Source organism: Ovis canadensis, chromosome 3 (assembly GCF_042477335.2).
Source record: "Ovis canadensis isolate MfBH-ARS-UI-01 breed Bighorn chromosome 3, ARS-UI_OviCan_v2, whole genome shotgun sequence".
In the NCBI taxonomy this organism is placed as follows: Eukaryota; Metazoa; Chordata; class Mammalia; order Artiodactyla; family Bovidae; genus Ovis; species Ovis canadensis.
This window is the reverse complement of record NC_091247.1, coordinates 171,199,618-171,402,441: the sequence shown is the minus strand read 5'-3', so window position 1 is coordinate 171,402,441 and position 202,824 is coordinate 171,199,618. Positions and strand designations below refer to the sequence as shown.

The window sequence follows — 202,824 nt, the reverse complement described above, 5'->3', positions numbered from 1 at the left end:
TGGGAGAAGGGGTGGCGGGAGAAGAGGGAGGGTTTGTTTTTGCTGGGGGATGTGGGAAGTAGGCGCTAGCCTATTTCGCGGTTTTTTAAGCCCCTTGGCATGCCCTGACCTGATCAAGAAGGAGTCAACTGCTCTGTGGAATGTTCCGGGAGAAGGTGGGAGACGGCCTCTAAAGGAGGCCTGTGGGTGCTGGAGGGCACCAGGGGGGTCACGCAGGGACATGCAGGGCGAGAGCCGGGAGGGGCAAGGGCGAAGCTGGGGGCCCGAGGTGACGGGCGCGCGGAGGGGCGGAGGCGGGCGGGTCAAGCTGGCAGCGAGGCATCGGGGGCGGCCAGTCTGTCGTGGGGGATGGGGTGGGGGGCGTCCCTCCCCGAGCTGCGGCTGCGACTCGGCCTCACAGGCTACAGCGCCCCGGCTGTCAAAGCGAGCGCGGGGGGCGGGAGGGAGGAAGGGGTGGAGGTGCGAGGGGAGGAGGGCTGGCACCGGAGCGCCGCGGTGTCGGTGCAATAAAAATGCATCCCATGGAACTGCCCATGGAGAAGCAGGGGACGGAGACGCCACAGCCAGAGGAGGTGGTAAAAGCGGAGGAGGACGCCCAGGAGGCGGCGGCGGCGGCCGGGAAGTGAAAGGTCTCGCAAAGTTCAGCGGCTGCTGCGGGCGCCGAGCCCCGGGCTAGCCGCGGAGGAGCCCGCCGACTGCTCCGCAGGGCAGCGCGGCCGGGCAGGCTATGGTCCCGGGGCTTCTGCCGCCCCCGAGGTGCCCGGGCCCCTCCAGGCCGGTGCGCGAGGGTCACCCCACCTCCCGGCGCGGCCCCAGCCCGCGGCTTCCCGGCGCCCGCGCCCACTGACCGAGCCAGGCGCCCCAGGAGGAGGAAGAAATAAAGAGCCCTGGTTCCTTCCGAGGACTTGTTGGCGCTTCATCCCACAGCCGCGAGGGCTCGACTCCCTCCCGCGCGCCCGGCCCGGGTCCTCCCGGCTTCTCCCGGCCATGGGGAGCTGCGCGCGGCTGCTGCTGCTCTGGGGCTGCTCCGCGGTGGCCGCAGGTGGGTGGTGACGCTGCCGGGCCCCCACCCCCCTTCCTTCGCTCTTGTGTTCCCCATCTCGGGACTCGGGGATACAGGGGAGCGCAGGCTGAGAGCGCCGAGCTCAGCGCCCAAGGATGAAATGAGTGGCCATGTTCCGCCTCCTTTTCCCCGGGTCTCCGCTGTTTAAAATATTATTGATTTTTGTTTTTTGCAACGGCGATACACATGCCCTTGGATAACCCAATATCCTGGGTGCGCCCTGCCTGAGATAGTGCGACCTTGGTTTTTTCTCGGTTTGGACTAGTAAAAAACTGCCTTTCCACTTTGTGAGGGAACAAAGGACCAGGCTCGCCATCCCCCGGCACTACATGGCCTGGGGAATGATGGGGAGGGGTGGCCCAGCGACCCTGGGCGCGCGTGGGCCGGGGCCGCTCTCTTGTTGAGAGCGATCGCCGTCGTCCCCGAACTCTTGCTGGGTACTGGGGAGCCAGGTAGGGACACCTGGGGCGGGGTGAGGGCCCTCTCTCCGGGACAGTGGCTAGAACTCAGACCCCGGCCTGGGACGGTAGGTGGTGATCACCCTAGGTTGCCAGGAGCTGGTTTGCCGCCCTGGGGAATTGGTACCCTGGCGGAGGCTCCGCGGGAGGTCGGAGGCGGGTCTGCTTCCTGTCTGGGTAACTGGACGCCGGGCAGCGGCGTCGTCAGATGCGCTCGCCCTTGCACTCCCACCCCGGCTGCATTGGGCTGCCCTTGGCCACCAGTCCTAGCTTGCTCTTTCTAAATTTGGGAGCCCCTTCTGCCCCTCTCTCTCCTCTTGTAGGTCACCTGGTTTCCAGTTAGGGGCAAGTGCAGTTCAGGGTGTAAGGAGGAAAGAAAGTGAGGAACTATTTGGCCTCTTGGTCTCTCAAAGCATCTCGCTTGCTCCAGAAAGGAGTGTGGGCTGGAGGGACTGACGGGTGAAGAGGGAGCAGTGGCACACTTCTCCTTTCCCTTCGGTTTCATCTACTCTGCCCCCAGAGATGCCAGCATGAAGAAAAGCCAGGCTTTAGAATCTGCATCCCAACCCCCAGTCGGACTGTTAAGGGCCTCCTTGCTATATTTGGATGGTCACTTCTTTAGGGATCTCTAAGTATCGTGTCCACCAATTATTTATCTGACTCCAGTCTTCTCTGGATTACTTCTTAGTTTTTTTGTTTGCTTTGGTGGGGGGAGCTCTAAAATTACTCATAACGTTTCCCAAGAAACTGTTAAAGGGTCTAAGCTTTTATTTTAATTCTTGTTACTTAAGCATCCCTGTGTGCACTTATGTATGCTCCCCCAACCACAAAGTGAACTTTAATAAACCTTTCATACCATGTTATGGCAAAAACATGCAAGCAATCAAAAGGTTGTAAATAAATATCACAAGGCAAGTGTTTCAAGTCAAAAATACTTGTACGGGCAGTATATGATTTCCCCTGAAATGCTTTACAGGTGAGTCATAGCACATTGTGTGTTCGTGTGATGTTGGCCACAAGCAGCTGATGCCCCAGCTAATCAGAAAAGTGGCAAGCAGAGTCCAGACATAAGGCACACTTGAATCTGACATTTAAAAACTATGCCTAAGGAATCCCTTTCTTGAGGTTGCAAAGACTATGTGAGGCTCGTGACAGTCAGTGTGTGAAATGTCTCTCTTTTGGTCTAAGTTGTCATTTGGCTTATAGTGATAACAATTCAGAGGTGCTTCCTCTTAAGAAGCAGAAACGTTCAATTAGCCAGAATTTGGGGTTTGACTTCCTTTTCCTTCATTCCCTCTCTGTTTTAACTTTTAAAATAGATAATTTTAAGGTATTCATAATTAAAATGACAAGCCCAAATTAAAGGATTATATTATGTAGTCAGGATGTTAATAGGTGGATAATGTTTATCATTTTAAGTAATTTTGAAACATTAAAGTCTGCTGGGGCTTTGTTTGGGTGGAAGCACATGTTTCTTTAAGAAGGTGTTTTAGTTCACAGATTATGTTTAAAGGTGCTATTAGTGGCTGCCAGACTGTAACCACTCTCCTGTTAGGCAAACAGGTGACTACTATATAACCTGTCGTAGGGAGAACCACTCAAGAGGGAGAGAGCACATCAAATAAGCTTTTCTGTCATCTGGTAGTTTAGATGGTTTTTTCTTAGTTACATTTACTCAGTACTAAAAACAGATATTGCACATCTGAGTTCCTTAAATGAGATCCCATTGTATATCAATATCTCATATTGATTTTCCTAGAGAATTTGTCCCTTCATATTTTTGTCTTAAAAATATGGTAGAATTCTATATTCCCTCCGTAATGCATTCTCATACACATATTAGATAATGCCAAGGACTCAAATTATATATGAAAGACTAAACTGAGTGATCTTAAAAACATTGTTGGTTTTTAGTATTATTTGTGTCATGGTTTCAAAAGCAAATGAGTGTGTTTCAAAAATAGAGACTGTTTAAAAATATTTGAAAAGGTTTAGGCCCATTATCTTTTCCCAGTGTTTTCACTGTCCTTCCTCTCACCCTTTACCCAAAGTGATTTTATTTTCTTTTATGTAAATTGTACATCTGAACATGAAACATGCATGCAGGCACACCCTCATACACTCATGAACATTCACACACTTCCATATTTGCATTTGGTAGAATTTCCTCTTTACTGAAAGTCTCAGGGCAACATGGGGACTGTTGAAGATGGACTGGGTGGACAGAAGAGCTTTCCAGATGGGTTTGTCTTGAATAACATATGCTTTCCCATCTCTAGGACTGAGTGGAGTGGCTGGAGTGAGTTCCCGCTGTGAAAAAGCCTGTAACCCTCGGATGGGAAATTTGGCTTTGGGGAGAAAACTCTGGACAGACACCACCTGTGGTCAGAACGCCACTGAACTGTACTGCTTCTACAGTGAGAACACTGATCTGACTTGTCAGCAGCCCAAATGTGGCAAATGCAGTGCTGCCCAGCCTCACCTGGCTCACCTACCAGCTGCCATGGCAGACTCCTCCTTCAGGCATCCTCGCACGTGGTGGCAGTCTGCTGAGGATGTACACAGAGAAAAGATCCAGCTAGACCTGGAAGCTGAATTCTACTTCACTCATCTAATTATGGTGTTCAAGTCTCCCCGGCCGGCAGCCATGGTGCTGGACCGCTCCCAGGACTTTGGAAAGACATGGAAGCCTTACAAGTACTTTGCAGCTAACTGCTCGGCTACATTTGGCCTGGAAGACGATGTTGTCAAGAAGGGAGCTATTTGCACTTCTAGATACTCCAATCCTTTTCCCTGCACTGGAGGAGAGGTAAGGGCACACGTTTAGCTCTACACTGTAAGGTAGAAAAATGTTACCAGCCCACATTTTTTTTTTAAAGCATGAAGGTATACTTGTAGCAACATGAATGAAATTAGAATTTTTCATGAGCTTTATTTGTCATAAATTATTTCTCACCCTGAGACATGCATGTGGAATCATTTTCAAGCGGGTTGCCCACTGGCTAGGTTTAAATCGAATTCTAAGATTTTAATTTTTTTTCATTTTAAGGAAGAGTAGATAGGCAACATTATCAGTTTACCTTAGAAGTTTAAAAGACTACTGATGTCTTCAGTCTGCAGGACTGCTTACTGTGCCTCTGCAGGGGCAAGCCTTACTGAGACTGCCTGTTCCTGGAGCCCATGCCTATCTTCCTGCAAAGTTAACATAAATAGGAAGTAAATAAAAACAAAGCCAAGGGAGGAAAATACTATGTTTGTCAGAAGGATACTTTTGTATAACAGAGGAGTTTTATTGTTAAGATTAAGAGACTGCATAGCAAACAAATGAAGCTAGTTTCTTTTTAGATGCAGGAATTCTTTCTGGGCACACACACACATCAGTTGCAGCTCAGGCTCCTGGGTCTATCCTGGGTGCAAGACCTTCTCAATATCACTCTGCAAAACAGCCCCTTATCTACTAGTCCAATTTCTATACAGAATGTTTACTCTTTGCTTCATATTTCCCATTGCTTAAGGGGGAGACTTTTTTTTTTTTAATTTGTATGGATGTACCTAGAAAGCCCTCCCCTACTGAGATATATGAAAACATGGAGTTTGGAGACAATTGGGTGAAAGCAGATTTAGAGTAAAGTACCTTCAATGTATAGATCAAGAAATATCAACGTAGAAAAAAAAAATAGAAGAGAATATAGTATTTCTAGTTCTAGCACGTGAGACAGAGAGTAGATAAGTGGTAGAGACACAGAGAGTAGATAAGTAGATAAGTGGTTCCCAACTAGAGGTGATTTTGTTAACAGGGGATATTTGGCAATGTCTGGAGACACTTTTGCTGAGCGTGGGGGTGACACGGTTGGTGTCTAATAGATGGAGACTGGGGAGGTCACTCAGCCTCCTACAGTGCGCAAGATAGCACTCCTCCCATTCCGGTTCCCAGAAAAGAATTAGTCGCTCAAAATGTCAGTAGTGTCAAAGCTGTGAACGTCTGGACCAAGTGTTAAGCATACATCCAGAGACTAAGATAATCATTCTTCCAGCAGTGTTTATATTACTATTCATAGACTTCCCAGATGAGTATATTTAGTAAATATTCATCGAGTCCCTACTAGGTGTCAGGCAGTGCTACAAATTCTGCCCTTGGTTTGGTGCACAGGGGTACTGATGGAAAGATTGGTTTGGCTACTTCTCGCCCCTGCTCCCATAGACATGTGGACTTTTGCCATGTTATCCAGCTGCTGCTGTTTCTGTGTGCGCTCTGCAGACCTGGAACAGTGTTCCTGGCACCAGAACCAAGGAGGATACAGCACAAGCAGCACGCAGATGGTGTTCCGTTCTTATTCTTCGTTCCATTCTTCCTTAAGCTGGCTTAGTATTGTAAACCTGCGTGCACCCTGTCACGATGGATATTTTTCCAGATACCAGGACAGGAAAGAGAAAGATAAGTTAGACTCTTTGTTGTCTTCTGTGGAGGACACTTTGTGTTGCAAACAAATGAATGGCTTGAACTCTCAAATTGCTTTGGAATTGATCCACAGGCTCATATCAGTTCCCTCCATCTCAGTGCTACTGGGTCATGTTATCTATGAAGTAGCAAAAATAAGAGTTTCAGTAACTAGATGGTAGGCCTGCTTGCTTAGCAAATATCATATTGAATGTATTTCTATGGCCCAGAAATTACTTAGAGATTACTAAAGTAATGACTAAACATTTATTTACTCTACTGCAGAGCAAAATCTTGTTTTCTATAAAGCCAAACTACTTATTGTCATCAATGCTTACATCAAATTTCAAGCAGGTAGAGACTAAAACTTATGGTAGATTGATCTTTCAGTGTGCAGTCACCTTTTATATCTAGTTAAAAAATTTTTTATTGTAGTTATTTCAGTAGACATATTTCAATGGCAAGAAAAAGATTAAATGCCATCTAGTTCTCTCTAGAGCATTACTTGCAAGTGTATGTTAAACCATCATAGAATTTCTTTCCCTTAGAGACAGGTTTGGGAATGAATCTTTCCCTCCTGAGTTAGAAGAGAATCTTCCTCAAAGATAAGGACCAGAGGAAGCCTCCTTGGAAATGGTCATTATCTACCTCTTCTTTGTTGCTTTGGAATATAAAATAGTGCTGAGCTACAAATTAATTTTTCAGTACAACTCTGTAGCATCAGTCACTACTTTTGAAAACTGAGCAGAAAAATAATCCAATTAATCTAGCATTAAATAAGCAGGCTCAGATTTCATTTATTCCTTATTTATAATACTGTCGACCTATATGTTCCTCCATTCTACATAAGCCTTCTCAGGCCTTCTCTAGGGATTATCCTACTACTTAGGCTAACGTAAATATATCCCAGTCTTTAAATTTGTTTCCATTGTCCATTCTGAAATACTTCTTTGGGCTTTTTAGGGCTTTAGAGAGTCCTGTCATTTCATGTCTAAGAAATCAGATACGTCCATCTTCAGAGTGGAAAGCACCAGTCATCTGAAAGAGGAATTTAAAAATACAGGCCTCAAAAATCCACACAGAAGAATACTTTTTAAATACAAGTTTAAGTTTACATAAAACCTTCTAAACCGGTCAGCAGTTTCAAAGAACAGGATATGATTATCCTACAATGTGTCTCATTATAGGAGAGGAGATTGAGGCTCAGAGATAAGGTGATTTGCTCAGCTTACAATTAGTTGGGCTTCCCTGGTGGCTCAGATGGGAAAGAATCTGCCTACAATGCAGGAGACCTGGGTTCAATCCCTGGGTCAGGAAGATACCCTAGAGAAGGGAATGGGTACCCACTCCAGTATTCTTGCCTGGAGAATCCCATGGATGAGGAGCCTGGTGGGCTATAGCCCATGGGATTGCAAAGAGTCTGACAGGATTGAGCGACTAACACTTTCATACAGTTAGTTATGTGACAGAGCTTGGACTAAATCACAAAGACTTTAAGTATAGTATTTGTTTCATAAAACCATGTTCTCTCACCATTACTGACCTCTAAGAGTTGATAGCAAAAAGATGTCTGCCTTTACCCTCGCTCACTCTCTCACATTTGCTGTTCATTTGGATGTGACATGAAGGTAAAAAAAAAAAATGGCCAAACAGCTTTTTCCTAAGCAAAAGTGCCCTCTGAGATGTTGATGGTGTTCTGGGAATAAAAGTTTCCATAGCCAGACTAGGTTGGGAGACACTGACTGGGTTTAACAAAACGAGACATTTATAAACACATAAATATTCTCATTATGTGTCCTGTATCTTCAAATGGGAGGTGTAGGATGGGACATTCCCAAACTTATTTGCCCATGCAATCCTGTCTTTGTAGAACTCCAATTCTTAGCTTTTAGAACTCTAGAGATCTTCAGAGCATAACTTGGGAAATGCTGGGGTGAGGTATTAAGTGCTCCCAAAATCCTGGTGAAAGACACAGACAGGAGGAGATATTGTTCATGGGGCACAAAGTTTCAGTTATGAGAGATGAACAAGTTCTGGAGAACTAATGTACAATAGTATGACTATAGTTGGAGAAGGGAATGGCAACTGACTCCAATATTCTTGCCTGGAGAATCCCATGGACAGAAGAGCCTGGCAGGCTATAGTCCATGGGGTCTCAAAGAGTCGGACACAACTGAGTGACTAAGCATGCATGCATTCATGACTATAGTTAACAACACTTTATTGTGTACTTGAAATTTGCCAGGAGGCTATATCTTAAGTATTCTCACCACAAGTGCTGAAAAGTGGTGACTATCTGAAGTGACAGAAATGTTAATTAGCTTGAATGTGGTGATTATTTGACAATATTTATGTTTATCAAATCAGCAAATTGTAAACCTTAAATACATATAATTCTTAATTTCCAAATATACCTCCATTTTCTTTTAAAGGCACAGATGGGCCTGGTGCTTGGCATGGTAGTGAGAGTGGGAGTGGGGAAGACAAAACAAATTAGCTAAGTTATACAGTATGCCAGAGTGTGATGTTTTCTAAGGAGAAAATAAAACAGGATAGAGGATGTGGGGAGGGCTTCTCTGGTGGCTCAGATAATCTACCCGAAATGCAGGAGACCTGGGTTCGATCCCTGGGTCAGGAAGATCACTGGAGAAGGGAATGGCTACCCACTCCAGTATTCTTACCTGGAGAATCCCAGGGACAGAGGACAGCAGAGCGTGGCAGGCTGTATAGTCTATGGGGTTGCAAAGAATTGGACTCGACTGAGCGGCTAACACACAGACGGTGGGAAAGCTGGCAGTGGAGGGCTTGCTGTTCTTATAACAGATTGAAGGATTTGTGTTAGATGAAACAGACAGTGATAAGAACTCTGAGTTCCTGGCAAGATTTCATGAGTGAACAAAATCTATAATTAAGGCTTCCTTCAATCTTTCGATATGGAAAAATGAAGTTGTGTATTAAAATAACAAACATTGGTAAAAATCCCTCTTGCTAGTGTTTTTTAGAATGAGAGCATTTGAAAAGGAACCTGAATGTCATAGATGGAAAAGCACATGACTGATGAGTAATCTGAAGCCTGAAAAGAATTAATGTCTTGTCTACAATTACTCAGCTGAAATTTGTATTTCCTGACTTCTCGCCTAGTGCTAACTCCACTGTACTATTGGCTTGGCTAAAAAGTTCATTTGTGGTTTTTCTCTAATATCTTATGGAAAAACCTGAACGAACTCTTTGGGCAGCCCAATCATTTGAAATTCCTTGGTGTCAAGCTGTGTAGTGTGAAAGATGCAAAAACTACATACATTACTTTTCCTTTGTAGTGCTTACAGTCTAGTGTGTAAGAGATTAAATATCATTTATGGACTGATTTGTTAAGTAATATGAGACACTGAGTGATTAATTCTCCCAGTATGTTGTGCAAGTCCTATGGTTTTCAAGATTTGAGTATTTGTTTTAGGCTTTTGAAGAGGATTACATTTCAGTACATTGTGATAAAGTCAGTATGGCACAAATGTGCAGAAAATGATACATTAATCAGGGTTTTATAGGTATTTACATGTATCAGGTACTCAGCAATATTTAGGATTTTTAAAGTGAAAAGATAAAGTAATACACAATTAGGAATACTTTCGAGACACTACTCTGGTTAGCTACTTGTTTTCTTCAGTCATTGAAATATGCTCTTAATTTCCAAATATACCTCCATTTTTCTTTTTAAAGGCACAGATAGGCCTGGTGCTTGGCACAGTAGTGAGAGTGGGGGTGGGGAAGACAAAACAAATTAGCTAAGTTATACAGCATCATCAGTCATGAGAGTCATGGTGGCAGCTCTTATCTACTGAAGCTTTCCCATATGCCAGGCATTCTGTAGGCTTCTCTACATCCCTTATTTTCAAAAGAATGCTGTTAGTTGGGTTTCAGTGTCAACCCTATTTTACAGATAAAGTCCTTGAGACTTAGTGAGTCAGGGTAACTTGGTCAGAGGAAGTAATCGATGCTGGAGTTGGGATGACTAGATTGCCTTAAAATTATTTATATGATTAGGTTTTATTATAACTCAAAAATTTAAAAACAAAACAAAATTAAATTGCTCTGGTAATTATTAAACTGTAAAATTTACAGTTTAATTGATCATTTGTAATATGGCTATGTGAAATTTGGGCTTCCAAGGTGGCGCTAGAACCAGCCTGCCATTGCAGGTAGATATAAGAGACAGTTCCTGGGTGAGGAGAGCACGGCAACCCACCATGGGATTCTGGTGAGAATTCCATGGACAGAGGAGCCTGGTGGGCTATGGTCCATGGGGTCGCAAAGAGTCAGACATGACTGAAGCAACTTAGCGTGCATGCATGAGAACTTTGTATAGTAAAGTTATTTTTTTTTACATTAGATAGAAAAATAATAGGCAAAGACTCTTTACATTTAATGTTACCCAAGATGATGGTAAAGAATCTGCCTGCCATGCAGGAGACCTGGGTTTGAGCTCTGGGTCGGGAGGATCCTCTGGAGAAGGGAATAGCAATCTACTCCAGTATTCTTACCTGGAGAATTTCATGGACAGAGGTGTGTGGCGGGCTATAGTCCTAGGGATCACAAAGAGTCGGACATGACTGAGTGACTAACAGAAGATCATTTAGCATTAACCATATGGGAATGAGTATTAACAGTTCTTCGGTACCATTTAGCATACTTTTTATTGATTGCTTTGTTTGTTGGGGAGGGTGCGGAGGAAATACTTTTTATCTAGTTGGTAAAGGCTTTAAGTAATTTTTCTTAGTTGTTAATGTTATGCTTTGAAGCATGTTCTCAGCTATAATTTTGTTGAATTTTTTGGAAAATAAATGTTTTATCTGTTTGTTTAGAGTGTTTTGATTATCTACACCCTGGGGCTAGACTACTCCCTTCCTGTAGGGGTGGGGCAGGAGATTTATAAAAGCACTTAAAAAAAATTACCTTTAGTTTAAGGAAAACCCTCAGGATGGTTATCAATTAAAATTATTCAAAGAAACTACATTGAAAATTAGAAGAAACCCAGAGATTAAATCAATAAACTTTGATTGATTGGTTTCAATGGGTGGATTTTTCCTCTGCAAATACTTTCTTTGTAGCTATTAAAAAAATCTGTTTAGCATCTGTTTGCTCCATATTTGCCAGTATTTCATTGAAATATTGTGGAAACTTTGAGAGATCAGATTGCAAAATGCTGAGTTGGTAACTGATGATTCATGTTGAAAAATTAAGGCTAGACAATAAGGAACAGACACCTGAAGGTCAGGTAGGGCATACAAAGTAGCTTCCTACTAAGGGATAGAGAACGCAAACCAGAATGGGGGTTCTTAGGGGCTGGGCACTTTGGAAGATGAGGGAAATGAGTCATTCCAGAGAATATGGAAGTTATTGCTTCTGATCAGTAATCAGAAGTGTCTGAAAAGTCATTGACTATGAACCGTGTCTCTTCTGCACACCCACGTATTCTGTGTCACTCACATGCAACCTTAGAAAGCATCACTACGAACAAAGCTAGTGGAGGTGATGGAATTCCAGTAGAGCTATTTCAAATCCTGAAAGATGATGCTGTGAAAGTGCTGCACTCAATATGCCAGCAAATTTGGAAAACTCCGCAGTGGCCATAGTACTGGAAAAGGTCAGTTTTCATTCCAACCCCAAAGAAAGGCAATGCCAAAGAATGCTCAAACTACTGCACAATTGCACTCATCTCACACGCTAGTAATGCTCAAAATTCTCCAAGCCAGGCTTTAGCAATACATGAATCGTGAACTTCCTAATGTTCAAGCTGGTTTTAGAAAAGGCAGAGGAACCAGAGATCAAATTGCCAACATCTGCTGGATCATCGAAAAAGCAAGAGAGTTCCAGAAAAACATCTATTTCTGCTTTCTTGACTATGCCAAAGCCTTTGACTGTGTGGATCACAACAAACAGTGGAAAATTCTGAAAGAGATGGGAATACCAGACCACCTGACCTGCCTCTTGAGAAGTCTGTATGCAGGTCAGGAAGCAACAGTTAGAACTGGACATGGAACAACAGACTGGTTCCAAATAGGAAAAGGAGTACGTCAAGGCTGTATATTGTCACCCTGCTTATTTAACTTCTATGCAGAGTACATCATGAGAAACGCTGGACTGGAAAAAACACAAGCTGGAATCAAGATTGCCGGGAGAAATCTAAATAACCTCAGATATGCAGATGACACCACCCTTATGGCAGAAAGTGAAGAGGCACTAAAAAGCCTCTTGATGAAAGTGAAAGAGGAGAGTGGAAAAGTTGGCCTAAACCTCAACATTCAGAAAATGAAGATCATGGCATCCGGTCCCATCACTCCATGGGAAATAGATGGGGAAACAGTGGAAACAGTGTCAGACTTTATTTTTGGGGGGCTCCAAAATCACTGCAGATGGTGATTGCAGCCATGAAATTAAAAGACGCTTACTCCTTGGAAGAAAAGTTATGACCAACCTAGACAGCATATTGAAAAGCAGAGACATTACTTTGCAGACTAAGGTCCGTCTAGTCAAGGCTATGGTTTTTCCTGTGGTCATGTATGGATGTGAGAGTTGGACTGTGAAGAAAGCTGAGCGCCAAAGAATTGATGCTTTTGAACTGCAGTGTTGGAGAAGACTCTTGAGAGTCCCTTGGACAGCAAGGAGATCCAACCAATCCATTCTAAAGGAGATCAACCCAGGGATTTCTTTGGAAGGAATGATGCTAAAGCTGAAACTCCAGTACTTTGGCCACCTCATGCGATGAGTTGACTCATTGGAGAAGACTTTGATGCTGGGAGGGATTGGGGGCAGGAGGAGAAGGTGATGACCGAGGATGAGATGGCTGGATGGCATCACTGACTCAATGGACGCGACTCTGAGTGAACTCCAGGAGTTGGTGATGGACAGGGGGGCCTGGCGTGCTGTGATTCATGCGGTCACAAAGAGTCAGACATGACTGAGCGACTGAACTGAACTGAACTGAACTATCTCTTCTACTCCTACAGTGTTCACTTCTTGAAGAACTTCGCCTCTTCTTTCATTGTATTCGCTCTGTGGCTCCTAGACCCCCAACTTCTGCATCTAGCATATATCCCCAGAAGGCATAAATGTCCAAATACATTCAGACAGTACTTCAGGATAGTGAGGAGGCTGGTGCTGAATTGAATTCTGTGAAATGATAATACAATTTATTAAATGTGTCGGACGTTACACAACTCCTACATATCCTTTCAAACTAATCATGATTCATTCATTCTTCTTACAAATGTTTATATACTGTCTCCTATGTTCCAGCTATTTTAGGAATGGCGGGTACAGAGCAAAAAGTCAAAAATTCCTGCCCTTGAGATTACATTCTAAGTGTAAGGTGTTAAACAAGTTAAGTAAATAAAATATATGGGATGTTTCATAGTAATAAGTGTAAATTTTATGAAAAATAAAGAAGCAGGGAAGGGGACTGGGTAGTAGAAAGGGGGTTTTAAATGTTTAGACAGCTTCCAGGGAACGCCTTAATGGGATTTTTGAATAAGGACCTGAAGGGAAACAGAAATGAGTCATGGATATGTCTAGGGGAAGGGCAAAGGTCCTGAGGAAGTCTACCTCCTGCCGTCAGGACAGTGAGGAGGCTGGTGCTGAGACAGAAGAGTTGAGGTGTAGTATAACAGGTGAGGTCAGAGGCCAGAGAGATAATGGCAAGCTATGGGAAATTATGCAAATCCTCATAAGCAGGTGTCCAGGATGGCCCAAATTTACACCAAGATTTATTAATAGTATTCCTTTTCACTCTCAAAGAGGTCCCAATCTGGACAATAAATTTTTATAAAGTCATTGAGTTTTACTCTGAATGATACTTGACGCCATTGGAGCTTTAAGCAGAGGGGTAATATGATCAATTTATTTTTAATATGATTTCTCTGGTTTGTGGGTTAAGGAAAGACCAAAGAGGGAAGCAGAGAGACCAGCTAGAATGCTATTGCCGGTAATTTCAGGCTAGATCTGATGGCGCATGAACAGAAGGTTGCAGTGGAAATGGTGAAAAGTAGCTGAGTTCTGGATCAGTGTAATGGATAAAGCTAAGAGCATTTGTTGGCAGGTTGGGTGCAGGTATGAGAGAAAGAAACAGATAAGAATGTTTCTAGCCTGAGCACCTGAAGAATGGGACAGCCAGTTACTGAGGTGGAGAAGACTCTAGAAGGAGTAGATTTGGAAAGGAAAGTCAGGAACTCATACATGGACACATTAGGTATGTTGCCTGTGACACATCCAAGTGGAAATACTGAGTAGGCAGTTGGTTCTGGGAGTTTAAAGTTCAAAGGGGAGGTCTGAACTAAATATATACATTTGGGAGTCATTTGCACAGAGATGATATTTAATGCCATGAAATTGGATGAGATCATCAAGGGAGTGGGTGTGGACAGAAAAGAGGAAAGTCCAAGAATGGAGCCCAGGGGAGGATCAAAGTTATTCCGTTGACTCTGCCATTACCAAAAATACTTGCAACTGCCCAGGCATATACAAAGACCAGTCTTACCAACCTGCAGATTCAATGGCTGTTTAATTAAGCAACATCATGAATTTGAATAACATTGACTTGCCACTGGCAATACAGTGGGTACAAATTCTAAAATGAAAAGTAAGAGGGAAGGCATGAAATTTGCCACTTTAGATTTTCAAAAGATGAATTAAAACAAATAGGGAGACAGGAAAGACTGGTCAGATAATGATGATAGAAAAGGGAGAGGGAACAGTATTGAAGGAGAAAGACATCTTTGAAAACGTTATGCTGAAAGAAAAGTGCTGATTTTAGGGGCTTTCAGATTTTAAGGGCCTCACGTTCCATTTTATCTTGACTCATCCAACTTTTAATCCTTTTTTGACCCTAAATTCCAGCTATAGGAGAAATTTGGCAGGATGATTTTTTAGAAGTCATTTTAATATCCATGAGCTGTCACAGCATTGGAAATGAAATTAACATTGAGCATTGTACACATTTTTTTCTGCTTAACGAGTTGTGAAATTTAATTTGCAGAATGTGATGGAGAACATCTACCTAAGGCAAGAATGTTGTGCAATTAATCTCATTTATGTAAAAGTATTTACATTTTCACAATCTCAGAAAATGTTACTGTTTTAATGAATGTTTAATTGTTCTCTTAAGGAGAAGAGAAAAGTATCATTTAGAGATCACAGTAAAATGTGCCAGTTTCTCTGTTGGGCATTTTGTATACATCTCACTTTAAGAAACAAGCTGTTTTCCTGGATGGTTTGTCTTATTAACAAACAAAAAGAAAACACTGATCCTCTTTCTTGTCATATTTCACTTCTCTTCCTAACTTTCCTGTAACAGAGAGAAGCAGAAGTCTTTCAAGGCCTCCGCTATGTTTGCAGACATTACTTTACACTTCATAATCACATAGTTCCTAAAACAAAACAAAAAAATTATGAAGAACATTCAGATGTTTTCTGGGTGACATCATCTGTGCTAACACTATCTTTCAGCAGCTACTGGAAAAGGTTTTGGTGTTTTAAAATTACATTGAAAAGAGAAAATTTAATCACTCTCTTATACTCTTTAATCTCCATTAAGAATTTATGTTTCTTTTTATGTCAGTCAACCTGACCTTTCTGAAGTTTCTGAGGTTTTCCATCAGCTCCTTTTGTAATTGATTCCTACAGTTTTCCCATATCCTATATCCCAGTGAATAGCCTTCTGACTCCACCCCTACCTCCAAATAAGAAGCAAAGATAAATGGAGGTCACATGGACCAGTGCTCTGGCTCTTCCAGGAGAACTAGGCATCTCATCTCCAACAACCCATGTTTCCCCTCCCAGCACATCTAAAGGGGTAGGACACTACAGTCACCCTGTTGGAACAATAGCTCCCTCTCTGATGATTATCAAAGTTCAGAAGAACTAAGGTCCACTAGGGGATCCTTCCTAGAACAGGGGGTGTAGTGAAGAAGTATAGTTTGTAAAAACAAACAGGTAATTAATTGTCAGCTCCTCCTCTGCAGATCCCTAGCTCCCTTCCTTCCCTTATCAATTCCTATTTTTGTTACTTTTGGCCATTTTTCTTTCTATTTTTTATTTCTTCCTTTTAACAATCTAGTTATGCCACATTAGACCACTTATTTTCTCTCCTCTCTGGCCCCCACATAGCTATTTGTCTGCAAAAGTGGGCATGATACCCAGCTTGTTCCCATGATTTTCTCTTGAATCTTCTATGAGTCTGCTCAACTCCATTGCCCTCTTGTCTGTCCATCTCAGCCCAGTTCTAATCAATTCTACTGTTCACGTTCTTATTCCTTCAGCTAAAGAGCTGAACTCTAATGGTAAAATAATAACACAATTGTGCTTAGAGATGTCTCTACAATTTTTTTTTTCCCCACTCTGAATGTGGCCCTTAAATTACCCTGGAAATCCTTTTTTCCCTTATCTCTTCTCCATTCCTGTAGTGATTCTTTCAAAGTGTCTTCTCCTCTCCCTAAGACCCCTCCTCATACTCATTGCTTGCTCTCAGCCACAGAGCTTACCTCTTGTCTCACTGAGAAAATAAAAACTGAAATGAATGGTATTACTGTCTAACCCAGAAAGGCCCATCAAGACAAAAACTGAGACCCATAGTCCATCCTTTCTCTCCTTCACCAGCTTTAGACGTTCACCAAGGCCTGTCCCATTCTGCTGCTGGGGTCTCTTTTGAGTCTGTATGCTTCTCTCCATCTCTAAGCTACCAGTGATGGTGCAGACCATTTCTATGCCTTATAGATATGTCCTCTCTACCTGAGAGTTCACTCTGTTCAGTCTTTCTTGCTCCCCAATCTATTCTCTATATTGTACTCTGAAGGATCTTTGTGAAATCCAAAATGTTTCTCTGCTTAAAACCCTTCACTGACTCTCCAGTTTCCTCACACATTGTCCACACTGTTTAATGCCAGGCCCTTTCTGACTGTCTGCTGTCTCAGCCTCCTCGCTGCCTCTTACTCCCCAGCCTCCAGCTCTACCTGTGGAGCTGCTTGTTTTACCCCAAGGTGCCATGCTCTTTCTCATCCCCTGACCCTTGCACACATGCTTCTGGTTCCTGAGATGCTCCTCTTCCTGAGTCCTACCTCTATCCATTTAGCTAAGTTGTCACTCGTATATTCTGGGGAGACAGACAGATAAAAGAGTAGATAATTCCTAGTCATCCTTAAGGACTTGGCTTACTCTTCACCTCTTTCCCAAACTGTGGGTTAGGTGCGTGATGTACGTGCATCACGCATGTGCACTCTTGGCACACGCTCACCTCTGCTGTGGCATTCATCACATTGGTTAGTGAGTTCCTTAAGACAGTCCAGACCACACTTCCAGAAAAACTACCCTTGCCTCTAACATGTTGCCTGATGAATAGTTGTTTATCAAATACATGGATTCTGAGGCATTCAGTTTAGTCGCTCAGTCGTGTCCGACTCTTTGTGACCCCATGGACTGCAGCACGCCAGGCCTCCCTGTCCATCACCAACACCCAGAGTTTAATCGAACTCATGGCCATTGAGTTGGTGATGTCATCCAACCATCTCATCCTCTGTCGTCCCCTTCTCCTCACGCCTTCAATCTTTCCCAGCATCAGGGTCTTGTCAAATGAGTCAGTTCTTTGCATCAGGTGGCCAAAGTATTGGAGTTTCAGCTTCAGCATCAGTCCTTTCAGTGAATATTCAGGACTGATTTCCTTTAGGATGGAATGGTTGGATCTCCTAGCTGTCCAAGGGACTTTCAAGAGTTTTCTCCAACACCACAGTTCAAAAGCATCAATTCTTTGCACTCAGCTTTCTTTATAGTCCAACTCTCACATCCATACCCGACTACTGGAAAAACCATAGCCTTGACTAGACAGACCTAATGTCTCTACTTTTTAAAATGCTGTCTAGGTTGGTCATAACTTTTTTCCAAGGAGCAAGCGTCTTTTAATTTCATGGCTGCAGTCACCATCTGCAGTGATTTTGGAGCCCCCCAAAATAAAGTCTGACACTGTTTCCACTGTTTCCACTGTTTCCCCATCTATTTGCCATGAAGTGATGGGACCAGATGCCATGATCTTTGTTTTCTGAATGTTGAGTTTTCAGCCAACTTTTTCACTCTTCTCTTTCACTTTCATCAAGAAGCTCTTTAGTTCTTCTTCACTTTCTGCCAAAAATGTGGTGTCATCTGCATATCTGAGGTTACTGATATTTCTCCTGGCAATCTTGAGTCCAGCTTGTGCTTCATCCAGTCCAGCATTTTGCGTGATGTACTCTGCATATTAGTTAAATAAGCAGGATGACAATATACAACCTGACGTACTCCTTTTCCTATTTGGAGCCAGTTTGTTGTTCCATGTCCAGTTCTCACTGTTGCTTCTTGACCTGCATACAGATTTCTCAGGAGGCAGATCAGGTTGTCTGGTATTCCCATCTCTTTAATAATTTTCCACAGTTTGTTGTGATCCAAACAGTCAAAGGCTTTGGTGTAGTCAATAATACAGAAGTAGATGTTTTTCTGGAACTCTCTTGCTTTTTCAATGATCCAATAGTTTTATGTTTGCAATTTGATCTCTGGTTCTGAGGCATTATCATTGTTAATATTATTGGTGCATTCATGTGGGCATGCTTTGTTGCTTCAGGAGTGTCCATCTCTTTGTGACTCTATGGACTGTAGCCTGCCAGGCTCCTCTGTGGGGTTTCTCAGACAAGAATACTAGAGTGGGTTGCCATACCCTCTTGCAGGGGATCTTCTTGATCTGAGGAATCGAACCTGTGTTTCTTAGGTCTCCTGCATTGGCAGGCAGATTCTTTACCACTAGTGCCACCTGGGAAGCCCGATATTATTGGTAATGACTACTTATTACCTTTAGTTGTTTAAAGCACCTTTATGGCAGACAGAGTCAAACATGACTGAATGACTAACACTTTCACTTTCACCTGGTGTACAGGTACACTAAACAGTCTGTTTGAGAGATGACTTGCTAAATATCTGTTAAATTAGCCATTTAGGATGACAGATTCTAAGGCAGATAGTTGACTAGTACAATTTATGAACAAGAACAATGTCTTAGCCTCTATCCCTTTACAAACCCAAACAACAGGCTGTATTTCTAATCTTCAAAGTCCTGACACAAAGCAGTTTAGATGGAAAGATACAAATCCATCAACATCTCTTGGAACACAATAGAAGGGGTGTGAAAAGGTTAACAGGGAGATTTTGTTTAGTTTTTCATCAGTATCACTGGAAATGATTGCTTCTGCAGTGCTTCCAACTGGATTTCTCTTCACAGTGCTATCCTGGGTGCAAAGGTGTTTTTTGGTGTGTGTGTGTGATTCTGGAAAAGAATCACAATAATACACTGCCTCTTGACAAACCTGTGCAGCTGTGTGGTTCACTCAGTTAAACTGCCAAGCTTGTTACTCCCTCTCCCAAAGAATTACTCTTTCAAGTAAGCTAAATGCCCCTCACCTGGATTTCTAGAGTTGGGAGGAAAAAGAGGTTTAAATATTATTTTCTTTAAAAAAAAACCTTAAAAATATAAAACTTGCAAACTAAGCTGCTTCAGTTGTCTTCAACTCTTAGTGACCCATGGACTGTAGTCCACCAGGCTCCTCTGTCCATGGGGATTCTCCAGGCAAGAATGCTGGAGTGGCTTACTATGCCCTCCTCCAGAGGATCTCCCTGATCCAGTGATCAAACCTGTGTCTCCGGCATTGGCAGGTAGGTTCTCTACCTCTAGCGCCACCTGGGAAGCTCCTATTTCCTATTACCTGAACTTTCGTGTAGTATATTCCTGCCTTCAGGGAATTCACATCCTAATTGGGACTTTTCAATTGTCTCTTAAAGTAGAAGTAATAATTGCAAGGCAGAGAAGGGAATTGCATGGAAAAGTGCACATGTATAAAGAAAGTCAACCCTTAGAATGACTGGAGAGTCTGGTATGGTATGGTGTGGAGAGGAGAGAGAGCCGAGGGGAGATGAGGCTCACCCTGAAGGCTCAGGTCGGATTATACAGGGTCTAGTATGCAAAGTATTTTGGATTTGATCCTATAGGTAGCAGAGATCAATCAACAGTTCTGAGTAAGGATAACATAATCAGAGCTGTTTAAGAAAAACAGCTCAGGGAACAGTATGAAAGAGTCTTGAGTAAAATTTATGACATTAAACTTAATTGTGGTAAATTCCTCTTTTAAAAACTCAGCTGTACTACTACCAAAGAGGTGTGACTTATCAGCCATTCATGTGAAAAAGACCTGAGGGTTTCAGTTGAGTGTAATCTCAGTGTGAGTCAACTGTACATCATGACTGCCAAAAAAGCTAATGCAATCTTAGGCTGCATTAATAGGAGAATAATGCTCCAAACGAAAGAGAATAGTCCTTCTGTTGTGTTCTCTAGTCAAAGCATAGCTCGAATATTATGTTCAGGTCAAGATATTCCTATTTAGAGAAGGCTGAGCAGAACTTGTGAGATCAGTTAGAAACCTCATTATATAATGAACAATTAACTTGGGATATTTTGCCTATGAGAGAGGATTTATGGATGTTCAGGAATTGCTAGCATTCTTCAGATATTTGAAGAGGGATTAAATGGACTCTGATGCTTTTCAGAAAGCAAGAGTTTGACCAAAGAAAGACTTTCTTAAAAACTGGATGTATCCAAAAGACAAAGTGAGGCCCCTTGCATTTCTCATCCCATGAAGTGTTTCAGCAAGACCTGAATGAGCCTCTGTGAGAGATGTTATGGAGAGGATTTGTGTGCAGATTTGAAGATTTGTTTCAGGACCCCTTAATGTCTCATCCACCTCTGAATACAAGGGTTATACCATAGAGTGAGTAAATTCTTTACATTCAAACTACTCCAATAGCAGGGGTCTTAGCTTCAGACTGCTTAGCTAATCACATCAGTCTTCTTGCTAGCTAGACAGGAGCCTTCAATTTCAGTCTAACCTTTGTGGGGATATCTGTTTTTTTGCTAAGTGAGAGGGTCCTTCTTCTCAATCACTGAACATAAGGGTCTCACTTAACTGCTAAAGAAAAGGTTGACAGGAGAAAAAGAGACTCTACTCTCCGAGTCTCTATTTTGTGTGAAGAGATGATATTTTATCTACAGCTTACACTACTAGATGCAATGTGGTAGCATACGTGTAGGAGCTGGAGCCTATATGAGGTCCGTCACCAGGTTCTGGTGTTTCTATCTCTAAGTTGGTTCTCACCTCCACTGTCATCATGTTGATTCAAGCTCCCTCATCTCACACCCAATCCTCTCAAGTAACTTAAATGACTCTCTCTTCAATTTAGGGGTCTTATAAGCAGCCTTGGGTTATGTCGAGTATGGCTATCATGCAGTTTCTTGACAACACTTTATTGAGCTGGGCTTCAGCAATATGTGAACTGAAATCTTCCAGATGTACAAGCTGGGTTTTGAAGAGGCAGAGGAACCAGAGATCAAATTGACAACATTCATTGGATCATAGAGAAAACAAGAGAGTTCCAGAAATACATCTACTTCTGCTCCATTGACTATGCAAAAGCCTTTGACTATGTGGATCACAACAAAGTGTTGAAAATTCTTTAAGAGATGGGAGTACCAGACCATCTTACCTGTTTCCTGAGAAACCTGTATGTAAGTCAAGAAGCAACAGTTAGAACTGGATATGTAACACTGAGTGGGTTCCAAAGGGAAAGGAGTACAACAGGGCTGTATATTGTCACCCTGCTCATTTAACTTACATGCAGAGCTCATCATGCAAAATGCCAGGCTGGATGAGTCACGAACTGGAATCAAGATTGCTGGGAGAATTATCAACAACCTCAGATATGCAGATGATACCACTCTAATGGCAGAAAGTGAAGAGGAACTAAAGAGCCTCTAGATGAGAGTGAAAGAGAAGACTGAAAAAGCTGACTTAAAACTCAGCATTCAAAAAACTAAGACCATGGCATCTGATCCCATCACTTTCTGGCAAATAGAAGGGGGAAGAGTGGAAGCATATTTTATTTTTTTGGGCTCCAAAATCACTGTGGATGGTGACTGCAGCCCTGAAATTAAAAGATGCTTGCTTCTTGGAAACAAAGCTATGACAAACCTAGATACCATATTAAAAAAGCATAGCCATCACTTTGCCAACAAAGGTCCCTATAGTCAAAGCTATGGTTCTTCTAGTAGTCATGCATGGATATGAGAGGTGGACTATAAAGAAGGCTGAGTGCTGAAGAACTGATGTTTTCGAATTATGGTGCTAAAGAAGACTCTTGAGAGTCCCTTGGACTCCAAGGAGATCAAATCAGTCAATCCTAAAGGAAATCAACCCTGAATATTCATTGGAAGGACTGATGGTGAAGTTGAAGCTCCAATACTTTGGCCACCTAATGGGAAGAGCCGACTCACTGGAAAAGACCCTGATGCTGGGAAAGATTGAAGGCCAAAGGAGAAGGAGGTGCCAGAGGATAAGATGGTTAGATAGCATCACTGACTCAGTGGACATGAACTTGAGCAAACTCCAGGAGATAGTGGCAGACAGAAGAGCCTGGTATGCTACAGCCCATGGGGTTGCAAAGAGTTGGATACCACTTAGCTCAAACCATTGTAATAATTATGATAATCCAAATCAACTTTAGCAATAAATCCTAAATGAGAATTTTTAAAAAATTTGGTGGGCTTAGATGCTACATTTGTAAATTGAATCAGTGTGAGAAAGAGTAAAATATGGGTCATATAAATGTGTTCTATAAATTCTAAGTACTATATAAATGCTAATTATTATTAATAATATAATTTAACTGTATCGTCAGTGAAGTCTGCTCTAGGCCAGTTCAGTCAGTCAATCAGCAAATATTTGGATGCCCATTGTGTGTCTAGCCCTATCCCAGGCTCTAGGGATACAGTAGTAAACAAAAATAAAGCCCAAGTAACTGACTTTACAAATAAATTTTTAGAACACAAGTCACTTGCAAATTCAGGACATCCTGTACTAACATTGGTTAACTGTCAAAGTTTTTCAAGAGCATCAAGGGTCTACATTTCTTTCTTAATTTGGACAGGTATTTAGTTTAGAGAACACATGTGTCTTGGTCATTTTATAGTAAATAAAGTGAATATAAAGAATTATATGCTTTTTATTAAAGCAGTAGCCCAGTCATCTTCACAAAATAGAGTAGAAGGAGTTAGGCTGAGAGAAGAATGGACACATCGCATGTGCAAAGAACATTTCATGTCTCTTCATTCCATATTTAGTTCTGCATATCTATTGTGATGCTACAAATTCTTTTAAAACTATATTATGAATGTCAAGTACAAGATAAGGAACTACGTTTTTAAAGATATTTTTAGATGGCAAAGTTATGTTAAGACACAAGTATGAGCTTAAAGTAAAACTTCTTATCAAAACTGAAAAGTATCTGCCTACACCTTGTTGATATTTCAGACTCAAGGAGGAATTTTCAAGTGATTCTAGTAAGAGGTTGCTCTGTAGTGAACTCAGAGTGAGTGAGCAAAGTTCAGTTCCTGGCCCTGGCCTGGATTCTGTATTTGGACTTGCCTTAATGCTTTGGTTAAGATTAGATACTCTTCATGACTTTGTTGGTTTGTCGCTAAAATTAATGGTCTTTTAAAACAATATGCTTGAAAAAGTCTCTCTTGAAGTCCTTTTCAAGTTAGGGAATTATGTTCAAAAGATTATCAATTTGAAATACTATCACCAGAACAGGTGGAAAATACCTGTTTTCCAAGAACTTTATGAAATATGTACCAGCTTCATGGGCCAGGAGTTCAGTGATGTATTATTTCTGCTCCTTTTTAGTTCTCCTTTTTTAAAACAAGCCCACTTGAGAAAGCATTTGGCTACTTCTGGGTGGCCCAGCAGGTGCTGTAAGTATAACCAGAAGGATGTTTACTTGTGGAGCTGGCCCCTGGTACTTTCATCCTCAAAGGCCATTTTAATCTCCTGGTCAGTTTCCAACCAGTCACCTTCATCACTTCAGCTACTTCTGGAGACAGGGGTAACCAATTTGTTCATATGTAGTTACTGAATATTTAGACTGCTGCCACCTCTCCCAACCCACCTTTGTTACCTTAGCTTTACCTGCCCGCTTTCCTATCGGTTTCATTGGCACATAACCAGAAATATTATTTTCTCAAGAACTAAATAATACAATGACAGACATATCATTGGAATGCTATGGAAATATGTAGATAATATCAACATTCTATTAATATACATGAGTGACTTTCCTTTCCTTCCCCACCTCCCAAAATAATGACGTTACTGCAGTCTTGCCTCCCTATTTGACCATGATTGTAGGTGAGTGCTCAGGAGGCCACATAAACAATATTCTCATAGTGAATTCACTTTAATACCACTGTCTCCAGTCATCAACTCCATTTCTTCCCAAATAGCTGTATTGACACACTCTAGGTCTTTTAAATAAATCTGTATATTTCTGGGCGAGGGCAGGCACAGTTCTTGAGGCACTAGCCTACTGTGTTCCCCCTTTGCCTGTAATAAAGCTGTTCTTTCCTTCTCCTACAAAAAAAAAATACAATAATACAAAAAGAAAAAAAAAACCTATGAAGATTCCTTAGGTTACAGAAAAACCTTTGAAATGCATTTGGACTGAAAAAGAATTGGGAAAAAAAATGTCCAGCAGTAGAGCTTAGAATTTGTTTGAAATCTTAGAGGGGAATATGTGAGGAAAAGAGTATCATTGGTAGCTTACATATGTAAATTAAACAGAGGTCTTTTGCTACCTAGCCAGAGTGGTAGTAAATGGTCTAAAAACTATGTGATATGAGACACTGTCAATATTTTACCTAGAGAATGAAAGTGAAGTTGGTGGCTGCCCTTAAGTATCTGAAGGACTTCCTGTTGAAGATAAAATAGACTTATTTTGTATAGCTCCAAGATCAGTATTAGAAGTTACAGAGGACAGATTCTAGCTTAACACAAGGGAACTTTTTGATAATTAGAATAATTAAAAATGAAGCATGCTTCCCGATGAGGTTGTGGGATCTAGTAGAGAATGGATGGGTATTAGCCATTCTAGAGGAACTTCCAGCATTGAGAAAGTCAATTAAATGGCCTTATGTGCCCTTCTGATTTAAAAAAATATATATGTTTTGAGCTGTTTCCTAACACCATTTTTTAAAAATGAATTATTTTTTAATTGATGGAAAATTGCTTTACAATGTTGTGTTGTTTCTGCCATACAACAATGTGAATCCATCCTAATTATATATATATATCTCCTCCCTTTTGAGCCTCCATCCCCTTCCCCCATCTCACCCCTCTAGGTCATCTAACATCACTTTTGACAGAGCTCACTCAATTTTCAAGAATTATGGAATAACTGAAATCCTATGTATGATTGATTTTTCTTATTCAATTCTGTATCCAGAGTACCTAGCACAATGCCTGATACAAAGTACTCCTTGGTAAATAATGATTGAATGAATAAGTAAATGCTTCTTCTATAAAAAGGCTTAATGTCACATAGACCTGGGATTTTATCTTATTTAATCACGGCTCAGTCATCACTCAGAAATGACACTGCTGATAAGAGTCACAATTAGGATTTATATTAGCCAAGCTTGAAATCCATCCAGGTTGGAAATGTCTTTTTCTTACCTAAAGTATGAGAAACATTTTTAGAAACTGAAAGTGAAAGTGTTAGTCGCTCAGTCGTGTCCAACTCTTTGCGACCCTGTGGACTTTAACCCACCAGGTTTCTCTGTCCATGGAATTCTCAAGGCAAGAATACTGGAATGGGTAGCTATTCCCTTCTTCAGGGTATCTTCCTGACCCATGGATCAAACTGGGGTCTCCTGCATTGGCAGGCAGATTCTTTACTGTCTGAGCCACCAGGAAATGAGATTTAATTTACTTCTCTTTGGAGGTCAGAATTTCTTTTATGGGCTTTCCTGTTCTATAAGCTCAATGGCTTAAACATCCTGAAAATTGTGTACTTCTAGTTATTCTCTGTAAATCTCTACTTTGGAACAGAAGCAAATTTACACTAATTTTATAGTATTTATTATTTTCTGTCTTTACAAAACTTATAAATTAGGGATACCAGTCTTTCAGTTGAACTGCTTGTACTTCACTATATGTAGGTAAAAGTAGAGAAAATCTTTTTTTATCTTTAAGCCAGTTTACTGGCTTTTATTTCTGCAAATGTATCCTATTTCAGTTCTCAGCTCTCTTAATTAATCTCTCGCAACTAGTCATTGTATGTCAGACTAGAACTTAATGGGAAAAAGGTATATAAGATTCATCTCTACTGGGAAAACTTCATTGTGGAGATCAACAGCTATCAAGATCTCCTGCAGGTGAAGGAAAAAGTGGCCATATGCTGTCTATTACCACAGTAATAGCAAATATTTGTCTGTGGCTTCGGGAAACCCAGGGAGTCCCTTTGAAGTCTATTTGTTTGGTAGCCAGGATCTCCCCACCAGAGTAACAGTGTTTAAAGTTTGATATATGTTTTAAACCCTAAGCAGGATATTTTGGTTGCTCCTGATTAAGTCTCTTGAATGAGAAGTTGAAAGCACATTCTAGCAAAGGTTTGCATTATGGAAAACCTCCAATAGGGACACAGATGTTGAACAAGAAAGCTAGTTTCAAAGTCAAACTAATTGCTGACTGTGGTTTTCTATGGTAGCCAGTTAGGGAAAGTGTTTATTTTTTTTAACTTATAGGGATATATGAATTTTTATAAGGAAGATTAATTGAGGGGATAAACAAAGAGGAATAAAAATTTTAAAGCCTTTAACATGAAAAAATGGCTTAAAATTTTTGCTACAATGGACAATTTTACTGGCATTTGGTCCTGTTAGTGTTTAAGAGTTGTCTTACTCTTAAAGAGGAGGATGTATTTATAGAAATGTAGGTATAGTAGACTTAGAGAATTCTTCTGGATGTTAATAACTGAGCATTCATGGTTTATCTTTTTTAAATGTGGCTATGTTTTTCAAGTACACTGGAGATCCAAGGATGCCTCTTAGGTCACTTCATTTAAAGGGATATCTCAATTACTGTGATGAAGGAAAATTCACTTTTGCCATATGCACAATCTACATTCTGTGTTAAAGTACTTGATATTACAATTAAGCAGAGAAGGCAGTGGCACCCCACTCCAGTACTCTTGCCTAGAAAATCCCATGGATGGAGAAGCCTGGTGGGCTACAGTCCATGGGGTCGCTAAAAGTTGGACACAACCGAGCGACTTCACTTTCACGCTTTGGAGAAGGAAATGGCAACCCACTCCAGTGTTCTTGCCTGGAGAATCCCAGGGGCAGGGGAGCCTGGTGGGCTGCCGTCTATGAGGTCACACAGAGTCGGACACGACTGAAGCGACTTAGCAGCAGCAGCAGCATTACATTTAAGTGACTGAGGAGGCATAGAAGGCTGTAAATAGCTTTGTTCTGATCATGCCAAATGATAGCAGGGCCAAAGTGAAATCCTAGAAACTGTTAATTCAGTAAGTGAAATAGCAACCCAGAGCTATTGTAATACCATCTACTTTGAAAAAGAAAGTATCTGCAACGCTATGGTTTCTGCTTCTTAAATACTAAGTATACCTCCAAATACAACAAATTATAGAAAGCAATTTCATCTGCAACTTTCATTTGCTCAAGGGAAAATCTCAAGTAGAATCCTCTATATTTTATGGAGGGAATGGGATATGGGTAAGGAAGAAATAAGAAAGAAAGAATAATTACATTTAAGTCTTAAATCATATAGGCTTTCCTTTTGTCTTACTTCTGACACTCCAGAAGTTACATCTTGTGTCTGTGTATATGCTAAGTCACTTCAGTTGTGTTTGACTCTTTGTGACCCTATGGACTGTAACCCATCAGGCTCCTCTGTCCATGGAATTCTCCAGGCAGTAATACTGGAGAGGGTTGCCATGTCCTCCTCCAGGCGATCTTCCTGACCCAGGGATCAAACCTACATCTCTTGCATCTCCTGCATTGACAGGGAGGTTCTTTACCACTAGTACCACCTGGGAAGCCCCACAGCATCTTAAAAATTAGCAATTTGAAATGGAGTTTCTGCTTGGGAAGATTTAGCTGCTGTAGGAATTACCTTCCTACATTAAAAAACTAGAAAACCAGGAAAAAAATATGCGGTACAATTATTTTCAGACATTGGCCAACAGGCAGCATAAAACTGATCTCTGAGAGGGGAAACAAAACATGGCAAGCCCTGTGACTGTCCAGGTTACTGATGGGGCATTTCTAAGGCATGGTGAAGGGGAACCTGAAGTCCAGTGATCTTACTGACTTCAGGAGATCAGTGCTCAAGGAGGCCAAGACAGCTATAATTTGTGAGGAAGAACCCTGAAGAACAGGAAGCTGCATGGAGAAGTCCAGAGATCTGTCCAAAGGTCCCCTCAAATCTTCGGCTGAATACTGAGATGCTTCTGTGTGAACTAAAACTCTATGAGAGTAGAGAAAGAACCAGTAGAATATAGAGGCTAGCTGCACAATTCCTAGCATTCACATAGGGCTGAGAATAGTTTATGGTCCTACCATCCAAAGTGGAAAGACCTCATAATCGGGAAGAGTTCTCAGATAGCCTTAATAGTGGGGCTAAAATTAGCTTGAGAATAAAGACTAGACTGGATTCACCTTAACAAAAACTAAAATAAACCTTAAAAAGATTGGGCTTCCCTGGTGGCTTAGAGAGTAGATAATCTGCATGCAATTCAGGAGACCCAGGTTTGATCCCTGGGTTGGGAAGATACCCTGAAAAAGGGAAAGACTACCCACTCTAGTATTCTTGCCTGGAGAATTCCATGGAGAGAGGAGTCTGGCGGGCTACAGTCACAGGGTCGCAAAGAGTTGGACATGACTGAGCAACTAACACTTTTCATTTTTAAAAAGATTAAATTGACCACAAGTAAACTGACTGCAGAGCAATGTCTAACCATTCTTAGAAAAGTACATCAAATCCAGCAACCAACAGCATAATGTTTACAATGTCTAATGTTCAATCAGAATGAACAAACTTGGGCTTCCCAGGTGGCTCATTGGTAAAGAATCCTCCTGCCAATGCAGGAGACATGGGTTCACTTCCTGATCTAGGAAGACCCGCCATGCTGCAGACCAACTCAGCCCCTGCGCCACAGCGACTGAACCCACTTGCTGCAACTACTGAAGCCCTCATGCCCTAGAGTCCATCCTCTGCAACAAGAGAAACCTCCGCAATGAGGAGCCTGCACCCGACTAGAAAGTAGGCCCTGCTCACTGCAAGTAGAGAAAAGCCTGTGCAGCAATGAAGACACAGGACAGCCAAAAATAAATAAAGTCAACAAACATGACACACTGCTGCTATAAGGACCTACTGTATAGCACGGGGAACTCTTCTCAATACTCTGTAATGACCCATATGGGAAAAGAATCTAAAAAAGAGTATAAGTGAAGTCGCTCAGTTGTGTCTGACTCTTTGCAACCCCATGGACTGTAGCCTGCCAGGCTCCTCTGTCCATGGAATTTTCTGGGCAAGAGTACTAGTGTGGGTTGCCATTTCCTTCTTCAGGGGACCTTCCTAACCCAGGGATTGAACCTGGATCTCCCGCACTGCAGGCAGACATTTTACCATCTGAGCCACCAGGGAAGCTCCCCCACCCCCCCAAAAAAAGAGTAAAGAGTATATGTATATGTATAACTGATTCACTTTGCTGTACAGCAGAAAGTAGCACAACATTGTAAATAAACTATACTCCAATAAAAAGTTTTTTTTTAAATAAAAAAATTTAACAATCGTGAGAAAATAACTCCTGACTAGAAGAAAAATCAGTTAATAGAAACACACCCAGAAATGACACAGCTGATAGAATGAGCAGACAGAGGCATTAAAGCAGCTATTATAAATATAGTCTGTATGTTTTGAGACACTGAATACAGAAAACACATTGAATACAGAGATAGAAGATATAAAGAAGATCCAAATGGAGCTTCTAACGATGAAAAATGCAATATATGAGATGGAAATATACTGTAAAGGATTAACAGTAGAGTAGATAGTGCAGAAGAAAAGACTGGTGAACCCGAGAGCATAGCAGTGAAAACTATAAATTAATGAAGCACAGAGAAAAAAGAGAATTGAATGAAAAGAGTGTTAGTGAACTGTGTGACAGTATTGAGGTGATCTACATTCATATAGCTGGTGTCTAAAAGGAGAAGCAGGAACTTCCATGTGGTCCAGTGGTTAAGCCTGTGCTTCCACTGCATGGGGCATGGGTTCAACCCCTGGTTGGGGATCTATCCTGCATGCCGTGTGTGGTATGACTAAACAATTTAATGAATAGATAATATTTTTTAAACAGGAGAAGCAGAGGACCAAAAAAAATTTTTTTAAGGAATAACAGGCAAATCTTTTCTAACTTGATGGGAACTATAAATCCACAGATCTAATAATATCAGTAAACTTCAAGCAAAAGAAACATAAAGAAAACTATATACCAAAGTTATCAAGGTGATGCAATAAAGAAAAGGTAGTGTTTTCAACAAGCAGTGCTGGAGTAATTGGATATCCACATGCAAAAAAGAAGGAGAAGGAGAAGGAGAAAGAAACAAAAAGGAAAAAGAGAACACAACTTAGTTCTTAACACATAGTTCACACCATAGAGAAAATTAACCTGAAATGGACTGTATGCCTAAATGTAAGAGCTAAAACTATAAAACTTCTAGAAGAAAACATAGGAGAAAATATTTATAAGCTTGAGTTACACAAAAATTTCTTAGGTGGGACATAAAAAACACAAATCATAAAATGAAAATATTGATAATTCCATTTCATTCAGTTCAGTTCAGTTCAGTCGTTCAGTTGTGTCTGACTCTTCGCGACCCCGTGGACTGCAGCACGCCAGGCCTCCCTGTCCATCACCAACTCCTGGAGTTTACTCAAATTCATGTCCATTGAGTCAGTGATGCCATCCAACCATCTCATCCTGTGTTATCCCCTTCTCCTCCCACCTTCAATCTTTCCCAGCATCAGGGTCTTTTCAAATGAGTCAGTTCTTTGCATCAGGTGGCCAAAGTATTGGAGTTTCAGCTTCAACACCAGGCCTTCCAATGAACACCCAGGACTGATGTCCTTTAGGATGGACTGGTTGGATCTCCTTGCAGTCCAAAGGACTCTCAAGAGTCTTCTTCAACACCACAGTTCAATTTCATAAAATAAAAAATTCTTGCTTTTAAGATGCTATTAAGAAAATGAAGAGACAAACCACAGACTGGGAAAAAATGCATGCCAGTAATATATCTGAATATGCTTGCATGCATGCTCAGTCGTGTCTGACTCTTTGTGACCCCATGCACTGTAGCCTGCCAGTCTACTTTGTCCATGGGATTTCCCAGGCAAGAATACTGGAGTGGGTTGCCATATCCTTCTCAAGGGGATCTTCCCCACCCAAGGATTGAACCGCGTATCCTGCATTGGCAGGTGGATTCTTTACCACATATATATTATATATCAGAATTTATAAAGAACTCGTCTACAAGAAGGAAAACAACAAGAATAAAAATTGTCAAGAGCTTGGAAAAGATACTTCACCAAAGACAATGTATATCAAATAAACACATGAAATAATGCCCAACACCATTAGTAAGCAGGGAAATGTACATTAAAACCACAGTGAGAGACACTATCAAGGTTAAAGTTGAGAAGACTGACAATACCAAGTGTTGGTGAGAATGTGTAGCTACTAAAAGTTTCATCATACATTGCTAGGAGAAATGGAAAATAGTATAATTACCTTAGAAAACAGACTTGCAGTTCCCAATAAAATTAAACACACTCTTATCACACCACCTAGAAATTCCTCTTTTAAATACCCAGGAAAAATGTGTTAGCTTCTCACAATGACTTCTATGTGAATGTCATAGCACTTTTATTCATAATAGCCAAAATCTGTAAACAACCAAAATATCTATCAACTGGTTAATGAATAAACAAACTGCCAAAATTCTTCAGTCACTTCTTTTTTGCTTCCACTTCTTTGTCCCTTATTCTTTCTTGAAATTTTTATAAACCATCCCTTATTCCATCTAGGCTCTCAAAAGTCTTCTGTCAGTCAGCCACCTTTTTTTTTTTTTCTCAGTCTTCTTTCTTGCCTCCTGTATTCAGCTCACCACTAATAGCTAATTTTCTTTATTTGCATTCTCACTTCCTTTGGCTTCTAGGAAAATGAATTTTTAGTATTTTCCTACATTACTCACTGACCCTTCTTTTGTATTATTTCTGGCTCATTTCCTTTCTTCTGCCTTTAACTAAGAGTGGCTCCTAAAGCTTAGCCTTTAGTTCTTAGTTTTTGTTCTAATATTCTTTTTTGTGTTTTTTTGCCTCTTATCTATGGGTTGTCTGCCCTACCCTTTCCCCACTGCCTTCACCATGGTTCAGACGCTTTTCTTTGCCAGATTTATTCTTCTGTAGAGAAGTTCTGGAGAAGGCAATGGCAACTCACTCCAGTACTCTTGCCTGGAAAATCCCATGGATGGAGGAGCGTGATAGGCTGCAGTCCATGGGGATGCTAGGAGTTGGACACAACTGAGGGACTTCACTTTCACTTTTCACTTTCATGCATTGGGGAAGGAAATGGCAACCCACTCCAGTATTCTTGCCTGGAGAATCCCAGGAACGGGGGAGCCTGGTGGGCTGCCGTCTATGGGGTCACACAGAGTTGGACACTACTGAAGCAACGCAGCAGCAGCAGCAGCGAAACTCCAATTATGTCTCTCCCTTGGTCACCTACTTAAGACTTTTAATTATTCTATAACCAAACATAGTTTGTTGTAATAGTAATAACATTGAATTTGGAATCCAACAACCTGGGTTCAAATACTGGCTCTGCCACTTCTAGCTAGGTGAATTTGGACATGTCAACTAACACCTCAATTTCTATGTCTGAAAAATGGCAATGAATAATACCAACCATAGGTTTACTGCAAGGATGAAATGAGGTAAATAAAGGTGAAAGCAGTGTGTGACATGTGAATTATTATTAAGCATGAGTATCATCTTTCCAAAAATATGTGTTAACTCTCAGGACCCTGGTAGCTCAAAAGGTAAATAAATGCCTACAATGCAGGAGATCCATGTTTGATCCCTGGGTTGGGAAGGTCCCCTGGAGAAGGAAATGGTTATCCACTCCAGTATTCTTGCCTGGAGAATTCCATGGGAAGCAGTGCCTGGCAGGCTACAGTCCATGGTGTCACAAAGAGTCAGACATGACTGAGCGACTTATATGTGGCAAGCATCGGCTATATACTGGTGGAGAAGCAAACAAGGCCCTCTGCACTCATGGGGCTCACAGTCTAGAGAGGAATATAAGCAGTTAAAATAGACACAGTAGTGTGAAGTCTGCAAGAAATAACGGTGCTTGAAGTAGCATATGAGAACATCTCATCTAAACTTACAGTGGAGAGGAATGGTGAAGAAAGACACCTAAGATGATACCTAAAAGATAGGTAATGAGTTGGCCAAGGAAGGAAGGGGAGTCAAGCAGTGGGTGACAGTGGCAAAAAAAATGTAAAAAGGATTCCAGGCAGTGAAATATTATGGGCCAAATCTGGAAAGGGGAAGGGAGAGAGACCATGGAGCTCTCTAGGAACAGAAAGGAGTCCAATGTGATTGGAGTATACAAAACTGAGTACAAAGAGGGAGCAAGAGTTGGAGGGACAGGCAGTGAAAGCAGAGAGGTCACGCATGCAATTTCCAGCATAGGTGAGGCAAACAGAAGGCATTGATGACCTGAGATGAGGCAGAGGGTATTCCAGACTGTAGACTGACCATGTTGCCAGGAAACAGAAGGGAAAGACTGGGAGGTTACTCAGGTTGACACACAGCTCTCATCTGCAGGGCCTGTCATGAATCCTAGCCACTGGGCTGCTCAGTCCCAAAGAAGGTAGATTGGCAAAAACAAGGCAGGTCTCTAATAAAAAGCTATTCACCAATCAATTTTATTTATAAAGAGCAGTGATTTTTCAAAATGTTTCTATGTCTGATATCTTTAAAAAAAATCTTCCCTGCATCCCTGTGAGCCAAACAAGTATTGTTACTTTTATGAAGGGTACAGTTAGTCATATCCATTAATAAAAGGTGGCACAGTTAGTCCTATCCATTATGAGGATGACAAGTGGAAAGTGGGATAAATCATATATAAAATTCTCCTTAATCCTGCATTTTAAATTTAACTTTAATTCAGGAATGGCTGGCTGCCAAACAAGTATAAAGTGGGATATATTGGAAAACTCATGAGATTAGAATCAGGAAACTGGGTGCTAGTTTTAGCTTGGTCACAAACCTGTTTACTGACCTTTGGTAAATCACTTTAAGCAGTCTGCACCTCAGTTTGCTCTAGTCAGACTAGATCATCAGTTGCTGAGGACTCTCCTGACACTCAGATCCCAAGACTCCAACTACTGAGGGCAAAGGAAAAGCCAGCATTCCAAATGTATTGGAGAATGCTTTAAAATTTATTTTTAGCCCCAGTCTTTATTTTTATTTTGATCTTCTGTCTTGTTTCTTGTTTCTCCTTGCAGTTCTGTCATTTCCCTTCCCCGTGAAGATATTTAAGAAGCTGCCTTTTCATCATTTTAAAACTGTAAATATGTCCTTGAAACATGCAAAGAGCCTTTTGTGTACTTACAAATCGAGGTTATTATCGTACAAGTAAGTCACTTGAGTGCACTGCATTCCTCAGCTTGCTCCACTGAGAGGTTTATTAGGTTATATTGTCCTATCTTAGAAGAACTAGTTGAGTAGATAAAACTCTCCCACTTTAAAAGGTGGGCTATCTGATGAAACAGGGTGCTTAATACTCCAGAGTGTAAGCAAAAGGATTTTGGCACGGCCCAAAGACAGACACACTTCTCTAAGACAAATAGGTGCTCCACTTAAAGTGGCACAGTCAAGGACAAATGTTCTAAAATTAACCCAACCAGCTGCTCTGCCACAGACGCCCACCTGTTAATTATGCTGTCTGCTCCTTGTCCAGCCTTCTCTCCCCTTGAAACCAGAACTCCACTCACTGCAACCCTTAAGAGGCCTGAAACTTCACATACTTTCCCAAAGATTACCTACCCAGGACAACAGAGAGCTGGTTTCAAAAATATATTAGGGTACAGGTACTCAAAGAATCTTTCAGCTTTCCATCTTAGATTCCTAAAATGTCAGCTTACATGATGCCAGCAACTAGTTTCAGAAGCCAGGTGACATAAAGCCTTCCTTGTTTGTGTGGTGACAATACAAAACTAGAGTGTGTGAATCCCACTAAATTTTAGGAACTTTTTAAGTAGGAGAGTTTGCTTGAGGAACAGTAGAAATGAAGACAGATGTATTAGTTTCTATGTTTAGATCTTAAGGTGTGTCATCAACCTAACAATAAACAGAACAGTTGTCAATGTGTAGTAATGAGATTCAAATGAGTTAACCAGATGCTATTTGTAAAGAACTAGTAAACATGAAAGAAACAACTTGAAGCAAACATATGAAAAAAATGACTTGAAACGCATGAAACAAACACTGTATAATGCAGCTGGAAATATCTCTCACTATAGATGTCATTCTGTACAGTTGGGAAGAAGTGTGATTATTTTTCTAATATATAAAGTTAGTTTTTACAGTAGAGGTGTTTTATCTTTTTATTAAATTATGTTAGGGAAAAGTACCAAGGATTCCCTTTCTAAATGTATTGTCATTCTTGCAGTTGATGTAAACTTGTTACTGAAAATACATTATTCAAATTTGGCACTCAGAAAGTATTTTAATATTGATTATAGTAAACCCTTTTTTTAATAAGGTAAAAATTTTAAGTAGTGTAAGACTAACAAACAACTAAGATATTTTTAAGATGATAAATTTATTTGTGAAGTACCATGTGCTTAGAAGGCAATGGCACCCCACTCTAGTACTCTTGCCTGGAGAATCCCATGGACAGAGGAGCCTGGTGGGCTGCAGTCCATGGGGTTGCTAAGAGTCAGACATGACTGAGTGACTTCACTTTCACTTTTCACTTTCATGCATTGGAGAAGGAAATGGCAACCCACTCCAGGGTTCTTGCCTGGAGAATCCCAGGGACGGGGGAGCCTGGTGGGCTGCCATCTATGGGGTCGCACAGAGTCGGACATGACTGAAGTGACTTAGCAGCAGCAGCAGTATGTGCTTAGTATGTTCTTTTATGAATGAAATTCACATTATATAAATAAAATTTTTTATATCTATATTATTATTCTTAAATCAGAAAATTTAAGCCTGTCTTAACATGATCCTAATTAACACATTCTTTCGATAGTATTATTAATCTATCAGACAGTATTAGATGGGAATACAAAGATGCATCAAAGCATGATATAAACTTAAAAATATAAAGTAGAAGATTATAATAAGTCACATACACTGTAAAGAATGTTATAATGAGGATTTTCCTGTCTATTAAAATATACAAATTACCAAAACAGAATAACTGAATAAACTTACAAAGTTCAGATGCTTATGTTTTCAATTATTCTTTGTATTTTTTAGGTTGATATGCCCAATTAAAAAAACAAGTTTTTCAAGCCTTTTTATCTACTAAATGTTCCAAGTGTTCTTCCTACACTTCTAAAATTTCAATATATAATTTCCATGATAGCTTTATACAAAACTAAGGACTTAGTTCAATTATCATTTTTTAAATTCTATTTTATACAGTTAAACTCTTGGTTCTTTAGACTTCAGCTCACAGCTAAGATGCAATGACAAGAATCAGACTAATCCTGCTGCCTGAAACAACTAAAAAATGGACAAAATATATGAAACAAATGTTTTCAGGTATTGGACATCAAGTAGCAGATCCCTGATGGTATTGGACATCCCAGTGATCCCTGAAGAGAGCAGTAGCAAATGAGGTGAACTCTATGATTGCCCTAGCTTATTGCCTAGAGTTTCCAGTCTGGGGCACAAGGAGGAGGAACTGAGGAGAAGCCTAATAGATTTCCTGAATTAAAGAGCTGAGAATCTGAGAAGACCAAGGAGGCTAGAGTTTGCAGAGTGGAGCACCAGAAAAAATAACAACAATAGCAAAAACGGCTGTACTGGGGGAGACTTCCAGGGATCTACAAATGGTCCCCTTCAAGTCTTCAGCAGAGTACCAGTCAACACATGTGTTTAAGAAACCTACTTGAGGCCAGAGAAAGAACCACCTTAAAGAACAGAGGGAACAAATCCTTAGAGATCACACAGGACCAGGATTAGTCAGCCACAGTGGAAAACTTTATAATTCAACCTTGTAATGCATCAGTAGAATAATTAGAAGGGTATTGCCTGAGTGAAAGGACAGAACTAGCCTGATACTAAAAAATGCAGTGGTCCCACCTAACAAAACTTAAAAGCTATTTAAACTTCAAGCTATTTCCAAGTAGTTGCACCCCAGAAAAGAGCTCAAGAATAATAAAAAAAAAGAATCCCAGCCGTCAATAAGGTAAAATTCACAATGTCTTGCAGCCAATGAAGCCATGCAAAAAAGCAGGAAAATACAACCTATGATGAGTAGAAAAGTAAACCGAAACAGATCCAGAAGTGACACAAATAAATGATAGGGGTAGCAGTCATGGACATTAATACCATTATAACTATATTCCTTATGTTTAAGAATGTAGAGAAAAGACTGACCATGTTAAGTGGAGCATGGAAAATATGGCAGAAATCCCAATTCAACATCCACTGTTGAAAAACACGATGTCTCAGATGAAAAATACATGGAATGGGATTAGTAGGTTAGACACTACAGATAAGTAGATTTGTGAAGTCCATACATAGCAGTAGCAATGGTCCAATATGAAACACAGGGAGAAAAAAGGCAGATAAATAAATAAATCATCAGTTTAAATAAATAAATCAGTGAGCTGTGGAACAACTTCAAAAAGCAGAAAAATAAATAATCAGCAATTTTAAAAAATAAATCAGTGAGCTGAATAAGTTGGTATCCATGAAGGAGAGGAGAGGAACAGAAAACAATTTAAGGAATAATGGATGAAATTTTTCCAAATTTGATAGTACTATAAGTCCATAGATCCAACAAACCTTAAACAAACGAGTATAACAAACCTTGAAGTGAAGTGAAGTCACGCAGTCATGTCTGACTCTTTGTGACCCCATGGACCCCACCAGGCTCCTCAGTCCATGGGATTTTCCAGGCATGAATACTGCAGTGGGTTGCCATTTCCTTCTCCAGGGGATCTTCCTGACCCAGGGACTGAACCTGGGTCTCCCACATTGTAGGCAGACGCATTAGTGTCTGAGCTACCAGGGAAGCGGCCTTAGACACATGAAATGGAAGAAACCTGCCCCAGGGCACATCATAATCAAATAGTTTAACGATGAATAGCAAAGAGAAAAACTTAAAAGCAGCCAGAGGGGGACAAAAAATAACACATTTATGTACAAAAGAACAAATAACAAGAGTGGCAGCTTTTGTACAGAAACAATATAAGCCAAAAGATAGTTGAGCAGAATCCTGAAAGTATTGACAGGGAAAAAAAAAAAAAAAAAAAAAGTTAACCTAGACTTCTATACCCAGCAAAAATATCTTTCAAAAATGAAGAAGAAAGAGACTTTTTCAGGCATGAAAAGGCAACCAGCAGACCTGCATTACAGGAAATTTTAAAAAGAAATCCTTCAGGCAGAAGGATATCTAGATCTATGTAAAGGAATGAAGGTCATCCAAAAGGGAAAATAGGTGGCTACATGTAAAATACTTTTTTCTTATTTTTAAAATCTCTTTAAAAGATAATTGACTTTTTAGAGGAAAAGTATTAACTATATGTGGTGGAGATTATAACATATATAGAAATCAGATACATGACCACAGTGACACAGGTTCGGGGAGGAAAGGGAGTACACTATTACGTTTCTTATACTGTTCGTGAGGTAGTAAATATTACTTAAAGACAGACTGTGCTAAGTTAAAGATGTATACTATAAACCCTAAGGCAAGTACTGTTTTTTTAAAAAGAGTTATAACGAATAAAAATGGAAACATAAAGGACCCTAAAATGTTCAATCTAATGGAAAATAGAAAAAGAAGGGGAACAGAATATAAAGCAAAAACCAAGATGGTAGATTAAACACAAGTGTATCATATTACATTTAAAAGGCTTAAACGCTCCAATTAAAGGCAGAGATTATGAGATTGAATAAAAATTTTTAAAAGACACAATCATGTTGCTTATAAGAAATCCATTTTTTAAATAGTAAGATATAAATAATTTAAAGGGAGAAGAGTGGAAAAAGATAAGTGCTGAAACTAATCAAAAGCTCCTGATAGTGGCTATAGCATTATCAGACAAAGTAAATTTCAGATCAAAGAATATTGCCAGGGATAAGCAGGGACATTTCATACTGATTAAGGAGCCAGTTCATCAAGAAAACAACCCTAAATGTTTATGCATCTAATAAAAAGGCTTCAAAATGAATGTAGCAAAAATTGCAAGAAGGAATCGATAAACTGATCATTATAGTTGGAGATTTGCAACAACTTTCTCACTGAAATTGATATAATAAGTAGAGAAAATCATGATATAACAAGTAGGGAAAAGAATATAGATGATTTGAATTACATTATCAACCAACTTGATGTAATTAACATTTATGTAACACTTCACCAACAACAGTAGAATATAAATCTTTTCAAGGGCATTTATCAAGATAAATCATATACTGGGTCATAAGACAGGTGCCAAGAAATATAAAAATTTCAAATCATACAAAGTTTATTCTCTGATCACAAAGGAATTACTTAGAAATCAATAATAGGAAGGTATCTTGGAAATCCCTAAATATTTGGAAATTACACATTTTTGAATAACCCATGGGTCAAAGAAGACATAGACGGGAAAATTATAAAGCATTTCTGCTGAATTATAAATGAAAATACAGCATAGAAAAATTTATGAGCTACAACTAAAGAAGCACTTAGGGGAAAAGGTCTCAAAACAATGGTCTACAGTTCTATCAAGAAACTAGTAAAAGAAGATGAAACCCAAAGGAAGCAGAAGAAAGTAATAAAGATAAAAGCAAAAATAAGGGGATTCCCTGGTGGTTCAGTGGTAAAGTATCCACCTGCCAATGCAGAAGGTGTGGGTTGGATCCCTGATCTGGAAAGATCCCACATGCCTTGAAGCAACTAAGCCCAAGTGCCACAACTGTTGAGCCTGTGTTCTAGAGCCTGGGAGCCACAACTACTAAGCGCATGTCCTGCAGCTCCTGAAACCTGCTCAGCCTAGAGCCCATGCTTCACAGCAAGAGAAGCCACAGCCACTAAAGGGCAGCCCCCGCTCGCCACAACTAGAGAAAAGCCCGAGCAGCAATGAAGCCCCAGCACAGCCAAAAATAGATTAAAAAAAATTTTTTTAAACAAAAATGAAATAGAAAAATAGAGAAAATCATTGAAACCAAAAGCTCTTTTGAGAACGTGAAGCTATCAAGGTTTTCAAAAACCATTAAATAACAATTGCAGTTATGATCCTGAAGCTTTTATTTGTTGGTAAATAAAAAAAACTAGACCAGAAACCATGGGAAGTATCTAGTATTTGTATGTGTTTGGGTCCTTGCTCATGCCTACCTGATTTGTTTTCTGAAGAACATGAAAGATCTTGTGTGCTACTGAAGGGAAAGAATCTATGGAATCACTTGAAATGTACTACCTATATTTTTACATAGGTATTTATACAAATATGTGTGTTCACATACTCCTCATCAGGAGTGCAGAACTTGTGGTAAGACCATCTTGCTTTCTTTATTTTTCTAAACCCTATTCCCTACTTGGCTTCTCCTTTTAAAAAAATGCTATTTGGAGAAATCAGTCATTCATTTATTCATTATTATGAAATGCTACAATTTGCCAAAGACTATGGGACATGCTGGGGGACACAGCTGTTAACCAGACAAACAAGATCCTTGCCCACTGAGCAGAGTCTAATGTGAGATACAGACAAGTAAATAAACAATAACAATGTACTAGTGTAAAAATGCCATCATGGAAAGAGCAAGTGCCAGAGGAGTCCATGGAATGGGTAATCAGCTTAGACCTGAAATATTCCTCAAACTAGCAGCTAAAAAGTTTTTTTTTTTTTTAAATGTGATAACTGAGTTTCTTGAAGTATTATGATTCTACACAGGCAGTACAATTTTAGGTATAAAACAGTATGTGAATTATAAGTTTAAAATGGAAAGAATTCCTTGACTATTATATACCTAATATTACTCTACTACTTATTTTCTCCACACTGTGTTGGTACTCTGCTGAAATTTCTGAGTATAAATAGAATGCTATGTAAATATATAGAATGCCATTTTTAAACTAATTTTCAGTATTATTTTTTGTAAGTATTCTAGAAAGGAAAGAACACGTAGGTGATTCTAACCTGCTCAGAAGTTTTTAAAGATCTCTTTGTTTTAGTAGGGCAGAGCCTAAGCCAAGAATCCAGACCCTTAGGCAAAGCTTGAGGCATTCCAGGCTTAGAAAGTGAGGCAAGACTGAGAAATGTGAAGATTCCAAAGATTAGGTAAGAAAGGGTACATAATTCATTCAAGAAGCTCAGATAGGTTTTGAAACTATAACTCTTGATTTTCACATTTGGAAATGTGTCAAGATATTATTATAAACTCCCATACTCTAGCTATAACAGTGTACTTTGTAATTAGTTATGCTGAAAAGCTGGAAACAATTTAGATGCCTAATGATAGCAGCCTGGCTGAATAAATTATGTCATATTCACACAATGGAATGCTAAGCAGGTTTTTAAATTATGTGGCAGTGATTCTCAAATGTTATTGTGCTTCAAAACCGCCTGGAAGGCTTGTTGAAACACAGATTGCTGGGCTCCATCTCCAGAGTATTTGATTTGTCAATCTGGTGTAGGGCCCAAGAATTTGCATTTTGAACAAGTTCCCAGGTTGTTACTGATGATACTGGTCTAGGAGGGCACACTTTGAGAACAACTGATGTAGAGTTATTTTTAATGATTTGAAAGAATATTCGCAAAGTTGAACCAAAGTTTTTACATTATACTCTGTATGTATACATATAGAAGTTCAGATGGAAAAATATTATCAAGCTGGCTTCCCTGGTTGTCTTCCAGGTGGATCAAATTGTAGGTTTTTAATGTTTCTACACTTTTAGTGACAGATTTTCCTGTAGTGAGCATAGTACACTAAAACAGAATCAAACTTCTTACTTAAAAAGATGAGATCATGAGTGGTCGCTCCGTTGTGTCAACTCTTTGTAACCCCATGGACTGTAACTGGCCAGGCTCCTTTGTCCATGGAATGCTCCAGGCAAAAATACTGGAGTGGGTAGCCATTCCCTTCTCAAGGGGATCTTCCCAACCCAGGGATTGAACCAGGGTCTCCTGCATTGCAGACAGACTCTTTACCATCTGAGTCACTTGGGAAGCCTAAGATCATGAAGTCCTGGCCAATAGCACTAACAAGCTGGAAACATCAAAATGGGCTGGATCCTCATCCCCCTCTGGCTTTTTAACGATGTCTTGTTAGGAGTGCATCTTCAGAAGCAATCGCAGACAGAGGAACAGCAATGGCCCCTGTGTACATCCAGTTCCTGATGGGAACAAAGACACAAGAGGCTGATGTTATATGGAGAGCTTTTACACTTTTTCTTCCTTCATTTTAGTAGTGCCATACAGGCTTCTTCTGTGGGTGTTTGAAGAAAAACTGGGTGGGACCCAGAAGGCGACCTGCCAGAAGTGTGAAGCATCTGGATTGGCACACTCTTTGTTTCCTGGTGCAGGGTAGATCCATTTCCCAGGGTATCAGATTAAGGCGTCTCCTTTCTAGAAAAAAAGATTTCATGGTTTAAATTCCCGTTCACTTTTGTGTCTGTGGCACTCTGCTGTCTCCTTTCCAGCTCGCAGCCTCAGGGGTCACAATGCCCGTTCCCTGCTGATATCAGCGTGCCAACTGTGGTGTCATGCACACCAAGCACAGAGCCACCATTCAGCTTCCACAGTCTGGGTTCAGGAAGCAAAAGAGCCTCTGAGTTCCTACAGACCTTGACAGATCTTCCTGTAGTCTTGCATGTGCTGAACAATTCTCCCGGGGAGGGAGAGGGAACTAGGGTAAATGTCAAGGGTGAAAATGTGCCAGGAGCAGAGAGAGCAAACAGTTGCCACCAATGTTCAGGAAAAGGATGGGTGGGTGACAGTGTAGTATGCAAAGACTTTTCAATGGAACACATTTACTTAGCATTGGTTACCCTTTTCCATGTCCTTGCACCACTGGTTAATAAATTGGGAGGTAGCCACATCACTGGTCTTATTTAGAGCAAGAGTTCTTCACAAGTGTCTAACATAATGCCAGTGTTTGAGAGTCATATGGAAAATAAACCCTATGTAAATCTCACAATGAAGTTACTGTTTTTTAAATTTTTTTTTAATGATTGGAAATATAAAATCATGTTCTGTTTAGTCTGTTGTTCAAAGAAAAAGACATTCATTCTTTTAGAAAAATATTTATTTACTTGGCTGAGCCTGGTCTTAGTTGCGGCACATGTTGTGGCATGCAAGAACTTCAGTTGCGACATGTGGGATCCTATTCCCTGATCAGGAAGGGAACCCAGGCCCCATGCATTGGGAGCACGTCTTACCCACTGGACCCCTAGGGAAGTCTCAAAAGACATTAGTTTTATATTGACTTTCAAATAGGTGACATATTATTTGTTGGAAAATTTTAGTTGATAATGTGTTGCTTTCTGCCACCTTACATGTGAATGAGGGGGCAGACTATTGTTTAAGACACAGCTTTCTTAAATTTTACAAGTTCAAAATTAGCTACATACTGGTTAATAATTCATTATTTATCACTATTGCTTTAATATAACTTACCTGTTCCCTTCTGGTGCTGTGACATGAATTCAGTATATGAATTTGTTTACAACCCTATAGAAGGAAGTTATTTGAAATTCTCACCTGTTATTTGAATGCTGAGAACAATGTTATAATTAATCAATTCATTTACCTAAAATTTATTGAATAACAGGCCTGTTCTGTGCCAGGCACTGTCCTGAGATACATCAGTGACTCCCCTCAAGAAGTTCACATTTCTGGGGAACTGGAATTCCCTGCAGTCCAGTGGTTAAGACTCCACGCTGCCACTGCAGGGGGCATGGGTTTGATCCCTGGTCAGGGAACTAAAATTCTGTATGTCTTGTGGCACAGCCAAAAAAAAAAAGAGAAGAAGTTTATATTCTATATTGAAAAGACTACTAGTAAAGCATTAAACAACTACAACTATAATGTGCAGGTAGTAATAGCACTAAGATAAAAAATAAAGCAGGGCCATTATAAGGACTTTGTATTTTATTCTGAGAGAAATGGGAGGTCTTTGGGTGCGTGTGGATTTAAGCAAGGGACATGGTCCAATTTCTGTTAATGAAGAATCACTCTGGCTGCTGGATAGAGAAGCGGCTAGAGGAGGCCTAGTGTCCATTGAATTAACACCTTGCCTTAAGTTATATTTCACTGAGGACTGTTCTGTACCAGTAGACCTGGAAATCTGATCCTACACAGTAGAGTCTTGTCTTTTCCTACTTTCCATGCAAAATTGATTTGTAAAATGAAATTTTTCTATCCAAAGTATTCCTTAAAGAAAATTTTTTTCCCTGGAAAGTCACTTCTACATACATTCTCTCTAAATGGGAGTTTATCCAAAGCTTACTTTTTAATAATTTATTTCATACTACAGTCAGCTCTCTGTATCCACAGGCTTCATATCTGTGGGTTTGGAGGACCAACTAAGGGATTTGAGCATTTGCAAAATTTGGTACTGGGGCAGGGGCAGTGCTGGAACCAGTCCTCCTGAATACCAAGGGATGGCTGTATGTGGTTATCAAAATATTTCTGTTTTTTTGTAAATAAGGTTTTGACATTTTTTTTTTAAAGCCAAGAGATGCTTAAGAATTTTTCAGAGGAGCTTCGTGTTTCTTACTATACAAATCATGAGATTGATTGAGGTTTTGTCTGTTTTGTTTAATTGCATGATGAGGTATAACACATCATGAGTGTTGAGGCAACTCATGCATGAGTATTGCCTTCCTTCTAATAATGCTTCGTGTCACATTATATTTATATTCACTAGTTTCAACAGGCAGTGATTTCCTTCTCCACCAGTCTCTACTCCAAAGTAACAGGTCCACTAGAGAATTTTACACCACTCCACCCCAAGGCCCATGTTATTACCCCCATATAAGGTATAGACTCCTTCACATGCCCTTCTGAGCCTTCCTCCCTCTGGTTTTCCTCCCTCCCTCCTAACACCTTAAATTGCCTATAGAATCTATCTATAACATAAACAATAAGAAAATCATTACTTAATTATACCTTGCTTTTCACCAAAAGTGTTGTTAACTAACTCAATCAGGTGTATTACTTACTGCATTGGATTTAAATGCTGCTGCTGCTGCTAAGTCACTTCAGTCGTGTCCAACTCTGTGAGACCCCATAGACGGCAGCCTACCAGGGTCCTCCATCCCTGGGATTCTCCAGGCAAGAACACTGGAGTGCGTTGCCATTTCCTAATCCAATGCATGAAAGTGAAAAATGAAAGTGAAGTCCCTCAGTCGTGTCTGACTGCTAGCGATCCCATGGACTGCAGCCTATCAGGCTCCCCCGTCCATGGGATTTTCCAGGCAAGAGTACTGGAGTGGGTTGCCATTGCCATCTCTGGATTTAAATGACTTTTTACTAATTTCAGAAATCAGATCCATTCTCAAAGGGTTGTATATTTACTGCCAGTAAAAATATTGTGGCTTCCCTGATGGCTTAGCTGGTAAAGAGTCTGCCTGCAATGAGGGGAGACCTGGGTTTGATTCCTGGGTTGGGAAGATCCCTTGGAGAAAGAAATGGCAACCCACTCCAGTATTCTTGCTTGGAAAATCCCATGGACGGAGGAGCCTGGAAGGCTACAATCCATGAAATCATAGAGAGTCAGACATAACTGAGTGACTTCACTTTCGGACTTCCCTGGTAGCTCAGATGGTAAAGCATCTGCCTGCAATGCAGGAGACCTGAGTTCAATCCCTGGGTTGGAAAAGGAAATGGCAATTCACTCCAATATTCTTGCCTGGAGAATTCCATGCACAGAGGAGCCTGGTGGGCTATAGTCCATGGGGTGGCAGAGTTGGACATGACTGAGTGACTAACACACAAAAATATTCCAAATATATGCCACAGGCTTGCCAGGCAGATCCAGAAAAGGAGGACCAAAAATATTTCTAGTGGAAGTGGCCTCAGTTAATAACTGATGAGCCTTTGAAAGGGTCATACCTCATTTAGAAATACAAGTGCCTGGATCTTTATTATTTTGCAGTCTCTCCCTAACTGGTCTTCTTGCTTCTGTTCTTTACTCTTTGTAATCCACCCTCCTCACAAAAGTAAGAGGAAGTTCCCTTTTTAATGATTTTATTTTATTTCCCAGTAAAACTTTATTTATAAGAACAGGCAATGAGAAGGATTCCCAAGCCCCACTTACTTTTTTAAAAAAATTTTTTATTTTTACTTTATTTTGCTTTACAATACTGTATTGGTTTTGCCATACATTGACATGAATCAGCCACAGGTGTACATGAGTTCCCAATCCTGAACCCCTCTCCCACCTCCCACCCCATATCATCTCTCTGGATCATCCCTGTGCACCAGCCCCAAGCATCCTGTATCCTATATCGAACATAGACTGGCGATTCGTTTCTTACATGATAGTATACATGTTTCAGTGCCATTCTCCCAAATCATCCCACCCTCTCCCTCTCCCACAGGGTCCAAAAGTCTGTTCTATGCATCTGTGTCTCTTTTGCTGTCTTGCATACAGGGTTATTATTACCATCTTTCTAAATTCCATATATATGTGTTAGTATACTGTATTGGTGTTTTTCTTTCTGGCCTACTTCACTCTGTATAATAGGCTCCAGTGTCATCCACCTCATTAGAACTGATTCAAATGTATTCTTTTTAATGGCTGAGTAATACTCCATTGTGTATATGTACCACAGCTTTCTTATCCATTCATCTGCTGATGGACATCTGCTAAGCATATACACTGAGGAAACCAGAATTGAAAGGGACACGTGTACCCCAATGTTCATCGCAGCACTGTTTATAATAGTTCCCTTTTTTAAAAATGCAAATCAGATCACATCACTTCTCTGCCTATTACCTTCCAGTGGCTTCCCACTAGAGTTAGAATGACTCTACCATGGCCTTTAAAGGGTGCTCTATTCATAATCTGTCATATAAGGGCTCTGTCCTCCTCTCCAAACACTGTCCCCTTGTCCCCTGGACTCTGCTCACACTGATATTGTTGTTCTTCCTTGAATAAGCCAAGCTTGATTCTACTTAAAGGTCTTTAAACTGGCTGTTCCTTCTGCCTGGAAGGCTCTTCTCCCAAGATCTTTGTATGGCTGCCTTTATCCCAGCAGTCAGGTTTCTGCTGTTACTCAGTTTATACTTCTACATCCAAACAGGCAGCACATCTGTTCCTTGAAATAATAGGGCAGCTCTTCCCCAGATGGGATCAAGGTCTGAAACCCTCTTATCTTATCATTTGTAGATGATGAAAGGTATAAAGCAAAGCAGGACTACACGGGGCAAAAGAGTTCAGGGTTTGCACACAGTCCTGTATATGCACCGTGTTTTCTTTTTCTTTACAGGTTATTTTCAGAGCTTTGTCACCACCGAATGATATGGAGAACCCTTACAGTGCCAAGGTGCAGGAGCAGCTGAAGATCACCAACCTCCGTGTACAGCTGCTAAAACGACAGTCTTGTCCCTGTCAGAGAGACCACCTGAATGCAAAGCCTCAACATTTTACACACTATGCAATTTATGATTTCATTGTTAAGGGCAGCTGCTTCTGTAACGGCCATGCTGACCAGTGCATACCTATTGATGGCTTCAGACCTGTCAAGGCCCCTGGAGCATTCCACGTGGTATGTAAAACAAGTCCTCACTATATGAAAAAAATCCTTAGATAGCCTAAACTCTCTTACAGTGAGTCTGTGCTTGCATAGTGCTTCTTCTTTCTTCCTCCGATGATTCATTCCTCCAACTCCATGGTCATCCCAGGATATGCCTATTAACTTTTTTTTTTTAATCTTCCATTTTTGAATTATAGTCAAGCATGATAACCAGATGCCTTGGAAAACATTCATGCCAGATTTTAGTACCATGACCTTCAGATATAAAGTGTAAGGTGAGCAGTAGGAGAGGTTAGCATAATCATATGTGTGGCATTATCACATAGAAACCAGCTTTGACAGTAAATGGGTACTATTGTTAAATGGATTTTAGAGTGTAAAAAATAAGAACCTTAGTTTGCTGCTAAGTCGCTTCAGTCATGTCCGACTCTGTGCGACCCCAGAGACGGAAGACCACCAGGCTCCCCTGTCCCTGGAATTCTCCAGGCAAGAACACTGGAGTGGGTTGCCATTTCCTTCTCCAATGCGTGAAAGTAAAAAGTGAAAGGGAAGTCACTCAGTTGTGTCCGATTCTCAGTGACCCCACGGACTACAGCCCAAGCTCCTCCACCCATGGGATTTTCCAGGCAAGAGTACTGGAGTGGGGTGCCATTGCCTTCTCCAAGAACCTTAGTTTAGTTCCTGGTATCTTCTGCTTGCCAGCCAGTACAATGAATAATAATTTTCCTCTCTTAAGAGTGGCCTCTCACCCTAAGGCAGACTTAAATGCTCTTTCCTCTAGGCTCACACTTCTCATTGCACTTTCCTGTGAACTTTTACTTGTTTGCATCTCCCAGGAGGACAGGCACTGTGTGATCTTTGTATCCTCAGGATCTAGTGTGTTACCTGAGCCAGAAGAAGGTGTTCAGCAGGTATTTGGTTAAATGATAGCAACATAGGAATAGGGAGAGGATGTAAATTACTGTCACCATTTGTCCTCACCTCATCTTCTGAAAAAGACACAGAGTGTCTCAGACAGCAAGTACCACGTTGGGATTCATGTGGAGGCATGAATGAAGAATAGGGAAATAGGAGAGCATTCTGATTCTTTAATTTTATATTTTCTTCTGATACTTCTAATCAGACCAAATCAAAAATAAATAAACTTAAAAGGCTTCAGAATATCCTTACTTTGTTACCTAAAGTGTTGACATGCCCTGGTATAAGATAGGGCCACCAGGGACCGTGAACCAGTTAGCCAGCCTGATAATCTTGTTAGCTGGGCTGAGTTGGCAGGGTGCAGAGTAGCATTGGGGTAACTGAAATGATTAGGACAGCAGCCAGGAAGTAACAAGAGTAGAAATAATGCTATTACTTCGAAGTGAAGCTGGGGCTCCCAAGTGGAAGAAGGTGCAATATTCATTCAACAAACATGTACTAGTTTCTATTCATTAATGGGGTTTTGAATCAATATTGTTTCAAATAAATGATGAAATAATTTTTTATACCTAAGTTAATTGGGTTCAGATATTAGTCAAATAGAAAGTAACCTAGATATTCTAGAGACATGTCAACCGGACTGAAAACAAGTCTGTATGAGGTAAGATGTTAGTAACTTTCTGCCATTATATTTAGGTGCATTAGTGAAAGGAGAGTCTGCAGGCTGCAATGTATTGAATGTTTGTGTCCCCACCCCCAAATTTTTCTGTTGAGCCCCTAGTTCCAGTGTGATGGTACATGGAGATGGAGCCTTTGGGAAGTGATTAGGTCATGAGAGTGGAGCCCTCATGAATGGGACTAGTGCCCTGAAAAGAAGCAGCCAGACAGCTTGCTAGCTCTCCTTGTGTCCTGTGAGGACACAGCGAGCAGTCTGCAACGTGGAAGAAGGCTTTCACCAGTATCTGACCAGGCTGACACCCAGATCTCAGACGTTCAGCCTTCGAAACTCTGAGAAATAAATCTCTGTCCTTTATAATCCACCCAGTCTATAGTACTTTCTTCTAGCAGCCCAAACAGACTACAACACTGGCCTCTTGTTTCTTCAACTGTCTCTTGTAACCTGAGTCTTATAGGATAATTTTAGGGTAGAGTCCTGAGGATGGATACAAGCTTAGAGGCCCCCAAAACATGAGTGGCACAGAATAGGCCACATTTGATTTGTCTCATGACCTATGAGACAACCTGAATGACTCTGATCAACCAAACTAAATTACCAGAGTTCTCAAGAGCCTTATAAAGCATTCATGGGTATGCATTTAAAAGCAATAGCTTCTTTCTTTTTTTTTTTTTTTAAAGTAAATCTTCTGAATATAAACTTTCAAGTTGGCAGATTATCTCTGCCAATCCTATGCCAATTCTAGCGACACTTTCTAAGGCTGAAGAGAAAATCCCAGAAGTTTTTATTATATATTCTGGGTATTTGCAAACACACTGTCTAGAGTGAGAGCCACTGAGAGCCACTGAGAGGGGTGTCTTGCATATGCTTCTCACTCAATAGCAGCAATCCCATCACTGTCTCCTGTGCCTGGGACAAGCTGGTCAAGATATGAAGCCTGGTAAACTGCAAACTGAAGACCAATCATATCAGCCCCCCAGACTACCTGACCACTGTGACTATCTCTCCAGAGGGATCCCTCTGTGCTTCTGAGGGCAAGGACAGCCAGGCCTAGCTGTGGCCCCTCAATAAAAGCAAGCATCTTTATACACTAGCTGGTATGACATCATCAATTCCCAGTGCTTCAGCCTCAGCCACTGCTGCCCCAGTGCCACTGCAGGCCTCAATATCCAGATTTGAAGTAAGATGTTATCGGTACCAACAGCAAGGCAGAGCCACCCCAGTGCCCCTTTCTGACCTGGTGTGCTGATGGCAGAAGTCTTAAAATACAACCATTCTATATAATCTTCAGCCAGATGATCAAGGGCTTTGCCAGTGGTGATGGTAACAAGGATGTCTGGGTTGTGCAGCACTTCATTAAAGAGGGCATTCGTGTTTATCTCTGCCAGTCCTATGCCTATGTAAGTCCTATGCTTACATGTGAGCATGTGGGAGCCTTCACTATGGTTCTACAAAGATGCTGATGGAGCCAAAAGGGTGGAATTGCACTTGAAGATCTTGATCCATCCTAGTATTCTCAGTGGAGTCCTGATTGCCTTAATCCCTGAGACCAGCCCAGATTTGCAAAAAACAATGGTTGCAAGAAATGAAAGGCATGGCCAACTGTGTCATTAGCGCTCAGATTCAACTTGCCTCCAGCCTCAAGAAAGAGGGCTTCTCACACAATGGGTGGCACATCCCTGACCAAACTGGCAAGTTTCATTTCACAGGTCTAACACCCACCTAAGTAGGTGGAGTGGCCAACCAAGGTATTCTCTATCTACATGACAAAGTCAGCCACATCTCTGTGGCAGGGGACACAGGCAACTGGGCTGCCTCTCTCATGACAGCCACCAGGTCACTCAGTGAGTTCCCTGATGAGAGAGAACAGAGAAAACCTTCTTGTCTTCAGCCTCTGAGCTTGTGAGATTCACAAGGAGGGTATAGGAGGGTGGATGGTGGTAAGTGAATCATTTCTTTCAACCACAGTGCTAACACTCAGCAGTGTTTCTCAAAAAAGAACATATAGTGAAATGGGGCAAAAACATTGGTGGCTTTGTGGCTCTAAACTAAATTCTTCCCCATCCTTATATTTACTGCTGCTGCTGCTAAGTTGCTTCAGTCATGTCTGACTCTGTGCAACCCCATAGACGGCAGCCCACCAGGCTCCCCCATCTCTGAGATTCTCCAGGCAAGAATACTGGAATGGGTTGCCATTTCCTTCTGCAATGCATGAAAGTGAAAAGTGAAAGAGAAGTCGCTCAGTTGTATCCTACTCTTAGCGACCCCATGGACTGCAGCCTACCAGGCTCCTCCATCCATGGGATTTTCCAGGCAAGAGTACTGGAGTGGGTTGCCATTACCTTCTCCACCTTATATTTACAGTTTTTCTCTAAGAATTTACATGTGTAAGAAAGTCAGAGCCCCCCAAAACCTGCCCATCACTCCACTGTAATATTGTGGAAGCTTTAAAGGAAGCACTCTATGGTGTTGGGGGTTCCTTTGTGGATCTGGCACAAGAAACAGCCCATATTAGAGGCTTCGTGAGAAGCCCTAGTCCTGACATTAATGTTTGTCCTCCCATAGCTGAGGGGTTTTATCAATAGATCATATTGTAGAAATCATGTTCTATGAAAAACAGCGAGTCTGCTGCCACTGCAGCAAGAAAATTTTCCCTAAGGAAATGAGATCAGTGTCTACCTTACACAGTTATTGTGAGGCTTAAAAACAGGGTAGCCAGTCTGTGACATTCGGTAGCCACTATTTACATCACTATTGTTATCTTGTATTGTCTTTTCTACCACTTCTCTCACAGACACTTCTTTCTCAATAACAACAAGAATAAATCATAGAGTAGGTGCTTTTTGACATGTTTATAAGGCTAGGTAGGGGTGTTATGTCATGGAAAACGGTACTTTGATTCCAGCCTGCTGGGATCCCAGAAATGATGTGGCAGGGAGATCTTAAGCTTTTTCTCTATGCAGCTGGGGAGGACTGATTTAGTTCCCTTTTTCCCAGCAGTTGGCAATTTTACAGCTGTGGGATGATGGATGGTAATAAGAAGGAACATGGAATGTTTCATTGTTTTACTAAAATACCATTCGTTGGATAACACAGAGGTCTTAGAATGCCGTGGATAATTGTTTAAATGCCTTGAGTTACACTAAGGTTAAGGTGGATTTTTCTTTTGTAACCAGAAACTGTTTTTTATAAGAGTTTTGACTAATGTGTTCTAAATCTGAAGGTAAACATCAAAACTTGTGGAACCGTAGAGTGAGGTTTGAGGAAGATATTACTTAGCTACTAGCTGTGTCAGTCAGGTAGCAGAATCATTCATATAATGTCATCACAAACATTGTTCTCCTCTGAATCTGAATACTTTTATTCACATATTTATATTTATACTTCTTATATGTCATGTTTTATAAATTCAGGACAGATTTAAGGCCATAGTTTTATATTCTTTTTAAAAATTCTTTGCTGTACTGTGAATATGTGTTAATTTGAAAGCTCTTGGCTTTTCAAGGTATTAAGGAAAAGAACATAGGGTTTAAAAACAATAAGGTTATTAAATGAGAATATTAAATCAAAATTTTAAAATATTTTTATAGCAAACATACACATATATTTGGAAATGAACATTTGTAAATTAGTGTCAGGTCTGAGTTCTCAGCAGAGAAAAAAATAATCATCATGGATTATAAATACTGCTAATAATAGTTCCCACTTACCGTGTGCCAGGTTTTGTGCTGTCGTGTACAGGTGCTATTGAACTTAATCTTCACAACAAGTGGGTGAAGTGTCATCATCCCTTTCTTTCTTAGGTGAGAAGCTGAGGCTTGGGAACACTAACTGACTTCCCAAAAGTTAATGAAGAGTAGAGCTCAGGTTAAATTCATCGTCCATCCCTTTTTGTTGTTGTTGTACTGTAAAACTTTAATCAATACAGGGTTGATAATATGTCAAGAACAGAGTAAAAAAGGGCATAGAAGACATGAGGGCAAGAGAGGTGGAGGCAGACTCAAGTAATGAATAATCATCATGGATCATGGAGTCTAAATCGAGCAAAGGGAATTCTCTGGGGGTCTAGTGGTTAGGACTCCGTGCTTTTACTGCAGAAGATGCAGGTCAGTGCGGCATGGCCAAAAAGTAAAAAAATAAATAAATAAACTGAGAATGACACAAGAGAGCAAAGACTATTTCCACCTCCAAAAGCTCTTCGTTTTTACATTTTATAAAGCCTGTTCCCATGCTTTTTTCCCCCTTGATCCTTACTACAATCCTGGAAGATGAGCGTTTTCAATACTGTTTCACAAATAAGGGAAACTGAGGTACAGAGAGATTAATTTACCTGCTTATAGTCACAGTGATAGTAATTTCTACTAAAGAGACTATTTTCATAGGAATAAGTAATCTATCCAAGTCATCTGCATTTTAATGTTGAATCTAAAATTATCATTGGTTCTCTCTTCTCTTCTATTCATTAGTGAAATGGTCCGAAGGGAAGAAAGAGGAAAAACAAATCTGGAAAATCTACAAAGAAAATAATTTAGAAGTACCCTGTCTTTTGGAGTGTGTGAACCATCTTTGATGAGTATCTTTGGTTTTACTAGAAGGAGGGATTTCTGGACCTATCATTCTTTACCTCCATCTCCAGGCCTAGACCATTTTTACAGCTAATGAAAGGCAGCAGCAACCTTACACATTTGATGTGTCACATGGAGGAATGGGTAATCCTATCACCAATGGGGACACAGTGTTGTTCCTAATATTAACAAAATAGAAACTGCCAACTTGACACAGTTAGTGTGAGACTATTCTCAACTCATTTCAAAATCTTAGTGTTCTTATTTCAGTGTTCCTATGTTAGTATGGTATAGCTTTGCCAGTAGTCCCTTGGCAATGAGTAACTACAGATATAATAACAGAAGGTGTACAGAATGTTCTTTATACTTCATTAATACCTTGTGTTTCCTAGTAGCAGGACAAGTCAGGGAAATATGTTCATAGTTGGAAATTGTTGGTGTTTTGACCATAAGACTGGAAACCAATCTAGCCTTATTTTCCCTCTAAACAGTAAGACATACTCTCGTTTAATGGCAAACGTTGCCTAAGATTACTCTTTTTATTTGATGATTAGGAAACCAGAAGGCTTAAGAAGTAGAGGTGTTACAAAATATTTTTTGCACTCAGGAAAGCAATTCCCTGTGAAGTTCCTTTCAAAGGTTCCCCAGAACATTTAAGTATTTGTTTATGGGCTTTGGACTGCTTAACAGAGAGGTTAAAGGATAAAAATACTGGAAAGCTAAGATGTTAGTGTGAGAGCTGATATCTCTGAAAATAAAATACAAGCCAATAGGAAAATAAGGTTGATTCTCCAAATACTATATTTTGTACATTCAACTTTTCATGAATATGCTTTGAAGAAAGTGAATCACATGTATATTTAGGTCCTACTTTGAGTATTGTAAAGGTACAAAAATGAGTTTAACATATCACTTTACAAATTTTTTTAAGACTAATTCCTTTTCAGTGCTGTAGCATTTAGAAAGTCCATCTCATAGATAGTTGGAAGCCTAGATTAGATCTGTGCATCTGGAAAGCCTAGTCTCCCTGTTCAATTTTTAATATAACGGAGTGAGTGGAGGGCAAAGCTTACATGGAAAGAAGCTGAAGTTACAGATATCTGACTTCTGGTTCACAGCCCCAGGTCTTGTATCTCTATGGTATTTCACTTGTGTCTTGCCAGTTTTGTAAGAGCTGGAAAGGTACTTCAATTTGTCTTAAAACAATTACATTCAGTAGAAGATAAGTTGTAATTTAAGTCCTGTTCCCTCTTATGAGGTGAATTTTAGTGACCAAACACACAAAGGTAAAATGCACACGCATACACACACATGTGTATGTATGTGTATATATATTCATAGAATATATCTAATATATGATATAATATATATGTAATAATTATTCCGCAAGGTGGAGAAACTTCAGAGTCATTTCAAATAGTGAGAAAAGCAAAGTGTCTTAGTCTTGGCATTCAAAACCTTAATACTATAACTGGAACTACATTCATATTATATCTTAGCTATGTAAGTATTTAATAGAATAAAATAGTACATGTGTGGAGGTATAGAAACAGCATAGTATTAGTTAATTCTTAATAAGATGAAATTTTGGTATCTTCTAAACTCTTTGCTCTAGCTCTCTAGATAGAAAAAGCAGAGAAAATTATGGCTTTAAAAACTACAATATATTGTAGTTTCAAAAACTACAATATATGTGGAAATGGAAAAATCATTATTTTTCCACTAGTAAATATTTTATATATACAATTACTAAATTTGTAAAAGTAAACACTGACCAAGTGTCCTTGGCCTTCTATTTTTGCATCTCTAAGGGCTTTAGTACCAGGCATGTAACTTAGCTGGCTCAGTCAGCTCTCAGAATTCCTGAAGGGCATTGGTTTCATTGTTTCCCAGATAAGGCCTGAGTAGGCATTAAGATTAAAGAAAACATGGGATCCTAGTATTTCCATTATTCTGAATAAGGGCTAAAGATCATAATTGTAGTATATTTAGCCTCTAATTCTCATTTGCCAGTTCTCATAGGTAATAAAAAGGGAATTTCACTCTGTGGGGTTCTGTTTTGGCACTTAACTTCACTAACATGTGAAGCAAAGAATTACAACCTATTTTTTCAAACAAATAGGTTATTAGTGGCCTAGACACAAAGCCCCAATCATTCCTCAGAACTCCAAGAGTTCCCTATACCTCCCACAATTAAAATATTTACTTCACTGTATCATTTGCTTACATATTCAGCTTTTCCTATCTGCTAAACTCTCTGATTCTTTAATGGCAGATGATGGAATAATCAAAATATCAAATACATAGTGGGTTCAAAATAGCACCAGTTAATATATGAATGAATTAATCAATGCATTTTAAAAATAAGGGATTCATTTCAGATAATGTTAAAAATTATCAGTAATAATGACTGCTCTTGATTGATTGTGTCACACATCTACACACATTTTCTCTTTTAATTCTCAAATATGTGGAGCCAGTACTATTTATAGGTAGGACACTGCGGCTTGTTATTAAGGAATTTATCCAAAGTTACTGAGAGCAGGGATTGGAAACCCCATGTATCTAATTCCAAAGTTTATTCTCTTTATGTCACATTTATCCACATAATGCTAAGAAAAGAACCCAATTTAAAAATAGGCAAAGGTTTAAACAGATATTTTTCCAAAGAAGATATGAAAATGCCTAATAAGTCCATGAAAAGATGTTTGAAATTCTTAGTCATTAGGAAAATGCAAATCAAAACTACAATGAAATACTTCTTCACATCTAATAGAATGACTATAATCAAAAGACATAATAACAAGTTTTGATGAGGATGAAGAGAAATTGGAGCCCTCACACACTGCTGGTAAGAATGTAAAATGGTGCTGCTGCTGTCTGGCAGGTCCTCAAATAGTTTAGCATAGAATTATTTTATGACCCAGCAATTCTACTCTTTAGTATCTGCCCAAGTGAATGGAGAACAAATGCCTACACAAAACCTTGTACCTGAATATTCATAGTTGCATTATTCTTGCCAAAAGGTGGAAACAACCCAGTGTTTATCACCTGATGAATGAACAAACAAAATGTGGTATATCCATACAACAGAGTATTATCCAACCATAAAAAGGAATGCAGTACGGATACATGCTACAACAAGAATGAACCTTGAAAACATTATGCTGAGTGAGAGAAGCCAGACACAAAAGGCCCTGTATTAATCCTTTTATATGAAATGTCCAGGAAAGACAAATCCGTAAAGACAAAGTAGGTTGGTGGTTGCTAGGAGTTGGAGCTTAGGGAGGAATGGGCAGTAACTGCTTAATGGACACAGATTTTCTTTTTGGAGTAATGGGAATGCCTTGGAATGAGATAATGGCAATGATTGCATAATTTTTTTTTGCATATACTAGAAACTACTGGATTGTATACTTTAAAATAGTTAAAATGATACATTTTATGTTATGTGAATATAATCGCAGTAAGAAAAAATCAAAAGCTAAAACACAAACCAACCTATGGCTGGTTATAAAGGAACTTTTTAAAATGAATATATTTCTTTTCAAGTCCCAGTCATTAGCTGGGACTGTTTTAAAAAGCAATAGCTTTGGATGGATGGGTATTGAAGAAAACCAGTTCTTTCAGTAGCTGTAGTTGTTGTTTCTGGATGTGTACAAATGATCACAGATTTGGTAATGACATTCTGATAGAGTTATCAAATAAGCATAAGTTTTAATATATCAGTATTTCCACCTTGATCATTCACATGAACATATTCAGTAATGAAGACTATGTTTTACATGGTTCACCTAGAAACAAGCAATTTTCCAATGTGAAAAGAAGCATCTGAATGAATTAATTTAACAAAAAAAGACTATGGAAGAAAACATGCCCTAGCAATTGGCTTCTTGTACGACAATCAGGGGCTCATTTATCTTAAACAAGTCAACTTTTGTAACACCCTCTGCACTGTATAGAATACTGAGTGACAGTTAAACAGAACTGTCAAGAAAAGAGGAAAAACAGTGAGAAATGTGAAGTAGAATGAATTAAAATTGTAAGAGAATGCAAAATAGTCTGTGACAAGGAATTTTCTTTAAAATAACCAGAAGCTATGTGAACACATTGAGCAAGTGAAAAGTACTTAATAATCCCCCACAGCATTTCTAATAGAATTTACCTGGTCTTCTACTAATTATAAAAACCCATCTAAATCCTAAAAGACACTGAACAAAACCCCACAAGACCTTCCTTCATTCTGGTGTCAAATGCTGCTTGACAGATAAGTTGCTTACAAAATGAGTTCTCCTAGTACTTCCCTTCACTTAATTTCTCAGGATCTTGTCTGATAGTTGTTGAGTTAATAGTTTTAACAGCATAGAAGTTATATATTGTTAACCTCACTTTTGCTCTTTCTTTCTAAAATTATTCAAATTAAGTAGATAAAAATTTGAAATTATCCTTTTTACCCCTCAAGAAAGTTTATCCTAAGAAGTTATTTTAGGTGTTTGTGGGAAGGAAAAAAAAATCTTCCTGATGACATCACTGTTCTAAGATGGAAGCCTCTAATATTTTTGGATTCTCTTGGGAGTTTTGTTCCCTGTTTTGCCACTGACTTGCCTTGCGAGCCCGGAAAAGCTTAAATATAAAAAGATAAGTGCAAAGTGAACTTATGAAAACAAGACTTAACTTGAGATCAAATGAAGAACAGAGATGAAGTGGATCACATGGCTATGTAGCAACTGTTCCAGTAACTCAACACAGTATCCAGGTAGCAATCTGGCTTGAAACAGATTTCAAAAGTCGAATCTGTACACTAAGATAGTTTCACATATAGTCTTTTAGTAAAGTCAAAGTCTGCCTATAAACAAGAACTGCAGCAAGAATCTAATGGTATTTGTCAATCTTCAATCCTGCTCTGCACCTTGAAGAAATTATATAACTGTAGAAAAGGAGCTAACTTGACATTTTGAGGTAATTCCATAGATACACCAAAATAAATGTCTTAAAATCAGAGTGCCTTGCTTTATTTCCATTGTATACATGCAAATCTGAAACCAGATTATGCATGTAACCTAAGTATTCATTTGTAGGATTTATCCAAATAAGGAAGTCTGTTGGACAGATATCATTTTTAAAAGCCCATAGTCAGAAATAATACGTAAAACTCATTGAAAACAAAAAAGCAATAAGAGATAGTTCTATATAATGAAGTAAGGGTAGAAAAAAAATCACCTATATTGGTAATAGTTTGATTTTATCTAAATGTAATCTTCATAAGCCTCCTAGGCATCACAGTGTTTAGTTTAATGCTGTTTGTACTTTTATGGCTGAAATATTTATTACAGCCTCCACAAGAGAGTTGAAATGCCTGATGAAATGGAAAAAAACAAAGCTAGTAGAATTAATCTTGTAAAGATATGAGACATTCAAAACCCATTTAACTACATATAGCATGTTGAAATTCCACTTTTAGAAGTATATTCTTAAGTAGTCTACATGGAAGAACTTTAGGTAACATGTGGAGGATAAGAAATGGCAATATTAAAGGATATTCTTTTAAAGAGTAAAGTCATGATTCACACAGATATAAAATAAATATGTGTCAACAATTTTACTTAACTCAGTAAAATTAATAAGGGGACAGTAAGACCTTACTACTGCTTCAAAGAAAAATTTAAAAAACCACACATACATTGGCAAATAAATATATTTACAAAAAGGTGCAAAACAGGTCAATATGATAAGAATTGTTCAACTGCACTGTCAGACACAACTGACTTGCATTTCTGTGGAGAATAACTTATTTGCATTGTCGTTAATTTTCTACAGCTTATGGAGTTGTGAAATAGTTCAGTGATAATAAAATGCAGATATGGACAGAAGACCTAAGTAGACATTTCTCCAAAGAAAATATATAGATGGCTAACAGCACATGAAAAGATGCTCAGCATCAGTAATTATTAGAGAATGCAAATCAAACTGCAATGAGGTATTATCTCACAGCAGTTAGAATGGCCATCATTAAAATGTCTACAATAAATGCTGGAGAGGATGTGGAGAAAAGGGAACCCTCCTACACTACTGGTGGGAATGTAAATTGGTGCAGCTACTATAGAAAACAGTATGGAGGTTCATTAAAAAACTAAAAATATACTTACCATATGAACCAGTAATCCTACTTCTGGGCATGTATCCAAAAAAGATGAAAACTCGAATTCAAAAAGATACATGCACCCCAGTGTTCATAGCTGCAGTATTTACAACAGTCAAGAGATGGAAGCAACCTAAATGTCCATCAACAGATGAATGGATAAAGAGGATGTGGTGTGTATATGTGTATATATATATATGCAATGGAATATTAGTCATAAAAAAGAATAAAATGATGCCATTTGCAGCAACATGGATGGACCTAGAGATTATCATACTAAGTGAAATAAGTCAGAAAAAGACAAATATAATATAATATTGCTTATATATGGAATATAAAAAAAGATACAAATGAACTTATTCACAAAACAGAAACAGACTCACAGACATATGAGTTATGGTTACCAAAGGAAAAGTAGGGGAGGATAGATTAGGAGTTTTGGGCTAACAGATACAAGTTCTATATATAAAACAGATAAACAACAAGAACCTCCTGTATAGCACAGGGAACTATAATATCTTGTTATAATCTATAATGGAAAATAATTTGAAAAAGAATATATATATATATATATTTATATATAATTGAATCACTTTGGTGTACGCCTGAAATGAATACAACATTGTAAAGCAACTGTTCAGTTCAGTTCAGTTCAGTCACTCAGTCGTGTCCGACTCTGCGACCCCATGAATCGCAGCACACCAGGCCTCCCTGTCCATCACCATCTCCCGGAGTTCACTCAGACTCACTTCTGAGTGAAGTGAGTGATGCCATCCAGCCATCTCATCCTCTGTCGTCCCCTTCTCCTCCTGCCCCCAATCCCTCCCAGCATCAGAGTCTTTTCCAATGAGTCAACTCTTCACATGAGGTGGCTAAAGTACTGGAGCTTCAGCTTTAGCATCATCCCTTCCAAAGAAATCCCAGGGTTGATCTCCTTCAGAATGGACTGGTTGGATCTCCTTGCAGTCCAAGGGACTCTCAAGAGTCTTCTCCAACACCACAGTTCAAAAGCATCAATTCTTTGGCGCTCAGTCTTCTTCACAGTCCAACTCTCACATCCGTACATGACCACAGGAAAAAAAAGCAGATATAATCTAGAAAAGTATGTTAGCCAGAACACTTAGTCTCTCTTTATGGGGGGCAGGTGCATTTCAAAGTTTATCACAATTTTACCCCATAGAAAGAATATTATTTGTTAATTAGAGAAAAATGCAAAGAAAAGTATTCTAATAATGTGGTTTTCCAAAAGTTCCTGCATTGGTCCTGCCCATGGTTATAAATAAAAGTAGTCCCTATTCCTGGACTCACAAAGAGAGATTTTCTTTATTCTAGGAAATCATCACTCTGAAAGCTAAGAAGAAAATTGTACCTAAAATTTACTGAAGAACCCAAAATTTAAACTAAAGTGCTCACTTACAAAAAACACAGTTGAGCTAATAGTACATTTTTAAAACAATGGGGATATTTTAAAATCTTTCACTTGCCTTTTAAAATAGGTGACTTTCTTAACATTTTTTAACTCAAAAGTATTTTGAAATTGATTTGGAAGGTCCAAAAAGCTTTTCTCTGTCCTGGAGAAGTTTCTGCCTTCTTTTCTGCAGATACTAGGTTTGGAAGGTTTGATTTTGTATGTTTTGCTTTGTTTTGACCAATCATCTAATTTCTCAGCAAGGGCCATGTGGTATGTTGAAAGATAAACCACAAAACTTGATTTTAATTAGTTCTCAGTTCTAGCTGTCATACTACAAAACAAAGGTCTACTGAAATACATCTTTAAGAAATCTTAAAATTAATGTCCACAATTGGGAATACATAAATCTAGTAGCATTTGGAAATTCTGTGTATGTGGATTCATGCTTCTGAATAGTACCTCAGCTACTGATTTCTTCTGATAAATAGCATGCACAATGGCACAGAAAAATTGCCATTTAGATATACAAATCAAAGCTTTGGGGGATACAAAGTTTTGTACATAAAAAAACATGGAAATAAGCCAACAACCTGAATCTTAACTGTGACCTGAATCATTAGGTTATGTACAGTGTTTGACTTACCATTCTTTTTTTTTTTTTGACTTACCATTCTTTATAAATTAAAACTAACTGTAAAAGCCATCACACTACACAGTATTACTATCTATCCTTACCAAATCATATCTATTAGGGAGAACGTGAACGTGAAGTCGCTCAGTCGTGTCTGACTCTTTGCAATCCCCTGTAGCCTACCAGGCTCCTCTGTCCATGGGATTTTCCAGGCAATAGTACTGGAGTAGATTGCCATTTCCTTCTGCAAGGGATCTTCCCAACCCAGGGTTCGAACCCGGGTCTCCCACATCGTAGACAGACGCTTTACCATCTGAGCCACTAGGGAGAACAGATAACAAAAGGGAGGCCATTCACAAAGAGCAAATCTTTAATTAGAATTTATTTACATACTTTCCTGTTATCTCCATTTGCAAATTTATTCAGGGGAGTTTCTAAGTTAAGGCAGTAGAGAATCCGCCTGCAATGCAGGAGACCCCAGGTTCGATTCCTGGGTCGGGAAGATCCTCTAGAGAAGGAATAGGCTACCCACTCCCGTATTCTTGGGCTTCCCTTGTAGCTCAGCTAGTAAAGAATCTGCCTGCAATGTGAGGGACCTGGGTTCAATCCCTGGGTTGGGAAGATCTCCTGGAGAAGGGAAAGGCCACCCACTCCAGAATTCTGGCCTGGAGAATTCCATGGACTATAGCTCATGGAGTCACAAAGAGTTAGACAGGACTGAGTGACTTTCACTTCTAAGTTAAGACTTGTTAACACCTGCAGTGGCCCACAAATGCCCCTAGGAGGCATCAGAATTTCCAAGGTATAGACAGATTTTACATTGCACCAATAAGAATCCAAAAATATTCTCTACTCCTACATGCCCTGAACTTATTGATGCCAGATGTGGGAAATGGGGCCAATCTTACTATATTCACCCATTGCCAAAACTGCTAAGCTTCTCACAGAGGAAGAGGACAAATAATCCATTCAAGAACAGAATACCCTTGAAATGACTCACTTTGAGTCCATACCAACCTTCGTCCTGAGGAGCTCTTCAAGGACAGACAAATTGGTTTGAAACATCAATATTATGTAAGTAACACACTGAAGATATTTGGCCAAAGTAGACCTCTCAAAAATCCTACTCCCCAGGGTCATTTAAGGGTTAAGATGGTGACTCTGGAGTCAGACTGCTAAAGAATTCTTGGGTAAATTACTTAAATTCTTTCAGCTTCAGTTTTCTAATTTGTAAAATTACAGCAATAATTACACCTACCTTATAGGGTTCTTATGGGGCTTCCCTGGTGGCACAGTTGGTAAAGAATCCACCTGCAATGCAGGAGGCTGCCTGTAATATAGGAGACCTGGGTTCAGTCCCTGGGTTGGGAAGATCCCCTGGAGAAGGAAATGGCAACCCACTCCAGTATTCTTGCTTGGGAAATCCCATAGACAGAGGATCCTGGTGGGCTATAATCCATGGGGTCGCAAGAGTTGGACATGACTTAGCAACTAAAATACTATGGGTTCTTATGTAAATCCAATGAATTAATATTTATACAGTGCCTAGAACAGCACCTGGTACATAGTAAGTGCTAATCAATATTAACTACTACTATTATTTTTATTATTTATCATCATCATCTTCATCTTTATTCTCATTTCTCTCCCTGACTAACCTTATGCCTTGGGCTTATAGTAACTCTCTACATAGCATCATATTTACCAGTGTGACTTGTCGAAAAGTGCTCTGGACAAAGCTGAATATCTTTCAACCCTGTTCTGCCCCAAATCCTGCCTGATGACAAACAAAAGTATCCCATTCCCACTTCAAATGAATAATTAGCACCCTCTCTTCTTGAGAAGTTTTGAAAATGGAAAAGTGAAAGTGAAGTCGCTCAGTCGTGTCCGACTCTTTGCGACCCCATGGACTATAGCCTGCCAGCCTCCTCTGTCCATGGGATTTTTCAGGCAATAGTACTGGAGTGGATTGCCATTTCCTTCTCCAGGGGATCTTCCTGACCCAGGGATTGAACCCAGGTCTCCCGCATTGTAGGCAGACGCTTTACTGCCTGAGCCAAAACTAAACTCAATAACTAAGGTTTTCCATGTTCCATTGAATATATATTGGCTGAATGAAAAAAATTAACACATATCAATTGAAAACCTATTATATGCCAGTTAATGGGGATTCAAAGAAATTTAAGCCATTGTTTCTTCCCTGCAAGAGTTTAGTCTATCAGAGAGATGTATATAAACACGTGATTACCATACAGTGTACTTAAATGCAGTTTTGTTATGAAATTTGCATTGGCTCCATGCATTTTTTCCAGGTTTGCCAGCCAGAGCAAGGTTCTTGGCACCTTAGTGAAGTAGGCACAGTTTATCTTTGGCTCCTTCCCTCTCTTCTTTAGACATTCCCTTTCCCTCCACCAGAAAGCTACTTCCTTCTTTAGGCAACTCTGAGTACAGTTCTAGACTTGAGAACAGATGGTTATAATCCCTGCTGATATGTTTTCTGCTAATAATTTAAGAATTTATGCTTTCTGAGCTTAAGTCCCTTTTTGTAGGGAGCTCTTGAACCTAACATGATATTCAGGGCCTAAAGGAATGAGTCCTGATAGGAAGAATTTCAGGCAACAGGCTGACTGGGAAGAGAGATGTCTCCTGTGGCTGATTTTCAATCTTTAATCATAATTGTTTCTGCTCTGTACCTCTCTATTTTATTGCTCATGCTTTCTTACAAGACCTGTTTTCTCTAGTGTTCAAGTATAGACCAAAGAATAGATTGTAGAGCTTTTCCACTGCTTACAATCCTGCAATATATATATTATTGGGCAAAGGTTTGAAATATTCAGTCTTCAACTTATTTTACTCCATTCTAACACTATGTTTCAAGCCTCCTTTTACCAAACTCAATTATTGTGCTACATATTCACCATAGAACTCCCACTTCTGTTAAACTGAAATATGCATACCTTTAATAGGGGTAGAGAAAGATTTTATTTGTTAATGAAAAGACATGTTTTCCTCACAATGCTTTCTATTCAAAGGTTTGTGCTGTAGCATTGTTGTGCCTGTTTTTGTCCTGCTTAAGAGGAGTAGGTTCTAACAGGCTAGCCCATTATTAGAATTTATCTCTTTTCATACATAAGAAGTTCATTCATTTGGAAGCTAATCCTTTTCTCTAAAAGGGACATACTATCTCTTTAGAAATTAAATCAGTTTTTTTGCCTTTACATCTTTTCTAAAGTTGCTGCAAAGCATTGTTCCACTTTTGTAAATCATTTATCAGAGCTAAATGAAGGTCTGTGAATTGCCATAGCTGCCTTTAAGTGGGCAGTTTTCTTAGGATCATAGAATAGGCACTGTTTGTATTCTCTTTTCACAAATATTTCTTAAGATTCCAATGATGGTATGAAAGGATATTCATTTTCCATTGAAATTCAAAGTTGAATGGTAAAGAAAGAAAATAAAATCATATATATGTAAACAATAGTGGCACAGGAGCCCAAGGAAAGTACTCAGTTGATGAAATTGAAGAATTTCTGAATACTTGGCTGTAAAATCTTTTTTTTCCACTAACTTTCATTATAAATTTTAGTGGGACTTGAGCAATAGTTGGTTCTTTCTTTCTTGGAGAGCAGCTGGGAAGCAAATTTTATCAGACATTCAAAGAAGAATTCAGTTAATTTGAGTCTTCCAAAGCTTTAACCATATTTATTATTTGCTTTGGTGTTTCCATTATGGTGAATGTCTGTGGATGACAAAATATACCTTTATTTGGAAGGCAGGTGCTAGAATGACAGTCTGTGATTACTTTTCTCATAAGCAATGGGGAAAATGCAGTACAGAAGGAGGAAAACAGTAGGAGAAAAATCAGAAAGAATGAAACTTATTTTAGTTTTGGTATAGTTATTATCGACATATGCAAATCCATCTTCAGACTATTAACATTTACTTTTTCATTTCTGCCACATCAGGTAGTGCCTGCTAAAAAGGAGAGATATTCTCCTAACTTTCCCTTATTTGACTTTCACATCATTTGGAAACACTCTTGGTGAAATGGTAATAGGACCTGCTATATGACATTTAAGGCTTATTTGGTAGCTCAGAAAGGATTATGGGTAGTTGCCTCCAACCAGGCAGTATTCACAATACACAGAGGCAGGCCTTAGAATCACAGAATCTTAAGACTCAGTTCAGTTCATTTCAGTCGCTCAGTCGTGTCCGATCTTTGCAACCCCACGAATCGCAGCACACCAGGCCTCCCTGTCCATCACCAACTCCCGGAGTTCACCCAAACCCATGTCCATCGAGTCGGTGATGCCATCCAGCCATCTCATCCTCTGTCGTCCCCTTCTCCTCCTGCCCCCAATCCCTCCCCACATCAGAGTCTTTTCCAGTGAGTCAACTCTTCACATGAGGTGGCCAAAGTACTGGAGTTTCAGCTTTAGCATCATTCCTTCCAAAGAACACCCAGGACTGATCACCTTAAGACTAGAAGGACCTTAAAAGTTGTCAAAGCCAATCTTCCATTTAACGTTTAAATATTCTACACTATTTTGATAAGTGATTGTCCAACCCTTATGCTCAACATTGCCAATGGCCAGATTCTCACAACCTCCTGCCACTGACAATTTCCTCAAGTCTACATTTGCTGACTACTAGAGGGCCTTCTGCCCCCAAAGAACAATTAAAAATGAGCTTTTCTAAGCAAGATGGATATCTTACAATGACAAATTTGAAAGATAATAATTTCCTCATTTTGTTCCCACATAGATTCTTATAGCCTTACATATGAAGGAGCAGTATTTTCTCTTCTGTGTCTATTTACCTCTAATATAGCATATTTGTCACCAAAGTATACAGGTATTCATGAGCAAGCTGTTCTAGTAATCCCTTAAATTTCTTATTCAAAGTTTGTATGATTCCCTTACATATATCCCATACTGTATGGGGTATAGTAAGAAACTTTTGACATCAACGGAGAAATGTACTCTCAGTATAATGGAGGGGTTTATGAAATTCATAAACTATCCAAAATGCCAAGGTATAACTCTTGTATAATTAGGGTTTGTAGATTTGTTGTTAAAGTTGAATTCTCATTTCCCAGTTACACAGCCAGATACCACTCTTCTTCAACTAAGCCTTAAATACATAATCCCATTTTCCTGTTCTTTATCTAGTTTATGTTTGTGTACCAAACAAGAGCTTTGTTAAACTTGTTACTAAAGTTTCCTTTTTCTGTTTTTTTTTTTTTTTCCCCAGTGAAGACCTAGTTTCACTTGCACATTTTTCACAAGCATCAAATAGTGGGTGATCTTTCAAGCTTGAACAGTAACAGTTGTATCGCTGAGAAAGGATTTCTTGTTTCAAATGGTCTAGGTAATGATTTACAACTATTTTTAGTAATTCTCAAAATGACAGTTCCTTGACTTTTTCTGTGTGCAGAAATATTTGCTGGGCTGGCATCTTTCAGACCCTGGGAGGTTCATCCCAATCCTTGCATGTGGGTGCAAGGAAGTGCTCTGAGATCCCTACTCCAGAGGGAACTGACCGGTCCACATCATCTTGTGATGCACGTGAATGTTTGATGAGGTTCCCTAAGTGTCTTTGGTCTCCTGAGTCCTGGAATTTGTGGACCAGGACTAACCAGAGTTGGGTGAAATTACATATAGGCCTTGGGCATTCCAAGACCAAACCTGATAAACTGAGACTTATAATGATAGTTTAGTTCCTCTAAAGAAAAGTAGCAATAATTTGTAGCAGAATCTGCTTGCAATGCTGGAGGTATATATATATATATGCTGTGTGTGTATATATATATATATATACACACACACCTATGTATAACTGATTCATTTTACTGTATACCTGAAACACAATGTTGTAAATCAACTATACTCCAGTAAAAATTTTTTAGTTAAAAAAAATATAACACAAATGAAATTATGTATGAAACAGAAACAGACTCACAGACAGACAGAACAGACTTGGGATGCCAAGTGGGTGTGGGGGAGGGAAGGAGTGACAGTTTGGGGCTAGCAGATACAAGCTATTATATACAGGGTGGATAAACAGGAAGCTACTTTATAGCACTGGGCACTATATTCATGGTCCTGTGATAAATCATAATGGAAAAGAATATGAAAAAGGTGTATATATATACATATATGTATAACTGAACTACTTTGCTGTATAGCAGAAAGTAATACAACATTGTAAATCAACTATATTTCAATTAAGAAAAAGAATCTTACCTTGTGGAAGTTACTTGATAGAATTTCTATTTTTTTTTCATGATGATAAGAATGTTGAATTTAAAAGATTTAATAAAGAGCAGTTGGACTGGAGCATTTCTACCAGAATATATGAAAAATTAGATATTCAGGAACGAGGATGAAAACACCTCATTCTTATAGAGTAGTGAACATTGAATCCCTGCAGCTCTCCAAATTTAAGTGCAAGTTGTCTTTAGCTCTTACCTAGATGTGTGAATAGTTATGTATAGTAAACTCCTAACAATTCCATGGGACTTTATGTATAAACAAGTCCTAGCTTTGTTGTATAAACAAGTCTTTTCACAAAGAAAAGACCAAGAAAAAAGGTAACACCTCATGTTTGGGCATTCCAAGAACAAAACCAATACATTGAATCTATAATATTAGCTGAGTTTCTATAAAGAAAATCAACAACAACAACAACAAAAAAAAGAAAATCAACAAAATTTTTGTAACATATTGTACTCCGAGTCAATTCTACCATTTAAAAAAATCTATATCCTAGCTAATCCCTAAGAACTAAAAGGACAGCTATAGTTCATTTTCATTAAGCACGAAAACCTTTGTTTATAATACACAGAAACTAACTTTAGCAAGATGGCTCTTAGATCTCATGTGATTCATCTGCAAGTAGCCTGTGGACCTCCAAGCCCTGAATAATTCCTGCACTTGAATTTTATGTGTACATAAAGGTCCACAGTAGTCACATAACACACTTGGATGATGCATATGCTATTCCCAGAGTGCCTCTACCAGTGGAACCAAAGAAATATATTCCAACAGAATGAAAAGAAAAAGGAGATCTTGGGTAGACAACACAACTTTCTCAAGTGTTAAATTAGGTTGAGCAGTAGTACCTCAATGTATTGGTTGTAGCTATTTCCACATTTGTTGAACCCTAAGGTCCGTTTAGTCAAGCCTGTGGTTTTTCCTGTGGTCATGTATGGATGTGAGAGTTGGACTGTGAAGAAGGCTGAGCGCCGAAGAATTGATGCTTTTGAACTGTGGTGTTGGAGAAGACTCTTGAGAGTCCCTTGGACTGCAAGGACATCCAGCCAATCCATTCTGAAGGAGATCAGCCCTGGGATTTCTTTGGAAGAAATGATGCTAAAGCTGAAACTCCTGTACTTTGGCCACTTCATGTGAAGAGTTGACTCATTGGAAAAGACTCTGATGCTGGGAGGGATTGGGGGCAGGAGGAGAAGGGGACGACAGAGGATGAGATGGCTGGATGGCATCACTGACTCGATGGACGTGAGTCTGAGTGAACTCCCGGAAGATGGTAATGGACAGGGAGGCCTGGCGTGCTGCGATTCATGGGGTCTCAAAGAGAGTCGGACACAACTGAGCGACTGAACTGACTGAACTGAAGTTTAATTTTATTTCTGGCCGGTCTAAGTACGTCTCATTTTTAGTAGTTCCTTTATCATCACAGTCAGAATATTTCAGATGTATTGAAATAAACTTTGTTCATAGATTTTCCCTAACCTCTTAGAACCACAGCTTGGTTAATTTTGTTTCCTTTTCCTGGAAATTCTCTTTCCTTCTGCCTGTCAGAAATACTGCCCAACTTCAATGCCTATCTCAAAAACCCGTCTCTCTCATAAAGTCCTCAGTCACTATTAATCTACTGTGATTTCTGCATCTTTTGAATTCCAACATAATTTTATTTCTTAGGTATTTATTTATTGTCTTGTTTATGAATAATTTTTTCTATGTAAATCTTTTTTATCCAGCTACATTGTACTTTGCTTAAAGATAGAAATCATGTTTTGTAATGCTTTGTGTATCAAACATTGCCTAATATAGCAACTTTCTCTAGTAGATATTCATTAAATAATTATAAATGGTTGATATAACTTATTACCTCTGCAATGATTTATCTTTTATACTGTTTCTCAAGAAAAAACAAACAACACTTCATAGATCCAAGTTTGGGACTCTGTCTCTGAGCAACTTCAAAAAACGTTCGTTTGTACAGTCATGACATCATGTGTCAATAAATTCATTTTGGTACTAGAATTCATGGCAAACTTAGTTATTAGGAACTATTCCAGATGATCTCAAATACTAATTTTTAGAAATTATTGATGAGATAATATAAAATGTTAAAATTCTCATAAAATGCTCAGATCCCAAATAATTCTGTTAGGGGAAGCACACTGATTGAAACCTTCCACCCTGGCCAGGCACCATAGTAACCATTTGCATAAGCTGTTTTACGACAGGACGTCCTGGTAAAGAACAGAGAACTAATAAGCCTCCACCAACCGAAAGAGTTCGGGAAAGGTCAAAAGGAGACACCACAGGTCTGACCACCTCCCAGAATCCTTCTCTCTGGCATCCATTTTGGCTGAACAAGGCATGCACCACCAAGAAGGACTCTTGAGTCAGAATGATTGGCTAAAGACAACCGGGAAACTAATCCCATCACCATAAAACCCGAGACTGTGAGCCATGTGGCAGAGCTGTTCTCCTGGGTTCCCTTACCCTACTGCTCTCCACCCGGGCACCCTTTCCCAATAAAATCTCTTGCTCTGTCAGCACATGTGTCTCCTTGGACAATTAATTTCTGAGTGTTAGACAAGAGCCCAGTTTGGGGCTCTGGAAGGGCCCCCCTTTCTTGCAACAATTCCACTAAAATATTTTTCCTTGGGGGAAATACTATTTTTAAAACCCTCAGCTACTCTGAATTATGGGATTAAAAGAAAATGCCCAGTATTATGACAAAATGTCTTCAAAGCCTTAAAAATATACAGATGATGACTGTTCAACTTTACTTCTAGAAAACACATTTCAAATAAATGAAAATGTACACAATAGCTACAAGGATATTAATTATAGAATTAAAATATACTGTATAAAAATATTTAAAAGCCTAAATAACCAAAAATAGGTGATTGGTCAAATAAACTATATATTGTACAAGAAAATCATTAAAATGGGTGTTGTACAAAAATATTTAATGACATGGAAAGATCTAAATTTTCTGTATTGAAGATGTATTACTTTTGTGTAAAGAATAAAAAAAAAATTGAGGTATTAAAACTTTAAGTAAATGCCTAGCAATTATCTCAGAATTGCTTATTTGGATCATGTATCCTCCTGTCAAGAAAATATATATTTTGCAGTTTTTTGAATTAACAGCAAAGACAAACCAAAGAAAGGATCTCTCATCTTGATGACTAACATCTTCAAGCGAATGAATGTCATATGGCTAAAGCCAATGAACGAGATGAGGTTGTGGGAAGAACGTTCTTTCCTAGAGTTGCTTGCGCTCTCAGCTCTTACCTTTCTTTGCAGGTCCATGGAAAGTGTATGTGTAAGCACAACACAGCGGGCACCCACTGCCAACACTGTGCACCTTTATATAATGACCGCCCCTGGGAGGCAGCTGATGGAAAAACAGGGTCTCCAAATGAGTGCAGAAGTAAGTACCAAGTCCACAGACTCAGAAGCCTTCTTTGTCACGTAAACATCTGTAGACTTCTCGTTTGTTGTCTTGAGAAACACAATACGTGGTAGGTGACAGATGCTAACCTACACAAACATAGCCCATATCACTGCCCTCTGTGACTTCAGCCATTGGAAACAATTACTGCTTGCAAAGTCGCTGATATGACTATTTTGCCAAAAATGTGTTGTTGGGACTCTATGTTGAACCTGAGCACCCTTCTTGAGAGTTTGACATAATAAAAACATGTCCAGACACAGAGCAACTGAGGTTTAGAGTTCACAGATACTGAATTATAATAATGAAAATAGGTATCTTGAATTCAGTTCTCAAAACAACCCTATAAAGTAGGTGGTGTTAATCCCATATTAGAGATCAGTAAACTGAGGTCCAATAAAATTTGAAGTACCTTGCCAAAGTTAGTAAATGATAGAGTCAGGACTTGATCTCTAGTTTTCAGACTCCAAATTAAATACTTTTTTTTTCTAGAATACCATAATGCCTGTCTCTTCACTTATACTTTTAAAAACAAATTAGATTTGAAACTATGTCAGTTCATCAAGAATGAGACTAACACTCTCATGGCTAACTTTGGGTTTGAGGTTAGAGATTAGATAGAAGAGTAAAAAATATGGGAATGTGAACCATTTTTTTTTTCTTTGCAATTAAAAATGAAGCACACATGAAATAGAAAGATACAGGCACAGAGAAATGCACATGCCCATAACAATGTTTACACTAACAAACTTCAATTTTACTAGGATTTAAAGGCAAATACAGTGGGTAAAATTGTGAGAAGTCTCTTCCCATACATAGTTTGGCATCATAACTGATTTGTTTTAGTTTCACGGAAATGTACAGGATTTCCTCTAAGCATAAATCTTAAGTTATCTTATAGTATGCTTTTTAAAGACTATGAATCTGGTCAAAATATCATAACACATCAAGGAAACAATGAAAAACAATAGCAAAAACATTTTCAAACACAGCTGACCTCCAGGAAAAAGTCCAGATCCTTATTCTAAATCAATCAAGAGAATCTAAAGAATTTCTCCCAAATTCCTAGAGTGCCAGTATGGCCCTTTCCACAGAGACCAGCTGCGTATCTAAATACATATAGAACACAGAGACTTGTCACTTGGTGCTACTGACTATAATCTTAGAAATGACTTTGAGAATCTGTTACATAAGAAACTGCAAACCTCTCCCATAAGAAAATTAAGGCCTCTTTAGCAGACCACCTCATACTCACCAGTACAATAACTGAAGAATGGTGCTTCATGAAAGGCAAATCAATCTATCTGCCAAGTTACTAACCCCTGTGCACCAGAAGTTTCCTTTGAAGGGGTTTGAAGGAACGTGGGAGGGAGAGAAGGATGAAAGAAAAGGAAGGAAGAAAGGAAAGAAACTACTGAGGGCCAGAGGAAACAGGGTGAATAGGGATGGGGAGACTAGAGTTCTTAATATATAAACCTTCTTACACTGTTTTGACTGTATTGTGAAAATGTATACTATTTAAAAAACTAAATTAAAAAAATGAAGTACAATTGATTTACAATGTTGTGGTAATTTCTGCAGAGTGATTCAATTATACATACATAGGGCTTCCCAGGTGGCATTAGTGGTAAAAAAACTCGCCTGCCAGTGCGTAAGAGACACAGGTTTGATCCCTGTGTCAGGAAGATCCCCTATAGGAGGAAATGGCAACCCATCCAAGTATTCTTACCTGGGGAATCCCATGGACAGAGGAATCTGGAGGGCTACAGTCTTTAAGGGACGAAAGAGTCGGACACCACTGAAGCAACTTCACACACACACACACACACACACACACACACACGCACACCCCACACATGTATTCTTTTTTCCATATTCTTTTCCATTATGGTTTATCACAGTTTATTGAATGTAGTTCCCTGTGCTATTACAGTAGAACCTCATTGTTTATCCATTCTATATATAATAGTTTGCATCTGCTAACCCCAAAACAAATCCCTTATGATTATACAGTGGAAGTGAGAAATAGATTTAAGGGCCTAGATCTGATAGATAGAGTGCCTGATGAACTATGGAATGAGGTTCGTGACATTGTATAGGAGACAGGGATCAAGACCATCCCCATGGAAAAGAAATGCAAAAAAGCAAAATGGCTGTCTGGGGAGGCCTTACAAATAGCTGTGAAAAGAAGAGAGGCAAAAAGCAAAGGAGAAAAGGAAAGATATAAGCATCTGAATGCAGAGTTCCAAAGAATAGCAAGAAGAGATAAGAAAGCCTTCTTCAGCGACCAATGCAAAGAAATAGAGGAAAAGAACAGAATGGGAAAGACTAGAGACCTCTTCAAGAAAATTAGAGATACCAAGGGAACATTTCATGCAAAGATGGGCTTGATAAAGGACAGAAATGGTATGGACCTAACAAAAGCAGAAGATATTAAGAAGAGGTGGCAAGAATACACGGAAGAACTGTACAAAAAAGATCTTCACGACCCAGTTAATCATGATGGTGTGATCACTAATCTAGAGCCAGACATCTTGGAATGTGAAGTCAAGTGGGCCTTAGGAAGCATCACTACGAACAAAGCTAGTGGAGGTGATGGAATTCCAGTGGAGCTCTTTCAAATCCTGAAAGATGATGCTGTGAAAGTGCTGCACTCAGTATGCCAGCAAATTTGGAAAACTCCGCAGTGGCCACAGGACTGGAAAAGGTCAGTTTTCATTCCAATCCCAAAGAAAGGCAATGCCAAAGAATGCTCAAACTACTGCACAATTGCACTCATCTCACATGCTAGTAAAGTAATGCTCAAAATTCTCCAAGCCAGGCTTCAACAATACGTGAACCGTGAACTTGCAGATGTTCAAGCTGGTTTTAGAAAAGGCAGAGGAACCAGAGACCAAATTGCCAACATCCGCTGGATCATGGAAAAAGCAAGAGAGTTCCAGAAAAACATCTATTTCTGCCTTATTGACTATACCAAAGCCTTTGACTGTGTGGATCACAATAAACTGTGGAAAATTCTGAAAAAGATGGGAATACCAGACCACCTGACCTGCCTCTTGAGAAACCTGTGAGCAGGTCAGGAAGCAACAGTTAGAACTGGACATGGAACAACAGACTGGTTCCAAATAGGAAAAGGAGTACGTCAAGGCTGTATATTGTCACCCTGCTTATTTAACTTATTTGCAGAGTACACCATGAGAAACGCTGGACTGGAAGAAACACAAGCTGGAATCAAGATTGCCGGGAGAAATATCAATCACCTCAGATATGCAGATGAGCAGATGACACCACCCTTATGGCAGAAAGTGAAGAGGAGCTAAAAAGCCTCTTGATGAAAGTGAAAGAGGAGAGCAAAAAAGTTGGCTTAAAACTCAACATTCAGAAAACAAAGATCATGGCATCCGGTCCCATCACTTCATGGGAAATAGATGGCAAACAGTGGAAAGACTGTCAGACTTTATTTTTGGGGGGCTCATCACTGCATATGGTGACTGCAGCCATGAAATTAAAAGACGCTTACTCCTTGGAAGAAAAGTTATGACCAACCTAGATAGTATATTCAAAAGCAGAGACATTACTTTGCCGACCAAGATCCGTCTAGTCAAGGCTATCGTTTTTCCTGTGGTCATGTATGGATGTGAGAGTTGGACTGTGAAGAAGGCTGAGCGCTGAAGAATTGATGCTTTTGAACTGCAGTGTTGGAGAAGACTCTTGAGAGTCCCTTTGACTTCAAGGAGATCCAACCAGTCCATTCTGAAGGAGATCAGCCCTGGGATTTCTTTGGAAGGAATGATGCTAAAGCTAAAGCTCCAGTACTTTGGCACCTCATGCGAAGTGTTGACTCATTGGAAAAGACTCTGATGCTGGGAGGGATTGTGGGCAGGAGGAGAAGGGGACGACCGAGGATGAGATGGCTGGATGGCATCATGGACTTGATGGACGTGAGTCTGAGTGAACTCCGGTAGATGGTGATGGACAGGGAGGCCTGGCGTGCTGTGATTCATGGGGTTGCAAAGAGTCAGACACGACTGAGCGACTGAAGTGAACTGAACTGAACCCCAAACTCCCACTCTATCCTTTCCCCATCCTCGCACCCCTTTGGCAACCACAAGTCTGTTTTCTACTTATGAATCTGAAAAAACTATTTTTTTAAAAAAAATTAGCAGTCAGCTTACCCTACTCGTAACTGCCTGAATACTAGGGAAACTGTCATTTTATTTTTAATTCTTTGCTTTTCTCTGATCCTTCTTTCCCCCAGCCTGTAAGTGCAATGGACATGCTGATGCCTGTCACTTTGACATTAATGTGTGGGAGGCATCAGGGAATCGTAGTGGCGGTGTCTGCAATGACTGTCAGCACAACACAGAAGGTCAACACTGCCAGCGATGTAAGCCAGGCTTCTACTGGGACCTCCGAAGACCTTTCTCTGCCCCAGATGCCTGCAAATGTAAGTGAACTAATGGTTATGGGGGAAAAAGTTTGATTTTTACAAAAGAGATGATACTGCATCCTTCATTTGCTCACCCAAGGGAGAGAGGTCATGAAATTCTCAGACAATCCACTCATACACTTCAGTTAACTTCATTGATAACGGGTAAAAATTGTCAGGTGGGCACAGTACAATAGTCATAAAAACAATCTCCTTACTCTCCATGAAGTAACATTTTCTCCTATAGCACCATATTTTGAAAAACAAGATGACTAATAACAAGGAAAAAAGAATGATCACGAGGAAGATATATTTAAGATTATCTTCAGCTCAGTTCAGTCAGTCAGTCATGTCCAACTCTTTGCAACCCCATGAACTGCAGTACGCCAGGTTTTCCTGTCCATCACCAACTTCCAGAGCTTGCTCAAACTTCTGTCCATCAAGTTGGTGATACCATCCAACCATCTCATCCTCTGTCATCCCCTTCTCCTCCTCCCTTCAATCTTTCCCAGCATCAGGGTCTTTTCCAATGAGTCAGCTCTTCTCACTAGGTGGCCAAAGTATTGGAGTTTCAGCTTCAGCATCAGTCCTTCCAATGAATATTCAGGGTTGATTTTCTTCAGGATTGACTAGTTTGATCTCCTTGCAGTCCAAGGGACTCTCAAGAGGCTTCTCCACCGCCACAGTTCAAAAGCATTAATTCTGCGGTGCTCAGATTTTCTTAAGACCAAATATATGAGTAGGACACAGACAATAATGGACTCAAACTGATAAAATAAAGAGTGGTTATCTGCACTTGGGTCATTCTTGCTTTCATCTCTGCAGTGAACTTGAACATCTGACAAATGACAGGTTTTGGTTCCACTGTGAATGCAATCTGGTTGACTCTGCTCTAAGATACCATGGTATCAAAAATGAATTTAGAACATAACAGTAATTCCTTACATTCCCCCCAATACTGAACTATTAAAGAATGGGTTCGGCTTTTTGTTGGCATAAATCCAGTAAGAGGTTTTTTTCAAAGAAAGAGTATAGTTTTCAAAGATCTGCTCAGTTAATGAGACATTCTCTGAAACATGACTATGAAGGATGTAGACACAGCTTAAGTAAAAGTCCAGTGTGGATGAATAGTTCCTCTAACTACATGAGCATTTACATGTCTATTGACTCACAGATGATTAGATCATAGAAACCACTCAAGGCTGTTAATGGAGATGAATGATCATGCCCTTCCTCTTCCCACTAAGAACTCTACATTCTAGGTCAAAAAACAGAGACAGGAAAGGAACAATACAATGGGAAACAATCATTTAAAATCTTGAGTTTGTTTTTAATTTAAAGGAAAATTTCTGTAGCTCTTGAAAAAAACAGTTTTGACATAAGGCAGGAGGTATTTACATGAAATACTAGTGGGCTTACTTGTTACAGGCTTTTTCTCTTATATTGTTGAAGATAGAACATGGAACAGCTCACTTTCAACACTAAGCCCCAAATTGTGAATTTACGTCACAATATTTCTCCAAGAATTGTTTTACTCCTGTTTTTTTCTGTACTCAGTTGAGTTCAGTTCAGTCACTCAGTCATGTCCAACTCTTTGAGACCCCATGGACTGCAGCACTCCAGGCTTCCCTGGCCCTCACCAGCTCCTGGAATTTACTAAAATTCATGTCCCTTGAGTCGGTGATGCCATCCAACCATTTCATCCTGTGTTGTCACCTTCTCATCCGCCTTCAATCTTTCCCAGCATCAGGGTCTTTTCAAATGAGTCAGTTCTTCGCATCAGGTGGCCAAAGTATTGGAGTTTCAGCTTTAGCATCAGTCCTTCCAGTGAATATTCAGACTGATTTGCTTTAGGATGGACTGGTTGGATCTCCTTGCAGTCCAAGGGACTCTCAAGAGTCTTCTCCAACACCACAGTTCAAAAGCATCAATTCTTCGGTGCTCAGCTTTCTTTATAGTCCAACTCTCACATCCATACATGACTACTGGAAAAACATAGCTTTGACTAGACGGACCTTTGTTGGTATTATTTGACCTGAGGCCAAACTATGGTGGAGGTAATGAAAAAGTCCCATGCACGCACTGCTATACTCAGTGTCCCCAACCCTGCAGTGGGCCACCGCTGACCCACGCCTCCACCAGAGACTCCTGGACACTATGGGCAAGTCTGGGTTAGTCTCTTGTGGGGTCACTGCTCCTTTCTCCTGGGTCCTGGTGCACACAAGGTTCTGTTTGTGCCCTTCGAGTGTCTGTTTCTCCAGTCCTGTGTAAGTTCCAGTGACTCTATGGTGGGTTAATGGCGACCTCCTCCCAAAGGGCTTATGCCATACCCAGGTCTACTGCAACCAGAGCCCCTGCCCCTGAAGCAATCCAATTCTGACCTGTACCTCCTCTGGAGACACCCAAACACAGTTCCGTCTCAGTCTCTATGCGGTCTCTGGGTCCTGGTGTATACACGGTATGTTTGAGCCCTCTGAGCTTCTCTGGCTGGTATGGGATTTGATTCTAAATGCTATTTCTGTACTCAGACTTTCATTTATTTATTTTATTTGGAGGATAATTGCTTTACAACATTGTTTTGGTTTCTGCTGTAATGTAGTGAATTAGCAAATTCAGACTTAAATTGAAGAAAGTGGGGAAAACCACTAGACCATTCAGGTATGACCTAAATCAAATCCCTTATGATTACACAGTGGAAGTGAGAAATAGATTTAAGGGACTAGATCTGATAGACAGAGTGCCTGATGAACTATGGATGGGGGTTTGTGACATTGTACAGGAGACAGGGATCAAGACCATCCCCATGGAAAAGAAAAGCAAAAAAGCAAAATGGCTATCTGAGGAGGCCTTACAAATAGCTGTGAAAAGAAGAGAAGTGAAAAGCAGAGGAGAAAAGGAAAGATATAAATATCTGAATGCAGAGTTCCAAAGAATAGCAAGAAGAGATAAGAAAGCCTTCTTCAGCGACCAATGCAAAGAAATAGAGGAAAACAACAGAATGGGAAAGACTAGAGACCTCTTCAAGAAAATTAGAGATACCAAGGGAACATTTCATGCAAAGATGGGCTTGATAAAGGACAGAAATGGTATGGACCTAACAAAAGCAGAAGATATTAAGAAGAGGTGATTAGAAGACACAGAAGAACTGTACAAAAAAGAGCTTCATGACCCATATAATCACGATGGTGTGGTCACTCACCTAAAGCAAGACATCTTGGAATGTGAAGTCAAGTGGGCCTTAGAGAGCATCACCACGAACAAACCTAGTGGAGGTGATGGAATTCCAGTAGAGCTATTTCAAATCCTGAAAGATGATGCTATGAAAGTGCTGCACTCAATATGCCAAAAATTTGGAAAACTCGGCAGTGGCCACAGGACTGGAAAAGGTCAGTTTTTATTCCAATCCCAAAGAAAGGCAAAGCCAAACAATGCTCAAACTACCACACAATTGCACTCATCACACACACTAGTAAAGTAATGCTCAAAAGTCTCCAAGCCAGGCTTCAACAATATGTGAACCGTGAACTTCCAGATGTTCAAACTGGTTTTAGAAAAGGCAGAGGAACCAGAGATCAAATTGCCAACATCCGCTGGATCATGGAAAAAGCAAGAGAATTCCAGAAAAACATCTATTTCTGACTTATTGACTATGCCAAAGCCTTTGACTGTGTGGATCACAATAAGCTGTGGAAAATTCTGAAAAAGATGGGCATACCAGACCACCTGACCCGCCTCTTGAGAAACCTATATGCAGGTCGGGAAGCAACAGTTAGAACTGGATATGGAACAACAGACTGGTTCCAAATAGGAAAAGGAGTACGTCAAGGCTGTATATTGTCACCCTGCTAATTTAACTTATATGCAGAGCACATCTAGAGAAACACTGGGCTGGAAGAAGCACAAGCTGGAATCAAGATTGCCGGGAGAAATATCAATAACCTCAGATATGCAGATGACACCATCCTTATGGCAGAAAGTAAAGAGGAACTAAAAAGCCTCTTGATGAAAGTGAAAGAGGAGAGTGAAAAAGTTGGCTTAAAGCTCAACATTCAGAAAACGAAGATCATGGCATCCAGTCCCATCACTTCATGGGAAATAGATGGGGAAACAGTGGAAACAGTGAGAGACTTTACTTCTTAGGGCTCCAAAATCACTGCAGATGGTGTTTGCAGCCATGAAATTAAAAGACGCTTACTCCTTGGAAGGAAAGTTATGACCAACCTAGATAGCATATAGAAAAGCAGAGATATTACTTTGCCAACAAAGGTCCATCTAGTCAAGGCTATGGTTTTTCCTGTGGTCATGTATGGATGTGTGAGTTGGACTGTAAGAAAGCTGAGCACCGAATAATTGATGCTTTTGAACTGTGGTGTTGGAGAAGACTCTTGAGAGTCCCTTGGACTGGAAGGAGATCCAACCAGTGCATCTTAAAGGAGATCAGTCCTGGGTGTTCATTGGAAGGACTGATGTTGAAGCTGAAACTCCACCTCATGCGAAGAGCTGACCCATTGGAAAAGACCCTGATGCTGGGAGGGATTGAGGGCAGGAGGAGAACGGGATGGCAGAGGATGAGATGGCTGAATGGTATCACCGACTCGATGGACATGAGTTTGAGTGAACTCCAGGAGTTGGTGATGACAGGGAGGCCTGGCGTGCTGTGATTCACGGGGTCGCAAAGACACGACTGAGCGACTGAACTGAACTGATGCACATATACTTGAGCCTCCCTTCTACATGCCCCAACCATCAGACTTTCATTTTAGTAGGATTCAAAGAGATCTAGAATAGAAATTTACCCTGCCTCTTACAGTTGTGTAACCCAGTGCCAGCTGTTGAAGGTCTTGGACTCCAATGTCTTTCTACTCACAAGGTTGTAATGAGAACTATATAACCTAAAGTATGTGGAGTGTTTAGAGGGTTGCTTGTCATATAGTAAGTCCTAAAGAAATGAAAAACTAGTATAAACTGTGGTCCTATAAGATCTACTCTTTATTGACTAAAAATACCTTATAACAAAAATAATTACTCCTTTAAAATCCATAGTACCTTAGGGACTAACATGTAGTTTCCTTAACTCTGTGTGCTTAGTGAAGGGTCTCCTTATGAAATTTTTCAATCTAAAACATATTCAGCCCTAACATATTCAGCCCATATTCATTTTGTACCAGATATATTTAAATAGATATGTGTATGGGGGTATTTCACATCTTCAGACCACTAGTAAAAATGTCTAAAAGAAAGAATGTATGCACTAACAAGCAGATAAAACAGGAAATTAATTTACTGCCTTGCATGGCAATGGGTAACATTTTCAGAAAGATACTGTTATAGGGATTGTATTGTATATGTAGATTGCTTTGGGTAGTATAGTCATTTTCACAATATTGATTCTTCCCATCCAAAAACACCTTCTGTATCATCTTTGGTTTCTTTCACCAGTGTCTTATAGTTTTCTGAGTACAGGTCCTTTACTTCTTTAGGTACGTTTATTCCTAGGTATTTTATTCTTTTTGATGGAATGATAAATGAGATTATTTCCTTAATTTCTCTTTGTGATCTTTTACTGTTAGTGTGTAGGGATGCAAGAGATTTCTGTGCATTAATTTTGTATCCTGCTTTCCCAGATTCATTAATTAGCTCTAGTAGTTTTCTAGTAGTAACTGTAGGATTTTCTATGTATAGTATGTTATCTGCAAACAGTGACATTTTTACTTATTTTCCAATTTGTATAGCTTTTTGAACTATTGGTGGGAATGTAAATTGATACAGTCACTATGAAGAACATTCTGAAGGTTCCTTAAAAAAATAAACATAGAACTACCATATGACCCAGTGATTCTACTCCTGGGCATATACCCAAAGAAAACCATAACTCAAAAAGACACAGGCACCCCCAAGTTCACTGCAGCGCTATTCACAATAGCCAGGATATGGAAACAACCCAAATATCTATCAACAGAGGAATGGGTAAAGGAGATGTGGTACATATATACAATGAAATGTTACTCAGTCATAAAAAAGAATGAAATTGGATCATTTGGAGAGATGTGAATGGACCTAGAGACTGTCATATAGAGTGAAGTAAGTCAGTCAGAGAAAAGCAGATATTGTATATTAACACATATAGTGGAATCTAGAAAAATGGTATAGATGATCTTATGTGCAAAGCAGAAATAGAGACATAGACATAGAGAACAAATGTATGGATTCCAAAGAGGGAACAGGTGGGATGAACTGGGAGGCTGGGGAGACATATATACACTATTAATACTATATATAAAATACATAAATAATTAGAACATTTTATAGCACAGGGAGCTCTACTCAGTGCTCTGTGGTGACCTAAATGGGGAGGAAGTCCAAAAAAAGAAGGGCTATATATATGTATAGCTGATTCACTTTGCTGTATAGCAGAAACTAACATAACATTGTAAAGCAACTATACTCCAATAAAAACTAATAAAAATAAATAAATAAAATTAATAAATGAAGTATATAGTATATATGTTAGAAGATGGTTTAAGTGCTATTAATAATATCACCAAAGAAGTATAAATCAAACAAGTTAAGAAGGATCTGAGGTGCCAGGGGTTTGGAATGAGAAGAGGAGTGACAAGATGCAGTATTATTTTTCACTTTCATTATTTAAGAAATAATTGGCATATAGCACTATATGAATTTAAGATGTACAGCATAATCATTTGGTATATGTATAATTGTGAAGTGATCACCACAATAAGTTTAGTTAACATCTATCACCTCACCTAATTATAATTTTTTCCTTATGATGAAAACTTTTATAATCTACTCTGTTAGAAACTTTCACATATATAGTATGGTATTAACTGTAGTTATCATGCTGTACATTATATCCCCAAAACTTATTTATCTTATAACTGGATGTTTGTTGTTGCTGCTTTTTTTTAATCATCTTCACCTATTTTGCCCTAACAACCCCTCATTCCCCACCTCTGGAAACCACCAATCTGTTCTCTATTCCTGTAAGTTTGATTTTTTAGCTTCTCACTGATATAAGTGAGAACATAGACAAGATGCAGTATTGAATGAGGACAGGCCTCATCACTAAGAAGGTGAGACTTGAGCAAAGAACTGAAGATAGTAAAAAAGTTGGCCAAATATTTAAGAAAATTTAAGCAGATGGAATACCCAGAGCAAATGTCCTCAGACATGAAGGTGCTTAATGTGTCAAAATGAAAACAAGGTCAGCTTGGCTGCATCAGAATGGGATCTGGGGGGAAGCAGGCAACGAGACCAGAGGTATGAGGCAAATAATGTGGGCCTGTGAGCCACTGAAAGCACAGCACCTTTTACTTGAAGTAAAATGATGAACCAGCACAGATATTTGAACAGAAAAGTGGTATAATCTGACTTACTTTTCAAAGATTCATTCTTATGTTGAACAAAGGCAGCTCAATTCAAGTTTAGTTGCAGTCAACAAGCAAACCAGTGATTCTCAAAATGTCTGGTTCCTTGACCATCAGCATCATCTGGGAATGTGTTAGAAATGCAAGTCTCAGACTGCAATCCAAGCCAGCTGCACCAGATTTTGGGGTGGAGCCCAAAAATCTGAATTTTACAAGCCTGCCAGGTGATTCTGATGCAAGCAGTTTGAGAAACACTGGTCTAGATGAAGACTCTGTAAATTTTACTTACATTGATTAAAACAAACCCAGTTTCTAATATCTAACTAACATTTAAGCATCTACTCTGATCCCCTGGAGAAGGAAATGGCAGCACTCCAGTATTTTTGCCTGGAAAATCCCATGGACCACGGAGCCTGGCAGGCTACCATCCATGGGGTCGCAAAGAGTCGGACACAACTGAGCAACTTCATTTCACTTTCACTGTTCTGGTATGGCTTCCCAGGTGGCTCAGTGGTTAATGTCAATGCAAGAGACACAGGACACACAGGTTTGATTCCTGGGTTGGGAAGATTCTCCTGGAGTAGGAGATGGCAACCCACTCCAGTATTCTTGCCTGGAAAATTCCATGGACATAGGAGCCTGGTGGGCTACAGTCCATGGCATTGCAAAGAATCAGACACAACTGAGTGAGCATGCATGCGCATGTTCTGGTATAGCAAATGGCTGGTCACTTTCATTAGAGTAACAAGCAGATCTGTAAGAAGAGAGAAAGAAAACTTTGAAACATTGATTAGGACTAGATTTTGGAGGGCCTTGTATGCTAGCCTAAAAATTTTTGGTATTAATTTTCTAGGGTACTGGGAGCCATTGCAGTGATTAATCTGGAAAGTTTCGTATATTTCCAATATATTTTACTAATATAATGTTCAGATTAATTTGAAAGCATTGCATATATTTCATTGCATTTTACTTTACTAGTCAAAATTTAAGTTCTTCAGCTTTTCAAATGGTAAGATGAGTAAATGTAGAAAAGATTGAAACAGATAATTTTTTTTAATGCCTAAGTCTTACAATAAAAAGAGAAATAGAAAAGGTTTATTGGCCGACTTGGAGCCAAAATAAACACCTTTTGTTTTGTTACTGTTCTGTGTTCAAGCTACTGCTCACATTCTTACAAAATGTAAAAAGGTTGTGTCAGCTCTAGCTCTTTAAATACTAGAGGGCTCATGGTTTCAGAGTTTTATAAAAAGATCATGAAAGAGATTATTTAAAAAGTTATCCCACTACTTATATAGCTCTTCTGGGGACCTTTGCCGAAAAGGCTTTATAGGTTTTGGTCTCCAAATTACAGTTCTATAAAAATATCAGCAAAATGTGAGAATGTAGCTAAAACTAACAAAACACATAACTTTTTATTATTTTTTAGTCCATGAAAATGCCTACAGAGACAATATTTTCCATAATATACTGTTTGATTTCCAAGGTCAGTAGACTTGAAGTAAAATTAGAACATTTAAAAAACTTTCCCTTTCATTCAACAAATTCTTATTGAATATTACTGTGTACTAAGTGTGCTCATTCCTGGGAATTATAACAGTGAACAAGAGAGACAGTCTTTGTTTGTTTTTTTTTTTGAGACACAGTCTTTTTACAGAGCTTATGTGTGAATAAATATATGTATGTATGTATGTATGTGTGTGTGTGTGTGTGTGTGTGTGTGTGTGTATAGGCAACTCATGATATATATATGTGTGTTAAATCACACCAGTATGACCAGTACTGTTTAGAGTATACAGGAGCGATCATAGGAGGGGCAATGAACAAGAGTTGATTTTTCGACTTAAGATCTAAGACCTGAAGTTTAATAGGAATCAACATAATATGGATAAAGGATATTCCCAGCAGTGAGAACAACCAGTGCTAAAGAGGAACAGAAGGAAGAAAGGCGATAGCATATTCAAAGAACTGGAAAAATTTTAGATTACTTCAGTTCAGTTCAGTTCAGTTGCTCAGTCGTGTCCAACTCTCTGCCACCCCATGAACCGCAGCATGCCAGGCCTCCCTGTCCATCACCAACTCCTGGAGTTTACTCAAATCCATGTCTATTGAGTCGGTGATGCCATCCAGCCATCTCATCCTCTGTCGTCCCCTTCCCCTCCTGCCCTCAATCTTTCCCAGCATCAGAGTCTTTTCCAATGAGTCAGCTCTTCACATCAGGTGGCCAAAGTATTGGAGTTTCAGCTTCAACATCAGTCCTTCCAATGAACACCCAGGACTGATCTCCTTTAGGATGGACTGGTTGGATCTCCTTGCAGTCCAAGGGACTCTCAAGAGTCTTCTCCAACACCACAGTTCAAAAGCATCAATTCTTCAGTGCACAGTTTTCTTTATAGTCCAACTCTCACATCCATACATGACCACTGGAAAAACCATAACCTTGACTAGACGGACCTTACAGAGGGAAAAAAAGAGGGGCAGCATGGTAGAGGAGTATGAGGATGAGAGAAGTAGAGAAGATGGGTGGTTGGCTGGTGATACCCTTATCTTGGATACTTCCATCAGTGAGATGGTGTGGGTTGAACTATCCCACAAGCAGGTGATAGCCAGTCAATAAGTACCATTTAATATAATTACCGGACCCTACCAAAGGATGTTTATAGGCAATGTCAAAGTGTCAGAAGACTAAAGGTACCAAAGCTCTTTCAATTAAAATTCCATGAACAGCACAGTAATGACATTCTAGAACAAAACAAAACATTATAAGATAACTGTAACACACTTTTCTGGATTAGTTTCTGAACCCCTTAAATTATCATAGTATTCCCTTACATCTGGAGTCCTGAATGACTTGAATAATGACCACCAATAATTCATACTGCTAATCACTCCTAATTCAAAATATTTATACCATATAAGTATGGTGCAACAAATAGGGGAATTATGAAAATAACTGGTACCAATTTAGTCCTTTTAGTATAATTTGTAGGAGGTGAATGGATTAGTATGGAAGATCTATATTTCCTTTTTTCCTTTTCCAGACATGCCTTCGATTCTGGGTAGACTGCCTGAGGAAGGCATATCTCCATTCATGTTATGACTATTCCAGCATATGTTTGGGACACAGATGCCTGTGTCCACTTCCCAAGCATGGCTTTTCTTAACTGGCACCTTCTTCCAGGTTATGACTCTAGTTCTTCCTTTCCCTTTTCTGAGTCAGGAGTAGACTCCACCACTTATTAGCACATCCTATTTTTCTCTCAAGTATTTTCCATAACATGCTGTTTGGTTGGCAACAAGTTTGGCAACATTTTCATTTAGTAATATTTCATATTATTAACTCCCTCTTTAGCAGATGTGTCTCTATATCACCTTTAGATTTACCAAGGCTGTGTTTTAAGCTTATGAAAAATACGTTAGTGTACTTAACATTTATCAAGTACCTACCGTGCACCACAAGCTTTCCAAGTGGCTTTAGTGGTGAAGAACCTGCCTGCCAATGCAGGAGACATAAGAGATGCAAGTTTGATCCCTGAGTTGGGAAGATCCTCTGAAGGAGGCACAACCCACTCCAGTATTCTTGTCTGGAGAATCCTATGGACAGAGGACCCTGGAGGGCTACAGTCCATGGGGTCACAAGAAGTCAGACACGACTGAAGGGACTTAGCACACACACAGCACAGTGCACCATATTTCATGCTAAGTGCTGATAGAGAATCATTATGGCTGCAACTTTTCTGCCCATTGGGTCCCACTTTACTTTTATATGAGGAAGCTCATATCAAGAAAACAAGTGGACATTTGAAAAAAAAATTAAACTGTCTCAGTGTGTGGCTTCATCAACATGTATACTGTTATTCAAAATAACAATGTATTTATTTTACTGTGCTTTCCAAGGCAGAAAAGTAACCTGATGCTCAGTGTGTGGTCCAAAGACCAGCTGCATTGGGATCATCCAGTTGCTGATGAACCTCTGATCCCCACCCCAGACCTACTGAATCTAACACGCACTTTATCAAAACTCTCAGGTGATTAGATTTAAAGTTTGAGAGTGGGCAGAATACTTTTCATTAAGGGTTAAATGCATTTAGCACTTATTCTACAGTTAATTTTTTTAAAAGTTAGCCAGGCAGAATATTCTACGATTCCTGAGCATTCAAATTAACCAAAGCTTGTATCTCCCTTTGTAAGCATATAGACTTGGATTTTTAAATGAATTACATAGAGGTTTACTGATGAAAAGGATGGAAATCTGGATACATGTGTTTCTATGATTTGGCGTTTTCCAAAGTTTGATTCATGGAACATTAACTCCATAAGATGTTAATAGAAATTAGATATATGGGAATTTTTCTACAGCCTTCAGATTCAGGAAATGATGAATTAGTCAAAGGCTTCTTTACTTAAAGATTTCTCAGAGACTTTAAATGACAATGTTCATGGTAAAACTCCTATATAGCTTTGAAGTATGTCTCCCAAATTTAACCAGAGAATGCTTTTCTTATGGAGTCTCTTTCAGGACAAGTGTTCCATAGAACACACTGGAAATATTGCATTGTATAGTGGCCTTCTCTATATGAAGAGTCACTTACAAAGATATATCCTAGAAGATTCCTTCTATATGTTTGTTCCTCATTTTCAAGTGCTAGAGCAAGAGCCTATGCCTGTATATTAAGGAGAAAATAAACTTCATATTTCTAGCAGTGAAATGATCACAGTTCAGTTCAGTTCAGTTGCTCAGTTGTGTCTGACTCTGAGACCCCATGGACTGCAGAATGTCAGGCCTCCTTGTCCATCGCCAACTCATGTCCATTGAGTCCATGATACCATCCAACCATCTCATCCTCTGTCGTCCCCTTCTCCTCCCACCTTCAATCTTTCCCAGCATCAGGGTCTTTTCAAATGAGTCAATTCTTTGCATCAGATGGCCAAAGTATTGGAGTTTCAGCTTTAGCATTAGTCCTTCCAGTGAATATTCAGAACTGATTTCCTTTAGGATGGACTGGTTGGATCTCCTTGCAGTCCAAGGGACTCTCAAGAGTCTTCTCCAACACCACAGTTCAAAAGCATCAATTCTTTGCCAGTCAGCTCTCTTTATAGTCCAACTCTGACATCCATACATGACTACTGGAAAAACCATAGCCTTGACTCTAGATGGACCTTTGTTGGCAAAGTAATGTCTCTGCTTTTTAATATGTTGTCTACGTTAGTCATAACTTTTCTTCCAAGGAATAAGCGTCTTTTAATTTCATGGCTGCAGTCACCATCTGCAGTGATTTTGGAGCCCCCCCCCCAATAAAGTCTCTCACTGTTTCCCCATCTATTTGCCATGAAGTGATGGGACCAGATGCCATGATCTTAGTTTTCTGAATGTTGAGTTTTTTTTAAATTTAAACTTATTTATTTTAATTGGAGGCTAATTACTTTATAATATTGTATTGGTTTTGCCATACATCAACATGAATCCGCCACGGGTGTACATGTGTTCCCCATCCTGAACCCCCCTCCCTCCTACCTCCCCGTACCATCCCTCTGGGTCATCCCAGTGCACCAGCCCCAAGCATCCTGTATCCTGCATCGAACCTGGACTGGTGATTTGTTTCTTATATGATATTATACATGTTTCAATGCCATTCTCCACCCTTGCCTTCTCCCACACAGTCCAAAAGACTGTTCTATACGTCTGTGTCTCTTTTGATGTCTCGCATACAGGGTTATTGTTACCATCTTTCTAAATTCCATATATATGTGTTAGTATACTGTATTGGTGTTTTTCTTTCTGGCTTACTTCACTCTGTATAATAGGCTCCAGTGTCATCCACCTCATTAGAACTGATTCAAATGTATTCTTTTTAATGGCTGAGTAATACTCCATTGTGTATGTGTACCACAGCTTTCTTATCCATTCGTCTGCTGATGGACATCTAGGTTGCTTCCATGTCCTGGCTATTATAAACAGTGCTGCGATGAACATTGGCGTACAGGTGTCTCTTTTAATTCTGGTTTCCTCGGTGTGTATGCCCACCTGTGGGATTGCTGGGTCATAAGGCAGTTCAATTTCCAGTTTTTTAAGGAATCTCCACACTGTTCTCCATAGTGGCTGTACTAGTTTGCATTCCCACCAACAGTGTAAGAGGGTTCTCTTTTCTCCACACCCTCTCCAGCATTTATTGCTTGTAGATTTTTGGATCGCAGCCATTCTGACTGGCGTGAAATGGTACCTCATTGTGGTTTTGATTTGCATTTCTCTGATAATGAGTGATGTTGAGCATCTTTTCATGGTTTCTAACACCATACACAAAAATAAACTCAAAATCGATTGAAGATCTAAACGTAAGACCAGAAACTATAAAATTCCTAGAGGAGAACATAGGCAAAACACTCTCTGACATACATCACAGCAGGATCCTATATGACCCACTTCCTAAAATATTGGAAATAAAAGCAAAAATAAACAAATGGGACCTAATTAAACTTAAAAGCTTTTTCACAACAAAGGGAACTATAAGCAAGGTGAAAAGACAGCCTTCAGATAGGGAAAATATTATAGCAAATGAAGCAACTGACAACTAATCTCAAAAATAAACAAGCCTTCTCAAATGATTCTTTTTTTTAAATTTTTGATGGGGTATATAGTTGCTTTACAACGTTGTGTTAGTTTCTATCGTACAGCAAAGTGAATCAGCTGTAAATTATACATATATCTCCTTCCTCCCATACCTCCCGCCAAGTGATTCTGATCCACATACAGGTTTGGGAACCAATGACTAGATAGCAACAGTGCTTGAGATAAGATAAGGGTACTGTGAAAGTGGAGGCAAGACTTTGTTCAAAGGAAAGAAACCATCCTACTTTTGGTTTAGAATCTGAGTTTCTGACTTAAAAAGCCTGGTGGCTTGAAATTGGTCATGGTAGGAATATTTAAATAATAGAACTGAGCAATGCTGCAAATCAGGGCTTCCTCCCCACTAAAAAGCCACTGTCTAGTAGGGTTATTCTACCACTATCTAGTAGGGTTATTCTCATATTTTCAATAGGCCTGCCATAGGAAAATCTATCAAGGTTACAGGCTACCAAAGGCACATAAGTGACTTTAAGGATTTCAAGTGAGTTACTTTAGAAGAAACTGCTGTTTTAGAACAAAGACAAAATCCTCCACCATGTCTCAGGACACAGTGATAGATTTTTCCTGTATCTTAACAACTAGTTTATGCCTCCATTTTATTCTCAACCCTAAATTCAGCCGGAGAGATTCACAATGTCCCTTGTGTTTACAGACCTTAAATGCACTGTCCTAAAATAAAATTTTTTTCTAAGTTGTAGAAATAAATTCAGTTTCAATGATCCCTTCTAGTTAAAAAAAAAACAAACAACATCTCTAAAATCCTCAGAAGAGATTTCTTGGCTATGAAAATGTGTAGTTGGTTATTTGGGTCCCACAGGTGACTCTAGTTAAGGTTAAAATAAAGAGGAAGTGAGAATAGAGATGATTTAATTTCTCACAGGAATAAATCTATTGGCTAGTAGAGTTGGCTTGGGGCCCTGTTTATTCAGGTTTGGAGAATTTATGGCCAGTAACTAAAAGTTTACACACAAGGACCATAGTATTTAGCATGGTGTTTGTTAGGAGGGAAAAAAGCCTAGAACATCCATGGAACCAATAAGTCCTTGGCTTATCTGGCAGGAACTAGTTACCTAACTGTGAATAGAGTCCCAAGAGCAATGTTATTATTATTTGTTGAATGAACTAATGTGCCCAGGTAAATATTCTATTAAATCTACAATAGATTCTGCAAGGAGGAATAACAATTCATTCAGATCACCTCATTAAAGGCAACAGAGGCAATCATTGATTAGAAAGTAGGACAAACTTTGTGTTTGGCACTTTAAGAGGGAAAAATAAAAACAGTCACCAAAGAAATATTGAAGACATCTCTTCAAGGAAGTCTCCCCTTATGCCTTCACACCACCCTCAAACTCTCCTTAAGGCACTACATGTATCACTTTCATTGCACTTTCTTCATATAATAGGGGACAATAATATTACCTACATGAAAATGCTTTTGTGAAAGATAAATGAGTTGATACCTATACAACCCTTTGAACAGTGAACAGGAAAGAGCAGGCAATCAATAAATGTCAACCACTACTATTACATCGTCACCACACCACAGTGTATTGAAATGATCTATTAAAATAAATTTGTCCCCATCAAGGACATAAGATCCTTTAGGGAAGACCTCTTCATCTTTACAGACCCAGTGCTTAGCACAATGCCTACTGTAGAGGAAACACTCAATGCGTGTTTCTTCGGCTAAACTGCACTTTGATTTTTACACTTCTAATAAACTTTGGACTGCTGTTTCAGGTTTTCAATAGTTCCAACTCCTGAAAAGACATAAGCTAGGAAATAAAGGAGAGAAGGATTTTGATGCATCATTGATGGCCATCCAATAGATTATAATTGCCCAGGCTTATTTAATATTAAAGAGCAATACTGTATAGGAACCTGGAATGTTGGGTCCATGAATCAAGGCAAATTGGAAGTGGTCAAACAGGAGATGGCAAGAGTGACCATCAACATTTTAGGAATCAGCAAACTAAAATGGACTAGAATGGGTGAGTTTAACTCAGATGACCATTATATCTACTACCATGGGCAAGAATTCCTTAGAAGAGATGGAGTAGCCATCATAAACAACAAAAGAGTCCGAAATGCAGTACTTGGATGCAATCTCAAAAATGACAGAATGATCTCTGTTCATTTCCAAGGCAAACCTTTCATTATCAGAGTAATCCAAGTCTATGCCCCAATCAGTAATGCTGAAGAAGAAGAATTTGAATGCTTTTATGAAGACCTACAAGACCTTTTAGAACTAACACCCAAAAAAGATGTCCTTTTCATAATAAGGGACTGGAATACAAAAGTAGGAAATCAAGAGATACCTGGAGTAACAGGCAAATTTGGGCCTTGGAGTACAGAGTGAAGTGGGGCAATGGTTAATAGAGTTTTGCCAAGAAAATGCACTGGTCATAGCAAACATCCTCTTCCAACAACACAAGAGAAGACTCTACATATAGACATCACCAGATGGTCAATACCAAAATCAGATTAATTATATTCTTTGCAGCCAAAGATAGAGAAGCCCTGTAAAGTCAGCAAAAACAAGACTGGGAGCTGACTGTGGCTCAAATCATGAACTTATTGCCAAATTCAGACTTAAATTGAAGAAAGTAGGGAAAACCACTAGACCATTCAGGAATGACCTAAATCAAATCCCTTAAGATTACACAGTGGAAGTAACAAATAGATTCAAGAGATTAGATGTAACAGAGTGCCTGAAGAACTATGGACACAGGTTCATGACATTGTAAGGAAGCAGTGATCAAGACCATCCTCAAGAAAAAGAAACGCAAAAAGGTGAAATGGTTGTCTGAGGAGGCCTTACAAATAGCTGAGAAAAGAAGAGAAACTTAAAAGCAAAGGCGAAGAACTCATGTACACCCGTGGCTGATTCATGTCAATGTATGGCAAAACCAATACAGTATTGTAAAGCAAAATAAAGTAAAAATAAAAATTAAAAAAAAAAAGCAAAGGAGAAAAGGAAAGATATACCCATTTGAATGCAGAGTTCCAAAGATTAGCAAGGAAAGATAAGAAAGCCTTCCTCAGTGATCAAGGCAAAGACATAAAGGAAAACAATAGAATGGGAAAGACTAGAGATCCCTTCAAGACAATTAGAGATGCCAAGGGAACATTTCATGCAAAGATGGGCTTGATAAAGGACAGAAATGGCAAGGACTTAACAGAAGCAGAAGAGATTAAGAAGAGGTGGCAAGAATACACAGAAGAACTATACAAAAAGGTATGAATGACCCAGATAATCACGATGGTGTGATCACTCATCTAGAGAAAAACATCCTCGATGTGAGGTCAAGTGGGCCTTAGGAAGCATCACTATGAACAAAGCTAGTGGAGGTGATGGAATTCCAGTTGAGCTATTTCAAATCCTAAAAGATGATGCTGTGAAAGTGCTGCACTCAATATGCCAGCAAATCCAGAAAACTCAGCAGTTTTCATTCCAATCCCAAAGAAAGGCAATGCCAAACAGTGCTCAAACTACCACACAATTGCACTCATCTCACACACTAACAAGGTAATGCTCAAAATTCTCCTAGCCAGACTTCAGCAGTACATGAACTGTGAACTTCCAGATGTTCATACTGGATTTAGAAAAGGCAGAGGAACCAGAGATCAAATTGCCAAAATCCACTGGATCATCAAAAAAGCAAGAGAGTTCCAGAAAAACATCTATTTCTACTTTATTGACTACACCAAAGCCTTTGACTGTATGGATCACAACAAACTGTGGAAAATTATTAAAGAAATGGGAATACCAGACCACCTGATCTGCCTCTTGAGATATCTATATGCAAGTCAAGAAACAGTTAGAACTTGATGTGGAACAACAGATTGGTTCCAAATCAGGAAAGGAGTACGTCAAGGCTGTATGTTGTCACCCTGCTTATTTAACTTATATGCAGAGTACAGCATGAGAAATGCTGGACTAGATGTAGCACAAGCTGGAATCAAGATTTCCGGGAAAAATATCAATAACCTCAGATATGCAGATGACACCACTCTTATGGAAGAAAGTGAAGAATAAAGAGCCTCTTGATGAAAGTGAAAGAAGAGAGTGAAAAAGTTGGCTTAAAATTCAACACTGAAACTCTAAGCAAGGTGAAAAGACAGCCTTCAGAATGGGAGAAAATAATAGCAAATGAAGCAACTGACAAACAACTAGTCTCAAAAATATACAAGCAACTCCTGCAGCTCAATTCCAGAAAAATAAACGACCCAATCAAAAAAATGGGCCATTGAACTAAATAGACATTTCTCCAAAGAAGACATACAGATGGCTAACAAACATATGAAAAGATGCTCAACATCACTCATTATCAGAGAAATGCAAATCAAAACCACAATGAGGTACCATTTCACGCCAGTCAGAATGGCTGCAATCCAAAAGTCTACAAGCAATAAATGCTGGAGAGGGTGTGGAGAAAAGAGAACCCTCTTACACTGTTGGTGGGAATGCAAACTAGTACAGCCACTATGGAGAACAGTGTGGAGATTCCTTAAACTGGAAATTGAACTGCCTTATGACCCAGCAATCCCACAGGTGGGCATACACACCGAGGAAACCAAAATTGAAAGAGACACATGTATGCCAATGTTCATCGCAGCACTGTTTATAATAGCCAGGACATGGAAGCAACCTAGATGTCCATCAGCAGACGAATGGATAAGAAAGCTGTGGTACACATACACAATGGAGTATTACTCAGCCATTAAAAAGAATACATTTGAATCAGTTCTAATGAGGTGGATGACACTGGAGCCTATTATACAGAGTGAAGTAAGCCAGAAAGAAAAACACCAATACAGTATACTAACACATATATATGGAATTTAGAAAGATGGTAACAATAACCCTGTATGCGAGACATCAAAAGAGACACAGACGTATAGAACAGTCTTTTGGACTGTGTGGGAGAAGGCAAGGGTGGAGAATGGCATTGAAACATGTATAATATCATATAAGAAACAAATCACCAGTCCAGGTTCGATGCAGGATACAGGATGCTTGGGGCTGGTGCACTGGGATGACCCAGAGGGATGGTACGGGGAGGTAGGAGGGAGGGGGGTTCAGGATGGGGAACACATGTACACCTGTGGCGGATTCATGTTGATGTATGGCAAAACCAATACAATATTGTAAAGTAATTAACCTCCAATTAAAATAAATAAATTTATATTTTAAAATGGCTTGTTGAAATATGAAATCCCAGAGTCCTGCCCTAGGTCTATTGAATCATAATCTCCAGTAGAAGTGGCGACAGAAATTTGTAACATCATTGGTGATTCTAATTCAGCCTTCTGGTCTCCAGGTTAGCATTGATAGCACTACACATGCTATTCCTATTTCCAGGATGAACTCTCTTCACTTTCATTCTTGGACCAAAGGTTTTGAGCTAATTATCATCTATAACTTAGTCTACTCACTGAATTAGCCATATCTCTGATGGAAAATTCTAAAGGATTACTAAAACTCTGGCTAGACATGTTTTCCTAACTCAGTGATAGATATGAATGCTGATAAGCACTCGTTCAGTTATCTTCTCCCACTTAAGAATGTCTCACTCAGAATCTTTGCCTTTCTCCAACAAAATTTCTGGCAGAATTCTAAGATGTCTGTTTTTCATAAAACAATTTCAAAATAAATACCTAGCAATTCCATTCAGAGACACACACACCCATTCATAGTATACAGATTTATTTACCATAAATACCTCATACTTTAAAGTGAATTGTTATAGTGAGACTGGAATTTATCATAAAATTAGTTTACCACCACATTGACATTTTACTTTTACTTCTATATTACATATTCCAGAAGTAGCATTAAACTATTATGTTATGTTGGCATTTAAATGATTATTGAATCCAGTACTTCATGAAGTCCCATCCTTCCCCCTCCTCTGTTCTTTTAACACCACAAGATATGTTAAATGTTCGATGCATGGGAAATTGATTGCATGTGGAATATTGACATCTAGTCCATGACATTTTTCTATAGAAAATTCCCCTTACTTTAGTGGGACATGTGGTTTAAAATAGATGTTTGAAGAAATGTTTTGTAGAACAGCATTAGTTCTCTTTTTGGGAAACAGTTATTTTATAATAAATGAACTGACTTTTATGTCAAGATATATTTTTACCTATTGCACACTCTCTTTCCACCTTTAAAGAAAAATCAGCGAATGGAAAAGAAAGTAGAACTCATTCTCTGTCAAACTAAACAACCGCTTGAAAAACTGACATGCCCTTCCTTCCTCCCTGCTGGGACAAAATAAATGTAGTCAACTGCCTTTAGCAGAGAGTGAATAAAAATAAACTTAGTCCCTCTGCCCTAAACCCCAAACCAAATGTTTACCAAGATACTGTCTGGTTACTTGGTTACCATTACCCTATGTAGCCAACTATCTTTGTAAAGAATGAGTTTTATCATCCATTCAAATCTCTTTTGTGTCTTCTTGCCTTTTTTTTTTTTTTGCTTTCTTCTTTCTGGCTTAGATGAAAACTGTTCAGCTGATAGAAATACAAGTGCCTTGAATGGCAACTATTTTGCCACAGACCATCTTTCCATCCTTTACAGTCCTATTCAGACATCACCTTCTCATCATGGTCCCAAGAAGATTCACAAGAATCACTCTTTGCTTGTACTCCTATTTAACAAGTATTTCATTCTCCCTCTGGCATAGTTATTCTTTACCTTCAAATTGTCTTTGAAGTAAAATTGTTAATCAAATCCAGACTACCTTACCACAGTATTACCTTCCATTTTTCATTCTTGTACCTGTATTCCAGTCCATCTCAGAAAAGAATTGTTCCCCAAGGGTATTGACATAGATTCCAGGAGTAGCTTAGTGGGTTTTTTCTTTGAAACTGTAGTTTTAGCAAAGCCACATGAGTTTATCTTATGTTGTATAAACAACACAGACATCTTTGTTTTATTTTGGAAGCAACTGTGAATGATTCTAGCATAGAATCAATATGAAGTATCTGTTTTTGAAAATGAAACTTTAAATAGAACAGTGACTTGGCAAAAAGAGTTGGGAAACTTTAATCTCAGTTTTAAAAAAATCTAGGATGTAAAACCAGAATGTTAAGTAGTCAAAGAGATAGATAAAATGCATATATATGTATATATATTATAATAATCATACTAGGGCTATCCTTTAAAATATTAAATAACATTAAAATTCACTGTCAAAAGGAGATATTTTATGAACTGATAAATATAAAAGTCAGTCAAATTTGGGAAGAGAAATGGGAGAGGTCATTTGTTGCTGTTCAGTTACTCAGTCAGGTCCAACTCTTTGCGATCCCACGGACTACAGCACACCAAGCTTTGCTGTCCTTCACACCATCGGCCAGAGCTTGCTCAAACCCATGTATATCAAGTTGGTGATGCCATCCAACCATCTCATCCTCTGTCGTCCCCTTCTCATTCTGCCTTCAATCTTTCCCAGCATCAGGGTCTTTCCTAATGAGTCAGCTCTTAGCATCACGTGGCCAAAGTATTGGAGCTTCAGCTTCAGCATCAGTCCTTCCAATGAACATTCAGGACTGATTTCCTTTAGGATGGACTGGTTGGATCTCCTTGCAGTCCAAGGGACTCTCAAGAGTCTTCTCCAACACCACAGTTCAAAAGCATCAGTTCTTCAATGCTCAGCCTTCTTTATGGTCCAACTCTCACATCCATACATGACTAATAGAAAAACCATAGCTTTGACTAGACAGACCTTTGTTGGCAAAGTAATGTCTCTGTGTTTTAATATGCTGTCTAGGTTTACCATAGCTTTTCTTCCAAGGAGCAAGTGTCTTTTAATTTCATGGCTGCAGTCACCATCTGCAGTGATTTTGGAGCCCAAGAAAATAAAGTCTGTCACTGTCTTCATTGTTTCCCCATCTATTTGCCATGAAATGATGGGGCCAGATGCCATGATCTTAGTTTTCTGAATGTTGAGTTTTAAGCCAGTTTTTTCACTCTCCTCTTTCACCTTCATCAAGAGGCTCTTTAGTTCTTCTTTGCTTTCTGTCATAAGGGTGGTGTCATCTACATATCTGAGGTTATTGATATTTCTCCTGGCAATCTTGAGTCCAGCTTGTGTTTCATCCAGTCCAGCATTTTGCATGATGTACTCTGCATATAAGTTAAATAAGCAGGGTGACAATATACAACCTTGATGTACTCTTTTCCCAATTTGGAACCAGTCCGTTGTTCTCTAAAATGTCTCTAGGACAATTCACTGAATAAATAAATAATATGCTATTTTGCATTTGATGAGAAGAAGCATTATATAATCAAGCAAACAATGATAAAATATTTAAACTCTCAGAAAACCTCAACAAAATTAGACAGGCTATAAAGAAGAGAACTAGCATTTGTTGAGTGGCTACTATAGGTCAGACACTGTGCTGGGCAGTTTACCTAAGTTTTCCCATTTGGCAATCTTTATGAGTTGGGTGGTATCTACTGTATTTCATAAATGAGGATATCAAGGCTTAAATTGGCTATATAACTTGTCCAAGTTCACACAACTGATCAGCACAGAGATTTGAACTCAGGTTTATCTGTTCCCAAAGACTTTGATCCAAAGACCTGTTAAGATCCGAAGAACTTGATTCCACACCACATTGTGACCTAGTTGATGAAAACAAAAAGAGTAAACAAAGGCAGATGGAATCAGAAATTATATATGTATACTTATATTCTTGGACCTTAAGAACTTCATTTATCTTAAACTTAGTATAACAAAGGTGAAGGTAAATGGAGAGAGTTTCAAATAGACCAAAAAAAGAACCAGGAAAAGAGATACTAGTAAATAAACATGGAAGAGAATAAATATTCTCAGATCAATGAGGAAACTGTTCAGGGAGAATACAACAACTTTTTACATATACTTGAAAGGTATAAAGGTACGTAAGTGTAAGTCGCTTAGTTGTGTCCGGACTGTTTGCAACCCCATGGACTATATAGTCTGTGGAATTCTCCAGGCCAGAATACTAGACTGGGTAGCCTTTCCCTTCTCCAGGGGATCTTCCCAACCCAGAGACTGAACCCAGGTCTCCCACATTGCAGGAGGATTCTTTACCAGCTTACATAGGGAGTGGCAAAAAAGAACTGAATTTCCTAGAACAAAGAGTCATAATTACATATAATTGGTTGAAAGTGAGGAAAGGAATTTCAGATTGATTAATATGAAAAAAATATTTTGCTGCCAGTGAGAGGATTTATGGGTGGGGAATGTCTCCCACAGAGTTAGAATAAAGAACTTTTCTTACAAATAATAAATAATATTACTTGACTGAGTGACTCATTAAATGTAGGACGCAGTCTTGCACTCATGCAGGGAACAGCCTCGCTCTAGGAAGATTTAGAATATTCTCTTCTATTTGGCCATTTCCATTTTTTATGAATTTGTTCTGCTTGTTCTGTTTCTAATATCTTAGTGTTACTAAAAACCTGTAAAAGAAATAGTATGAGCCTTTTAGGAGGTTCTTGAAAACATAAAATAATTTCCTGATTGTTGCTCACTGAGAGGCACATTCATTCAATAGAGATTGAGTAAGTCCTAAGAATGGGTCAGTCAGTAGGTTTTGGGGAATACAGACATGAAAAGACATGGCCTCTACCTTCTAGGCCTTCACAATATCCTATAGAGATGGCAGTGAGGTGAAAAATCATAATGAACTTACACTGGAGGCCAGAAGACCATGAATCATTCAGTTCAGTTCAGTTCAGTTGCTCAGTCGTGTCTGACTCTTTTGCGACCCCATGAATCGCAGCACGCCAGGTCTCCCTGTCCATCACCAACTCCCAGAGTTCACTCAGACTCACGCCCATCGAGTCAGTGATGCCATCCAGCCATCTCATCCTCTGTCATTCCCTTCTTCTCCTGCCCCCAATCCCTCCCAGCATCAGAGTCTTTTCCAATGAGTCAACTCTTCGCATGAGGTGGCCAAAGTACTGGAGTTTCAGCTTTAGCATCATTCCTTCCAAAGAAATCCCAGGGCTGATCTCCTTCAGAATGGATTGGTTAGATCTCCTTGCTGTCCAAGGGACTCTCAAGAGTCTTCTCCAACACCACAGTTCAAAAGCATCAATTCTTCGGCGCTCAGCCTTCTTCACAGTCCAACTCTCACATCCATACATGACTACCGGAAAAACTATAGCTGTGACTAGGTGGACCTTAGTCTGCAAAGTAATGTCTCTGCTTTTGAATATGCTATCTAGGTTGGTCATAACTTTTCTTCCAAGGAGTAAGCGTCTTTTAATTTCATGGCTGCAAACACCATCTGCAGTGATTTTGGAGCCCCCAGAAATAAAGTCTGACACTGTTTCCGCTGTTTCCCCATGTATTTCCCATGAAGTGATGGGACCAGATGCCATGATCTTCATTTTCTGAATGTTGAGCTTTAAGCCAACTTTTTCACTCTCCCCTTTCACTTTCATCAAGAGGCTTTTTAGTTCCTCTTCACTTTCTGCCATAAGGGTGGTGTCATCTGCATATCTGAGGTTATTGATATTTCTCCCGATAATCTTGATTCCAGCTTGTGCTTCTTCCAGCCCAGCGTTTCTCATGATGTACTCTGCATAGAAGTTAAATAAGCAGGGTGACAATATACAGCCTTGACGTACTCCTTTTCCTATTTTGAACCCGTCTGTTGTTCCATGTCCAGTTCTGCCTGTTGCTTCCTGACCTGCATACAGGTTTCTCAAGAGGCAAGTCAGGTGGTCTGGTATTCCCATCTTTCAGAATTTTCCACAGTTTATTGTGATCTACACAGTCAGAGGCTTTGGCATAGTCAATAAAGCAGAAATAGATCTTTTTCTGGAACTCTCTTACTTTTTCGATGATGCAGCAAATGTTGGCAATTTGATCTCTAGTTCCTCTGCCTTTTCTAAGACCAGCTTGAACATCAGGATGTTCACAGTTCACGTATTGCTGAAGCCTGGCTTGGAGAATTTTGAGCATTCCTTTACTAGCGTGTGAGATGAGTGCAATTGTGCGGTAGTTTGAGCATTCTTTGGCATTGCCTTTCTTCAGGATTGGAATGAAAACTGACCTTTATTAACTGAGTATAACTAACCCATTTTATAAAAACTCAACACACATTTACCCAGTGCCTGTCATGTGACTGGTCTATCCTATTCATGGTACAAACAAGAAAACAAGAATCCCTAACTCCATGTGAACAAGCTATAAAAAAATTTACCCAAGTAAATGTGTAAATTAAAAACTGCATTAAGGGGAAAAAAACTACATTGAGTATTAATAAGGAAGGCGTACCATGACAGTCTAGCAGGGGCTATAAATGGAGTCCATAGGGATTCTTTCTCCAAAGGAAAAAGGAGTTAGAGATGATTAAGTGGATGGTACTTGAGTGGACTGGGAATACAGAAGGCTGTCTTCAACAAAAAGACAATGGTGTATAATCTAACGAAATTCTCCAAATACAGTGTCCAAAACTGTACCAAAAAGTTTTGCCATAGTAAAATTTGTCTACACACCCAAAAGTACTTCCTTCAATTTTAACTAAAGTAGCAACCCGGGAATATAAAATCAGCTATTTAGTTCTCTAAGATCTCTTAGATATACCCAGAAATAAATAGGAACTGGCTCAGTTACAACTAGTAAACAGGAAAGGAATGATACAGAAATCAAACTGAGGGTCTGAGCAGTGGTCATATAGTAAAGCATTAAAAATAAACAGCCTGGGGACTTCTCTGCCAATCCAGTGGTTAAGATGCTGCAGAAGGCATTACAGGGGGTACGGACTGACCCTTGGTAGGGGAACTAAGATCCTGAATACTGCACAGCATGGCCAAAAATAAATACATAAATAAGTAAATAAAATAAGAATCCAGTGGGATTATATCCAAACAATTCAATTCCAAAAATAAATAAATAAAGGGCACGACTTTTGTATTTATTTGCATTACTCATTTAAAAGCTTATAGAAGACAGATAGGAAATATATTTAAATACCTTCCATTTATTTTTAAAAGCCATTCAATAGAGGCAAGAATGATAAATCTCAGGCATAAATGAATCTCTATCTTTTGTGTGGGATGTACAATTCAGGAGACATTGCATTTTAGTAACTGATAGGCAAAATAATCTAAATCTTAATTTAGATTATTTTCTTACTAAGTTTATTCTAGTGTAATTTTTTAAATGAACATATACCTTGAATATTGCAGAACTAGCTGTCTTTGAACACAATGTGTATAACACTTTAAAAGTGAATAGAAACATGCTCCTTAGGAGAATAAAGGGGTAAAACATATTTTCTTTGAGTAAAATTCATGTACAAATTTTTTGTTTATTTTTTATAGCTATCCATCCACTAGCAAAAAAAAATGGTTGATAGTAGAAGGGGAAAATAATGTCAAAAAAATACACAACTTCATTTTATCTGATGCTTAACTTCACACTTCATATAGTAGTGACAGTTCATACTGTCTCCTGTTTGGAGCTGCATCTCAAAGTCATTTCCTGTTCCTTCTAAGAACCTTGGCAGGAAGCTGGGCAACTTTTGAAATGACTTTGGTATTAGAAATTCCCCATCAGAAATTCTGTAGGGCCTTGGTCTTTTCAGGAGAAAACAATGTTGGGAGGCTGGAAGGTGCTGCTGAAGGCATGGTTGCTGAGCAGTGGTGAAAAGGCTTCACGAGCAGCTTCTTTCCCAGCCGAGAGCCTTGACCTTGGAGTTCTGTTTTTAGAAAAGCTAAATCAGGAGCAAATACTTCCAGGGTATTTTTCTCCCAGTGTAAATTTTACCAACAAAATGGCAAAAGCTAGAGCCATCAGGTGATACTAAAAAGTCCTGACAATTTTGAAAAAGGTGAGATGCTAAACTCAGCAGGTGGTTTCTGTGGTTCCCAAGGTGGTTCCCACACTTGGCATCCTGGATCACTCTTTGAGTGAATGATATGTAGACTCATTGAGCTGCAGTGAAAATGGGAATAAAGGTGAAAAGGCAGCAGTGGTCTCCACCACCAAAGGCTTTAGCAACCCCATCAGAATAAAGGGAGCCATGGCTCTTCAATTATGTTCCTGGCCATTCTGTATCCATGTTGACATGCTTATTATATTCATGCAGATTGATAGCTGTAACTCTTGTCCTACATTCCATTGCAGGGTATCTCCCTATAAGCAGCAGGACCATAGATAATACCCTACTTTTTCTCAACATACTTTGATCCACAAAATAAGAGTAATAGCTGATTAATTTTCTTTTAAACAGAGAAGGGAACATGTAACAGGGTGAGTAACCTATAGGACTTAGGTTAGTCAATAAAGCTGTTTGCCGCCGGTTCCTCCCAGGTGCAAAGCAAGGAATTTCAGCCTGTTTTGAAAGCCAGTTAGATAATTAATTTCCTTAAAAAGACACATATCTTTAATGAGGCAGTTTTTATTATTTTCTCTGTGTTTCCATGCACCCTGGTCTTCCTCTGTTCTAACACTTAATTCCCTGGTGGCTCACTGGTAAAGAACCCATCTGTAGTGCAGGAGACATGGGAAGATCCCCTGGAGAAGGAACTGGCAACCCACTCTAGTATTCTTGTTTGGAAAATCCCATGAAAAGAGGACCCTGGAGGCTACAGGCCGTGGGGTCTCAAAGCTGGACTTGACTTAGCGACTAAACAATTATTTATTTGCATATCTCTTTGAAGAGATAAGGAGAAAGGAATGGCACCCCACTCCAGTACTCTTGCCTGGCAAATCCCATGGATGGAGGAGCCTGGTAGGCTGCAGTCCATGGGGTCGCTGAGAGTCGGACACGACTGAGCGACTTCACTTTCACTTTTCACTTTCATGAGTTGGAGAAGGAAATGGCAACCCACTCCAGTGTTCTTGCCTGGAGAATCCCAGGGACGGGGGAGCCTGGTGGGCTGCCGTCTATGGGTCGCACAGAGTCAGACACGACTGAAGCAACCTAGCAGCAGCAGCAGCTGAAGAGATATAACTCTCTATTTGTCGTTGTATCTTCATCTCCTAGCATAGTTCATGTTGACACCAAGGCTCAATAACTCTTTGGTAAAGGTTTGATGAATAAATGAATAAATGGTGGACATTTAAAGCCAGTATGTTTCATGCAGATAACAAGAACAGTGATTACCTAATCATATGGTGCCACTAAATGCCTGAAACATTGCTACATATATACATTATCTCATTTAATCCTCAAATAAACAACTCTGTAGCATAGGTATTATTACTCTTCTTTCATGAATGAGAAAATTGAGACTTGAGGGGGTTAATTTCACAGTTATATAAGGGGTAGGGGTAAGCCACATAACCAGAATTTGAACTCTTAATCTGACTCTAGGTTTTTGCCCTTACCAACTCTATTAGATTGTCTTTGTATTGTAGGTAATATCTTCCTGAGACATTACAGATACTTTCCAAACAGTTGTATTTATCGTCAGCCTTTGTGATTGAAACAGATATTAGTTTCAGAGCCCTATATATACACAAGGTTATTTAAAAAGTGTTCATCCATTGTTCTATTTATGTTTACCTTTTCTAAGAAAAAAAGCCTTATTTCCTCACTCTTGTCTGTAACATGCTCTGTGGAGGGACAATACATCACAAAATAGATGTGGTGCTACTAATACGTATCTGTAAATAAGATCTGTACAACATTTAGCAATTATCTAAATTCATTATTTGATGGAAAATTGTTGTGAAATCTTTTGTGAAGTACTCATTTCCTCTGTCTCATCTGTTCTGGAAGTTTTGTGTTACTGTGTCATGTTTTCTTATAATAGGACATACCAGACAGAACATACTGTTTAAAATAAGTTGTTTTCATTATTAAAGAAATCTCGTGACAACAATGAGGAATTAAAATGACATTTTTTAATAATTTTGCTTTGTCAATATGGTTGTATGAGAGCAGCCTAAGGTGAATTTTCTTTTTGGAGGTAGTGGTATTAATACTTATTCCAGTAATAATTTGCTACCTAGATAGGCCACATAGCCCCTAAATATTGGGTTGGCCAAAAGGTTCATTCAGGGTTTTGTAGAAGATGGTACAGAAAACCTGAACGAACTTTTTGGCCAACCCAATATATCTGGTTACTACTCAAAGCACCATTTTGGCTGTTGGGAACAATTTACCACAGCTGAATACCCCCCAAATGATAATGAAACTAATAATTAAAACTAGAATAATAGTATACGGTATTAGTTCAATCTCTACTATTGGGTTTTATGTCTAGCAAGGAGAAGACAAAACTGATGTCAAGGGTTTATGTCACTCTGGGTTCTAATTTTTTGAAAAAATTTGTATATTTGGCTGCTCTAGGTCTTAGCTGTGGCCTGTGAACTCTTAGTTGCAGCATGTGGGGTCTTCCCAGACCAGTGATCAAACACATGTCTTCAGCATTGGCAAGTGGATTCTTTACCACTGAACCACCAGGAAAGCCCCCTTGGTTTTAATTTGATATTCACCATAATGAATGCATAAAATGTAAGTGTTTGGGTTGACTTTTAGAGTCAACAATTAGTAAGTTATTGATTTACAACAATTAGTAAATTATTGATTCTAAAATTCAAGCCAAGCACTTACTGTTTATGTTGGAAGATCATAACTTGAACCAGAATCTAAGAAGAACTGTCCCTCCTCCTCCCAAACAAGGAGAAAATATACTTCCATTTTGGAAGAAAATAAGAAATGTAGATTATGTATGTAACAGATATTGCTTGCCATAGAGACTTCAGGAGATAGGTATGCAAGGCGAGCCTCAGTGTGCAGTCTGAAAAAGTATGCCATGAAAGGTGTCAGGGGCTTTTGCCTGGAGCTAATTCTGCATAGTTTCCAAATGGTATTTTTATCTTTTAATTATGTGAAAAGTCACATTGACAGAAATCCACTAGCACGTGGAGAATCACATTCTTCTCTGGCCATTCCTGAATTGTGTGTAGGTTTTAAAATATATGGCACTACAGAGAGGTCAAATCCTAGAAAGGACTGGATTTTTCCCTCAGAGTAAAAGATAGTGGTGGTAGTGGTGGAATACCATATAATACAATAGGTGAGTCCTGCCTTGTCTTTCTTCTGGTCCCCTGTCTGCTGTCAAGAACTAAGTTGACTTAACTGAGTGATACAGTAGCTATTGGTTTAATCACCTCAAAATGATGAAATGTTTCTATTGGATTTTGGGATTTAATTAAAACATCTTCATATAGCATTTTGATACATTCATGTTACATACTGTATAATCTCTCCAAATTAATTTTAAAAAAATGAAAAATCAAAAATACTTTTCTATCAAGAGAAAATGCCTAATGTTTTCATAACAAAATCCAACCAAAAGAAAAAATATCAGGGGATTTATCAGCAATCACCATAACTGTATGAACTGAAATAAAGTTGGTCTCCTGAAAAACTCAGTGTTTTAGAGGTAGAATGTTTACTTTTCTCCTTGCATTAGATAAGTTTTTTTTAAATCTTCTAATAATTATTCTTCTAAATTTTGGATATCTTTAAGAGCCAAAAATACCAAATCGGTGCCTGGGAGTCTGTTCAGTATTTAACACACAGTAAGTGCTCATTAAATGTCTATTGAATAAATGAACAGATAAATAAATGCTGCCTTAAACAAACACACACACTGTTATCTTTTCAAGCAATGTCTATTATGGTGTTTTCCTCTGCTGCCCTTTGTAAATAGCTTTTTCATCACTGCCTTTTAATTCAAATAAACAGTCTTATGTTGAGTAGCCAGAATCTGCTATTTGCTAGCTGCCTGTTAAGTCCTAGGGACATTCTCTATGACTCATTTAATTCTTAATACAACCTGGTAAAATAGAAATGTGAGGCTCATAAAGATTAAAAAATTAGCTTGGAGTTGAACCTAAGTCTCTCCACTGAAGACTTCAGGGGGTAGGTGAGGGAAACCCATGCTCACCTTCAAGGAATTTACATACTGGTTGGTCAGAGAAAAGTAGACACCTGACTGTCTGAAATGCAAAGTAGAAGTGAGCAGAGCTATAACTGCTATTTTTAAATGCACTAAGCGGTTTCAAATAAAGGATGAAATCATATTCAACTATGTTGAAATAGGGAATGATTTCTAAGGTAAACTTGCCCATTAGATGGATAAATGGAATGGCTGCTTTGGGCTTCATACTTGGTAGGGTGGGAGGGGGTTGCAGCAGGAAGGGTGCTGCACCTTTTCTGAATATCACTGAATTTCAACCGTGAGGTTCTGTCTTTATAAGAAAGATGCAAACAGGGCTCCTACTATGAGCACTTCCACTACTCCAAATCGTTGAATCATTTTGACCATGGCCTTCCAGAGACAACCTTTAGGGTTGATACTTGAATAGATCTTAAAGGATGTGTAGAATTTTGAAAAATAGATGTAGGAGAAAAGATTTCCCTATTGGGATTCATAAAGGTACAAAAGCAGGAAAGATTGGGGTTCCACTTAATTAGAATAAAGGCTAACTCCAAGAATTCATCTCATTCAATTACAATAAGGGCTATATGCAAGAGAGTAATGAGAGGTTAAACTAGGAAAGTGGCCTAGGGCCATAGTATGAAGGACATTAAATATTTGACTAAGGGGTAGCTGTGTTTTGTAAACTACAAATACTTCATCAGTTCAGTTCAGTTCAGTTCAGTCGCTCAATCGTGTCCGACACTTTGTGACCCCATGAATCGCAGCACACCAGGCCTCCCTGTCCATCACCATCTCCCAGAGTTCACTCAGACTCACGTCCATTGAGTCGGTGATGCCATCCAGCCATCTCATCCTCGGTCGTCCCCTTTTCCTCCTGCCCCCAATCCCTCCCAGCATCAGAGTCTTCCAATGAGTCAACTCTTCACATGAGGTGGCCAAAGTACTGGAGTTTCAGCTTTAGCATCATTCCTTCCAAAGAAATCCCAGGGTTGATCTCCTTAAGAACGGACTGGTTGGATCTCCTTGCAGTCCAAGGGACTCTCAGGAGTCTTTTCCAATACCACAGTTCAAAAGCATCAATTCTTCGGCGCTCAGCCTTCTTCACAGTCCAACTCTCATATCCATACATGACCACAGGAAAAACCATAGCCTTGACTAGACAGACCTTAGTCGGCAAAGTAATGTCTCTGCTTTTGAATATACTATCTAGGTTGGTCATAACTTTTCTTCCAAGGAGTAAGCGTCTTTTAATTTCATGGCTGCAATCACCATCTGCAGTGATTTTGGATCCCAAAAAATAAACATTAGAATTATTAACTAACACATGTTGGTTGAGTGAGCAAATAAGTAAATAGTCCCAAGAAGATAATTTATACCTTTTGCTTTTAAAAAGGGCAATATTCCATGTTCTTATTTTAGTGGTTCTCAACCAAGGAGAGCATAAGAGAGGAAAGGAAGGGTATGTTTCACAGATACAACATACATAGAATTTTTGCAGACTTCTCACATTCCTGCTGGTTTGAAAACTACTACCCTAATGATTATAGGCTTAACAAAATGAAGGAGATCTAAACAGAATGCTGCTGCTGCTGCTAAGTTGCTTCAGTCGTGTCCGACTCTGTGCGACTCCATATTCAGCAGCCCACCAGGCTCCCCCATCCCTGGGATTCTCCAGGCAAGAACACTGGAGTGAGTTGCCATTTCCTTCTCCAATGCATGAAAGTGAAAAGTGAAAGTGAAGTCGCTCAGTCGTGTCTGACTCTTAGCGACCCCATGGACTGCAGCCTACCAGGCTCCTCCGCCCATGGGATTTTCCAAGCAAGAGTACTGGAGTGGGTTGCCATTGTCTTCTCTGCTGAACAGAATATTATACCATTAATACCTCCATTTCTTCAGATCCTGTTCTTCCAAGTCACCAATGCCCTCCTGTGTGATAGCATTACTGTCCTATTATATATCTTATGTGACTTACACATTCTGCTTTGTTTGACATTGTTAATCACTTGAAACTTTCTCACCCTTTGGTTTCCATAATAACACCTACTTGATTCTTCTCCCTTTCTATCTGGTCCTTATCTGCTTCACGAGTTACTGCTCCTCCACTTTCTGGACTATGTGGGTGTTCACCAGTGTTCTGCTTTGGTTATCTTCTTACTCTGTATACTATCTCTGGGAAATCTCATCCAGTAGTCCTAGTTTCAATTCCCATCTGCCCACAATTCTCAAAACTGTATTTGTTACTCCAACCTTCTATTACACTTCAGATTATTATTTCCAGTTGCTTGGTATAACTTATTGGGCTTCCCTGGTGGCTCAGATGGTGAAGATTCCACCTGCAATGTGAGAGACCTGGATTCGATCACTGAGTTGGGAAGATGCCCTGAAGGAGGGCATGGCAATTCACTCCAGTATTCTTGCCTGGAGAATACCCATGAACAGAGGAGCCTGGTGGGCTACAGTCCATGGGGTCACAAAGATGTGGACATGACTGAGCAGCTAAGCACATACATACACAGTATAACTTATTAGTATATGCTTCAGACATCTCAATATGTCTAACCCTGAACTCCTCTTTTTCTCCCTCTCTTCCTTGTCTCCGCCCCAACATGGATTCACCTACCCCAGCCTGCCCTATTCACTTTCATAAACTGGAACCCTTAAAATCGTCCTCAGTTTCTGTTGTCCCTTAACAATGCATTCTTCCTCATCATCCATCCCCTGAATCCTAGCAATTCAATATTTAAAAAGTTTTTCATATCCAACCTTTTCTCCTGTTCCTTCATCTGCTGTCTTAGTTCAGTTCCTTGTTTTCTCTCATTTGTTTGGTTTCCCTGATATCAGCCCCTCCCTACTGTAGTCTCTTTATGATGTCACCAAAGTGAAGTGAAAGTGAAGTTGCTCAGTCGTGTCCAACTCTTAGCGACCCCATGGACTGCAGCCTACCAGGCTCCTCCGTCCATGGGATTTTCCAGGCAAGAGTACTGGAGTGGGGTGCCATCACCTTCTCTGGAACATCTGACCTAGGCAGAGTCAATCAGAGCAAGAACAAAAGACAAGCTGAGGAAACTAGTGTGCATGATTCTTTATACCCATAAGACAAAATTCAACTTCTTAGGTTAGGTTCTGCCACGGTCTGGCTCCAAACCTAACTCAACACTTTTTCTTCTGCCTCATCAGTTGGGAAGATCCCCTGGAGAAGGAAATGACAACCTACTCCAGTATTCTTGCCTGGAAAAATCCCATGGGCAGAGAAGCCTGGCAGGCTATAGTCTATGGAGTCACAGAGTCAGACATGACTTAGTGACTAAGCAGTAACAATAGTATCAATTCCAACTGCTTTCCCCTAAATGTACACTCTACACACACTAAACTCACATTCCCCAAACAGGCCCTTTCACATATGACTCCGACAGCCTGGAATGACCTTCACGTCAATTCTATAAATTGTTTTTTTTTTTTAATTTTACTTTATTTTACTTTACAAAACTGTATTGTTTGGGCATCTACTGTATTCCGGACTCTGTTCTCGAGTATAGAAAGCCAAAATAAGAAGATAAAGACGTTTCTGTCAATGAGTTCAGAGTCTAGTAATAAAGGAGACAGGCACATAAATAATAATGATGCACTGTGATACACACAAAATAGAAATACATACAAAGAACAGAGGCAGTGTAGAAGAAAGAGTGGTTAACTATCTGGAAGGCGTGAAACAAGGAAGCTGAAACTGTCACAGCATTGTTAGTCAGCTGTTGCATATGTGCTAAGTCGCGCCCACTAGGCTTCTCTGTCCATAGGGCTGAGGAGAAGGACTCTTGATTAATATAAAGACCTTGCAGAAATGGTGATTATAGATTCTAGTCTGTCTAGAGCTGTCTTAGCCTATACAGGCTGTTATAACAAAATGTCATAGACTAGGTGGCTTAAGGGCTTTCCAGATGGCTCAGTGGTAAAGAATCCATCTGCCAAAGCAGGAGCCACAGGGTACACATGTTCAGTCCCTGGGTGGGGAAGATACCCTGGAGGAGGAAATGGCAAAACACTCCAGTATTCTTGCCTGGAGAATCTCAGGGAGAGAGGAGTCTGGCGGGCTACAGTCCGCAGGGTTACAAAGAGTTGGATACAACTGAAGCGACTTAGCAGACAGGCAGGCAGGTGGCTTAAACATAAACATTTATTTCTCACAGTTCTGGAGGTTTAAGTCTGCAATATGATGCCAGCCATGACCCGGTTCTGGTGAGAGCTCTCTTTCAGGTTGCAGACTGCCAACTTCTGTTTTTGCCTCACATCCATCACAAGAAAGAGAGCTCTGTGCTCTTTGTCCCTTATAAGGGCACCAATCTCATCTCCCCTAAACTGTATCCCAAAGGCCTCCCACCTCTTGATACCATCACAGTGGGGATTAGGCTTCAACATGCAAATGTAGTGGGAAGGACACAAACATTCAGCCAGTCAAATCAAGCTTTCTTCCTATGCCACATCTGAACTCTCCTAATTGTACAGAACTGAACAACTAATCATTTTGTCCGAAGTCACGATAAATTCATGACTACTAATCTCAAAAGGTGCCCTTTATGCTGCTGGCAATTATACTTCACTTCCTAAGTCTCTCGGTCGCTTTCCCACTCCCATTCTTCGTCATCTCTCTCACCTGATGACATAGCTTTTATTTCATCCAGAAAACAAGCAGTCAGAAGAAAAGTCCCAGCTCCCACCATGACATTTATCCACTTTCCTGCATTTGTATCCACATGCTCTGCCTTCCATCTTATTACTATGAACTAATGCTTTTACCCAAGGCTAACACCTCCTCTTCTACACCAAATCCCATCCTTTTATCCTTACCTAAGTATGCCCAAATATCCCTTTAAAAATTCTCCCATCTCTCTTTTACTGATCAATTTTCCCCTTTCTACTGGATCTTTTCCACCAACATCAAGCCTGCTGTAATTTTCCCCATCTTAAAACGAACATAACAGACAAAAACTGAAACCTTCACTTCAGTTCCTATCTCCAATTTTAAGCTACCACCACATTTCTGTGCCCTTATAGAAAAGCTCTCAACAGCCCTGTCTGTGTTCATGCTCAAATTCCTCAACTCCTATTCTCTCCTGAGTTTTCTTCAATGAGGTGCACTACTCACTATTACACTGAAACTGCTCCTGTCATGGACACCAGTGGTCTTCATGCAGTCAGGTGCAATGATCCATTCCTGCCCCTCATCTGCTTGGACTTACAGCATTTAACACAGTTGATGTTGCCCACCTCCTTGGAGCTTCGGCTTCCAGAACACCATGCATTCATGACATTTTTTTCTTTCTCACTAACTGCTTCTTCTTTGTCTTCTTTGCTTATTCATCCTCATCACGCCAGACAAAAAGCCATTCATGTTAATGCCTTTAATTTTATGATAAATTAGGTGGTTTAGCAGCAGATGTGCTTTTCTGATGATGTCTTCTTATCTGCAGTTTAATTAGCTTTCACTCGCTGAGCATACATGAAGTGGGTAAAGGAGGAGCCTCAGAGATGTGCTGTGTGGTGAGAGGAAACAGCTGGGGACCAGTCTCTGCAGATAACCGGTTCACTCATTGGTGCTTCTGTGTCTTCTCTGTTGTAGTGTGTTCCTGTCATCCAGTTGGATCAGCTGTCCTTCCTTTCAGCTCCGTGACCTTCTGTGACCCCAGCAATGGTGACTGCCCTTGCAAGCCTGGGGTGGCAGGGCCACATTGTGAGAGGTGTATGGTGGGGTACTGGGGCTTCGGAGACTACGGCTGCCGGCCTTGTGACTGTGCGGGGAGCTGCGACCCTCATACAGGAGACTGCCTCAGCAGGTGAACAAGCATGGCCCTTGCTCTCGTCTCTGCGTCTTTCAGATTCTTTTGAAGATCTGATGGTGATCTGGAAAATTTCATGCCACTGGAGGAGCAAAGATGTAGTTTCACATCTCTTTAAAGAATTTTTGTCAAATTGCAGAATCAAGTAAATTGTGCTTACAAGATTCTAGAGATGGTCTGGTTCATTTTGCAAGATGAATTATTCTTTTTAACAATAGGCCCTTTATGATACTATTTATTTCTGAAAAGTGAAAAGATAGGAAGATAGCTGACAAGGTTTCCTGCTGCTGCTGCTGCTAAGTCACTTCAGTCGTGTCCGACTCTGTGTGACCCCATAGACGGCAGCCTACCAGGCTCCCCCATCCCTGGGATTTTTGACAAGGTTTAAATCTCTATATTCATTTCATTTAAGTTCTAAGAAATTCCTTAATACATTCTTCATCATTTTCTATTTTATTAGCAGCACAGACATAGACTGGTATCATGAAGTTCCTGACTTCCATTCCATGCACAATAAGAGTGAGCCAACCTGGGAGTGGAAGGATGAGCAAGGATTTTCTGCACTTCGACATTCAGGTGGGACAAGAGGTATAATTGGAGATGATATTTCTGGGTCTGGTCTTGAGTAGCAGTGATCCATGACAAATCAGAGAACAGATTTTGGATCTTATAAGGGGAATGCTTTAGTTCTGAGGTTAACCAGGTAGTGAACCCCATAAGTATAAAACTATTAAATATAAAACAAGCTTTTTAAATTTTCTTACTGGTAGAATAATATAGTAGAAAAAACTATAATATATAGTTAGAGTAAAAAAATTGGAAAACACAAAATATCACAGTAAAAAAAATACCCAAATCTCACTATCCCACTCTTATTACTTTGGTGTGTTTCCTTCCCTCTAAAATATACTGTTTTGATGGAAATGTACAGATTCATTTAAAGGAAAAATATTCTTACAGACCTAGTGTAACTCAGTATGTACAAAGCAAAAACTAGCTATGAATGCCTTATGTTTATAGCTTTGTTACAACTCTAAAACAAAAGTAATTTTATAAACTAAATATAAGCCAAATAAAACTAATAAAATTCATATTAGCAACATTAATTGAATATGAAAAATTATTTTTACTGAAGTCAAAACACTGTTTACTACATAAAGATGATTCTTTGAGCTTATCAAGTCTATACTACTCTTTCTTCTGATTCAGTTTTGCTGTGATATTTATCTGCTGTGTCATTTGAGGAGCATGCTGTAATATTGGTGTGAATACATAATTTCTGGGTTCATCCTGTCTGTATTCTTTTCTCATAGAAAATCAAGTGTTTCTATTTAGCACCAACTTATTTTTATCAAAAATACAAATGTGGACAAAAAATCTTGTCAGCATTTGGCTGTAAAGTGATCACCAAATCATCCAAATAAAACTTAAAATTAGGTTTTAAAATATTTTTATTATTAAACATTACAAACACCAAAACTGTGATATGAACACCCATATGAATACCTTGTAATACTATCAAATCTTAATTTTGCAATAATTATGTGCTAAGTCACTTCAGTTGTGTCCAACTTTTTGCTACCCTATAAACTTAGCCCACCAGGGATTCTCCAAGCAAGAATACTAGAGTGGGCTGCCATGTCCTCCTCTGGGGGATCTTCCTGACTTAGGGATTGAACTCACATCTCTTGTGTCTCCTGGATTGGCAGATGGGTTCTTTACCACTAGTGCCACCTGGGAAGCCATATTTTCATTTAAATTATAAGATATTACAGATACATTTGAAGCCCTAAGTGTACCAATCTACAAACTCAATTAGCCTTTCTTATGCCACAGAATAACCACTAACCTAAATTTTGGTATTCACCATTCACTTTCATATTTTTACTATTTTACTATATATATAGTAAATAGTGAGCTTCCCTGGTAGCTCAGATGGTAAAGCATCAGCGTGCAATGCAGGAGACCTGGGTTTGATCCCTGGGTTGGGAAGATCACATGGAGAAATGGCAACCCACTCCAGTACTTGTGCCTGGAAAATTCCATGGACTGAGGAGCCTGATAGGCTACAGTCTATGGGGTCGCAAAGAGTCGGACACGGCTGAGCGACTTCACTTTCACTTTCATAGTAAATATAATTAGTATATTATGTAATTAGTATATAATTAGTATATTATGTAATATTTTAAAAATCTTATGTACATGATAATTTACCTACCTCTTAAAATTATTTTTACTTAAATGTGTTCATTTTTTTAGATTTATCCATTTTTATTCTCCCATTGTTTGCCATTTAGGTTATCTCCAATTTCCAATTTTCTACTATTACATACAGTGCTACCATGAATGTTTTCCTACATATGTTATATTGTGTACTTGAGAAGGAGTTTCACTAGATCAGGCAAACTACAGCCCTCAGGCCAAATCTAGCATGCCTTATACTTTTCTGCAGGCTAAAGCTTCATCACTTCATGGGAAATAGATGGGGAAACAGTGGAAACCTCAGACTTTATTTTTTGGGGCTCCAAAATCACTGCAGATGGTGACTGCAGCCATGAAATTAAAAGACGCTTACTCCTTGGAAGGAAAGTTATGACCAACCTAGACAGCATATTCAAAAGCAGAGACATTACTTTGCCAACAAAGGTCCATCTAGTCAAGGCTATGGTTTTTCCAGTGGTCATGTATGGATGTGAGAGTTGGACTGTGAAGAAAGCTGAACGCTGAAGAATTGATGCTTTTGAACTGTGGTGTTGGAGAAGACTCTTGAGAGTCCCTTGGACTGCAAGGAGATCCAACCAGTCCATTCCAAAGGAGATCAGCCCTGGGTGTTCTTTGGAAGGAATGATGCTAAAGCTGAAACTCCAGTACTTTGACCACCTCATAGGAAGAGTTGACTCATTGGAAGACTCTAATGCTGGGAGGGATTGGGGGCAGGAGGAGAAGGGGACGACCGAGGATGAGATGGCTGGATAGCATCACCGACTCGATGGATGTGAGTTTGAGTGAACTCTGGGAGTTGGTGATGGACAAGGAGGCCTGGCGTGCTGCAATTCATGTGGTCGCAAAGAGTTGGACATGACTGAGTGACTGGAACTGAACTAAAAGCTAACTGCTCTAAGGTTTAAACAGTTACACTTTAAGTGGTTACATAAATACCTACATAAAATCTTTAATTTTTCCCTGTGGCTCACAAAGTCTATAATGTTTATTATCTGATCCCTGTTGTAGGATAGAACCTCATTTTGTTGGGTCTCAAGTGTTCAGTTCAGTCGCTCAGTCATGGCTGACTCTTTGCGATCCAATGGACTGCAGCTCGCCAGGCCTCCCTGTCCATCACCAATTGCCAGAGTTTACTCAGACTCATGTCCATTGAGTCGGTGATGCCATCCAACCATCTCATCCTCTGTCATCTCCTTCTCCTCCTGCCTTCAATCTTTCCCAGCATCAGGGTCTTTTCAAATGAGTCAGTTCTTTGCATCAGGTGGCCAAAGTATTGGAATTTCAGCTTCAGCATCAGTCCTTCTAATGAATATTCAGGACTAATTTCCTTTAGGATGGACTGGTTGGATCTCCTTGAAGTCCAAGGGACTCTCAAGAGTCTTCTCCAACACTACAGTTCAAAAGCATCAATTCTTCAATGCTCAGCCTTCTTTATGGTCCAACTCTCACATCCATACATGACTAATGGAAAAACCATAGCTTTGACTAGACAGACCTTTGTTGGCAAAGTAATGTCTCTCCGTTTTAATATGCTGTCTAGGTTGGTCATAACTTTTCTTCCAAGGAGCAAGTGTCTTTTAATTTCATGGCAACACTCACCATCTGCAGTGATTTTGGAGCCCCACAAAATAAAGTCTCTCACTGTTTCCCTATCTATTTGCCATGAAGTGATGGAATGAGATGTCATGATCTTAGTTTTCTGAATGTTGAGTTTTAAGCCAACTTTTTCACTTTCCCCTTTCACTTTCATCAAGAGGCTCTTTAGTTCTTCTTCACTTTCTGCCATAAGAGTGGTATCATCTGCATATCTGAGGTTATTGATATTTTTCCTGGCAGTCTTGATTCCAGCATGTGTTTCTTCCAGCCCAGCGTTTCTCCTGATGTACTCTGCATATAAGTTAAATAAGCAGGGTGACAATATACAGCCTTGACATCCTCCTTTCCTGATTTGGAACCAGTCTGTTGTTCCATGTCCAGTTCTAACTGTTGCTTCCTGACCTGCATACAGGTTTCTCAAGAGGCAGGTCAGGTGGTCTGGTATTCCCATCTCTTTAAGAATTTTCCACAGTTTGTTGTGATCCAAACAGTCAGAGGCTTTGGTATAATCAATAACACAGAAATAGATGCTTTTCTGGAGCTCTCTTGGTTTTTTTTGTGATCTGACAGATGTTGGCAATTTGATCTCTGGTTCCTCTGCCTTTTCTAAAACCAGCTTGAACATCTGCAAGTTCACGGTTCACGTATTGTTGAAGCCTGGCTTGGAGAATTTTGAGCATTACTTTACTAGCATGTGAGATGAGTGCAATTGTGCAGTAGTTTGAGCATTCTTTAGCATTGCCTTTCTTTGGGGTTGGAATGAAAACTGACCTTTTCCAGTCCTGTGACCACTGCTGAGTTTTCCAGATTTGCTGGCATATTGAGTGCAGCACTTCCACAGCATCATCTTCTAGGATTTGAAATAGCTCAACTGGAATTTTGTTGGGTCGCAAGAGTGCTTACTGTCAAATTTATCATTTACTGCCAAATAGCTCTCTCAAGTGGTTGTATCCATTTGCATTCCACCATCAAAATATGACATGCTGTTGTTCATCCTCACTAATACTTTGTATTTCGCAAATATCTATACAGCATATACAAAGGGCCAAGCACTATCATAACTCATTCACTCAGGCAGTGTAACTCAGTTAATATTTATTGGACTTCTAAAATTAATGTTATCAAACCTCTAAATTTTCCCCAATCTGAAAGGTGTGAAATGAGAGCTTGCCATTTTAATTTCATTTTCCTGATTAGTAATTTTTCATGACTTCTGGGACATTCAGGTTTCTTTTTCTGTGAATTTCCTATTTGTAGTTTTCTTACGAATTTGTAGGTGTTCTTTATAAACTCATTCTTTTAGCAGATACTTATTGAGTAGCCTATGCTATGTGCCAGTGCTGCAAATAGAGTAATTGAACAGACAAAAATCTCAAGCTCTAAGGAGCTTAAATTCATGCAGAGGAAGACAGCTAGTAAATAAATGAAATATTTAATGATGTTTAGTATAATAGAAAAATAAAGCAGGGATGGAGGAAAAGAAGGACTTGAGAGGGACATACTTCTAAATAGGGTGAAGAAGGTAAGGGAATGAGCTATACAGATAAAAGAGGAAGGAATTTAGGCAGGAGATAAAGCAAGTGCAGCAGCCCTGAGGTGAGACTGTGTGTGTGTGCCAGCTCAGTCGCTTCAGTGTCTGACTCTTTGCAACTCTAGAGACTGTAGCCCACCAGGCTCCTCTGTCAGTGGGATTTCTCCAGGCAAGAATGCTGGAGTGCCATGCCCTCCTGCAGGGGATCTTCCCAACTCAGGGATCAAACCCAAGTTTCTTATGTCTCCTGCATTCGCAGGCAGTTCTTTACCACTAGCGCCACTAGGGAAGCCTGCTGCTGCTGCTGTTGCTAAGTCACTTCAGTCGTGTCCGACTCTGTGCGACCCCATGGACGGCAGCCCACCAGGCTCCGCCGTCCCTGGGATTCTCCAGGCAAGAACACTGGAGTGGGTTGCCATTTCCTTCTCCAATGCATGAAAGTGAAAAATGAAAGGGAAGTCCCTCAGTTGTATCCGACTCTTAGTGACCCCATGGACTTCAGCCTACCAGGCTCCTCCATCCATAGGAGTTTCCAGGCAAGAGTACTGGAGTGGGGTGCCATTGCCTTCTCCACTGGGAAGCCTAGACCTGGCTTATTTAAGAAACAGCAAAGAGACAAGTGTGGCTGGAGCAGAGTTAAGAAACCACAGTTTTAATGCATTCTCACAGAGAATTATGGACCTTTCAAGAATCAAGAACTCAAATATGAGAAACACTCGATATCAGCAATTTTGTATCATGATTTTTTTTCACTTAACAATCTCAAGATAATTTTCTTAATTGGTGTCACTTTAGTTTACAACAGGAAAGAAGGTAGGAAAGATTAGATAATATGAAGTTGTTTTATCTATCTTTTCAGCATTTGAAAAGGAAAAATCTTTCCCATTAATTTTGTGCCTTAATGCTACTTAGTCTGAATTCTATGTTTGAACAATTGCTTTTGTAAGATTTCTTCTGTTTTTCTAATGGTTTTTCAAATTCTCCAACTTTGTTTACCTATCTATTTACCTGCCATGTTTCCATAACTAGGAATATAATGCACTATATGAAGATACTCTTAATTTCTACCACGTCTTGTGAGATGGAGAACATCAGATGAAAATTTCACTTAACTGGCTTTAACTAGTACAACAGAACTATAAATAATACTTCTTTTTTGAAACATTCTAACAACCCAGTATAACTAAATAGGTTTTCCTCCTCTTCCAGATTTCTGTTAAGAAAACACATCTGGGCTGAGGCCTAATCAAGAAAGATTTATTCAAATTTTAATGTCTGATTTCTTAGCATATGAAAAGGGAGTATTGGAAAGCAGCCAAAAAAAGGTTTTCAAATAACAGACCTATTCATGTTCTTTAAAATAATTTTTTTCTTTTTCCCCCTGTTTTATTTTCATACAATTTTTAAAGGTTACTTTCCATTCACAATTATTACACAATATTCACTATATTCCCCATGTTGTACAATACATCCTTGAGCCTCTCTTACACTCAATAGGTTGTACCTCCCACTCCTCTACCCCTATGTTGTCCCTCCCCACTCATGTTCTTATAGGCTGAAGGACTAAAGAGAAGAGCATTACACTGAGGAATAAGATATGCCATTGGTGGCAGGGAGGGCACTTCCCTGGTAGTCCAGTGGCTAAGGTTCTGTGCTCCCAATGCAGTGGGCCCAGGTTTGATCCCTGGTCAGGGAACTAGGTCCCACATGCCACAACTGAGTTCACATGCTGTAACTGAAAGATCCCACATGCCCCAGCAAAGATCCTATGTGTTGCAACTAAACACAGTTCAGTTCGGTTACTCAATTGTGTCTAACTTTTTGTGACCCCATGGACTGCAGCACACCAGGCCTCGCTGTCCATCACAAACTCCCAGAGTTTACTCAAACTCACGTCCATTGAGTCAGTGATGTCATCCAACCATCTCATCCTCTGTCGTTCACTTCTCCTCCTGCCTTCAGTCTTTCCCAGCATCAGGGTCTTTTCAAATGAGTCAGTTCTTTGCATCAGGTGGCCAAAGTATTGGAATTTCAGCTTCAGCATCGGTCCTTCCAATGAATATTCAGGACTGATTTCCTTTAGGATGGACTGGTTGGATCTCCTTGAAGTCCAAGGGACTCTCAAGAGTCTTCTCCAACACCACAGTCCAAAAGCATCTATTCTTTGGCACTCAGCTTTCTTTATAGTCCAGCTCTCCCATACATGACTACTGGAAAAACCATACCTTCAACTAGACGGACCTTAGTTGGCAAAGTAATGTCTCTGCTTTTTAATATGCTGTCTAGGTTGGTCATAGCTTTTCTCCCAAGGAGCAAGTGTCTTTTAATTTCATGGCAACACTCACCATCTGCAGTGATTTTGGAGCCCCACAAAATAAAGTCTCTCACTGTTTCCCTATCTATTTGCCATAAAGTGATGGAATGAGATGTCATGATCTTAGTTTTCTGAATGTTGAGATTTAAGCCAACTTTGAAAAAAGACCCAGAACAGCCAAATAAATAAATAAATAAATAAATAATTTTTAAAAAAGATATGCCATTTGGAGTTCAAATAGGTTTTGGAGTTCATTTAGCATTAGGAGTTCAATTAGGCTTTTGTAGCTCATTTAGCATTTGGAGTTCAATTAACATGGTAGTTATCATACTCTCCTGCTTTGGTAGAATCATCAAAGGCCATGAGGTATCCACTCAGGTTGCTGCAATTTCTGCATGAGCAATCCTCTGCTTTGTTTAGAAGATAAGCAGTATTATTGAACAAATCACAACAGCTCATTTTAAGCACCTTTGATTTATCTTTCCTACTATTATTTAATCCCACTATGATTTTCAACTTGCAAATCCTGTGCTCTGATTTCTCAAGAAACTTTAGCTAGAACCAATCTGTCAATGTTTCCCACATCTCTGTACATATCTACATCAGTTACAAGCATTAAAATATATCATTGTTTCTACTTTTCTATATTTCTCTTAGGTCAATACTTTGTTGGATGATAACTAATTCAATTAAAATAGTTTTCTTTTAAGTGACTTTTCATGGTTTCTTATGGATTATATTGTACAAATCACTCAAGTCTTAAAAGGTTATGCCACTTGGATTTACTTGCTGTTTTTTTTTTTTTTTTTTTACTTTGTTTCCAAATTATAACACCATGTTCATTTACTTTCTTCAGGTAAATGTGAATGTAAGGAACAGGTGTTAGGAAACTCCAAGGCATTCTGTGGAATGAAATACTCATATGGTGAGTCTGAAGTCCATGAGTGCTTCCAAGGATCTATTCAAACTACCTGTACAGAGAGTTTTGAAGGAAATGAGTGGCCTGGTTTATGACATTCTCAATAAATCAAAGCATTAGTCTTATGTAACAGTAGTAAATACAGTATTCTGGTCTTGACCTAGATTTTCCTAATAGAGATGCCTTTGAATGTCTTAGTGAGAGTAGGAGGCTTTTAGAGCAAAAGCAAGGTTATCCTACTATGTGGAAAAGAGGCAGACAACAACAAAATCTTGACATGTAATCCTTTCCTATGAATGATTCTTGTTTTATTAATCTAAAAGGAAAGTCTCTAGCCACTTAAATGACTCCTTGGCCAGTACTATTACTAAGCAGAAATCAGTTTAAAGCAGTATATTCACAGTGATTAAAAGCTCAGGCTTTGGATTCAGTATGTGGGTTTTATTTCTGGTTTATTGGGTGGGTAGCTTAACATCTCCAAACTTCTTCATCTGTAAAACAGGGATGATGCCATCTTCCCCATGAAATGAGATTTTTGAGAACCACACAGCACATTTCCTTGCACATACTAGATGCTCAGTAGGTGGTAGGAGGAAGGAGAAATATACTGGAAATATATAGCTCTCTACCTGACTCTTTTCCCTGCCATCTCTGTCTACTCCTCTAACTTTCAAATACCCAGAAAATAAAGTGTATGGACAAAGGAAAATGTCATTGCCCTAAGTAAAGACTGTTACTATCTTTAAATTCTAAATGGTTTTATTCTTAAGTATAGGTAGCTCAGATGGTAAAGAATTGGCCCACTATGCTGGAGACCCTGGTTCAATCTCTGGGTTGGGAAGATCCCCTGGAGAAGGAAATGGCAACCTGCTCCAGTATTCTTGCCTCGAGAATTCCATGCACAAAGGAGCCTGGTGGGCTACAGTCCCTACAGTCCATGGGGTTGCAAAGAATTGGACATGACTGAGCAACTAACACTTTCACTTTCAATATATTAAAGATGCCTTATCTTGCCGACATATCGTTGACTAGTGTCTGAGTCTTTTATTATTCCATAACTTATACAGCCCAAAATATACATAATCCCTATCCACATCCATTTCATAAATGGAAGAGTATAATAGAATCATGTAACTGGAGCTCTGCCATCACACAGGACAGCTTCCTAATCCCAGTCAGCTTGAATTTTACACCAGGGAAGAAAAGTAACCAATAATATTTAATCTCTTTAGACTATGTAAAATATGTTCTTGCAATAACGTTTTGCTCCTTGTCATAACATTACACAAAGCCGGCCATAGAGTATAATATAGTCAGAATCTAAATAAAAGCAAGGATAACAATTCTACTTTCTGTGCATCTTTTTTCTTTTCAGATTTGATAGCTGAATGTGCTTAAGATTTATTTGCAGTAGACAAATGGTTGATGTTCTCTTAACATAGTGATATGGAAAGAAGTAACAGTTGAAAATGTCTAAGAAGGAAGAGGATAGTTAATATAGATACATTGGATGAAGTTAGTGTAAAATCAATGAGCCTAATGATTTTCTTTTATTGAGATATATAGTTAAAATATAATATTATATGTTTCAGGAGTACAACTAGTGATTCACAATTTTTAAAGGTTATATTCCATTTACAGTTATTATAAAATATTGGCTATATTCCCTGTATTATATAATACATCCTTGTAACTTGTTTATTTTATCCATAGAAATGTATACCTCTTAATCCCTAATGATTTTTAAAGCATATTTCCACATTATAATCACTAGTTCACATTTCCATTATACTCTGAAATGCATACTTAAGTTGTTCAAAGTTCAAAGAGTAGTATGAAATTCTATTAATTTTTACTTTTGGAATTGTGTTCCTACAGTGCTAAAAATAAAGATCTTATCGGCTCATGATAAAGGATCTCATGCTGAGGTCAACGTGAAGATTAAAAAAGTCTTAAAATCCACCAAACTGAAAATCTTACGAGGAAAGCGAACACTGTATCCAGAATCATGGACTAACAGAGGCTGCACTTGTCCAATCCTCAATCCTGGTGAGCATTAGACGTTACTAGCTTGATCCCTACCTTGTCTCTGCTGATTTGCTGCTTGTCTTACATTCTCTGAATCACAATCTAAATAAACTCAGCAAGAGCATCTCTCCTTTTCACCATCTGAATCCTGGGGAAAGTCCAAACGGAATTCTTTGAACTGGTATCAAAAAATTTTTTTTTTCTCTTCCACATGCTCTATAAAAGTAAAATATTTTAAAATCCAGCAATTTAATATTTTCTGTCTTGAAGAGAAGTCTCAGATTGATTCCAGTGGCAGTAGCAAGGAAAACATTTTCATGAATTCCTCTGCCACTAATACTGTACTGGAAAGCTAGGTCCTATTACAATGCCCTGGTTAGAACTTGCTCCCAAAGGAAATTCAAAGGCAAAATTCCATCTGTGCAAATAGTATTGAATTCATTTTTACTATTGCATGGGAAGCATCTGTTTCTTCTGGATAGAAAACAATTCTCAAGTTGTCATCATCTTTTTCATTAAATGATCATTCTGGTTTCAGATCAAGAACAGTAAAAATAAACAAACAGCAGCAAAACTACAGAATCTTAGAGAAACTTAGAATGGAGGGAAATTTTCACCTTAAAATAATATGGCTGACACAGAGGCAGGCAAGCAAGCATGGGATTCTGATCCGTTTACCTTATAAGCACACTCTTTACATTGTGTCATAATCTGCTTATTTATCTATCTCTCTCACTAAATTTGAGGATGGGATTTAGATTTTTGACCATACTGTGTCCAGGATCTACCATTACTTCCCAGATAACAGTACTGCAGTACACAAATAATGAATTCTAGCAAAACAAATAATATATTTTTAAAATCTTATGTACTTCCCTGTTTACAAAGTTGCCATCTGTGTCTTAATAACACTGCTGAAACAGGGGCATAATTTGTGTTCTGGATCTGATTCTTTTCAAAGTTAAGTCCAGGAAAGCACAGCTACATTAAGAAGTCATTTATGGTCTTTGGTTAATAAATTTGAGAGAAACATAACTGAGTGAGAGAGAGAAAAACTATCAATAAAATATCCCCCAACTTAAACAATGATATAACTGTTGACTTTGTTGACTAACCTCTCACACCCTTTTTATAGCTCTTCATATTTTATTTACATTAATCTAAATTTTAATAAGGAAAATTTTAAAGACATTTTAAAATATGTTTCCAAAGAACGAACTAATCAGAATCTTGGATTTTGAATACTGGAGACTGAGTCATAAGTTCTCTTTCCCTGTGTTCTCTGCATAGGGGCTCTTCCTAGAAGCACTTTTGACTAAACCGGCAAACGAAAAAAAAAAAAAAGATATCCACTCAGTTTTTTAGTAAGACATTAAAAACAAAAGCTTTGACCATCTGCGCCACCCTCCAGGAAGTAAACTATACTTCCTAATCAGGTTTCTGCCAGACAGAGTAAAAGAACCAACTGAGTTCATCACAATTGAAAACATAAGCACAATTATTCAAAGAATTCTTGAAAACTTGTTTATTCACTTTGATGAAAAGACTTTGCCAAAGCAAAACCAGACACTCTTTCACTTTGTTTTTCTATTTTTACAAGTTTAATAGCTAAGGCCAAAGAAAGCTGATAAGAAAACACTGAAACCTTACACGCCAACTTGTTTCCTTTGCTGCTTTTGAAAAGGAGTAATCTAGTTGGCATCCCTAAAAATTCATTCATTCTTACTTTCATGCATATATTTACTCATTCATCTATTGACTATTTTAGAATGTCAAGACTAGCACTAAAATACTGTATTTTCTTTTTCTGTGGATACAAAGTGAGCTTTGTGCCCTCAAACTTGCAGCAAGGTAGATGTCAAAAGCAAAGAGATATCAAAATTAAATGTAAATGCTAATAAGTGATACAACAGATAAAGTTGTTTTTCATGCTAACTTTTGGTATGATGCTGTTCCATAATTTATAGATTTATTCAGCATCATTTTCATTAGTTTAATTTATATTTATACTTTGACATAATGGTAAACCCTTATAATATTTGTTTTATTTATACTTTCAAAGTAAATTCATCAAAATACTAGACTTAACACTGGAAGTTTCCTAAAAATTATTTATTGTATTTTTAAAGAGGATATTATTATTTTAGGGATGATACAAACAATATCACAACCATTATGTTTCAACTAGTCTGTTGATTAAATACTGGGATTCTTTTTCATAGAGAAGCTAAGGTTACCCTTTAAAGAATTTAAATACCTTATAATCCACCTTAAATTTCTGCTCTCTGGTGTTTGAAACCTATGTCATTATCTTCATTTTTTTTTTGTCTCTCTCCTTTTTTTTTTGGAAAATATCATCATAGCTATTTTTAAGTTTAGGACTTAAAGCTTTTAAGTCCTAGACTTAATTTCTTTTATTTTTATTATTTTTTTTTTTTGTTTCTGAAAACAAGTTTTATTTAAATAAGGGTTTAAATACATTACATAACATTAAAACTGAAGGGGGGAAAAAAACCAAAAAACCAGTTTACTTCACAAGGCATTGGGCAGCTGTTGCTAGTTAAGTTGCAAGCTCTACAGCTACGTGACTGATAACATTGGTTTGAAATTTGTTCCCTTGTCAAAAGTTTAACTGATAGAAGGTTGGCCTCACATTCTAGTTTGGATGTCGATAAACTAGGACATGTCTGGTCATGAAGACCTTGGTGGCAAGCCAGATGTCCTGTCACCTCACTGGAGGGTGGATGCTCTAAGCCCTGCCCACCCAGTCACGTTGGAGACATCACAGGATCCTTCCCTGACCACCGAAGGCACCCTCTAGCAGTACAGCTGCCTCACCCATCCTCCACTCTCCGCTTCATCGAGGACTGTTCAGGTGGTGACATGTTCTCAGGGCAGGGAACTTTGCAGAGGGACTGCCGAGGAGCTTCCGGCCAGACATAGCCATCTGTGATCCTGGGGCTCTGGACTTGGCTGAAACATCACTGTTATTGCTTTGTTTCAGGCTGGACACTGCCAGGCGCCCACTGCTTGACCTCTGTTTAAATGAGGGACTTCAAGACTAGACAGCATGGCTCTTTTCAGTTTATTGCATGAAGGAGTTACACTAGTCCAAGTTAAAAGCAGACCCCAAATGGTTACATTATACAAGCTGTGAGGTTTTTAAACTTGTGACAAGGGACAGAAGGGAAATTCTACTCATTGCAAGGAAATCCTCACTTAAGCTTCAGTGAGCCAAAAGCACTTAAAACCCATGAACCTTCAGCTGGTCGTCCTTAGCCAGTCCAATCTCTACCAGGAACTGGCATATGTTCTTGCGCTGGTCACCCTGTAGCTGAATCACTTCTCCATATTCTGGATGCTCAATTACAGTACCATTGCAGGCAAATTTCTTCTTAAACGCCTTCACTAGTTTCTTTTTATCGTAATCATCAGCGATCCCTTGGACAGTGGTAAGGGTCTTCCTGCCGTTTCTCTGTTGAATTCTTATATGGATATAATCCTCAGTGCCAGCAGGAAGCAGATCATCACCCTTACTTGCATCAGCAAAGGGGTCGAAAGAGTGGAGGTTCTGGATAGCGGACATACGATACGATTCCTTTTCCTCGGTGGAAACGGCCTGCGGAAGGCGGCGGCGGGAGAAGGCGGGCAGGGGGGACAGAGCGTCGGGAAGCGAGGGGGCTCAAGGGGGAGGCTGCTGAGTCCTCGGCGGCGGCTCAGTGACTGGGGCTAATTTCTTTTAAAATCTTGATTTCTTTTAATAATTTAAATAACCTTTTTTATTATTATAGAAGCAACATGTGTACATTATAGAAATTTAAGGGAAATTTTTAAATTTTACACTTCTGTCCTCCAAAGATCGTCTCTGTTAACATCCTAGTGTGAATCCTTCCAGATATTTCTCTATATATGTATACATTATATTTTTAACCAAAATGAAATCATAATATACACTTCATTCTGCAACCTACTTTAGTTAGTTAATGATCTTTACCTTAAATTTTAGTTTATTTTCATATATTCTAATACTGAGATCATATTCCAATTTCCCAACTGATCCCAAAATGCTGTTTAGGGCTTGTCCTTGCCAGTATTCAATCCAGAATCACAAATTGTATCTAGTTTTTAAGTCCCTCAAATATCTTTGATTTATGATGAGTTTCTTTTTAGTGTTTTAGAAATTATTATTGAAAAAAATAGGCCAAGCGTTCTGTAGATTATCCTGCCTTCTGTATTTGGTTGGTTCTTTGTAGTGTCATGTAGCTTGTCTCTCTACTTCCAATTTTTCTTATAATCTCTACAGTCTATCTTGATAGGCTCAAGATAAACATTTTGGCTAGCACTTATTATAGACATTGTTGTGTTGTTTCATGTTAAATCACATCACAAAATATATAGTACCTGGATGACCCACCATCGCGGGTCTAAACTTCTGGGTTGCTCTAACTGAACAGTCTGATCTCTTCATTGGGGAGTTTTGTTTTCCCTTTTGAGACTAGGAAACAATGAGTGTGAGTTATTTAGTCACTATGCAAACATCCAGTTCCCCATCAACTATTCACTTAATGATTTTGTCACCCAATTGGCAATCCCTTCTTGGATGAATAATTTAATTAGTGTTTGAGAAACGTTTTTTCTAATTTTGTCTAATTCCCTTCATTTATTACATGAATTATTCTGTAAGAAGATTTTTTCTCCCATGGTGGGTTATTAGGTTACCATGAAATATAGTTCCTATTATAAAAGCAGGATAAAGGCTAAATTGTTTCCTTTAATCACCAGTTTCCAAAGTAAGGAATGGTTTTAACAGCTGTCTCAAGATGGCAAGTTAATTTCTCTCTGGATTTCTCTTTTTTGAGTATCATTTTGGAATTATGGATTTTTGTTGATTTGGTATGTTAGCACACAATTACTATGCTCTTGGTGCTCAAATTATCATAACTTTGGCAAGTTATAACCCTCCTTTACTGATTCCTTTACTGTGCCCTTTTAAAATGATTCCCATGAGCCTTTTTAGCATAATAAGTCCATGTGTACTTGTATATTTCAGCCTTGGAAAAAGCATTTCTTCAAGAAGCTTTGTTTTGTGTTGTTTTTGGTGATACCTGTTATTAGAGACCACATTATGTTTGTAATAGGTAATCCTTACCGTTAGAATGACATTTTTAAAAACCATTTCATGCACGGGGATGATCCAGAGAGATGATATGGGGTGGGAGGTGGGGGGGGCGCGGTTCAGGATTGGGAACTCATGTACATCCGTGGTGGATTCATGTCAATGTATGGCAAAACCAATACAGTATTGTAAAATAAAATAAAGTAAAAAAAAAAAGATTAGAAAATAAAATAAAATAAAATAAGCTACAAGTATACATAACAACAACAACAACAACAACAAAAAACCATTTCAGAGAATGAAATGGGGCTTCCCTGGTGGCTCAGACAGTAAAGAATCTTCCTGCAATGCAGGAGACCTGAGTTCGATCCCTGGGTTGGGAATATCCCCTGGAGAAGGAAATGGCAACCCACTATAGTATTCTTGTCTGGAGAATTCATGGACAAAGGAGCCTGGTGGGCTACAGTCCATGGGGTCGCTAACAGCCAGACAGGACTGAGAGACTAGCACTTTTACTTTCACTTTAGTGAATGAACAAGACTATATATATATAATCAAGAGTTTAAATGGATATTTTCAATTGAATTTTAATATCTTGTGTTTTCCTTTAATTTGAGTTTTAAAGTATATGTCTCTTTATCTTATATTGGACAGTTTTATTTTATAAATGTAATTACTTATTTGTTCTACCCTATAATATTACAGAAAACTGTTTCACAATACCAATATTGATATTACTAAAGACATCTACTGAGGGAGATTATCATATTTCTATTTACTAATGTATAGATAATGAAATTGTCCTTTCGGTTTTTTTTATTAGCGAAACAATTTTACTTGAAGCCTGAAAAGAATTTTGAATTATAAAATCAGCAGTAGGTCTTGTCAAGTCTCATCATTTTTTAAAAGTATGACAAAGAAACATTCTATATTCCCAAAACACTTTATCTAAGAGATATGTGCTGTTTTGTATAGTCCATACTTCTCTTCCAATGTTGCTGTTCAGTTGCTCAGTCGTGTCTGACTCTATGATCCCATGGACTGTACCCCACCAGGCTCCTCTCTGCCCATGAGATTTTCCAGGCAACAATACTGGAATAGGTTGCCGTTTCCTTCTCCAGGGAATCTTCCCAACCGAGGGATTGAACCCACATCTGCACGCATCTCTTGCATTGCAGGTGGATTCTTTACTGCTGAGCCACCAGGGCTTCTCTTTCTTTCAATATGTTTTCCCAAATGGTTGTTTCACTTTTATAAAATCCTCCTTAATGTACACTACCATATATAGTGAGTCCTCAAGAACTATTGATTTATAGCATGGAGAGTGGTATATAGCAAAGAGCAAAACTTCTACCATCAGACAGGGCTGAGCTTGAGTGAAAGAGCTGCTACTTACTGGCAAACACTGTTTCTTAATCTTGCCAAGCCTCAGTGTCCTCATTTGTAAAATGAGGAAAGAAGAAAAGTGATACTTACTTCAAAGAGTTATTTTTAAGGTTAAATAAGATAATACATTTAAAGCATTTGGCACTTAACAAATATTTAGCAAATTATTGCTTGTGACTTCCTATTTCAACTGTGAATTGATAAAACCTTGAACCATGTATATATAAAACTGCTAAAATCATATCTCTCCCTTCCATAAATTTTGATACTGCATAGCCCCTAACATTGTTTTCTTTTAGGTTTGGAGTACCTTGTAGCAGGACACGAGGATGTAAGAACAGGCAAACTAGTCGTGAATATGAAAAGTTTTGTCCAGCACTGGAAACCATCTCTTGGAAGAAAAGTCATGGATATTTTGAAAAGAGAGTGCAAGTAACAGTAAGGGTTTATAGCACTTAATGGCACGTCTCTATGTACAAAAGACAAACTTAATGGAAAGGAGACCTCAAAAATGAAACTGGAAATTTTTTTAAGTGCCAAAATATATAGAAATGTTCCAAGGCATGGACCTTATCTAATGTATCTCTTTGGGGCCCATGTTTAAATACAGTTTGTTTCATAAAGAAGAATGAAAAATCCTAACACTGATACCTATTTTCTATGAGACTGATTCTGAAATTCATAACTATTAAGGATATTTTAATAGCAATATGATATTTAGCAGTAATCTATTAAGGCCAATGCACCTAACAAGGACTCTTCCCATCTTCAGATATGTTACTTACATTTGTGCTACTTGAAGTAATTAATGAGATTTTAAGGAATTCCCAACCCTACTATCAGAAAAGGTGTTTCTTAAAAAGAGCCTTCTCTTGTGTGATGTGTGTGAACTTTGGTCTGTGGGGTGTTAAATGGATCCTCTCCACATGTATATAGTATTTCATTGTATAAAGCACTTTACTACCTACCGCTTGTGTTGTGAAAGTTTGGAGACTGCTGTTGACAGGAAAAAAAGAGAAAAAGGCGTGTATGAAAACCTGCTGAAACAGAAGCACTGCCACTACGTGTGGAAAAAAGTGACCACATTCAGAAAGTTGTACTCTTTAACCTTGAACACTTAGAGAAACTATGTGAAGATGCGACCTGAAAGGAGAATATGTTTGCATGAAGTCTCAGCTTTGGGCTAGAGGTTAGATTCCACAGATACCAGCAATGATGAAACTTTGAAAACTAAAAAAACTAAACAAGAAGAGATTCTAAAATAAGAGAAAGGAGTCCTAAGTATAGAAAATGCTTGGATAAAGAGGAAATGGACTTTAAATTGTTAAAAAGCCCATTTATTTGCAATGCACTTGTATACACTTCAAAGATTATTGTAGACACAGAATTTGTTTTTTGTGTTTAGTATTTAAACCTGAATATTGAGACAGTTTCCTCCTTGTCTTTATTAACAGTATTTGGTCATTCTGTTCACTCATTTTTGGATGCAATGTATGTGATAGTTCACCAAATTATAGTTTTTCATTATTATTCATCTTCTGTATCCATCATAACCACTATATATACCATTTCTTCTGTACTTGAATATATAAAACGTGAACCACAGTGCCATAAGATTACCTTCACATTCAGAACATATTTTTTTTCCTGAGGTCCTGTGGACTAGCAAAAAATTTATATATATTGCTCTGTTAAGTTTTTTATACTTCATATATGTAATAAAGAAATATGATCTCCTTATTTTTTGCCTCATTTTCTGATCAGCTCTTTCACTGATATTAAAGATTGTTTTCTCTCAATGTAGGAGCTCAACTCTAATCCCTTAAATTAAGAAAATAAAATATCATGGGGTTTGGGAATGGAGTGGAAGCTAATTCAGAAGGGTTTACTTTCTGTAGCTGTTGGATGTGAACTTTTTTTTATCAGATGCATTGCATTTTTATATTACATTTACTTTTTAACTAATTTTAAAAGCAATAAAATTTTATTGAAAATACAGAAAACCATAATGAGAGAAAAATATGGCTATACTCCAACAATCCTGTGATAATAGCTATTAGGATTTCTGTATAGATGTTGCTTGACTGCTTTCTATCCATATATATACCTTTTATAGAACTGGAATTATACTATACATACTATTAGGAAATCTGCTTTTATAACCTGTAGCATAGGTCTCAGTTTCTTCCCTATTCCTATCTTATCCTGGTAGATGGAATGCTAGCTAGTAGGCATAATTTACAAGCAACTTATAAAACGTAGTGGTAAGTTCATCATATCAAGAAAAATAAAAATATATCAAATATATGATTTTCTTAAGTTTCAGAATCACCAGGTTGCCTTCATTTCCATTTCACTTTATATAAAATAACCCTTTAAAAAGAAGAATATAAATAATGTCTATTTTTTAAAAGAGTACAAAGATGCTAATAATATATTATTCAGTAAAAGAAAATGACAGAACAATATGTACAGTATTAGCTCCCGCCCCTAAAACGTATTTTTAAAATATACAGTGTTTAAAAAGTTCTGACATATAGATTATATAATAATAATATTTGCCCCTGCAGGGGAAAGAAGGAAGGAGGCTTTCACCTTTTATGTGTATATGTCTGCATTGCTTGACTTTCTTTCCTTAATTATGTACTAGTTTTGTAACTTATTTTTTAAATAATTAACATTTAATCAATTGTTTTTAAAGTATGTTCAAGCAAAATCATAGCAAAAACTTAATTTAGCTAGTTTACCACTTTGCTGGGTTCCCCTATATGGCTTTCCATTTACAAGCAATTTATAAAACATGTCTTTTCATCAGAATCCAGTCCTTATGATTAGAATCTTCACTAGGTACTCTTTCAACACCTTTTCTGGCAATATTCTAAAAAAAAAGGCCCCTCTTATAATCATTTCTTAATGTCCTGATTTTCATATCATTTTTAGCCCCTTCACTGCAGTTTTAATTTCCTGTGAGCATTGTTGGTTTCCAAAGGGAAAAAAGAAAAGAAACCTCATGCTCCCCATTTGTAAAAGTAAATAACAAAATGAAATGTGAGGAAGCCGCCTTATGACCCCACTCCCATCCCAGCATTCCATCATTCTGCCACACTTCTGTACACTTTCTCACCCTTGGCGTCTTTCAAAATAACCATCACGGTACCAAGGCAACAGAATCACATACAGCTTCCATCTATGGCTGCAGATGAACATGAACGCTTCCTTCGAGAGCTAGTGGGAAAGTCTTTGCCCCCAGAGCTTTACTCCCTGTACTGCTGGGCTTTATTGGCTAGCAGATTAGTTGCATAATCTTCACATACTTCTCTGTACAATTTGTCTGAGGTCAACTCAGTCTATGCCCTTTTATTACATCACTTTCCCCACAGAGGAATGTTACTAATATTTAGTATTTGATGCAATGGAAATTCTCAATCATAGGATAATCTTTTAATAGTGTCTGCTAAATGAGGTCAAATCTGTAGGGATATGACTGTGAGTCCAAAAAGCAGTATCCATCTGGCTAGATTAAACAGAGAGCAAAATGGGTAAATATAGTTCTTTGGGATACTTCGGGTTCTTGCAGAACAAATCCCTTTCTCAATGATTAGAGACTTATCAAATCTGAAGGGTGGGAAAAAAGAACCTTGAAAATTCCTTGTGCTGGCTGTCCCTTTGCCACTCCCCTGGAATGCTTGAGAACAAGGAGCGTGAGTACCGCCTCAGCTGTTGAGTTTGTCAGAGGCCCCAGGATTGAATTGCCTTTGTGTTCATTGTTTCAATGATAAGCAGTCCCCTAACCTAACTTTATCAAAGATCCAAAGCTACTCATGATTTATTTCCCACAGTTTGGAAGGAAAATATTTACGAACAACCTCAATTTTGTAGGGGAGATTGCCATGATAAAAATGGAATAGAAGCAAAGGGGTGTGCCTTGTATGACTGATTTTTTTAAAAAATCTCTCAGAGAATGATTTGTCTGAGAATACTTTCTGAAAAATGATGCCCTTGTTCCTGCTTTCCTACACTTCTGCCAAAGAGAGTTGAACAATTCTCTACGTTTTGAACATTATTGACTGTGTTTGAGACCTACAATATTTTAAATAACAAATTCTCAGCTTTATTATTAGTCTGTTTATATATGCTGAAAGACAAAAAAAGCAGTATTAGTTACAAGAGAGAAAGAAATATGCACTGGGTCAAATAGATATTTCCAGAATTAAGATGCATGTTCTGTTAGAGAGAGTTTTAGTAAATACTGAATACACCTCTAGTTTTTCAATACGTGGTCACAGATGGTGATTATGTTCCAAAGTGTGATCATTAATAACAAGTTAATTTATAAATCTAAAACTATCCAAGGTTTATTGGGGGTGATCAAATCATAGTGCATTTATCTGAGTAAAAGGGAATGACAGCCAGACAAGGAAACTTGCTTCCCAGAAAGAAAAATAACCACTGTCAGCAAATTTTCACAATGTGAGCAAAATGGTCTGTCCAGAAATTCCCTGAACACTTCCTCCTCACCTAGGACATCATGGAGGATTTCAAACTTGGTGAATGGAAAATAAGAAAGATACTACATCAATAGCAATCAGTACTTAAGAGTTTGCTATAAAGAAGGCACTTCTCTCAGTGCTTTACACGTTATTCTCATTTGATCCTCCTCCTGCTGCTGCTGCTGCTGCTGCTGCTGCTGCTGCTGAGTTGCTTCAGTCATGTCTGACTCTGTGCAACCCCATAGATGGCAGCCCACCAGGCTCCCCTGTCCCTGGGATTCTCAAGGCAAGAACACTGGAGTGGGTTGCCATATCCTCCTAAGCACCCTTAAAGGACATGCTATTATTATCTACATTCCCAGACAAGGAAACTGAGGCACAGTGAGACTAAATTGTCCAAGGACACTCAGCCAATAATTGTGGAGCCTGGGTTTGAACCCAAGCATTCTATCTGCCAGAGTTCATATTTCAACCACTAAAAGGGGATCCTAGTATTCAGAGAGGAATTTATGTGAGATGATGCCAACAGCACCATTTTTTTATTGGTTGTTTCTTTTATTTATTCATTGAAGTATAGTTGATTTACAATGTTGTGTTTCTGATGTACAGCAAAGTGACTCAGTTATATATATATTAATGTATATTTTTCATATTCTTTTCCATTTTGGTTTATTACAGTATGCTGAATATAGCTCCCTGTGGCTATACAATAGAACTTTGTTGTTATCCATTCTATATATGATAGTTTGCATCTGCTAGTCCCCAAACTTCAGCTCCAACCCTTCCTCACTCCACCTTCCTCCCTGGCAACCACAAGTCTGTTTTCTATGTCTGTGAGTGTTTCTGTTCTGTAGATAAGTTCATTTGTGTGATATTTTAGATTTCACATGCTGTTTCTTTTGGATTGCAATTGAATCCCAGTTTTCCTTCAGTTCAGTTCAGTTCAGTTCAGTCGCTCAGTTGTGTCCGACTCTTTGCGACCCCGTGAATTGCAGCACACCAGGCCTCCCTGTCCATCACCAACTCCCAGAATTCACTCAGACTCATGTCCATCGAGTCCGTGATGCCATCCAGCCATCTCATCCTCTGTCATCCCCTTCTCCTCCTGCCCTGAATTCCTCCCAGCATCAGAGTCTTTTCCAATGAGTCAACTCTTTGCATGAGGTGGGCAAAGTACTGGAGTTTCAGCTTTAGCATCATTCCTTCCAAAGAAATCCCAGGGCTGATCTTCTTCAGAATGGACTGGTTGGATCTCCTTGCAGTCCAAGGGAGTCTCAAGAGTCTTCTCCAACACGACAGTTCAAAAGCATCAATTCTTTGGTGTTCAGCTCTCTTCACAGTCCAACTCTCACATCCATACATGACCACTGGAAAAACCATAGCCTTGACTAGACGGACCTTTGTTGGCAAAGTATATCTCTGCTTTTCTCTATCCTCCAAATTATAATGTATCCCATTATTCTGTGATTACATAATTTTCTTTCTCATTATTGCATGGCCATTAGCATAATACTGTTTACCATACTTTACACTAAGATGAAACAATGAGTCCATTTTTATCTTTGCTCTTTTCCTCTTGCTTTGATTTTCTGAGACCTATTTAGGTATAAGGTCCACTTTTGCATTTATCAGTAATGACCCTGAATAAGTTACTATACAATTTAACAGAATTTCAATCGGTTATCTCAGCTTTAAGTTTTGCTATGTAGAGCAATTCTTGCAAGATGAATGAGAAGGAATTACACCAGAAAGACAAGGAAACAGAAGAAAATAGAGCATGTAGGCACTATGTTGACCAAGGAGAGAGAGCAAAAGGTAAGAAACAGGGGTAAAGATATAAGAGAAGAAAAGGAAAGTGACAGTTGGAAAAGAAACCAGGTGATCTGTTCTAGTAAGAATATGCAAAATATTTCAAAGTAGAACATAATCAGTTCTTCCATTGCTAGATACCATGATTTAGGGGAGATTGTTCCAAATATTTATTACAAAATACTCCATCCAACTCTTTTGCTATTAGATATGTTTGAGAAGTCAGAAAAGCTAAAGAACAGCAACAGAAAAACCTTGGGGAACAATAATTAGGAAACCAATTGGTTTTACCATATATTGCAATAGAATTTTGAAATTATCTTTTACAAAGTACATGGTCATCAAAATATTTAATACCTAAGTATTAGTCCTGCCTGAGTTTTTTTCCAATAAATATACTCATCTTAATAATGATATCACTTTTGCCCTTATTAAGTGCCAGATGCTGTGCTAAACTTCATACAACTTAGCTCCTCGGACCTCACTTAAAAATCTTGTGAAGTTGGTATTCTTATTAGGCAGAAACTGAGGGCTGGATGGTTGCTTGTCCAAGGTCACCAAACAAGCAAGCAGCTGAGGTGGGATATGAACCCTGACCTACCTACATTTAGAATCCATATGTTTAACCTCTATAATCTACTGAAACCTCCAAACCAATAATTCTCAAATAATGTGCATAAGAATCAACAGACATATTTGTTAAAATGCAGAGTCCCAGACCCCCCATCTCAGAACATCTGGTTTAGAGACTCTGGGTGGGAACTAGGGAGAGGCAAGTAAATCTGTGTGGTGACTCAGATACAACTGCCCTAGACACTTTTACAGAATAGTCTCCACAAAGTCAGAATGATCATGAGCTCTGCTTCTACAAATGTATCTCCCTCTGGTCATAAATCCACTTGGCCTTCATCATGAATATTATTTTATGAATAACCAAATCATTAGTCCTGTTGTGGTTACCCAAGAACTAATGGCGAGAAGGGGGCAACAGGGGATGAAATGGTTGGATGGCATCACTGACTCAATGGACATGAGTCTGCACAAATTCAAGGAGATAATGAAGGATAGGGAAGCCTGGTGTGCTGCAGTTCATGGGGTTGCACTGAACAGCAACAAAGATAGTAGAAAAGGGAATTGAAAGGAGATTCCTCCAACCATTATGTACCTTACTTCTTAACCTGGCCTGAAACAGAACTGTGAAATATTTAAATTTGTCTTTGATATCTTAGCTCCTTGGTCCATTTTGGGCAATCTTCTCCCAAGCGTTTATTGCCTTCATACTGCTGAGTCTACACGAAGATGCTACATGAAACTCTGAACTCCTAACTTTCCCTCCAGCCTTAAACAGTGTACTGTACCTACCTGTCAAGATGCTGCTGTTTACTAAGAGATTCATAAACTGATAAGGTAAAATAAGCCATCGTAATGAGACAGCTTCCCATTTTCCCACTTTCTTCTTTTTCCCAAACACAATGTTTTATTGACCCAAATAAACCATGCGTGTCTGCAGAAAACTTTTAATGGGTGATTCTTATCATAGGAATTTCAGGCACTGATGGCAGGCCAGTGGAGGAGATATTTTTGGTCAGTTGTGCTTTTCAATGCCTCATAAATCAGGCGGTTGAGGCAGCTTCCTAATTTCCCTTTAGGCAGCGCCAGTCCTATTCATACACTCAATTGTGAGTGTAAGCTACCCACTCAGAAGCTTAAGAAGTAAGGAGAAAGATAAAAAGCAGTTAGATTGGGAAAGGAAAGCATTGAGAACCATCTAACTTACCCTCTCTCAGAAATAAGGATTCATGCCGCAAATAATAGTCTGCACAGACTTCACATTTTTCTTTCTCATTCCTGTAAATGAGAAGTAAAATCTAGGATAACATTTTCCTTGATACACATGGGCAGAAAAATCGAGAAAATGTACACAACTTGTATCACAGCAAATAGAATTCCTTAACTTTGGTAATACTTGTTATATACACATACAAGCTCCAACCTCTTACGCGTAGAGAGTTGGCCAGCAGTGACCTTAGCAACCTTGAGAGCTTTTTATAATAATTGAGAATACAAAACTGGATATTTTTTATCAGTGTTCTCTGCCTTTGATAAATGTTGTACTAAGTAGTTTGAAGCAAAAACACAGTGAATACATTGTTTTAATACAGTATTTACAAGTATACTTAATTCACATGCTCCAGAATTTTACAAGTTTCACCAAATGTCTCAGGAAAGAAAGCTAACTTTAGGAAAGATCCCTCCAAGTTTTTGCTTGACCCTAAATGTTATTCAGTTTGGATTAGGTAAAAGCTATTTGAGAAATGGTGTTTTAAAGCCTCATATAGGCCACGGTTGACTTTTCAGGATTCTGATTCAGTATCTTTACAAAATGTGCTTTCCATTTTTAAGTAGAAAAGAAAAATAACACATATTAAAAAAAAAGAAAAGAAGAGTAAGTGCCCTGCAACATGAAGAGTTCTTTAATATCGATTTTTAAGGCAGTAAAAATATGCTTGCCTCGCTTAATCTCCCATTGAGTAGGTCATCCATTATGTAAATTCCTGACTGAAACAACATGATTTATGGGAGGCAGGGGTAGAATCAGCATTTTCAGAGTGTCAAACATCATCACAATTTTCATCTCAATTGATCCTCAGAACAACATCTTGAACAGAGGTATTTCTAATGACCTTCCTATGCAGTGAGCATTGTTCTGGGTCCTGAGGACAGTGGTCAATGAAATAGAATCCCTACTCTCATGGAGCTTACACTGTATTGGGAGAGGCCATTCATAAGATACATATAATAAGCCCTACTCTTTATCCATGCTGCAAGGATTATTTATGGAGTGCTCCCTGGCCCTAAATAATTTAAGAGGAATATCCTCTTTTCATTACTAAAGGGAAAATCCAATGCAATGAACCCTGTCATCTTGGTTGCATTGAACGCTATTTTCTCCAAGATGAACTGAAAGTGATAAATGATTAAATTCTTCAGAATAGAAAGCTGTTAAATGGCTAATGGTCACAAAGCAGGCATTTTAGAGTTACCCTAAATGCCTGGGCGGGGGTTGAGCGGGGGGAGGCGGGAAGCAGCAGAATTTTTCCTCCCGCCACCCATTATGGAACTGACAAGGTCCTGCTCTGTGCGGTGCTCCTTAATTTTCCTGTTGGCTTCAAAGATTTACAACAGCTCTGTGCGACACTCGTGCATGAGAAACACAGGGATTCCAGGTGCCCAAGCCTTGGTGCACTGGCTGGCTTTGCTCCCCACACAAGCTTACTGGGGTCTCATCAACTCCAGTCATGAGAGTTTGGGAAGATTCACTTGCCCCTGTGAGAAATAACAGTGATCATAATAGAAAAAGAAATACTAGGCATTCTTTCAAGCTGTTGGGAAGTTCCAGCACATTCCAGCTGCAAAAGAATTCAAATTCCTCCACTTACGTCAAAGTTTCAGCACCATCCTTGTATGCTTTGTACATTTAATAGACCAAAGTTTAGTTATTAACTCTATAGATTCTCTCCCTGATGTTTTTTATCATGAACCACAAGCTGATTTTATAGGGAGGTCAATCTGGGATTTGGTGAATTATCCTTTGGCTTTGGGCAATGACATTTCAGAGATTTGAAGACTTTTAACATAAAGTGTTGCTATTCCAGAGCACTAAGACATTGTTTGTGATCTGATTTTTGCAGAGTAGTTTTTCCTTAAGCTCTGGAAATCCACATCTATGACTACTTATGCTTTTGTAAGAAGTCTTCACTCCTTTCAGGGTTCGCATCTTTGAAAGCTCACAACTTGAAGGTTCATATGTAGGGGACCCACTATATCTATTTTCTTCACATTATATCCCCTATGCATACCAGAGTGCCTGGCATACAGCAGGTATTCAGAAAATATTTGTCAATGAATAAAATAGGTGATATATCCCAAAACATATTCAACTATTCTCTTTTCTTTATATATTTGATTACTCAAAGTTAATTGAACAGCAGTTACTAAAAGAAATGGCTTAGTGGAGTGTTTAAGAACGCAGAATGTAAACTGATTGCCTAGATTCAAATATTGGTTCTGTCGCTTATCAGCTATGTGGACCTGGGCTAACCAACTAACTTTTCCGTATTTTATATTCCCAATCTGTAAAATGCTGCAAGTGATAGCACCTACCTCACTGTATTGTTTTAAGGAAGAAGTGAATTAACATAGGTAAAGTACTTAGAACAGCACCTGGGGATTTCCCTGCTGGTCCAGTGGTTAAGAATCTATGTTCCCAAGACAGGGTTCATGGGTTTAATCCCTGGCCAGGGAACTAAGATCCTGCATGTCAAGTGATGCAGCCAATAAATAAAACAGCACCTGGCATATAATAAACAGTAGGTGTTTGCTATGATGAAGATGATGATGGTGTTCGAAGCTTCAGGACACTGGGGGTACATTAGTGAAAAAGTCAGATAGGTTCCTGTGTACATATAACTTACATTCTACTGGGAGAAACAAACAATAAACTTACAAACCAGTCAGTGAAACAATTTCAAATAGTTTTAAACATTATGAAGGAAATGACACTTTGCTGGTGTTGAGAAATGAGTGTGTGTGTGCTAAGTCGCCTCATTTGTGTCCAACTCTGTGCGATCCTATGGACTGTAGCCCACCAGGCTCCTCTGCCCGTGGGATTCTCCAGGCAAGAATACTGGGGTGAGCTGCCATGCCTTCTTCCTGGGGATCTTCCAGACGCAGGGATGGAACCTGTGTCTCTTACATCTCCTGCATTGGTGGACAGGTTCTTTATCACTAGTGGCACCTGCGAAATGAGCACTGAGGTGGGATTTAGAATGTTTACTCAATTCCACTAACCTCTGTGGAAGGGAGGAGATGGAAACAGAAGTAATCCGAGGAGAAACTGCACAGCAAAGCAGGCCCAGCTGTCGCCCTAGCCCACGCCACGAGGACAGAGGGAGCAGAGAGAACCTTCAGGGCTGTCCTTAGTGGGGCTGAGGTAAACAGGCGTTTAGATACCTCTTTGGATGTGGGCTACCCTAGGAAGGGGTGTGACCATGATCTCTGCAGCTGAAGAAGTGCCTAAAGGGGCTGACAGCTGAAGACTGCCCGCTGCCACTGAAGGGAGACAGGACACCAGAGAGTACACATTCCACCTAGAAGATATGACGGAAGGGATGGGCCACTGCCTAGAAAATGTGGTCATGGAAGGCCTCTTTGAGGAGGTAATGTTTAAGCTGGTAACTCTACAGTGAGGAAGTGGCAGCCATAAAGTAGAAAGGAGAAAGCATTCTTATTAAAGGAAATAGAACAGTGTCCCCCAGGACAGGACAAGTTGGGAGTGTTCAAAGCTCAAACAGCCAGTCGGGGTGGAGAGTGGTATAAAATGAGATCTGAAGAGGCAGGCAGGGGCCAGAGCATGAGAACCTTGGAAGAGTTTGGATTTTATTCTAGATAATGATGAGGAGCAATTGGAGGAAAGAGGCAGGATCTGTTTTACTTTTTAAAAAGATCCCTCTGGCTGGTATTTTGGGAATAGATTAAAGAAAGAATACAAGTGAAGACAGAAAGACCAATTAAAAGGTTATTGAAGTTTTCCTAACAAATGCTGGTATGTTGTGGAGAACACAATGGCAACCCACTCCAGTACTCTTGCCTGGAAAATCCCATGGACAGAGGAGCCTGGTAGGCTGAAGTCCATGGGGTCGCTAAGAGTCAGACACAACTGAGTGGCTTCACTTTCACTTTTCACTTTCATGCATTGGAGAAGGCAATGGTAACCCACTCCAGTGTTCTTGCCTGGAGAATCCCAGGGACGGTGGAGCCTGGTAGGCTGCCGTCTATGGGGTCACACAGGGTCAGACACGACTGAAGTGACTTAGCAGCAGCAGCAGCAGCAGCTGGTATGTTGATGAACATGAGAGAAGTGGCTGTATTTACATGCACTACTCTGCAGGAAACCCCACAGGGTTGTTAAAGGATTAAATGTGGAAAGTGAAAAAGAGACTCAAGAATGACTCCTAGTTCTTTCAGCTTGAACGACTGGAAGAATGGTGGTATCCACTGAGATGGTAAAAAGCAGATTTAGGGTTGAAAATAAAGAGTCTCTTTTGGATTTTTTCATTTGAGATGCCCACTAGACACAGTGGAGATGTCAAGTAGTCAGTTGGATATAAAAGTCTAGAGCACAAAAGAAGAGGCACCAAAGGCTAAAGTTTTATATTTAGAAAGGTAAACAAATGCTGTTATTGCCACATGTGTGTGCTTACTCAGTCGTGACCGACTCTCTGCAGCTCCATGGCCTATAGCCTCATGAGGCTCCTTTGCCCATGGAATTTTCCAGGCAAGAATACTGGACTGGGGTACCATTTCCTTCTCAAGGTAACCTTCTTTTCCTGACCCAGGGGTCAAACTCAAATCTCTTGCATCTCCTGCATTGGCAGGAGGATTCTCTGCCGGTAGCACTACCTGGGAAGCTATTGGCATATGACGATTCCCAATACTCAGTGGCATAAAGCAACAATGATATATTTTTGCTCACATCTGTAAATTGTCTGTGGTTTAATGTAAGCATCTCTGCTGTTATCTGCAGGTCTGTGGGTCAGACAGGTAGCTATACTCTATGTCTCTCACATAATGAAATATTATTATTTGTATTACATAGTAGTTTGGCTTGGAGAACTTTTCCTACAGTCTCATGCCAGGAATTCCAATGAACAGGTACTTTTTTCCTGGAACAGAAGGATTACTTGAAATGAGCTATAGTTTAAAACAAGTCATTATTGGATATATGCTAAGATTTTCCTTGTTGATTTTCTGAGGCCATCGTGTTTTTCTAAACTCATACATCTTCAGGTGCTATGCATGGTATTTTCCTGTTGTCGGGCAGCTAAATATTCTTTCACTGACTGGTCCTAGTGAGGTATGGAGAAAATCATAAAACTGGACATTAGGAAGTAATGACATCAGTGTTCAAATCACAAAAGACAATATGGAAACAAATACCGTAGCCCTTTGGTATATGCAGGGACTAGTTCCAGGAAACCCCCTCCCCCTCCAGATACCAAAATCCACAGATTCTCAAGTCTCTTACATAAAGTGGCATGGTGTTTGAACAAAACCTATGGATATCTTCCCATCTTCCTGTATATTTAAAATCATCTCTGCTGCTGCTGCTGCTAAGTTACTTCAGTCATGTCTGACTCTGTGCGACTCCATAGACAGCAGCCCATCAGGCTTCCCTGTCCCTGGGATTCTCCAGGCAAGAACACTGGAGTGGGTTGCTATTTCCTTCTCCAATGCATGAAAGTGAAAAGTGAAAGGGAAGTAAAATCATCTCTAGATTACTTATGTACCTAATACAAAGTAAATACTATATAAATTGTAAATACAATGTAAATGCTATGTAGACAGTTGCCAGTTTACAGCAAATACAAGTTTTGCTTTTTGAAACTTATTTTTCTAACATTTTTGATCCTCAGTTGAATCCACAGACACAGAAACCACAGATAGGCAGGGCCAACTGTGTCCTGCTTTAATTCTGGTTCGCGGTGTTAACAAAGCATTGAATTTGGCAAGACTGAAAACTGCTAACTCTGCTTGATCACTGTCATTTAGTGAAAATTTATTTCCCTGAACTCAACAGTACTTCATCTGGCCATGGTGCTCACTGGGAAATTTCCAGTGACCCATGAAACTCTCTCATATTTCACCACTCCTGGGTTCTAGTTACCTCTCCTTGCCACAAAATCATTTTGTGGTCTCTGCCTCTTCCTTCATTCTTTGCCCTGCAAATAAGGTGGAGTAACTATGCTGCCCACCTGATGACAGAGCCTCTCAGATCTGCCTGTTATCACATTATTTCAGGCATCTTCAGAAGCAGCTTTAACTTTGGTCTCTGCTTTAAGACTATTTCATTATTTGATTTACTTCAGAGTTTGTCATACTCAGACTGAATTACTTTTGTCTGGTGGGGACCAGTCTCTTTTTGCCTCAGGCTCCCTGTTACTCTCTTCAGCCATGGCTCCCCCTAGTGGCAAAGTTTCTGCACACACTGATGCCCCATGTTGCCTCAGGAGTTGGTTACACTTTCTTGTTTGTTTTTGACTACATCCCTTCTACCCAGCCCTTCTACCACTCCCAGGTGAAATAGGGACACCTGAGCAAATTAAGCCTGGGATATTTCTTAGTTTCCCTACACAGACCTACAACGGCCTAGGTTATACCAGTAAGGGAAAGGAGTCTCTGACTAAAGCCTGTGTCGGGGTCAAGTCACCTCAAATATTTATTGAGAACCTTCTTTATGCCCAGCACCAAGAAGTTCTTGGCACCCAGTTATTGTCACTAGTCCCAACAGTTTTCCCTGAAAGCGTCATTATGTCACATGATTTTCACAGCCCTCACTGCCCTCCAGGAGCTATGGTGCAATCCTGGGTGATGGTGGACTACTGAATGGAGCAAGCCTGGGCCACAGACGGACCGCAGACAGACTCTGCATAGTATAGTATAGAGTATAGCTGAGTTCTCCAGCCCTCCTCTACCCTCCAAAAGGCTCCGAGTAAACAGTACCCGTGTGTTACAGTCATTATTTAGCACTTCTCTCCTTTGCTTCATTACCTCATATCTGTTACTCAGACTGTAAACACAGCCCAAACGCCAAGACAGAGATAAAGTCACCAGGAAACCCAGCTCCATGTGCCAGACCCACCTTTGTGCTTTTGGACGTTTGCTCTCTTTGTTTAGAGATGACAGGAAAATGGTGCCACATTGCTCAGTGCTCATTTGCTTCCTGCTCTGTTAGGTATTAAATCCCAGAAACTTGTGCAAGACTCAGTGCCCCTTACCATGGCCAGCTGACTAGAACACTAGCCCCCAGCTTTATGTCCAACAAGAGTTTTTTCCTCTCCTCTCCTCTTTTTACTTTGCCTCTTCCCAAGATCCTGTGAGCCAAACAATATAACGTAACAAACAAGACATGTATGTTGCAGAGACTTCTCTTCTCTATGGTTCTACTCATAGAAAAAAAAGATAAGAAAGAACTGTTGATTATCTTAATCTCCACATAACTTGTAGGACTAAAAGATTCCTGTCAAATAACCTTCCCTTAATAAATTCCCTTCGCCATTGTAGACTAAGGCACGACCTTTAAGCATTAATACCCAGACAATAAAACATTTGTGTGTTATTTAATTAGCTTATTTTTTTGTTAATGTACATTCCTGTGGTTATACTACTTTCCACTCAAACTTGAAAAAATATATACTATCTGGGATTAAAGCTTTTTTTTTTAACTGGTGCATCCATACTTCTACTCCATTTTTTAATTATTTTATTGCCTCCTAGCCAGGCTCTTTTAATGTTTTGAGGTTATCTCATAACAACGGGTAATTTATTAAGTCCTGGAAACATGTACAACAATAAGTCTTTGTGCAAAGTTTTGGCATGCTGGAGATTTTTGGTTTAAAAAAAAAAGACTGACAGATCCGGCAGAGACCACTGTCATTTTTGCACCATCTAATCCCCCTTATGAAGTGAGCTTTATCAAAATGGGAAGTGATCATCTGGCACTATAAACAACACTGGAAAAGCCAGTTCAATAAATCAGAGGGGTTATTCCATGTCATTTACATGCTCAAACAAGAGGGAGAGCACATGGGCTTTAGTAAATCCTCAGTTTCCAGCCAAAGGCCTTTCAGAGCTCTTGGCTGCCTGATCAGATGTCTAGATCTATGAAAGAAAGTGTTTGGAGCTAAAGGAGGACGGTCTGATATACCATAAAGAGAAGGTTTGGACTGTACAACTTGCTTAGTATTCTACATGAGTGTCTAATAATTATGTAATTAATAATTATTATCTCATTTTTTACATTATTATCTCATTTAAAGAAGTAAGACTAAAAAGAGCTAAGAAATATACTTATAGGCAGATGGGAAATGATAGATCTGGAATGATAATCTTTCCACAATGTCCACATCATAAAATAGAACATCAGAGGGTGCTGCTGGTCTCTATCAGTGATCCCATGTTAGTCCCACACATTGCCTGGTTACTGAGCAATGATGTATATGACTGATGACTCAGATCACAGTGCTGATGAGGCCCACAGCCACTCAGTTGTAACCAATGTTGTTGAGAAACTACTGTGTGCTAGGCACTATTCTAGGTATAAGAGAGACAGCAGTGAATCAACAGACAAAGTCCCTGTCCTCGCTGGGTTTACATTCTAATAAGGGGAAACAGGGCTTCCCAGCAGTTAAGAATCTGCCTGTAATGATAGAGATGTAGGAGCTTCGGGTTTGATCCCTGGGTTGGGAAGATCCGGTGGAGGAGGGCATGGCACTCCACTCTAGTATTCTTGCCAGGAGAATACTGTGGATAGATGAGCCTGCCGGGCTATGGTCCATGGGGTCAAAACGAGTTGGACATGACTGAAGTCACTGAATATGCAAGGGGAAACAGACAACTAAGTACATAATGATGTCAAGTAGGGATAAGCACTATCAAGAAAAACAAAGGTTAGGGAGGAAAAGAGAAAACTTCAGTGGGGGTACTATTCAATTTAGATGGCCAGGGAAGTCCTCTCTCATAAGAAGATGTCTGAGCAAAGATTGAAGTTGCTGAGGGAAGGGAGAAGAAAGTGAACCATGTGATATCCATGGAAAGAGCACTCCAGGCAGAAGGCACACCAAGTGAAGGGCCTGGTGCAAGAGGATGTTCTGTACATTTAAGGAAAAATGCTGACTTTGCCAGCGTGGCTACAGCAGAGTAAGCAAAGGCAAGAGTACAAAGAGATGAGGTGGAATGGGTGGCAGGGGGAGATGACTGAGATCCTTGCAGATTCTGAAAACGCTCTGAATTTCACCATGTGAGATGGAAATTCTTTGGGAGGTTTTCAGCTGAGGAATGACATACTCAGGACTATGTTTTAGGAGAATCACTCTTAATTAACCTGCTGATTGGCTTCCTCTAGTCAACAAGGCCTCAAACTACACATAGAATGAGAGGCAGGGTGGTAGTGCAAAGAGCATGGGCTTTGGAATGAGATAGTTCTGGGTCCAAACCTTAGGCTCAATCCTCTGTTAGTCTATTAACCCTACACTAGTTATTTAAGCTCTCTGAAGTGCAGTTTCCTCAACTCTAAAAGGAGAAAACATGATCTACTACAGAGCAATTAATTAAATGAGATATTTATAAAGCACTTGAAATATAGAGGTTAGCTCTAAAAAAAAAAAAAAAAACCAGTCAGTGTAGTTATTTAATTTAGTAACTAAGTTTTGGATTATTTTATCATTAGTACAAATAATATAGGTAAGACCCAGATTGAATAATATTTCTTATCTGCTTCTAAAATAATAACAATAACAAATAAATAGTTGGAAAAATAAAGGAATTACTCTTTCTCCCTCAAAAAAAAATCTTTCTATTTTGGGAAATTTCCAAACATATACAAAATTAAAGCAACTAATCTAATGAATCTCCATTTACACAATATCAATAATTAGCATTTATTCAATATTATTTCATCTTATTTTTCTAGATTGTTTTATTTTTTATTTTCTAAATTGTTTTATTTTCTTATTTTTCCAGAATGTTTTAAAGCTAATACCAAATATATTTTATCATTTCAACTATAAATATTTCAGTTTGAATCCCTAACAGAAAATAACTTCTTTTTAACATAACTTCAATGCAATGATCATATCTAACAAAGCTAGCAATCATTTCTTTCCTAAAACAATTGTCGCTTAATATCATCTAGTATGCATTCCATGATCAAATTTCCCAGCTGTGTCAAAAGCATCGTTTTTACAATTGTTTTGGTCAAATCAGGATCTAAGCCAGGCCCATGGATTTTGGTTGACTGATATGGCCCTCAAGTTTCCTTTTATTTGTAACGGTACCTCTTTCTTCTTTTCCTTCATGATGTTTGTTTTTGAAGAAACTGTCACTTAAAGAATATGCTTTATTAATGGCATGTTAACAATGTTTCCTCCATATGCAGAGGATAAAAAACCTATACTGTATTGTACTGTAGTCACATGACAAATGCTTTCAGACAGAAAAAGGAATGTTTTCTTCTTCCAAGAGAGGAAATTGACACTAGCAAATCTTGTAGAGATAATGTCATTTAACATGGTGAGGAAATGACCAAGAGCAAACTTAGGCTGTTTAACATGGACATAAAGGACTATTGTGGAAATGTATATTACCTGAGGGCTTCCTTCCAGTCCTGGAATCCTCTGAAACCCATCATTACATATGTATTCAGAGAATCACCATGGGATAATGACCAACAGAATTTCTGTTTTACATTAAAGAGCAATCAGAAGTTTTCCTTGTTGGGAAGAAATGACAAGATTACTTCCTGTCCTAGTTGAAAAGAGAATAGGTCAGTTAATACCACCGAACGCCTATATTGCCCTTAGAACTTATGGTCTAATTGGGTTGGCTTAGCTAAATTCAATCCTGAAATCATAGCTAGAGCTAGTTGACTTTCACTAGTTTTTTCAAGTAATTCTCTAGAACACCATCAAAAGAATTAAAGGGATGCTGAAAAATTCTGACTGAGCATAAGTGGTTTTTTCAGCTGGGAGAAAAGAAAACCAGGTAGAGGTAGCCCCTATTGATTCCATATCATATTACGTAAGTTTTGACAAAGGCTCACTTGTGGAAATAACTACCGAGAAGCTAAACTGTCAAGAACTTGTCCAGGAACTGACTTCTAGAAGGAAGTAAAAAACTTAAATTTAGATATTGGTTCCCATACACTTTATTTAACCATCAGGTACAAACTTCCTTTATAGACCTTAGTTAAAGGCCAGAATTAGAAATGAAGTATTTGTACTCGTGACAAATTATTTTGGACTTGAGGATCCTTTGAAATGTCCATGTGAGTCAACATGGGGTGGGAGTTGGAAAAAGAAAGCCTGATCTCCCACTTATAGCTAATTTTGGCTCTGGTAATCAGGGAAACACAAGAGGCAGCCAAGTATAGACTGGCAGCTCCAACTAGCTTGTTTTGTTATTTTGTCTTTCCCTCAATAGTCAACCTTCCTTCAACATTCATTGGAGTGTGACCTAGCACTAGACCCACTGTTTTCTGAGTATAATAATTCTTCATCAAAACATGAAGCCAGGAGTCTGACATTTACTGTTAATTGAGATGAATAACTCAGAGATTATTATTGCCAAACAAATCACAGAAGGAAAGCAGTGGTCTATAGGACACAAGGCAGAACAGTGGAGAGAAAACAGAATGACAGGAGAAGAAAATGGATAGGAGAAAGAAAGGACATTTCTAAAAAATATGTACCCAAACATCTGATGAAAAGGAAAACAGAAGATGGAGGGGGGTGATGTTGGAAAAGAAAGTAATAACTTTGGACTCAGAGATGTCATTAAAGTTGGCACATATAGGATTGTGGAAGGGAAACATCAAGTCTCTTCTGTGCTGGATTGGCCATGGAGAAGAGCAGGAGAGGTCAAGCATAGCCCACTGTGTGGTTCATCAGTAATAACAAAAAGAAGACAAGTGAGGCTCTGTCTTGGACAAGGCCTTCCCTGCGCAGGTGAAAACCTGAGCTGTCCTGCCAGGGCTTGGTCTCTGAAGTGTGAGAGCGACATATCTGGCTTACCCAAACTACATATGCTTTTTATATTACTAACCAAAATTGATAGAAAATAGAAAATTTTTAAAGTCTTTAAATTTAAATGGGATGAATTTTGGTTAGATTTAATCAAGATTTTATAACAAGTTGCTTTAAAAGGAAAAAGAAAATTAAAAGCTGGCATCCAATAAGGGCTGTTCCTTGGAAGAAAGCCTAATGTATACTGATGCTGTTTCTTCCGGCTAGGATCAATAAGACAGATGGGAAAATACTGGGAGACAGATTTCAATTCAATACAAATAATAACTTTTCAACACTTTTATGGCCCAATCATGAAACATGCCATCCCTTCAGAAGGATGAGATCTATGATACTGGAAATAGTCAATACTGGATGACTTGCTATCAGTAAAACTGAACACTAGTGGTCTCCAATATTTGTAAGTATAAGGTCCCCTTTGAATTCATCAGGTTAGAATTTGAACTCCTGGTATTAAGAAACCATGTTGACTAATGCCACAGAATTATCCAGTTAAAAATGGTTAAAATGGTAAATTTAATGTTATGAGTAGTTTACTACAATAAAAAAATCAGGATGACAAAATATGAATTTAGTGATGCTTTTAAACAACAAAATTCTGTAAAAGCAATTATCCTTCAATTAAAAAAATTTTTAAAAACTAAAAAAAATTTGTATTTTTATGGCATTTACATATGTTAGGAAAACCATGTTCATTATTTCCTATAGTTGTTTGTTTATGGCATGTACAATATATCCCAGGTACCAAGGCAGGCACTGGAGGTACAGAAGTGAGTAAAAGCCAATATGGCACCTGATTTCATAAAGCACATATATATATGTAAGACATTTTTAAAAAATTAATTCATTTTTAATTGAAGAATAATTGCTTTACAATATTGTGTTGGTTTCTGCCATACATCAGCATGAATCAGTCATAGATATACATATGTCTCCTCCCTCTTCAACCTTCCTCCTATCTCCTACCCCATCCCAAGACTTGTTATTTATGATCCACAGACAGTGCTATGTCACAGTTGATTAGAGAACCCTGTCTCTAATTCCCCACTTTCACATGTTGAGAACTACTGGTATAAAGCAATCTCCTCCTTCTTTAACCATCAGATCTCTACTGTATGCATTATAAACAAAAACACAGGTCAGCAATAACATGTGGCTACAGATAATAATATGTTAAAGTGTGAAAAGTTCATCCCATGCTAACTTGGAAACAAGAAGATAGATTTAGGGTCTTTTTCATGGTAACCCAATATGCCCTTGACAGGAATATGAAGACGATTGATACATGTTGATTTGTTATTCTAAGTTTGGAATTTCGTTGCTATAGTATGAAAGGGAAAAAAAAAAAGCACATTTTTTTAAAGTTCTTATGAAGGATTATTTAGGGACATCTAAAATAGGACCATGAACAACTAGTTTAAAATAAAGAGGTTTTGCTTTAACATCACACTCAGTTTGGGGGTTGGAAAAGAACAGTCAGATAGTTAACAATTTACCTGATACCTTGGGTGCCTGCCAAAGTACTTGCTGATTTCATTCTAAAATGTGTCCTGCCAGGGGCTACAAATGAGAGGGATTCCTCTGTTTTGCATTTGTGTGTGACACACGGTTTTTTAGGAGAGGGGTCAGAGGAGAAGGGGAGTTTTTTAATTCAGTTATACACTTCAACAACGGAGAGCCCCTGAATAATCAGATTTTCTTCCTCCACTTGGCCCCCAACTGAGCATGTTGCAATCCTTTCCTAACTGGAGCACTGCAGGGGTGTGACAAGTGAGGACATTACTAGACATTTGCATTTAAAGAATTAATAAAAATTCCTCATTTGCATGAAAGCCCCATGAAGTTTATAACCTTGACGCTTTATAACCCCCTGCACTGGTTTCTCTCCTGGTGTGGCCAAACAAATCAACATAAGTCTGTATTTTAAAGAATGCAATTAGTAATGTGCTACTGGGCCACATACTGGAATGATGCAGTTCCCTGGCCAGAAGTTCAGAAAAGGGAAACAAACAATACAGAACAATGAAAAGCATTCCCTGGGCTATATTAACCTTCAGGTCACCCATATTAATGGCAGCTATTCCATGCGAACATTTTTTTACTGTGAGCAAACAATCTATTGAGGACAAAAAGGTCAAAACTGCTTTTCTTTGGGGTTGACAGAGGAGAACTTCTTTTCACTTGTTCTTGCCTGGAAATTGATATGATCAGTGCTTTCTGGGGCTGATTTTCAAAGTTTAGCTTGCAAATCTACCTTAGGGTTCTCTGTGATCAGTTCCTCTAGCAGTACCTGAGCCCAGTCTGCCTCTGTGGTCCTGCACCCTACTTGGGGCAACACAGAAGGAGGTCATTAGGGCTGATGCCAAGACCACAAGACTCCTGAGAATGGATCTGGCATCAACACCCTGCCCTGCAGGAGGAGCACTGGGAAGAGGGTACCTAACGGAAAATTCAAGAATGTGTCCTTAGCCAGGGGGGAGAGAGGAACCTGCCCCGCAGCGTGGCACTGAAGAAGACAGAGAACACCGGACTTCGATTAGGACCCCACAGGCCTCACTCTCTTGTGTAACCTTAAAAAAGGAATTTCTTAAAAGATGAGTGGAAATCTCAGATTAGTCAAGCTACTGACGGCTTTGGGAGAGATCCAGGCGCCCTCTAGAGGAGATACTGTGATTTCTAGTCACTGCGTGGCCTAAGGATATTTGGGAAGGGGTCAGGGCTTCTCCCCACTCCAGTATTCTTGCCTGGAGAATCCCATGGGCAGAGGAGCCTGGCTAGCTACAGCCCATGGGGTCGCAAGAGTAGGACACGGCTTAGTGACTAAACCACCACCACCACCACCAGGGTTTCTCCGGGCTTTCTTCATTGACTCAGCAGTAAAGAATCTGCCTGCAATGCAGGAGAGGCAGGTTCAATCCCTGGATCAGGAAGATCCCCTGGAGGAAGAAATGGCAACCCGCTCCACTATTCTTGCATGGAGAATTCCATGGACAGAGGAGCATGGAGGACTACAGTCCATAGGTCGCATAGAGCTGGATAAGACTGAGAGACTGAACACACACACACACACACACACACACACACATACACAAAGGTTAGTTACCAAACACACAAACTGGAGGAAGTCCCCAGGAATAGCAGTACCACTGGGAGCTTCCAATGAAGCCCAGCTAATAAGAACTGTTCCCAGGAGCAGCAGTGTCGAACTCTGTCTTCTCTTCCTGTTTGTCACCCTTGAGGGAAACTGAAGTCAGCCTTTCCTGTCTATACATATATCTGAGGGTGGAATATCGGGGCGAAAGGGTGGCCTTTTCTTCTTTTGGAAACCACTCTATAATTTTGAGCCCTTTTATCTAAATTAGCTAGATCCTTGCCTCCAAATTACTTCCTCTTATTTCTTCCCCTGAGAAACCCTTGCAAGCTTCAACCTTGCCACCTCCCCAGCAGCCTGAGTAAGGCTGCTCCCTACCACGATGTCCCTGGCGAGGTAGTTACTTTATTAAGCATAGCTTTCTTCAGCTTGGTCACCACCACTGCTCCCACTTCTCTGGCCCTAGAGATGTGGCATCATTCTTCTCTTTGCCACATCTTTTCAAGCATGCAACAGGCCTTTCTAAGAATTCATCAAGGCAGACTGTATCACCCATAACAAGGCTTCAACAAAGGATCAAAAGTAACAAATTGGAAGAGACCCTAAGATTATCTGCTAAACTCTAAACTACATGCATTAGAATTATCTGAAGTGTTTGTTAACAAACAAGGTTAAGGGCCCTACTTCACCCTTAATCAGAATTTCTGGAAGTGGGACTCAGATATGATAATAATCTCCCCAGAAGGTATACATGCACACCAATATTCGAATGACTGGCATGGGAAGTAATTTACAACTGCTATAAGATGTGACTTCTTTCAGAGCCCACAAGACCAGCAGCCAATATGAGGAACCCTCAGGGCACATCCATGTCTAATTTTCAACCTGCGTTCATGTGGTAGACATTGGCTCAGCCCCATCACTACCAGTGCACTGGAATGTCCATGTAGCAAAACCCAGGCAAAATGCCAAAAAGTCTAGTGAGAGAAGAGTTCTCTCATCCGGTCTAAGGCTCACCTAAGTTCTACTTTATTTCCAGTCCCAGAAAGTGCTTCTTTCAGGATGATTGAGTTTCCAAGATCACAAATTTCCACTGTCATCATGAAAACCACCATCCAAAACCCACCAAAGCATGGTCTTACTCTGAGAGTCTCAAAGATAATCACTTCAATATACTTCTAAAAGCCCAGGGTCATTCCTTTTCCAAATAACACTACAGCTCAGGCATTAACAGTCCAAGCTGACTTCACCAAGTCCAGCACAGCTCTTTTTATTGTCTCTCCTCTGTTCTAAGATAAAGGTAGTGCCTATATCCCTTTCCTGGAGTTCTCTTGGTCCTGGCTTGGACTATGTGATTAATCTTGCTTAACTAGAATACAACAGATCTCCCCAAGAAAAAGAGGTAACAGACAGAGGAGTCTTGATCTATACCTAGAAAAGAGACATTTCAAATTATGTGATTCTAAAATGCTATCAATTCCCAGACAGAACATCAGTATAATGCAGGTTTTATCAGTTACTTGCATACTCTCATAAATATTTAAATTTATATTTAATGTCACTTAAAATAATTTCAAGATTACATTTTAATGTAACATTGAAAAATCTGTATATTTAAAAGGGCATAAAATGGAACAATGTTTTAAATGTACACAAAAATATTTTACTCATTGACAAATAGTATATATTTATCCATATAATTATTCTACTTTATTATATGATATTACAAAAGTCTGAGACTTTTTAAATTTATAAACTTCCAAATCACTTCTTATAGACAGCATGATATGAATGATATCAAACACTGACCTCCACAGCTGTGAAGTGGCAGAACTCAAAGTTTCAGTCAGACCCACTGACTCCTAAGTCTACCCTTTTTTTGCTATGTCATGCCCCCTCTTGAACTATCAGTGGTCAGAACTGCAGTTCCTGCCCTGGTTTCTCCTTTTCCTGGTATTTTACCCTTGTCCTGTCTGGGTCGTTCATTTTCTACGATACAGTGATGCTAGAAATGTGGCGTCCATTATACCTGCTTCTGAAGGCCAAATACTCTTTCTGGGTGCCTATCTGCCCTTTAAGCAGATAGGTTTCAATTTTCCCAGTTATCTAAAGACAGTGGTTGCCAAATTCTGTTTTGACTGCTCAGCTCTATCAGTTTGAGCACAAGTTCCCCTGTATGCATGTTTGCGTTCAGTCACTCGGTGGTATCCGACTCTTCGTGACCCCATGGACTGTGGCCCACTAGGCTTCTCTGTCTACGGGAGTTTTTAGGCAAGAATATTGGAGTGGGTTGCCACATCCCCCTGGAGGAGATCTTCCTGACCCAGGAATCAAACCCATGTCTCCTGTGTCTCCTGCATTGGATTCTTAACCACTGAGCCACCTGAGTTATAAATCATATTATATAATACATACTCCTATATCATGTATTTCATAAAGCATGAAAAATGTACAATGTTTTAAATGAGATTTAAAAAATAAAGATATTTCTAATATTTTTTCCAACATCCCTACTTTGGAGACTATATAACTTTAAGAAACTCTTATTAGGTCTGATGGCCAGAGCCCACAGTCACATTTTAAAATGATAAAGCTTCAAGACAGTAGTTCCTAGCCGGACAGAGTTGGAAATTTTTTTAAAAGATAGACTCTCAAGCCCCTTCCCTCCAAAGGTTCTGAGTTAGAACATGTCAATGCCTCAGTTGTAGCTGATGCTCAGATGTGGAAACCACAGCTCTAAGAGATCCAACCCTGGCCAGAGGACAGAGTCTCAGTGACAACAGTGATTACATCTGTTTATTTCTAATATCACCTCTCCCTGTTGAACCATCTCATCTCTCTGATAAATTCTGACTCACAGGATTTCAATTATCCCTCTTACCTCTGCTTTAATTTGGAAGGAGGGATAATTTATGCTTGCTCTTTAGTTTTAGATGGAATGAAGACTGTCCTAGGTAGCAACAACTTTCCTGGGCAGCTGGTCCTCTACTTTTATTAAAGATAGTTCCTCACTGTTCCATAGTAGCAGTGCAACCACAAAATAGCTTTCAAACCTTCTGGCTTTGTTCCATGAAAAAAAATTATTTATAAAAAATTAATTATTTCTTGTCTATAATCTTTGGACTACATTTTCACTCAAAACACTACACTTCTGAAATAAATATTTTTTAATAGTTGTTTTGATTCACATAGCTGCATTTTGGGGCATGTTCGGGAAAGGTAAATGATTGAGGGAGAATCCAACTGTGTAATCTGTTCCTAGGGCCATGTATTAATAACTAAACTGTATCCAATATTCAAATGTTTGCATAAGCCATTGTATTTTTGTATATTAAGACAAGATTGTCACTAAGCCAGCTGATTAGCATTCATTGAAATAGATTAAATTATTTACTCTGGTTCTCAGAACTATCTGACCAGTTCTCACCATTTACTTATGTCCTTCTTGTCTGATTTGGTATTAATTCCTAACCCATCTTTGATCATCAGTCTTTGTCTCTACCTCTACCCTCCCAAATGACAGGGGTGGTAATAACAGCTGCAAATGGATTGCTGTAAATGAAGCAATAGGGCACTCATGCAGAAGGGGGGCTCCAAGGCAATTTGTTTCTCAAATATATTTTACAATGCTTACAAAATCACATATACACAGACATAAATTTTCATTTGTTGGATAAGCCAAACTATCTTTATCTTTAAAAGGAAAAAGTTTATTTTGTTAGAGAACTTATTTCTCACATATAGAAATTAAAGTAAACTATTGACTATGCCAAAGCCTTTGACTGTGTGGATCACAATAAACTGTGGAAAATTCTGAAAGTGATGAGAATACCAGACGACCTGACCTGCCTCTTGGGAAACCTATATGCAGGTCAGGAAGCAACAGTTAGAACTGGACATGGAACAACAGACTGGTTTCAAATAGGAAAAGGAGTACGTCAAGGCTGTATATTGTCACCCTGCTTATTTAACTTCTATGCAGAGTACATCATGAGAAACGCTGGGCTGGAAGAAGCACAAGCTGGAATCAAGATTATCGGGAGAAATATCAATAACCTCAGATATGCAGATGATACAACTCTTATGGCAGAAAGTGAAGAGGAACTAAAAACCTCTTGATGAAAGTGAAAGTAGAGAGTGAAAAAGTTGGCTTAAGGCTCAACATTCAGAAAACGAAGATCATGGCATGGGGTCCCATCACTTCATGGCAAATAGATGGGGAAACGGTGGAAACAGTGTCAGACTTTATTGTTTTGGGCTCCAAAATCACTGCAGATGGTGACTGCAGCCATGAAATTAAAAGACGCTTGCTCCTTGGAAGGAAAGTTATGACCAACCTAGATATCATATTCAAAAGTAGAGACATTACTTTGCCAACAAAGGTCCATCTAGTCAATGCTATGGTTTTTCCAGTGGTCATGTACGGATGTGAGAGTTGGACTGTGAAGAAAGCTGAGCACCAGAGAATTGATGCTTTTGAAGTGTGGTGTTGGAGAAGACTGTTGAGAGTCCCTTGGACTGCAAGGAGATCCAACCAGTCCATTCTAAAGGAGATCAGTCCTGGGTGTTCTTTGGAAGGAATGATGCTAAAGCTGAAACTCCAGTACTTTGGCCACCTCATGCGAAGAGTTGACTTATTGGAAAAGACCCTGATGCTGGGAAGGATTGGGGGCAGGAGGAGAAGGGCACGACAGAGGATGAGATGGCTGGATAGCATCACTGACTTGATGGACGTGAGTTTGAGTGAACTCTGGGAGTTGGTGATGAACAAGGAGGCCTGGTGTTCTGTGATTCATGGGGTCGCAAAGAGTTGGACACGAATGAACGACTGAACTGAACTGATTGACTTGAAAATAACTTTTTAAATTATTTCGCCCATTGAAACTGAGGTGACTGTAACTTTGGAGTCACTAATATTAAACTTAGGAACTTATCCTAAGAAATAATTGAGATGCATCCAAAGATTTATGTTCAGTGGTATTATGCTGAATGTTACCATAATAAGGAAAAATTGAGCCCGATCTAAATGACCAACATTACTTTGTTAAATAAATTGTGGTGTTTACCTGATTAAGCTTTAAAGTCATGTTACCAAATAAATTAAAAGAAATAGTAAAATGTATAAAATATCACATGGTGAAAGCAAAAGCAGATAGTGAAGCACTGTTAGATTTATACAGATTTTTATTTCAATTTTGTAAAAGAGAAAATGCTTGTGTCCATTTTTTGAAAAAGACTAGAGAGATGTAACAGAGTATTTGTTTTTATCTCTTTTAAAATCTTAGGCAAAGTTTTCCCAAATTTTCTACAACAAGCATTCTTTTCTTACATACAGATATACACATATATTTTGGTTTGTAGAAACACTGAAAAATTATTTTATTATGAAAGTATGCTTTGGTCCCTAAATCATCTTAATTTGAAAATTACTGTAAATATAACTTCCAACATTTTATTATGGAGACCACTCAGGGATTACATATTATTATTCATATTAATAATTTAATTGCCACAAAATACTTAAGCCTTATTCATTTACATAGACATAATATTCCTATGTTGTTTTTATCTCATCTGCTTTTCTTATTAAAGTATGTGTGTGTGTTAGTCACTTAGTCATGTCCGACTCATTATGACCTCATGGACTACAGACACAAGTTCCTCTGTCCATGCAATTTTCCAGGCAAGAATACTATAGTGGGTTGCTGTTCCCTTCTCCAGGGGATCTTCCCTAGAGGGATCAAACCTGGATCTCCTGCACTGGAGGCATATTCTTTACCATCTGAGCCACCAAGGAAGTCTCTTATTAAAGCATGTATGAAAATACAGAGAAAAATATTACCTGACATCCAGTATTAAAGAAAAATAACAATAAGGATCCAAAGGGGCCTGTTAATAATAATACTATTTCTTCTGTAGGAACAGACAAATTTTAAGACAGTTAATCATAACCAATTGTTGATTTTTGCTCTGCAATGCTGCAACTTGGGTTTCCCGTGATCCTGTATTATCTGTTTCTATACTAAAGTGAAAGTGAAGTTGCTCAGTCACGTACGACTCTTTGCTACCCAGTGGACTGTAGTCCACCAGGCTCCTCTGTCCATGGGATTTTCCAGGCAAGAATACTGGAGTGGGTTGCCATTTCTTCTCCAAACAGTGTCAGTTTATATAATTGGTTGGGGGCTTTAAATTACTAAAAATGATCAACAAGAGAGTTACAGCTTATCAAGATTCTTAGTCTTTTAGAAACAGGAAAAAAAAAAATTTCGAACAGATATTTAGAAGTGTTGACCTTGGTAATTCTTAATAGCCCATCTCTTCATGGGATTTATGTCATTGAAAACACAGATAAATCACAGAAGGAAAGCACCATCCATCTAATTATTCCAAAGAGCATACAGCAGAAAAAGAAAAGAGCAAGTTTTCATCCAGCAACCCAGCTTCAAGCTTCCGTGAGTTGTTGAGACATAATAGCGTGACCAGTTTTTATACACCCATGAAACAGTATTCCTCTGATCTCTTATTTAAAAGATTACTGCCACACATCAGAGGGAGTATGTGAGTATGAAGGCTGAGTTTAGTTGGTTTAGTGTGGATCTTTAAATTCAGCCATGAAATAATAATATTTTTCTTTAACTATGTAATGTAGAACAAAATGGGCAGGTAAACTTAAAAGAGCTATTCATCGGAACAAAATCTGAGCTCTGAGTCAACTGTTTACACAACACAAATGTATTTCATCCACTTTTTAACACAATGCTACCCCTGGTGATGATGCCTGCCAAGCTGGAGACTGTCAAGTTTTAAGGGCTCAAAGAAGTTGATTATGGACTTTAAAATGGCCCCATGTGTACCTTCTCCCAGATGAGAGCACCTGGATTTTAGACTAACCCTTCTCATAAATCTGCTGCTGCATAAACTCCCAACTTGGAATCTCTTCCTTCTACTTATACAGATTGTATCATAACTGGAAAGGGTTTCGAAGATAAAAAGTGAGCATGGTTCAAGGTTGAGACCTTATTAGCATTTCCAAAGAGCAGTGAAAGCCTCTATTCTGTCATCCCTGCCAAGTAAATTTTGTTTTGCTGAGCTTTGGCACTGTTCCTCTGTTGTCATGGTGGGGCATTATTGTCACAGCTGTCTCAGGGGGTGCTGCCTTGAATATGTTTAGCAAATAACACACAAATAAGGAACATGACATTCGCTATACTAAATAAAAGAGCTTTTTATAAGGCAACCACACCTACTACTGCAAAAATCCAAACTGGGAATATAAATATCACTTCGAACTTTTAAAACTATGGAGCCAAAAGATGAAATTTTACGTAAGTAAATGAATGTGCTATTTACTATAGAGAAGAGAACATTAAACAGCATACACCGATGCCTTCACTAAAAAGGGCAAATAATAAGAATACTCTGAAGATCTTTTAAAAAGAACAATCTATGCAACTTTTCTCAAAAATAATTATAACCCCTTCCTTCCAACTACCTGCTTCATTCAGTAAATTTTCTTTTTCAGCGTGACCTATTCTTTTGTTTTGATTATCTTGCTCTTCAGAAAACATCAAGCTATTAACAATAGGAGAGGAAGTTCCTTTCAATTTTATATTGATTATGAATAAAGAGAGTGCTTAGAGAAGTTAATAGTGCATACAAGGCCTTGAATGATGGATAAAATGTAAATTTAATGCATCATATTGGAATTTCCTTTACCAACATGCTGCCTTTAACATACTTATGTTTAACCAGAATTTCATGTAAGAACTTGCAACTAATGTGCATTTAATGAAAAGTTATTCATTATATCCTTACCAATAAATAAGTGGCTCAGAGGTCATTTGACATTTTCCAAGCACTTTCACAATGATTTCAAGTTAAAATCAAAACCAAAAAACTCTAGTTGCTATGCCTGATTGACATCTTCAAAATCAAGGGAAATGAGAGCGTTTTCCAGTACCATCACAGACTTGCCATGGAGTTTTGAGAAAGTCACTCCCAAATCAATGCTCTTTTTTTCTAGAAATAGATTAGTGATTAAAATAAAGCAATAATACTTCTAGCGGATTATGATTACATATATTTAGGAATTTCTCACAATAAGATATGGCTGCATTAATACATTGGTTTGAACACCTTAACAGAATCCAACATAACAGTGACTTAAATAAGAATAAAGAATTATTTCTCCTTCACATAAAAGCTGGTAGATGGTGTGGAGTGTAGGGTGGCTTTCTTCCATCAAGTAACCCAAGAACCCAGATTTTACCTATGTTATTGTTCCACATGAGCAGGGGTAGAGAAACTATAGTCAGTAGGGTGATCGCTAACTTTTGTCAAAAAAAAAAAAAAAAAGAGTTTTATTAGAACATAGCCATGCCCAAATGTGTAAGTATTGGCTATGGCTGCTTTTAACCTATGACAGCAGAACTGAGTTGTGACAAAGACCCGAAGGCCTATAAGTCAAAATATTTCCTATTAGGTCCTTTAAGAAAATTTGCCAACCTCTGCAAAGAAATATACTAAATGAAGTTCTCTACTGCAAAGTCAAAGCTGGTTCACCACCACACTGCAGCTTGTGTGAAAGGGTAAAAAGAGAACTAAAGATATTTCCTTAAGAGTGACAATCCCTTTCACATCCCATTGGCCAGAACTTAGTTACACGGCCTACATTCAGAGAAAGCTGGAAAATGCTGTTTCTAGCTTGATAATCGTTTTCCCAACTAAAAACTGGAGCTTCCATTAATTTAAAAAAAAAAAAAAAGACTGACAGAATAAGTATCAGAGGTCAATTAGCAGGCTTTCCTACAGACCACCTCTCTGGCCACCCTAGTATTGACACATCCCCTTCTGATACATAAGAGCACATTCACTTCCTTCCCATGGGAACCCATCCAACATCCCACCCAGTTACCACATCTATCTTGGAGTCCAAGTTCTGTGAGCACTAAGCAATCTTTTCCATCATATCTGGATGTGGCTTCTTTTCATAAGACAGCCAATATGTAGTGGTATTACAAAGGCAAGATAACCACAATAAAAACTCCCAAGTCAGAAAAGGGAAAAATGGGAAATACTGTCATAGTCACTAGTCCGCAGCAACTGTCAATTCCTAATGAGCAAAAACTGCAAAGAGTCCCTGCTCCAGCAAAGACTAAGTCCCTTGGTTGGCACTTCTGATCACCCCAATTCTGCTCTATGGGGGTTCTTTCACCAATATCCTCTGTAACCGCATCTGAAGTTGGTATTAGAAACTATGTCCTTCTTGGAGACTTGAAATTTTCTCAGTCTGTTTCCTGCTGGTGTGGACCCCACGGTTGTATTGGGGTATGAAAAACCATAGGTTTATGGTTTCTTGCAAACATTTAATAGTTTTCTGTGAGTGACACACCTGGAATTGTATAGTACACAAACTGCAAGGCTATTTGTGATAGCCCCAATCCTGAGTGAGGTCAGATTATAGGAAAAGGCAAGGAATCCTTTAGAAGACACTCATTGTGAAGACAGGAGTCTAGACTCATGAGCCAAGCTTCCCAAGAAGGGTTGAAAGAGTGCTGCTTCTAAGTACTTCGCAGTTAATATCAGAACCCATCTGAACGAACCACATCAGAGCTCTGAGTGTGCCTATGCAGGAAATAGTGGGGACTTGTAAACTGAGCAGAACTCTACCTTTTAGGATCCAGAGTTTTTGCCAAAGTACACCCCTGAGCGAGCATTACACAGTAGGAGGGAACATTTTCTTCTCTCTGTTCAACCTTCAACACAATGTCATCCTAACCATATAAATAGTTTACTCTTCCTTTCAAGCAAAGTAAAAATGCCCCTTCTCTATAAGAACTCCTTAGTATACCCAGGTCTGCTGCTACTGCTGCTAAGTCGCTTCAGTCGTGTCCAACTCTTAGCGACCCCGTGGACTGCAGCCCACCAGGCTCCTCTATCCATTACTTAAAGAAATAATTATAATATGTGCTGTGATAGAGATAGTTACAATAAGAGCCTAATGGAAGAAGTATTAGTCTAGTTTCTTTGGGAAATCAAATCTACCCCCTTACTAAATTCCTAAGGGTGAAGAATTAAATCATTTCCATCTTCTCATTCTCAGTATTTGGCATGATTTCTTATACATGAGTGTTCAAAAATATTTGATTACTTCAGCTTAAGTACTTATCAAAAGTATCAGTTTTACTAGGTTTTCCAGTGTGTTTGTTAATTTTTTAGAGGATAATATTGAGTCCAAATTCAAAGTATGTTTCTATTACTATTTCCTCCAATCTTGCTAGAAGTCTCTAGCCTTATTTTGTATGTATATATGTGTATTTATTATACTTCTAAAATGTGTTCAAGGTACTTTAAAATATAAAATACAAACACACTTGCATAGGCATTTTTCCAAAGAAGACATAAAAATGGCCAACAGGTATATGAAAGATGCTCGACATCACTAATTATCAGGGAAATGAAAACCAAAACCACAACATGGGAGATATCACTTCAAACCTGTTAGAATGGCTACTATCAAAAAAGTCAAAAGGTAGCACTTGTTGGTGAGGATGTGTAGATAGGGAACCTGTGTGCCATTATGGAAAATTGTTTGGAGGTTCCTCAAAAAATTAAAAATAGAAATACCATATCAATCCCACTTCTGGGTACATATCTAAAGGAAATAAAGTTACATCTTGAACAGATATCTTTACTCCCATGTTTAATGCGGCATTATTCATAATAGCCAAGGTGTGGGGACAATCTCAGTATCCCTCAGCAGAAGAATGGATAAAGAAAAATAAAGAAAATGTGGTGTATATATATATATATATATATATATATATATAATGTTTATACATATTCCATTCCAATATGTAGTATGACAAAGACAAGATAATCACAATAAAAACTCCAAGTCAGAAAAGAGAAAAATGGCAAATATGCAGTAATCACTGGTTCACAGCAACTGTCAATTCCACTATAAAATGTACAATTCACAGAAACATGGAGTTCAATTCTTGGTTGGGAAGCTAAGATCCTGCAGGCCACGTGGCCAAAATAAATAAGTAATAGCCTTCTTTTCGGAAATGTAAATGACAGGTGTTAAAATTTTAGAACAGAATTTTCATATAATTTGGTAATTTTTCAGAAGTCAAGAGTGCCAGAGCTAGAAGTGGCATTCTTAATCCAGGCAGGTAGAGCCTTGTTTGATAAGATTCTCCATCCTAATTTTCTTTAAAAAAAATGTATTTTTACCTACTGGGAGGTTTTAGCGTGAGAAATATAGTTACAGCATCTCTTTAGTCTGAAATATTAGAAACTGAGAACCCAGAGAAATAATCAGAATTAAGGAACTCTGGCATGTGCCTCCTTAGGTATGGGGGGACAGAGGGTACTGATTTCAAGATGTGATCATGATGTAGAGACCACTGAACATAAGTATTTTCTGATGGATGTGTCAGGAGATGGAAAAAGGACACTTCTAAGCAAAGATGATTAGTAAACTGTTTTTATTTCATCTTAACTGCCGTCTTTGTAATTAAATGTTTTTATCTTTATAAAGAAAACTGCCATAATCCTCCAAGATTTTCCAAGTTTAAGAATGCCTCCTCCCTTCTACTTCTTCCCTTCCCATTTGTTTTTTTTTAACTGGAATTTTGTCTGGTCACTTTGATTAGCAATTTTCACTTTAAACTGTGTCTGAATTTTTATGTATGACAGATAAAAATTGTATATACTTAAGGTGTACAACATGATGCTCTGATATATATATATATATATATGTATATATATATATGGTGGAATGATTACCACGATCAAAGTAATTCACATATCCATCACCTCCCATAGTTACCTTGTGTGTAGCATGTGTGTGTGTGTGTGTGTGTGTGGTAAGAACACTTGAGATATACTCTTTTATCGAATTTCAAGTATGCAATACATTACTACTAGCTACAGTCATCATGCTGTACACTAGGTCTCCAGAAATTAATCATCTTATAACTGAAAGTTCGTACGCTTTGATTAATATCTCCCCTTTGCCCCTATCTACTAGACTCTGGTAGTTACCAGTCTACTCTGTTACTCTGAGTTTGAACTTTTTTTTTTAAGATTCCACGGGTACATGGTGTGTGCGTGTGTGCTAAGTTGCTTCCGTTGTGTGCGACTCGTTGAGACCCTATGGACTGTAGCCCAGCCAGGTAGTATTTGTCTTTTTCTGTCTGGCTTCTTTCACCTAGCATAATGCCCTCTGGGTTCAGCCACATTGTCCCAAATGACAGGATTTCCTTCTTTTTTTTAAGGCTGACTAATATTCCTGTGTGTGTGTCGGTGTCTGTGTGTGCAGATAAATGAAGAGATTTTTTTAGATCCAGTCATCTGTTAATGGATGTGTGCATGCTAAGTTGCTTCAGTTGTGTCCACCTCTTTGTGACCCTATGGATAGTAGCCCATCTGGCTCCTCTTTCCCATGGGATTCTCCAGGCAAGAATACTGGAGTGGGTTGCTATGACCTCCTCCAGCAGATCTTCCCACCCAAGGATCAGACCCTGGTGTCTTAGCGTCACCTGCATTGGCAGGCAGGTTCTTTACCACTAGTGCTACCTGGGACGCCCTCATGGACACTTAGGTTGTTTCCATACCATGGCTATTGTGAATAGTGTTGCAATGAACATAAGAGTACAGATATTGCTTCAAGATAATGGCTGCGTTTCCTTTGAATATATATACCAAAAAGCAGGATTACTGGATGGGAAAGCAACTTTTAAGGTTGCATAGACTTTCCTTAAAGAATTTTATTGTTCAGTTGCTCAGTCATGTCTGACTCTTTGTGATCCTATGGACCTCAGCATGCCACGCTTCCCTGTCCATCACCATCTCCCAGAGCTTGCTCAAACTCATGTCTGTTCAGTCAGTGATGCCATCCAACAGTCTCCTCCTCCGTTGTCCCCTTCTCCTCCTCCTTCCATCTTTCCCAGCATCAGGGTCTTTTCAAATGAGTCGGCTATTCGCATCAGATGGCCACAGTATTGGAATTTCAGCTTCAGCATCAGTCCTTCCAATGAATATTCAGGGTTGATTTCCTTTAGGATTGACTGGTTGGATCTCCTTGAGGTCCAAGGGACTCTCAAGAGTCTTCTCCAACAGCACAGTTCAAGAGCAACAGTTCTTCAATGCTCAGACTTCTTTATGGTCCAACTCTCACATCCATACATGATTACTGCAAAAACCATGGCTTTGACTAGATGGACCTGTGTCAGCAAAGTAATGTCTATGCTTTTTAATACACTGTCTAGATTTGTCAAAGCCTTTCTTCCAAGGAGCAAGTGTCTTTTAATTTCATGGCTGCACTCACCACCTGCAATGATTTTGGAGCCCAAGAAAATAAAATCTGTCACTGTTTCCATTGTTTCCCCATCTATTTGCCATGAAATGATGGGACAAGATGCCATGATCTTCATTTTTTGAATGCTGAATTTTAAGCCAGTGTTTTCACTCTCCTTTTTCACCCCTATCAAGAGACTCTTTAGTTCCTCTTCCCTTTCTTCCATAAGGGTGGTGTCATCTGCATATCTGAGGTTATTGATATTTCTGGCAATCTTGATTCCAGCTTGTGCTTCATCCAGCCTGACATTTACCATGATGTATTCCACATGTAAGTTAAATAAACAGGGTGACAATATACAGCCTTGACACACTCCTTTCTTAATTTTGAGTCAGTCTATTGTTCCATGCTTGGTTCTAACCATTGCTTCTTGAGCTGCACACAGGTTTCTAATGAGGCAGGTAAGATGGTCTGGTAGTCCCATCTCTTGAAGAATTTTCCATAGATGTCATCCACATAGTCAAAGGCTTTAGTGTAGTCAATGAAGTAGATATATATGTTTTTCTGGAATTCTCTTGCTTTTTTGATGATCCAACGGATGTTGGCAATTTGATTTCTGATTCCTCTGCCTTTTCTAAATCCAGCTTGTATACCTGGAACTTCACAGTTCACATACTGTTGAAGCCTGGCTTGGAGGATTTTGAGCATGACCTTGTTAGTATGTGAAATGAGTGCAATTGTATGGTAGTTTGAACATTCTGTGGCATTGCCCTTCTTTGGGATTGGAATGAAAACTGACCTTTTCCAGTCCTGTGACCACTACTGAGTTTTCCAGATTTGCTGGCATATTGAGTGCAGCACTTTCACAGCATCATCTTTCAGGATTTGAGATAGCTCAGCTGGAATTATATCACCTCCACTAGTTTTGTTCATAGTGAAGCTTCCTAAGGCCCACTTGACTTTATACTCCTGGATGTCTGGCTTCAGGTGAGTGATCACACCATCATAGGTATCTCTTGACTTCCTACTTTTGCATTCCATTCCCCTATGATGAAAAGGACATCTGTTTCTGGTGTCACTTCTAGAAGATCCTTAAAGAATAGGTTGCTATTAATTATGACTCAATTAAAAATGCGACAAACACAATTTAAATGAGTTTAAGAAAAAGAGCAAATGACTAGGTTGTCTGGAAAAGTTTAAATACAACTATATCCAGGAACCAGACCAATATTGGCACCTTTCATTTTCTCTCTGTTTCTCCACTCTTCTCCTGTGTGTTAATTTTCTCTCAGTATAAGACAGACTCCATGAGGCTTGGGAGGATTACTCTGTGAGGCTTCATGCTATATCCTAATCTGGCAGCTTTGCAGGAATGCTTTTTACCACCATCCATCAGTTCAGTGAAAGTCTCAGACTGGTCTTGCTTAGATCAATGCCCACTACTGAGCCAATCACTATGTTTAGAAGAAGTTACTGTGAATGGCCAAGCCTGGTTCATGTGCCATTACTGTTGCCAAATGAATGAGACCCTGGGAAATGCTGTCGATAGGAATCACAAGAAGTAGAGGAGAGGCAGTTCCTCTAAAGAAAGGATGCTGGATCGGGGAAAAAAAAAAAAAAAAGAGTCCAGTGCAGTAGGAAAGCTGAATGTCTGGTAAATCGTATTACTCCAGAACATTTTTATGCATGTATATAAGGAGTCTATGGCAATTAACACTTTCCAAGTTGAAAGGTTTAGTGAGGAGGGAGAGCAGCAACCTTCTGCCCTGGAACTAGTAACCTAATATCATGGGAATTTGTGTTAACCTTACCACCTTATAGTTGTTCCATAGATCAACTCTTCTATTTGGTTTTCACCTCAGTTAACATGTTTAGCTCTTAGATATTCTGAGTATATCAGCTGTGAGACAGCATAAGTGGATCCTAACATGGCATGCAGTCTTTTTTCTAAAGCACTTTGAAATCCTGGGAAGATGGGGGTTATAGCAGATGCTCCAGTGAGCCTGTTAAGATTACTCATGATGACTCTAGGCTATGTTTGGAACTCTTTCTGAAGTGAATAAACAGATGGTCAGCAGTGGCTAAAATTGAAAGTAGTTTTAAAAATGCTGAGAATCAATTACTTTAATATTCTCTAAGCTTAAAGTTCCTTCAGAAATGACTGGATGATATTTACTGAGAAACATGTTCTTTCTGGAAAGAATTCAGCTCAAGGAGAGCAGATGTGCCGTAATATTCTGAGACATGATGTGAGAAAAAAATCACTTGTTTCACATCAATATCACAGAAGTCCTGAGGCATAATTAATTGATGATTGCTTCAGAAATATTCTGAGCCAAGACATCACCAAAAAAGGGAAGTATTTTTCTCATTAACTTTCTAATAGCACATATTACTCATAAGAAATTCACAGGAATGGACATGCTATGTCTTGGAAAAGTGACCCATTTAGGAGTATTCTTGAGCCAGAAACAGCAAAATGGTGGGAAGGTTGAGCTGCAGGATTCTGAATCCTAGAAACTATGCCAGTAACATTTTCTGAGGGCCAAGAAAGACAGTGAATCAGCCAGTCCAGCTGTGAGAATGCAGCTGTGAGATTGCTGAAGGAAACGATGAAGTAGAAAGTAAGGTCATAAAATGGACACACCACGAAGCTGAGAGAGGCATTAGCACACTGGAGGATAAAAATCAGTGCTGGGAATGACTTTGGCAAGTTAGAGACTTGTGTCTAAAATTAAAAAAAGAAATGAAAAAATTTTAACAAGATCAGTCATTGATATGAAGAATCTGTAGGACCAACATAAGGCTGCAGACAGAAGTTGAGTAGCAACTTCTGAGTTTATGCTATATGGAAATTATCTTGTCCAACTAATTAATCTTACAGATGAAAAACATCTAGCACAGAGAGTGTGTTTCAATTCTCTTGCTATTTAACAAATTAACCTGAAAGATAGCGGCTTTAAAAAGCCATTTATTTGCCTCTAATTCTGTAATTTAGGTAAGGCTGGGCAAGGATAGTTTGTCATCACTCCACATGGCTTCAGATGGGGTGCCATGCTATGATTAGAGAATTCCATCAACTTACAAGATGGCCTCACTGATGGGTGGTCAAGCTGGTGTAGTTGGCATGGTCAGTTAGATCAGCAAGGGCTGTTGGCCAGGGATTTGTCTTCTCTACATGGCCTCTCCGTGTGGCTAGTTTGGGCTCGTAGAGAGGTGATGTGGAGCACAACTGCTCACGGCATGGCAGTCTCAGGGTGGAAATGTTACACAGTGGCTGGCTTTATTCCAGAAAGCTGCTAGGTCTTCTTGAGGCTTAAGTCTGGAATGAGCACAATGTCACTTTCTCAGCAGTCTGTTAGTTACAGCAGGTCTCAGGGCTAGCCCACAGTTAAAAGGAGAACATAACACAGGGGCCTGAATAATAGAAGGCATAGTTCAATTTACCACAGAGGAGCTGTGGCTTGTGTAAAGTTAACAGTATGCTACTATCAGTAAAACTTGACTCTAATATGTCTGTATAATAAAACATAGGGGGGGAAAAAAGTACTGTTTGGCATGGCCAACACAGGAAAAAAAGGAAAAGAAAAGAAGAGGAAAATAGGTAGAAATAGGTAAATAATGATTCTACTATAAGGGCTATGGTTTTTCCAACAGTCATGTATGGATGTGAGAGTTGGACTGTAAAGAAAGCTGAGCGCCGAAGAATTGATGCTTTTGAACTGTGGTGTTGGAGAGGACTCTTGACAGTTCCTTGGACCTCAAGGAGATCTAACCAGTCCATCCGAAAGGAGATCAGTCCTGAATATTCATTGGAAGGACTGATGCTGAAGCTGAAGCTCCAATACTTTGACCACCTGATGCGAAGAACCGTCTCACTGGAAAAGACCCTGATGCTGGAAAAGATTGAAGGTGGGAGGAGAAGAGGATGGTTAAAATGGTTGGATGGCATCACTAACTCAATAGACATGAGTTTGAGTAGGCTTTGGGAGTTGGTGATGGACAGGGAAGCCTGGCATGCTGCAGTCCATGGGATCACAAAGAGTCGGACATGACTGAGCAACTGAACTGAAGTGACTATAAGGGCCATGTTCAAATCTCAACTTCACAACTTAAAATAAACCTGGAAAATTTGCAGGTAAGTCTAAGGGAAGTGGTAATTACAACTGGAGGACAGGAAAATAAAACTCATGATGAAAACTTTTAAAAATTATATGCCTGGGGAAAAGAAGACTGGAGAGTGACTTAGTAAAGGATCCTCAAAGTCTGCATATGAACATTCACCACTAGTTCCTATCTCTAAGAAGAGGAAAAGATGATGTCTGTTTAAACTGAGCATAAGATATAGGTTGAAATAACTTCTGGAAGAGACCATGGATTAGAAAAAGGAGGCATAACTTTCTCTTTTTATATGGGAAAGTTTCCTTTGTCCTGGACAAAATGGAATCCTCATGATGACTCCGTCATATGAAGCTGAGAAGCTCCTAGGGAGGGTGATGGTCTATATAGACTAATTGTCTATACCTTTCCTCCTGCATTATTATTAACCCTTTTATCCCCCTGTCTTTGCTCCCTGCCCTACATCCCATCTATATCAAAGGTTCCTTGAGGGCAGGGATTATATCTTGATCTTCTTTTCCCAGAGTCTACAACGTGCTCTTAACAGAATATGTGTTTAATATATAAAGTGTTTAGATACCTTTGCCCATGTTAACTGATTAGGTGCTAAGCACAGTGACTAAATAATTGTCTCTTTATTCAATTTGATTGATATTAACTGTGCATTGATTCCGTGCCAGGCACTACTGTAAGCAGTGATAAACTGAGGTCAGCAAAACATACTTTCTGTCCTTACAGTAAGAAGCTGTATGTATGTATAGTTTTTGAAGGAAAACTAAAGGATGACATGAAAGGTTAGGAGAATTTTTATAGAATAGTAAGCATATATATGAGCACAGGTTGTAAGGCTGCACTGACTGCAAGTTTCTTAAACACTGAATATTTTGATCTGTAAAAAGGAAATAATAGAATCTAGCTCATAAAATTATTTCAAAATGTAACCTTGGTATAATGTCAGTGTCCACTAGACTCCTTTTTGATTTTTGAATTTCTTTTTTGAGCAGTTCTATTTGTAAAGATTAACTTTTCATAGAGGTCTTCATCTGAGAAGATTGACTTATTTTAGAAATTATAAAAAAAACAAAGAGAAATTTTGCATTTTTATTTTTTAGACTTAAACTATTATTATCTTGCAATTGCCATACAGGTCCAATGAACTCTTCAAAATCTAACATATGGGATTTTATTTTATTTTAATTTTTTTAAACTTTTATTTTTACTTTATTTTACTTTACAATACTATATTGGTTTTGACATACATTGACATGAATCCACCACGGGTGTACATGCGTTCCCAAACATGAACCCCCCTCCCACCTCCCTCCCCATAACATCTCTCTGGGTCATCACCGTGCACCAGCCCCAAGCATGCTGTATCCTGTGTCGGACATAGACTGGCGATTCAATTCTTACATGATAGTATACATGTTACAATAACATATGGGATTTTAGTGACCTTATTTTTCTCATATATTCAATTATTTTGCTATGTCATCATCCTTGAAATTGGTTCATCAATACTTACCAATTATTCTCAACTATGATTTTCAAAGAATAAGATAATAGAAAAATTATTAAATTACCAGAAGTATTTGTAATAGTAAAATAAATCACCACTATTACATCACTCTTCAGTTTCTTATTGTCCTAAACAAAGTATTGAATTATCTTTCAAGAAAATACAAAAGATAAAAGAAAAACTATTTCTTTGGTTAAGGTTTTGTTTTTAAACACAGTTGGGAGAACTGAGTTTACAAGTCAAGTTTTGGAAACAAAAGAGTTCAGAGAGGGGGAAGTAATACTTCATGCAGACCACATGACAACAAAGAAAAATAGTGAATGAATAACAAAGGTGTAGGGAACACTTCCCTTGATTATCTTGAAATCTTTCCAGTCCGGGGCTGTGCTGGGCTCACAGTATGTGTTCAATAAACAATTAATTAACAGAGAAATGGGCCCAAATCAGTCCTTAATGTTAGTAAAGAGGAATGATATGAATCTTGCAGTCCAAAAATCCTAGGCCCTAATTCCTGTGCTGCCTCTAACTATATGTTTGACCTTAATCAAACCTCACTTTCATCATCTGTAAAAGAGACAATAATAGTATTTACCTCAGGAGATTGGCATATGAAATAAGGCAGGTAAAATACTTAGAAGAGTACTCAGTAAGTGTGAGCTTCTTTTTTCTCCCTGGTTAACAGGTATTTTTCATCAGCATAGCAGTCAAATGTACAAAACCAAATGTCAATGCATTAACACAATAGTCTCACATGACTATTTTTTCCAAGAGCAAAAGCCAGCTTTTCATTTATGGTGATTTATGATGGGATTACATTTGTCAACGGAATGACTTTAAAATCTGGGCCTAACTCTTTTCTTAATAAACCAGGAAAGAGAGTTCCTTAGGAATCATCGAATAACACTAAATTATATCTTATAAAATAAAAAGGGAAGAATAAAATTCCCTTTGTCATGTGAAAGGAATTAGCACTCATACCACAAGAAAACAACCTAAAATTTGAAACTTTTTCAGGGTAAACAATATAATGTATGCTCAACAGAAATGTTATAATTTTCCTTTCCACTTGTACTAGCTCTTCTCCATGCTTAATAAAAACACAGCTTGGGAAATTATACTGTTTTCTTTTTTCCAAGACATCTGCCAACTAGGTGAGAATAACAATGGTATTAATAATTATGATAATGAGAGCATTTAATAGTCACCATAAGTATTTCACATGACTTATCTCATTGAATTACCATACTGCTATGATTATATAATATACTTACATACAAAAAAATTCATATGAATGGTTTTGAGAAGTTGATCCTAAGACTAAGAAGGGTGCATGAGGTAGACATTGTGCTGCACCGCCCAGATTCCTTTTCATTGACAGACGTTGCCTCAGCTAAGAACATTGTTGGCAGACAGTCTTGCCCTATGTTAACACCTTTCAGGAACTATCTTAATCAGGGTTCTGCTGTCAGCCAGCCCCTTCCAGGAGTGCCTCAGACGCACAGACTTTTGCCTGAAGTGTGTGTGAAAGTCACTCAGTGGTGTCCGACTCTTTCCGACCCTATGGACTATACAATCCATGGAATTCTCCAGGCCAAAATACTGGAGTGGGTAGCCTTTCTCTTCTCCAGGGTATCTTCCCAATCCAGGTCTCCTTCATTACAGGTGGATTCTTTACCAGCTGAGCCACAAGGGAAGCCCAAGAATAATGGAGTGGGTGGCCTATCCCTTCTCCAGGGAATCTTCCTGACCCAGGAATTGAACCGGGGTCTCCTGCATTGCAGGCGGATTCTTTACTGACTGAGCTATAAGAGGAAACCTTGCCCCAAACCATGCCCTTTCCAGGGTGGCCCCTATCCAATGACTGGTTGATGTGGAAGTATAAAGACTTAGCCATCTAGGGCCAACTTAGGACAACCCCGAATGGCCATTCTAGCTTCAGAGGTCTTTGTGGGGTCAGCTGAGATGGTGGTTGGTGTGCATCACAGCTGGATTTATCCCTCTGCTTCCTTCCCCATTTTTCAACAAGTTTTAATCCCAAGGGCACTGCTTAATAAACATCCTGCATGCTAAGCTGTGTCTCAGAGTCTGCTGCCTGGGAAACCCAACTTGCAACACTGCAAGTACATTACCAAAAAAGGGCCATCTTTTCTCCCACAGAATATCTCACATTTTAAATTATTCATGACACTAAATGTAGTTATTGAAAAAAATGGAATCTCAAACAAGTTACAGTATTCCTTGTCTTATTATGCACATTTATACAGCCGGCAGGGTGGAGGGAGGATGGTCATGGTGTAGCTGTGCTTTGGACACACTTAGCACATAGTTGTAGGTGAATGTTGGGGAACCAAGTTTGTCAGTCTGATAACTGATCCTCTTAACCAAAATAAAAACAAATAAAGAAAAGTAGAATCTTCTTATGGAATATAGTACAAATATAAGAAATACATTCTGATTGGTGAACTTTTAATTACAGAAATTGTATAAGATCAAAAAGGAGTGATCCACCTCTTTCCTCACCTCAACCCCTATCCCATTCCCCAGAGGTAATCGCTGTTGGCTGGATATGCACTATTACCAGAACTTTTTCTATGACTACTTATTTATAGGTATGCATATGTTTGAATATGAATTTTTAATAAAGTGGAATTTATTCTATGTGCTGCTCAGCAACCCACATTATAGAAGATAATCTGCTTTACTCAAACTACTGATTTAAATATTAATCATATCTAAAAATTACCTTGACAACATCTAAATTGGAATTTAACTAGACATCTGGGCACCACAGACAAGCCAAGTTGATACATTCAAGATTAATCATCACAGTACACCCTTTGTCAATTTGGCACTTTTAAAATCATACTTAATATCTAAATATAGATAATAACAAGTGTCTTAGTTCAGGCTACTATAGTGAAGTACCATAGACTGAGTGGCTTATAAGTAACAGAAATGTATTTTTCTAAAGCTTGGAAGTCTGAGGTCAGGGTGCCAGCATGGTCAAATTCTGGTGAAGCTCTGGCCAAGTTCTTCCAGAAACTCTTCCAGTTACTGACTGCTGATTTCTTGCATTACACGGCAGAAAGCAGGAAGGGATAGGAAGCTCTCTTGTAGGTCTGATAAGGGCATTAATCCCATTCCTGAGGGTTTTATCATCATGACCCCATTTTAGCCTAATCCCAAAGGCCCCATCTCTTAATACCATAACACTGTGAGGGTGGAGTTTCAACATATTAATTTTGGAAGGACACAAACATTCTGTCCATAACAATAACATTATATTTCCACCTAATATGGTACATCTATCCTTTGTACAACTGAAAAAGCACTAACCTTTTCTCCAAAAGAAGATGCAAAGTTCTTGGGTGATGTTCACTCTTACCATACAACTTGAATATTATAAAGGTAATACATCTTATGTCATATAAGAGGATCAAAAAAGAAGAAAACAAAGATACTTGCTAAGAATACACACATACAGACATTCATAATGAAATAAGGATGAAATGCTCATGATAATTACAGTTGTTACAGGACAGTTCAGTCAGTCAGTTGTGTCTGACTCTTTGCGACCCCATGGACCTTAACACGCTAGGCTTACCTGTCCCTCACCAACAGTTATTACTACTGGTCATACAGTCACAGCTGGTATATAGAATACATTCTTCCACTCCATATTCTGTATTTCCCCTTTTGCTCAGCAAGCACCTCAGCTGGTTGTGATTCTTTACCACATAGATAACTCGGACTTTCATTCCTGGGAGGTCTAGGTTATTTCTAGTCCTGCCTGAATTGGGTTATTGTAATTTTCCATCATCTTTGATTACAGGCTTGAAGGCTTGAAGTCACTCAGTCCTGTCCGACTCTTTGCAATCCCATGGACTGTAGTCTACCAGGCTCCTCCATCCATGGTATTCTCCAGGCAAGAATACTGGAGTGGGTTGCCATTTCCTTCTCCAGGGGATATTCCCAACCCAGGGATCGAACCTGGGTCTCCCACATTGCAGGCAGATGCTTTAACCTCTGAGCCACCAGGGAAGCCCTGATTACAGGGTGTGGTAATAATAAAGAGACACCCTAAGAGACATGCCCTTCCTTGCCTCCACTGTGAAGTAGTAGACCAATTTCTCCTTGGTTATCAAGATCAGTCATCCCAGCCAACATAGTAACTCTATTCTTTGTCCATTCAGGGGTATGAGGAGCCCAAAGTGGTGGGCTGGCAGCCTTAACTTCCAAACCGTTTTGTGTCTCCTAGAAAAAAGGCATTCTTCCATTTAACACTAAGACCTTTAGGCCAGCAGAATATGAATTTATGAACACAGAAAGAAAAAAATTAGATAGTGGATTACTAGGGAAAATAGTGAATGGTGCTGATCCCATTTCCACCCTTTGATTCCTGGACTCATGAATCCTGGCTACGGGAGAACAGCAGAAAGTACAGAGTACATAAAACCTCCTGGCCAATCTTGTCCTACTCCTACAAGATATTGCCACCTCAGTTCATTTCAGTTGCTCAGTCATGTCCAACTCTTTGCGACCTCATGAAGTGCAGCACGCCAGGCCTCCCTGTCCATCACCAACTCCCAGAGTTCACTCAAATTCACCTCCATTGAGTCGGTGATACCAATCAGCCATCTCATCCTCTGTCGTCCCCTTCTCCTCCTGCCCCCAGTCCCTCCCAGCATCAGGATCTTTTCCAGTGAGTCAACTCTTTGCATGAGGTGGCCAGAGTACTGGAGTTTCAGCTTTAGCATCATTCCTTCCAAAGAAATCCCAGGGCTGATCTCCTTTAGAATGCACTGGTTGGATCTAATGCAGTCCAAGGGACTCTCAAGAGTCTTCTCCAACACCACAGTTCAAAAGCATCAATTCTCCAGTGCTCAGCTTTCTTCACAGTCCAACTCTTACATCCATACATGACCACTAGAAAAACCATAACCTTGACTAGACAGACTTTTGTTGGCAAAGTAATGTTTCTGCTTTTGAATATGCTATCTAGGTTGGTCATACCTTTCCTTCTAAAGAGCAAACGTCTTTTAATTTCATGGCTGCAGTCACCATCTGCAGTGATTTTGGAGCCCCCCAAAATAAAGTCTGACACTGTTTCCACTGCTTCCCTATCTATTTCCCGTGAAGTGATGGGACCGGATGCCATGATCTTCGTTTTCTGAATGTTGAGCTTTAAGCCAACTTTTTCACTCTCCACTTTCACTTTCATCAAGAGGCTTTTTAGTTCCTCTTCACTTTCTGCCATAAGGGTGGTGTCATCTGCATATCAGAGATTACTGATATTTCTCCCGGCAGTCTTGTTTCCAGTTTGTGCTTCATCCAGCCCAGCGTTTCTCATGATGTACTCTGCATAGAAGTTAAATAGCAGGGTGACAATATACAGCCTTGACGTACTCCTTTTCCTATTTGGAACCAGTCTGTTGTTCCATGTCCAGTTCTAACTGTTGCTTCCTGACCTGCATATAGGTTTCCCAAGAGGCAGGTCAGGTGGTCTGGTATTCACATCACTTTCAGAATTTTCCACAGTTTATTGTGATCTACACAGTCAAAGGCTTTGGCATAGTCAATAAAGCAGAAATAGATGTTTTTCTGGAACTCTCTTGCTTGTTCCATGATCCAGCGGATGTTGGCAATTTGATCTCTGGTTCCTCTGCCTTTTCTAAAACCAGTTTGAACATCTGGAAGTTCACAGTTCATGTATTGCTGAAGCCTGGCTTGGAGAATTTTTAGCATTACTTTACTAGTGTGTGAGATTTAAGGGACTAGATCTGATAGATAGAATGCCTGATGAACTATGGACGGAGGTTCGTGACATTGTACAGAAGACAGGGATCAAGACCATCACCATGGAAAAGAAATGCAAAAAAGCAAAATGGCTGTCTGAGGAGGCCTTACAAATAGCCATGAAAAGAAGAGAAGTGAAAAGCAAAGGAGAAAAGGAAAGATATAAGCATCTGAATGCAGAGTTCCAAAGAATAGCAAGAAGAGATAAGAAAGCCTTCCTCAGCGATCAATGCAAAGAAATAGAGGACAACAGAATGGGAAAGACTAGAGATCTCTTCAAGAAAATTAGAGATACCAAGGGAACATTTCATGCAAAGATGGGCTTGATAAAGGACAGAAATGGTATGGACCTAACAGAAGCAGAAGATATTAAGAAGAGGTGGCAAGAATACACAGAAAAACTGTACAAAAAAGATCTTCAAGACCCAGATAATCACGATGGTGTGATCACTAACCTAAAGCCAGACATCCTGGAATGTGAAGTCAAGTGGGCCTTTGAAAGCATCACTACGAACAAAGCTAGTGGAGGTGATGGAATTCCAGTTGAGCTCTTTCAAAGCCTGAAAGTGCTGCACTCAATATGCCAGCAAATTTGGAAAACTCAGCAGTGGCCACAGGACTGGAAAAGGTCAGTTTTCATTCCCATCCCAAAGAAAGGCAATGCCAAAGAATGCTCAAACTACTGCACAATTGCACTCATGTCACATGCTGGTAAAGTAATGCTCAAAATTGCCACCTAGGTGGCACTATTAATGAGTCTTCAAAAGGCCTTTCCACCATTCTATGAAGCCAGATGCCTCTGGATGATAGGAGACACAGTAAGACCAATGAGTTCCCTGAACATTGTCCACAGTCACACTTTATTTGTTGTAAATTGAGTTCCCTGATCAGAAGTAATGCTGGAATACCCTAATAGCAGATAAAGCATTCTATATGTCTACAAACCATATTTTTGGCTGAAGCACTGTGTGCAGGGAAGGTAAATTCATATCTAGAGTGTCTATTCCAATAAGAGGAAAATGCTGCCCCCTGCATTATGGAAGTGGTCCAGTGTAATCAACACGTCAGCCGGTAGTTGGCTGATCACCCTGGGGAAGGATGCCATATTGGGGACTCAGTGTAGATAGCAGATTGAGCACTCAGCAGTGGCCACAACCAGGTCAGCTGTGGTGAGTACAAGTCCATTTCACTGAGCCCAGGCATAGCCTCCAGCCCTGCCACTATGGCCACTTTGTTCATGAGCCCATTGAGCAATGACAGAGGTGGCTGAGCAAAGAGGCTGACTGGTATCCCCAGCATGGGTCATCCTATCCATTTGACTATTAAACTCCTTCTCTACTGAGGACATACTTTTGTGAACACTCACATGGACACAAATAACTTCACATTTTCACTCATTCAGAGAGGTGTATTCATATACTTCTTCCCCAGATTTCTTTGTTTTCAGTTTTCCAGTCATGCTTCTTCCAAGTGTCAGACCTTCCAGCCAAACTATTGGCCACAGCCCATGAATCAGTATATAATCACACAGCTGGTCATTTTCCTTTCCAAGAAAAATGAGCAAGCAGGTGTGCTGCTTGACATTCTGCCCACTGGGAGGACTTCTTTCATCACCATGCTTCAGAGATGTCCCAGAAAGGGGTTGTAGTACTATAGCTGTCCATTTTCAAGTAGTGTCTGCATGTTGCACAGAATCATCATAAACCAGGCTGAAGATTTCTCTTCTCCTATCAACTGATTGCAGGGAACTCCCAGTGAGGCCACAGCCACAGACTGGGAGAAAGAAGCTAATGTCGCAGGAGCAGGAATCCTTTTACATTTATACTATAAATCTAGCTCATTCATTTTTATCATTGTATCCCATTTTATCATTGTACCATAATACAACTATTCCACTGTAATGAGCTTATAGCTTGTCTTCAATTTTTCCCCCCTTTAAAATGTTCCAGGGAATTTAGTAGGGACTGCATTGAATCCATAATGGCCTTAAGTAGTACAGTCATTTTTACAATATTGATTCTTCTAATCCAAGAACATGACATTTTATCTTTTCATCTGTTTGTGTCTTTAATTTCTTTTATCAGCATCTCATAATTTTCAGAGTACAGGGTTTTTTCCTCTTTAGGTAGGTTTATTCCTAGGTAGGTATTTTATTCTTCTTCTTCTTTTTTTTTTTTTTTTTTTGGCTGCACTGGTTCTTTGTTGCTGCGCACAGGCTTTCTCTAGTTTCGAGTGGGGACTACTCACTAGTTATGGTGCGAGGGCTTCTCATTGCAGCAGCTTCTCCTGTTGCAGAGTACGGGCTCTAGTGTAGGCTTCAGTAGTTGTGGTTCATGGACTTGGTTGCCATGTGGCATGTGGAATCCTCCTAGGCCAGTGATCAAACTCATGTCTCCTGCATTAGCAGGCAGATTTCTTAACCACTGGACCATTAGGGAAGTCTGGTGTTTTATTGCTTTTTGTGCAATGGTAAATGGAATATCTCTTTCTGATCTTTCATTGTTAGTGTATAAAAATACAAATGACATATGATATCGTTTATATATGGAATCGAAAAAAAATGATACAAATGAACTTATTCATAAAACAGAAAGAGATTCACAGACATAAAAAACAAATTTATAGTTACCAAAGGGAAAAGGCTGAGGGAAGGATAAATTAGGAGCTTGGGATTAATAGATATACAATACTATATATAAAGTAATCAACAAGGACTTACTATATAGCACAGGGAACTCTACTTAGTATTCTGTAATAATCTATATGGGAAAAGAATCTGAAAGAGAATGGATATAGGTATAACTGAATCACTTTTTTGTACATCTAAAATTAACACAACATTGTAAATCAGCTACACTCTAATATAAAATAAAAATTAAACTTAAAAAATGTTCTGGGGGAGAACATTATATACTTATATATATATAAGTATATATATACTTATATATATAAGTGTATATATATATATATATACTTATATCCTTGTGCATCTGTGAGAGTTTCATAAAAATCAGGTAATAGAAGTAGAAAATAAAATATTAACTGTGGCAACTAGATTGGCTACTCTGAAACAAAGATGCATCAGGATACTTATTCATTTTGAAATCTATTACCGGTATCCTTGACTACTCAGAAAAGAATCTAATGAAATTCTCAAGTGTGTGTGTGTGTGTGTGTGTGTGTTAGTGTGTGTTGACCCTTGAACAATGCACTCTCTGAGCAGTAGAAAAGTTGCATATAAATTTCAGTAATCCCTCAATATCCTAAGTTCCTCTACCTATGGTTCAGCATCTGAGGGTTCAACCAACCTTGGGTCATATAGTACTGTATTATTTTACTATTGAAAGAATCCACAGATAAGTGGACCTTAGCAGTTCAAACATACTGCTGTTCAAGGGTCAACTGTACTGTACTCTTTATATTATTGAGCTAACATTTAAACCAGTACAGGAGTATTTTCACCTACAATTTTGAGTTGAATTAGCTACTCAATGAATTATTATTGCTACTCAATGAATTTGGGGGTATTCAACAGTTAGGATATAGTCCAACTTATTTAAATTCTTTTGTTCATTGTAAGCACAGCTCCACAAATTATCTACTTGATCAGTTAGGTATTTAGTACTTTCTGATGATTGCTTCTATCCCAAGAGTTGATTCATTCTTGGGGATAATTATTTAAAGAATGCATTTCAAATTCAACAGAAGTCTTACACTCACGCATAGTAATACATCCTTTTTAACTTTGCCAAACCAATAATCTTAACAATTTATACTTTATAAATCAAAGAAATTCATTCCATTCTAACCAAGAGTATATGCTTTCAGTTTCTTTTATAAAGGATATATGTTTCATACTTTGGTGGCTGGTTATATTTCACTGAACTGAAAAAAGCCATCTCGTATATGAACAACTAAAATGTGCATCTCTACTTACAAATCGTTGAGTTAATGGAGATTTTACCTCTTACAGAACAAAGGCTTCAGGTAAAGTGTTTTAAATCTTTGCTGATTTCAAAAGAAACCAACCTCCAAGTTAGACAGGGCTCTCTTCTTTGGTGGGCCTTCTATAAGCAGAGACTGATTGTTACTTGCAAAACCTTCCAAGTGAGTCCTCTTGTGAAAAAATTGCTCCACATTTTAAAAAAATAGTTTAAATTCCAGTATCTGAGATTTTATTAGAAGTCTTTAAAAACCTTTCAGTCTTCTTTAAAAAATCTCTTAAAATACAAATTCCTGGGAGAGTTAATCCCTTAAGCCAAGAGGGCAGTTATCATCTTCATTAAATAACTTAGAAATGAGATGAAAGGAGCTCACCAGACAGCCAAAGAAAATTCTTAGCTTATTATACAACTTTACCAATAATCTACCCTCATAAGATTTCAGGTAAAATAAGCCCATATTAACTTAGTTAGGTTTGGATGTGAATTTATCTTCTAAGATATTTCAAAATTAGATGATACTTTATTTATAGATAGCTCTTTTAGGCACACTTTCTTTTCAAATCATGAACTTTCTATACTTTGTTCCTTCTAGAAAACATCTATACTTACTAACTCTGGAGAATGGATCTTCTGTTATCTCTGATCCTCTTAAAGTTAATCATTATCTTTACTTTTATCATAGTCTTGTCTGTATTTCCTTTACTTACACCACCCATATATGTATCCTGAAATAATATAATTTTGTTTTGCTTATTTTTGAAATTCATAAAAGTTGAATCATATATATGTATTCTCTTTTGCTCCATATTGTTGATTATGGCTATATTTGTTCATTTTTAGTTCAGTTCAGTTCAGTCACTCAGTCGTGTCCGACTCTTTGAGACCCCATGAATCACAGCACGCCAGGCCTCCCTGTCCATCACCAACTCCCAGAGTTCACTCAGACTCATGTCCATCGAGTCAGTGATGCCATCCAGCCATCTCATCCTCTGTCGTCCCCTTCTCCTCCTGCCCTCAATCCTTCCCAGCATCAGAGTATTTTCCATGAGTCAACTCTTTGTATGAGGTAGCCAAAGTACTGGAGTTTCAGCTTTAGCATCATTCCTTCCAAAGAAATCCCAGGGCTGAAGGGACTCTCAACAGTCTTCTCCAACACAACAGTTCAAAAGCATCAATTCTTCGGTGCTCAGCTTTCTTCACAGTCCAACTCTTACATCCATACATGATCACTGGAAAAACCGTAGCCTTGACTAGACGGACCTTTGTTGGCAAAGTAATATCTCTGCTTTTGAATATGCTATCTAGATTGGTCATAACTTTTCTTCCAAGGAGTAAGCATCTTTTAATTTCATGGTTGCAGTCACCATCTGCAGCGATTTTGGAGCCACCAAAAAATAAAGTCTGACACTGTTTCCCTATCTATTCCCCATGAAATGATGGGACCAGATGCCATGATCTTCGTTTTCTGAATGTTGAGCTTTAAGCGAACTTTTTAACTCTCCACTTTCACTTTCATCAAGAGGCTTTTTAGCTCCTCTTCGCTTTCTGCCATAAGGGTGGTGTCATCTGCATATCAAGATTATTGATATTTCTCCTGGCAGTCTTGTTTCCAGTTTGTGCTTCATCCAGCCCAGCGTTTCTCATGATGTACTCTGCAAATAAGTTAAATAAGCAGGGTGACAATATACAGCCTTGATGTACTCCTTTTCCTATTTGGAACCAGTCTGTTGTTCCATGTCCAGTTCTAACTGTTGCTTCCTGACTTGCATATAGGTTTCCCAAGAGGCAGGTCAGGTGGTCTGGTATTCCCATCTCTTTCAGAATTTTCCACAGTTTATTGTGATCCACACAGTCAAAGTCTTTGGCATAGTCAATAAAGCAGAAATAGATGTTTTTCTGGAACTCTCTTGCTTGTTCCATGATCCAGCTGATGTTGGCAATTTGATCTCTGGTTCCTCTGCCTTTTTTAAAACCAGCTTGAACATCAGGAAGTTCACGGTTCAGGTATTGCTGAAGCCTGGCTTGGAGAATTTTTAGCATTACTTTACTAGCGTGTGAGATGTGTGCAATTAGTGCAGTAGTTTGAGCATTCTTTGGCATTGCCTTTCTTTGGGATGGGAATGAAAACTGACCTTTTCCAGTCCTGTGGCCACTGCTGAGTTTTCCAAATTTGCTGGCATACTGAGTGCAGCACTTCCACAGCATCATCTTTCAGGATTTGAAATAGCTCCACTGGAATTCCATCACCTCCACTAGCTTTGTTCATAGTGATGCTTTCTAAGGCCCACTTGACTTCGCATTCCAGGATGTCTGGCTCTAGGTGAGTGATCACACCATCGTGATTATCTGGGTCTTGAAGATCTTTTTTGTACAGTTCTGTGTATTCTTGCCACCTCTTCTTAATATCTTCTGCTTCTGTTAGGTCCATACCATTTCTGTCCTTTATCAAGCCCATCTTTGCATGAAATGTTCCCTTGGTATCTCTAATTTTCTTGAAGAGATCTCTAGTCTTTCCCATTCTGTTGTCCTCTATTTCTTTGCATTGATGGCTGAGGAAGGCTTTCTTATCACTTCTTGCTATTCTTTGGAACTCTGCATTCAGATGCTTATATCTTTCCTTTTCTCCTTTGCTTTTCACAGCTATTTGTAAGGCCTCCCCAGACAGCCATTTTGCTTTTTTGCATTTCTTTTCCATGGGGATGGTCTTGATCCCTGTCTTCTGTACAGTGTCACGAACCTCCGTCCATAGTTCATCAGGCACTCCATCTATCAGATCTAGTCCCTTAAATCTATTTCTCACTTCCACTGTATAATCATAAGGGATTTGATTTAGGTCATATCTGAATGGTCTAGTGGTTTTCCCTACTTTCTTGAGTTTAAGTCTGAATTTTGCAATAAGGAGTTCATTATCTGAGCCACAGTCAGCTCCTGGTCTTGGTTTTGTTGACTGTATAGAGCATCTCCATGTTTGGCTGCAAAGAATATAATCAATCTGATTTTGGTGTTGACCATCTGGTGATGTCCATGTGTGGAGTCTTCTCTTGTGTTGTTGGAAAAGGGTGTCTGCTGTGACCAGTGCATTTTCTTGGCAAAACTCTATTAGTCTTTGCCCTGCTTCATTCCAAGGCCAAATTTTCCTGTTACTCCAGGTGTTTCTTGACTTCCTACTTTTGCATTCCACTCCCCTATAATGAAAAGGACATCTTTTGGGGGTGTTAGTTCTAAAAGGTCTTGTAGGTCTTTATAGAACCGTTCAACTTCAGCTTCTTCAGCATTAGTGGTTGGGGCATAGACTTGGATTACTGTGATATTGAATGGTTTGCCTTGGAAATGAACAGAGATCATTCTGTCATTTTTGAGATTGCATCCAAGTATTGCATTTTGGACTCTTTTGTTGACCATGACGGCTACTCCATTTCTTCTAAGGGATTCCTTCCTGCAGTAGTAGATACAATGGTCATCTGAATTAAATTCACCCATTCCAGTCCATTTTAGTTCACTGATTCCTAGAATGTCGACGTTCACTCTTGCCATCTCTTGTTTGACCAATTCCAATTTGCCTTGATTCATGGACCTGACGTTCCAGGTTCCTATGCAATATTGCTTTTTACAGCATCGGACCTTGCTTCTATCACCAGTCACATCCACAGCTGGGTATTGTTTTTACTTTGTTTCCATCCCTTCATTCTTTCTGCAGCTATTTCTCCACTGATCTCCAGCTCATTGGGCACCTACTGACCTGGGAGTTCCTCTTTCAGTATCCTATCATTTTGCCTTTTCATACTGTTCATGGGGTTCTCAAGGCAAGAATACTGAAGTGGTTTTCCATTCCCTTCTCCAGTCGACCACATTCTCTCAGACCTCTCCACCATGACCCGCCTGTCTTGGGTGGCCCCATGGGCATGGCTTAGTTTCATTGAGTTAGACAGGCTGTGGTCCTAGTGTGATTAGATTGACTAGTTTTCTGTGATTATGGTTTCAGTGTGTCTGCCCTCTGATGCCCTCTTGCAACACCTACTGTCTTACTTGGGTTTCTCTTTCCTTGGAGGTGGGGTATCTCTTCATGGCTGCTCCAGCAAAGCGCAGCCGCTGCTCCTTACCTTGGCCAAGGGGTATTTCCTCACTGCTGCTCCTCCTGACTTTGAACGTGGAATAGCTCCTCTAGGCCCTCTTGCTCCCACACAGCCACCACTCCTTTCATTTTTACTTCTAATTTTCCATTTCTAAATATCCTTTTATTTCTTCATTGAACAGCTAATAAACATTTATGATGTTTCAATTTGAGGACTACTAACAATAATGGTGCTGTGAATGCTGTTAAACATGAACTGTGATAAACATAAGCACACAGTATATTCCTAAGACTGGAATTCTTATGTCACAAGATATGAATATCTTCAATTTTACCTGATAATGCAAACTAATTTCCAAAGCAATTGTGCCTAATTACACTGCAACTAGAAATCTATGAGCTCCAGTTGCTTTTTATCCTGGCCAACCCTTGATATTGTCAGATGTACTAATTTTTGCAAATCTGCTGTGTGTGTAAAGGTATCCCACTAATCTACATAGCCTTGATTAGAAAGGAGGTTGAGTACTTTTTTCATAAATTTTACCAGCCATCTGGATGTCCTTTACTGTGAAGTGGTGAAAAGTCCCTCACATGTTTTGCTCTGTTTCTATAGATTGTTTTTTTTGTTTAAAAAATAAAAAAAGGAGTTCTTTATTCTGTGTACTAATAAATACTTGATTGATCCTACAGGTTGCAAAAGTCTTCCATTCTTTGTCATTTCTTTTCTGTCTTTTTAAGTTGTCTTTTGACATAATTTTAATGTAGTCAATTTTCCCCTTTATGTTTAGTGATTTTTGTAACTTGTTTAATGTCATTTAAACCTTGAGGTATTTTCCTATATTTCTCCTAATAGCTTTATAGTTTTTGTCTTTCATATTTAAGTCATAAATCTACCTGGTATTGATTTTTTAATTAATTAATTAAATTGGAGAATAACTTTACAATATTGTGGTGTTTTTTGCCATATATCAACATGAATCAGCCATGGGTATACATGTGTCCCCCCTATCCTGAACCCCTCTCCCACCTCCCTGTCCACCCTATCCCTCTGGGTTGTCCCAGAGCACTGGTTTTGGGTGCCCTGCTTCATGTATTGAGCTTGCATGTCTATGGTGTGAGGTAGAAGTCTATTTCTTTTTTTCCCATAAAGACACTCAACTGTTCCAGCACTGATCTTCTAGAACAAGAAGAGAGTCTTCTGAGTTGTTTTTCTTTTCTTTTAATCCAAGTGTAGGAAATCTCTAGCCCTTGACAACCACTTTCATCTCACAGAGAAGGTAACAAGAAGGGGTTCAACTTATCTCAGTACTTGTTAAAACTCAAAAGAGTTTTCTTTATATTGTTAGTTGTAATCATTTCCATGCGTTCGTGCATGCTAAGTTGCTCCAGTCGTGTCCAACTCTTTGTGATTCTAAGGATTGTAGCCTGCCAGGCTCCTCTGTCCATGGGATTCTCCAGGCAAGAATACTGGGGTGGGCTGTCATGCTCTCCTCCAGGGGATTTTGCCAGCCCAGGGATCAAGCCATCCTCTCTTATCTGCTGCATTGGCAGGCGGGTTCTTTACCACCAGCACCACTGGGAGGCCCCTAAAGAGCTCACTACTAAACCAAAATTTGACCAATACCTACGTTTTCCATTCACTTAACAAAATTCAACATGATAAGGTCCTTCCAGAAAAAGTCTGATCCTTCCTCCTCCTCTTGACTCTTCTAGTCTTGCCTTCTTCAGACTAAACAACACTAAGATTCTTTCACTCTTCCTTGTTGTCCTAATGTCATCTCCCCTCAGCATCTTAGCTCTTCTGAAGGAAGGTTCTGAACATAAAATTGACTAGCAGAATGTAGAATAAACTCTCACCTTCTTTACCTCACACATAATACCTTTATTAATGTGTTTCCTTTTCTGAAGCCACTTTCTATTGCAGTTTTTGTATGCGGCATACAACTAGCTATAACAGTGACATAAAATTAAATGTTTATTTGTTAACACTATCAAATAGCATTATGTTCCTATTTAAAACATGACTGGAACATCCCTGGAGGTCCAGTGGGTTAAGACTTCATGCTTCTGCTGCAAAGGGCATGGACTCAATCCCTGGACAGGCAATTGAGATCCCATAGGCCACATGGTGGGCCCAAAATAAATAAGTAAATAAATTTTTAAAAAGTAAATGAGTCTACTGTTTCTACATTTCTCTCATTCTTAAAAGATAACCTTAGTTATGTTTCTTATGTACTTATGTGTGTGTGTGCAAGTTGATTCAGTCATGTCCAACTCTGCGATGCTACGAACTGTAGCCCCCCAGGCTCCTCTGTCCATGGGATTCTCCAGGCAAGAATACTGGATTGCATTTCAATGCCCTCTTCCAGAGAATCTTCCTGACCCAGCAATCAAACCCATGTCTCTTACATCTCCTTCAGTGGCAGGCGGGTTCTTTACCATCAGCGCCATCTGGGAAGCTGCTTATGTACTTACAGATGATCCCAAATGGTTTAAAACACATACATGCTTCTTGAGAGGAAACAGAACCATTTCTAGTACAACATGTATCTAAGAGACTTACATTTCACTCTTTGAAGTGAAGTGAAGTAAAAGCGGCTCAGTCGTGCCTGACTCTTTGTGACCCCATAGACTATATAGTTCATGGAATTCTCCAGGCCAGAATACTGGAGTGAGTAGCCTTTCCCTTCTCCAAGGGGATTTTCCCAACCCAGGGATTGAACCCAGGTCTCCTGCATGGCAGGTGGATTCTTTACCAGCTGAGACACAGGCAAGCACAAGAATTTCACTCTTTATGTAAAGGTAAAGAGTTTTTGGTCACTTTGTTTTCTTCACTACTCTTTTTTTCTTAAGTGGAACAAGGAAAATTCTGTTTCTGTGCTTATTCACAGTTCTCAGCATGTGAATGAGACAACATCTTTGCCCCTCTTAGAAAGTTTTTTTCTAGCATAGCCAATTATAATTTTGAAGTTTTTTCTTTATTCAATTGTAGAGGGTTTTTTTTTTTTTTGAAGAATTATGACTGATGATCCAAAAAACTCAATGATGCCTAGCAAAATTCCATCATCTAATTTCCCAAGGGCTACTAGAGAGCCCTACCCCACCAGCCAGGATACACAAGAACTTTGTTTTAAAGCAGTTCCACATGATTGCCTATTTCTCCCTTGTATTCTCCATGGCTGGGAATTACCTCTTTGAAAAACACAATGCCATGCTGATTGTGCGTTTTTCATTAAAATGTGGCCGGTTACCAGGTTGGTATCTGAGCTCCACATTCAGCTAACCCTTTGACCAAATTCACACCCACATATCTTGGACATTCTTCTGGCCTAAAGCTACACCCAGAGCATCTGTTCTGTGCAAAGGATTCATGAGAAAAAAATGTGTGTGCAGGTCAGGAGCCAGTTTAGTAACTGTACTAAACAGTTGCTTGTACAGTTTAGTAACTGTACAAGCATCCCTTCTGATGCTTGATCAGCCCACAAAATCCTTGAGGCAACTATCAGACATGTGCAGTTTGTGGCTTGTTTAAAAATCTTTTTAAAGTTCTCATCTTAAATAGATGGGAAAGCAGCAAGGAAAAACAGAGAACATTTTCTTTGTTTTAGTTCTTTGACATTTGATAAGCTCTTAGCGTTTCTAATACTAGATTCTTAAAAAAGTCTTTTCCTTAGGAATCTAATAAAAGTTTGGATTTTTCCCCCACAAGTGGAAAGAACAAGGAAAATACTAGTTTAAACCTTAAAAATAAGGAGGAAAAATTTTATATATATTTTCCTTTACCCATAACTCTTTCTCACCCTCATTTCTCTGCATCATCTCTTTAAAAAAAAAAGCTTAAAGGTAACCAATTCTAAGAAGTGGAACCCAACATATATTTAAGAAAAATGTATTTTTAAAATATAGATATTGATATGGATATAACTTATTTTTTAAGTTAATGCCATGGAAAAAATGACACTAAAGATGGATGAATATACATTATTTTAAAAATCCCCCAAGTTGGATTGGCATATATATATTACTATATATAAAATAGATAACTAATGAGAAGTGACTGTGGAGCATAAGGAACTCAATGCTCTGTGATGACCTAAATGGGAAGGAAATCCAAGGAGGAGGGGATATATGTATGTATATGTATGTGTAGCTGATTCACTTTGCTGTACAGTAGAAACTAACACAACATCGTAAAGTAGCTATACACCAATCATAAAAAAAAAAAAAACCTCCCAAGTTACACTATATAAATCCTCAACCAAATTTCCCTCTTGTATATAGAGGTGATTAAAGAAGCCTCACCGAGTTATGCCTGAGGAGATGAGTTTAGGAAATAGATAGAGTTACTCTTTTATAAGCAAAGGTATAACATTTCCCTCTAGGGCTCTTTGCCAGGCAATTAAGGAGCCAACACCATCACACATCCTATGGTAGAACCCAGTGAGTTCTTGTGCCCAAAACAATAAAGAGGACCCTCTGTTCTAGCCATCAGATGTTATAGCCATCTCACTGAATGTCCTGTAAGTGATTTTGACTAGTTAGTTGTCCTTCATGGCATTCTGTGTCTGGAATACTATTATTGCCTCTCTTTCTCCCTTCCAGGCTATAAAAAGAGAATTGAGTTTCCTCCTCACTGTGTCACTTGCCACACTTAGGGAGGCAAGAATTTGTCAAAAAATGTGGCAGAGGTTAACAGTAGCGCTTACAGAAACACTGGCGAAACTTCGCAAGAAAGCAGTTTCAACTACAATGGATCCCCAAAGCACTGGCCAAAATCAATGACATAGTGAAAGTAACGCCACTAAAAGGAACTAAAGGAAAAGAGTAAACACTAGTTCCTCAAGTCAACAGAATTCAAGTGTAATTTTGGCTTATTATGTTTGTTATTTCTTTGAAAAGGAAACAAAGGTCTAATAAAATGACACTTGTTATTTTCAATAGTTTTCATTAGTTTTGATTGTTTTAATTTAAACTGACACCTTTTAAAGGTTAATGAGTCTGGATGAGAAGTAGAATTATCAAATCTACAAGTTTGCCTTTTTTCAGGTATCCAAGCGGAAAACAGAGGCTTTGCTGAACAGTATTATCCCAGAGCGCCCCCTTATGGCTAAATTCACTAAGGAAAGGGCTTCCACAGGAAAAGTCAAGTGCTTTAAATATTCAACATAAACAAATACTGCTTTTCCACTCTTAAGATCTTTTCTCCTTTTTTGATGGGAAATTAGAAATCCCCTTGGCACTCAAAAGAATAGTCTCAGTTCACTTTATAAGTAGATTCATTTACTACTTCAAAAATTAATTTTTTCATGCTAGAAGAACATAGAACCCCAAACTTTAGCTTCATTCAATCACGGCAAACCTAAACAGGCCCAGTTTTTATACCCCTGATAAGCTTAATTCCCAGATGGCTTCTTATACCACCAGCTGGACTTGAAGTATTCTGTGACACGTCATCTTTCATTAAACCATTCACACCCACTAATCTCTGAACTCCTCTTGGATGCCAGCTTCAGAGCCCATTCATGTTGTGAACACCTCTGATTTGTTATTGACTGAACAGGACCATTGACCCTTATTGTTAAGATGGTGAATGACTACAGCTATAAATATGGTTCTCTGGAGGGTTCTTGCTGCAGTTGGAAAGACAGCACATGAATTAATAATTCTGAACCTAGCAAATGTTTATAATAATTTAGCATGACAGGATACTCACATGTAACTTCTGTCTCCTGTTATTTTTTAACCCATTATTTAGACTTTTTAAATGTTCTGTATGTTAAGAATAAATCTCTATGATCTTATGTTAAACATCAGAAAAAGCCATCAAAGGTCCGTATAGTTAAGGCTACACTTTTTTCAGTAGTCATGTACATGTGAGATTTGGGTTATAAAAAAGACTGAACACTGAGAATAGATGCTTGAATTGTGGTGAAGACTTTTGAGAGTCCCTTGGACACCAAGAAGATCCAACCAATCAGTCCTAAAGGAAATCAACTTTGAATACTCATTGGAAGGACTGATGCTGAAGCTGAAGCTCCAATACTTTGGCCACCTGATGCAAAAAGCCAACTCATTGGAAAGGACCTTGATGCTGGGAAAGATTGAAGGCAAAAGGATAAGGGGGTGGCAGAGGACTAGATGGTTGGATAGCATCACCGATCCAATGAACATGAATTTGAGCAAACTCTGGGAGATAGTGAAGGACTGGGAAGCCCGGTGTGCTGCAGTCTATGTAACAAAGAGTCAGTCATGACCTAGTGACTGAACAACAACAGAGCAGACTTGAAGACTTTGAATTCAGTTTTCCAAATGTCAAGTTCAGCTATCTATTCAACATCCATGCATAGACACTGAATAGGCAGATAGATATATGGGGTCAGAAGTTAACAGAAGTCTGGGTTGGAAAATCTGGGAATTGTATTCATTTAGACAGGGAAAGGAGTACGTCAAGACTGTATATTGTCACCCTGCTTATTTAACTTATATGCAGAATACATCATGAGAAACACTGGGCTGTAAGAAACACAAGCTGGAATCAAGACTGCCGGGAGAAATATCGATAACCTAAGATGTGCAGACGATACCACCCTTATCGCAGAAAGTGAAGAGGAACTAAAGAGCCTCTTGATGAAAGTAAAAGAGGAGCGTGAAAAAGTTGGCTTAAAGCTCAACATTCAGAAAACGAAGATCATGGCATCTGGTCCCATCACTTCATGGGAAATAGATGGGGAAACAGTGGAAACAGTGTCAGACTTTATTTTTGGGGGCTCAAAATCATTGCAGATGGTGACCGGAGCCATGAAATTAAAAGACGCTTATTCCTTGGAAGGAAAGTTATGACCAACCTAGACAGCATATTCAAAAGCAGAGACATTACTTTGCCAACAAAGGTCTGTCTAGTCAAGGCTATGGTTTTTCCAGTGGTCATGTATAGATGTGAGAGTTGGACTGTAAAGAAAGCTGAGCACTGAAGAATAGATGCTTTTGAACTATGGTGTTGGAGAAGACTCTTGAGAGTCCCTTGGACTGCAAGGACATCCAACCAGTCCATCGTAAAGGAGATTGGTCCTGGGTGTTCATTGGAAGGACTGATGCTAAAGCTGAAACTCCAATACTTTGGCCACCTCATGAGAAGAGTTGACTCATTGGAAAAGACTCTGATGCTGGGAGGGATTGGGGGCAGGAGGAGAAGGGGATGACAGAGGATGAGATGGCTGGATGGCATCACTAACTTGATGGACATGAGTTTGAGTAAACTCCAGGAGTTGGTGATGGACAGGGGGGCCTGGCATTCTGTGATTCATGGGGTCTCAAAGAGTCAGACATGACTGAGCAACTGAATTGAACTGAACTGAGATGCAATTTAAAACCACAATCATAGATGAAATCACCAAGAGAGTGAGAAAGAGATAAGGACCAAGAAATGGTGCTCTCCAATGAAAAAGGTGGGAAAAAGAGAAGGATTCAGCAAAGGAGACTAAAAAGGAACAACCAGTGAAGGAGGAGAAAAACCAGGAGTGTGTGGAATTCTTGGGAGGCAAAGGGAAGACAGTATTTCTAGGAAGAGATCAATTGTGTTGATGGCCATAATGATGAAAACTAAAAACTGACCACTATACTTAACAATTTAGAAATTGCTGTTACCAGAAACTCAAGAGCTGCTTCTATGGAATGATGGAGATGAAAACCTGACAGGAATGAGTTTAAAAGATAATGGGAAGAAAGGACTTTTGTTATTAAGAGAACAGAGGAATGGAGCAATAGTTAGTGGAGTTAAAAGATGGTATTTTTAAGATAGGAGAAATAACAGTTGTTTCTATGGTATTAGCAATAAATCCAGCAAAAAAGAAAATTTATCATGTAGAAGAGAGAGGAGGATTACAGTGTACTTGAATAGAGGGGGTATGCAATCCCATTCACAAACCGAGGCACAGAAAAGTGATTTTTCATGATCACACAACTAATAAATTATAAAAGCCTAGATCTGAACTCTAACCACAGAGTCCACATTCTCTAACAGATCATGATGGAGAAGGCCTGTGTCACCCACTGTAACACGTTTGGCAAATGGTCATCAACCTCTGCCTAATAACATTATTTCAGGGCACATATGACTTCATAGGCAATTCATTTCAACATATTGAATGTTTAATGTGTGTTAGGCACTAGGCTGGTGGGGACAGAGGAAAGAAAATATAAAGGTGAATGACATACTTTCTTTAAGGAAATTAATAATCTGGTGAAGTTTGAACAAATTACCAAGAGAGAACAAAAGAAATTAGTGCACTGTTGGACAGTTCTAGTGATTAAAGTATTCCCTTACACTGAGGCACACTCTACCTCTAGGCAATGTCTCCCAATTTGCTTCTAAGTCTGCCCTCTCCAGAATTAATGACAATATCTATTCTTTAGGAAAAGTGGATGAATCACAAGTCCTTTCTCACTGGTAGCAAATTGTTCCAACTGGATCTGGGAATAAACAATAGATCACAAGCTCCAAAGCATACACTATAAGGTAAAGGTAATGAAAACACCAGTATGAACTTGTTTTATATCTTTATTTCAATCTCACTAGCCCAAGGCTGGGTAAGCTGGAGGGCCTCCAGGAGAAGGCCCAAATCTGCCTTCTCCTCTTACCTCACTCCACCTGATGACCACCACACCACTGACCCCTGACTGAATCACTTCCCCAGTGGTTCCTCATTGACAGTTGCCAGTGGGCAGGGCCCACTGTGGCACTGACCAATAGCTGAGCAGGACAACTAAGAGTTGCTCATTGACAGTGGGCAGGACTAGTAACAGATCATATTAAACAAAATAATAAGGGGAAAACATTCATAGTAAGACTAGTTAAAATTATAATTATTTTGTACAGTTTAATTCTGTGATTCGCTAATGACCAACCCAGGGATCGAACCTGGGTCTCCTGTATTATAGGCAGATTCTCTACCATCTGAGCCACCAGGGAAGCCCCACAATGATAGTGTTAAGACCAGATTTCATCTTAACTCAATAAAATGTGATAGCCATAAGTAAGTAAGTTAAAATGTTTGGGTCATCTTTTAATACTATCATTGATTTTTAAGAAGAGAAGGGATAATTTCATAAGTGTTGAATGGTGAATTTATACAAAGTTCCTATGATCATTCCTGAGGTATTTTAGTTTTCATACAAACAGACAAAACAAAGAAAACTTGATACATGTTAAAAAAAACCCTTTTTGTTGCCTTTTTTTTTTTTTTCTGACTGACTTATCTTTCATTATTTTTTCTAAAGATCTGGAGCCATAGAGTTTTTCAAACTACCAAATCTGTGTGAAGTATCTGTTTTGCTTAGTTCTCTAAGTACTAGTTCCGGGATCAGAGATAAAATGAAATAGATGGGGCTACCCACTTTACAATCTCCTTGTCCCTTAATAATGTCCTGTGGAAATCTGATTTTCGAGGACTTCATTAATCTCTGGTTAACTGAGGAAAGGACTTACAGACACTGCTGTTTTCAATTCAGCTTTCTTGTTTTTAACAACCCAGGAGCAACACTGCAGAATTTCAATTTTCAGATGGTTTGGGAAGATGTAAATAATAATACACACAGCTATGGTTAACCACCTATGCTTTTCTTATTCTACTTTTTTTTTTTTAAAATATGTGAACTTAAAGACATGTACAGGATCTAAAATAAAACTTAGGTACCTCAATGACCTTCCCTCAAGAAAGAGTACTAGTATCTTTTTGGCACAGTTTACTAAAGCTTTAAAAGTTAAAATTTCCACCCCTCATGCTTTTCCTTTCATTTCTCTCTCTGCTTTTCCAGACCCTCTTTCCCTGCTGTAAGAAAGGGAAACCCTGCAACTATTCCTTTAGTATAGAAGTAAAACTCAATTTAAAGGACTATAAATATGAACAAAATTCAGTTCTCGACCTCAGGGAACTTTATAGGGTGGTGATTATCCTAACAGGAATAATAAAAATAAATATATTTACTTCCCTCATTACACTTAAGGAAGGGTTTACACATGCAAAACTTCATTTATCTTTAAAACATTCTTGTAGGAAAGACAGGACAGATACTATTTTCCCAACATAACAGAGGAGATAGAGATAAAATATTCAACATATTTAAAAAGGTAAAAATAACTGCATAAACTCCTGAGGTGAGGTGAAGTCTCTCAGTCGTGTCCGACTCTTTGCGACCCTGTGGACTGTAACCTACTAGGCTTCTCCATCCATGGGATTCTCCAGGGAAGAATACTGGAGTGGATTGCCATTACTCCTACATTGTGATTATAACTAAACATGTTATATAATTATCTACGTGTATATATGTGTTGACTTTTGAACAACACGAGTTTGAACTACATAAGTACACTTACACATGGATTTTTTTTTTCAATAAATAAGTACTACTGTACTACAGGAACTGCGGTTGGTTGAATCTGCAGATGTGGAGGAAATGCAGGATATGGAGCACTGACTGTAAAGATATACTTGGATTTCGGATTTGGAGGAGGGGTCAACTGCACCCCAAGTTTTTTTCAAGGGTCAACTCTATATACACCACACACACCCATCGCTTATCCTTGGAAAGCTGTCTTGGCTTCAGAAAATATTTATCCCACTAATCTGCTACAATGCCTAAAACTTCATTTTAGAAAGTCCATACTTGGGTATCCACAAGAAGTTCCATTAGAACATAGGCCTAAAATGCAAAAAAAAAAAAAAAAATTACTGAATGCTAAAATTTACAAGTGGGTCAGTATAGTCATGATAATTGGGTTCTTTAGAAAAATGGAAGGTTGGGATTATAGTCCTAGAACAAATGGGAAAAGTTGAATGGAAGGAAAGACAGAAAGGTCTTCATAGATTGAGGTAAAGCTCTGGGTACAAGCAGCCTGAGAATCTGTGTGAAACTGAGTAAGGTAGAGGCAGTGAGAGAGGAGAGATATGATAAAAGGAGAAACAAAGTCACTAGCTTCACAATGTTGTTTCCACTAAATACAAAACCCTGGTATCAGTTGCAGTTTCCAGCAGGCCTACATTGGTAATTCACCTCCAAGATACAAGTTTACCTCAGTTCAGTTCAGTTGCTCAGTCGTGTCCGACTCTTTGCAACTCCGTGGGCTGCAGCACGCCAGGCCTCCCTGTCCATCACCAACTCCTGGAGTTTACTCAAGCTCATGTCCACTGAGTCCAGGATGCCATCCAACCATCTCATCCTCTGTTGTCCCCTTCTCCTCCTGCCTTCGATCTTTCCTAGCATCAGGGTGTTTTCACATGAGTCAGCTCTTTGCAGCAGGTGGCCAAAGAATTGGAGTTTCAGTGTCAACATCAGTCCTTCCAATGAACACTCAGGACTGATCTCCTTTAGGATGGACTGGTTGGATCTCCTTGCAGTCCAAGGGACTCTCAAGAGTCTTCTCCAACACCACAGTTCAAAAGCATCAATTCTTCAGTGCTCAGCTTTCTTTATAGTCCAACTCTCACATCCATACATGACTACCGGAAAAACCATAGCCTTGACTAGATGGACCTTAGTTGGCGAAGTAATATCTCTCCTTTTAAATATACTAAGTTGGTCATAACTTTTCTTCTAAGGAATAAGCATCTTTTTATTTCATGGCTGCAGTTACCATCTGCAGTGATTTTGGAGCCCCCCAAAATAAAGTCTGCCACGGTTCCCACTGTTTTCCCATCTATTTGCCATGAAGTGACAGGACCAGATGCCATGATCTTTGTTTTCTGAATGTTGAGTTTTAAGCCAACTTTTTCACTCTCCTCTTTCATTTTCATCAAGAGGCTCTTTAGTTCTTCTTCACTTTCTGCCATAAGGGTGGTGTCATTTGCATATCTGAGGTTATTGATATTTCTTCCAACAATCTTGATTCCAGCTTGTGCTTCATCCAGCCCAGCGTTTCTCCTGAGGTACTCTGCGTATAAGTTAAATAAGTAGGGTGACAATATACAGCCTTGACGTACTCCTTTTCCTATTTGGGACCAGTCTGTTGTTCCATGTCCAGTTCTAACTGTTGCTTCCTGACCTGCACACATATTTCTCAAGAGCAGGTTAGGTAGTCTGGTATTCCTATCTCTTCCAGAATTTTCCACAGTTTATTGTGATCCACACAGTCAAAGGCTTTGGCATAGTCAATGAAGCAGAAACAGATGTTTTTCTGGAACTCTCTTGCTTTTTCCATGATCCAGCAGATGCTGGCAATTTGATCTTTGGTTCCTCTGCCTTTTCTAAAACCAGCTTGAACATCTGGAAGTTCACGATTCACATATTGCTAAAGCCTGGCTTGGAGAATTTTGAGTATTACTTTGCTAGTATGTGAGATGAGTGCAATTGTGCAGTAGTTTGAGCATTCATTGGCATTGCCTTTCTTTGGAATTGGAATGAAAACTGACCTATTCCAGTCCTGTGGCCACTGCTGAGTTTTCCAAATTTGCTGGCATATTGAGTGCAGCACTTTCACAGCATCATCTTTCAGGATTTGAACTAGCTCAACTGGAATTCCATCACCTCCACTAGCTTTGTTTGTAGTCATGCTTCCTAAGGCCCACTTGACTTCACATTCCAGGATGTCTGGCTCTAGGTGAGTGACCACACCATCGTGATTATCTTGGTCTTTAAGATCCTTTTTGTACAGTTCTTCTGTGTATTCTTGCTACCTCTTCTTAATATCTTCTGCTTCTGTTAGGTTCATTCCATTTCTGTACTTTATTGAGCCCATCTTTGCATGAAATGTTCCCTTGGTATCTCCAGTTTTCTTGAAGAGATCTCTAGTCTTTCACATTCTACTGTTTCCCTCTATTTCTTTGCACTGATCACTGAGGAAGTCTTTCTTATCTCTCCTTGCTATTCTTTGGAACTCTGCATTCAAATGGGTATATCTTTCCTTTTCTCTTTTGCTTTTGGCTTCTCTTCTTTTTTCAGCTATTTGTAAGGCCTCTTCAGACAGCCATTTTTCTTTTTTGCATCTCTTTTCCTTGGTGATGGTCTTGCTCCCTGTCTCCTGTACAATGTCACAAACCTCTGTCCATAGTTCATCAAGCACTCTATCAGATCTAGTCCCTTAAATCTATTTCTCATTTCCATTGTATAATGGTAAAGGATTTGATTTAGGTCATACCTGAATGGTCTATTGGTTTTCCTTACTTTCTTCAAATTAAGTTTACCTCACAGACCTCTAAATAAATACTTAACAGTCCTTTAAAATTAAATCAGCTTTGGTACCACCTGAGCTTCCCTGGTGGCTCAGTCAGTAAAAAATCCACCTGAATTGTAGGAGACCTTGGTTTGATACGTCGGTCAGGAAGATCCCCTGGAGAAGGGAATGGCAACCCTCATAAGTATTCTTGCCTGGGGAATTCCAGGGACAAAGGAGCTTGGCAGGCTGGAGTTGCAAAGAGTCAGACACGACTGAGCGACTAACATTTAAATATAATAAACTTGGTACCATCTACTTTTCAACTTGCATTTACTTCCCCTATCTGCTACCAGCCTTGTTCTTTCCTAGAATTGAAAAAACAAACCCAAAAAAAAAGCCTACCCCCCACCCCGTTCTTTCCTCTCTATTCACTTACTCAGGCCAAATCTTGCCATCTGCTGTTGCATTTTCAACATTTCTTTCTCAACTTCTTTCTTACTTATTTGCCACAAATCTAACATTACTTGGGTCACTCTTTAAAAATAAAATTTCTGCACTGCACTGTCTTGCTGCAACTACATAAAACTTTAGGTCTGAGTTCTTCAGTACTCTTACTGACTTCCTTCATCCAATCCTTCATCTTCCTGTAACATTTAAATGAAAGCTGGGGACGTTTCATGACAGATACCAGGCATGGGGCCAGGCACATACGTACTAAAAAATATTTGTAATAACTTTATATAACTTTAAAGTCAGGAACATTCAGTATGTAAACCCTTGGAAGTAGTTTCCTCAAAGTTAATAAGCTCAAAAATTCATTCATGAGAAACTGGACTAGAAAATTCTAAAAATCAAAGCATAAAAAGCAACTCTAATGTTTGCTTAAATTAAAATCTGCAGTGTATTTTGTCTTCCTTTAATTCATTCATATCTTCTTTTTAGGATACAGAAACGAAATGCTTGGGTTGCAAACACTTCAGAAGAAGCTGGATATGGCCTCAGACTTAAGTATTAGAGTCATTAAATTTTAATCTTGTTTAGGAAACTGTCAGCTTACTTTGGGTAAAGGGCAAGTTGCCATTTCTCCCCATATGGAAATGGTGGAAACAAGGGGAAACACCTGCACATCTTTTCCACAATCTCATATTATGCTATGGAATTTCTGATTGTTAATTCATTACACATTTTAAGAGTATTTTTGGCTAACACTGTACTGAGTGATATATGCAAATAGAGCAAGTGCACAGTGCTTGCCCCTAAAGAAGTCACAACGCCAAGAGAGAGAACCAGGCGGAATTTGGAACAAAAGCTGTGACCACATAATAATGTACTGGTTGGGGGGATGGGGCATCTGGAAGCCCAGTGGTTACCAGGAGAGTGGTTTCCTGGAGGTGAGAGTTTTTAGGCCTGCTCCGAAAGAGTTTGATTGTAATGATTTGCAGGAGTGAAAGTTAAAGAGTCTTCTATTTAGGAGATAAAGAGCCATGATTTAAAGGTGGTAAGAGCCTGAAGTGTGGCAGACGGTGAGAAGATTGACTTCCTAGCAGTCAAAAGTCGGATTTGGGGAAGGACTGATTTTGATATTACCTCAATAACCTCAGATATGCAGATAACACCATCCTTCTGGTAGAAAGCAAAGAACTAAAGAGCCTCTTGATAAAAATGAAAGAGGAGAGTGAAAAAGTTGGCTTAAAGCTCAACATTCAGAAAACTAAGATCATGGCATCTGGTCCCATCACTTCATGGCGAATAGATAGGGAAACAGTGGAAACAATGGCAGACTTGATTTTGGGGGGCTCCAAAATCACTGCAGATGGTGACTGCAGTCATGAAATTAAAAGATGCTTGCTCCTTGGAAGAAAAGCTATGACCAAACTAGACAGCATATTCAAAAGCAGAGACATTACTTGGCCAGCTAAGGTCCATCTAGTCAAAGCTCTGGTTTTTCCAGTAGTCATGTATGGGAGAGCTGGACTATAAGGAAAGCTGAGCACCGAAGAACTGATGCTTTTGAACTGTGGTGTTAGGGAAGACTTTTGAGAGTCCCTTGGACTGCAAGGAGATCCAACCAGACTTTCCATAACCAAGAAAGTGAGATTATCTCATCCTAAAGGAAATAAGTCCTGAATATTCACTGGAAGGACTGATGCTGAAGCTGAAACTTCAATACTTTGGCCACCTGATCTAAAGAACTGACTCACTTGAAAAGACTCTGATGCCAGAAAAAACTGAAGGTGGGATGAGAAGGGGATGACAGAAGATGAGACGGTTGGATGGTATCACCGACTCAATGGAGATGAGTTTGAGTAAGCTCTGGGAGTTGCTGATGGACAGGGAGGCCTGGCATGCTGCAGTCCAAGGGGTTGCAAAGAGTCGGACATTACTGAGCGACTGAACTGACTGACTGATTTTGAGACTGCAATTGGTAAGTTTGGGGAAGTCAGGTGACAAAGAGGGGAAGGGATGGAGATTTGTGTTGTGGTTGTTATTTTAAAGCTTAGGTTTGATATGGTGGGTAAAAAACAAATAGGGAAATTACCCAAGAAGAATGATTTTTATGATAGCTATGTAAAAATTAGACTGCAATAGAGAGGTCCTGGAGCTCAGTAGACAAGCCAGACATGCCATATTTTATGCCTAGGTTGTTAAGACCTGAAATAAAATGGTAGCTGAGGAAAATTCAAAGTTGAATTAAGATAAAAATAAAGAAAAGGCTATGCTACACACTATCCCATTCCTATTGTGCTTAGTTGCTCAGTCATGTCCGACTTTTTGCTACTCGTGGACTATAGCCCGCCAGGCTCCTCTGTCCCTGGGGATTCTCCAGCCAAGAATAGTGGAGTGGGTTGCCACGTCCTCCTCCAGGGGAATCTTCCTAACCCAGGGTTCAACCCCAGTTCTCCCACATTGCAGGCAGATTCTTTATCACCTGAGCTAGCAGGGAAGCCCATTCCATTCCTATTCTTTAATTATTAACCTAATTAACAATTATCTCCAGATAATTTATCTCCAGTCCCCCCTTCCCATGGAGCACCTTTCCCTAGTTTACATCTTTGTATCAGAGACATTCAAGACATCCTTTTTTTTCTTTCCTCCTACCCAACATAACTGTATTATAACTTTTCATTAAATCAAGTGTTTAAATTAACATGATCATATAAATAGTCTATAATGGAGCTTCATGATGTAACTGACTTTCTTTTTTTTTTCTTTTTTTAGTTTTTTATTTTTAAAATTTTAAAATCTTCAATTCTTACATGCGTTCCCAAACATGAACCCCCCTCCCACCTCCCTCCCCACAACATCTCTCTGGGTCATCCCCATGCACCAGCCCCAAGCATGCTGCACCCTGCGTCAGACATAGACTGGCGATTCAATTCTTACATGATAGTATACATGTTAGAATTCCCATTCTCCCAAATCATCCCACCCTCTCCCTCTCCCTCTCCCTCTGAGTCCAAAAGTCCGTTATACACATCTGTGTCTTTTTTCCTGTCTTGCATACAGGGTTGTCATTGCCATCTTCCTAAATTCCATATATATCTGTTAGTATACTGTATTGGTGTTTTTCTTTCTGGCTTACTTCACTCTGTATAATCGGCTCCAG

The 202,824-nt window shown here is 39.1% G+C and overlaps 2 protein-coding genes and 1 non-coding gene across 6 annotated transcripts; 2 read left to right on the top strand and 1 right to left on the bottom strand.

The window, feature by feature from the left end:
- Window positions 1-286: 286 nt before the first annotated feature.
- NTN4 (netrin 4) lies at window positions 287-132,024 on the top strand. Of its 4 annotated transcripts, none has more exons than XM_069585091.1 (10): window positions 287-1,042; window positions 3,801-4,330; window positions 47,657-47,935; window positions 71,830-71,956; window positions 76,236-76,424; window positions 112,955-113,168; window positions 113,632-113,747; window positions 121,692-121,760; window positions 123,633-123,803; window positions 130,584-132,024. In XM_069585091.1, exons 1-10 carry the CDS (start codon window positions 988-990, stop codon window positions 130,718-130,720), a joined length of 1,887 nt encoding a protein of 628 aa, XP_069441192.1. In that variant the 5' UTR covers window positions 287-987; the 3' UTR covers window positions 130,721-132,024. The 4 variants fall into 4 exon arrangements, with proteins under 4 accessions (XP_069441192.1, XP_069441193.1, XP_069441191.1 ...); XM_069585092.1 differs by having other exon boundaries at window positions 290-1,042; window positions 113,635-113,747; XM_069585090.1 differs by having other exon boundaries at window positions 300-1,042; window positions 113,635-113,759.
- On the top strand, window positions 120,145-120,217 carry TRNAG-CCC (transfer RNA glycine (anticodon CCC)). The gene has a single exon. It is a non-coding gene; the product is annotated as a tRNA-Gly (tRNA).
- LOC138437556 (eukaryotic translation initiation factor 1) lies at window positions 126,845-127,457 on the bottom strand. The gene has a single exon (XM_069585093.1). It carries the CDS (start codon window positions 127,366-127,368, stop codon window positions 127,027-127,029), a length of 342 nt encoding a protein of 113 aa, XP_069441194.1. The 5' UTR covers window positions 127,369-127,457; the 3' UTR covers window positions 126,845-127,026.
- Window positions 132,025-202,824: the final 70,800 nt, after the last annotated feature.

Coding starts and splice junctions, on each gene's coding strand:
- NTN4 (XM_069585089.1), top strand. CDS start 988: ATGGGGAGCTGCGCGCGGCTGCTGCTGCTCTGGGGCTGCTCCGCGGTG. Junction 71,957..76,235: donor GTCTCCAAATGAGTGCAGAA/GTAAGTACCAAG, acceptor TCTTTCCCCCAG/CCTGTAAGTGCAATGGACAT. Junction 123,804..130,583: donor TTGTCCAATCCTCAATCCTG/GTGAGCATTAGA, acceptor GTTTTCTTTTAG/GTTTGGAGTACCTTGTAGCA.
- LOC138437556 (XM_069585093.1), bottom strand. CDS start 127,368: ATGTCCGCTATCCAGAACCTCCACTCTTTCGACCCCTTTGCTGATGCA.